Source organism: Lingula anatina, chromosome 9 (genome assembly GCF_051362555.1).
Source record: "Lingula anatina isolate TDL-2025a chromosome 9, LinAna3.0, whole genome shotgun sequence".
Lineage (NCBI taxonomy): Eukaryota > Metazoa > Brachiopoda > Lingulata > Lingulida > Lingulidae > Lingula > Lingula anatina.
Window position 1 is genome coordinate 16,499,055 of NC_141775.1, and position 275,151 is coordinate 16,774,205.

Consider the following 275,151-nt stretch of genomic DNA (forward strand, 5'->3'; position numbering starts at 1 on the left):
ATTTCTTAAAGATGCTTCAAAACATGAGGATGAGAATACGCCATCAACAGAAGGACAAAGTTTGGTATCAGAAGAGAAGGAAAGGGGTACAGTAGTTTCTCGCATCTTAGAAATCTCTTGCAATTATCTTACACCATAATTAACTGCCATCAACGTGCAATGACAGGTCAGGATGCACAATGGGGCAGGTAATCTATTTCCCTTTAATCAAAAGTAGTATGACAATAACACAAGGCAATATATACGTCATGCAGTTTTTATTGGATATATCTCTGCACTACAAATTTTGGCAAAGTGTTCTTGTCCAGTTTTTTAATTGAAGGGAAAGGTGACAAAATGTTTTATATTAAATTTATCTAACCCACCTGAGCAATGCATGTTGTGGCATAAGGTAATGGCTTGATCATTTCAAAAGGTGAGGTAGCAAATTTAACAGATAACTTTTTTTTTAGGAAATAAATTCTTAAAATCAACACAATCCTATTGAGTGGTAGCAACGCAATTAAAAAATATAATCTCTAACAGTTCTATTCTATGCAGAAGAAGCAGCAACATGTTACATTATACCGTATATGTTTAGTTATTCCAAAATTATGTTAATATTGAAACCATCGAACCATCACAATGTAAAAAACACTCTAGCTTTTATACTGTATTTCATACAACTAAATGATTCGATTTGTGTGTCTTCATTTTAATACTGAAATACACATTTATAATTTTAGAACATCAGCCCAGCCCTGGTAGTTTGTCCAATTTTAAAACAAAGGAGAGTATGGAACTCCCGCCTGATGTCATAGCACATTTGACAGAAAGCTCATACGACATTGAGAATCCACCAGCTCGTCTAACAGTGTGGGATTTTGGAGGGCAAAGTGTGTATTACAACACTCACCACACGTTCCTTTCTTCGAGAGCTATTTACATTCTTGTCATTGATATGAGCCTTGCTTTAACAGACAGGCTTGACGACCAATGGCATGGTGCTGAACACTTCTCAGGAACTACTCTCGGTAAGGCATCCACCAGCTCACAATTGTTTATAGTGAGTATATAATTTACAATCAGTTGGACAAGCATTTTACCTGAAAGGGTGTTTATGTTCATTAAATCATTTTACTACCAGTTGTGTTGCTACCAGGTACGAATGTCAATTATGATTAAAAGGAACTGACAATAAGGGTCCTTTTTTAATCCGATTGGATCAAAATTAATACATGTCTAAGTAAAAAGTGAACTTGTTTATCTATTTATAATTTCGATTTTCCTGTAGTATTTTGAAAGCTTGCTCGGGAATAAATGTTCTTACTACTATGTTCTATAGAATATTTGTTGGTTATTATTTTAATGACACAGCTCTCAAAAATCAAACTGATCGAATAGCCAATATTACTAAAATACAAATGAATTTTGTCTGATGTATTTCCAGACTTTACTGATTATTGGATAGACGCAATCCATACTTATGCGACACAGCAAAACATAAGTGAAGATGGGGAATCATCCCCCCGAATAATCATCGCTTGCACGCATAAAGACAAATACCTGGAAAATGTTCCCAAAGAAAAGGTAGGCATTAGTACTGAAGCAAAAACAACAACAATAATAATAATAAGGTTTAACTGTTTTGAAAAAAAAAACAGTTATCACCATTGACTGATAAAATGTATGATTGAAGCTTGCAGTGTGTTGACAAACTGTTTCTCCCATTCTCTTACAGCATGAAGAAAAAATAAATGCGTACTTTGCTGAGTTGCGACAGCATATACAACAGAAGCGAAGTGGTGTGCATGTTGATCCTCGTTTCTTTGCAATTGACAACACATGTCAAGATGAAGATCCTGAAATATCTGATCTTCGTCGATATGTTATGAAAATTGCTGAAAGCCAAAAATCTTGGGGAGAGAAGAATCCAATAAGATGGATAAGATTAGAAGAAGAGCTTCAGCTGCGACGACCACCTGAGAAACGAGAAAAAAGGTGGATAAGGTATGAGGAGCTGCAAAAATTAGCTCTTGAAGTTGGAATGCAGGGTGGCATTGAGCTGAAATCATTCCTCCAGTTCCACCATGACATTGGAGATCTGCACTTTCAGACTGATGATCTCCCAGACACTGTCATTTTGAATCCACTGTGGTTGATAGACGCATTCAGGTCTATTATAGCGGTTGATAAACACCATGACAAAACCAAAGGGACTCCGTATTGGTCTGCATTAAAAAAAGGCATCTTAGATGAAAGACTTTTGGATGAGCTGTGGGGAGATGACAGTGAGTTGAAGCCTATTGTAATTGGTGTTATGGTTCAATTCAACATTCTTTTGCAACAGGACGTCAAGCCAGGTACAACAGGAAAGCTTACTTCTCGACAGTTCTATGTGCCCAGCTTACTCCAGATATGTAAGAATCCAGAATTAGGGGTTGGCAGTGAAGGAACACTATTTATAAAAGGGAAAGAGAACTTTATGCCACATGTGCTATTTAATCGGCTTACATCAAAATTAGTCCAAAATGACACATCTCCAGCTAGGAAAGGATTAAGAAGAAGAGGTGATTTTTTCCTCATAAAAAATGAGCTGTACTATGATTATGCTGTATATGCAATCGATCCACGCAGAGGAGCTCGTTGTGCTTTGAGAAAGTCAACAAAATCCTCTTGCATCGAACTGATTCCCTTATATCCCTCGGAGACAAAGTTTGACAGAACAATCCGAGAGGCATATGCTAAGTGGAAGAATCATGTTTTCATGCAAATTCAGCAAGTTAAGCAGACTGTCTGCCCACATTTGCAGCTGGAATGGTGTGTCAGAAATCCAAGAAAGCCAAAGGTCAGAGGGGAGCTGACGACAATAAATCCAATGGAGTCTGATCTCACAGCATGTGGGCTACCTGAGGATTCAGTGTACAGACTATGGTTTATGCCAGACTCAAGTGAGAAGGTAAGTCATGTAAATATATAATGGGAGTGTGGCTCAGTCATAACTTGTACATGAATAGGTATCTTTGTGAAATTCATTTTGTTTAGAAGTAAATGTGAATTTGTAAATAAATAAATAAATAAATAAAAATAATCTAACTATCTGATCGCTTTGTTTCTTTTATTCAACAGGAGCATGATGTAACTCCACCTACCAGGTCATTACCGAGCGATACTGGAGGTAAATTATCACAGAACTCTATGCACTCATGAAATATAAATTTTAAAATGTATTAATAGTTGATTGATTTTCCCAATATCAGGGATGTGGAAGAGCCATTAGGCTTTTCAATACACTTGGGAGGTTGGGTTGTCCCTGAGAATGGTTGATTCAAAAAAATTTTTTCAAATTTTAATTTTATTTTATATTCGTCCCAGACCATTGCAGTGAGGAATTTACCACAGTTATGTATTGAGAGAACTATTATCAAGGGTGTGTATTAGCATTTAGGAATTTTAGTTCAACAGGGGGGGGGGGTGTTGTCATTGGGGGTTGGTGGTTTTTTAATCATTTTAATATTGTAATTTCAACTGAGTCCGCTTAAACCTTCCATGATGCACGTGTGCCAACTGTTTTATGTGTGTTGCATTCTGGTCTAGATATGTCCACTGGTATTTCCGGTCAAGTGTGGTACCAGAAGTGGGCATACAAACACCATCAGCAAGTAGACAATATTTTCTGGCGTTTGCCTGTGTACATTTGGCAGCTTTGCTGCTTTCTTTGTTCAAGCACAAGTAATGTTAGAATATATACACTAATGCGCTTGATTTGCTCTGAAAGTGGAATATAAGATCACAAATGATTGTATACGGTCTTAATCAATACAGCAGTAGTCTTACAATGAATCTGCTTTTTAGATCAAAAATGATCTAACTTCTTATTAATTGGTCAAGCAATTTCCTCCCCTTACAATGGAGGACACCTTTGCTCACAATAGGAGAACGTGTGAGAGGAGACAGACATAACGAGTCAGTCCAGTTATGGTGTTACTAATGATTTAAGACCATGTAAGATTGTTTTTGATCTGAAATTGCATTTTAAGACCAAATCAGGCGCACTAGTGATAGCTTTTGTTCAGAGAGATTATAGTTAAAAATGATTAAGAGAAAGATGATTATATTAATTTACATTGTTGTAGGAAACAGACATTGTGGTAGGTCACAAGAACAAAGAATGTTAGAATTACCAGCACCACCCCAGCCCAGGCACTCTGCCTCACAAGCCAATGAGGAGCTAGGGACAGATGCTCTCAAAGATACATACCTGAGGAGATTCTCCATCACTCCAGAAGGTGGACATGTTCACCTGAAGGAAGTTGGAGTATTCCTGTTAGTGCCTCCAGGAGCTCTGGCTGACACCACAGAAATGTTCATTGGTATAAGTCGGAGAGAAGAAGACATGCCACCGCTGCCACCATGTCAGACTAGAGCAAGTCCAGTTGTTGTCTGCGGACCACATGGCCTGACGTTCAGAAAACCAGTGTTCTTGTCATTTTATCACTGCATATCGGGCACACGCCAAAGAAAGATTGGAAAGAGCTGTCCTGAAAATTTGACTCAGAATTCAAGAATGGACAATCCATTTTACATATGGCAGTCAGAAACTCACTTAAATGACCCTTGTCAGTGGAAAGTATTGAGCAGTGATTCTGCTGTTTTGACAAACACCAAATGTGTCTTAATTGTGAACCAGTTCTGCAAACACAGTTTGTCATGTGACCGTAAGCGTCTTTCTGCCTTGGTGTTTGGGTCATTCCAGGCTCGACATGTCCCCTTGCTGCAGCTGATGGTGTGCTGTGTCAATGACACCCGAGATGAGGTCGAGGTAAGGCTTTATTTTAACTTCAAGTGGGTTTCTTTTGTGTGTGACTATGCCTGACACATTGACATTATATCCATGACATGGATGATTGCTAATAACTGTGTAAAATCAAAATTTGTCACTGAATTAAGTGCCTTTATTTATTTCAATTCTATCGAATAATAAGGTGCATTCTTTTTCAATTGGTCGTTTTCAAGACGTAGCTCAACATGTCATTTTGTCATCATATCTGTTGCAATTGTTTGTGGAATTTTTTTTTTTTCACTTTATGTTTTGATACCCCTAAAATGCTTGTATGTTGCTGTTGAAGGGTAAATAATTTTTGTTGGAATGTTGTAGAATGTGAAAACTAGTGCCATGGAATCTCTCCAAATGAAGATGTTAGCTCTGGAAAAGCAATTTGAATTCTTAACTTGTGAGAACAGTGAGAGTAAAAAAAGGGAGTCCTATGATGTCAGCCTTTCGTTGGACGGGTTTCAGACAAAGTGGAACATGCATGAAGATGATTGTCGTAAAAAGGTTGGTATCTATGAGTTGCATTTTCCAATACCGTGCAACAAAGACATGTACATTATAATAAGAAGGCCATTTTATGCACTGGAAGTATGTATTGTGATGATCATGGCATATTGGTATTAAAATATCAAAGGTGTTTTCATAGATAATGAGAGAGAGAGAGAGAGAGGGAAAATAGAAGTCTAAAAATAACATTTTGCATTTTAGGTTATAAAGTATGATAAACTGCTCAATAACAAAACAGAATATATAACGTATATCCTCACCCCTAAAATGACAGATGAACTTGATGGGCTTGATTGCAAGATACACATAAAGCAGGAAGTATCTGAGGATCAGGAAGAGGACATCAAAGAGCTGACATCCACTGAGCTTGACATCCATTGGATGTTACCAGTAAGTCAGTCGGCAGGAAACAGGATGACTGCAATGTGATGAGACATTATCATATTCTCCTTGTAATACCATTTACTTTGTATGATATCATAGTTACTATAACAATATAGGCCTACAATTATAGCATCTATTTGCTAGGTTCAACACCAAGCTTCGACATGATTTAGTTATCCCAGCTTCGAGGTGAACCTAGACAAGTAATGACCTAAATACAGGGCCTGCAACTGCTTTGAGTCGTGTTTACAAATTTAAAGATAATTAAATATACTTAAATCAGATTAAGAACTTATTGATGAAATTAGCTCACACAGGGTCAGTGGAGATCCAGCATGATTGGACACCTCCTTAAAAACCTTAAGTATTTAGTTTAAATTATTATTATTGCTAGGCCAATTATGTAATGATTACTTCTTGGTATACATTTCAGGTTGCTCCCCCGATATTTTTATACAATTTTGGTAGTTATTCTGGTGGTCCAGAAAGCGTAAGATCTGCTCCACAATTGAGTTCACACCCGTTGCCAGGTGGTGTCAGGCATGGTGGCAACCTCTTTCAGTCGGGACCAAACCAGCAGTATTACCAGCAAGACCCATACCAACAGAATCAGCCAAGGATTCAATCAAACATTGGCAACCAGCAGGATGACTTCCAATCTCAAACAGCAAGGGGGGTGGTTGTACAGGGACAGAATCAACAGAATCAGCCAACACCAGAATCAGTCAATGACACCCCAGATGAGGTCGAGGTGAGATTTTAATTAATCTTCAATTTTTATTTTATTTTTAGTGTGTGTGTGTGTGTGCAGGTGATTGCTGACAACTGTGTACAGTTGTAATTAGACACTGTATTTAGTCTCTTTATTTATTTTTAATGCCTGAAATTGTAATGTGCATTCTTTTCAATTTATCGTTTTCAAACATAGCCCAACAAATATTTGACATCATATTAGTTGCATTTATTTATGGAAATTGGCTTTCGCTCTTTATGTTATGTTATGATACCCTCAAAAGGCTTGTATGATGCTTTTGAATATAAAGTACTTTTTGTTTAAATTTTGCAGAATGTGACAACTAAAGCTAAGGAACCTTCCTATCATAGTTACTGTAACAATATACAATTATTGCTTCTATTGGCATGATTCAGTCCCAAGCTTCGGCACCATTCAATTATCCCAGCTTCAGGTTAGGCTTCATCAAGTAATGGCCAAAAAGCAGTATTTTACTGCTTTTTGTTTTCACAAATTTCAATATAATTTAATAAAGACACATTGAGAACTTATTGATGACAAAATTATGATTATGTAAGAACAAAGATTGCTCTCTTCAGTAACCAGTGAATAATAATAATAATAATAATAATAATAATAATATATTTATAGTCTAAATGTATATAAAATGTTAGAAGACTTTACAGGGGTAACAGAAAAGTATAAGATTAATAAAGTACATAAGTAAGATTAAAATAGTACAATGTTGATAAATATATTGCCAATTGAAATATTAAGGTATTTAAATAGCTCAATGTAAAGGTAACAAGCCAGGCAAATCAGTTTTAAAACTTTTTGAGAATATAAGGAATACCAACTGTTTGTTTCGGCCAAATAATGGAGTAAACAATAATCCCCCCCCCCTACTTATCAGTTGTTAATGAATCCGTTCCCCCATTCAGTGTTGGTAATATGGGATTTTAACAAAAGGTAGCTATCTTTGGAGGTCACTTGGTACAATGGCAAGTTTGAATTCCAAAATAATTGCAACGACCACCATTTTGCTGGTAAAAAAGAATCTATTATATGGGGGGGGGGGGGGGTATTTCTATGATTCGTTTACAATGTATTAAAATTGTGAAATATGAACCCCATGCAAAGAGCTGTTACCCCTTTAAGTTAATTTTTAAATTATCGTATAGAGTTTTCCGCTGTTTTTCTCACTGCCCATGTAATTTTCCTAGCTCCACCTCACCAACAACCATCCAATTCATCCGTAATTGTTAATTTTTTTTTTATCAAACCATCTTTTACTATGTAACGCGTGCGCCATTACCTCCACTCCTCTTCCACATGCCCTGAGTCCAAGCTTGTGACCTACATATATTTAAATGGTAAATGTGTTAAACCCTCATGTTGCCAAATAAGCCTTAGAGTGGAGAAATGGCACGTTGAGGTTTGAGTCCTGCTCTCAAAACAATTGACTTGCCTTGGTATTATAATGATAAGTCTGCACATCTGTTTTTTTTTTTTCTTGAATTTATGCCAATTTTTTGAAGTGTTCATTTTTTTCTCAATCTGGCATTTTTATTGTATGGACTCCAACACTCTTGAAGCTGAAGCCTTATGCTACACACACTGGACAATAGAAGTGTCACCCCCTAAATCAGAGTAATAAAAGTAGGCAGATCTTGAGTAGTTATAATGCCTGGTCTACTTATAATGTGACTAATGAGTATAAAACCGCAATACCATGGAATTGTATTGTTGGTCTTGTACATGTACAGTAAATGTTATTCCTGTCTTCCTCCAATATGGCAAGATACAGACAATTATCTAACAGTTATATGCGTCAAGTTATTAACCCGAAGAGGCGGAATATAAGCAATGTCAGAATATCGATGCAATTGAATTGTTCAGTCAGAACCTTGCAGAGGGTCTGGTCTCGTTATAGAAACACTGGATCAAGAGACAAATTGCCTCTGATGGGTCGTCCAAGAAAAGCTACTGGCCGTGAAGACCGACGACTGATTTTGATGTCCAGGTTGTCAAAGTTGGACACTGCTTGTCAGTTGACAACACAGTGGAACAATTAAACACATAAGAATGTGTCTGTGAAAATTGCTAGGCGTTGGTTACATGCCCAGAGAGTGTACAGCAGGGTAGCAAGACGGAAACCTCTTATATCGTTACAAAACAGGCAACGTAGAGTGAACTAGGGTCAACAGGATCTGGAACTGGACAGTCCATGACAATTGGTCCTATATATTTTTTTCTGATGAGTGTCGCTTTGGTCTGACCTCTGATGACAGACAGGCATGATGCTGGTGAACTGCTGGTAAAGCATTTGAACCACATGCACTGAATTTTCGAACCCGGAGCAGCATATTCATCATGGTGTGGGCGAATTGATAGTGGTTGATGGAAACTTGAATCAATAGAAATATATCGATGTTTTGGAGTCAGGCTTGCTACCATCTATTACTAACATGTTTGGTGACAGGAATTATCCATTTGTTCACCAGGATGACCATGCTCCTTGCCACAGGCCCAGAGCAGCTCATGATTGGTTTGACCAACAGGACATTTGCAGGGTGATGTGGCCTGCCCAGAGTCTGGATGCAAACATAATAGAAAATGAGTGGAATGGTATGTCAAAACTTTTGACAAATGTCCGTCAAACCAGCAGAGAAATTCTATTATATTCAGTGTTTCATGCTTGGGCCAGCATAAGCCCTGAACGCATCAGACAATTTTATGAATCCTTGCACCGTAGACTGCCACCTACTATTAGGTCATGTGGCCATGCCACTCAGTACTAATTTTGGCCTTGAAACTACATATTTTGGTAGAATGTATATTTTGTTCTCATTTTGTGATTTTTTGTGAATTTGATGTTAATAAAATGATACTAGGAGCATATCATTCCACAGTCATTTATCTCCCTCCATAGTATTGGTTCAGTAGGGGTGACACTTCTATTGTCCAGTGTGTTTAGTTACATATTCCAAATATCCGTGTTACCTACTGAGCATAATTAAACATTGGTGTTAATTTTGCTGTTAGTGCTTTAATACTGACAAAATAACCTATTTTGTGCATCATTGTTTCCTGCTTTTTGCACATTTGACAGCAACCTTTTCATTTCTCTTCTTTAAGAGAAGCCAAGGAAGTTTTTCTGGCAGTTGCAGCAATGCAGAGGGGGATCGCTACGGCAATACCAATGTGTTTGGAAAAATCCTGCTCAGTATGGAGTATGACTACAAGAAATGTTGCCTGATTATACGTATTTACCGATGCCAAGACCTAGCTCCAGCCGATGTCAAGAAAAATAAATCTGATCCGTAAGTTTTGTCTGTTATTTGCATGATAAGACACAATCTGAGACCTGCAATTCATATGAATGCAAAACGTGTCATTTCTAGCAAATAATTTTTTTAAGGTGTTGTTAAAATGTGTCAAACTAAACTCATTCGCCTATCTTACATTGTTTGATTTATGACCTTAATTTTTTTTTAATATCTTTGGGTTGCAGCTATGTCAAGACCTACCTCTTGCCAGATAAATCAAGAGGTGGGAAGAGAAAAACAAAAATAAAGAAGAATACATTGAATCCAACATTTGATGAATCGCTGCATGTAAGTTTCAGCATAAACTGTAAAGAAAATAAAGAAAATTCAGTTTCATTAGTTGGTGCCAAGCTAAGCATTCACGGTGAGCAATCCAATGCATCAATGACTTGTTTTTTAATTAATGTTCATGATGTGATTTATCTGCTGACAGTTATCCACTATCTTGTTTCAGTACATCGTCACTAAGAATCAGCTGGAAAGAAGAATTCTGTGGTTGTCAGTCTGGCACAGTGTCAAATTTGGCCACAATAAATTACTGGGTGAGGTCCTTTTGCCTCTTAATAAACAGAACTTCGGTGACACCTCTCCACAGTGGTTCCAGCTATCAGGAGTAAGTTGAAAAAGTTACAGTAGTATTCAAAACAATATTTAAAGTCGATTAAGAAAGCAGGTTGAAGCATTTATATTGGAGAAAAAGTAAGATATTTATTTCAGTAACGGCGGTGTAGAACATAAAGGTTTGCTTTTCAAATGATGTAAGATTGCCAGGCAGCTGCTGAATGATTGATGGAAACAGATGAAGTTTGCTCTTGGAGCATGACATGTCACATTGAATTTAATTTTTAAAATGACTTTCTGCCAAGGCATATAAAACCTGCAGAAAATGCAATATAATTTTAGTCATGTTAACATCAAATTGATATTTTATTGTGTTTATTTATTTTGTGAATCCCCACTTTTTCCTGCAAAACAGGATCATATGGCTGCTGGGGATCGAGACCAAGCCGTTACTAATGTCACTGACCCTCACAGCATCAAAACAACGAGAGGCCAAGTTCTAAACCAGGCTGATGTGGGCAACCAGTGGCAAAGGTCAACGTTATTGGAGACATCATTAGAACCCAACTTTGGCAACCAGCAGGATGACTTCCAGTCCCAGATAACAAGGAAGATGGTTGCACAGGAACAATACCACCAAAATCAGCCTAGGATTAAATCAACCATTGGCAACCAGCAGGATTACTTCCAGTCTGAAACAGCAAGAAAGATGGTTGTACGAGGCAAATACCAACCAAATCCACCATCATCACTATCCAACTTTGACAATCAAAGGTTACAAGAAGGCAATTTCCAGTCTCAGACACTTCCCGGTGGATCAATAGGAAGATATCAGCGTTATCATCAAGAAGGACAATTACAGGATAGCATACTACCTCAGGGGCCAATCACTGGCCACCGCCTGGAGGAACAAGGTGGAGACCACTTTCAGACAAGGAGGAAATCAGGCCATGAGTTTCCATATATACCTCAACAACAGGACCCTGTGGCTACTGGGGATCAAGACCAGAGTGTTACTGACCCTCAAACCATCAGAACAATGGGAAACGAAGCTCTTAACCAGGCCCATGGGGATAACCAGTTAGAAAGGTTACCTACGGCAGTGACACATGGGGTTCTAAGACAGATCCCCGCTAACACAGGCAACACACATATTACATATTACAATTTTCAGCAGGTTTACAATTACACCGGTACCTCAGATAAGGAATCAATGCTACAAATGAAAGAGAAAGATGTGACAGCGTCATTTAATAAACATGTCTCTCCAAAAGTAAAAAAACGGTTGAATGAGACACTTTCTCAAGATGATGTATGGGACCAAGTGAAGAAGATGTATGGCATTCCAGATGAAACCCCACGTCCTCCCGATTTTGTGTCTTCTTTGTTGTCTCAAGTCAATGGTTCTATTGCATCATTCATCACTGTGTTGTTAAAGTTAAAAGAACACCTCAGAGAAGGTCAGAGAGACATTCTACAGGACTTGATTGGTGAAGTCAAGGTAATTTATCATTTGTTCACATAAAGATTAATCTTTTAAGATTCAAAATGACTATTCATTTTTTGACTCCAGTATTTTTTACAATTTACTTCACATTAGAAATATTTCCTTTCTATGTAGTATCTTGCTTTTACCCATCAGCAATGTTTTTTTTTTTTTTTTTTTCATATATCAGGTACAAGAATATCAACTAGAAATAATTGTATGAGACAGTGGGTTGGCTGTTTGGGATTATTAAGTGAATTGTTTGTTGTTTACACAACGTCATGGTTTGAATGAATAGAAGTTGTAAATAAATGTGACCTATTATATTTCTCTTCTAGAAAGGACTTATGAGTGAAATGGAGTACAACAAGCTGAGAGAGAAAGTGATTGACTTTGCTGAGGAACTTTCGATTCATATAGAAAGAATTTTAGATCACCTGTATCAGTTTAGTATAATACCAGATGAGGAGACAACAAAGATTAAAAATGATGCAAAGAGAAATCCACAAGAAGCTAGTAGAGATTTGTTCAAAGTACTCCTTGCAACCAGCCCTAAAAAAGAACCAATAAAACATTTGAAAGCTGCATTCAGGGATTTTGGTCTTTGTCATCTGGCAGATAAACTAGAATTCAGCTACCAGGATGTAGAGGAAGAGCTACAGAAACAAGGAGGCTCTTCTAGTGAAGAGCCGTTGGCGATAGGAATGGCAGCTCCCCCCACACCTGCTACAGGTGAAAACCCTATTGGACCACATTAAAACTATGAGTGTACAGTATTTGACAATATGTGTCAAGATTTTAATGCTATTTGGGTCACCGTGGACTAAGAACGTATGGTGTATTGCCACATATATTGACATCAGACAAATAAAGTGACTGTGTATATTTACTGATTTTGAACAGGCCTGCTGAAAAACTACAGTGAGGCAAACATTCATATATACTGTTCAGCATCAAATGAGACCCCTAACTTTTAACGGGAAGATGACAAAATTTTTAAGCAAAAACCCAGTGGCCCATGAAACCATCAATGCTGTTATGGCCTTCAATGTTGACTTGTCTTTCAGTAGATCTAGAGCCCCAACAACCTATGTTTGTGTTCTTTCTTTACAATATCACCAACAAGTTACTGTCTCTCCAACCTCAAAGGATACACTAGTCTTTTGGACCATATTTATATACAAGGTGTAAAACCAGTAGAAACAGGTACACTGCACATCTATTACAGTACCTTCACCCTGTATATGCTAGTATACCCATCTATTCAAAATAACTACCCTTTTAGTTGTCTCCCACAAACAAAAATGGATATTTGTAAAAAACACTGTATATATGTAAATAGTGCCAATATGTGTTTTATGTAAATGTTTTCTTCTGATAATATCAACATATGCGACATATGCTAAGATATAATACATACAGTTTTCTCTCACATAGAGTATAGTTTAATCATTTAACGTGTATGGATGGAATTCCATTAATGATTTACATGTAAAAATTATTCAAGGTGGATGCTTTAATATGTAGCTGTGGATTAAATTACACTTGCAAGAGCACTGTATATATGTAGAAACTTTTAATAAGCACTATATGTTAATATATTCCCTCAAAGATGACAACATTACAGATATTTATGTCTGCAGAAAGTTTCGATATGTTATTTGTAAGATATACTTTGTTCTCATTCACAGAGTATAGATTGAAGATATCTTGACTTGATGTGTACGTGTATGTATGTATTTGCTTGTGTATGTATAGAAGTTCATCAATTACTTAAACATTAGCCATGGTGGATGTTTGAATGTTAAATTGTTTTTTAACTACTGCATCTGTGTAAAAATATAATATTTAAATTCAGTAAATGTATTCCATCAAAAATATGAACACCATGTACTTTATCAGTATATTTATATATTCTCCCAAAGATGTCAACAACATGGAAAAATGTTCCAATATTTAACATATTGAATGTTTTTGATCTAACATGTATATATGTGTATATGAGTTCATTAATTAGATTTAGATTATTCATGGTTTTTATCAAATTAGCATAAATATCTGTATGGAAAGATGGTTACTATCCAGCACGAAAAGATATTATGTAATCACTTTTCACTTATGGAAAACTTAGGTTGACAAATGTTTTAGTTTTTTACCCATTATCCTAGTGTGTGTATCAGTTCATCAATCAGTTTTAGATGATCTGTGGCTTTTGCAAAAGTACCTCAATGTGGTCCTTGAAAATAAACTCATTTCCAGTTTAAGTTTTCTTACTGATCTCTAAAATATAGGCGTTTATGTCACCTTTCTTTTATAACACTATAAAAACAAGACTAACTTTTCTTCAAAGAAATGTAGGGACCCAGGGTGGACAAATTCTACATAATGTAACAGACAGTTTATAGGTCAAAGGTCAAATTCAAAGTCACGGTAAGATTGCCAATATACAACGTACTATCCAAGTTCAATTGTAAACTGTCGGCATATCTGTGCCAGTTTTGGAGATATGATAGCTCATGGTGCAAACATATATCAACATTTGATGGTGGTGTGTTGGGGAACGCAAATGAAAACTGGTTCTCTAAATTGCTGGTGCACGTTAATATCGTTTCCCATGTTTTCATAACGGCACGATCTCATTAGTAGGATAGTTAGCTTCAATTTTGAGAATAATGTTTAATGCACATCATTTTGGCGTCTTTAGATATCAGCCACTAAAATTTATAACACACTTCAGTAGAACTTTTAAGTCAAAACGTAAAAGCGCTAAAACGTATTGTATTATTCGCGTTCAAGGTCACTTGACTAATCTTTAACTGAGGATATTAATACAACATTCTAATAGAGTAATGCATTACCTTCTGGATAATCTCTTATTGATAAAGAAAATGTACTTTGATAATTTGGAGAGTGTAACTGTATTTTCTAAAGAAAAGAGGTAATGGAATTTTAAGGTATTTTGTCTGTCAATGAAATGTTCATATAAGTAAATAGATCGCTGCATTTTAAAGTAACTACATTCCATTATATAATGAAACTCATCTCCCACCCGTTTGTTATCACAGAGGCTACATTTTCTTTCTGATCTTTCTACTTGGTGCCACCTACCTACTTCTGTTGGGAGTTTGTGGTTTAGACATCTGGATCTACCTAATTTTAATGATATTACTATGTAAGGCAGAATATGGGTATTATTGTTTACAAATGATGTGGGAATTAAGGCCATGGAAGATACATAACATTTTAGAACCATTCTTGTTGGAATTGGTCCAGCATTGTTGTAGGACATGCAAGCCGTTGATTCGGCGAGTAATGACTTACCAACATATTTTCTATGTGGTTTAAATATGGCGATTTTAAAAACCAAGGTACTGCATCTGCTAGTTTAAATGCTCTCAGTAAAGAAAGTCAAGAGGGTTTAGTGTTCTATCCAGAAACGGTCAGGGTCCCCAATTAATTACAGAAACAAGCGACGCTGTTTTGCTGTTAACACAGTGGCTTCCTCAGAGTTAGTGTGGTATTCTAACCTGTGTTGGCAATTTGCACCCCATTCTGAACAGACTGGGTGGCTTTTGTTTAGTTGTAGCAGCATATCCGAAAGGACAGCGAGTCCTTTACACTGGTGGTAAGATTTCGATACATTGAGCGTGGCCTCTGTGTAGGTACATCAGTCTGATCATAACTCTATAAAACTGTGTGGACCGTTCCGTTTGGCAATGTCTGTCTATTTCGCACCACTCTGGCACAGATTATCAATTTTATAAAAAAAAAAAAAAAAACGTTTAATACATTTTGCACACTGCAAAACTGGCCGCTTGCATGTAAAATTTCAAATTCTTCTATGCAGTAGTTGACGACATATGGATATTATCTATGAGATCTGAGGTTTATGAAAAAAGTGTGCATTTTTACCTAGGCATACCTTTGAAACTGAAATATTCCATATTAAATATCAAGCCTCACATGTACATGTATAGACAGCCACTGTCTCTATAATTCAATCCCATAATTGGTGTTAAGGAATTCACGATATTCATCTTGCATCCGTATATTTGAAGAACAAAGTGGAAGGAGAGGTCCTTTCTGCATCGTGTTATGTAAATTGAAACTAAACAAAGGACAAAATAAAACCAACATACTCATTCAAAAACCAATACAATGGATCGCCTGCTCAGAATTTATTTAATTTAATGATCAGTCAGCTAGGACTACAGATATTTCTAAAAATTGAATATGAAGAATCAAAAATGGAACAGAACACTTTAAATACAATACCAATATGTCTACCTACTCTCTTTTTGAATATTGTTCACCACACTGCAATTATTCCAAAATTTATTTAATATGCCAAAGAAAGAAAACACTAACAAATTTTATTATTCAAAGACTACAACTTCTTCATCGTGATTCAAGATTAGATTTCGGGGTAAAAAGAAATAATATTAATAATATTTCAGGAATAGGTCCGTTTTTTGACACAGTTCCGTGGACTAACCAAGACAGGGCACAGGATTATCGCAAGCGCGCATGGTCTCCTGAATCTGCTCTGCGGTGAGTACCTCACCAAACCACTGCACGCACTTCATGGCTCCCTTGAAGTAGCGGCCGTCCTTAGCAGATATGTGACGTGCGCCAATACGTACAGAGCCGCTAGTAGAATGGATGTGTTGGCCGACATTTGACTCCCCCAATTCAACGCCGTTCTTGTATATATGGTACAGCCCGGTGGTGTAGTCGTAGGAAACAGCGGCATGAACCCAAGTGGAGCCTGAGAATACCGGACGTGAATAGTAGCCGAGGAATTTATACGGCTGTGCGATCATCAAACGGACAAACAGATTATTTGATCCCGTAAACCATACATGAGTGCCGTACTTGCTGAAGACACCATTCTCTTCAATTTGGAAATTAAACAGGGGCCCATTATACTTCGCATCTTCAGCGAAGATTCTCACAAAGGCGACGTACGTAAACGAGAGAGTCTCCAATGTGGCACCTTCATTCGGAATTGTAAGAAAAGAAGTAGCCGTTCCCGCAAATTTTGCAGAGCTATATGCGTCATCGTAGCTTTCTAAAAAATGAAATATGTAAAACCTGCTTAGTCAACTATTGTACATATGTGTCGGTTAATCAACCAGTCTATTAATATCAACTAAATGTTTATTTCTGTTTCCTGACGTTACAAGAAGTGTAACTAAATCCCGGGTTTCTATGAAGCTTGTATTTGAAAATTAACTGTAGCAATATTTTGAAACGTATTTAAACTTAAAAGCGAGCTGATTAGATTTCGGGCCACCTTTTAAAATAGGCAGTATTCCAAATGCATGTAACTGACAACTACAAAGCAATTGCATTTTTGTTTGAAATGGATTTGTTTTTCATTGGAATGTGAGCATCATATACTGCCTTTAAGACACCTGTACTATGAATAGGTCATGATACATGTAAATTTATTCAAAAGTAAAAAAAAGGTTAAAAAGTATTATGTCCAACGCCATTCTACCTAGTCACCTTGTGCGTGACTGCATAATAAGTAGGTCTCCACGCCAAAAGTCAACCCAATTAATGAAAATTATTTCGTAACTTTTTCTGGCTCTTACCACGATTAAATGATACACCTTGGACATCAGCGTTGTTGCCATGACGACTACAATCCCGTCCCTCAGTGTAGATTTGCATCGGCCAGAACCCAAGAGGTTCCGGCACTCTTACTGGAATAAAGATGCACCGTTTCAATATAAAGGAGTAATTATTTTTATTTAAAAAATCAAAATTCACTCCGTAGGCCCCTTTCAAAGCGCACACCAAGATCGTTGGGGGAGGAGGGGGGAAGTTACATTATAGAACTATAGAGTTTGGCTAAAGTATACAATTGAGCTCAGAAAGAACGTTCCAGATTGTTATTTGTTTATTACCTCTTGTTACGAAAACTGTCTATCTTACTATCTAGCTAACAGCGATAATTATGGGGTATTAGAGCTGACACCTCTGAAGTCACAGTCTGCAATGAATCACCAAACAATTGTCTGTTGATAACACAGTGAGCAAAAAAGCATTGGGTTCAAGTAGCACAAACCATTCATAAAAGAGGGGCGGTGTTATAAAAATTTACCAGTTATTTTGTTAAAAAGTGTCACTTTTGGTAACGTCCCATTCTTTCTGAGCTCAACTATATGTATATATGCTGTTTTGTAGTTCTCAGAAAGAGTATGATGTCCATGTACGAAATATGGGCACACTGGATACTTGCTTCAATATCAATTTTGGCTAGATTAAAGGTATAACTACTGTTCATTTTGGCCAAAAAAATTAATTTCCCTGGGGCAAACGACAATTTTCCTTTTTTTTCTAATAATCTCTTAAGGGATTATTACAGCGTATATCTATAGCCATCTATGGAGGTCAAGTGATGTGATGGCAAGCACAATTTCCAGAATAATTGTGTTAACCGCCGTTTTTGGTGGTAAAATAGAGTTTATTATATTTCCATGAGTTGTTTACAATGTATTTATTGTAAAATACGGATATCTCACGAAAGGTTGTTATCCCCTTAAGATTGAGTTCACACAATCTCAATATGTATGCATATACAGCGTGTCTAAATGTGTCTTTTTCTTAATTCTACAAGATAGACTACATTTCATTTGTCACTGGACAAAATATCAACGGAAATGTCTGAAACGAAATAACACTTTTATTGACAGCAATGATGGTGAAACTAACTGGCAGAGACAGAACATGTCATATAACTTCTATAAAAAATCATATACAGGTCAGCTTTGAATGCAGGGACATATGCCTTAACTATTTTAGAGTTTTCGTTTCAGAAGATATAGCTTTGCTCGTTCATTTAAATAATTTTGACTAGGAAAACTAGGAAAATGTACATGGTTGAAAGTACATTAAAAACGGGATTTCATGCGTTTTAAAGAATGCTTTTCGGTATTCTGTGGGTACATGTATTTTGAAGTGTGTGTTTGGAGCTATGTTATAACCCACTCTCAATTTAACTTAAAGTCAAGACATACTTCTCATGTTACACATATCTAACCATGCATGATGTTTGGTTACTTTAACTTGGCTACAATAAAAAAAAACTTAACATTTTTAGAGACCTAAAAATCGTGATGTCCATATTGATGTGAGAATTTTTAGAGCTTAATTTTAACTCATTTCTTTCAAGCCACCCACCCCTTACATCTACAAACACCCACAAAAAAAAAGAGTTTTCCCCAGCTTTCGGTTAGTCAAGAATAGCCGCATTTAGGCTTATTAACACTTTGACAAAGTTTTCCACCAAACTTCTTTTCATCAAGACAAATACAAGGGCACATCCAGAATTATTTAAAGGTGGGTCCGCGGGGCCCCGAGATATTTTGGTATTTTAGAGGGCGAACGGTGCCATTTTATACTGTTTAGAACTATGATTCAGCTAGTCAAAATTCTAATTTCAAGAGGGGACCATTGGTGTGTTGTTTTTTTTGTTTTTTTTTTAAATCAAATAGGAGGTCAGGACCCCTTTGAGGGTTTATCCGTCACTGAATCCATAATTTCTACATATTCTGGGAGATATTTATATCATCATGTTTTATATCTGCCATGCAGTGAATTAAGTACAAACATCAGTTTAACAAGGCTTTAAAGTCTCGTCTGACTTTTGCTTGTTGTTGAAGTTCAAAAGATTTGTATTATTACAATTGAAACATAAAATGATTGTGGTGACACAATATATTAAATGTATTAAAACAGCAATATATTTAAATATATATTTAAAACATTCAGTCAGAATAGATACGGGCTGTCACTTTTCCGACAAACAGTTCTTCCAATACATGTTCTTCTAATGACTATACCCCCAGTTCAAAACCGATTCATGTACTAAGTACTGACTCCCACCTTACTTAACAAATTAACCATGCTAATTCAAGAGTTTGAAGACAACTTACCACAAGCTTGAGGGTTGCACACCCGCGTGACGATGCTTGAGTCACTACATCTTCTAGTCTGCAGTCCACCACCACAAGAAGAGTGCAGGCGCTCCAATCAGATTCACATTGACAGTCACATGACTACAAATGAAAGACACTTGGTTATTCGATGAAAATACGATGTTGATGTACTTTCATTTATAAACCATGTAGGTACACAGACATACATGATACATACACATATACAGACAGACATAAACACACACACACACACGTACTGATATATCTATTTACTGATCTATTCAAATATATATAATCTCACTCTAGTCCGTTATTGCTAAACAGATGCATTTGCCTTTCAAACTGTATTTAAATTATTCACCCATTGCCCACCTGATCTCCAGCACAGAAGACAGCCATTGTATGCAGAAAACACCATGACCAATACTTGGTAAACATTGCCCACCTGATCTCCAGTACAGAAGACAGCCATTGTAAGCAGAAAACACCATGACCAATATCTGGTAAACATTGCCAGTGTCCTTTGATTGTGAAAAAATAATAAAAAAGACATTATATTAATTAAGCAAACTAATGTACGAAAATCTATTATTCAAACTTAAAATACGGACAGTTATCAATGTCAAATCTAACTACCGAAGTCCATAAAATGTGAATTCTTATCCTTACATTTGTTAAATTGTAAGTCATTAACTTTTCAAGGCTTAAAAAGGGACAGTTATGAATATTAAACTTCACTTCCAAATTTTATGAAACTTGAAGAACAAAACGTAGATTTGAAATACAGGTACATCCCTATAGTGTTTCATTACATTTGTTATTTCCATCTAAAGGTAAATGTCTCTGAATCGTGATAATGTGCATACCTGCTGAACAACTAAACGAAAACATGAAATAACGACATTAAGGTAAATTTAAAATAATTTCGTCGCGTTTTTGTTTTTCATCCTTTCGACAGTTTGGCCACCTACACCTCGCCAGTAAATTCTGCGTGCTGAATTGAAAACAATTAATTGATCGGCAAACGAAAATGTGCAAACGATGAACTCATGAATGGCTTGAAGTAAGTACAGATATGCTTTACTCACAGTAAGTGTCTTCTTTTGAACTTCAGCAATATTTCTTTTTGAATTCACTTTGTCAGCCTGCTGTGTTGCCTCTTCCTCCGTCTGTGCACAGAGCAACGTCTGGGAATGAGTCACGGACTATCTATGTATAAGCTTTTATACATGACGCAATGTAAAATGCCCTTGTTATCCAATGGCATTGGAAAATGAATCCATAAAACCAGCATCCACACAGTCAGCTGGTCTGACTGCTTAGTAGGTTTTTGTATTTTACAAAATACAACCAATAATGCTAAATGGACAATGGAGCATTTAACCAGAACAAATTATTTCCTTGTTCAGTCTTTTGAATTTGACGTGGGAAATTTAATGCACATCTTTCCCCCCGAACTTTTTTAATATCCATATTATATTCACTCTTTATTATCTGTGTTTATTTTCAATTACATAGTTAACAAGTGAAACAGGTACACTCTGTTATATTGCATCATCCTTTTTTTAACTTCTAAGCTACTGCTTTTATTAGTTCAGTATCTTTGTTACCTTTTTTTCTTTTTGTGGTTTTTTAATTAGGTATAGTACAGTCAGTGGAGTTCATAATTAGGTTTCCTTTCTATTCGGTTTTTAAAACGTTTCGAATATCTTAATCCCATTTTAGTGAATAAAAAGTGGTGGATATTAATCCCTTTAAATTTTAAACGGAATAACACAATAGATTACACGAGTGAACCCTGTGACGCCGGTATCTGCTGTCATTAACAGCAGGATTGCATCAGAAAAGAGGGATTAGAAGATCTTAGCCTTAGCGGTAAAATACCCGGCAAAAGTGCCCGAGGCAGACAACGAAAATCCTTTCTTGACAATTTTGAATTACCAACAAGACGCCTTTGGTCATGAGCGAGAAATAGAACCCTTTGGCAAAATATCATCGTTCGTCAAACACTGAATCGGTGATGGCACATGATGAAGAAGTACAGCAGGATACATCAGCCAAAAGGTCACCATTGTTTGCTGCGACGACATCATAATAACTAGTTACCAATAGTATAATCCATAAAAGGATTTTGATAAAATGTCGTTCATTTTTTAAAGAAATTTCGACTTGCAACAATACAATTTTGTTGTTGAAGACATATCTTTGTAAAAGTGTGCAACCCAAAGCAACAAATTTTCAAACCCAAAATAATTCTGTAGAAACACCTAATGAAATATGAATATAATAAAATCAAATCAAAGCCTATGATCAAAGATTGTCATCTAGATTGATAAATCTATCATTGATATTTCAATCTAAAAGCGTGCAACCCAAAGCATTTATATTCTCTAACCCAAAATAATTATGTGGACACATCCACTGAAATTTTAAGGAAATCAGCTTTGACATCAAAATTGGGTCATTTATTATTGACATATCAATCTAAAAGTGTGCAACCCAAAGCTTTCAAATTCTGTAGCCTGAAAAAAGTCTGTGGTAGCACTATTTGATTGTATCATTTATTATTACCGTTCAGTTAATTAAATTTTGTAATGAAAATCCAAATATAGCAGTTATGTAAAAAGTCTGTGGTAGCACCATCTGATTGTATCATTTATCATTTACGTTCAGTTAATTAAATCTTGTACTGAAAATACAAGTCTGTGTTAGCACCATCTGATTGTAAAGCATGCCTAGCTACTTATGTTTGCGTGTTCAAATTGCTTTTTAAAGTTCTGCTTCACTACAACTATTTTCACTATCACTGTTTTCTTTTATAATTTTTTCACTACATAAATTATCTAAGCTATTTAAACACTCCCCTCCACATACACAACTTGGCCCACATGTTCTATTTTTCTTCCTACATCCACAACGGTTGCCACACGTGTTGACTACCTTCCTACAACTACACCTACAACTACACCCTTCCATTAAGAAATTAAAATCATCCTGTGCTATTTTATCTACCTCATTTGTTGAGAATTTATATTTGAGTTTCCCTTCTTCTAACTGGTACCCCCCATTCTAACACATCTAAATACTCTATCCTATTTGCCTGCTTGCCCCCACATATGTGCTATATAACAAGTCCTTAACCAATGTAACTCTAAGCTATCTTCTAGTGGTAGTACTTGCTCCAAGGATTCTACATCTAACAAAGCCGACCTTACATTACCTAACCAAATAGAAATATTTTCTGAATAACTGAGGTCCTTATTATACAAACTTCTGAAATAACTAATGGGGCTACTGTCTGGGTTCACTGACAAAAAAGCATTGCAGCATTTCCTAAAATAAAGCTAATAGTTCACTTCTGTAGTTCTCTGCACCTACTTCATCAAGAGTTCCTATAGCAATTTTTTCCGGATATAAAGTCAGCATACCTATAAAATACACAGTAGATTGTTTTTTTACCAAATCCCCTGAAAATGAAACATAAGCACACCCAGAACATACAAACAAAACCTGCATAATTTTACCCACCTTTGACCTATCTAACCTACTCAAGTCGGAATCATTAACTATGTAACCATGCAACCTATTAACATAAACATAAATTTCCTCATACAATTTACAACTTATTAAGACTTTTTTTACCTAGGTACTCTCTGCTATCATACAAACCAAGCCCTATTTCTAGTACATCAGTATCTGGTGATACGATTATCATATTATTTTCTGAACTATTCAGACTGTGAAGCCAGACTAAACTGTCCCCTTCTTCATGATTTGAACTAAAAGCATCCTTCCTAACAGAACCACTGACAGCTAACTTGCATACATCATTAAAACTACCAGCTACATACAACCTAGTACTCCTATGTAAGTGTGACTGTTCACAGTGAAGCTGAAATAAGGTATCACCAAGGTAGGTTATTAGTTTATCCTTGTTAGATCTATTGCTTAAAAAAATCATGCCAGAATGCTGGTACCAATATTTACAAAGAAAATTATCCGACTTTTAGCACATTGTTTAGGCTGTGAGGACAAGATCCCTTTGAACGTGTCAGATCTGCAGTCTCTTACGTTAACTGTACTTAAAAACGAGAGACAAAACAAACAGCCCTGTCATTTCCAGCTAATATAATCTAGATTTGAAATTCAATAAATAACTCGAATTATTAATCATTAGTTTATTATCCTCTCTCTTAATGTGGTACGTGGCCCTTATTGGATATTTCGACTTTTCGAGTTTTCAACTTTTCGAGTGTTTGACTTTTCGAGTTTTCAACTTTTTGAGTTTTTGACTTTTCAATTTTTTGACTTTTCGACTTTTTTACCAGTCACATGGCAACTGCCTGCACGTAGTCCTGAAGTTTCGGAACGGAGCGCGTGCGCTGAGATGATGTCGCAGTCCAAATTTTATAAATTGTGTAACCTTCACGGAAGTTCAAGAATTGCACTTTATGCCCTGCAAAAGTACCTGGTGAAAATTAAGACATGGTAGCAGAGTTTATTATGTGTATCATCGTGTGTGATTTACCTAGAAGTAAGAAGCAATTATTGAGGTAGATCTCGACGAAGTCGGCCAACTGGTCACTTTTTGGCGTTCATTTCAAAAATATATTTCCATGTAGGATTTGTGTCTTTATAATAAAGAATAAAACTGTAAGGCACTCTTAGTTTTGTTGTACCACTCGATCAATGAGAAAATTACAATTAAAAAAATATGAATTAAAAATACAGTATGTGTAAATACACAATTGCAGGCCCGTAGGCAGGGGGGGGGGTTCGAGGGATTCGAAAGAACCACCCTTTTTGCTGGGAAAAGGTTCACTCTGGGTAAAATTTGAACTATGTACTTGAGGATTTTATGGTAAAAGGTCCACTTTTTCAGAAAACGACCCCCCCCCCCTGAAATGTTGGCTACGGGCCTGCAATTGTCTGTGATTTTTCATTGAAAAAACCAAGCACCTAGTCCATTTGATTTTGATATAATGTCGTTCATTTTTTAAAGAAATTTTGACTTTCCCCATTAGGAACAAACAATTTTGTTGTTGAAGACATATCTTTGTAAAAGTGTGCAACCCAAAGCAACAAATTTTCAAACCCAAAATAATTCTGCAGAAACACCTAATGAAATATGAATATAATAAAATCAAATGATCAAAGATTACAGATATAATTAAGTTTGATGAGTGAGGATACTAACCTTTTCTGGTACCATATCACATGGAAAGTTACACTCACCTTACATAAGTGCCATGGGCAAGTGACATAGTTTTAGCAATCTCAGTTGCTGTGTATCCAATTTGGGCTTTGTCGGTGCTGGAGTCTAGGTGTAGCGCTCATTGCAATGCACCCTTGTCCAAAAATGGCAAAATTAAGTGCTAATTATCTACCATACCAAAGGAATTATGGGAAAACGCGGAAGTCATATGTGGAGATTTCAAATATGCCCTTGGATTTGACCTTTGACCTTTATTTCAAGGTCAAACGGGCCAAAATGAAAAAAAAACGAAATTTTTTACAAAAAAAATTATTTGTGCTGATATTCAGAAACTACACAGACTTATCCTATAATATTATTGGCAGGTGCTACCCTTCAGGTGGTCTTAAAGCTCCGTGAGTTTGGGGTCAATCAGTGCATTTTCACGGGAATAGCGGCCATGAGATACCGAAACTGAAAACTGTCTCTAATTCGGGAACCGTTAATGCTAGAGACCTATTATTTTTTTCATTTTGTAGAGCATGTCAAGCACAATACTGATAGTGGTCTCTGTTTTTTTTTTTTTTTTTTTTTTTTTTTTTTTTTTTTTTTTTTTTTGATTACAATACGGTTTACGAGTTATTCTGTATCAAAAAGTACATTGTGGTGGTGAAAGCAAAATGTGCAATACGGTAATGTGTAATAAATTGTGAACCCCTGGAAAATAAAACATAAGGCTTGGAGAGGCAGACAACTTCAGGTCAAAAATGCCATTATTTTATTAAATTTGAACATCTGGTTTTTCTGAGCACCTCCCATTTCAAGAATTTCAACCAAAATGACCTCTTCTTTATTTCAATTAATTTTTTTTTTGTACCAAATTTATGGCACATTATTGTAACTCCAAAATTGTAACATTTAGTCCCTTATATCTCCAAAACTGGCAGAGATAGGTCCATAGTTACTATTGAAGTTGAATAGAAAGTCATATACTGGCAATCTAACTGTGACCTTAAAATTGACCTTTGACCTACTTTTCACCATGAACTGAGCTTTGCAACTTTTCTATCCCTTGTATCTTCAAAACTGGCAGAGATACACCCATAGTTACTATTAAACTTGTTTAGGAAGTCATATACTGGCAATCTAGGTGTGACCTTTAAATAGACCTTTGACCTACTTTTTATGATGATTTCTGGCCTTCAAATCTCCAAAATTGGAAAAGGAATGCCCATGGTTAATATTAAACTTGAACAGGAAGTCATATACTGTGACATTGAAATTGACCTTTGACCTACTTTTTCACCATGAACTGAGCTTTGCATATTTTCTTGTCCCTCATATCTTCAAAACTAGCAGAGATATGCCTAGTGTTGCCCCTAGGTTTTTTCTTTTGTCAGCATATATGCAATACTGACAACACATTTCAAGGAAAACCAACAGGTCTATTGTCTACAGATTCACAGGAGTGATCAATGTTAGGAAAATACAGGTCAATTCAAAAGTCTGCTTGATTGTACCATTTTTAGTTATATTTTTTTGCATTTTTGGAGAACTTTTGTTGATTGCATTTTATAGATCTTGTCAAGCACAAGACTGGTGGTGGTGTCCCTTTTTTTTGGTGGGGGGGAGGGGTCCATTCGAATGCACTTACTCCAACTGGTGGTACAATATCCGGAGGCGGTATCGCCTCTCTGATCCTCTAGTTTTTAAGGGGATTTGGTAAAAAACAATCTTCTCTGTATTTTACAGGTATGCTGACTTTTTATCTGGAAAAATTGCTGTAGGAACTCTTGATGAAGTAGGTTCAGGGAACTACTGAAGTGGACTATTAGGTTTTTACTGTCTGTTAGGTTGTCTTTATTTTAGGAAATTCTGCAATGCTTTTTTGTCAGTGAATCCAGACAGTAGCCGCATTAGTTATTTCAGAAGTTTGTATAATAAGGACCTCAGTTATTCAGAAAATGTTTCTATTTGGTTAGGTAATATAAGGTCAGCTTTGTTAGATGTAGAGTCATTGGAGCAAGTATTGCCACTAGAAGATAGCTTAGAGTTACACTGGTTAAGGACTTGTTCTATAGCACAGATGTGGGGGCAAGCAGGCCAGAATAGGATAGAGTATTTAGATGTCTTAGAATGGGGGTACCAATTAGAAGAAGGGAAACTCAAATATAAATTCTCAACAAATGAGGTGGATAAATTAGCACAGGATAATTTTAATTTCTTAATGAAAGGGTGTAGTTGTAGGAAGGTTGACCATGTGTGGCAACCGTTGTGGATGTAGGAAGAAAAATAGAACATGTGGGCCAAGTTGTGTAAATAGTGTTTAAATAGCTTAGATAATTTATGTAGCGAAGAAATTATAAAAAAACAGTGATAGTGAAAATAGTTGTAGTGAAGCAGAACTTTAAAAAGCAATTCAAACACGCAAATATAAATAGCTAGGCATGCTTTATTGTCGACAAAAAACTAGATATGCCCTTCATTTTTAATTAAGAAATATAGGACCGACTTTTTCCTCTTGAAAATTGAATGATTGTTGTGATTCGTCAAGGGTAGAATTTCCCACTATCTATAGAGCCTTCTTGATTCTTGGAGTAAAACTAAACTTTTAGTCATATTTTATTTAATATTAGAATTGGTAACGTGATCTTCATACTGCATGGTAGAAAAGCTACAATTATATCAAGCTCATTTTTTTCTTTGTTGCCCATTTTTAGGTTGGCATAGTTTGAGAAATCTGCTGAACAGGCTTTATTTCCAAGAAATCACGAGGAACAATAATAATGAAACTGTTTACATAACTGCTATATTTGGATTTTCATTACAAAATTTAATTAACTGAACGTTAATAATAAATGATAAAATCAGATGGTGCTACCACAGACTTTTTACATAACTGCTATATTTGGATTTTCATTTCAAAATTTAATTAACTAAACGGTAATAATAAATGATACAATCAGATGGTGCTACCACAGACTTTTTTCAGGCTACAAAATTTGAATGCTTTGGGTTGCACACTTTTAGATCGATATGTCAATAATAAATGACCCAATCTTGATGTCAAAGCTGATTTCCTTAAAATTTCAGTGGATGTGTCCACATAATTATTTTGGGTTAGACAATATGAATGCTTTGGGTTGCACACTTTTAGATTGAAATATCAATAATAGATGATTCAATCTAGATGACAATCTTTGATCATACAGGTAGGCTTTGATTTGATTTTATTATATTCGTATTTCATTAGGTGTTTCTACAGAATTATTTTGGGTTTGAAAATTTGTTGCTTTGGGTTGCACACTTTTACAAAGATATGTCTTCAACAACAAAATTGTATGTTCTTAATGGGGCAAGTAGAAATTTCTTTAAAAAATGAACGACATTTTATAAAAATCAAATGGACTTTTCAATGAAAAATCACAGACAATTGTGAATTTTACACATACTCTATTTTTAATTAATATTTTTTTAATTGTAATTTTCTCATTGAGTGGTACAGCAAAACTAAGAGTGACTTACAGTTTTATTCTTTATAATAAAGACACAAATCCTACATGAAAATATATTTTTGAACTAACTTTGCAAATTTTCTATCCCTTATATCTCGAAAACTGGCAGAGATACGCCCATAGTTACTTTTGAACTTGTATAGGAGGTCATATTCTGGCAATCTCACTGAGACCTTGAAGTTGACCTTTGACCTACTTTTCATCATGATCTGAACTTCTCAATTTTTCAACGAATGCTATGATTTGTCAAGGGTAGAGTTACACACTATCTATAGAACCTTCTTAATTGTTGGAGTAAAATGAAGATTTTATTATTTCAGGTGTTTAATCGGTTGTATTTTATTTAGATGAGACAGATTACTAATGTGCTATTTATATTTTTCAGTAAATGAAAAGAGACAGGAAGTGAGAGGTCTTCAACAACTTTTATAAAACTCTTAATTAAGTCTTAACCATAACAACACCTTAACAGCTGACTGCCCACATACCTTGTATAAACTATGGATTCTACTATGGTCTAACAGCCAAGTTATGAAATACAGTAGTACAGAAATTGCATATATATGTAAAGGTGGATGATTAAGAAAGTAATTTTAATGAGGAAAGTTGCTTTGGAATATAAAACCTTTGAAACATTCAAATATGAATTTGTGTGTAATAATTTTTAAAATTAGCTTTGTTTCATTTTTTAGATAACAGCATTTCAAGGGCCACATACTTCTTGAATATTTCGACTTTTTTCTGCAGAAGGCTTTTTGCTGCGAACTTTTACACATTTGGCACGCGGAAAGCAAGCGACTTTAACAATGGAAAATCTTACTAGTATGGTGGCCCCTATTGGATATTTCAACTTTCGACTTTTCGAGTTTTCGACTTTTTTACCAGTCATATGGCACCTGGGAAGATATTCAGAATGGAGTGCGTGCGCTGCTCAAGATGACGTCGAAGTCGAAATTTTGTAAATTGCGTAACCTTCGCGGAAGTTCAAGAATTGCACTTTATTCCCTGCATAAGTACCTGGTGAAAATTAAGACATGGTAGCAGAGTTTATTACTCGAAAAGTCGAAAAGTCGAAATATCCAATAGGGGCCACCATACTAGTAAGATTTTCCATTGTTAAAGTCGCTTGCTTTCCGCGTGCCAAATGTGTAAAATTTCCGCAGCAAAAAGCCTTCTGCAGAAAAAAGTCGAAATATTCAATAGGGGCCACGAAAAGGCAAAAACTCGAAAAGTCGAAATATCCAATAGGGGCCACCATACTCTTAATCCATAAAAGCAAATCTATTACATCCAATTTATACGCTCATTTACATGAACAAGTATACAAGAATACCATTTTTATTCACAAAAGTTAACGCAGGACAATTACAACACAATGAGAGACAAAGACACCTTCCACACACCATTCACACACTGCACTGCAAAAACAGTGTTTAGCTTCTAAACCCACTTCTAAGTGCCTGTTTTGTCTCATTTTTTCGCCACGTTTAGCTCATACGAACGTTTAGCTTTTACGCATGTTGCACGCTTTTAGTCTAAACGTGTTTAGCAGTATGGCGGCTAAATATTATATTTAGGGTGTATATTATGTTAAGCTATAAGTGTTTAGAGTTTCAAGGGTTTTAGGCACACACACACGTATAAGTAACGGTCACAATCGCTTGTTACATCTACTTATCTATCTATCTATATAGCTATAACAGGATACCGTGAACTATCAACATCATTAACTTTACTCAATTGCACTTAAAGCTGGACTATAGCTACATGTAGACTTAATATGTCATTGTTTTCATGCACTGTACACACGGTTACAATGGCGGACATCACCAAATGTGGAGGAAAGACCCAACTGACACATGAAAAAGTAATGAAATATGCCTAATAATTCCACCATATTTTCATAACAAATATTCTGATTGGGATGGGGTCATACTTTGTAAATATCCCACAGTTCTTTTTCTCCTTTAAAATTCCTTATCACCCGTACTTGAAAAAATAAAACTGAAAATGTTTTATAACGGGACTTAAAGCAGTCGACAATTTAAATGCCTACAAAACATAAGAAGTGATATATTAATTCTAACCGAAAAAAAGATGAAGTCTCCACTGATGACAACAGAAGGGAGACCGAGTTTCCAGTTCTCAGATGAAAGCTCTTGGTTAATGATACCTTTTTTCTGTCACTTAAATGTCAATGCTCTGCATAAGCACGCGGCTGTAAAACTTAAATGTAAGTATTGCTGTTGGGACGACGTAGACGCAGTGTACTGTTACAGCTGACTGAGAAGGCATATTGCTCTTTTCCTACTTTCAGAGGCCATTTGCAATCGTCACAATGGAAACTTTGAGGAACCTACCAACTGCGGGGAATTCGTCTCGTGCGCATACAAGTAGAGTTTTTTTATTATTTGTATATCTTTGGGGGGCCATTCATGGATCAATGACCCTTTAGGCAAACTCTTTTGAGTACAATCTTATTTTTGCATTATTTTAAAGTGATGTCGTACTATTAGTTGTAAGTTATTTTATTATGCTCTTTTAAAGTTCTTGTATATAATCGTGTACTCAATTAAGTCATTCAAATCAAATCAAATCAACCACGTCTTCCGCCACCGCCAATGCCCCGCCTTCCTCAATTTCAATCTTCAGTTTAATTGGCCACTTAATACAGTCACGTGCAGGGACCGTCCCACAAAAGAGCAAAAAGGTGCACTGGTGAAAGATAAAGGGTTGAAAGGGGGCGGTGAATGTGATTCTTTTTTGCGATAGTGATTTTAATCTTTAAGGCCATTTATCTGCCATAGTGTTTTAAATATAGCGATTGTTCTCAGATAAGTTAAAAAACAGAAATGCACTGAGAAAGCGTTTCAAATCCTATTTTTGTCCCTTTAATTATTTTGCAAATTTGAAAGGCAACCAGTTCCTACTCGGCTATTTGATAATTCTATGACATCGGGTTCTCATTTCGGTCCATGAGCCAAAATGAAAACAGGCCTTATTTAAGGATTTGGCTGCACTAAGTTTCTAAAAAGCAAAATGACATTGCAATACAGATAAATTAATCAAAAAATAAATGTTTTTAATTTACTTATTATTCAATTTGATGTTTTTCAACATGCAAATCAAAATAATGTGCGTTTTATATCCAGAAATTGGCAGCCGTTTTGGATTTTTCAACCCTGAACAAAATCTCAAAACAATTAAAATTATTCAGTCATACATTTCATACTATGACCTGTGCAATAAATCCTCCATTAAGTAGTCTGAGATGTTTTATAGTAAGAAAGGCTTGTTAACATGTCAAAACAAAAAGCCCATTTTACGTGATGGCCATCTTGGATTAGAGCCATCTGTGTTCAAATATACAACTTTATGATAAATTAACTGGTAAAAATTAAATATATAGACTTCAACGTATTCAAATACATCAAAACATGTAAAATATTCCTAATTTTTGGTTAATAAAAAATTTCAAATTTAGGTATTTGTATTTTTTTCACAAAAAGTAAGGAAAATGGCCGCCATCTTGGATTCAGTCACCATCTTGAAAAATGTTAAATGCCTGAAAATTCAAAGAAGGCCTTAGTACTTGTGATCAGTGCAAATTTTGATAACATTAAGTTGTTAAGTAACTTTTAAATCAATTTTTGTATTTACAGTTGACACATGAATTTATTGGCGGCCATCTTTGATTTTGCTTTTTTCCGGTACAAACGGACACTTTTGCAAGCCGGAAACAAGCAGAAATGAAAAATTCAGGTTCGGTTCCAAAGTACAAGAATCAATCATGAAACCTTTGCCTGACGGGGGTGCAGCCAAATTGGATTTTTGGCCTTTGGCTCATAAAATGTAAATCGTTTTCAAGAAATTAAATTTGACTTCTAGCTACGATCGAGACGCAACTTTTCGACCTCGGATGGCTTTTTTTCATCGAAACGCCAAAGCCTTTGAGAAGTGGCCGAAAACTATGCTGTAAGGTCAAAAACACCTTTATTCTCTCTAGTTACCGTTTGTTATCATCATAGTGACTGTTTTAGTTAAACACAATCTACTGATAATTTGAAAATAAAGTTTAAACATATTTATATATGAACCTATAGTAAGTCTATCACAAGCTAAGCACGAGAGGCTGCTAAACATATGGAGCTGCTATAGGTGTGGAATTCGTGAACGTGTGAAGCTGCTGAACAATACCCTCTACCAGGGCTGCAGGTATTGTGGACATTTTTTGCTGAGGCGACATCAGACCGAAATGACTGTCTATTTATCTAGAGATATATCTGTGAATATCTGTGAAAAATCAATCTGTCGCCCTGGTAGAGGGTAGCTGAACAACACGTTTAGCTTTTCAAGCTTCTTTCAGAAGAATTAAAAATGTTTAACATGCTAAGAAGTGTCGCACATTTAGCTTTGTGATTAGTTTCACCGGTCCCATAGGTTTATTACAATGCTCAACATTTTGGCTTAACACTTCCATTTGTAAACGTGTGGAGCTGTTGAAGGCGTGGAGCAGCCTGCTCGAACGCTGGTGCCCTTCCTTGCAGTAACGCGTGCTTATTTAAAACTTGGACATGACCAAGTTTAAAATAGGCCTATTAAAGATGCAAACAAAATCAATTTTTTTCACAAAAACCGACCAAATGTCAGCATATAGTTTCAAACAGTATAATTAAGAAAATTACCAAAAGGCATTGTTTAATATTACCCCCAAAAAATGATGTCTGAAGGAATTTTTCTGCTAGCTTACTATCCTGTATATACAAGGGGCAGAATAATAGGTCACATTAGTAGGTTAAATTTCTGACCAAAAAAATTAATATATTGTTTATTTCACTGTATTTCAGGCCTACGGGCCAAGAGTACATCAATTGAGTTCTATTTATAATAATACTGAGCAGACTACACAGGAATATATATCATAAACGACACAAATCACTTATCTAAAAAACATCTCTTAATTTCTCAGCATAATATATAAAGGTCGCAAGTCTTTTATAAAGTCACCTTTATGTGATGACAGAGCAGTCGCTAGTGACAATGTTGTAATCTCGGAAATATAGCGTTCCCTCAGACCGTTATATAAACTACATGACATTAACACGTGTTCCTCATTCTCAATAATTGTTATGCCATCAGAAAGACATGCAGCACATGCTCTATTTTCTCCACCTACACTGGCATACCGACCCTTCTCAATAGTCTACAACCTGTAAATAGTGGTTTGATATTCTGAACTTGCAGTAGGCTCTTCTATGTTCTGCTATGGACACAAAAGATAAGTATTCCTCAAATACCAAATCTAGCTTAAATGAGCTGTAGGTCCTTAGCTTGCCTGATTCGCGTACCAATTCTGCCTGCTTATATCCAATAATCGTTGTCTAAACTGTTCTATAAAAAGTTCCACATTTCCACATCCTTGGTTTTCCCATACTACTCCAAATCCATATGAATATAAAAGATGCTTGATGTCACTCGCCCATGTTTGCCTCCCACTACTATCTAAGTCAAACAGTAACTTGTAGTATGACTTCGGTAGCCTACCGTCGTCCATACACAAAAGCTTGAACCAATACTTAAGACATTTGACTTGATAATCTATGTATAGAGGGTAACGACCACATTCCCCAAAAACTGCTTGTGTGCTTGCATTATCCGATACCATCAATAATCTTTTACAAAACTTAACTTGAACATTCTATTGATTCGGATATTTCATAACCCCATATTTCTGCTCCATATGTAAGTATGGGTTTTATTATTGAATCAAATATCAGCATATAGTTTCAAACAGTATAATTAAGAAAATTGCCAGAAGGCATTGTTTAATATTACCCAAAAAAATGATGTCTGAATGAATTTTTCTGCTAGCTTACTATCCTGTATATACATGTACAAGGGGCAGAATAATAGGTCACATTAGTAGGTTAAATTTCTGACCAAAAATTTAAAGAGCAGTCTAAAGCTCTTTTATGGCTGATTGAGTGATTTATTCACTTTATCCCTTGGCATGTCCACTTTAGTTCAGTCGTATAAGAATCTAGTAGAAGTGGTTTATATATGTCAGTGTATGAAATGGCCGCCAGCCCGAGGCTGGTAACTTTCAGGCCGGGAGGGTAAGATTTACAAATTACCCGCCCGACGGGCTGGCTATTTTTTCAGCCTATTTTCACCTTTTATGTTCACAAGCGATTTCAGCAAAATACCCACTTTCATAGAAGCAAATAACTAACCATAGCGCTCGTATCGAAATGTAACCAACAATCTCCCTCTAAGTGGCCTCGTTTCGAAGTTCCGTCTGTATGATATGAAGTTGAAAGACAATTTGAAACGAGGCACATTGTTCTTAACCAGCTTCAGGGCACAGCATTGTTTTGGGACCCATGGAAAGGTGATTTAGATTTGCAATGAGTCGAGCGGCAACATTTTTTTAAAGCGTAACTCGAAAGTGTCACGCATTGCGACCGAGCGCAAGCATCTTGATCCAATAACTCGCCCATACTCGCCCCATATAATATATTGTAGCCTCTATGTGATATAGCTATTCTCATTAAGCGATGCTTTCGAGATACGGGGCCCTGCAGGTCTGTCTATGGGCCATTAGCGTGCAGGACTATTCCCGACCGCTTTTTAAAGCTTAAAAGCGATATTCAAAGGGACCCTACGTGCTGAATTCTTTCTTCTTTATTGTCAGCACAGAGATCGATTTATTTGACAAGAATATATATATATATATATATATATATATATATATATATATATATATATATATATATATATATATATATATATATATATATATATATGGTCATACTTGTTGCTATACAGAAAAGCAAAAATTATGATCAAATGATATCACGAAATCGGAATAAAAGTTGTGAATAAATTATTGAAGAAGAATGAGACAGCCTGCAAGGTGAACATAAACTGGATTGACTACCCCCCCTCCCCCGCCCGCTAAAGGGCCCTGAAAATTTTTGGTATTTTAGATGGTGAATGGTGCCATTTGGTATGGTTTAGAACTACATATGTACGATTCAACTAGTGAATATGTGTTACTGGCAATCAACATTATGGTAACGTTATGGGTGTTTTTAACTCCATGCAAAATGATGTCCCAGATGACAGAAAACATTATAGTAATTTGTAGAAATATTTGAAGACCGTTTCTACAAAATTTTATTATAATGTTATTTGTGGAGTTTTATCAGCGTTTTTATAACATTCTAGAAAAACTTAATATAATGTTTTGAATTTTTTTTTCATAAATAACCAAAACACGTCTTATGCTGTATGAACTACGTACAGTTAGGCTACGGGTTAATTCCAAAATGGGCTTGGGGTTAGTCGGCGACTAGAGCGTTGCGAATTGTAGCTAGAATATTCGGACTATCGGTACCGAAATAACCAGCATGTGATGAAAGCTTAAATAAACTATTATAATGAATACCCCGCCGTCATCCTGGTGTTCTGTTGTTCATTACTTCCGGAAAAAATAGACATCAATACCATAACTCATTTTATCAAATTATGAAAAAAAGGTGTTTTAAGGTAAAAGTGATAGTTGTTTTGTGTCTGTAGTGAACAAGTGAATTTTCGTACTTTGTTTTTTCAGAAATACATTCCAATAAACTTCCTGGCAAGTTCAGCTAACACAAGAATGAATAACCCTTGCTGTAAAAGTTATGGTGTAAAGTCAACGATGTTGACAGTTCACGGTACCCTGTTATGGATAGAGATAGCTACAGCAGTTAAAGGTGACCGTGAGTTCGTGTGTGTGTGAATGTGTGTGTGACTAAAACATTTGAAACCCTTAGCACCTAAAAGTTAAATAAATATATCTACATTTATTAGGCGTCAAACGCCTCAAAGCGTGTAATATGTTAAGGAGCTAAACGCCTCGAAAAAATGAGACAAAACAGGCGCTTAGAAATGTGTTTAGGAGCTAAACTGTTTTTACAGTGTACATGTACATGCATACATTTAACTCTGTGGTGCAAAGTGCATGATAAGGTCAGAAGTTATTGATGCATGTGAGTTGTTCAAAGATATGTGGGATTTTGAACAGATATATCAAGGAGACAAAATTTGTACTTTTTGAAAAAATGAAGTTATTAAAAATATCAAGAAAAAAGATTTTCTGGTCCCAGCTGTGCCGTTCTCTCCGAAATGCGACTGTTGTGAGCGAGTGCCATCTGACACTGTCGAGAAGTATGTTTTTTTAGAAACTGAACGGTTCTCTACACCTCAATCCGCCACCTATCTATTTCAAAACGGGGCGGAGGGGGTGTGTGTCTCTGTTCACATATGGTTTCCATTACGCTTATCAAGAGCCTGAGACGGAAAACGGTGCCATTGTAGATAAAAAGGAAAATTAATATATTTAACACATAAATCATATAAAATGCAACTGTAAACCCTGACGAAGTCGGTCTTTCATGTTTACACGGAAAAGCACTTAGTCCACAAAAACCACTCGCTGTCCCATCTATTAACACCTGGCCTGTAGTGCCTGTGGCCTGTGGTGCCGTTTCCACCATTTTCTGACCTGTCCTGCCGTTTCTCCAAAAGCGAGGTACTATTTATGGAAGGGGAATTCCCAAATGACGTCATCATAGCGCATGCGCATTATAAGAAAACATTAAAGTCTGGTTTAGTTGCTAGTGGAGATCCTCAAAGGACTGCAGAGAGTTATCTTTAACCATCTCATGGTGAGTTAAACATGGTTTATTTTTAAATTTTATAACATATGAAATAAGCTACGATGTAGAGCAAAGTTTGTCCAAACGTTTACATACCGTAACCACATTTGCACTAGACTGCTGACATCAACTACACGTATTGTATTTTTAAAAATTCTTCCCTCTTCAATCTTTTTCTAAGCGACCTACCTAATATTTTTGATGTTTATAAAGAAAATGGCCCTGCCTATTTAAATAACAAACCTGTAAGCTGCCTCATGTACGCTGACGACCTGGTCCTCATCTCAACACTCCCTAAACCTACGTACCTGTACTCCACAATTACTGCGCCAAATGGAAACTTATCATCAATATATAACAAAAACCAAAATCATGATATTTAATAAGGCTGGCCACCTCTTGAAAACCAACCAATTTAAGTTTGGCACAAATCCGGTAGAACTTACCTCCAAATATTGTTACCTCGGTCTGACCTTCACTCCATCTGGCAAATTCACCAAGGCTATGGAGTATCTTAAAAATAAAGCACTCAAAGCATTTTTCAAATTAAGAAATCAGCTATTTTCAGCGCCCACTAAAATTGCCTAAAAGTTATTCAAATCACTCCTACTTCCAGTCCTTAGCTATGGGTGCGAAACTTGGGCCCCTTACTTACTACGTAATTTAATATGACCATTGAAAAAATTTTTAATATATGCGAAAAGCCCCCTGCTGAACTCGTCCACCTAAAAACCTGTAAAACAATATCTAGTAGATGGTCAATCTACTTTAGTCACTGATGCTCTGTCCTCTTCTGCATGGTGTGTTTACATGGTCCTCTGGTATAAAAACTGTTCTTAACATGAACAACCTGGGAAAGATATGGACAAATCCAGTTTCAATACCTGCTAAGATAGCTCAGGCCCTGACCAAAAAGTCTCTGCACTCTGTATATCAGGACCAGTGGGCTATATTGATGAGCAGAATGGGTAGTGATAATAAACTAAGAACCTATGTTAAATTTAAGAAGGAATTTATGTGTGAAAATTACACCCACATGGCCCCAGAAAATATCACAGCTAACTTCTGCAAATACTGTGTGAGTGCCCACAATATCTCTATTGAATGGGGCAGGTACTGCAAGCCAAAAATCCCTGCAGAGTTGAGATTTTGTAAACTTTGTGATTCAAATAAAGTAGAAGATGACTTCCACCTCCTGCTAGAGTGCAAACCATATGATTCAATATGTGATCCCTTCAGAGGGCAGCTGTCAGAGTTCCTACCCCTAGGCGACCTCAGCAGTAATGAACTGTTTAATTTTCTTATGGGTGCTCAGGACATAGATATTCTTAGAATGGTTGTGTTTTGTAAATAGATGCTTCCAACAAAGAGAACAGGCCCTGCATTTCCAGTGTATTTTATTCAAATTCATCACCTATAGGTTATCATTATACATTTCATATATATATCTTTTTTTATAAACTAACTTATTGGTATTGTTCTACATGTAAACATTGAAGTCATATATATTTATTCATTTACTTGTTTGTACTTTTATAGTTAGATGTAATGTCTTTGATTGTACCTTATTTGTGAAGGTGTATCAATGAAGAATCCCAGGACATGTATCTAGTAAATGTCCATTTATAGTGGCCTTGGTAACAGTTACAAGAGGGTGCAAATCAGAAGTGTTCAACCACTAACCCCTTATTAGGTGATAGGCACGTGTGGCTGTGTTTGATCCCCTGCTGGGAAGGAGTAGGGACCTCTTTCGTCTGATAGTTATCACACTTAAATGTCTTCTAGCTTGCGGCTAAGTGTCGTTTGCACTGTCTTCAAGAATTATATATCATTATTTTTATTGTTGACATTGCTGTTGTTTTTCTTTACAGCACAATCTTTACTCCTTGCAGACACCTGTTTTAAAATTGACATTCTACTGGCACCTGAACTCGCTGTGTCATCTATTATCCACTGCTCTGTGATGCTGTTTTGATTCTCGTGACCTGTGGTGCCGTTTCCACCATTTTATGTCCTGTCCTGTCCTTTCTCCTAAGCAAGTCGGTGTTATATGTGATAAACGGGTACAATCTCTGTCCAGGAAGTAACAGGACAGAGATTGTGAGAAAATGCTAAACACATGTGACAAAGAAAGAGATATGATCCAATCGACTTGTAGGTATATGGAGCAAGTGTTTATGTTACTGTGATCTCCAAGCTGCAGCACCAGAAGTAAACATAAAGTTTAGCAATCGCTGACAGAAATATTACAGGATCTACTGTCGGAATGGAAGCCATGTTAGGGCAGTCTAGACGAGGTGTAAATCCAAGATCAGGACAGGTGACAGTACAGACACAACCTCCATTAGCTGAACAGGAAACAAATACAACATCAGCTACACATCCTCATGTTTTCTTAGAGAAGGCAGAATGTGTGCATTCCTTCAGTGCTGTAAAACAGACAGATGAGAGAAGAATTGGCATATATGGGTTCACTGTAGATAAGGAACACCTGTTTGTTGTGGATAATGAACACAACAGAATAAAAGTATTCACACATAAAGGGCAGTTTAAGTTTGACATTGAAGTAAAAATTCCATATGATGTGGCTGTGTCACAGACTGGTCACCTGTATATAACGTCAAGGGGTGACAGATGTGTCCAAGTGTTCTCCACCAGAGGTCAGCAGGTGACAACCATGGGTCAGGGTTTACTGGAGGATCCACGGGGTATTACACTGAACAGACAAGGTCATGTGATGGTTTGTGACATGAGAAAGAAGTCCATCTTCATATTCCATGCAGACAGTGGACAGCTCCTGAACACTATTTCCCTCAGTATGTGTGAGGAACCAGAGTATATCACAGTAAACAGTTTGAATGATAACATTGTGATACAAGACTGGTTGGGACAATGTGTACTTGTGCTGTCACCTACTGGTGATCATCTGTACCAGTGTTTCACAAGAGAAGGCAGTGCTGATGATGAGCCGAGATTACCACATGGAGTGTGCACAGACAGCTATGGTCACATCTTCTATGCCGACATGGATAACCACAGTATAGTGGCACTGAGTCCAAAGGGACAGTTTATCAGATACATTGTCACTAAGGATGATGGGTTGAAGAATCCCAATTCAGTAGAAATCAGCCCTGCTGGCCAAATGGTGGTGGGAGAAAGAAATGGTACTGTGAAGAAATTCAAGTACGTTCAACAGAAAGGAGGTGAGAAAAATGTTTCAATTGTGGACTGATATTATTATTATTATTATTATTATTATTATTATTAAATATTTTGTAATTTTACCAGTTTTTCTACCCTCTACCAGGGCGACAGATAGATTTTTTACAGATGTTCACAGATATGTGTCTAGATCTAAAGCTATATAGATAGACGGTCATTTTGGTCTGTAGAGGGTACAGTTTTTCAATGGTTTTAACCATAAATATATTTCAGTTTTAAGTTTTCTATTTCAGTTTTAACATTTTAAGCATGAAATCATTTTCCACACAGCTAGGTGTTAGTAAAACTGTATGTAGAGAGAAACTTGTATAGTGAATACGGTAATTCTTCAATCTTTACGATGGGGAAAATAATTGTCTTGCCGGAAAATTCATTTCCTTCGATTAGCATTTTACGTGTAACGGTGCATTTTAGATGGTATGCCACTGATAACTGCCATGTTAAACTATCAAAACTATTTCCAAAAGGGACACAAATATAATTATACAGGGAAGGAACCAGGATTATTTAAAGGGGAGGGGGGGGAGGTTGGACTTTTCAGGAATGACAAGCCTCGGATGCAAAGCCAACCCTCGGCCCCTTGGAATGTTTTGGAGGGCAAACAGTGCCACTGGGAACAGATAAGAACTATAAATTAGCTAGTCAAAATTCTAATTCCAGGAGGGGAATATCAGTGTTATTTTTTTTTCAGAAACCGAAGGGGGAGGGGGGTGTCAGGACCGCCCTGTGAACGCCCGTAGTGCATTATTTATTGAACATAACATTTTACTCATTCTCATAGCAACGCTTATTTTACTCTCCCCTTGTGGTTTTTTTATAGGCATGCCTTTATATCTGGTATATTTCATTTTAAATATCCAGTCTGTATTTGAAACAATATTGTGACATTTATTTGGGTTTTGTATCAAAATTATGACTTAAAATGCAGCTTTAATGTTTCAGATCAGTTTTCAGAGGAAATCAATAGACAAGACCCACTACTGCAAGAAGCCTATCAACGAGCATGTAAGGATGGCTTTGAAAGAGTGAAAAGGGCAAGGGTGATGCTGCTAGGCCATTACGGTGCAGGTAAAACACGCCTGAGAAAGCGGCTACTCGGACAAGAATATGATGAAGAGAATGATCCAATCACTAATGGTATAGAAACTGACTACGTTCTTGTAAAGGAGGGTTGGAATTCAGATGAAGCTGGTAAGAATAACTGTAGCAATTCAGACAGAAAAAAATGTTTCAATATCAAAATTCATTTTTCACCTAAATCTTAATTTTAATGGACAATTTAAGGACACTTCTTTTAATAACTCCTTGTTTATCATTTATTTGAAGTAATCTTAATATTCAGCATATATTTTCTACTTGTTCATCATTTCATGTGCCTTTGTATATAAATATGTATTTCATGACAAATAATAAAATGTTTAAATCTGTAGAGTGTCATGGGCCAGCAATATCACATTTGCTTGCTGTTAACACAAGAAAGATACACGGGGAAATCCGGGCAAGTCATGCAGGTACGGTAGTATGTGTACAATTATCTACTAGAACTAGAACATGTATTGGTAATAGTGCCTTGATGATTAACTGCAGAAACATTTTGCTAATTTGAAACAAGAAATAGTAAATCAAAAAAGAATATATATATATATATATATACAATGTAAGATAATATTAAAAATACGATGAAATGCATATATTCTTGGAATCCTTTTAATGAACATTGAATTAATTTGAATTTTTGAATGAATTACTGTAGAGCTAAAAGGTGGTCAAGTTGTGGAGGCAACTAATGCACCAACATCAGAGAAAGTGGAGAAATGTAAGTACTCTGAGATGTAGTGGTAAATAACTTGCAGGAACATGAGTTAGCTGAAGTCAGAAGCTCCTATACCGTCCTAAAATGTCATCCTGAAGTACTCTGTAGAAGAACCTCAATTGTGATGGTCTCTTTGTGTGTCAGGATGCCTTTTTAGAAATAATCCTTAGTCTGTTTCCATTTTATTTATTTATTTATTTATTTATTTATTTATTTATTAAGTTTTATATATATAAAGTTTTATATATATTTTTGTTGGTTAGATAACTATCACACAATAACCCACTTTTGGTGGGAACGGTAGTGATGGATCAAAATGCATACTGATTGTAACAAAAAACACTGAATCAGTAATTTACCAACATCACCTTATCTTGTTATATCAATGTTGTACATACATTACTATTTTACTTTTTCTCTTGACAAGCTTCATCAAAACCTCCAGAAAAGCAGTCTGGTGTTATTCAAGAGGAAATTATAACAGGTATATGAAATAATGAGTGTTCGCTAATCAAACATTTTACAAAAACCAAAAAAAGAAATCCATGCATATACATTAAAAATGCAGCATATGAGAATTATGACATAGTGTAAGGATAAGAAGTTGCATAGTTATCTGAGATATTTATCTTATAGGTTTTGGTGGATTATGCATAAAGATGCACACTTCACAAGAATGAACGGAAGAGACCCAAAAGTGGTGCTTAATTTGCAATGTTTATGATTTCTTTAAGATGTTTCTCTCTTTTTATGGCAAGTTGCTCCAAAGCTTGAAGATGAGATAACTTCATCGACAGAAAGACACATTTTAGTATCACAAGAGAAGGAAAGGGGTACTACAGTAGAGTTTTTTCACATCTTAGACTTCAGATTGATCTATCCCTGAGGGGAGTCTCACTAGATTACTGTCAGCTTAGCAGGCTTAAGCATCTGTCCCGCCTACTAAACGCTATAAGGGGGTAATTAACTATGGTCCATGCTCAGCTGACTGCAATTTAGCGTGAACCCCCAGGGAATTTAGTTGATCTAAATTTCAATCTCTGGGAGATCTAAATCTCTGGGAATGCACCCTTAGAAATGTGTTGCAATTGTCTTTGTCCATAATTAACTGCCATCAACATGCAATGACAGATCAGGCTCCTAAGTTGTTCAAGTAATACATAATATAAATTAGAACATTGGCAGCACATCAACATGTAAAACCTTGTAGTTCATACAACTATATGATTAAATTTTTTTGTATCCATTTCAATACTGAAATATGTAAACTGTGTACATTTATATTTTTAGAACATCAGCCCAGCCCTAGTAGTTCCAAAGAGGCTTTGTCCCATTTAAAAACAGAGGAGAGTATGGAGCTCCCGCCTGATGTCTTAACACATTTGACAGAAAGCTCGTACGACATTGAAAATCCACCACCTCGTCTAGCAGTCTGGGATTTTGGAGGGCAAAGTGTGTATTACAACACCCACCACACATTCCTTTCTTCCAGAGCTATTTACATTCTTGCCATTGATATGAGCCTTGCTTTAACAGACAGGCTTGATGACCAGTGGCATGGTGCTGAACACTTCTCAGGAACTATTCTTGGTAAGGCATCCACCAGCTCACAATTGTTAATCATTTAGTTTATAATTTACAATCAGTTGTACTCAGTGTTTAAATGGAAAGGGTTCATAAAACTAGTTTACTGCTGATTGTTTTGTTATATACCAGCTAGCAGGTTGGACAAGTGTTATGGCGGAAAGGGTTCATAAAATCATATGAAATATCAATTGTAGTTAAAAAGAGTCGACAATAATGATCTGAAATAGAATCATTTCCAGGGCTTGCTTGGGAATAAAGGGCTATGACTAATATATATATATATATATATATATATATATATATATATATATATATATATATATATATATATATATATATATTCTTAGAATACTCATAATTCATCAATTTAATCAGACAGCTTTCTATACTCAAGCAGATCAAACAGCAAAAAATGATAGTAAAGGACTTTTTGAAATTTGTCTGATATATTTCCAGACTTCACTGATTATTGGATAGACGCAATCCATACTTATGCACTACAGCAAGACATGAGTGAAGATGGGGTTCTTTCCCCCCGAATAATCATCGCTTGCACGCATAAAGACAAATACCTGGAAAATGTTCCCAAAGAAAGGGTAGGTATAAGTACTGATGAAAATTGAATGAAAATTGAGTTTGCACTGTTTTAATAAATCAGCTATAACATATTACCTAATGAAATGTGATTAAAGCTTGCAATTTTTAAAAGTATATGTTTCTCCTATTCTTTAACAGCATGAAGAAGAAATAAATGCGTACTTTGGGAAATTGCGGCAGCATATACAACAGAAGAGAAGTGGTGTGCATGTTGATCCTCGTTTCTTTGCAATTGACAACACACGTCAAGATGAAGATCCTGAAATATCTGATCTCCGTCGATATGTTATGAAAATTGCTGAAAGCCAAAAATCTTGGGGAGAGAAGAATCCAATAAGATGGATTAGATTAGAAGAAGAGCTTCAGCTACGACGACCACCTGAGAAACGAGGAAAAAAGTGGATAAGGTATGAGGAGCTGCAAAATTTAGCTCTTAAAGTTGGAATGCAGGATGCCATTGAGCTGAAGTCATTCCTCCAGTTCCATCATGACATTGGAGATCTTATGCACTTTCAGTCTGATGATCTCTCAGACACTGTCATTTTGAATCCAACATGGCTGATAGACGCATTCAGGTCTATTATAGCAGTTGATAAACACCATGTCAAAGCCAAAGGGACTCCATATTGGTCCGCATTAAAGAGGGGCATCTTAGATGAAAGACTTTTGGATGAGCTATGGGGAGTTGACAGCGAGTTGAAGCCCATTGTAATTGGTGTTATGGTACAATTCAATATACTGTTGGAACAGGACGTCAAGCCAGGTACAACAGAAAAGCCTACTTCTCGACAGTTCTATGTGCCCAGCTTACTCCAGATATGCAAGAATCCAGAATCTGGGGTTGGCAGTGAAGGAACACTGTTTATACAAGGACAAGAGAACTTTATGCCACATTTGCTGTTTAATCGGCTTACATCAAAATTAGTCCAAAATGACACATCTCCAGCTAGGAAAGGATTAAGAAGAAGAGGTGACTTTTTCCTCATTAAAAATGAGCTGTACTATGATTATGCTGTATATGCAATCGATCCACGCAGAGGAGCACGTTGTGCTTTGAGAAAGTCAACAAAATCCTCTTGCATTGAACTGATTCCCTTATATCCCTCGGAGACAAAGTTTGACAGAACAATCCGAGGGGCATATGCTAAGTGGAAGAACCATGTTTTGATGCAAATTCAGCAAGTTAAGCAGACCGTCTGCCCACATTTGCAGCTCAAATGGTGTGTCAGGGACCCAAGAAAGCCAAAGGTCAGAGAGGAGCTGATGGTAATAGATCCGAAGGAGACTGATCTGACAGCATGTGGGTTGCCAGAGGATTCAGTGTACAGACTGTGGTTTATGCCAGACTCAAGTGAGATGGTAAGTCATGTAATTATGTAATGGGAGTGCACCTCAGTGATAACTTGTACTGTGTACATGAATATTACATGTATCTTTGTGAAATGCATTTGTTTTGTAAATAAATGAATACTCTAAGTATCTGCTCACTGGGTTTCTTTTATTCAACAGGAGCATTATGTTACCCCACCTGCCAAGACATTATCAAGTGTAACTGGAGGTAAATTATCAAAGAACTTTACGCACTCATGAAATATAAATTTGAAAAAATCATTTTAAGTTATTGATTATCTGTATCAGTTCGATGTTGTTTGAAAATCCCTTGATACTTGGATTTTCCACGGTGTAATTATTTTTCTTCTTCTAGTTTGCACTATTTTTATGAACAGACACATTGTGTCTGTACATATAGCCCTCACCTGTCTCTGTCACCTCCGATGCCAATGCACATTTAGCCGCCACCTGCCCATTGTTGCCGCCAATGCTGATGCACTAACTCTGAGTGGAAAACCATGTAGACTTTTGTCTTTTAAACTTCAGAACTGATGGATATTAGTAAAATAAAGGTCCGGTTCCAAAATAGTCTTGATCGAATCATTCTTCCAAAATTGATGCATGTTTATTTCAGCATATGTTGAACTATATGCAATACAGCTAACACTTTTCAAGGAAGACTGATAAGCCTACTATGTAGCCAGATTTGGAAAAGCAGTCTGATTGGTTAATTTTTCTTTGATTTTTTTATTTATTTATTTTTTTTTTTTTTGAAACTCGAATTTTTCACACTTTAGCATTTCAAGGTGTGTCTTGGAACCTCCATATGCTTGAAGACCTTTGCTAGTCATATTTTCTTAATATGTATCTTACCTGCAGTAGATAAATAAAAATTGGTGGTGATTATGCTATTAAGCATCATGTAATATTGCATCAAAATCGAAGAAAACCTTTGTAAAAACCATGTTACTTTTGATTCTTAAACTTAAAAAAAGGAATACAGTTCTCAAATAATGCAGCCTGATTTTTTTTTTTTTTTTTTTTTTTTTTTGAAATTTTCATTTTTCACATTTTGGCATTTTCAGTGTGGGATTTAGAACCCCCACAGGCATGGAACCGAATGGTAACCAAATTTTCTAAATGTTTTTCATATTAGAAAATTAAAAATTGATGGCTATTATACCATTTATCATTATGTTATATTGCATCAAAATTGAAAAAAAAACTTTGTGTACTGCCACCACATATGTTATGAAAAGAAAATTGTCACTTGTTATTTTTTAACCTACAAGAATTATTCTTAGGATTGGCATACAGCTCAAATTAGAAAACCATCTCTGTTGGATTAATGAGACATTCCAGAATATTTGATTTATGAAGTCAAGGTAATTGACCATTTGGTTGAATGAAAGAATCAGCTTTTGTGTAATTTTACAATTAAATATACGGTATGATATTATGTTTTGGTTTCAGTTATTTTATATTGTGTATACCTCTTTAGTATCTATAAATTACTCCTCAGCAAATCTATTTCTTCGAAATCCAAGTGAAATATAATGAAAAGGTATAAAAAGGAATACTTAATTTATATCTTAATTTGCATATATTTTGCTTTTCAATGCAAAGATTTGCTTGCATCCAGCAAGGCGCTGTACCCAAATTGAAGTTTACGATAAAGTGTAAAAATGACCAGTCCTCACAAACTACTTAACTGGCTTGTTATATTTCTTTCCTAGGATGGGCTTAGGAGTGAAATGGAGTATAAGAAACTTAGACAGAATGGGATCCAATTTGCTGAGGCACTTAATATTGATATTGGAAGAATTTTAGATTACTGTAATCAAGATGCCATGGTACCAAATGATGAGATAACAGTGCTTGAAATTAATGCCAGAAAAAAAATCCACAAAGTGCCTGTACAAATACCATTGCAAGCAACCCTGAAAAACAACCAATTAGATATTTGAAACACGTCCTCAGACAATGCCAACGTTGGCGTCTGGCAGATGAAGTTAGCTACCAGGATGTAGAGGATGAGATTAGAGATTACAGAATCATAGAGTTGGAGGTATCTTGTGAAGAGCCATTGGCAAAAGGGATGGAAGATTCCTTACTTGTGTGAGAGGCTTTTTTATGCACTTTGGGTCAACAAGGACTAAGAATCTATGGTCTGTTACCATAGATATTGACATCAGATGAGTATATATATATATATATATATATATATATATATATATAGTGAATCGAAAGGAGGGTCACACTGGGAAGATGTTTCAATATGAAACATATGATATAATACACTCAGTTTTCACTGTCATAGTTAAATAATTTAATGTGTTTGTATATAGGTTCATTAATTATGTTGTTATTATTCAAGGTGGATGTTTTAATATGTAACATTATATTAAATTTGCAAGAGCATTGGATATATGTAAAAATATGCACTTTATGTAGTTATATTCCCTCAAAGATGTCAACAACACATAAATATGCAAAGAAGTTTCAGTATGTGATATGTAAGATATGAAATACTCGATTCTCATTCAGGGTAATGTAACCTCCCTTACGAAAATTTCCTATAGGATCCTATAGGATTCCTATAGGATCCTATAGGAAATCTTATTGGATCCTATAGGGCACATTTCCTATAGGATTTCCTATAGGATCCTATAGGAAATTGTTGTAAGTTAAAATCTTGAGAAAAATGCATATTTTATAAACATATATCATTCTAAACAATAGATATTTGATATAGGTCCATTTTATCAGTTGAATTGTCAATTATATATCACTATTAAAGCAAAAATGCTTTTTATTGTTTATAATGCACAATCTAATAGTCTTCTATAGGATTCTATAGAAATTCTTTAATTTTTTTTTTTTAAGAATTTTTGAAAAAAATTGATCATTTTAAAGTAATCTTTTATGGAGAAATATTTTATCATTAGGAATGTTTTTGTACCAAATCACTGAAGCTGATTTTTTTTTATTTATGTTCAGACCATTACAAAAATTCCTATAGGATCCTATAGGATCCTATAAGATTTCCTATAGGATTTCCTATAGGATCTTATAGGATTTCCTATAGGAACCTATAAGATTTCCTATAGGATCCTATAGGATTTCCTATAGGATCCTATAAGATTTCCTATAGGATCCTATAGGAAATCTTATAGGAATTTCTATAGGAACCTATAAGAAATCCAAGGCTAATTCATATAGGGAATTTTTATAAGGCCGAAATAATGAATCTGGTTTAAATATCAGTTTATGATTTTGGTTTTTAATTTATGTTCAGACCATTAAAAAAAATTCTATAGGATTCTATAGGATCCTATAGGAAATCTTATAGGAATTTCTATAGGAACCTATAGGAAATCCTATGCTAATATAATTCATATAGGGAATTTTTATAAGGCCAGGTTGAATGAAAAATAATGAATCTGGTTTAAATATCAGTATATGATTTTGATTTTTAATATATGTTCAGACCATTACAAAAATTCCTATTGGATCCTATAGGAAATCTTATAGGAATTCCTATAGGAAATCCTATGCCAATTCATATAGGGAATTTTTGTAAGGCCAGGTTGAATGAAAAATAATGAATCTGGTTTAAATATCAGTATATGATTTTGATTTTTAATTTATGTTCAGACCATCAAAATTTCCTATAGGATGCTATAGGAAATCTTATAGGAATTTCTCTAGGAACCTATATATAGGAAATCCTATGTTAATCCATATTAATTGTGAATTTTTATAAGGCCAGGTTGAATGAAAAATAATAAAACTGGTCTAAATATCAGTATATAATGTATTTTTACTTTTTGTGTGATCATATTCACTTCATATTTCATATTTATTGAAAGTCAACCTGATCTAATCAGACTGTACTTGACCTTGGCTGTTTTAAAAAGTGAAAGTGCAATCCTGCCTAATATATAAAATATAATGTAAAAGTAAGTGAACATTAAGGGTATAGTACTGTCCCTCATAAAGGATGGGGAACAAGGACAAATTAATGATTATAAAGATAAATTTTATGCTCATGCAATCACTTGTAAGATTTAACAGTCAACTCAGGCCCGTAGCCAGGGGGGTTTGGGGGGTTCGAAAGAACCGCCCCTTTTGCTGGAAAAAGATCCACTCTGGGTAAAATTTGATCTAGGTACATGAAGCTTTTATGGGAAAAGGTCCACTTTTTCAGAAAAAGAACCCCCCTTTTGAAATTGCTGGTTACGGGCCTGCAACTGATGTAAGCTAGAGAATGCCCTACTCCACCAACCATAACCATAGATTCAACAACTGTGAATTTCTTTTGTTAGCCTGGCACCTATTATTAGGTCACTACTCCTGTAGCTATTGTTACACTAGTAACAGTAACCGCCTATTAGGTGTTATCAGATGTGTGGTATCCTGTCTAAGTCTTTGTTTATATGAGACAAGCAGCAAATGAGTATACAGCTATCAAGCCAGTTTAAATTCAGGAGCATAGTGGATGGGTACAGAGTGTAGAAAATTCAGATTGAGGAAGGTATGTATTACAGTAATGCATTGGATCATTTGGGCATCTAATCAAATTGAAAATGAGATAATTGATCTTATTTGTAGTGTACCTTGTAAACATCATATCTATATTACATTAAACAAGTTATAATTTATAAAGTATAGCTTCCCTTTTAGCCAACAAAGAAATACTGTTTATTCTCTTTATTTCTTATAAAACTGTGATCAATTGCTCATCAAAATATTTCTATAAATGGAGTTGAATCTAAAAAAAATTACATTTCATTTAACTTTTGGTTTGTGATTTATTAAAAATTATCTATTAATGTTATCCACAACTGCCTCTAAGGAACCATCATGATATATAACTGAGAAAGACCTATGCTAATAAATAACATACAATTTACATGTTAGAGAGGCTGTCAGGGCAAATTTCATTACCTCACATGTTCTTCAGGATCATTTATTTGCCAAGTTTTCTTTTCCTTTAATTTCTTTTCAACCCTAAATGTGAGGTAAACACCATAGTTTGTTTAAAAATATTTTTTGCTTACCTATACATATTGGAAATGAAATGTGCATTGTGAAAATCTGACCATTTTGCTTACACGGAAGCTATAAATTTTAACTTGGGGGTTGCTTTTTTTTGTGGTTTGGAATGATGATTTAAGTCTAGCAAAGACTGGTCAGAATATAGGGAATTACTGTTTACCCTCGGAAATTAGTTTTCCATGAAATTTTGAGACTTTTTTGGCCCTGACAGCTTTGTAATGGCCCAATTGCATATTTAACCAGAGTAGAGTTTTCTCCACTGCTGATTTCTGCATTTTAAAATTCGTTTCTGATTGTTCCTGTGGGCTTGGTTCTATGAAATATGTTCAAGTTCTCAAAAAATTTTTTTTTACAAATTATCGAGCTTTAATACCTTGTCTTTGAAAAAAAAAAAAAAACAGTTAACCAATAAAGGCTATGAATTGCTCAAAATAAAATTGGTGCAATGATTATTATTGATCTCATTAGAAAATTTTTCCTTCATCATTTTGCATTTTTGTAGACATGTACAATTAATTGAAATTCACAATGTCTTTCTTTCAGAAAGCGTCTGCAAATGGTTCAACACAACTTAGACGGAGTTTAAGAAGACTATCACAGTAAAGTTGAACAATGTGCAAAAGACTTTTGTCTGAAATTCTTCAATTATGAAGTGACTAAAGCAGTATGCTGACAATGTACACAATCTGGCCAAGGGAGGTTTTAGCCACTCATTCTGGCAGGAGTTCGAATGCGCACAAGAAAAAGACAGTGACGCCACAGCTTGACAAGACATATTGGATCCTTGTGATAACTTATAGAACTGATAATTCAAGCGCAGGAGCAGCATCTTTAAATTTGCAAAAATCTATGAAACAATTCTTTAGTAAGCTGGTTGCATACCATACTGTGGAATATGTACATTTAAAATTTTTTATATATTGAATAAAGAATGTAAACATGATACTCTCTTTTGTTTTGAGGGACCAGTGCCTATAACCAATTTTGCCAAAGTTCCAACAATATATAAAAAGCTGTGAAAATATTCAAAGCAGTTAATATAAATTTCTATAGGTTCCTGTAAGATTTCCTATAGGATCCTATAAGATTTCCTATAGGATTTCCTATAGGATTTCCTATAGGATCCTATAAGATTTCCTATAAGATTTCCTATAGGATCCTATAAGATTTCCTATAGGATTTCCTATAAGATTTCCTATAGGATCCTATAAGATTTCCTATAGGATTTCCTATAGGAAATCTTATAGGATCCTATAGGAAATCCTATAGGATCCTATAGGAAAAAGGGACAATTTCCTATAGGATCCTATAGGAATTCCTATAGGATCCTATAGGAATTCCTATAGGAAATCTTATAGGATCCTATAGGATTTCCTATAGGATATCCTATAGGAAATCCTATAGGAAATTTTCGTAAGGGCTCTGTAAAGTTATATTTCTAAAACCATTGTTTATGTGTAAAAAGTTTAAATATGTACTTGATGTAAATATATTTACTCAAAGATGCCAATATATATATATATATATATATATATATATATATATATATATCAGTACATAGAAATTATCAAGCAAAATTCCATTCAAACTGCATTCAGCATAAAGTAATCGACTACTGACCAACTGACACAGCACTATCTACACCCCAGAGTCAAGCTTTCTGTAGACCTGGGCTCCGTATCTCGAAAGGTTCGCTATGTTGCGCACGTGAGCAAGTGTTTCGATTCCATGGCCCCGTATCTCGAAATAGAATCGGTTATGGAATTGAGACACTTGCGCACGCGCGCAACATAGCGAACGTTTCGAGATACGGAGCCCTGATCCACATTAAGGCTTCGTTCACATGCAATGTCTATTTTCTAAATTCTATTTTCTATTTGCGGCATGTCTTATGATCACGGTCTGTGCACTGAATATCCCGCCGCGTAATTACTGGCAGCGCGAGCCAGTTACTATAAGTTACTATAAGTATACTATTAGTTACAGCTGTTAGGAGCCATTCAGAATGGAAGATCCAAGTATCAACTGGTCCAAGCTCAAATATGTCGGGCCCTACATGAAAGGAAGACCGCATAATCCTGTAATGATCTCTCCGCCTTTTTCACGCCTCCCTACGCGCTTTCCCTGCAGGGACACAGTAATTAAATCTCTGCTCAATTCGATCAGTCGAGGGTCGGTGCGTGGGGAGGCGGGTGAGGGGTGGAGAGACCATTACAGGATGAAGTGGCCTTCTTTTTATGTAGGTCCGCCATATTTAGCCCATGGACCAGCTAGCAATCGGCTCTTCTCATTCTGAATGGCCCCCTAGAAATCTCAACCTAACTGGTGAATTGTATGTCCTACGGTACAATTTATTATGCCAACGAATAAAAGGGCATATATGCATAAGGTGAATGTTACGTTGTCTTGTACGTGCAATATGCACGGATACAGGTCTTAACTGGGGATGCAAGAATATTTTCTCATCCAGACAAAAATAAAATTTAAAAAAACGTTAGCTCTTTCCCAGTAATGCTTAGGGCACAATGGTGGTAAAAATCTTCGGTTTGCCTTGTTTTTGTGAGACTTAAAAGTCTAGTCTAGTGCGGAGTAGATGTTCAACTATTATGTCCAATTAAGTCACCAGGGCTTAAAAAGATACACAGTATTCCAGGCCCCAATTAACAACGTGCCAGAACATGCTGTCTTACAGGCAGGGCTTTATTACATGAATTCCCAGAAACCAATTTCTTGGGAAATATGTCTGCGGATATATCACTTATCATACATTACCACCATGTTAGTAAATTGAACCCTTAATTACGCCTTCTAACTCTGAAAAAAAAAAACAGTTCGCATGTCCATTTATTTCTCTTTTTTTTCGTATTTGATGATAGCACAGGCGCAATACAGTACCGCGTACAGCGCCAGCCTCAGACGCTATTTTACTTTTCATGTTGTGTATGCTAGTTTTTTTTTTTTTTTTTTTTTTTTTAAACCTGATCCTTCCCGAAATGCGGCATTGCATGTCCTCAAGGGTATTGTAAACCTTTATTATCATCCAGATGCCAAAAATGAGTTGTTGTTTTTTTCCTGTGCCTAATAACTCAATAATGCATTTATTTTTGTGCTGATTTAAAACAATAAAAATACCCTCGAAAATATAAAATATCGGCGTTTATATTTTTCGTTGCGATGTATAAGGTTGGGTGCTAAGCTAACGTAGAAATTTGAAAAACAGATTTTTTAAAAATTTTACTCCAAAATCGCAATTATGTCTTCCCCCGTAAGATGGCTTGTGCGTCAATGATACTTACGGGATAATAACTCTTCGTATGAGGTCCATATTTCACAATAAAAACATTGTGAACAACTCAGAAATATAATATATTCTGTATTCGACAAAAACAGCAGTTATAGCTATTATTCTGATATCTGAGCTTGTCTTCAGAATACGTGACCTCCATTAATGGCTATACTCTGTTATAATCTCTTAAGAGATTTTAACAAAAAACCAAACTTTTTAGAAAAAAACCAGGGACTAACTCTGAATGTAAAAATGGATTCATTAACCATTGGTAAGTATGGGAAAATTGTTGTTTACAGCAGGAAAATTCATTTTTTGGCCAAAACGAAGAGTTATTATCCCTTTAATTAAGTCACTGAACGCTAAAGATTTATCTGCATTACAAAAGAATGTATGTAGGTCAATAAATAAAGGTTAACAATATCCTTCATCATTGGTTCGTAGACGTCATTTGTTTTGAGGGTCCTTCACTGTTATGAACGCCAGCTGTGCTGTTTGCGTTTAATATGAAGCACAAGTAATAGCCTCAACGCGAAATCTGAAAAGGGAAACTATTTCAGGGGCGTAACCAGACCTTTAAAAATTGTACGCACAGATTTTTAAAATTCCCAGCAAAATGTAGACAGCATATGTACCACACATCGCAGCTTAATTTCCATTAATAATAAAATCATCATTTAGTCAGAAATATTCTCGCAATTAATATTCTTACTACCCAGAACGGTATATTTATTTAAAAGGAGGCTAGCTTCGCATATGTGGAACCCCTTCGAATAATCCTGGATCCACCTCTGAGTTGAACTAACATACGGTTTCATTCACCTTACATGCGGATGCATGGCTTCCAAAAACAACCAATTGTACGACACGACAGAGCTCTGATATATCTAAGTTTATTATTTGTTTGTAAAAATTGCCCATGTCACCCTGTTACTTTTGGAGAGGTAAGCTGGGTCAAGTCCGTGTCAAAATTCTTTGAAGCTTTGCAGGAAAAATTCTTCCTTTGTTTCTCTAGCTCCTTCTTAAACCTGGTGTCCAGATTTTATCTAGTGCCCCAAGGGTTGCGGGAGCTGCTCTTTGAAAATAACACTCAGGCAGATTTTTACCTGAGATAAATATCGCCAGCGAGAATGCGTACGATATTCTCAAGAAAGAGGGTACAGAAGAGTTGAGGGCCACTGAACCCTCCAATTAAGAGGTAAAGGAAGTTCCAGTTAGATGGACGATTAAGATAGGACTTGTTAAGGTTACAGGCATTGTTTACTTCAGTTTGCAAGACCGGGGGGGGGGGGGGGGTCAGAACAATTGTGCCTATACAATTGATACAGAGGATTTGTACATACAGGTGACTTTCATAAGCAGAGGATTTTCTTTTATATTCCGTGAAAAATACACTAAATTTATATAAAGTAATATCATGGTTGGCCAAAAAATTGTACGCACAGTGCATCCGTGCGTATTCCTAGTTACGCCCATGTATTTTGTACAAAAACCAGCAAAGGTATTTTTTCCGGTTGAATGCGGTTAACAGAAACTAGTTTTGACGGCTTTGTTTGGCATTTTGCTTTACATATTTATTGTTATAATGAATATCTTTTTATTCAGGCGAGTAGAAAGAAAATAGGTTGGAGGTTAATCATTCAGGAAATATATAAGACGGGGTGGGGGAAGTCCATGTAGTCACCCGCTCACTGTGCTTATTATATGACTGGCGTGACTGAATAAAAGCAAGGGGGTACTCCCCTCTCCCCCCACCCCTTCGGGCTTCAGCTCATGAGAATAATAAGCAATCTTTTCATCCCCGTTGTCTACGTATTACAGCAACATTGTCTTCGTCTGCTGCTGTCACTTATGACCCCCTCACAAGCTGCGCTACATATGTACTTATATAAAGCAGAAACGTTTTATTTTTGTGACTAATAAGGAATAGCATTGCCTCGTGAACATGTTTGTCACCAAAAGATTCACTGATTGTAAACACCTTTAAGACATGAATAATAAAAGATAAGTATTAATCAAACTAAATTAGACAAAATACATGTAAAATACATAAAATTACACAGAGTATAGAAGAAACATAATTTGTAAGGCTTTTAAAATATAAGACACTATGCCTTGGAAAGCTGAGACGCTGAAAAATTGGATGTGGAGGTAATTATCGCCGTGCATGCATCACACCATTGGTTGTTCAGATTACAAGTGCGACTTATCACCACTTAGTAACAATGTATTGTGCTGTATAAAATTGACATCTTCTTTGTATACACTGTATGGTACAGACGTGGTGGACTATTGGATGATGTACATGTACCTGTCGGTTTCTACGTATACGGGAAAGTGTGAAATGAGAAATTTAGTTGAACAGAGGAGACTGAGTGATATTTAACAAAGTCCCGATGCTAGAATCTGGCATGGCGTAAAACGGGAGCATTTTAGCAACAAAGGGGTTACAGAGGCCGTCTTTTTCCAAAATAATGGAGATGTAGGATAAAAATAATACTAAGCATGGAGTAAAATGAAAGTTGTTTAACAACAGAGGGGTTTATACAGGCAAACTTTATCAAACTCCCAAAGCTGCGTTAAGGAATATGCCTAAAAATGGATTAGGTTGAATAGGACGGGCTGGCTGTGAACACAGTAACCGTATGAGGATGTCTATCTCAGGCAAGTAGCCACACAAATCGAAATATTGCTTAAAATGAAGTAAAATTCCACAATTTTGTGGCGCCAATTGATGCCCATCTGTGAAAATGCAAGTAACTTGTAACCGAATCATAATCATGACGTAGAAAAATAAATGATTCCTTCATATGTAATGCATTCAATGGAATTTCTCGCTCAGTCCAAGTGATAAAACGCTATCATGGCTAGTAACACATCCAGTCTAGAGGACTTATCTGTGTACATAAACAATCTCGTTAATGTACAGAACTCTTCTTTGAGAAATTCTACCAACTTTCCATTAGAGCTGCGTGTGGTCAACTGTAGTATTATGTTACTATCCATCATGGTGGGAATACCTGGAAGCATGTGCGTAATTCTAACAATAGCAAAGAAACGCCTATTCTGGACGCATGTTAACATACTGGTAGCCTGCACCTCATTAATGGACATTCTTCAATGTATCTTCGGGACACCACTTCACGTACATAGAAACCTCTGGAACCACAGAGCTCTGGACCCGAGAGACTGCCACGTGCTGTCGTTAGTTACCGTTTTCACGAATGTGACCAATGTCTGCCTGTTCGGTGCCATTTCTGTACTGCGTTTGATGCAGTTCGTTACAGAGCATCCCATACAGCGGAGGCAACTATTCAAATGGCTTACATTCAGCAGCATTGCCGTCAGCGCGGCTGTAGGGCTGGCATTGGCCATAGCTGCCACTTTCTATTCAAAAGCTCTTATTTATATATGTACCGACGACGACAGGCAGTATTTTCCCAACACGGAAGAGGTCGTTACCTACAAGTTATTCCTCCCCGTATTTGGCCTAAGCGCCCTCTTAATCCTAGGGTCTTACCTCGGTATATACTGCCACGTTAGGAAGTATTCGCGAGTGACACACTCTGCAGTGGAGACGCACGAAGGCCATGGGCAAGATCCCAATGAAATCATCTACCTGCAGGCGATTCTGCCAAGTGATGCTCAGGGCCAGAGTGGTGGAGGGCATCAGAGTAATGACCTCGAACAGCTGGGGGCACAGCCAACAGGATTTCAAGCTGTTCACCAGGGGGCGGACAAAACTATGCCGCTGGAGGAGCCGGTGTCTCAGAGAAGATTGCCCGATGCCCAGCAGGTGCCCGATGTCCAGCAGGTGCCCGATGTCCAACAGGTGCCCGTTGTCCAGCAGGTGCCCGATGTCCAGCAGGTGCCCGATGACCATCAGTTGCCCAGTGTCCAGCAAGTGCCCGATGTCCATCAGGTGCCGCAGCAGAGAAATGACATCTTGGTGGCTAAAACGTTCGCCTGGGTGTTGTTTGTCTGGTTAATCCTCTATCTCCCTCCAATCGTCATTGGCGCCTGGAAGTTCAAGCGCGGAGTCACTGCCCAGCTCATATACATCAGGTTAGTTCATGGCGCATCAATTATGTTAATCAAAATGGGCAAAATCCATCTGAAAAAAAAAGGTTTCACCTGTACGTTTTCATCTTATGAAATTGACAGATATGTTTTATGCCAGGGTTTCTTTATATTTTGTTATCGAATTTTTTTCTTTTTAAATCTTGCAGCTGAAAAAGATCATAAATTGAAAAAAAGATTTGAGAACCATAGCAGAAAAGATATGTACATTAACCTAGATGTGGTTCCAGTTTAGAAATGATAAAAAGCTAAACATAAGATCTCTTAAGTAACCACACGTCTAAACCGTGTACTAGCAATGTTTTCATGGGGAAAATTGAGTTATCATCTTTCAGAAATCAATACCTTTATTTTTCTAGATCTTTCTTCCTCTCCCTCAACTGCATAGGTGCAGTATTGAACCCGTGGATTTACTGGTACAGCTCAAAAAAGTTTAGGAGGGCAACCAAACGCGCATGCGCCTGCAGCTTTGTATGATGGGTATTCTGGACATTTTGAGTAACGACCCAGTGCTGCCTTTAAATTGAAAAACTGTAGTATTGAGATCGCACATGTTTATAATATACATCTGCTATAGACATGTATATGGTCGCGCTTATCACTTGCAGATTTGTTTAATTGTCTATCATCACTAATAAACTCCTCTTAATTTACACTACTCGATCATTCCCGCAAGCGAGGAGTGCAACGTTTTACTTAATTACATGTTAAAGTGGTAACAATTCATCGTGTGAATTCCATATTTCACAATTATTACATTGTAACACAATTATTACATTGTAACAACTCTTAGAAATATCATTAGTTCTACTTTACCACTCAAATGGCGGTTATTGAAACCCTTGAAATTGTTCTGGAATTTGTTCTTGCCATCGGTCCATGTGACCTCCACAGGTGGCTATCCTCTGTAAAAATCTATAACAAAAAAAAAAAACTATTAAAAAAAGTCAGGAACTATCTTTCATGTCGGAATGAAATCATTTAACATTGGTAAGTATGGGAAATTGGTCGTTTAGCCCATGAAAATCCCTTTTCTTTTTCTTTGTGAACAGTTGCTATCCCTTTAAAAAGGTGACCAATCAAGAATCAATCATTGTGAATATGGGGAAGGAAATTCGTCAAAAGGAAGAGCTTTATATAATAGTATTATTATTTCTATTAATCCATTATTGATGCTAGCACATTTGGTACAATGGCTATGATTTAACAATGTAAAATACATGATATATTGATGAATGCACAGTAGTGAGATGGACAGAATATATCATTTCTATACACACAGATGTGTATGATCAGCGGCGCTCTTTCTTGTATGATATATGTGCACCTTTTGCTACACGTACATGTATTAAATAATACAGATGCCAAAAGATAACGCACAGTCACGTTACCTTAAAAGGAAAAGGGGGACCGCGGAAGCTTACAGTAGGAAGGGACCCTCCCCCCCCCCCTCCCCCCCCCCCCCCCCCCCCCCACACACACACACATTCATATATACACATTAGGATCTGTCATAGATGATAATAATAATTACACATTATAACAAGTAATCCTGATGGAAATAAATCTGTGTAGTCGTAGGATTTGATCGAAAGCTCTGTCAGGTAAAGGTCTATTTTTTAGTGTAGAAATTGAAAAGTTTAATACTTGAATCATTATAACAAGTAAGACTTTCTACGTGATATTATGGATTAGTTTATACCTTTACGTTGTTATCATAATTATAACATTCGGGAAACATGTATATGGGTATAGGGTGGGTATACCAGGCCCGTAGCCAGGGGGGTTCGGGGGGTTCGAAAGAACCACCCTTTTTGCTGGGAAAAGGTCCACTCTGGGTAATATTTGACCTAGGTACATGAAGTTTTTATGGAAAAAGGTCCACTTTTTCAGAAAAAGAACCCCCCTTTTGAAATTGCTGGCTATGGGCCTGGTATACCGTGACTTAAGATTCACGGTTACCAGATAAATATGTAATGAAACATGACCGTGTATTGTTCATAGCATTAATCCATCTAAAATATCTGCTCTGTGATCTTCCAGATAATGTAAGGTGGTTTGGAGGTAAAAATATCAAATGTTATTTGAATGTTTTCTCGATAATCGGAGCAAACATCAAGACAATGTGTAATGGTTTATGGTGGTGAAAAGCGCTGAAAACTATTGCTAGCCCTGTGACACAAAATGGGGTGATCTCCACGCCAGTTAGTCGTTGAATATTTAACGAGGAAGTTCCAGAATTTGGTTTTTATATATTCGTGATTTTAGTTCTCCTACATGGCTAAAAAAACCACACATCACTTTCCAACCTCAATAAATTAAAAGCTCATCGCGATTTCCCGGTCATTTAACTACAGCAGTCCCTTCGATGCCTTGACGTCTAACAAGTTGATCACGAACTTATTATTAGGTAGGTGAGATCGAATAGCAGCTACTTGAAGCACACAAGTAGTGTTTACCCATGTTAGCTATTCCATGGCCATCATTATAGGTCTGATAGTAGGCACTGAGGAATTAACAAGGAGAAAATTACATATAAATATATATACCTTGCTAAATAAGCCATTAATCTTGGATAAACAGCAGCATGGCGAGCATAAGCAAGACGGCGATGTCGTGTATTATTTTTGGGGGATAACAGTCAATTGTTTGTTATACACAGAAAAAAAATCGATAATGATGAATAAACGTTTAAGCAAATGTCAACAGAAAACCATTTACGATATTCCTTGCAATAGAAAAATTAAAGCCACAAATACTCTGTTTAACGATAATTTGTAAACAGTGTAGGGTGGTAGCGGCAGCAGCTGTATCCATTATAGAAAAGACTGAAGATTCAATTAACAAATTATGCGAGCAGAGCAAATTCTTCCAATTTTGCTACAAAGATGCTTCAATTAACACAGGGCAACTGAATATAAACCTAAAAAAACTGAAATTGCATATATGTAAGTGCCTTCTTCTAGACAAGATTATAATTTTTCACTAAGATCAACAAGTGTAAGTCTGTCTGTGTGAGATCTCTCTCTCTCTCTCTTTCTCTCATTTGCACACACTCTTGTAGGCGTACCTAGTCTATCATCCCATTTCCATAGATTTTTAGATCGATCTATCCCTGTGGGGAGTCTCACTAGATTACTGTCAGATTGGCCGGCTTAAGCGTCTGTCCCGCCTACTAAAAGCTGTAAGGGGGTAATTAACTATGGTGCCCGCTCGGCTGACTGCAATTTAGCGTGAACCCCCAGGGAGTTAGGTCGATCTAAAACTTAATCTTTAGATCGATCTAAACCTCTAGGAAAGCACCCTTTAGTTGGTCTACAGTGTAGTGCCTACTTCTTGAGTAAATTCACTTTTCATTTTTGCACTTATTTCCAATTTAAGTCAGGTTAACAATATATTCTCATCATCGTTAGTGTTGTAGATTACTGTCATATTTTTTATAAATCTATATGTAATGTATATGTACAATTTCGTAAATACATGCTGTCACATGAGATACAATAGATATCCCTTTTTTTCTTTTTTTTTTTTTTTTTTTTTTGTGTGTGTGTGTGTGTGTGTGTGTGTGTGTGTGTGTTAATAGACCTATCCGTATTTCGAAATTAATTTGACTATTTCACGTTGTATATGGACATGTCTCTTTAACACTGGTAAATCTTGCACTTATCTAATCTAATTTTCTTTTGTGTCATGGTTTGAGATAGTGTGTGCATTGTTAGAGAGTCACATGTATAGCTAGGGTCAGCAAGGGATCGGTTTTCCGGGAAAGTTGACAAATTTCCTGACTATCTATCGTACGTAACAATTGTTCAATTTATTCGATCCTAGCATTCACTAATATATAGGTTTTTTAAGGCCTGCAAGCAAATCCAAAGCCTTCAAATGCTATGAAATTGAGTCGCAGTGGAGAAATTAGACCTTAATCCTATCGACTGAAAATCATGAAAGCGTAAAGAAAAAAAAAAGATTTAAAAAATAGCTATAAAATAACCATATTTATTCACTCTGTATATGGCGCAGTTGTTATTCATGATTATAACTAATTCAAATTAGTAGAAGCACGTCAAATGATCCATTTTCCAGAAAAATAATGACAGGCTTCTTGCCCCCCCCCCCCCCCCCCCCCCCCCCCCCCCCCCCTCGGAACCGCCCCTGTAGGGTTTAACGGCCACTGTATGCATTCACATCTCTGTGATTGATTTTATCGGCCTAGCTAGCTACTGCGCACAAACTCCACGGGGACTCTCTTAGGACGCAATCAGATTAACAGACTAGTCTCCTTTTGTTATCAACGTACTCACAGCTTTTCTGTATTAATAAATTCCGCTCAACGCCAGAGAATAAACAGTTAAGACTGATTGTAAGTTCACTATATGATGAAAAACTTTATCTATATAAATCTTACTTGCTGAATTGGTCTTTTTCAAATTTGGGGAGTTCACGATTAGTGTCAATCGTAATGAGCTGTGTGCCTCTTAAAAATACTCCGGCTCTTCGCATGGACCTTTTGCCTCCTTTATGTTTGTTTATCGGCTACACCATATCGGTGGAAATAAGACTGTAATAGCAAGAGCACGTTGTAGCAGTTGTTGGAAGTTTTGAATTCCTCGGTGATTGTTGAAGAACAGGCGAAATTTGGTGTGACCTTGCTTCTACAGTTATAGGCCTATAACGCACTTATTACGTTAGCTGGAGTTTCAGACAAACGTATTTTATGTATAATATAAAATTATATTTCGTTTCTTTATTTGTATTTGATAACAGAAGCTCAGTGCTTACTTAGGGATAACATGTGTTCGTCACGCACATTTTAATCCCACAGCTATTGTACGCATGCATCTTGAAACAAACAAGCACACAATCTTCTTATAACCATAGGAAGCGGCATATTTCGTCATTTCTTTGTTGCTCGTTCCAGTGATCAGGAATTACTTGACGTAGTAATACCACGTAGCGTTAATTTTAAGCCAAGTTATATAATAAAAACCTACATATATTTGCCATGAAACAGAAGGAAAATATTTTTCTAACCAATTGGCCATTGAAAGCGACTTCAGAAACATAAATTGAGGGAATGCTTGGTCTAGCGTTGTCAATTCACACATAATAGGAGGGCCTGATAATGAAAAATCTTGAAAATCACGAATCACAGGACATGTAATGACTTTCACGAAAGACGGGGAAACAGCGACATCCACGAATCACGGGAATGGCGTGCTTCACAAATCACACTTTCGCGGATAACAATAATACCCTATGCAGTGGCGGATTTATGGGGGTGTCATTGTGGCTCTTCAGCGCCCCCTAACCACACGCCAAGGGCATCCGCAGACCTCCCCCCCCCCCTTGAATTAAATAATCCTGTATTTGCCCCTGCCTATGGGCCTCTCTACCAAGCCAAGGGTCATTTTCCACCCATCTACACCGTACTTCACAGGAAAACTAGCTAACTTACATGTATTTCTGTTCATTCTAGATGTTCCGGTATAGTAGGCCTAATTTGCTTTGGTAGAGGAATGGCGTACGCATTTATAAGTCCTATCATTCCTATATCTTGATTTCAAGTGTAATGTTGGTTCCTCGCTTCTTTTATGTATATTTATTGGCTACACCATATTGGTAGAAATAAATAGAAACGGTAAGAGTATGTCATAGTATATAGCGGTCTGTTTTAAGTTTTCTCTGCAGCTCAGGAGATAGTAAGACCATAGAAGTAGAGAAAATAATATATTGCGCTTAGACAAGTGTTGTGCACACCCGGCGAAATCTCACCTGTAGCATTCAAGATGTCTCCGTCCTTCCCGAGGTGATGTGATGTCTTCGCTGTTATCTTTGAGCTGTTTAAACGTGTCTCGAGATAAGACCCGTCCTCTGAAGGTGACCCGAAATGCAGCAGACATTTAAGAGGGGCTACATGGTTTTTAACTTAATCATTAAGGCTTAAAGGACTCGGCAATGAAGCGAGTGTGCACTCGGCAATTTCGTAACTTGACGAGGTTGAGGTCGTTTGGGGAGGTGAGAGAGAAAATATCTCGATCTATCAACCATGTTTGTCTGTCAAGACGGTCACTTCACGGCTCAGCTTGTCGTCTGGGGGAGCTGGAGCTGACGTCTGTGAGATACCCCCACGTACAGAGGGGGAAATACGCCACGCTGACAGAGAAGGATGTGGACTTCTTCCAGAAGCTGCTGCCCCAGAGAGTGTTGCAAGACCCCAGTGAGCTGGACGGGTATAATATCGACTGGATGAGGACTGTTAGAGGTGAGAGATTGAGCTTTTTTACCACAACTGCTCCCCTGCATCCCCCACCCCTTCATTACAACCCATCAATACCCCCTCCTTATACATGTACACACACACACATACACACACACACATGCACATACACACATGCACACACACAGACACGCACATGCACACATACATGTACACACACACACCCGCAGGGGCAAGACTCAAGCTTGGGTTCTTACATTATATCTGATAAATGAAAGTTGATTTATTATAAAATACTTTTTAAAAATATTTTTTCATTTTCACAATCAAAGCAACATACATGCATACATCAGAATACACACTTCAGCAAGTAATATAAACTGGATTAGCAGAGAAAATACATTACCTTAATATAAAGGCATAAAAAATACAAATAACCGCACAAAAGCAATGGACTTAATTGTTGACATTAGCACATATAACAAAAACTGTCTCTGTTTAGTTTGCTATTGTGTATGTTTTACAGTTTTGTTCGCCATATAAAAACATCACATAATAAGGTTTTATACATGTTTATGGCCGATGCTTATTAAGTATTCACTTTGAAAAACCCAGAGGAAATACAAAAACTTTCACCCTAATATAAGGGAGTAAATAAATAAGTAAATAACCACACAAAAGCAGTAGACCAGACTGTTGACATTAGCACATATAACAAAAACTGTTAGGTTTGCTTTTGTGAATGTTTTATGATTTTGTTCGCCATATAAAAAGCATCACATAATAATCTTTTTATTTACGTTTATTGCCAATACATATTAGTACCACAAGCATGTACCCCATAGTACTCATTTTTTTCAGTCCACGCCTGTCTTGTAACACTTTTTAAATGTTACTTCGTTGTAACCAGTCTTTTTAAAATTTTTGTAGGTAACAGTCAGATGGTTCTAAGACCCAAAACAACCTCAGAAGTAGCGGAGATATTGAAGTACTGCAATGAGCGCCATCTAGCGGTTGTTCCACAGGGAGGAAATACAGGACTCGTAGGCGGCAGTGTCCCGGTCTTTGACGAGATTGTTATTTCTACACAGCTTATGAACCAGATTATTAGTCTAGATGAAGTCTCTGGTGAGAAATGATAGTTTGCCTAACCAGTAACTGCTGTTGTACATTCATTCATTCACTTCATTCATTGACAATATTTAACTTTGTGTATTAAACTTTATGTTGTAAGGAAGAGATACTATGATAGTTGAAATATTGTAAATAAAAGGCAGTTTATATTATACTAATGACATGTTACACAATAGCACTTGCTCTTTTACCATTTTTATATATAGCAGTATGCTATTTAGGAGTAACTTTGTTCAAATAGTGACTATTTTTTATAGAAAAAAAGCACTTTCCCAAAACCTATGTCTGCATACATTGTTTTTTTTTTTTTAGATCTAGATTAAGCACAGTTTGCTTGCATTGTCTGCCAAGTGTGTTTAAAGTTTACAGTCTAAGACTGGGTTCCCATAATCCTATTATGCTAGCAGGATCGATCTAACTCTGAGGGGATTCTCACTAGATTGCATTCAGTTTAAGCAGCTTAAATGTCTGCCATGCCTTATGAAGCTGCTAAGGGGTAATTATCTGTTGTGCACGCTTTAACTGACTTCAATTTAGCGAGAATCCCCTCAGAGATAGATTGTTCCTGCTAGTACGATAGGGTTATGGGAATGGTACCTAAAATTCTTCTGTCATACTTCATATGCCTTGTTCCTGTAATTGTGTATTGTATCCTATAGGCATCGTCGTCTGCCAGTCTGGCTGCATCCTGGAGACCTTAGACAACTATCTGGCCGAGCGTGAACTCATGATGCCGTTAGACCTGGGTGCCAAAGGAAGCTGCCATATTGGAGGCAACGTGTCCACCAATGCGGGTGGTTTACGGTTGCTAAGATACGGCTCTCTTCATGGGAGTGTACTGGGAGTGGAAGCAGTAAGCATGGCAATGTGTTAACCGATGAGAATGAAAATAAAAGAATAAGTTCATGAAGATATCTTAACATTGAAAATGTAAAAATAGAATTAACATGATAGGTACCTCTGAAAGTTGAGTGTGTGTGTGTGCATGTGTGTGTGTGTGTGTGCATGTGTATGTGTGTGTGTGTGAAATGTAATATGTAGGTCACGGAGATGAAAAAAAATGTTTTTGACTTATTTAACAAGTACATGGCTACAGATAAATGTATATGTGACAGTATGAATGTCAGCCCACCACTGAGTCTGTTTCTTCACATTGCAGGCTTCACATTGCATGCTTCACATTTCAGACTTCACATTGCATGCTTCACATTTCAGACTTCACATTGCATGCTTCACATTGCAGACTTCACATTGCATGCTTCACATTGCAGACTTCACATTGCATGCTTCACATTTCAGACTTTACATTGCAGACTTCACTTTCCAAGCTTGACATTGCAGACTTACTAATGCATGCTTCACATTGCAGACTTCACATTGCATGCTTCACCTTGCAGGCTTCACACTGCAGGCTCACATTGCAGGCTTCACATTGCATGCTTTCCCATTGGAGGCTTCACATTTCAGACTTCACATTGCATGCTTCATATTCCAGACTTCACATGGCAGACTATTGGTCACCATCTCCAGTATGAAGCTACAGCCGTAGAGGCTGGACCCACTTTCATCCCATCAAATTTGTTTCCACTTTTAGTTTTCATCGACAGGTCTTAGCCAGTGGGGAAATAGTGGATTGTCTCTCATCGCTGCGAAAAGACAACACTGGTTACGATTTGAAGCAGCTTTTTATTGGTTCTGAGGGAACGCTGGGAATGGTGACCTCAGTATCAATTCTCTGTCCGCGGAGACCAAAGGCTGTTAACGTGGCTTTTCTAGGTAATTTTTTTTGTAACTTTTAGGTGGATGTTTCACTGACTAAGTGGACTTGTCCATATTTTATGTGTCATTTCATTTATTGAAGGGTTCATACTTTATTACTGTGACATACATTTTCATATTGGCAGGTAGTGACATTGTAATTGATATGTAAAAAATGTTGTTTTTAAAGTGCAGGGTATGAAGCAAATATCCCTGCACTTTTTTGTAAGATTTAAAAATTCATTTATGAACTACAATTCATTTTTATGATTATTTAGACATAAAACACTAGATCATCAACACTAATTTTAACATTGTTAAAAGAAGTCCCTTTCACCCCTTCAGGTGTTGAAAATTTTGAGGCTGCCCTGCAGACGTTTCAGTTGTGCAAAGGGATGCTGGCGGAGATCCTGTCTGCCTGTGAGTTTATGGACCAGGAATCTATGCAGTGTATCCAGGAAAATCTGAAACTGACCAATCCAATCAAGTCTTACCCACTGTACATCCTGATCGAGACCTCGGGTTCCCATGGCAGCCATGACGAGGAGAAATTGAATGCGTTCTTGGAGGCTGCTATGGGGAAGGGGATTGTGCAAGACGGAACGATAGCTATGGATGTAACACAGAGACAGGTGACTCCTTGATTGAGGCTTTTTTTCAAACCAGCTGCATTCTGGGATTGTTTTTTGTTAAATTGTGGTCAGCTTTGAAATGTCAGACATCATCTTTTTCATTGAAAGAAACAACTTATTTAATATATGTCAGCTTTTAGTCTTGTTTTTTTTTTTTTTTTTTTATTATTTTTTTTTTTTTTAACTGTCAGTGGATCACACCTCACTTTGAATATTAAAATTAAAAATAAATATCCTACAGCTATCATAACTCAGTAACTATGATATTTTCTTCAAACAAAAACTAATTTAAGACTTAATGTGAAAGATTTTATTGTATATATTCTCACTCTTTTTAGGAAAAGCTCCCCCCCCCTTCCCCTACACACACACAAACTAATGAGAAAAAAAAAGGTTAAGCTTGGATTGAGTGACTTTTAATGGAGGCCCATTAACAGTACACTAAAATGCTTCATCTACATTCCTTAACCATTAGCTTCTTAAAAGCATGCAAATGCAGCTCCAAAAATCACCTAAATGCCATTAACTCATAGTAATTAAGGCTTGAACGTCCCATTTTCAGAATATCTGGGGTTTACGAGAGCGTATCGCAGAAGGTCTGCTGCATGATGGGTACAACTACAAATATGACATCTCTCTTCCCCTGCCCAAGCTCTACGAGATTGTGGAAGACATGAGACAGAGGCTGGGGTCAAAGGTCACACGGGTAGTTTCATACGGTCATTTAGGAGATGGTAAGCGATCTTCATGTTTGACACACTTGTTTTTAATTTTGAAAAATAAATAGTTGTCCTTGACTTTGAGAGTAAATAGCAAGAATTGTTCACTACATTTAGGTCTACCATATGTGGACATACTGTACATAAATGGTGATTTTACAACTGGATAATGAAGTAAACATTGTCTTCCAAATAATAAATAAATTGATTCTATTTCAAGAAACCTGTCAATCTCAGAGAATTTATCATCCAGTGACAAATGTTTTATTTTTTTAATTTAAAGGTCCAAATTCCTGAAAACTAAAATTTATTTAAATCAATATTCTTCCAGGCAACCTTCATTTTAACGTCACAACTCCAGAATACAACAAAGAGGTTCTTGGGCTCATAGAGCCCTACATATACGAGTGGACATCCCAGGTTCGCGGCAGCGTGAGCGCAGAACACGGACTTGGCTTCAAGAAGAGGGACTGCATACGTTACAGCAAAGAGCCCAATGCTGTCAAAATGATGGTGAAAATGAAGAAATTATTTGATCCCAATGGTATTCTGAATCCTTATAAAACCATACCTTTGTAAAATGCTTGTGAAGGTAATTTGATTTACAGGAAGGCTAATATATATAAATACATATAATATATATTTATTTTCATACGTCTTCTGAACAAGGGTCTGTCAAGAGGTGATAACTGCGTGACATTACAGTCATCTGCAGACAGACATTGCCAAATATTATCAACAGTATGTGGGGAAAACTTTGAGCCGACTGGCTCTTGCTGCCACCTGTGGCCAATATTTTTAAAAATAACGCACATCCTTTCCCTAACTCAGAGACAGTTTTGAAGAATGGTCTCCTGCCAAAAATTAAGTCTTAGTTTATTTTTTAAGTATTATAATAATTGCAATGAAAACAAAAGCTGTTTATCAGTTATACTGATATGCCGTATGCAAATCTTACTGCAGATGACACTTTGTTATGACTGTGTTCAAATTGTTTTCATTGTTCTCATTCAGAGTATTCTTATTTTGCACTTTAATTGGTGAATTTGAAAGAAACATGCGTTTGTGCTGAGGTATATACAGTATTACAACTTACTAATATATATGTTCAGGATTTACAAAGCTTGGTGTTTTTATCCTGTTGTACAATCAACTTGAGCTGTGATTTAAAAAAACGAAATAATAAAGCTAGTCAGCAACTGTATTTGGATGTCAATTTATTTCTCCTAATGCACCCCCCTCTCTCTTTCACAAAATCCATGTACATGTTTTCATTTTAATAAGATGTCACATGACAAAAATGCTTTAAGAGTAAGTTGTTAAAATAACCGTCTTGAATTGAAAAGCAAATTTAGGTTTTATAGTGTACAAAATCTGTTTATATTGTACATGAGATTAACATCACTAATGTAATATTTAAATCTTACATTATTTGTTCTAAAAAAAGGCCCAATTTTTTCTCCTGACCAGTAAATCATTTGATTTTTGTTGAATTATCCTCTGTTCAGTAGCAGCTGTCACAGTATAATGAGATCAATGAAGTTCACATGACCTCTTATTATCTCCTCTCTTTCAATATCACAATTAAGCTGAGACCACTTGCACAGTTCAAACCTCCACCGGGGCAAAATATTTTGCTAAAATAAGATTTAAAAAATATTAAAAGATGTGTAATTTGTTACGGTGGAAATCACTTCGTTTCCTCTTGAATAACTGCCCCTGCTGAAATCTATATCATCATTGTGAAGAACTCTTGAGTAATCTTGTCTTTGCACATAACATACAGTAAAAACTTGAAAATTTCATCACTTAAAAATTCATATTTTAAAATGGATGAATCCGACACTACCATATTGTTTGACAAACTTTTCAAATTTATCAAGAAGCCCATTTTCAAGTTTGACAAAATTTTCAAAGTTAAAAAAATACATATCGGAACAGAATCCTCTTCCAACAAATTTTCAAGATCGTCAAAATTTTTAAGTTTTTATCATAACCCTCTTCACTGACAGGGTTTTATCTCTTTGGTCCAGTTTGTACTGCTACAGCCTTTCTGTCCCATTCTGAAGTGTCTAACAGTGACAACATAAACCGCGCGACATCTGCCCTGTTCATCCTACCTCCAGGTGCACCAGGGACATGCATTCCTTCATGGGTCAAAATGGGGGAATCTGAAAATGGAAAAAATGCAGTCTTAAGTTACTGGTGTTATTTTCTCTTGTTAATTCAAAAACTGAGAATGAGTGAAGTCAAAAAGCTACATGACCTGTGTACTTTGTGTAGAAATTCTATAGTCACAGAGCACATTCAGAACAGCCGACTAACAGACCCCCGGATCAAATATGGCCGACCCACTTGAATGCTTGTTGCATAATCCCCGCAGGGAATCTATTCAGTGTCTAATCAGGACTTAAGCAACAAGCTTTGTAAATTGTAGTAGGTTGCCATATTTGATCACTTAGTCTGCAGTTCTCAATGGGCTCATAGCTGCTTACAGAAAAACAAACCAATGGAACAGAAATCATAACATCCACAGCAGAGGTAAAAATGTAAAGTTCATGACAACGCAATATATCCAGGGTTTCACTGGGGGGGAGGGGGGGGGGGGGCAAAAGGATAAAAAATTAGAAATTAGTTGAGTTGAGGAAAACCATTCAGTTACAGTACATTATATAGGGAACAAGTGGTGGATATAAATTTTAAGGCAGATTGGGTTCTACTGATGTTAAAATGGCCAAGCAAGTGACACCCTCTATCCCTGGTTCCTGCCCGCCAAGACCTCATCAAGACTTCCTCCCTACCTGAGACTGGTCCAGTACCGAGACCAGGCGGCCTCACTATGGTAAAGTTGATGTCCTGGCAGGTATCGAATAAGTAATGTTCCATTTCAGCCATATTGGCCACAGTTTTTCCAATAAAGAGAGGTTTTATTACCCACTCTATCAGCCATGGGTTGCCAGGTCGTGCTGGAAAAACACAAATATCCATAAATATCCATAAATTAACGCATTACTGAAGGAACACAGTGACCGTATACACTTTTATATAGATATTTAAGTAGGAAAATAATAATGACTTTGCTCATTCTGGGAATCTTAAACAAAATTCATTTAATCATCAATGCAAACCCTTTCCAAAGCCATTGAGAAAAAAAAAACTATTTTATGAATCCCCTTTTTAGCTGGTAATTTCATTATTAACCAGTATGAGATAAATTTGTCAATGAGTCAAAAATAAGAAAGCTGGATGCAAAGGAAGACTTTTACAGAAGTAATTCAAGTGCCACACTGAATAAATCTTTGTTTAATGAATCATAAGTTTATAAGTTTATCATATAATTCACGTGGGTCTATCCGAAACAAAGAAGTTTAATGGAAGTGTGTTAGTTGTGAAAGCAAACACAATCTACTGACATTGCGTTAGGTGTGACACGTTCTCTTCGCAACAATTGCTTTAGGTGTGACTCACATTCTGTGCACCATGACGTTATACAGATCAGTCTGGTGAGGCCTGTCTCTCTCATCGCAGCAACTATAGCTTTCATGGACTCCGTATACAGAGTGACGGGCGCACGGTCTCTATTTCCCAAACACGACAACACCACCTCCTGCCCCCGAAAATGCTCCGAGAGGTCTTTTGCTGAGAATACGTCTGCTTTAATAACCTAGGGGTGAAAATAAACGCTTTTATGAACATCTCAGAACATTTTTCTTCAAGTAGGCCTAAGGTCCTGGAGAGAGAGAGAGCGAGAGAGAGAGAGAGAGAGAGAGAGAGAGAGAGAGAGAGATTGGTTTGAATATTTTAATAATAATTAAAATTATTGAACTCACGTGTTTTTTCTTTGCCATAAGTTTCATACAAGAAACTTATATTATATTATATTATATTATATTATATTATATTATATTATATTATATTATATCATATCATATTATATTATATTACCTTTAGATTCTCATTTTGGACACTGGCCAGTTTGTCAGGGTTTCTGACCACTGCTGTCACGTGATGTCCAGCGCTGAGGGCCTGCTTGACCACTTCCTGTCCCGAGGGTCCTGTCGCTCCCAGAACTACCAGACGCTTCATCGTCAACGTTCTGAGAACAGTTTTTAAAAAGTGTTTTTTATAGATGAGATAACCTTGAACAGCCGCTCACAAAAAAGCCAAAAAATATATTACAGTAACATTGTCAATCATGATTTGATAATAATAAGAACAACAACTTTATCATGAATTTTTCATTGACACTATGTGTTCACTATTGCAGAGCCGGATCCAGGATTATTTGAAGCCAACCCCCCCCCCCCCCCCCCCCCCCCCCTTGGCGTGGGGTTCGGGGGCCGCTGAGGGGCCCGCTTAAGGGCCCCGACAAAAATTGGTAGAGGGCGAACGGTGCTATTTGGTACGGTTTAGAACTATGATTCAGTTGGTGAAAATTCAAATTTCAAGATGGGACCATTGGTGTAATTTTTTTTTTTTTAGAAAACGAAGGGAGGGGTCAGTACAAGTGCTATCGGATACTAAAATATCTAACTGATAGACCGGATTAACATATACACGTTCAGAAGCATTGCCACAGTTGGGAGTTATCACAAAGACTATGACCGTTAACATTCATGACATTTTGATTGAAGAAAGGGAGATGTAACATTATCTACTCATTTATTATTATTATTATTATTATTATTATTATTATTATTATTATCATTATTATTATTATTATTATTATAAATACTCTGAATATATATGTCAGTGTAATATTAAATAAGGACGCCGTTTAATCGTCTCAAAGCACATAACACGTGACTTTATCACTGGGTGGAAAAATACAGTCGTATTACACTAAGACTGGGTTCCCACAGATTAAGATCGATCCATCTGGATCGACCTAACTCCCTGGGGATTCACGCTAAATTGCTGTCTGCCGAGCGCGCACCAAAGTTAATTACCCCCTTACAGCTTTTAGTAGGCTGGACAGACATTTAAGTCGGCTAAGCTGACAGTAATCTAGTGAGACTCCCCACGGGGATAGATCGATTTCAAATATGTGGGAATACAGTCTAAAACTCGGGAAAGAAAGAACCATAAAGGAACTTGCCTGACCTTGCTTGATCTTGACAGGAAACAGGCAGGGGTTGCTCGGGGGGGGGGGAGGCGGCTTATGAAGTCTTGATTGCCTTCAAAGGGGCGTATATAAGACCTACACGTGCTAGTCTTCTGGGGCGGCGACCAATCGCCTGTTCGTTGAGCAGGCTAACTTTAATTTAAATTAGCTAATCGACCAGGCTCATTAGCTTTACTTAGGATATAGGACATATAGGATGAAAACTTGAAAATCGTATCCGAGCTGAGGTCTTTGAAAGCTGGGGTAATGTGTCTGTGGTATGCCACTTACCTTATAGTGTGCTCTGGAATTAGGATCAGCCGAGATAAATTAACCCTAGCTCTCGATAAACTAAACACTGAATGTGTGTCACGAGGTACAAATAAGATAACGTCTAGGCCACCAGATAAAATAATCTAGTTGTGCATTTCGACCGCAAATTGAGCTAACTCTCTCTCTCTCTCTCTCTCTCTCTCTCTCTCTCTGTCACACGCGCACGCGCTTCATAAATTGTCTTACCTGTAGACTCGAGTTTTCCACACCGAACTTTGTTCTGCTGAAAGCTTGTGTAATTGACCCCATGCAATTATGACAACGTACACCACAGATTACATTTCACCGAGTGAAAAGACACGTGTACCTTGTTTGTTTTTAGTCGACACATTAGAATGGAGGTCAAAGTATAGATTTAACGCGTAAATGCGGCTGTTGAAAAGCAATTTATAACAACCACATGGAAAGCAAATTTTATGGGGTTAGTTGGAAGGGGGCCTGTGACTAAGGCTGTATTCCCAGAGCTTTTAGATCGATCTATCCCCGCGGGGAGTCTCACTAGATTACTGTCAGATAATCCGGCTTAAATGTCCGTCCCGCCTACTATAAGCTGTAAGGGGGTAATTAACTTTCGTGCCCGCCCGGCTGACAGCTATTTAGCGTGAACCCCCAGGGAGTTAGGTCGATCTAAAGTAGATCGATCCAATCTCTGGAAATGGGGTCTAAGGTTGTTGAAGATGCTGTAAACTGAGCGGTGTGGTGGGGGGGGGGGGGGTAATGTAGGACTACCCCCTACCCCCCGCCCCCCGAACCTTCCAGCTCCTGCACCTGAGTGTGTATATCGTGATATTTATTACGGTGTTCTAGGGATAAGCTTACTGATATACCAACCGCTACCCATTCAACTTAATGAATATGTACGAGCAACTTCTCTCAAAACTACAAGCTGACAGGCACTACCATCTAGTATAACTATTTCTCTGGCTTGTGTGAAGATAAAAGACACAGACAACGTGACAATGTCGTTTAGGTTACAGACAAGGTGACACAAAAACTCCTAAATTACTGCATTCACGTACATGTTTTGGATAATTATTTAAAGGTAAATCTTCAGTGCTCACTGACTTAATCCTTTGGCAATTAAACAAATGGCAATTCAGCGAAGACGTCATAATTGCTCTTTGGGGTGGGGTGAAAATTGCAAAAAAAAAAAAAAAAAAAAAAAAAAAAACTTTTCTCGAATCTTTCCTTTAACTGAGCATACCTGAACACCGTATCAACGACAATAAATTGGCATCATTGAGTAACTCAACACTTTCCCACTCACAAGGGGGTATCAAAAGTTTACTATTCAATGAAGCAATATTTATTGGTTCAGGCACATTTATCAAAGACCTAGCAATAATATATAACAATAACGTCATATCTATAAAGTACATAAATTCATTTTTAAATTAACTGGTTATTAAGTGTCGTAAGTGAGTAAATAATAAAAATAATTCTAAATTCATGCTTATGAAACTGAGAACTTCATCCCGTTGAAAAGGTCAACTCCTTCCCGTAGGGTTTATCTCCTTGATGTTCGCTGTATGGCCACAGCCTTTCTGTCCCATTCTGTAGTGTCTAACAATGACAACATAAAATGCACGACATCTGCTCTGTTCATGAGTCCCCAGCGTGCACCGGGGACGTGCATCCCCTCGTGGGTCAGAATTGGCAAATCTGAAAAGAATAAAATAAAATAAAAATAAAAAGGTCATTACATATCTGACAATGTGCCCTGGCTATGTTTTTGGTTCCGTTAGTCTGTTTGTCAGTTTGCAGCATTATCCAAAATCATGGACAGGTTTTGATAAAATTTTCAGGATAGGCATCAAACGGCTCAGAAAAGAAATGATAAGATTTTTTATGGGGGGGGGGAGGTTTAGATTTCCAATGAAACGTGCTCTGTGTCGAAGCTACACGAGCAGTAGTAATTACGTATTATCTATTTTAATGGTGCACGTGACAGACCACAGACGATATTGGCAGGATGCCATATGCCACCTGGCCTCAAATGTGGTCTGCGCTCTGTGAGTGTTTTCCTAATTGGTGTATTTTTTATTATTTTATTTAAATGTTTTTCTTGTCATATTAAATTTAAAATTCAGTAGAAATAATGCTGACACCTTTCAACAGCTGTTTATTATCAATAGAATTGCTGAAGTTCATTTATCAATAGACAACAGTCCCTTCCCGACAATATAGGCCTTTAAGGCTATATCGACTATTGCAAACCCCAAGCCAAGACAGAGCTCCTTGAAGTTCGATCCCTACCCGAAAACGGCCCAGTGCCTAGCGAAGGCGGTCGGACAATGGTGAAGTTGATATCCTGGCAGTCGTCGAATAAGAAATGTTCCATTTCAGCCATGTTTACTAGAGTCCTCTTAAGAACGAGGGGTTTCAAAATCCACTCTATAAACCACGGGTTACCCGGCAGTGCTGGAAAGGGGAAGTGATATTATATAAGGAATCGGGCTAATATTGAGATGTTTGCCATCAAGTAACAATTTTAATTTAACTTTAACATCTCAATATTAAAAAGCTTGTAGAAAGTACCTGTACATGAAGCTGTTTATAAATACACATATACACAGCAACACAAGATAGCTCTAGATTTACCGTCTTTCAATTTCGTAAACATTATCAGTGTTAATATTGTCTGATATGATTGAGTGTGTTAGTTGTTAGAGCAGACACACTCTGCTGACATTGCGTTAGGTGTGACACCTTCTCTACGCAACAATTGCTTTAGGTGTGACTCACATTCTGTGCACCATGACGTCATACAGATCAGTCTGGTGAGGCCCGTCTCTCTCATCGCGGCAACTATTGCTTTCATGGTCTCCGTATACAGAGTGACGGGCGCACAGAACGAGGATCTAGATCCCAAACACGACAGCACCACCTCCTGCCCCCGGAAATGCTCTGAGAGTTCTTCTGCTGAAAATATGTCTGCTTTCACGACCTAGGGGTGCAAAGTATCGCTGTCACGATTATATCAGAGCATATTTCTGCCAAGGAGAGAGAGGGAGAGATGAAGAGAGAGGGGGGGAGGGAAGGAGAGAGAGGGAGAGATGAAGAGAGAGGGGGGAGAGGGAAGGAGAGAGAGGGAGAGATGAAGAGAGAGGGGGGGAGGGAAGGAGAGAGAGGGAAAGATGAAGAGAGAGGGGGGGAGAGAAGGAGAGAGAGGGAAAGATGAAGAGAGAGGGGGGAGGGAAGGAGAGAGAGGGAGAGATGAAGAGAGAGGGGGGAGAGGGAAGGAGAGAGAGGGAGAGATGAAGAGAGAGGGGGAGGGAGGGAAGGAGAGAGATGAAGAGATGAAGAGAGGGGGGGGAGGGAAGGAGAGAGAGGGAGAGATGAAGAGAGGGGGGGAGGGAAGGAGAGAGATGAAGAGATGAAGAGAGAGGGGGGAGGGAAGGAGAGAGATGAAGAGATGAAGAGAGAGGGGGGGAGGGAAGGAGAGAGATGAAGAGATGAAGAGAGAGGGGGGGAGGGAAGGAGAGAGATGAAGAGAGAGGGGGGGAGGGAAGGAGAGAGAGGGTGAGATGAAGAGAGGGGGGGAGGGAAAGAGAGAGATGAAGAGATGAAGAGAGAGGGGGGGAGGGAAAGAGAGAGAGGGAGGAGGGAAGGAGAGAGAGGGAGAGATGAAGAGAGAGGGGGGAGGGAAGGAGAGAGAGGGAGAGATGAAGAGAGAGGGGGGAGGGAAGGAGAGAGAGGGAGGAGGGAAGGAGAGAGAGGGAGAGATGAAGAGAGAGGGGGGAGGGAAGGAGAGAGAGGGAGAGATGAAGAGAGAGGGGGGAGGGAAGGAGAGAGATGAAGAGAGAGGGGGGAGAGGGAAGGAGAGAGAGGGAGAGATGAAGAGAGAGGGGGGGAGGGAAGGAGAGAGAGGGAAAGATGAAGAGAGAGGGGGGGAGAGAAGGAGAGAGAGGGAAAGATGAAGAGAGAGGGGGGAGGGAAGGAGAGAGAGGGAGAGATGAAGAGAGAGGGGGGAGAGGGAAGGAGAGAGAGGGAGAGATGAAGAGAGAGGGGGAGGGAGGGAAGGAGAGAGATGAAGAGATGAAGAGAGGGGGGGGAGGGAAGGAGAGAGAGGGAGAGATGAAGAGAGGGGGGGAGGGAAGGAGAGAGATGAAGAGATGAAGAGAGAGGGGGGAGGGAAGGAGAGAGATGAAGAGATGAAGAGAGAGGGGGGGAGGGAAGGAGAGAGATGAAGAGATGAAGAGAGAGGGGGGGAGGGAAGGAGAGAGATGAAGAGAGAGGGGGGGAGGGAAGGAGAGAGAGGGTGAGATGAAGAGAGGGGGGGGAGGGAAAGAGAGAGATGAAGAGATGAAGAGAGAGGGGGGGAGGGAAAGAGAGAGAGGGAGGAGGGAAGGAGAGAGAGGGAGAGATGAAGAGAGAGGGGGGAGGGAAGGAGAGAGAGGGAGAGATGAAGAGAGAGGGGGGAGGGAAGGAGAGAGAGGGAGGAGGGAAGGAGAGAGAGGGAGAGATGAAGAGAGAGGGGGGAGGGAAGGAGAGAGAGGGAGAGATGAAGAGAGAGGGGGGAGGGAAGGAGAGAGAGGGAGAGATGAAGAGAGAGGGGGGAGGGAAGGAGAGAGAGGGAGAGATGAAGAGAGGGGGGAGGGAAGGAGAGAGAGGGAGAGATGAAGAGAGGGGGGAGGGAAGGAGAGAGAGGGAGAGATGAAGAGAGAGGGGGGAGGGAAGGAGAGAGAGGGAGAGATGAAGAGAGGGGGGAGGGAAGGAGAGAGAGGGAGAGATGAAGAGAGAGGGGGGAGGGAAGGAGAGAGAGGGAGAGATGAAGAGAGGGGGGAGGGAAGGAGAGAGAGGGAAAGATGTAGAGAGAGGGGGGAGGGAAGGAGAGAGAGGGAGAGATGAAGAGAGAGGGGGGGAGGGAAGGAGAGATGAAGAGATGAAGAGAGAGGGGGAGGGAGGGAAGGAGAGAGATGAAGAGATGAAGAGAGGGGGGGGAGGGAAGGAGAGAGAGGGAGAGATGAAGAGAGGGGGGGAGGGAAGGAGAGAGATGAAGAGATGAAGAGAGAGGGGGGAGGGAAGGAGAGAGATGAAGAGATGAAGAGAGAGGGGGGGAGGGAAGGAGAGAGATGAAGAGATGAAGAGAGAGGGGGGGAGGGAAGGAGAGAGATGAAGAGAGAGGGGGGGAGGGAAGGAGAGAGAGGGTGAGATGAAGAGAGGGGGGGGAGGGAAGGAGAGAGATGAAGAGATGAAGAGAGAGGGGGGGAGGGAAGGAGAGAGAGGGAGGAGGGAAGGAGAGAGAGGGAGAGATGAAGAGAGAGGGGGGAGGGAAGGAGAGAGAGGGAGAGATGAAGAGAGAGGGGGGAGGGAAGGAGAGAGAGGGAGGAGGGAAGGAGAGAGAGGGAGAGATGAAGAGAGAGGGGGGAGGGAAGGAGAGAGAGGGAGAGATGAAGAGAGAGGGGGGAGGGAAGGAGAGAGAGGGAGAGATGAAGAGAGAGGGGGGAGAGGGAAGGAGAGAGAGGGAGAGATGAAGAGAGAGGGGGGGAGGGAAGGAGAGAGAGGGAAAGATGAAGAGAGAGGGGGGGAGAGAAGGAGAGAGAGGGAAAGATGAAGAGAGAGGGGGGAGGGAAGGAGAGAGAGGGAGAGATGAAGAGAGAGGGGGGGAGGGAAGGAGAGATGAAGAGATGAAGAGAGAGGGGGAGGGAGGGAAGGAGAGAGATGAAGAGATGAAGAGAGGGGGGGAGGGAAGGAGAGAGAGGGAGAGATGAAGAGAGGGGGGGAGGGAAGGAGAGAGATGAAGAGATGAAGAGAGAGGGGGGAGGGAAGGAGAGAGATGAAGAGATGAAGAGAGAGGGGGGGAGGGAAGGAGAGAGATGAAGAGATGAAGAGAGAGGGGGGGAGGGAAGGAGAGAGATGAAGAGAGAGGGGGGGAGGGAAGGAGAGAGAGGGTGAGATGAAGAGAGGGGGGGGAGGGAAGGAGAGAGATGAAGAGATGAAGAGAGAGGGGGGGAGGGAAGGAGAGAGAGGGAGGAGGGAAGGAGAGAGAGGGAGAGATGAAGAGAGAGGGGGGAGGGAAGGAGAGAGAGGGAGAGATGAAGAGAGAGGGGGGAGGGAAGGAGAGAGAGGGAGGAGGGAAGGAGAGAGAGGGAGAGATGAAGAGAGAGGGGGGAGGGAAGGAGAGAGAGGGAGAGATGAAGAGAGAGGGGGGAGGGAAGGAGAGAGATGAAGAGATGAAGAGAGAGGGGGGAGGGAAGGAGAGAGAGGGAGAGATGAAGAGAGAGGGGGGAGGGAAGGAGAGAGAGGGAGAGATGAAGAGAGGGGGGAGGGAAGGAGAGAGAGGGAGAGATGAAGAGAGGGGGGAGGGAAGGAGAGAGAGGGAGAGATGAAGAGAGAGGGGGGAGGGAAGGAGAGAGAGGGAGAGATGAAGAGAGGGGGGAGGGAAGGAGAGAGAGGGAGAGATGAAGAGAGAGGGGGGAGGGAAGGAGAGAGAGGGAGAGATGAAGAGAGGGGGGAGGGAAGGAGAGAGAGGGAGAGATGAAGAGAGAGGGGGAGATGAAGAGAGAGGGGGGAGGGAAGGAGAGAGAGGGAGAGATGAAGAGAGAGGGAGAGATGAAGAGAGGGGGGAGAGGGAAGGAGAGAGAGATGAAGAGATGAAGAGAGAGGGGGGGAGGGAAGGAGAGAGAGGGAGAGATGAAGAGAGAGGGGGAGGGAGGGAAGGAGAGAGATGAAGAGATGAAGAGAGAGGGGGGAGGGAAGGAGAGAGAGGGAGAGATGAAGAGAGGGGGGGAGGGAAGGAGAGAGATGAAGAGATGAAGAGAGAGGGGGGAGGGAAGGAGAGAGATGAAGAGATGAAGAGAGAGGGGGGGAGGGAAGGAGAGAGATGAAGAGATGAAGAGAGAGGGGGGGAGGGAAGGAGAGAGATGAAGAGAGAGGGGGGGAGGGAAGGAGAGAGAGGGTGAGATGAAGAGAGGGGGGGGAGGGAAGGAGAGAGATGAAGAGATGAAGAGAGAGGGGGGGAGGGAAGGAGAGAGAGGGAGGAGGGAAGGAGAGAGAGGGAGAGATGAAGAGAGAGGGGGGAGGGAAGGAGAGAGAGGGAGAGATGAAGAGAGAGGGGGGAGGGAAGGAGAGAGAGGGAGGAGGGAAGGAGAGAGAGGGAGAGATGAAGAGAGAGGGGGGAGGGAAGGAGAGAGAGGGAGAGATGAAGAGAGAGGGGGGAGGGAAGGAGAGAGATGAAGAGATGAAGAGAGAGGGGGGAGGGAAGGAGAGAGAGGGAGAGATGAAGAGAGAGGGGGGAGGGAAGGAGAGAGAGGGAGAGATGAAGAGAGGGGGGAGGGAAGGAGAGAGAGGGAGAGATGAAGAGAGGGGGGAGGGAAGGAGAGAGAGGGAGAGATGAAGAGAGAGGGGGGAGGGAAGGAGAGAGAGGGAGAGATGAAGAGAGGGGGGAGGGAAGGAGAGAGAGGGAGAGATGAAGAGAGAGGGGGGAGGGAAGGAGAGAGAGGGAGAGATGAAGAGAGGGGGGAGGGAAGGAGAGAGAGGGAGAGATGAAGAGAGAGGGGGAGATGAAGAGAGAGGGGGGAGGGAAGGAGAGAGAGGGAGAGATGAAGAGAGAGGGAGAGATGAAGAGAGAGGGGGGAGAGGGAAGGAGAGAGAGATGAAGAGATGAAGAGAGAGGGGGGGAGGGAAGGAGAGAGAGGGAGAGATGAAGAGAGAGGGGGGGGGAGGGAAGGAAAGAGAGGGAGAGAGTGGGAGCCCAGATAGCATGCATACGTTGGGCCAACGTTGGCCCAACGTTGCCTTGGTTGACCATGCAACGTTGGCCCAACGTTGGGTTTCCATCTAAGTGCTCACTTTGGCCAACGGTTGGCTGAACGTCTTTTTAATGCCAACGCATTGCCAACGTATTCCCAACTAAACTGCGTTGGCCCTACATTGGGCCAACTAATAACCAACATTGGTCCAACAATTACCCAACCTGTAACCAACAGTGTATTTACGTTGGTCCTACTAATGACCAACATCAGTCCAACGATTACCCAACCAAACTGCGTTGGCCCTACATTGGGCCAACTAATAACCAACATTGGTCCAACAATTACCCAACCTGTAACCAACAGTGCAATTACGTTGGTTCTACTAATAACCAACATCAGTCCAACAATTACCCAACCTCAAACCAACAATGCATCCGCATTGGCCCAACGATAGGCCAACTGGTCACCAAGTTATCTGCAATTTGCACAACAAATTATGATCCAACCTAAAACCAGGGGCACAGTGATTTACAGTAACCCAACATTGAGCTAAAGGCAAAATCTTTATTTTTTTGGAATCACATAGGTAGTAGGGCACTGTAATTACACATCTGATGCACAGGCAGATCAATGTCCTGATGAAATATCTTGAGCATCTGAAATCTGCAAACTGCAAGATATGGCTGAAAAATTGGCAAGGTTTCTAAGGGATGAATCCTTCAGAGGACTTGATCTGCCTTTGATCATTTACACTACACCTGGAAAATTGTCAATTAATAATTGTAGTTGAAACAAAAAGATTAGCGATATATTTTGAACTGTTTAATTAATTCATAACATTACATAAAACAAATACATTACACCAACTAAATAATGATATGTGAATTGAAATATAATACAAAAAGACAACAAAGAAAATTTTTATAAGATATTATAATATTAAATTTAAACATTAATAAGTGTGTCTTATATCAATTGTCACATGATTCACATCAAAAAAAATTTTAACAGCCCTATGACTTTTCACCTTATTCCTGGAGTCAAGGCATTTTTCTACTAGTAAAGTCTTTTTTGCCCCCATTTCAATTTTTAAAAATATTTTCATTAAATTAAATTTTAAACATGAAACCCTTGTTAATGTCAGGTAAGATGCTTTTCATAGGAACTTTCATAAGTTATATGTCAAGTCTATAAAATCACAGTCTCCTCCGTCAGGCAAAATCTCAGACATTCTCTTTAAAAATCAAATCAGTGGTCATATGAGTTCAATATTTGTGTTTTTTCTCTCTTTCCTGTCCTGCACCTGCATGATCTTTGGCAAAGCACGATTAGTTAGGTGTATCTTCAACATCTTTTTCTGAACAATCACAGAAGAGTGTGCTGCACCTACAAATTTAAATATTAAAAACACTTGAAATATAATGCTAGAATTGGTATGGTACATAACATGACTGTACCTCTTCCCCCATATTTCATACACAAACTAGTACTAGTAGGTGTGTATTATATGATAATCTCCCCACCTTTTCTAAGTTAGGCAAAATCCAATATCTTAACTTTAAAAGTGTGTGTCTTGTGTGCAGTAATTTATAGTGATTTATTTAAATTAGTTCTTACGTGTACACTTGACCATGAATTCAGTTTTTAGACAACTGTAATGTACCACTAAATTCTACATCATTTAATCATTCCAACAACTCTATCACAGAATTTACTGGCCAGGATTCATACAGACACATAAGAACAATTGGCTTCCAAGGACTTTTAAGGCTCTAATTCAAATCATTTTCAATGATTTTAACTAATGAGGGCAAGTTATACATTAATACAGTTAAATTAAAGTGTACATACCAAAGGAAAAAGGACTCATTTCATTTAAACTTTGTCTTTGTAACACATTGATGATGAAAAGTTGAAAATAAAAGTACAAGTAATGATGTATTAAAAGGTATTACCCCCATCTGTGAATTATTGTGTGTATTCATCTCATTAAACTACAAAGTTTTAAATAATATTTTTACAAAGACAAAATGCTGAAATGCAAACCTTTTTCAAGCCTAATAGCATTTTCAAGTACTTTTCAAAGTTACATTTAAACTAGAGCCATTTAAACTAGTTACATTTAAACTAGTCCAAAGTGCTGGACTAAATTTGAACACTTTTCAAGACTGTATGGATCCTGGTGCATCAGTAAATAACGGGAAAATACACAATTAAAAAGTCACTTACCAGTACATGCTCTCTTCTTATCCTGTCTCTTTATCTCTTCATTTTCTAATTTCCAAAAAGATGTCTTCTTTTTATATCCAGAAATCAATGCTTTCAGCTGTAATTCTTGCCTCTTCCTTAGAACATTTCTGACCTTCTGGCTTAGATTTTTGAATTGGCTCAACGGTCAGCGCGCTTAGACTGTGCTATGTATAGTTATTTGACCTGTTTGAGCAGGCAGTATGCAAACTGTTTATATCAAACTGACAGTTAAGATAAACACCTGGCTTGTAATGAATCTGGTCCAGTGAAAGTTACCAGTGTACTTAAATCAAAAGTCAATTGATGCTAACTATAAAGTTTAAAATTTATATATTGTGCAATTGTACATTATAATAAGATTTCAATCATTTGTCTGATTTCAATAACAATAATAATAATAGCAATAATAAAAAATATGTTTCACAGCATTATTTAAAAATATAAATCTGTTCACTCAGTAATTTTTTATAGGTGAAGTCTATGTACTATATACTATATCCATGCAGAAAAAAAGACAAAATGAAAAATATATATACATGTATATATGAGAGTATATAGCTTGGAAGACAAATAAAAGTAGAACACTGTTTTTTAGCCCAAGGAATTTGACAAACTCTTAATAAAAAAAAATATTTAATCCAAAAACTATATTTTACTGATCAATAGATAAGCACATGTGATTCTCAGTTGTGAACAGAAACATTTTTATTATAACAGAAACATTATTCATTTCTATTGAGTTGTTAATTGGATACGTTGGCCCAACGTTAGGCCAACGTATGCAACAAATATGCACACGTTGGCCCAACGTTGGCCCAACGTGAGCATATTGCAGTTATGTTGTGCATATTATGATGTGGTTGGGCCAACGTTGGGCCAACGTATTACTACCAACGCCAACTATGTGCCAACAAACCAACGATTCCCCTACGTTGGCCCAACGTATGCTTGCTATCTGGGAGAGATAGGACAGGGAGGGAGCGAGAATTTCGTCTTCCATTATTAAACGAACAACAAATATTATATCATATCATATCATATTATATCACCTTCAGATATTCACTTTGGACACTGGCCAGTTTGTCAGGGTTTCTGACCACTGCTGTCACGTGATGTCCAGCGCTGAGGGCCTGCTTGACCACTTCCTGTCCCGAGGGTCCTGTCGCTCCCAGAACTACCAGACGCTTCATCGTCAATTAACGTTCTGACGGAATTGAGAACATGTTTTTTTCTTTTTCAGGTTATTCTTCAATATTTAGGGTATTTTCAACGTCCGTTCACACACACACACACACACACACACACACACACACACGCACACACACACACACACACACGGTTGAAAGGAAAAGCGACATTACTGCATTTAGACGTGCTGCGGGGAGGAGCGGGGGGGGGGGGGGGGTAGGTAATCCGAGGCAGATTGATCTAGTGAAGTATTCACTGCCTTCTCGGGCGTATATAGGACAAACAGGTGCTATATATTTGGACAGTGATCAATTGTCCCGTTCATTAAGCAGGTCAATTTTCATTAATATTGACTAACCAGACCCATTACTTAGTATAAAGGTTGAATAGTTGAAAATCGTCTCAGAGCAGTGGTGTATAAAAGCTGGGGTAGAGTGTCTGTTATACGTCACTTACCTTGTGGTCGGCTCGTGAAGGTTTAATCTAAATTAATAAGCTTGGTGAACTGAACAATGAATGTGCGTCAAGACGCTGTACGTGTATAAATAAGATAACGTTTTGGGTATCATACAACATGATCTACTTGTACACCTTGTTCCCTCTCTTTGTCTCTTCCCTGTACCTCGTCACCCCGATGAGGTCAAGTCGTAGCATAGATAGCATTAAGCCGAGTGAAAAGGCACGTGCTCCTTTACTTTGAAGACATTGAATATATCGCGTAAAGACCGCTGTTTAAAAAGCAGTTAGTTATTCCATTTTGTTGAAGACACATCGGAAGCAAGTTTTAAGGGGTGAGTGAAGGCAGGGATTTTCCTAACCCCGTTCTTCGTTCGCTTAAGACTATCGTGGTTGAATAATTGCCGGTGTAACGTGACAGAGAGTACCCCTTAAAAGAGAGTTCGCTTCCCATTCATTTTTACAGGTAAACCTCGCCCTAGATTTTGACCCACTTAGGTCGGGCTAACCCTAACCACTATCACTATATGAAGGGAGGATTTTCTGTTTCACGGACCCTCGGTTTCGTTACACCGGAAAATGTGGATTGGTTTACATATCGTCCAATTTTAACAGTCGTCATAAAAACAGTGCACATACTGAAAACCTGTGTATCCCCCCTTTTTTCGCCATTGCCAGTTAAATTTTCAAAACAATTGTTATATTTCTTAAAGGTACCTACGAACCGAGCATCGGTGGAGCGTGGATTCCCAGTAACACATGTAAACCACTTCTACTAGATTCTTGTATAAATTCGACATGCCAAGGGATAAACTGAATAGATCACTCGATCAGCCATAAAAGACCTTTAGACTGCTCCTTTCTTTAAATTTTTGGTTGTAAATTTAACCTACTTTCGTGACCGGATTTCCTGCCCCATTGACATACAGTTTAGAATGCCAGCAGAAAAATCCGTTCGAACATCATTTTCGGGTAAAATTAAACAATGCCTTTTGGTAATTATCTTAGTTATACTACTTTAAACTATATGCTGGCATTTGGTTGGTTTTTGTGACAAAAAATTGACTTTGTATACATCTTTAAGTTACGAAGCGCCCTTATTTACGATGTACCAGAGGTATCAATTAAACATTTCTAAAGGCATCTATGGGTCACCGTATTATTTATATGGCTTGTGTAAGGAAAGGGGGGGGGCACAGACAACGTGCAGTTGATACCCATGCACGTGCATATCCAACATTTTGAATAAAAATGCCTAAACAAAGAGATAAATCTGGGCTTCAACAAAAGTTATTATTCAATTAATAGATCTTTATTGGATCTGGCAATTTTTTTACAAAGGCTTTACCTTTAAAATATAAATAAGATATTTTTAAATAAAGCACTGTGTACATTTATTATTGCATAATTGCTTAAAGCAATAATAACTCTTCCTTTGAGATTCAAAAATCCGCATGAAATACATTGTAAACAACGCATGGAAATATATTCTATTGTATTTCACCACTAAAACGGCCGTTATTGTAGGAAAACTAAAATCTGTGCTTGTCAATAGGGCTTTCGATCCCTTTTTTCCGGTCGACAAGTGCATTCGTTGCTAATGACGTAATGGTGTCACGCGGATTCTCGCGTTCATTCGAGACCAAAATAACATGGCGGGAAACCCTCAGACGTAAGTTGCGAGTTTTTGTACAATGCGTCGGATAACGAAAAGCCCAGAATGGCACACATTGTGGATATAAATGCATTTTAACAAAAAGACGAATATATCTCATGAATCTTATATAGTGTTGTTGTTGTCTGCTTTTCCCGCGGTTGTAAGTAGGTCACCAGTGACTTTGCAATGTCAGAGAGACCTCCGTCAGTTAAAATCTCTTAAAGACAGTCTCAGTGGGTTAGATTAATGTATAGAAGCAGGTTCTATGTAAAGCTTTGATCAGATTTGTGTTTTGTGAGATTGTTTATTATTATATTAATAAGTCTGGGTCACAAAAGTCCTGTTAAGACAACTAGAATAAAGAATTAGAAAACGAAAACTATTTATCATGATTTCGGAGCACAGCCAGAAGTACTTCCGGCTCAAGGTCACGACCTCGATTTTCCCACGCTTACGACCAATCACAGCAGGCTTCAGTCAGAATGAGATAGACGTCACGACTACACAGCGAAACTTGTCAGACATGTAAGTGCCGCCTGTCCATCTTTTCGGTACATGTTCCGATCAAAAATAGACAACGTAAAGCCCAAAACGCTCTTATACACGTAACCAACTTTGTATGAGCACAAATATTGTCATTTATTGTGAACAGGATAATATGATAATCAGACACACTTGAGACCTGTGAAGCGCATACTCACGTGTCGAGGAGTAGTTTCGCCATTGCCTCGTATGTGAGTCCTAACTCAGCTTTAAGTGTCCTCCACCGCCCCACCTCCCTCCCAACATACACAGTCTGAGTGCTTCTTCGTCTGTCTCTAATTTTCTTTCGTATCTTTCGAACTGGAGTGGCTATTTTCTTTCGTCCCTTTTTGTCGCTCTCCTCTTCAGACTTGACGCGCGTCTGAGCCATGTTTGCTGTTTTGGCGCCAAATAGTAACATCCGGGTCTCAGCCGTAGTACTTCATTCATAATAAACCGCGAGACTTAGCGAGAAATTGCGCGTTCTGAAGCCGTACTGTGAGGTGGTAGCTGAGTATTTAAGACGAGTCGTCTTTTATTATTTAATGGAACTTAAAAACGGTATTAGGTAGGTTCATTTTCTCAACGGTTTTGGATAGGATATACCTTGGTCATTATGGGGAAATTGGTGAGATTTCCAGGAAAATTCATTTTCGTGCTATTTTAAGGGTTTAACGCGCTGAGACTGTCTTTAAGAGATTTTAACAAAAAACCGTACGTTTAGGAAAAAACCCTGGATTAACTTCGAATGCAGGAATGGGGTCGTTGGCCATTGGTAAGTACGGGAAAATTGCCGTTTTTTCCAGGAAAATCCAATTTTTGGCCAAAACGAAGAGTTATTATGACTTTAATTACTGCCGTAAAGTGAGTAAAAATTACTTTTTAAGCGCACTACGTACAGTACATCATGTTTTTATAAAATGGCAGTGTTTTGGATTTTTCCCCTTATTCATGAATCGTGACTAAACACGCTCAGCCAGCAAGTCTTTGGGTCCAAAACTCATAGGAAGTAGGGCGTCCACTCTAAGTTTCTTGACCGTCATGTCCGCTGACTTGACCAAGTATAGGTGCCAGTCTGCGCCAAACTGAAACAGTCAAAACTATCTGTGGAAATATATACTCAAGACTCAAGACAGGAAGGATAGGATGGTGTGGTACTCATCCGCAACTGATTAATGAATTTGACATTGAATCCAGGCGTATAGTCGGGATGCGGGTGGGGGAGGTGGATATGGAGGACCCCCCTTATTTGCCAGGAAAAGTTCCGCTGTGGGTAAAATTTGATCTAGATATACGAAGCTTTCATGGTAATAAATAAATATATAAATAAATAAAAACTTATTATAGAAAAAGAGCCCCCATTTTAAAAATTACTGGCAATGGACCTTAAATGGTAAAACTGTGATAAATGCTACTTGCTGGTATAAGAAACGCCTCACCTCTTCATAAACTTGTCTGCAAGCTCCACATGGCCCTTTAAAAGTATCCTTTATGTCACTAAAAGAGAAAAAAAATGAGTTTCAAAGGCTTGCTTCTGCATTTTATAATATCTGTGCCTGCGCCATCTGAACCTCGGTGCGCAGCGTGTACTTGAAGTTTACCGCGCCTATAACAACTGTCAGACGGGTCTTTTAACTACGCCACGTGTCTTTTTATGGAACCACGAATTCCGGATGCGGCAAACTTCAACCAAAATTTTCGTTGAAGTGTCATAAATGTTTGCTTACTTTGTTGACACCTCATTCGTGAACATATAATTTCAACTCACCATATAACTGCCATTGCTTTAAATTTTCTCTTTCCTGCTGTGAGGGCATTCCAAATGGCGACTCTTTCCGCACACACCGACAGCCCATACGAGGCGTTTTCAACGTTGCACCCTTGTTAACAAATAATACACAAATTCTATGGCAAAGCGGAATGGATGCAGGTAATCTATGCCAGCTTGTAGGTAAAAATTGCATTAAAAAAGGACTGTCTTAACGTCCATTTGTAGTGATGTCAAAGACAAGTATTTCTGTCTTAATATTCGTCATTATAAGCACAGTGCAAAGGTGAACGCCCAAGATATACTTCGTTGCCACGGGCGACTCTCCTTCTTACTTACTTCCTTGCGCTCAGTCTCAACAATCCCGACACGTTCTCCATAAATTCCTTTAATTCCCTCTCCTTTCCCCTTCCCTCCCCCCCCCCCCCCTCCACCCCGCTTTCAATTTCGTACCTCTCTCTCTCCTCTCTCACTTTTTCCTCGCTCTTAGATCCCATTCCCGCCATGTAGGGAACAGTTTTTCTCTCCCCCCCCCCCCCCCACACACACACAAACATTACCTGCAACCAAGCTCCCGTCGTCGCATAAGATGGCGGCACCAACATGGAAACCACTGTACGGACAGTGAGCACGAGTCCTCGCCTCCATGGCCGCCGTCACCATCCCCTGCAAATCTGCTGAAAGCGATGTTACTTTGCAGACATCTAATTCCTGGTCCCTTTCCATGTTTCAATTTCAAAACTAAATTTTGGTTGGCTTCGTTAGTTAATTGGTTATGAGGAACTCGTTCTTGGTGCTAGGTAAATATGGCGCATCTGCTGATATAGTGAACTGCAGGACGAACAATGACCCTAACACCAGGTTATGACTTGGATCGATGGCCTATCACTGATGACCTCTTCCAAGTACAACCAAGAGCAGTTTTATCATTAGAAGCACACAGTGCGTGTTCACTCTTTAAACAAATCGGTTATGGACCCTACCAAGACAAATTGTCGAAGGGGCTGAGGACATTTGACAAGAATATCGAAAGACTGTAACGTAATTCAAAAAACTTTTTGAATCTTGTTTATTCATAATTGTTTTGCCCTTCTACAACTGTACCTGGCGGGGAATGACCTCATTACTCGGGGTATTTATGTATTCTGTATTGTGTCAATCGCACTGGGTAACTAATATCTCGGTTGCTGTTGAGCGCGAATCTTTGGCAAATGTTATTGCGCGCACAGTACTGCCCAAGCCGGTCGCACAGGACTGCCCAGGCCAGTCGCACAGGACAGCCCAAGCCAGTCGCACAGGACAGCCCAAGCCAGCCGCGCAGCACTTGATTGGTCAACAGAGTCTGGAGTAGGCATTTCAAGTCGCCATTGGGAGCATTCACATCGACAAGAGCCGAGGTCTTGTAAGGCTGCGACCTAAATATGGCAGACATACATGAAAGGAAGATCGCTTAATCCATTAACGGTCCCCCTCCTCTTTCACACCTCCCCACGCGTCGTCCCTGCGGGGGCACACTAATTAAATCTCGGCTCAATTCAATCGGTCGAGGGACGGCTTGGGGAGCCGTGTGAGAAGCGGAGCGACTATTACAGGATTGAGCGGTTTCCCTTTCATGTTGGTCCCGCCATATTTAGGTTGCGGCCTTATTAGATCTCGGCTCTTCTCGATGTGAATGCTCCCATTGTCTTCATTCGAACCTGGCTTCGCTTGCTTCACATGCTTCAGGGTAGACGAGTTTGTGAAAGAAACTCTTTCCTCATTCATTTTGAAGATGTGATCATCATCATTCACCTGTATAGGATGGCCTAGTGGTTAGAATGACTATCCAGTAACCCGTTTTGGAGTTTTGGAAGACCCCCCCCCCCTTTAAACCTTACCCTACGTACATGTAGCAAATGGTATGATGAATACGTATGCCATTGGCAATTCTGTGTAAATACCGCCCCCCCCCCCCTTGGGTTTTCGCACTTCCAAACACGGTCACTTCATAACAAACAAAACAAGCCAGAATCCCAACACCCTACAAACCGCAGGAATTTGTTTTCTGTATTCTGTGGTGGATTTACCTCGCTTGGCTGGCTGAAAGGAACCTTGTACTCCCCCCTCCCTCCCCTTTGCAAAAATCTGGATCTTTCAATGACTGTATTAAGTAAGATAAAACAAATCATTGCATTTGTGCTCATTTATTTTCCATAAAATCAGTTGTTTGTTATAAACATTTCAAGTTGTGCGGTCAACAATCAAATTTCAAAAAAGTCAGCACCAGATAGACCCGTTCAAGTAATTCTTTGGTAGCATGAATGGAAAGGTATTCCACGGTCTGCTTACTTTGAATCAAACAAATTGCAACACCGAGTTCATGTATTTGCCAGGATATGGGCGTATTTCATCATGTCGGCCAATATGGCCTTATTCGGGAAAGGCTCGGGCGGTGACGTCACGGCGTGCGTCACTCCTTCCCGCCACACCGCAACAGGCTGGAGAAGCTTTTCCACCTTACGGACCTCCCCAATGGTGTCCTCTAACTCTAAATCAACCTTTTTCTCCTGGAGGACGGTGATGTCTGCACAGGATCCAACGGAAAGAGAGCCGATCTGGTCACTGGCACCAACGGCTGCAGCAGGGGTTGCCGTCACGGCTTTGACCACTTCAAATATCGGCATCCCGATGTGGTGGAACTTGCTCATTACAGTAGGCAGGTCGTACGCGGGCCCCATGATGTTCCCAGAATGCAAATCGGTACTGATCACATCCGGCCAAAAGTTTTGCTCAGCGCAACTTTCAGCGACCCACCACGCAAATGACCCCTGTCCGTGACCTACGTCAAAAATGACACCCCTTTTCTTGGCCAGCCACACCCCAGGGTCGATTTTCTTCGTAGCTTGGTCAACAATTGAGCTTGAAAAGCCGTGGAAAGAGTGCGTATAGATGTCACCCTTTTTCAGACTTCCTGGACAAGAAAGTTCTTTGGCATCTAGAATGGAAATTTAGTTCTATTCACATGATGGTGTAAATTGTTAAAAAACAACAACTTCTTAAGCAGGATTTGCATTAAAACACACACACACACACACACACACACACAAAAAAAAAAAAAAAAAAAAAAAAAGTTCACAGAATTTTGCTTAAACGGGAGGGTGGGGGGGGGGGGTGCGATAGGATTTAAAAGCCGGTTAGCTGCGCCCCTCTCCTTCCCACATTGCACCATAACTGTTATTCGCAGCTCGTTCTAAGAACTATGAATAATTATATAATTCACTGTCACACACATACCCTCCGAGTGCAGTGGTACGGTAGATATGGTGTGGTGGGTCATCAGCGGTAGTCCTGTCTTCTCTGATACCTCCAAAGCTCTTCTGGAGTGTAAACAAAAATATGAACATGGAACTGATAAATAATTAATACAATGAATAACTGAATGCGTTTTTTTTCCTGCAAGAGTTCATAAAAATAATACAAAACTCTTCTGTAATGTAATGTAAAATAAAAAATAAAAATAAGATAAAAATAAAATTCAAAATAAAAAACGAATATAAATATGAATACTGTCAACAAGTATGCAACTGTAGCTTCTGTTTTGCGTAATTTTCTACATAAGCTCACCGACAAACAGTCCAAGTAAACATATATAATTTTCATTTTAATATTTTGGGCAGCGTGAGCCATATATTTCACCCCACCTGTACGCTTCGTGCTCATTTCTGCCCTGGTCCGCCACATTGGCAGTCAGCCTAATCTTTATCCCCACAATCAGGTCTCTGTTTTGTTCCACGGTGTCTAGACATCCCTGGACGTCCAGGTGTTGAATGGCGTCACACTCGCCTCCAGTACCTGGAATACAAGGAATGTGTTTGGTGAGATTGACAACAGATTCCTTCAAATTACTTCAATTGTGTTTGTTGAGACTGTCACAATCACGGAATACGAGCTGAAGTGAGTGCACGTGTGTGTGTGTGTGTGTGTGTGTGTGTGTGTGTGAGAGAGAGAGAGAGAGAGAACATGGACGGGAGGAAGGGAGGATCTACTTTTTCCTGCAGCACAGCCAAATGCAGCCAGACCATGGGCACTTATATGAAGAAAGGCTAGGACTCTCGTCTTGGACTTCTCTGCTATATACTTCCTCAACCCGGGAAATGTTCCACATCCTTAGTTGAAAAAAGAGAAACGGAAGAGCTATATAGACCACATATCCTTAGTAAGAAAACATCAAGCTGAAATTACATATAAATCAAATTAAAGAGCATGTCATTGTTTTTCATATCACGTGAGGATTTGAAATTTTACTTCCTACACATATGCCAATGCAGTAATTATAATATTGAATTTAATTTACTTGACCTTACTATACAGTTTTGTAAAAGACCTGACTAAATGACACAATTTAGAATATCTTTAATTTGAAATTTTATTAAGGAGGAAATTAAATAAAAATCAACGAATACTTTTAATGAAATTGTTTATTTAGCAGCACTTTAATAAAAATCAAGGAATGACTGCGATCACTGATGACTACAACTAAAGAAATTATTTCACAAGTCTCTCTATTCAGCTGACAATTAAGTGTTAATCAACGGATATTATATTTAAATTATCTCATAAGTCCTGTAATTTATTCAATAGACAATTACGTAATAATCAACGAAAATTAACATTCTCCCAGAGACTTTACGTTAACTTCTACCCGCGCTTCCTGCGTCCACGACTGTAGTGACCCCCCTGGCGAGACAGGAGGTGTCAGGATTCACTCCAAGAGGGGTGGAGTATTCATAAACATGCACGTGCAAATCAATTAGGCCAGGAGTCACGAGAAGACCGGAGGCGTCATACTCCGAGGTTGTAGGTTTCACCTGAAGATTGGCCCCAACTGCAGCTATTTTCCCGTCTTTAACAGCGACGTCTAAAATGTCATCGATGTTATTTGCGGGGTCTATAACCCTCCCGCCTCGAATGATCAAATCCACCTCCATTAAATTACGTGCAATCGTCTTGTTAATTAATATGTATCCTATTGCGTAAAACTATATTATATTACGCCCCTTGTCTCTGCACTCAAAAAGTAGGTCAGGCACCTGTATGCGTGGTGACCTTTTAAATTGGTTCATATTGCGCAGGTGACGTCATCAAATAGCTCAAGCGAAAGTAGGCCATCGTAACAGCCGAGAGATTTTAACGCAAGAAAAATGACTTGAAAAGTCACTGATATGTGGATTTTAAGCGATCCACCAACATGGTGCGAGAGACAAGATACCTCTGGATTGGAAATTTACCAGAGAAAGCAAGCGAGGAGCGTATAACTGAACATTTTAAACGGTAGGTTTTTGGAGCATTACGAAATGTGCACAGGCTCACTTCGTGCAAACGTACGGCGGCCATTATTAGCCAAACAAGAAGCGGAGCGGGTCTTATTTGACCCTCGTGGATTATTACACGATCCCAGGTTCTTTAACGATCAGAAACGGAGTAGTTTTACCCACTGAGATCTATCTAACGCCCGGTGGAAATCTACACACATATTTAAAGGTGTATACATTCCCATGGATGTATTAATTTTAGTAACGCGGTTTGAGAGAGCAACATGAGATTGATTTTTTCATTCTCGCTCTCCGTATAGCTTTTCGTCCAGCCAGGACCGCCAGCAGATGCTTGAAAACGATCGCTGATGTATGAATTCAGCGGCATTGATCTGCCATCAGTTATGCATTTTGGATGAGTAATTATATGTTTGAATAGGCGTTTGCGAACGACGTTTTATATGAGCTCGTTTTAAACCTTGCGGATGACGGGGAAATCGGACGGTTTTCCCTCCCATTTTGAACAACACTGAAACTTCATACAACATGAATATTCTTCGACGGTTTTTGTCTCTGTATACGGATTGAATTGTCCCATATGTTTGATGTAGCTACTTCCTAGTTAACTTAAGTTAATGACGCACTAAGGCCATATAACAAAATAATTAAATGCAAAATTAATCGATTTTAAACAGACTTGACGTATGAAGGGGGTGGGAGCGTTGATGGACATTATGCAAAAGATAAGGTTTAGAATATGTTTTAATTTAAACAAGTCCAAAGGGGATGTGTCTTTGGAGTTATCAGCTATAAAATGCAAATGTGATCAGATTTATCCAAGTCATTACGGTGAGGGGAGTGATTAATTTGAATTTGAGAATGAGTCTGTGTCTAAGATATAAAAAGGAGACTATGAAGTAAGGTTGGCATAGCCATTACATGGCTGACACATAAATTCACCTGTAGAAAACCCATGGCTCTTTACTCTAACTCCTGCACAATCCTTGACACCAAACTTTTTGGCAAGGAACCCAAAACCAAAGTTTATTAAATGTCAGGCTGCAAAAATCTTCCGCAGGTGTAACAACATGTCTGAAATGTTTCAGCTGCTCAGTTATTCTCAGTTATAACATGAGAAACTTCGGGTCAAAAGTGTCGAGAAATTGAACACGGAAACAAGACTTGGCTTTAAATTTTTGGTAATAACAAACTGTAACATATGGGATGTTATTGTATGTATGCTAACCATTTATCTGGCTTTCCTGGCACCATATACTCAAATCAGAATGAAAGTCAACTGTTTATAACAATGGTAATATATACCACTATACTTGGAATTCTAAAAGTTCAATTTATGTCAGAGGCATGTCTCACTGCAGAGGAATTTGATCACAATATTCTATATTCCAAGGTTTTAATGTTTAAAAACATTTCAGGTTGAATACCAGCATCATATTAATTCTTAATGCCAACTTAACATTGCTCTGCAAGTTAAATCATTTAAAAGATGTTTGGAGGAAACGAATGCTCCTGATTGCCTCATAAAGAACTAGTCAAATAGAAACAGAACAAATCTTTTGACTAGTTGGCCTCCAAAACCAGCATAAAGTCACTAGATCCTTATACGGGTCTTTGACTAGATCTGCAGTCTGTCACTAATCGGTCCTCCTGCCATGTTAAAAGTTTTAAATTCTGTGTTCTAAATATATCCACAGTTTATGAGGTAGCATTTGTAAGCCAAAACTGTAAACAAAGCAGGAATACAATCATTTTAATCGTCTGTCCAAGCGAGGGGGAATTCAATGTGTTTGCCAAATATGGCAGGAGAACTCGTTTCTTTGTGCCCAGAATGTACTGCACCTTTGCTTTGTGTTCATGTCTTGACCTCAGGCAGACTAGCTCATAATTATCCACAGTACCGGGCACTCATGCTCATATTAAATGTAACTTAAAGCAGTATGCTTAAAGGGATTTTTTGTAGGATTTTTCAAACACAAATCACATTTTTGTTCGTTAAACAAAGTGAAACTTTTGATACTATTATCATATTTAATATCTGAATTTAGATTTATTAGCTTGATTTTGATACTCTGAGGCCTTAGCTTTTGGTGGCTGCTAATTTTCTGAACTAATCTTATTTTTCACTTATTGTTTCAGTTTACAACAGAAATCCTGTTAAACTGGAAATGTGGTACACACACACACACACACACACACACACACACACACACACAGATGGAGAAATGATATGTCTGTTGTGGAGAAGGCAATATTATCCTATTGGTCATCCATGGCCAGGGCATTCATATTGAGCAATGAAAACTGGTTATATAGTAAGTGGTTAACTTCAGGGGTCATTTATAAAGGTGATGAAAGGGTTGTGTCACTGGTGCTGGGTAATGGTTTCAGTAGCCCGCTGTGTGTGTCTGATATTGGAGTGAAAAGGTGACATGATGGTCGTGGAAATAGAGAGATTACACTTTACAGGCACTGTGAATTGTTAGGGTTCTGTGTTGGTTTGGTCATTTCATGTAAGATTTTGATGTGGTTTTACCAAACATTGGAAAATGTAAAATATGTTCCTTTTATTGTAACACACACAGAGAAAGAGAGATGGCATAATCAAATTTTTTATGTTGGACATTTGATAAAAGAATTGAAATTACTCCCATTTGCAACCTCTTTTCCTCTCACCTCTTTCAAAAAAGAACATGTGAAAAATGAAGTTAAAGAAACAATTTTAAAAGCCATTTGAGGAATAACAAAAGCTATAAACATACTTCCTGGCAGGACCTGGCTTGAGGGAGAGTTATTATTTCAACCACAAGTTGGTTCTTTGTCCCTCTAGATGCTAGCAGATCAGCCCTTTCAGGTGTGCTGTGACTGCCACCATCACTGGAGCAGTAGTGGTATTGTGTATGGCTATTTGAACAGGGCCATATTTATACAAGTCCCAAGACTTTGTTCAGATGGAAGTGTACGGGAACGGTTTAACAACCAGTAGTTTGATTTCACTGTGCTGTTTTTAAAAAGAGGTCCCTCGCTGGAACTTGGAAGGGATGGAAAGAATTTGGGATGAAGATTTTGTGTCCATATTTTTAAGTTGATGATGCATCTGACAGAGGTTAAAAACTGGTTAAGACATGGTCTCCATATGTCCTTCTAAACAAAAATAAATAAATAAAAAAAAGAGAGAGAGAGAGAAAGAAAGACCATACAGGGGACAGTGACATATTTAGCCATGTTCTGTTGGTGACCTTTTAGAATATCACTTGTGTCAGTTGAATGTTGATTGTCATTTTATTTAAATGTCACAAAGCACACAGCTGCTGCTTTGAACTTCACCAGAACATCCTGCACTCAAGATCTGAGAGTCACTTTGAATTCAAACATGACATTAGTAATTTACATTCAAAAGAAGTGATGGTGATTGATGGAAATGCTAATTACATTAGAAAATCACCATGATAATTGGATACTAGTATTTTGCTATTTGAGTGACTCCAGATTGGTGAAAAGAGTGAAAAGCTATTTTGTCAATGGCAAGATCTATAGAAAACATACATGCTTTGATTTAAGTCTACACTCTAGTATAATTCTTTAGCAGTGGATATCTTGAAATCCATAAATTTTTGTTTCATGACGGAAAGGTTTTAAATCTATGTCTGCAAAAATGTAACCAAAAAAGATAATATTGGCCTGTCATTGCTTGTTTTGAAAGAGAAAGAGGAAAAAGAAAAAGGAAATTAATAATATAACTCTATCTTTTTCTGTCTGAGGTTGGTTTTGATTGCTAAAAGTAGGATAACGGATGCTGATTTATTCTCTATTTTTATTATTTCCACATTGTGTAAACCACAGCTTTGACTGAAGGAAGTCGTCCACAATATATAAAACCTGGCCAGCTATCCATAGATCAGAAAGAGATAAACGGGGAAACCGCAAACTCCAGGACCTATCCTTTAGTTTGCTCTTAGCATACATATTAACATAATCATATATAGAACACGTGAATCAGTGAACCAGACATACAGCTTTAATGTGTAGTGCAGAGTTATTGTATAAAAGATGGGGTAGCAGTAACACTCATCATTTTAGTCGAATGCTAAAACAGACATAATTCGGTTGAACCAAAAAGGGTTAATTTGACTTGTTTTAGTCAAATTTAAACCATTTGGAGAAAAAATTGATAAAGGACTCCTGGGGTAGTTATTTGGCTAATGAAAAAAAAAAAAGCGAAGCTACCTTCAAAAATAACAGATTATTTTGGCACTGCTGCCTTTAACATTGACTGCAATTATTGACGAGATGTATAAATAATTTATATTTGTCATTGCCAAGTTTGGCTTATAGAGGTAGTTACAAATTGGTTCTGAAGGAATGAATAGGGTTGTATACTGGCAGGTGAAGATGTGTGCCAGATGAAACCAGCTCCAGAGTAGAAACGTATACAAATGCTGACTCTGCACTGCATCTCTTGTATAAACTGTTGACAGACTTCACCTAGAACCTGCAAAGATGTTGAAAGGACTGAATTGAAATTAAGTAAATGTTGTTTGGTAAACAAGTCTGCTGAAAAAGAAAAAAAAGAAGGAAAAAAGAACCTATTCCCCTATTTATGGTTTATGAGAACTTCAGGAGTGTCCAAAAACCCAACCATGTCAATTTAAGATTCTAAAATACCAACAGGGGCTCATGATAAACAGACTGTGAAAAATCCCCAAATGGGCCCGTGTTGTTTGCCATTTGGGTCAGTGTAGGCTGAATAACGATGAGTCATCCCCTTCTGATATGCCACTTAGCTCACCCAGATAATAACATTGATAGCGCCACATGAAACTTGGCTCTCTGCCAGCAGATTTTGCTGCACTAGATATTTTGCGGCTGCAGTGCTGCATTCGTGCCCTCGCATGATAAATGTCAGCAATGAAGGTTAAAACGGCCACGTGTATTTGGCTGATCTGGGGATCCCGGTTGCATGTGAACTGTTGCCAAGGCCTGAAGTTAATATGTTGGAATGGATGAAAATGAAAAACATGGCTTTCCTTTTATAGATTTTGTGGAGTTTATATCCAATTTTGTGTTTTTGATTAGATAATGAAAGAAATGAAAGATCTTTGAGTAATTTGGATATTGTGCTCTCTCTCTCTCTCTCTCTCTCTCTCTCTTTCTGTTAGTAAATGATAGTGTATGTGTGGAGAGAGAGATATGCAGACACACACACATACATAGGAGAGAGCATACACAGAGAGAGAGAGGGAGAGGGAAAGAGAGAGAGAGAGAAGGAACGAGGGAGAGGAGGTGTGCCAATAAGGACACTGTACATGGCACCAAGTGGCAAATTCCTATCTCCTGATCTGAGACAAGGCTACCATTGAATTAATTATTCATTATCTCCAGCTATGTCTGTAAATCATCCACTTTTGCTATGATGAAGTTAGTGATAAGAATAGCACTTTAGGGAGAGAGGGAGAGAGGGGGGTTGACTGAACTATGATGGTTATAGTGTAAAGCTGCCTTTATATGCCAGGAGATAAACGGGGGGGGGGGGGGGGGGGGGGAAGGGGTGGGAGAGGGGGGATTTAGTGGTGGGATGCAGGGGTGGTCTTCCCTGGAGAGGGGAGAGGAATAGCACTGATTTCATTTTAAGACTTAGAACCTGGGCTGACATTACCAGAGTATTCCATCAGCGTTGCTATATTTCGACATCTCTAGGGAGGCCCTGTGTGATAAACACATCCATCTTCTTCTGACATATTTATACACTTAATGCACCTACGGGCACTTTGCCAGAGAGTTTTCTCTGTCAGGAACCAAGCATCGGTTTCAACCGGTAGCCGTTATGAATGCATATCAGGAGAGTGCGTTTTCATCAATAAAAATTGCTTTTTGCGAGTAGTCTACTGCAGATTTTGTCTGGTCTGGTGTGCCTGATGTCTGATGTTGAATAGAAAGAAAAAAATCTTAGCTTTCAGATTTTCAGAATTTGAAGCTAGAAGTCCCATCATGTAAAATTTTTCACAATTGCTTAAATGTGTCTTGAGGTCAAAATGATCGCATTAACTGGGCTCTGTATCTGTGCCTACAGACGTAATGGCTTGCTTATAAAGCAAATCCTTTCATAACTTCACTGCTGGCGTCTTCCTGGTCCGATTTGCTTTTCCTGCACTATTGATCTGGCTTTGCTGGTAATACGTGTGCTCATTATCGATTTGGTTTTGCCGGTAATATGTGTGCTTATTATCGATCTGGGTTTACCAGTAATATGCAAGCGTGGGTTTCCTGTATGCAGTGGTTGAATTACAGTTATTGATCTGATGCGGAAACCAAAATGTCAGACGGTGCTTGGAAATGTGTGCTGCACTTGTGAATTACTGAGATGAAATTTCAGCTTTAAGAAAACCTGGTTGTCTAATGAGTGAAGTTGAAACAGCAACAAAAACAACAACAACTATAATAGTATTAATAAATACAACCGTTTTCCCGTTGATTTACTGTCATAGTCAGAAAAGAGGTGTTTTTTAGTTGCAGAGATTTGTATCTTTTCTTAGTTACAGTTTAAGAATGCTCTGCATGACTATTCAATGAAAAAATAATAACCTACTTTAAATAAGGGTTATATTGGCAATGTTGTCACATTCCTCAGATCTTGTGGGGCAGTTGTCTGCATTCATATAAAAAACCTCATACATTCAAATAATCTTGGCTTTAGTTTGGATCACATTGAATAATTTATCAAAACTTCTCAGTGAAAGAAAAATCGTTTTTATTCCGAGGACAATTAATTTCCATTGAAAATAAGGCCAGTAAATGCCATTTCAAGAAATGTACCTGGCTCATAAGCCAGAGTAATAGACAGACTGACGTCATTCTGGTTTTATCTCCTTTGTGGCAGAGTGTGTCTTAGAAAGTTCACAAGCCATTGATTGCTGAAACATTCTGAGTGGGCAGAGGAGCACTTAGACTAGGTAGAACTTCGACGTTCTTTACATCATCGGAGAGATTTGTTCTGTTTGTGCTGTCCACTGAGATTTGAATTCTTAATTTTCTTTTTAGTGTACTCAGTGGGAAGTCCTCCATGCCAGTGACAGAGTTCAGTTCATCACATACGCACAAACCACTATTCAGAGAATGCATTTCATATAATGCTGGCTAATGAATATTAATGAGACGAATACATAAAATAAAATAAATAAATTGAAGTCAGCCCAATACTTGCCACTTTTCCTAAAACCAATGCTATGACTGAAATATTTTGGTCATTTTTCTCTGCCAGATGAATACAATATATTTATTTGATGTTGGACCGGAGTTGGTCCTGAAATCAGCCAGTGTGAACACGGCCGGGGATAAAAATTATTGATCCCTTATGCCGGTAATGATTGCCAAGGTTATTAAGAGTGGAAATTAATGCCCAAGTTTGCATCTAGGTTTACAATGGAAAGAGGTTACGAGAACTTTAAATTTTGCCCACAGAAACTGAAAACACTACAGTGATCGGAAATGTTTTGATAGATGCCGGAGTTCTTGCGGTAGAAATTCAAAGAAAGATCTCAATGAATGGTTTTGTGTATATTTTGCATGTTAAATAACCTGAATTTGAGGAAAAAATATAGGAGGTAATTAAAAAAAAAAAAAAAAGCAAATTAACTTTGTATATATTGCCCTTTGCCAATCATTTGGCCACATAACATGAAACAGTTCATATAGCAGAGCAATTGAATATTATCTTTGTTCAACGTATACATTATTTAACATGAGGGTTCACTAGTAGTTGTTGCTCAAGGGGGAAAAAGATACTGGTAGTAAGAGAAAATATTCACCTTGAAGTCTGATTCTCAAAAAATGAAAACTAAATAAATGAAAATAAAAGTAGATAAAAATTTTGATTGGGAAAAGGAAAGTGTTATTGTGTGGTTATATATTTCTTGCTATTTCAGATAAAAGTTTAAGGTCAAGCTTTCAGACTTTTTGTTGTGCCAGTGCCACCAGGTGTGAAGTGAAGATAATGATTTAAGAGGCGTCGTCATTCTTCCTTAATGACTACAGCCTTTGTGCATACGTAGTGTTCTGGCACTTTAACAAGCAAGGACTGATATTCAAATGTACAGATATTATCATTTATTGAAATAAAGAATGGTCTGTCAGAGTCAGTGATCAGATCTTGGACCTCCTTAATGCTGACATGATTGCTCTCTGGTGATATGAGTTTACCATGGAGTAGAGAGATGTGAGGATTTACCTTGAATTTGTCATAACTCCAGAGAGACAACATGACATCTGGTTCAGCAGTGTGGCATGCTTTTTGCATGATTGAAAAAAAAAATTCCCCAGAAAGTACGAGGTTGACTGCTGTCCCAAGACAGTTAGGACACTACAGAGAGAAATAGTTAGGTTTTTAAAAGAGATATCTTTACATACACCCAGTTAAAATGTTAAATTACAAGTCAGTGTATGCCATGAGGATTATTTTTCGAATTTATAAGTTAGATTATCAAGAGAAAAGCAGCTTTGGTACACTTTGGGGTTGTCAGTAAAATGAAATTTGTATAAACTCTGCCTTTACACTTGCACTTCCATTGCATTTTGGAGTTATCATTTAGGCACAAGCCAAGAAATTTAACAAGTCATTCTTCATATATACACAGAACACTTGAGTGAATTTCCTTTTTATTCTGTATTGGGTGGTATTCTCCATTCTCCAAACCTACATTAAGACAGGAAAAGGGAACAAAGAACATGTGGCCCATTGGATATTGCAAGTCAAAATCCATAGTTGTTACAAAAGCAACACAAAAGGGTAGATTTTTCCACCCGCTTCGGGTCATATTCCTTTCACAATCAGATGAAAAACAAGCTGAGAAAACATTCACAGCCGTTTGATATGCTCATTGCACTGAGCGACTTCTAAAATGTATGCTTCGTCGCTCCATTGAATATTAGGGCCCTGCGTCCCTTTCCTTAATTATTGTCCAACAAAGACAAATTACTTGCGGCATGGCAGAAATCTGATCCCAATCTAATGCAAAATTCCACCTCCTTTCAGCATCAGTGAAATTTTCACATATGTTGCATGGCAGTAGCAATAGTGTAGCATTTTATTCCCTTGCTAAGCCATCTGATGTTAAACTTCTAAGTCTTGAAGTAAAGAAATATATATGTAAAGATGGGGTCAACTTTCAAACTCACCCTTGCTTTATACATTTTCAAAGAAAGGATTCTTTTATATTTTGTCAGTTTTTCATGAATTGGAATAATAAAGATTGCTTATTTCTGTGATGTTGATTCTTTTCTTCTTGGAGCTATCCATGCTGCATCTCTGTGCTTTTGCATCTCTCTGTGCTTTTACAAGGTGCTAAGTTCCAATGCACTGAAATTAAGAACTGATCAAGTGAAGACTTGAATAATTAAAACTTGGTCCTGTGATATCTGAATAAAACTGACTTGTGTCATTTTGTCTTTAATGACGACATTTTTAACTTATTCAAATTGTTTACCTTTCTAGGTATGGGAAGATACAGAGTGTTAAACTTCATCCCAAAAAGGAAGGAGACAGCGATTTATCAGCAACTGTTGCTTTTATGGACATAAGGTCGGCTTCCAAAGCCCACAATTCAAAAAATGAACTAGATGATAAAACTTTGTGCACAAACTTTGCAGAGCCCACTGCTTCGGGCAGCATTGTCACCCGTACATGTGAGGTAACATCGCAGCTGCAACGAGAGGCCCCTGCAGCTTCATCAGCACCTGCAGCGCGCAGTGCAACTACGACAAATACTGCGGCCCCAGAAAGGGGTCGGTTTGAGCCCGCTCACGCTGGCCGCGGCACTCCAACTGCCAAAAGAGACGGGTAAGTCACATAGTCAATACTGTGCTGGATTAGATTACTATGGAGATGGTTACCATGACTACCAGGGATTACTTTTTTAGCCTGGGTAACCATGGTTACGAGGTAAACAACGCCACTGAGTTTGACACGAGCAAGGATTATTACTGTATCTAACAAAAATAGCACCTTTACCGCCAGTTTTGGTGTCTATGTAACTAGCGGATTATTTTAGTGGATTATTATTAGAGCCTCAATATGGATTTACGTATTATTGTAGCCTTTCTTTCGTCTGGGGTCTTCCTGTCACTACTGTTTGGAATATTATCACTACATCTATTTCCAAAGTCAGACAGAGTCAGACAATAACATTTAAAAAAAAATTAACTTCTGTTCTGCTAAACTCTCAGCACTACCACTGCAACTAAATTCATTTTCAGACTTAACTTTTTCTAGAAACAGCACCACTGGGATTAACATTAACTTAAAACCACCATTTCTGGAATATACTTTGTTTTTATTTTATTTTCACTGCCAAATTGACAGGATTTAGATAAAAAACAATGATGAGAACTTTGGGATTTATGTTGTGTGACTCTAAAGAGCTTGGAAACTTAGAATTTAACTGTATCTCCAACCACGTTAGCTCTGCGCAGTTTCAGCACGCATTTTGTATCCCACATGCACCACGAGACTGCACGGAGCTATACCTACCAGATCGTACATACGTATGTGCGTGCAAACCACCCTTTGTCGTGTAGTGAATGTGTTGTCGTTTATTTAAAGTTCACATGTGGATTAAGCACCCAGCTGGCTTTATAGAGCCCCACAGTAAAATAAACCAGTCGTCCCGTTTGGATTTACGCGGTATATTTGAGAGACGCAACTTCCCTGACGTTGCACAAACGGTGATCCAGCAAAGCCAAGACATACACACCACCACCACACTAAACACTACTGTGCTTTGCAAACCAGCTCAGCACTACCTTTTGGATTTATGCATTGCTTCTAGGTAGAACCCTTGTTGCTATGGATACATGTAACTGTGGATACGTGTTACTATAGTAACAGGTTAGCAGCCTTTTAAGTTGGATGTTTGATTGACTTGATGTGGATATTTTAGTGTGTAAAGCGGTCGTTTGGATTATGTCTGTTTTCTCGTGTATTACTGATCACTTCTCAGTGAGAAGTTGGATTTTTACCCCGTTGAGATTGGATTATTATAGCAGCCTAGTTGCCCCGGGGATTACCATGGCAACTGCTCAGAAGATGGATGTATATTACCAGAGTAGGAAGAGATGGCGAAGTGCCCTGGTTTATGTATAACATTGTATGCATAACTCAGTTCCTGCCTTCAAGACCCTTGCTGAAGGAAAATTAGAAGAAGACCCGAGTGGATTATATATATGGATAAACACACAGAGCAGAAATGATTCACTGTGCCCAGATGCAAAGATGTAGATAATTCTGCATCGTGTATATGGTGATTTTAGCTGCCCATATTTCCCCCCCAAGCCACAGCCAAATTTGACAGTTCTTGGATGTACTAATTACCAAACTGGATTACCTTAAGAATAACTGGACGAGTACCTCGCGTGGAATAGATATCTATGCCATTGATCAACCAGGGTGTGATTTGTAGCAGTTTATTATTAATACATCTTGAGGAGGATATTAGCAGAGAAACTGGGTACCTTGTGGAGTAGCAGAGAGACGGATTCCTGGTAAAAAATATGGGATTAGAACTTGCTTCTGAGTGTATGGTTTACCTAAAGAGGTGACCTATTCTGACTAGCTTAACTGGAATATATACCAACCACAACTAAGCCAGGCAAGGGAAGGCAACGGGAGAAGAAACGCTGAACACACTGTTGGATATTATTTTAGCTTTATATCTCATGGATTATTTACACCAGGAAATTAGCAGAGAAGAAGTGGCTGAAATGGATTTATTACCATGCATTAAAAGGAGTTAAAATAGATATTAGTATTTATTGTGTAAATAAAGTTAAGAAAGAATAATATAAGGTATTTTGCTGTAATGGATTTATTGCCTGCTTAAGAAGTAAGGTTGCTGGATTATTAATGTAAAGATACTAGTACAGTGGTAATAGCAAAGAACAAGGCAGAGATATGGAGGGAAAGGGTTAGGGAGGAGGGGAGGGGAGGGAGCAAACACATTGCTTTATTAGTTTTTACAGCTAGAACGTAGTCAGCTGTAGTTGCCTGTGGCAACATTGTTAAAGCCTACTGGAACCATTGGGCCATTGGGGTGCTTAGAATCAAATGTCTCAAATAACAGAAAAAGAGCCTTGCAAGGGACCAAAAATACAACTTTTTCCAAACATGGCTTTAGTTTGTCAGCATTTGGCTTGAGCCCAACCCTACTACCAGTACAGACGTTTGCCGACCCAAACCTTGACCTAACCCCACTTTCAGACATGGATTACTTAAAGCTGAGACGGATTATGAAGGATTACAAATTAATATTACTAGGCACTGGATTACTGACATGTAACCATGGTAACGGAGCCAGGATTATTATTTTACCTAACGAACCCTGGACCTGTAGACTCTCTCAGGACTACAGGACTATAACCGGCAGCAGAGACGAAGCCACCGAGTAAAGTATGGCGTCCCTGGGGCAAAATATGGATTATAATGACAAAGCCAATAGCCTCGTCATGGATATATGGTCCGTTATTGGATTGGATTGTTATAAGGTCCGTGTAGCGGAACACTGTGGATTATATACTATATAAAACTGGTATTTTAGCTCTGTTGCGTATCCACTGATTGATGCTTTGAGACTGATAATGGGATTTATGGAGGTTTCTTCATATCAGAAAATGGAGATTTTAATAGATATTTGGTGAACATTGTGTAACTGGTACCATGAGTAATGGATTTTAAGATTTCCCTAGAGAAAGCTAAGGTTGTAGGCAAATGCATCCCTGAAGTGGCAATTAAGTGCATTTATCAAAATCTACACTACATGTTGTGTACATGTTTATTTATGCTAAATATATCTGCTTTCTCTTTCAAACTTTTTTAGTGTGCATATAAATTCTCTCAAGTCTGGTTCATTTCCTGTATATGTGTGAGAGGTGCAGAAGTTGGGGTTTCTATTCATATTTTAGACAGAGACATTCATATCAGTATATCTCATGGAGGATTCTCCATTAATAGTCTGATGTTAAGAAGAGGCAATTGTTCTTATGGTTGAGTGAAACTTTCGCTTCAAGTATTCCCATATACCTTAAAGCAAAACACAAGAGCAGGTTTCATTTTGTCTGAGGTCAGCTTAAGGAAGGGGTGGGCTTATTAGAAATTAAAATTTTCACTCAAGAATTCGAAAGAGGTAGTATATTCAGCTGTGGGGATCATGTACCAATTATCTTTATTATTTGAAAATTTTCTTGTTTTGTGATTAAGGAGGGTGGGGGGGGGGGGGGTTAAGAGGTTTAGATGCAGTCCAGGTGTTCTCAACGTAAAGACATAGCCATTTGCCTGTGTACAGAGAGATATATGCCATTTACTTGATTCTGAAGAGGATAACTACAACCTATTATTAGCACAAATGTAAATATTACTCCCCTTAGCGATAATCCCCAAAGCGTGCAGTGCCTAGCTTTCAGATCTCGAGCGTAGGTTGATAGCTGTAATGAATAGATTAAAAGTTGCTGCGCATTGTAACAGGCATTTTCATTGGCTCTTTGCAGTAGACTGATCCTAGGCAGCCAATTGAATTTATTGTGTCATCACTTTAGGCTATTTTGGTGATATACCTTGACCTTACAAATTTTAGACTTTGGTCTCTAAATTAAAATGTGTCTCAAAATATTTCACATTGTATCAGTTTTAAGGTCATGGGATTTTTGTAGTTATAAGATATTTTTGTTATGTGTATCATATGGAAATTATTGTCAGTTGCAGGATAGGTCTGTGTTAAAATGATAGGGAAGTCTGGTATGTAATAATATATCAGAACATTTGCCCAGTAACAGTCCAGTCATTTGTAGCACTTCACCGTTTCAATTTTGGAAGGCCATCTTTTAGTTTTTTTTTTATCTTTTCAACATATGGTATGGTACCAAGTCTCTCAGTGAGAAGATGAATTTGGACTCTCTATTTCAAAATCCTGGCTAAACACATGTTATATTTGGAAAAAAAAGTATTTTGTTAATATGGACCAAAAGATGTGGTAGAGAGATTAAATTATTTTAATTATATTATATTTATACCAAGGATGTCATACCACAAGTGAAAAACGCTTTGCTATGTCTCTTATAAACTGGGATGGTAGCTTCCTGAAATGAGTTCAAGATGTCGAGGGATAATTTACCAGAGTCATACTGTTATTTTAATTTATTTATTTATTTATCGGTTTTCTACAACATTAACCATTAGTGAAAGTTCTTATGAATATAAGGCTTTTATTTTTTGGAGACCAAGTCTTTTGTGATACCTAAATCACATTGAGATTATCTGTGGGAAGATTCTCCAAATATGAAACAAGCACCATATTATACAACAGCCATATTAAACAGGAACAGTATGGGACTTATTGTTATGATAATTGAGTGACCACATCAGTCCAGGAAAATAATACTAAATTTGTGAGTTAAATGTAGAATATTTGGAAAGGAGAGCATAATTATGAAATTATATTAAAGAAACAAATCAGCACCAGAACTTGAGGAAGTTATTTGGAAACCCCGAGAAAGTGGGCTTTTAATATGTAAACAATATATAGGCAGATTCAAAGGAAAAACCAAAGGCACCGAGTTGATGAATCAGTCTGCAATCATGTGAAGTTGGTATTTGGTTTTTGCTCCCAGTATAAAATTGATTGGTATTCAAGTAAGTTAGTGCTGAGAGAAGTAGTACAAAGAGTCAAGGCCCTTATTTGGCAGTTTTGTGGTAAAGGGAAGAGGAGAGTGTTATTAAGCACATTGTAGGATTATGATGAAAATTAAATGAATTCTCCAGACGTTGTGGTCGTTTGAAGGTTGGGGAATGGCTGGTGTAATGTAATGATTCTGCGAATTTTTATCCTGAGTGGTTACATCTAGGGAAAAAGAAGATGTTGAGGCCACAAACAAGAGAAAATTATCCATTTTTCCTGTTGATAAATTTGACAAAAAAAGTTTTAGTTACTGGTTTTCGGTTGCGTCACAGTAACCAATAATTTTTAACAGGTAATTTCTGTGTCATATATGTTGGTTCGAATCCACTTTTTATTTAAGAGTTGGGAGGGGTAGAGATGAGACACCATGCAAAATGTTGCCACATTCTAATTGCTGATTTCTGTGCTTTGCTTCTGCACTTCTAAAAACACAAAAATATTGCAGTGTGCTTATATTTATTTTTCTCTTCTTAGGTTACTAGAATTGGAAAAAAGTATTGATGAAAATATTGAATTATTTGCTCAAACAGGTGCTATTTATGGCAAAACATTGAATTCAGATATCATGGTGGTCATGTTTATATTTATGAACAGGCAGCAGCTATTTGAACTGAACTGATCAGAAGGTGAGAAAGTCAACATATGGGTCCATCTTTAGTGCCATTTTTATTTTTTGATATTAATTTTACTACTTCAATGATGTTTTGTTGATTTGTAACCATTTATAGATGTACACACTTTGATGATATTATTGTATTTTACAAGATGTTTATATAGAGGAAAATGTATATTTTTGAGAAAGATATTTTTATAGATTTCATATACAAGTGTATGGGATTGTTTGATATAAAATATACTGTTGTTTACTACATCTGCAGTCTGCTGTTTATTTTTTGGAATTCATCCACTGGGAATCTTCCCAAATTCCCTGAGTGCCATGGAGACCATCTCAAAAAGTATTATGTTAACGCCATATTTGACAGATCAGCATATAGAACGGTAAAGTGCATACAGTATCATACAATTGAAATATTGAGACCAATTACACTAATACACTTGGAAAAATTATTTTAGAAATTTGAGTAGAGTCACAGCACAAGCACTAATACTAATACTAAAATTGCTTGAAAACTTTTGAAAATCATTTTAGAAAAATGCAAAGATGTTTACAGCACAAAAAAGACGATAATCTGGTGGAGGTGGGTGGTCAGTAAGCCTCATTCTGGGGTTGACTAGCAATTTTTTTGCTAAGACAAAGTCAATACTTTATCATCACTTATTTTCCAAATGATTAAATTTGACTAAAACAAGTCAGATCCACCCTATTGTGTTGAACAAATTTAACTCAATTTTAGCATTTCAAATACAAATGTATGGGATCCTTCAGTCTAAAATATACCTGTCTTTTACAACATCTGCAGTTTATATTTTGAAATTCCTCTGCTGGGAATCTTTTGGGATTTCCTGAGCGCAATAGAGGTCATCTCAAAAAGTATGAGAATAGTGATTGACCCAACTTCACTGTCAAGATACCAGAGTTGCTAAAGGAGTTGGGTGGTGCTATCTGGTGATGACAGCTTGGGAATTCGTACCAGCTGTGAGAGAGCATAACCCACCTTATGCTGTAGTGATTATCAGTTTATTTTCAGCTTCTCTTGATGTACGAACAAAACAAGTATTCAGGCACGGTCAGCTCCAGTCATCTCCTCCAATTCAGTAGCAGCTAGCTAACATAAACTGATTTCTTGTATAACTGAGCTATTTTAAACAACAATTTTTTTGCCAATAACCATTGTTTATTCACTACTATATTGGTGCACCTTGTGATAAATGATCATTCCTGTGTTTATTTATTTGAAGAATTCCACCAAGAATGGTAGTATTTCAAGCTCTTTACAGTTTTCAGTGTACATATTGGGTCACAAAAGCTTTCTCTTATGTACACAACCCAAAGCTTTGTATTTCTCTTTTTAGATATTTTCAAAGGCTGACAAATTACCAGAACCCATTACATTTTTATGTTAAAAAATATCCTGGAAATGTGCAAAAAAACATGCATGCTTCGTAGGGAGAGCAAAAATAAAGGAAAGCTTGATCTTCAAACAATAACTTTCAAGTAAAACCTGTTTCTACATCTCTGTTTTCTCTGCGTCAAAGAACTCCCCCTTTCTCCAGTTTCGCCTTTCTCCATTTTTCTCTCCATGCAGTGTGTCTAAAAGCAGTCTTCACCCAGCAAAACAGAGCAGGCAATATGGCTACACAGCCACTGTATTGAAGGTGATGAGGCCTCATTTGAATAAAACCCAGACATGGCTCCCAGACATGAACACCTTATCTCTACCCAGTGCCTGCATGATAATAACACTGATACTAGTATACAGGCTGGGTGTATGGAGAGACCAGTTGGAGTTAGGAAGTTGGACTAATATGCCTTGGGGATTTTAGTTGTGGCTGAGGATGCATGTGTGTCATTGCCGAGGACAAGGCGGAAGCAGAATTTATTTGGTTGTTGTTTTTGTTTGTGAGGTTTTAATAAATAAAAGTTGTAAGTTGTGAGGAAAGGATCTGTTTAGGTTGGTTGGGTGTATAATGAATGAGTTTCTGAATATTCTTCAGTATTTTTCTGTGTTTGTGTGTCTGTGTGTATTAACCAATATTTCTGTATTCAACCCCAAAGGTCTCCTCATATTATTTGAAAAAGACGTACAAGTTTCGTGACTGGCTCTCACAAAATTATCTGCAATATAAAATAAAGGTACTTGATGAAGCACACATAACAATTACGTGTCATTGAACACTTTGATACAGGTGGTGTATTTGATTTGGTTTGGTTTATGTTTGAATTCTGGCTCAGAAAATGAAACAATGCTATTCTGTCATCAAGTGTTTTGATCTTTTTGGCAATTGCTGTTATATTTTTCTTCCGAGACATGCTTTTGAAATAAAAGTCTGATGTATTAGGAACAGCCGATTTACTAGACATTGTCTGGTCACAGATGTGTCATCTGTAGAGAGAACAGGACTTTCTTTCTTTCTAACTACTTGTTGAAAATATCATGCAATACAGGTATTACGAGATAATCATGCAATACAAGTATTATGAATAATTAAGAAACATTCCATCAGCATTATGTAATCATGGCATTTGTAAGAGCAGTTTTCATTGGTTGACAGCCAGTTGGCCAGACATCTTGAACAAAGGTGTGTTATCAATATAGACCTTTTTATATAGGGCATCGCAAAACTCTAATTGTCATGCGATATGAATTTGAATAGAATAAAAATCATGCGTGTAAAATTATATGTATGAAAGAGAGGTCTTTTTTACAGTATGACCCTCAACTCTTGTAAAGATGACGCCCACAGCACTAAAGAGGAGTAAGTAACCGTAGTGAATGTTGGATAAAATGATATCGATGGTGTAACTCTGTTAATAAATATTCTACATATTAAATGGGATCATGCAGTTTATGTCTGCCATACCAGGAATATTTAATCAGTGACGGGTTGTTTGCTTGTGGACTTGATGGCAGACGTATTGCGATTTGTTCCTGGGGTTGATTATCGATTTTGTGAACATATTGCGTTACAGTTTGGCTGTTGTACTTTGTTACTCTTGCTCAGGGGAAAATCTCCTTATTCAGCTTGGTTTCTGGGACCTCAAAAGAAAAATGAGACATTCTTGCGGTGGTTTTGATTTTCCAAGGCTTTTCTTTTTGACTTCTGAGAAGATTTTGCGACGTGAACGTATAGAATTTAATTCTAAGGTTAGCTAATTATTTCCAAGGTCAGAAAATTTATTCAAAGGTCATATTATTTATTCAAAAGCCACATACTGATATTTGCAAGAAGGGAAAGCAGACAACCTCTTCTTCTCCTTTTTAACTGAGAATGATATAATCCATGATTTTTCTCCTTCTTTCTCTTTTTCTCTCTCTCTCTCTCTCTCAAAAAAAAAGTCTACAAAAGACACAAGAGGCACCTACAAAAATAAACCTTACATGGTATTGGCATTTGAGAAGCCTTGCTATGCTATTTTGAGATTAAAAATGGGTCTCTTTGTCTCAAAGCACCACTTGTCTGGATGTGATGTGTGTTCTTTATGAGGGAGAGAAGAAAGAGGACCCAGGTTTAAAATCTGGATCAGCAACGTGTGTGCACCTCATGACTGTACTTGTGGTTAAAAACAGGGTGCTTCGGTCTGCTCGCTTTCCTCTTGTGTGGTGGCTGTTTTTGGAAGGAGCCGCAGCGACAGTAGGTTTGGGGCAGGTTGTTATCCCACGAGGTTTGTGGGGTGCTTTGGGGTTGTGGCCTTGGGTGCAAGAAATAGGAGGGAGAAAACAAGGTTTTCATAAAAATCCTTAAAAACTGTTACAAAGTCAATTAAAAACAAGTATTTTTATATACAGACACAGATGTGTCTGTACATATTGCCATCACCTGCGTCTGTCGTCGCTGATGCCGTCGCCGATGCCGGCGCCGTGCACTTTCATTGTAAACACGATAAGTGGAAGGCAGTTTTACTTTTTGGCTTTATTTATAATACACAGCTTCATCTGCATTTGAAAATTGATAAAGTAAAATTTTAAACATGAAGTAATTTACTAGTATGTGAAAATTACGAGATTAAAGGAAGATTTTTAAAAAACTATTTCTTCCTCCCCTTTGTTTGTTAGTCTGTTTCTTTCTTTCTTTCTTTCTTTCTTTCTTAATGTTGTGCAAATACCCTTCAAATACCTTGACATTTTTCACTCTCAGTGGCGTAAATGACCCATTCACATAACCCAGATATATTTATTGTGGGTCAAACGTTCCTTAAATTTTGAAGACTAATATTTCAAAATAATCTGTCAGATATCAGCAGACTCACATTTCAAAATAAATTATTCAATATTAGCAGACTAAAAATTCTAAATTATTTATCCGATATTAGCAGACTAATATTTTATAATAATATATCCGATATTAGGAGACTAAAACTTCAAAATAATATATCCAATATCAGCAGACTAATATTTCAAAATGATCTGTCGGATATTAGCAGACTAATATTTCATAATAATATATCCGATATTAGGAGACTAAAACTTCAAAATAATATATCTAATATCAGCAGACTAATATTTCAAAATGATCTGTCGGATATTAGCAGACTAAGGTTTACACAGAAGAACTAAGAGTCTTTGTATAGGGACACAGGTGTTGCAAATATTTATGAGCACCATCAGCTGCTCCATATGGCGCTAATAAAGGAAAGCAAGCCCGTCTCTAGCACTCCCCTGGTGGAAGATGATGAATATATCTTAGGGCAATGATTTATGGAAGTTTTGGCAAAAATGGCATCCTTTTTTTTTCTGAAGGGTATTTTGGTATGTCTATTCAGTACTAAAACAACGCTCCTTGATTAAATACAAATCTCTAAATATAATAAATAATGGAGCTGAATGCAAATATATTAAGGTATTCTAAGTTCAGAAGATCACATTGAGAAACATTTATTAGGGGAATATAAAAAAAAACCCTGGACAGTTTGATTAAAATTAAAGATAAATAGATAAAAAATATAAGAAATACTAAAAGAGAAAAAAAGATGGTGATGGTTATTTAGGGCGGAATTTATGATAAGGGTCGAATAAAATAACTGTTATTCTGTTAACTGCATTCAGTTCAGTTGGTGAAGTCTCTATTTTCAGAATGAAAATATAACTAGTGTGTGGTTGGAGAAACGATAAGTTAAATGAAAATACCTGTGCAACTTCTACAAAAATATTGGTTGGGCTTTTATTTAGTTGATGTGCATTGGAATTTTAGATGGTTCCATTATGCTAAACATTTGCGTGTTGAAATCAGTAATATGGTTTCTGCCTAACACATGTGATTCTGCTCCTTGAAATGCTATGTCATCGCAGACCTGGCCCTACTAATGTATCAAGTCACACTGCATAGCAATTCTTCAATACCTGCTCTCTGTGCCACTTTCTTTCTCATTTGCGGTTTTGAGTCAGCGTCAGCCTATAACAGTTCCGCATATCTAATGATCCACTGCTGCTTGGTGGCTCGCTCCCTCAATGCTGCCTCAACGTAAAAATACATCTCACCTGTCTCTGCGTGACTGTTACTTAATTTAGGACAAATATGTGGTGTCTGTATTCTTTTTAGGCGTGAGGTCATAAAAGCGGCGTTTTTGGCAACATGCCAGTCTCATATGTACCACTGGCAGCCAGTTGCCTTTAGTGAGAGGAATATTCATGGCCGCCTGCCTGCCGCAGCTCTATTCATGGCAGAGGTCATATTAAACATTCCTACCACAGTGTAGGCTATGTGGATTTTGCAAACAACAGATGGAAAATCGATAACTGGCCCTTAGCAGCTGCTGCACTGGCAGTTTCTACAGCTATGTGTGTTTATGGGAGAGCACATATTAATTGAGCCTCTTAAACTAATGCCTGGGTGATTGTTTTGCTATTTATCTATGTATTTATGCCATATGAAGTGAGCCACTCAAGCAGAGGTTTAGGATAAAATGCATCATATAAAATGAGCAGCTTCAGCAGAATTTGAGGGCAGAATATATTTTAGAAAGACTGCTTATGCAGAAACTTTAATGGCAAAATACTAGTATATTAAATAAAGTGAGTCTTTTGAACAAAGGTATAAAGGTCAATATTCTTTTGTTATACTGATGCCTGTTCTGTAGATTATTGAATTCTGATGTAGTCATATTATTCCAGAAGTGGATATATACTAGTATTTGTATAGATTTTTACCAAAACAACATTGTCTTGAATTATTAATTGCCACCAGTTAACACAGTACAATACATTATACAGCATAATATAATACAATACAGTAAAACTGAAGCTGATCTTTAAAAGAAGAATACTAATAGATTTTTTTTTAGACATACATTGTCTTGAATGGAATGTAGAAGAATAATTTTTCTTGAGATTTACTAACTATTTTACTTAAAGATTTGCTGGCCTACGTATACAGTAATATTACAGTCTCTCTCTCTCTCTCTCACACACACACACACACACACACACACATTTTGTGTTAGATTATTCAAAGCCTCATTGTGTCGCTATGTCTGATAGTTTGGAATGAAGTATGGTCTCTCTCTCTCTCTTTCTCTCTGCATATGCACAGGGGCCAGTCATATTGCATTATTTGCAGCCTCATTATGCTGCTAATGCCTGATAAATAGTATAGAAAGAACTATGGTACAGATTTCACTGCCTCTGTCAACAGCCTACAATTACTAGCAGTAACTGCATTGTATGCTCTGCCATGGGCCTAGCACTAATATGTGGGGCAGCGTAAAAAAATCATCCCAAGCTTCTATGATCTACAGAGTTTATCCTAAGCCCTGTTTAATCCAACACAATATTATGTATCCGAACCATGACATAGGAAGTGACTGCGTTGCCCCATGCCTGTATCCATTATGAAATTTGTAAGAACAATATAGTTTCAGCTATTGATAAATGGTGATGTCGGACTTTTTGAGAAGTCATGCTATGACGTTTGACGAGACAACCTTCTGTGCCTCCTGAGTGAAGTTCTGCACAAAACTGATGATGCGCCCTCCCAGTGTAACAATGTGTCCTCCCAAAGTGAGGCTGCGTCCTCCCAGAGTGATTCCCTATACAAAACGTTCTTTCAAAGAGGCAGAAACATAAATTGAAATTTTATAGACCTAGAATTTAAGAAGAGCCAGGGTAGTTTTTCATATTCCGCCTCATTAAGTAAACCATGAAGTCTTCAAGCCTTTGTGGTTTTGTATTTAGCATAGTATAATTAAAGCTGTTTGACATCACGTATTGTTGTGAATGACATGGCAGCTTTTTATGCTGATACCAACGGATTGTGTTGCACCTCTTGCCTGCATTTACTAGTGGGCAATTTTCATCATCTGAGCTTACCTATTCAGTACAAATTGTAAAAAAAAATGTAAATGCCATTTATGATGGCGGTGAAGGTCTCAAGCTTATGCCTGCATACAAGTAGGCAATTTTCGTAAGCTGTGTTAGCTTGTTTGTTGTGAAAAAATAAATATTACATTATCAGCATTAGCGTAAAACCTGTTCAAGGATATAAGTAAAGGTCACAAGCTCTGGGGTGAAAAAAAAATCACTGTTTTTAATCATGATCATAAGTTTTAATACTTTGAAATGAAAAAAAAAAATTAGAAAATAGAAATGGAGAAATTCACATTTGCCTTTATATCTCGTATTCTTATAAATCACTGTTCATCCTAATTCAAACTCGGGCACTTTTTCACTAAACTGAGCCCAAGTTGATGCTAATTTTGATGATGGATGAACTATTGGCTTAATTAGTCTTATTCAACTTTGATTCTTTTATTCCCGTCTAGGCTGGCAGATGATAGGACAGAGCATGGCAACCGCAGCGAGAGGTCGACGCATTCAGAGGATAGACTAGAGTACCCGGATGATTATCACCTCACACGGGAGAGAGGGCGAGAGCGAGAGAGGTTTCCACGTGAGAGAAACTTCAGCCAAAGGTATGTGAAACTGGGTATCTTTGTATTGAATTGTTCTTTCAGAGCACCTTTCAAATAAATAAATAAATAAATAAATAAATAAATAAATAAATAAATAGGTAGATTGAAAGGGATGTTTGGACAGAATGATACAGACACACACAGACCAGATGAATGAATGAATAAAAAGTAAATAAGTGAATGTATAAATAGAAAGATTAATGAAGAGAAAGGTAGAGAAACAGATGAATGAATGATTAAGACTAATGCATGACTACATAACGTGGTGGGAAAAAACTCACTGTTTGAGAAAGCCTACTTTCAAAGGAGATTGGGTCCAAGTAGTAAATGGGAGGAGTTACAGCTGTTAATATGAACTTTTTTTCAATCTTAAAGATAGATATTCGGCAGATGTTACAAAATAAATGAGGTTGATAGCAATGTTGTTTTTTAATCAGTCCAAGGCCCATCTGGCTGACTCATCTTCATTGTCTGAAAATAGAGCTGGAAATCGATTAAGAATCCATTAATTTTAGTTAATTGACTTGCATAATGGATTGCCTTGTCTGTAGCAACATCAAATCATGAACCTTTTTTTTTTTTTTTTTTGCATAATGGGGCTTTCTCTTGCAGTCTTACATTTAGCGTTAGAATAACACTTTAAAGTACTGAAATCTGTCTTGTAAATTTCTTTGTCCAAAATTAAAAGGTCAAATGACGAGAAAGATATGGACATTCGTTACCATTCAAAAGATACACCTCTTCTTGTTTCATACAAACAATTCATTTTTGATAATGAATCTGTCTCAGATTGATTGGAAAAATTAAATCCATGACTCACGTCAAGGGCAGAAAATGTAAGAACACCTGCTACATAAACAACGTAGTGCACTTTAAATCAACTATCTGTACTTTAAGTGCTCAAACATGACTGTATTTTACCTTATCAGTATGCTATATATCCTTTTTAGAGACTCGCAAAAGTGCAATTTTGCCACAAGCCAATAAGCTTTCCAAAACTCAAGAAAAAACACGTTTCAGATAATAATAGCAAGACATCGTTTCTTGGAACCTTAATTAATTAATTTCAGAGTAATTCCCTTCCTCTTATAACCTTCTCTTATCTGACACCAGCAGTCAGATACTGTGTATGTTCCCTGCATCTTAACCTATCTATTCATAATTGATTATCCAATTAAGTAGGCTGCTAATTAGTATGCTAATTAGTATGTTAATTAGTATGTTCACTGTATCCCTACAGGACTCCAGATGGCCAAACTTCTTCACAACGCACAGACGACGCAGACGCTAAAAGGTTCCACCGGCGAAAACTGAACCAAGCCAGCTCCGCGGCAACCAGGCAGTCAAGTTTAGAAAGTCAGGGAAGCGCCAAGGCAAATAACAAGAAAAATGCAGCCAATTCGCGTCAGTTTCGAAGTCGGAAATCGAGGTCGAGGTCAGCGGGATCTACATCGTCTAGCATGTCCAGTGGGAGCTCAAGTAGCAGCAGGTCAAGGAGGTAAGGTCAAATGTCAAGGTCAAGGTGGCAAGGTCAGAGGCGAATGTCCAGTTCATGTGAAATTCCAAGAGATGGTGTTGGTTGAAAGGGATTTTATATTTGAGCAATGGATTTTGTCAGATTTGCATCAGACAAGGGCAAAAATCTTTGAGTCTGCTCATCCCTTAGGCCACCAGGGTCTCAAAATCTTAAGGTCAAGTGCAAAATATTCTGGAAAGTTATTGAACAAATTTGTGATTTTTACTGGCCTGGATCTTTTTTGCTTACATGTTGGCATAGGGCCAGGCTTTGTAATGCAGACTGTTGTGATCATTTTTCAATAAGTAGAACTTATGAAGTGAATTTTTTAAAGGTGTTGTTTTGTAATTACAAAGGAAATTTCCAGATTTCTTGACATTGAATCTGTACCAAATAATTCTCGGTATTTAAATAAGAAGAGAGCTCTTTTGATTCTCAAACTGTTCTGACCATGTTGCCTTATCTTTTTGAAAGGCAGAGGACTTGCGTATGTTTGTTCATATTTTGTATCATAACAGTGGTTGAGAGTGAGAAGGAGCATTGGTCTCTAACTGTTGAGGTACTTTTTGACGTAATGCATTTGACCATGGACCACATTTAGTCAGTCATGTTTTGGTGGAAGCAAAGATTCATCACATACATATAATATTTATAATATGTGTGTAATTCACCAAGAGCTTGTCATTACGTTATAACACATTGGGCTAAAAATCAATTATCCTAGTGTTCTTGGGCTTTTAGGGTGATTGTAATAACATGATATAATATGATATGATGAATCATTCAATGTGTATCTGACAACTTACAATATAACCACAGAGTATAGATTTGATGCTGTATGTATATCTCTTCTTGTTTGGTATTTCAGTCCAAGTAGCAGCAAGGCTCGAAGGTCGCAACTAGCGTCAAAGATAGAGGGAGTGGTACCGTCATCTGCGTCGGTAAAAGATGAGACGACGAGTGAGTCAGGAGGAGAGAGGAAAAATCTAGGGATTTGTATCACACGGCTGCCTCTGCGCTCTACAGGTAACGTAGCACGCACGGGGATGCACAAACATTGACGCACATGCAGGAACACTCATGCGTATGCACACACACACAAGAGGAGTATTTTTATTTCTGATATATGGCCTTTTAAAAATAATAAAGGAAATCATTAAGAGCATTTATCAGTGGTGAAAATTGTATGTGCTTGTGATTTTCTCAGTATTTCACTCAGGACAGAAGGACTTTAAACATTTTATCTTGGAAAAAAAAGAGAATTTTAACAATTAAAACTCTATTTCTTGGACACTTTATTATCGGCCCAGAAAATTTTGAATTAAAGAAGAGTAAGGTCGATCCAGAAGGAGTAAGGTCGATCCAGATGGATCTATGTAAATCTGTAGAAATGAAATCTAAGATCTGGTGCAAACGGATAAAGGAGTCTGTGTCCTTATTGCAATTTCCTACCATTTTTGTTGAATCTTAGAACAAAGTCAAGTACTGTTTAAGAAATTGTAGTTTAAGTCCCTCTGCCTGTCATTCTCCACTTGTGTGCCTTAGATTTGCGTCAAGGCCTAATGGTGATTACAGTAATATTTCCAGTCTGGAGCCCTATTAGCGTTAGAAAATCATTGTTGTAAACCACCCAGTAACAGCAGCAGATGGCGTAATAGGGTTATTCCCTTGAGCTGAAGTAAAGTAATAATACGAAGTGAAGTAATAATAAGAAGTGAAGTAATAATGCAGAGAGAGCAAGCTGTTAGGGATGTGCCGCTGATGAATAATCCTGTTGAGAATTAGGTCATTGCGGAAGTCTCGTCAGGTATTATCTCTTAAGAAAAGAGAGCTGTTTGTGAAGCAGGTTCCTCTCTGTGCATAAATTATGCATTTCACTCAACTCCAGACAAGCTATTTAGAATTCCTAGTCATGGGATTTGGCCGCTAAGTAAAACTGGAATTATTTCCTGGTGTGTTGGTTATTAGTGACGGCTGACTTCATTTTCACAATCTAGAGGGGGATTATGGTGCAACCAGGATATACTAGACATCGTTATACATATTTACACAAATTTGTCTTGTGTCTGACTGTCATGTCATTAAGGACCCAAGACACAATGTTCAAGTATGTGACAATGCATAAGTTTATTCCTGAGTATTAAAGCTGTTACTCAGGATGAAAATTGAGAAATTTTACTAAGATTTTCGGCCTCTGAAAACCTTGAGCCCTCTGGCTGTGGATGTTGGTGATATTAATATTGCCATTCATAAATAGTAGTAGCTTTTTCGACAGAAAAAGAAAGGTGACTCAGAGATAGGACATGGAATTGACTGTGGAAGGTTGAAGTGGCTCAGTTAAGGTGAAACGACATGTAAAATTAGAAAATCTCAAGTGGCGTGTACTTTTCAAAATCCAGCTATCTCCTAGCTGGCCTGAAATGGGGTAATAGAGACAGAGAGAGAGAAGAGAAAACAAGGGAGACAAAAAGTGATGATATGAAAATAAACATGTGAGATGTGCTACAGTGCTATATGCAGAGGATACTCTAGAGTGGATTATAAAGTGTTGGCGCCTATTTGTGTTGGTTTCACATAAGTTGCATCAGCCAGAACCACAGAGTCAAATATCATATATCCAGTTAATATGCAATGTTTGGGATAATACAAATCTTCATAGTAGCGGGGATAAAAAAGCAGAAGAAATAAGTTATGATTGGGCTTGTATTCCATGTGCGTGTATTCATGAGAACGTGGCACGGAGCAGGATGGGGGAATTGATCGTAGAATGACATGTTATGTGACAGCGTAATCAACTGAAATTAATGACCTACTCTTTCTGATCCTGACCTTAAGGAGGAAATAGGTCATGATTTTTTTTTTCTTTTTAATAACTTGTATGTAGGATTTTACACAATATTGAATAAGGGGTGTCACTTAGACTGGTAGAAGATATGTATCAAGTGTCTTTTTTTTCTGTTGACTTAATCTGATTCCTGTGTTGTATTTTAGACACCAGTCTGCGTGACGGGCTGTTTCATGCGTACAAGAAACACGGGAAGGTCACGTCCGTCGTGATTCAGGGAGAGACGGAATCCAGATTTGCTGTCGTCAGTTTCAAGAAGTAAGTTGTTTGACAATTGTAGCTATTTCTGGGGTAGCACTGGCAAATGTCTTCACTTAGCCAAATCACTACTTTTTCATCATTTTTTGTCTCCAAATGGTTTAAATTTGACTAAAACAAGTCAAATTAACCCTTTTTGGTTTAGCCAACTGACGTTACTTTTAGTATTTGGCTAAATTGGCGAGTGTATCTATTTGCTGTTCTGTCTCCCTTGTGGGTTTTTTTTCTTTCATTTGTTTCGCAAGCATTCAGTCACTTTCTGTATGTAATGGTATGCAGGTTTTCATGACAATGAAAAAACCTCTTCTCCAGGACTGTGGTTATTTGCTTACTTTGATTTCATACCAGCACTGAATTAGTTTGCATCATTAATTTTTTTACTCTCGTTATTAAGATATTTTTAAAAAGCTCTCAGCTTTTTGTGGCTGGATGGCATTACCAAACAGGACACTATCTTTTAATGTACCTGACAAGTGAACAAATGACAGGTGCCTTGTGAAGTGTTTTCTTTGAATAATTCATTTCACAATATGCAATATGTATTCATTTCATAACGTTTAGGGCTTTGGTGTATTTTTAACCAATCGTAACAGATTTTGAATTTAATATCATTCTTCCAAATTGGCAAGTTTGTCTTCTGTTTCAAAATTTAAAGACAGATATTATGCACTGCACTAAATGTATCCCAAGGTGATCAAGGAACTAAACATTCTGTCACAGTTGGTAGGTGACAATAAACCCACGAAGACCCAGTCTCAGATTTCTCCCACCTTCATGAAAGTGTCCAGAATGAGAGTCAGTTTTTCAGAGGGGGGGGGGGGGGGGGGGGGTCTGGCTAACATGCTTTCAGCTTAAGTGGCTTAGATGTCTGGCACGCCTACTGAATCTGCTAAACAATAATTTGTCACCCCTTAGCAGCTTCAGTAGGCATGACAGACATCTAAGCTGATTAAGTTGATTGCAATTTAGTGAGAATCTCTGTGGAGATAGATCGATCCGCAGTTAGTATGATGGGGTCTGGGCATGATCCCTTTGATGTGATGATGTGATGTTGTCTTTATGTTGTCAGGAGCGAAGATGCTAAGAAGGCTCAGGAAGCGTCCAATGAAATGACTTTCTTTGGCTCCAAGATTTCCGTCACCAGTCATCCGGGTTACGGTAAGCGAGGCCATCTTTTAGCCAATTCTGCATTTGGTTGATTGGATGAGAGACTAATCAATTACTAGACCAGTATCATGCATGTTGAAAACTTAAAAAAGTAAAATAAATAAAATAAAATAAAATGAAATGAAAAAAGCATGATGTTTGGATTGGCAGTTATTAAAAGTCTGTGAGACTAAAGCATATTTTGCCTAAATATTAGCTGATCCAAATGTCAGCTCTTGAAATTGTTGCAAATCTTCCAGACAGACTGAACACAGTTTTCTATTATTACTTTCAGCCTTTCTGTTGGTTGGCTGTTTACTGACAAACTGCTTGATTGATTTTCAACTTGGAGTGAAAAAAATGTTTTGTTGAATTTCAGAAGTAGAAGACAGTGAGTTCCGCCCTCCAGAGGCCGAGTTAGATGAATTTCATCCGAAGGCGACAAGAACACTCTTTGTTGGCAACCTGGAGAAAGATATATCTCCTACACAACTGAAAGAGATCTTCAAGGAATTTGGTGAAATAATAGTGAGTTATTTGAAATAAAAGGTTGTGTTTGTGGGAAAAAAGGCTGTGTAAACTGAGGAAATGTGTGGTAAATTACAGGAATTGAGTGTTCTCAGAAAAACCAAAGGCAGAAGTCTGTGGAAAAAGTGGCCACTAATTACTTTGATATACCGCAAAGAAACTTTTTTTGTCAAGGTTATTCGTGTGTAACCAAATAAGATGCTTCGTGTGAAGAATGTCTCAGGAAATTACACATTTTTTGGCCACTTGATTTTATCAATATCAAGTTTTTTTGACTAAAGCAATAATAATGTAGTCAGAATAATGAAATGTTTAACATTTGCCTTAAACATAGAGATAATAGAATGTTTTACTATTCATGAATTGACTAATGGGCAAGTGTCACACACGCACACATACTCCAAAAAAAGGGGTAATAATAATGAAATTAAAATAGAATAATAGAAATAAAAAAGCACTACTACCAAATTATCTTTGGTGAAAATAAACTAGAATACATGATATTACCATACAAATGTTCTTTGCTCTAGGATATAGACATCAAGAAACAGGGAGCAGTAACGGCCTATGCCTTTGTTCAGTATTCTGACATCAGTAGTGTAGTGAAAGCTCTGAAGAAAATGGACGGAGAGAGCATCGGGCCCAATAAGATCAAGGTGAAGTACTATATATACATATAAAATATATTCATGATTTATAGTTTTTTTTAATTATTTAAATGTATATTTTGTATATTCTACAGTTGTAATATTTTTGTATCTTTGCTCATGTTGAAACAAATGAGCTGTTCCTCTATCTAGGAGGTAAGTTTTTAAAGTGGGGCAATATGGGAAATCTATTTTAGATAATTTCTTCATCATTCATTGGGGAATTTTTGATAAAACTTTACTTTTAACATCTAGTATCCAACTTGATGACATAAACACTTCTTTTACAATATAAGTTATTTTGTATTTTGAATCATGTACTTCTATTATTTGGCAGTTAGATATGTATTTTACTTGGAGAGAGTAGTATACACTTTCTTATATACATTCTTGTAGTATCAGATGTATTAAACAGTAGGAGCATCAGACACAGCTTTTCAACTTTAGTCCATATATTGAAATATAACCTATTATTTTCCCACCAGCTTGGCTTTGGAAAGAGCATGCCCACGACCTGTGTTTGGATAGATGGTGTTGCAGACACCGTCACGGAAAAGTTCCTCTGTCGCCAGTTTGGGCGTTACGGACCCGTAAGTCACGCCGTGTTGGACAAACACATCGGACGCGCACTCATCTATTTCGATACTTTGGACTTTGCACAGCATTCTGTGAGTGAAATGCGGGGACGTGCTTTGGCAGGGAAGAAGATCCAGGTAAGATTCAGAGATGATCATCATGGATTCTGGCTTGCTGAAGCACAAACAACATAGTCATCAAAGGTTATGCTGATTTGGTTACAAGCCAAGCTAGTTGAGAGTAAACTTAAGGTCCATATTGTTAGGTGGATTTGTATGGGCGCAAGATTTTAGGATAATGCTTTATTTTATGATTTATGGTCTTTATTTCATTTTTTTTCCCATATGGTCTAAGTGCAATAAGAAATTGCAACCTAAATTTTCAAGATTTTTGTTTTTATGTACAGACACAGATGTGTCTGTACATATTGCCATCACCTGCGTCTGTCGTCGCCGTCGTCGCCGATGCCGATGCCGGCGCCGTGCACTTTCCTTGTTAACACGATAAGTGGAGGGCAGTTTTACTTTTTGGCTTTATATTTACAGAGCTGATGAATATTCATAAAACGCAGGTCAAGTTCGAAAATCAGCATGATCGGGCCATTATTGTAGAATTTTTGCTGTTTTTTCACTTTTAAGCATATATGCAACCCTGTTAACACATTTTAAGGAAAACCGATAGGCCTGTTGTCATGAAACTCACAGGAGTAATCAATCTTACTAAAACGCAGGTCAAGTTCGAAAATCGGCATGATCGGGCCACTATTTTAGTAGTTATGCTGTTTTTTCACTTTTTAGCATATATGCAACACTGTAAACACAATATAAGAAAAACAGATAGGCCAATTGTCATTAAACTCACAGGAGTGGTCAATCTTACTAAAATGCAGGTTGAGTTTGAAAATTAGTATAATCGCGCCATTGTTTTAGAAGTCATGCTGTTTTTTCACATTTCCTCAAATTCAATTCTTAGGCATGTTAACAGTCTTATTATTTAATTAATAAGACACATAAAAGTGTTTGTTTGACATTTCCTGCATCTTTACAATGTTGTTTGTTGATTATGTAGAAATTATGGTAAACTTGTTATCGTGTATCGTGTAATAAAGTGTCAAAAATGGAAATAAACTCATATCAGTCAGATTCAATCATTCACTATGTTCAGAATGTCAGAATGGAGGAAATTGGACATTTGACACAGTTCTATTGATATTTGTCCCATCTCATCAATTTTCTTAGTTGATCATATAAAAATGGCAGTAAACTGTTTATTTCATCTTATATTAAAAAAAGTGTTAAAAATGGAAATAAACCCATTTCAGCACAGTGCTGTCTAGTTTACATTTTGGCATATTCAAGGTGTCACTTTGAAGTTCCATGGGCATGAAGACCTTTGCTAGTCACATTTTCTGAATATACATGACATTATTAAAAATTGATGATCATTATGCTGTTAAACATTATGTAATATTGGATCAAAATTTGAAAATAAACCTATTTTGGGCACTGTTCCCATGATGGCCATTTAAGGAAAACCATGTCATTTACTGTTCTCAAAATTACAGAAAGAAACATGGGACTTAAATACAGCTTCAGTAGGCAATGCAATCTGTTTGGTAATTCTTTCTGCCGGTTAAACAGTTTTTTTGTGAAAGTTTAATTTTTCACATATTGGCATTTTCAAGGTGTGACTTTGAAGTTCCACAGGCCTGAAGACCCATGCTAGACACATTTTCTGAAAATCCATGATACCTTTATTTTATTATTAAAAATTGATTGTCATTATGCTGTTAACCATTATGTAATATTGCATCAGAATAGAAGAACACACAATTTTGGGTGCTGCTGCCATGAAAACCATTATGGGAAAACCATGTTACTTATGATTGCCAAACTTTCAAAAAAGAAATACAGGACTAAAATGCAGCCTGAGTTGGAAAAGCAGTCTAATTGACTTCTTTTTCTGGAAGTTATACATTTTCAGAGTGTGAACTTGAACTCCTATGGGGCTGAAGCCTTATGCTTGTTACACATTTTACTTACATTGGAATTACCTGTTGAGCATAATTAAAATTTGATGTTGAATTTGCAGTTTAACATAATGTACTTTTGCATCAGAATTGACTGTACCCTATTTTGTTTTTTATGTACAGACACAGATGTGTCTGTACATATTGCCATCACCTGCGTCTGTCGTCGCCGTCGTCGCCGATGCCGATGCCGATGCCGATGCCGATGGCGATGCCGTCGCCGTGCACTTTCACTGTAAACACGATAAGTGGAACACAGTTTTATTTTTTGGTTTTATATTTACAGAGCTGATGAATATTCATAAAACGCAGGTCAAGTTCGAAAATCAGCATGATCGGGCCATTATTGTAGAAGTTATGCTGTTTTTTCACTTTTCAGCATATATGCAACCCTGTAAACACATTTTAAGGAAAACCGTTAGGCCTGTTGTCATGAAACTCAGAGAAGTAATCAATCTTTTTAAAACGCAGGTCAAGTCCGAAAATGGGCATGATCGGGCCACTATTTTAGTAGTTATGCTGTTTTTTCCTTTTTTCAGCATATGTGCAACACTGTAAACACAATTTAAGAAAAACAGATGGGCCAATTGTCATTAAACTCACAGGAGTGGTCAATCTTACTAAAACGCAGGTTGAGTTCGAAAATCAGCATAATCGGGCCATTATTTTAGAAGTTATGCTGTTTTTTCACATTTCCTCAGATTCAATTCTTAGGCATGTTAACAGTCTTATTATTTTACTAATAAGATACATTAAAGTGTTTGTTTGACATTTCCTGCATCTTTACAACATTGTTAGTAGATTATGTAAAAATGATGGTAAACTTGTTATCGTGTATTGTGTAATAAAGTGTCAAAAATGGAAATAAACTCATATCATTGCAGTTTGTCAGATTCAATCATTCACTATGTTCAGAATCTCAGAATGGAGGAAATTGGACATTTAACACTATTCTATTGATATTTTCCCATCTCATCAATTATCTTAGTTGATGCTATAAAAATGGCAGTAAACTGTTTATTTTGTTTTATGTTAAAAAAAGTGTTAAAAATGGAAATAAACCCATGTCAGAACAGTGCTGTCTTGTTTCACATTTCCTCAGATTCAATTCTTAGGCATGTTAACAGTCTTATTATTTAACTAATAAGACATGTAAAAGTGTTTGGTTGACATTTCCTGCATCTTTACAACATTATTAGTTGATTATGTAAAAATGATGGTAAACTTGTTATCTTGTATTGTGTAATAAAGTTTCAAAAATGGAAACAAACTCATATCATTACAGTTTGTCAGATTTAATCATTCACTATGTTCAGAATCTCAGAATGGAGGAAATTGGACATTTAACACTGTTGTATTGATATTTTTCCCATCTCATCAATTTTCTTAGTTGATCGTATAAAAATGGCAGTAACCTGTTAATTTTGTTTTATGTTTAAAAAATTGTTAAAAATGGAAAAAAAAAACATTTCAGAACAGTGCTGTCTTGTTTACATTTTGGCATTTTCAAGTTGTGACTTTGAAGTTCCATGGGCCTGAAGACCTTTGCTAGTCACATTTTCTGAATATCCATGATACTAATATTTTATTATTAGAAATTGATGGTCATTATGCTGTTAAACATTATGTAATATTGCATCAAAATTTGAAAAAAATCTATTTTGGGCACTGCTCCCATGATGAGCATTTAAGAAAAACCATGTCACTTACTGTTCTCAAACAGTACAGTAAATATGTACAGATGTGTCTGTACATATTGCCATCACCTGCGTCTGTCGTCGCCGTCGTCACTGTCGCTGGTGCCGTGCACTTTCATTGTAAACACGATAAGTGGAAGGCAATTTTACTTTTTGACTGTATATTTACAGAGCTGATGAATATTCATAAAATGCAGATCAAGTTCGAAAATCAGCATGATCGGGCCACTATTTTAGTAGTTATGCTGTTTTTTCATTTTTCAGCATATATGCAACACTGTAAACACAATATAAGAAAAACAGGCCAATTGTCATTAAACTCACAGGAGTGGTCATTCCTGCTAAAACGCAGGTTGAGTTAAAAAAAACAGCATAATCGGGCCATTATTTTAAAAAAATGCCGTTTTTTCACATTTCCTCAGATTCAATTCTTAGGCATGTTAACAGTTTCATTATTTAATTAATAAGATACGTAAAAGTGTTTGTTTGGCATTTCCTGCATCTTTACAACATTATTAGTTGATTATGTAAAAATGATGGTAAACTTGTTATCATGTATTGTGTAATAAAGTTTCAAAAATGGAAATAAACTCATATCATTGCAGTTTGTCAGATTCAATCATTCACTATGTTCAGAATCTCAGAATGGAAGAAATTGGACATTTAACACTGCTCTATTGATATTTTCCCCATCTCATCAATTTTCTTAGTTGATCATATAAAAACGGCAGTAAACTGTTAATTTTGTGTTATGTTAAAAATTATAAAAAATAAAAAAAAAAACATTTCAGAACAGTGCTGTCTTGTTCCTTCTTGTTGTCTGTACATTTGACAGCTTTGCTGCCTTGTTTACAATTTTCACCCATAAGATTTTTCATGATGATCGTCTAAATTGACTGCCAACATTCTGTTCCCTTTAGATTGACTTTGCCAGTAGAGACTGCCAGACCTCATTCTTTGACAAGATGCAGCGCTCGGGGCAGCTGCGTCCCGGAGAGCGCCCGGACGAGAGGGCAATCAGGACCAATCCAAAGTTTCCTGTCACTCCTACATATGAGGAACCAAGGTGAGCTGCTTCACTTTCACTTCCAGTCTCACTTTCACCAGATATTCAAGAGGCTTTTTTATTCAAGAACTGAATTACTCTGAATATATTTTGCATCACATAAGAGTATACAAATGTTTGAAACTGAGAAGTTTAAAGTGGACAAATTTAATTTTTGTCAGGTTTTGGATAAGATATGCCTTGGTCATAAATTAAAACTTGAGTTGGATTTTACTTATTTATTTCTTAATGCAATTTTTTTTGTTTATGAAGGACAATGGGTGTTGTTTGTCTGCAGCCACACCTTAATCAGCTGTTTTATGTATTTATATCATTTTTTCAAACAGTAGTTCTCTGAATATAATTTTTCACATCTCCTTTGTTCTGATATTTTACTATATTTTTGGATGCTATCCCATTTATCAAATTTACTCCTTTGTTCTGACATTTGTTTTGTTCTTGGAAGCTGTCTTTATGAAAAAAAAAAAAAAAAAAAAAAAAAAAGTCAGCTAGTTTTATCAGCCGTACTTTCCTCATTTTTCTGCACATTTCTGATTTCTTAACCTCCAGAGACCCGAGAGCATTCCCAGCTATGCGTCAGGACATGTTTGAAGGGCGGGGGCGGGGCAGCACCTTCACTTCCGGCGGATCACGGTCGCGGGGAGGAGGGACAAATTCTCGGAATTTCCGTGGCAGAGGAGGGGGCAGCAGGGGAAGCTTTTCTGAGGATTTCCCGGGTTCTGGTTTCCATGACGACTTCAGGGACAGAAGAAGGTAATTGTCCTTGTGAGAAACTGTTTTTGAAATTAAATAAAAATCAAAAGAAAGAAAGTTAAAAAAAAAAGGTTCTGTCCTGAAACTGTTGAAAATGCCCTTATGATCAAGAATTTAGGATTTACTAGGTTCAACACAGGCCGTATAACACCATAGAAAATAAAAATTTTGGAATTAATTCAAGACTAAAATTTTTGTCTTCATTGACCCAAGATAATTCAGTAGAAGTTCAGTTTTGTGAAGCATAGCACTTGTTTTATGTAGTAATAGAAAACCAAAATGTCAATTTTTAGACCAATATTGACTGCTTTTGACCAATTTGGATTTATCTTGAATTCAAGACATTTGGTTGAAAGATCTTTAGTGAAAATTGTATCAGCTCATCTTACTTATGCAAAGATGAAGTTCCTTGCAGAAGATCAATAGAAGTGTCATGTTTTGGTATTATAGTACACACTTTAGTTTCCGGGAAGAGTAAATCCTTGACTGTCAACATTTTGTGGTTAGCTTCAAAATAGAAGCTTTCCATGGAGTCTTATTTATATCATTCTGGAGAACAGCACCACAGCAGCTAAATCAGAGACAGCAGATTAGAGATAGGTATATGCTTAGAATAAGAGCTGTTTCCTCCCCAAGGAGGTCAGAACGTCAGCATCCAGTTTGTATCAGGGCCAAAAATCACCAGACATCTATAGCAAACCACGCTGGGACACATGTAGTGCGGTTTATAAGAACTGAACTTGAATGAACTTTACATGTATTACTGGTACTTAACTTTTATTTATGGTTTATTTTTGTACTTTGCAGGCATTTTGATGAAGTTGGCAGTCAACGGAGCTTCACTGATGACTACGAAAGTGAGTTAAGGGATTATGGGTATTCACAGCGTGACCGCCATGGCAGTCTAAGTCCGCCACCACGGGATAGAGACAGACATTTTGAACGGCGGAGTTTGAGTCCGTATGGTCACGGCTATCCTCCCTCAGAGGGTAGCATGCATGGCAGTGCCAGATTTGACGATCGATACGACGAGCACAATGCTGATCGATTCAGCAGAGACACTGAGTGCCAGTCTGACAGTAGAGACTCACGCAGAGACCATAAAGACCGGCCAACTGAGGAAAAATTCCGTCCACATGAAAAACGCTCTCGTGACCGTGATGAGAGACGTGTACGCTCAAGAGACAGTATTTCTGGACAGAGTCCACAAAGTAGCGAGTATAGCAGTCATGCCAGTCCTGCGGGCAACAGGAGTCGGAGCCTAAGCCCGAGAGATAAATCACGCGATAAGGACAGGTCTAGTAGGCCTGCGACACCGCCTACACCGACAAGAGACGAACTACCTCAAAATTCGAGAGGTGGACAGGAAAGTCCTATGGATTATGAAACTTCGCAGTGGAATTATGGGAAATATCCTGATCTTCGAAGCCATATAAAACGCGAAGGTCATGACCCCACTGATTTAGGCAACAGGAAGTATGACATAGATAGAGGCTCTGCCAAATCGGAGCAACTGTCTCAAAAATCACATCGGACTAAACACAGCGATGTTGATATGAGAACTCGCCATGGTAAATATGATTCTATGGATAGTATGGATGTTGAGAAAAGTCTCAAGTCTGAAGTGGTGGTTCACAAAACGGGTGATAGACCAAGTGACGTTGAATCACAACGCAAACTACAGCGTCAGTACTCTCGGAGTTCTACAGGAAGTCACGGGTCAAGGAGTAAAAACGTGTCGGACGCTCATGGTGATAACTGCGACACGGACAAAACGTCTAAGGGAGAGAGGACCAAAGCATTACTGTGTGATGAACGGATTGTAAAACATACCAAGGATTACGACAAACAGCGACAGGCCTCACTGCACAAAGATAAAAATTCCAAATCCAAGGACGACAGTGGAAGTAGTTCTGACTCGAGCTCTGAGAGCAGTAATGACAACTCTGATGCCGAGGAAGGGAAAGAGGAGGTGGCAAAAGGCGCTTCTTCTGATCTGAACAAGTTACAAAGTAAGAAACAACAACTGCTTCAACTCATCAAACAACTGGACGAAACCGGGAGTGCCAGTGACGGTGACTCTCAGCAGGATGAAGAGGGGAAGCGCCTGACAAAAAAGCCTCGTTTGGAGGATGTTTTTGACTTGGAACGCGGACCAAAGTTATCTTATAGGAAAGTTATACTGGAAACAGCAAGGGCACTTGAGGAGGAGAATAAGGATGTACAACAACATTCTCAGCAGCAACTACAAATGTCACAGCAGCAAATCATTCAGTTGTCAGAAACACAACACCCAAAGGAGACTAAACCATTGGATCCTTTTAAATTTAAGCCAATTGATTCAACACAGAGCTTTAGGAAGCAAATGGAAGCAAGGCGGAAAGAAATGGAAAAGAAAACTTTAGGCAGAATGTCACACCATCAGGTTCGCCGAGGTCATGGAGACAACAGCCAGTCAAAATCCTTGGATGAGGATTTGTTCGATATGGGACCAGAAAACTCTCCAAAGGATATACCGTCAGAGTTTTTATCTCGTAAACGTAGGTTAAAAACAACTGGAGATTTAACAGAGCAGGAGTCTTTACAAGCCAAACGTTCATACAGACTGAAAAGGACGGAAGATATATTTAGCAGCAGTGGAGATGAAGGGGACTCCAAGCAAAGTTCAACTTCGAAGTCTCCACTGCGGAAAAATTTGGATTCTAACATGGATATGCTTTCAAGGAAATCTAAGACACCGCTGATCAGCCTTGAAGGAGATACTGTACATGTGGATGTACGTAGAAAAATGGAAGAATTACGTCAACGGCGTGTCACAGAAAAGCGTCAGTCTACAGCGTCAGCAGATATCCATGCTTGGAGTATACAGGAGGCTCGCTTGGAATATTTAAAACGTGATTTTCCTCTTTCTCTGCCGCTCCCAAGTTTTGCACTTCAGTCACAACATTCTCTGTCACCCAAAGCCTCGCCCAAATCAATATCATCCCCAAAAATACAATCGCCACAAATTTCACCAGGAATTGCTAAACTCCAGTCACCTCCCTTTTCGCCAGGCATAAAAGCAATACAAATGTTTCAACCCTCGACGAACCTCACAAAAACTGACGATTCTCTGTCTAACGCTACACCTACTGATGACAAAATTGTTTCTAGTTCTACGACTAACGTGGAGTCGCTGGCTGGACCAGTGGCTCCCCCTATGGACCAGCCTCTTGTTTTACCTGGCACCACACAGGCAGAACAGTCTGACACTGTCAGTGTGCCCTCTGGCACGGATTCATTGACAGCAACTTCAACAACAGCTTTGAAGGAAAAAGATGGAGATATTGAAACTCCCATGGAAACTGAGAATACAGAGATAGTTGATGCTTCTAGTGTTAATGTGAATGATGTGGCAGCCGAGACAATTACAAAAACTTCACCTGCCAGGGATTCAGATAATTCTGACTTGTCTGATCTGGAAACGCCTAACTCCCCGAACCGTCCATCTCTGGAGGAGCGTATAAGAGCCTTGGATGAAAAACTGAGCATGGCATCCAGTTTACAGTCATCTGTGTCATTATCAACTTCAACAAGAACTCTGGACTCTTCTACCCCACCAACAGTGACACCTATAGTGGATTATAATAAATATAGAATTCGTAAACGCGGGGACTCGTTGTCAGCCGTCCCCATGGTCCCTGTGACTGCAGACAAAGTCGAACCCTCGGATATAGTAAAGACATTGTTGTCTAGGTCAAGTATATTTGACCAGGATTCCCGAAGGCTAGAACAGATTCACGAGAAATATGAGCCGAAAGATAACATCGCTAAGTCCATGGTTGGAGAGAGTATTGCAGTGGTGGGTAATATGGTAGAACCCACTGACGTCATGCTCCAGCAAAAACCTGGGTTTCGAACCAAAGGCGCAGCAAAGGAGTTACCAAACTTGACCCAAGCAGCGGCACAGCCCTTGCCAGGCACGCGTGTTCCGAGTCTGGCCAGCTCATCACCTGTGACGCCCATGTCGACATCCAGCGTCTCCACACCCTCTACCCCTCTGACACCCAGTACACCAGCGACACCTGGTGGAGCATGTAAGCCGCAAACTTCTGCAGGTAAATAGGCATAAATGCAATTGTTTGGAAAAGATTACAAAAAGTCTTGCCTGAATTATTTTCCAAAATCCAAAAAGAAAGTTTTCGTAATGTTGTTTACTGGTTAGGATGCATCTGTTTGATAATGTTTGTAATGAAAATTGGAAGGATTTGAAAATTTAAGTATTTTTTCGTCTAGTTGGGGACTTAAACTAGTTGCTAATCAAAGAAAATGACCAAAAATGTTTCAGATATCAAGAATGAATTAAAATTTAATAAGAGCCCAAGTAAAGCAGACTCCAAAGATATTTACTAAAATTAATTTCATGTGGTAAATGTAAATGCACTTAAACTTCCTTTTCAGGCATGACAGCTCCTGGCTGGAAACCAGTCACGGATTACGCTGCCTTGAAGGCAGCAGCTCAGCAGCAACAACAGCAGCTGCAGATCCAGACGCCCCCTACAGTTCCACAGGTCATGTCCACATCCCAACAACAGCAGCCAGTCCCCCTGAAGCCCATCCTCAAGAAGGATATCTCTCCCTCAGATCCCAGGAAGGAAAGGTCAGCTCTGTACGCTTTGAAAACTGACACAGCTGTTATGTCTGCGGCACCAGTGGGGGCAGCTGCGTCACCAGCCTTGCCAAGAAAGGACAGTACATCGGCTTTTAACAGTGGTGGAGATACGTCACATTCAGGGAGAACAGTTTCTGGGGGCACCTCAGCGGAGACATCTGCCCATGCTGCCACAGCCACCAGTAAAGTGAAAGAAGAATCGGTGCCATCTAGTAATAGGACACCAGCTCCTCTTGGTGTTGCCAAGGAGACTGCTGCCACGGAAACTCCCGGGGAGTTGTCTGCTGCCCCTATGAAGAAGGAGGTGCCCAGTAGGCCTGACCCCAGACTGAACAGTGGCATTCTGGGAAAAAGGAAGGCTAATGATGACAGCGCCAAAATGAAGGAGGAAAATAAAATAAGGGAAAAGAAACCAAAAGATGTGTCTAACTCTGCAGGTGGCCTTCAAGATTCTAAAAACTCTGCCTCTGTGAATGTTGTGAAACCTTCTGAACCTGAGACTAAGAAACCCAAACTGCAAACTAAAGACAGCACTAACAGTAGTAGTAATAGGGAGAAAGACAGGAAAGAGGGAGGAAAGGAGAAAAAATCCAACTCAGTTCCATCTAAAAATGACAACAAAGATTCTACAGGGGACTCGTCTCAGACCAAGGAAGTTGTTAAGAAAACCCAAAGTTCCTCCTCAGCATCCTCGACAAGTAAGTCACAGAAATCAGTTGAAAAGAAACCCACTAAAGAGGGCAGTGCAGAGCGTGGAGACAAGAAAAGCTTTCCTGAACCCACTAAAAAGGTCTCTAACAGAGAGAGTGAAAAGAAGGCCTCTGACAAGGATGCCAAGTTCCAAGATAGAAGCAAAGAAAGAGATAAGATGAAAGATAGAAAGGACAAGTCCCACAGCAAAGACAGACATTCCAGAGAAAAGGAAAAATCATCTGAGAAGTCAGTTTCCGAGAAAACGTCTGATAAAATCAGTTCTGAAAAAAGTGAAAAACCAATTGTGGAGAAATCAAATGACAAAGGAAATTCTGAGAAGTCATCAGACAAATCCAGCTCTGAAAAATCCCTTGACAAATTTGGCTCTGAAAAGAACTCAAAAGCAGATAAAACATCATCATCCTCTCAAGATAAGGAAAGGGTTTCTGATACAAAAATGAGAGACAAAGAAAAAGAGAAAGCTGGAATAAAAAGAGAAGCAGAGAAGAAAAGAGACAAAGATGTTTCTTCTAGAGATAAGGACAGACAAAAAGCTAAAGACAATGACAAGGCCAGAGATGGCAGTAAAGAGCGAGAAAAGCCAAGTTCTAGGAATGATGACAGGTCTAAGCATGAGCCATCACCGCCCAAGGGAAAAGACGAGAAGGATAAACAATCTGTAAAATCTAGGGACACTAAGAATGAGAAAACCAAAAAGGAAGCTGACAAAGATACTTCAAAATCAAAGCAAAAAGTGGAGAAAAATGAAACCAATAAGAAGGCTGCTGATGATGTGGAGACCTCAAAAGTCAAGATGGAGGAAAAAAGTGGGAGACCTGCAAACAAGAATACTGATCAGAAGAAATTTAAGGACAGTGGAGACAAGGGATCGCAGAGCAGCTCACCACATGCTTCAAAAACCAGCAAGTCTACAAAAGAGAAAGATGCTGCTAAGAAAGAGCCCACCAAAGCTGAAAAACCCACCAAGGTAGACCAGACCAAGTCCAATCCAAAGTCCACCCCAGCAAAGAGAGGCAACGACAGACAGCAAAGCAAAAGTGATGTAAAGAAATCCAAACCGAGCCAAGACAAGGCAGAAGAGAAAAGGACACAGGAGAGGGAGAAAGAGAAGGAAAAAAGCCAAAAGAAAAAACCCGAGCAGCATCGTTTAGATCCAGTCCTATTTGACCTGACACGTGAACAGCGGGACTTACTGTCCAACAGTGAAGTGTTTGGTGACGGTTTGTTTGAACCATATGTGTCAATGTATGACAAAGTCAAGCGGAGATCTAGCATGATTCAGGAGAACAAGCGACAACCCAAAAGCAGAGACGCAGGCAACAAGCCGAGCAGACGGCGCAGGAAAAGTGGGGAGTCGGACAGCAGCGAAGATGATGAAACTGGAACTGATTCGGAGAGTCAGGAAGATAGCGAAGACAATTGGGGGAGAGGAAGTCCCAGGAAAACTGTGAAGAGAAGTCAGAGAAAAACAGGAGAAACTAAAACCAACAGGATGAAGAAACCTATTTTAGACAGCTCCTCTGATGAGGACAGTGATAAGGAAGAGGAAAACAGCGAGAAAAGTGCTGACTCATCGTCTGACTTGGAATCAGAGACTGTGTTGTCACGTGTCTCAAAGAAATCTACATCCTCCAAGGAGAAAGGCAAACAAGATCCTGCGCCGAAATCAAACAAGGCGAAGAAGAAACCAGTGCCCAAGAAGAAGACAGAAAAGGGAAAGTCAGTAGGGTTCACTACGGATTCCGACTCTGATGTCAGTATCAAAGCCACTGTCAAGTCCACCACCTTGAGGAAACAAAAACAGTCCATTTGGACTTCGGATGAGGATACCGACTCTAATGCAGATGAAGAGAAGCAATCTCCAAAGGTTAAACCGTTACATGAAACAAGTGAGAGTGAGGACACCGAAATCGACCTACCTAAAGTTAGCAAGGGGAAAAAAGCAGTTGCAAAATCAACAAAGAAGCAGGCGAAGCCAATGGCCATCTCTACAGAGGATTCCTCTGGGATTGATGAATTTAGTTTGCCATCTACAAAGTCCAGTAAAGAGAAATTGAAAGTCGGTGATTACTTCTCTTCAGAATCAGAAGAGACCGATGATGGTGCAGCATCCAAGAAACATGCCAAGAAATCAAAAGCTGGAAAAATGGATGAAACTAAAGCAAATATTTTCAAGAAGATAGCAAGCAACAAAGACACTCCTAGCAAGTCTGAAGAACAACCACAGTCAGAAGACGAATCCATGAAGTCACCCAAGAAAACACCCAAAAAGACCAAAGCTTTGAAGAAGATGATTGGGAAAAAAGAGCCCATAAAAGAGACAACAAAAGAAATACCATTAGAGGTGAAAACCGAAGTTAAATCCGAAGAAGACAGTGATGAAGAAATAAATAAGAAAAAAGCAACCAAGACTCCAACAAAAGGTGGGAAAATGTTTGAGAAAAAAATGGATGAAAAGAAAGCCAATATTTTCAAGAAAATCGCTGCCAATAAGGAAGCAGCAAAGAAAGTGAAGGCAAAAAGGGAAAGCACAACCGAGTCTGAGGAGACTCGAGGAGAAGACAAACTGACTGATCAAAATGAAAGCAGTAAGGACTCTGATACCAAATTACCAATGCCCCAGCAAATAAAAGCTGAGAAGCCATCTGCTGACTCCGGTCTGCCTACCACACATCTTAACAAGGAATCTAAATCATGTAAAGGGGAGAGAGAGGAGGGAAAAGAAGCCTTTATTGCGACAGTGGATGCAAGTAAAAAGACTGTGAAGGGAAAGAAAGAGGCCCAACAAGGCAGTAAGGTTGGGAAGGTGGAGAGCAAGCATCCAAGATTATCAGAAACTCAACCCACTGTACAAAAATCAGCACAATCTGGGGAACCAAGTAATGCTAATTTGTTAGAAAACGTTGTCCAAGGAAGTAAACCTGATGCAAAGCCTGGTGATGAAACTGTGGCCAAGAAAGATGAAGAGAGAAAGAAGAAAAAGAAGAAACAGAAAGCAAGTATACTGAAAGATGACATGACGGAAAATGAACATGAGCAAGCTAAAGCTACAGAAGACAATGAACATGATGTAAGCGTGACTGTTGAACAAGGTCTGAAGGATCAGTCCGCAAAGCAAGATCATGGTGATTTCAAAATAAAAGTGGAAAAAGAATCAAGTCCTGTAGTTGAGAAGCAAAGTGATGATGATAGGCTGGAAAACGTGCCCATTGAAAGTGTTGCAGAAACGGTTGAAATTCAGACAGAATGTGGGCAAGATATGGAACTGCCAAAGCTACATGAAACTTCCAAGGAAGAAAAAGGTGAGGAGGCAGATAGTGTGAATACCGCCGATTTGGAAGTTCCCATTGGGTCCCCTAAGAAAGCACAGAGAGTCGCATCAAAGAACAAAGCTAAGAAAGGCACCGTGGGGAAGGATGGAGAAAAATCTGATACCGAGCCAAAATTATCCGATGCAAGCAAAAGAAATAAAGCACCCCCTAAAGAGAATGCTCAGCGAAACATCAAAAGTGACCCAGATGATCCCATGGTTGAAGTCTCCAGTAAGAGCCAGTCTGAGCCTGTTCAGAAGAGTTCCTTAGACCTGATATTTGATGAGATCACGAGAGAGAGCGCCACTATGTCAGCCGACGAAAGTAGCCATTTGGAGGCTGCTTCTACTCCTGGTAAAGCTAAACCCAGGAGGAAAGCTGCACGCCAGAGCAACTTGGCTGCCAGCGGGGATGACAGCCAACAGGGCAAAGGTCAGACGCAAGAGGCACCACCTGAGCAGTCAGCCAATGAAACTTCTACAGCAGAAGCGGCAACGGATGATTCTGACTCTCCAAGGTCTAAACGGGGCAGGCGCACCAAACCCAAAGTTTACAGTCAAGATTTCATCACAACCCTCCCCAGGGTTAGTAGAACGCCATCCCCTAAAGCGGCTTCTCCTAGAGCTACCAGGCAAGGGTCTGCCGCCTCTCCCAAAGCTGCTCTGACGCCGTCGAAGACGCAACCACCCCCAAAGGCTGCTGGGGCTACTCCTGTGAAATCTGAGAAACTTGTACGAGGCAAAAAGGAAAAGGAGGCTGAAAAATCGGGAGACACTGATAAAGAGACCACCACCGAAACTAAAAGCATGTCTGTATTTGATTGGCAGGATTCACCAGATTCCTCTCCTATTCCACCAATGAGAGTGCAGAAGACATCAGTATCTGAGTCATCATCAGAAGTTACACCTGGTGGTGAGCAGGCTGATAAAGCCAAGAAAAGCCGAGGGGTTCGCAGTGGGGTCAAAAAGAAGTCAGACACTCAAAACAGTGAGACTGACGGTGGCAGAGAGAAAGATGAACCCATTCTGGACCCTGTCACTGGGTTGTTCAGGGACAAAGAAGGCAGAGTTTGCCCAGGGTATGGAGTTACCGAAGAGGAAGAAAAATCCCAAGAAGCTGATGAAAATTCCCTCAATTCTAATGAGTTGGAGTTAAGTCAGCCCACAGCAGAATCTATCGCAGAAGATGCTTGCGCTGTGAGCGCTCTTTTGGCCATGTCTGATGACATTGTTCCCACGCCTTCAGGGGCCTCAGAGACACCATCATCAAACCAGGCTACAGCAATTGAGGATGTGTCTCAACCTGCCCCGTCACAAGGTCTTGTGAAAGTTCCAGAGCCAGCGCAAACCAAACTGCCAGCTGTATCCACAGAAAACCCAACGCCAGTGGCAGCTGTGACTTCAGCAGCTCCCATAGTGCTCAGTAACATCGACAAGGTCATTGATCAGGTGTCCAAGGGGGAGTTTGAAGACTCGGACTACGACGTTAACTCAGAGCTATACCAGTCCCGAATGAACAGCCGTCGTCGCAGCTCGGATGTGAGGCATCTCTCAGGGGATGGCCCGCGCACGCCGCAGACCCCACAACACGTGCCAGCGCACCTGAGGTCCCCACCCCACATTCCTCATCCACTGACAAGCCCGCAGGGTAGGTGTTCATGTTTTCTTCATCTGTTATTATTTCAGTTTTACCATTTTATTTTTTTATTTCAGTATTACCAGCTTAATCTTTATTATTTATTATTTTGGTTTTACCTTTTTTATTTTTCTTTATTTCATATTTTATTTGTTTTTTAAATTATTTACTTATTATTTTTCAATAGTGGCGTTTTTTTTTTTTTTTTTTTTTCAAATGCAGGGCAAAATGGTAGGTGCATTTTATGGTAGGGGTTTGCATAGAGATTATACTGGATTAAGAAAACCAACGTAATCATATATCTCTGCCTGACATTAACATTCAGAACAAGCAGCTAAAATAATACAGAATTTAATTTTTTTTTTTTTTTTTTTTTGGCTGGGGGGGGGGGGGGGGGGGATAAGTGTGAAAAAGGATATAAACATTGCCCATTTTGCCTTGACTCCATTTTCATTATTTGTTTGATCTTAATTTTGTGTTGTTTTAACCGGTCTCCTTGTTTCAGAAAAGTGATGGAAAGATAGATATAATCACCCAAACCCTCTATCATATAGGCAGCTGCTATTTATTAATATATTGGTATAAAAAAAAAAGACTGAGATTTACAATTTGACATTCCTTATCAGAGCTTTAATGCGTAGTTAAGAATTGTGCAATTACTGGAGAAGTAAATAATTGTTTGGAAGAGTCACTGAAACAGTGGGCAGTCTCAAAGTAAGTCTGAATTTGAGTTGTCTTGAAGGCAGTAGAATTGATTCATTGGATGATAGTCAAATAAGCACTTTAAAACGTTTTCAAAAATTAGATTAATGTCACCTTGAATTAGATTATTTTTGAAAATTAGCATAATTTTTAATTATGAAAAAAGAATGTTTGGTCAGCAATTGGAAGCTCTTGGATGGGGTAATTTTGTTGTAGAAGTTGAGCTCAAATATGGATGTTAACTTACAGATCAACATTTTAGTCCTCTATTGGAGAAGATAAAACAGTGTTCTGTAAAATGAAAATTTTTTCTCTGATTTTTTTTATCTTTTACCTGGTTGACTCCATTTAGTTGCCCTAAATTGTATTGGGTTGTCCCTGACATTTTCATCCATTTTTTTAAACTCCAGACTGATGGTAAATTGTCACTTCATCTCTCCATCCAAGCCTGGTATTGTTTGAATTTAAGTGGGGGAACTTTCATGAGAGATGAGAGATGATAAAAACTGAAGTATTAAAATGGGAAGAATTTTTATTGTCATTTTTTTCTTCCAGCTTTACACATGGACACCCACACTAAGCCCAGCGAGAAGGAAGTGGACACCGTCCGCTCCTCTGTCGAGGCTGGCGAACCATACGTCCAGTCTCCTACAGGACTTATGATGTCACCAACCTATCACTATTCCCACGAGAAGATGCCTACGCTGCCAATAAAGACTGATGTCCACATGGGAGTGGTGCAGGGAGCGCCACACGCCATGGGACAAGTGGAACGCAGCCCCACTGGACAGGTAGATAGGGGGCGCTTTATCATAACTGATACCAATTTAATGTTGCTTTTGTTTATTGAGGCATACAAGACTCTCAAGATTCTTTGAAATTTTAGTTGTTTGCTTGTTACTTTGTCACCAAGATAAATCTTATCAAAAACCATTGCACTACTTTTTTTCTTTCTCGTTATTATCCCAGTGGTTCATAAAGTAATAATGTGTCTAAAATCAAGAATTGTTACAAATAAAGTACAGAGTTTACATTGAAAAAATATATATAATTTAAGGTGTCTAACGTAATAAACATTTATTAAAATTAAGTACAGATTAAAATTTAAGGAAAATATATTGTCACTTGTTTTAATGGTTGTAGGTGATAGAGAGAGTTCCTAACCCTAGCATCAGTGTAGCTACCAGTCAGGCCCCTGGACCAGGCCCCAAACATCCCACAAGTAAGGGGATGCCAGAGTACCAGAAAGGGCTCCCATCCCAAGGTTACTGGGACCACACAACAATGGGGATGCCGCAGTTCATGCAGGGGCGACCCCCTGTTTCTTCAGAGGGCAAACCCCAAGGTGAGGGGTTCCCTGGTTATCCTGCAGGGATTCATCCTCAGAGACCCCCAGTGGGAGAGCCACAGAGCTCATCTTCTCACCTGTCACCAAGTGCACGCGGACCACAGCAGCATCCGCCAACATGGCCGCCAGCTACCCAGGGGCACTTGCATAATCAGTCCTTAGATGCCAGGATTCCCACGCCGGCACAGAGGGCAGGGACCAAAGAGGTGCCTCCTGTCTCTCAACCAGCTGATATCAGGCCATTGACCCCCTCTCAGCGTGCGAGGCAGGAGGCGCGGGGTGTGGTGGACGCCCAGCATCAGGCACAGTATCGCAGATCTCCAGAGAGACCACCGCAGCAGAAACCTCCACACCAAGAGTTCCGTGTACCTGTCACGTCTGCTGCTCACGCAGAGTCTGTACCCTCACACCACCAGCCACAGACATCTACCAACGCCACACCCAGTGCCCCACCACCCATAACAGGAGGTCAATTCTCACCCCGCGCCTCCACGCCGGGGTCTTCCCAGCATCCTCCACCCCCAGCGCGGGGTCAACCCATGCATCACCTGGCTGAGCAGCAGAGGAGGGGCACGCCAGGTCACGGGCAGCAGACCCCTGAGGTCCAGGCCACCCAAGCTCCCCAGGGACAGGACGTGAGGGTGCCCATGTCTGAGACTATGCAAATGAGACAGCAGCCATCCAGTCCTAGGGCACCAGGGCACAGTGGGGTGGCCCAAGGTATGGATAGCAATAATAATAGTACTAGATTCTACACCATAGATCTTTTCATTGGGGAAATATTGACAATCTTTCAAATGCGTCATTTTAGAATATATTTCTATATAGTATCAGTGGTGCTTTAAATGTGTAGAATTAAACGTCAAGGCAATCTGCTGTTTGATTTAGTTTCTACAACTCAATAGGAATGCTCCTATTTTAAGAATTAAGAACTTTATGAAAGAATCTGAAAAATTCAAATATTTCTCCATTGAAAGATAAGAAAATTGTACTAAGCATTTTAGATACACGCATGTAGAGTACATTCAAGATATATATACAATAAATTAGTAATAAATGCAATTTTAAGTGCAATAAAACTCAAAACAGCACATCAGGTAGAACTTTAAATGTCATGTTTATAAGGTGAGACAGAATAAGCCATTCAGTATGTGTTCTGTTTGTTTGCTCTCTGTGAAACAAGACTCAGGGACTGAACGCTTCTGCCAATTATTGCCATTGTTGTGTGGTCCCAGCTGTTAACAATACTTTCTAATTTTCCATCATCGGTGCCAAGCACAAAGCAAAGTCAGATCTTGTTAATTAGACAAGAACTTGTAAATGGGTTTATGGATAATAATTTTCTCTCCATTCGTAGTTTCGGGTAGCCATGGTGATGCAGGGATGATTGGTGAACTTTCAAGAAATTATCATATTTTATTTTTTGCTATATATATATATATATAGGTGTGATTTTAATCACTAAGTAGGGGGTAGGAAAGGAAGGACGTACATGTGTATGTGTGCATGTATGTATATTAATCTCCATGGTAACATTAGCTCCTGTTCTTACGTAAATCTCCCTTCATCCAATTACTCCATTGTGACAATGAAGGAGCTTGAACAGTTTGACTCCATCAGTTAGCAGTTTAGGATGTGATAAGTTGGTGATTTATGTGGCAGTTGATAGTATTCCGATTGAAGAGAAGTGTTAATTACGTGGTTGACGATATTTGATAGGTTTAACATTAACTGAGTGATTGAGGTTATTAGTTATAGCGCCTTCACAGGGTAGACACTGCGCAATACTACAAGTTTACAGCTACGGCAGGTGAAGTGTTTGCCCCAGGTTCTAGTTAAAATCAAAAACAGGTAGGAGTTATACCTTCATTCTTGTTTATATTAATTATATAAGTAACAGATTTGGGTTACTCCCAGGGTCTAGATTATTGACACAAGAGATATAAAACAAAAATCATCAGCTATGCTATGTACAGAGATGAGACTAGTATTTCTGGTAGGTAATATTGAAACTATTGTTCACCACTAGTATTTCAATGTCAATCTAGAGTATCTTCACCAGGGAATGAGGCTGTCGGGGTGAATAGGCTCTACCCAGGAGATATACCTCTCCACCACCCCTCTCATATATTAAGACAAGGTCAGGCAGGAACCTCTCCACCACCCCACTCATATATTAAGACAAGGTCAGACAGGATGTCCCAGCATTTCTGTTCAGATGGCTGCCATTCTGGAGCGTATCTGATGTTGATATTTCTATTGGAGCTTACACAAATTGGTGATTGTTAAAAAGCCTGGCCAGTCATTTAAGTTGAAATCAGCCTTCATAAATTTTATCAATGGTTGAATCCAAGTGCAGAGAGAGAGAGAGATAATTCATGAGAAGGAGAAAGTTGCTTATTTTGGTGGGGAAATCTCCTGGAGTGTATCTTTCTGCTTTAAAGGCCAGAGATGGGTATTTCATGTATAAGTGGTTATTTGACTCTATCATCAGATATATCATGGAGTTAGTTTAGTTAAGAGAAAATCAGGCTATCATATTCTTGGTCATCATCCCTCCAGTATCTTAGCTCTTTAAGATGTGCGTATATGGTGGTATGGGTGGTTCCATCCCTATCTTATCATTCTTAGTCTGGTAAATAGCGTCTTGTTGGTTTAATCAGTAATGGGATTTTACTGACTTTCAGGGGATTTTTACCTTTTTGGGACCCATATTTTCAGATTTTTACACTGAATGGCACATTCGGCGTTGTTTAATTACATGTAAAGAAAGTTTTAATTGATTCATGAACAATGTTATAGTTGTACTAACTTGTTCTCTCTCTTTTCTTCCAGAGACGGGCATGTACAGGCAGCCAGTGTCAGTGGCGCAGGCTTTATCTCACCACTATCCCCCAGGGATGTACCCCCCAGGGATGCTGCACGCCACCCCAGGGGGTAGTGCCCCACCCGCCCAGTCCCCTCACTCCCTACAGCAGGCCAGTGAGCTCCGCGCAGTCCTCAATCGACCATCTTTGATCGCCCAGCACCAGGCGCAGCTTCAGCAGCAGCTGTATGTGAGACCACCACTTCACCACCAGGTGGAGTCCACGCAGTCTCCCGGTGGAGTGAAGAATCTTTCTCCTGTCGTTGGGCAAGGTGCCGTGGGGACGCATACTACTAAGGAAGGAAGGGTAGCACCACCGCCTAATAATCAGCCTATAGAGAGCCGTGTGCGTATGTCCCAACCTGGAGGGCCATATGGTGAGATGCGGGTTACGCAAGAAGATGGCCGCATTGTAACCTTGCCCAGTGCCTTTGCCACGCCTAATGGCGGCCGCCTGGGATTGGTGGATGCTAGAGCCGAACTGAAGCAGAGGACAGCAGCGCACCCCTCTGTGGCGCACCCTGACCCCAGGGCCCCCATGGCCGCTCATCTGCCTTCAGAGTTCTTGATGCAGCATGGAGGGATGATGCCATACCCGCACACAAGTTTAGCGGGTCACATCGGCGTCCCTCCACACCTGGACCCACGAATTGTGATGGCGGGGGGACAACACCACCCGGAGTTAATTGCGCGCCAGGGACCACCCATGATCCCCACTGTTGTGGCGCAGCACCACCTGGCGGCTTTACAAGAAGCCCAGTCGCGAACGCCTGACAGTCAGCCCATTTCAAGGCCACCTTCTCAGTTTGAGTTGCCAAATCAACACTCGTCCTCGCCAGTGTACAGCTCTGCACAGGCAGCGGTGCCGCCACACATGGCGCACATTCCCAACATGGCGGAGAGAGCCGGGGGATTAGAAATACCTCAACACCCTGACAACCTGTTAAGCTTGCTTAATGTAAGTAGTTAACATATTCTATATTTATTATGTATTTGTGTTGTCATTGTAACCAGCTGGTACTTCTCAGCTCTGAAATTTAACTCTCTCCCCCCCCCCCCTTCCTCTTTTATAGACATGTTCTGATATTAATTTTGCATATTTTATAACTGAAAAGAAATTGTCTCGAAAAAAAATCCCCCTATTCACTCAGTCAGGAGTTAATTGATCTTGAAAATTGACGTGTCAGAAATTAACACATTGCTAGATGGAAATGAAGGCATTGTGCAGTACATCCTGTTATTTGCTCCATTGTAGTTCTTGGAAATTTTATAGGGAGAACTAGAGTAACTGCCAACTGAATTTATTAGAGAAAGATATAAATATAAAATCTGAAGAATTTGAATAAAAATAACTCTGACCTGAAACTTTCTCTCTTACATGTCCAGAAATACCCCGTGATGTGGCAAGGCATGCTGGGATTGAAAAATGACAGCGCCAATGTGCAGATGCACTGGGTTGCAGGAAACGACAAGTTGGTGGGTGTGTCCCTGCCACATATGGCAGCAGACGGTCTCCCATGCATCCTGCGAATTGCACAGAGAATGCGCTTGGAGCCTTCGCAGCTGGACGGAGTGGCCAGAAGAATGGAGGTGAGAGACCAAAATAAGGGATGAAAGTTTTGATGGATTGATTTAGAAATCTAGATATTTGGGAACACTCATGTTTGATTTGTTGATTCAGAAATCTAGATATTTGGTGTTCTTTTTGTGTATTTCGAACTGTTCCTTGCTTTGCAAATAATCATCGAATTTTTAAAAAATAATTTTTTTTTTTTACAGAAGCACGAAGACTACTGCATGATGCTTGCGCTGCCCATGGGGCGCGACCACGCAGATGTAATAAGTCAGACCCACGGCTTGAAGACGGGATTCATACAATATCTGCAACAGAAGCAGGCGGCCGGAATAGTCAATGTGCCAGCTCCTGGATCAACTCAGGTATTCCCCTCACAATTTTAGGATTTGTCTTTAATAATAATAATAATACATTTCTGGTCTGTTTTGAAAGAAATGTTATCTTTTATATCAGAAGTAAAGAGAAATGGTTACCATACGATAACAGTAAAATACCAGCTTGATGATCTAAAATTTGAGAAAATTATTAAGACCTCAGAAAAGGCAGCTTGCAAGGTCACACGTCCTCATTGCATTGATTTTTTTCTAAAATATTGTGAAATTGGTGGTATTCCGGATCCACGACCCTGTTAATCCAACAGATGGTTGCCAATAATTACATTATCACCATCTGTATGTGATAATTGCCTGGAGACCTCTTGTTGAAACTTTCTTAATAAACAGGTTCATAATGACTTCGTTAAACTATGCTGTTTGAAAATGACTTGTCATTACTCAGTGCAATTTTTTTGCTACAAAGAGTTCCTAGCCCTTAATTACAGTCAATAGATTTTAATAGTATATTGAAATTGCAATTATCATTGACAGAGGCTTGTATTCCATTCATTGTTTTTGTTCTTGTAAAGTACTTGAATTGGATCAATTAGTAATTTGTCAATAATAATCATAAATTCAAATTCGCAGAAGGAAAAAAAAACTCTTTTTGAACATCATTAGAGTAATTATGCAATCTTACAATGGGTAAATTCTTTTCATGATTTACAATTTGTGTCACATCATCAGTGTGTAAAAATTCACAATTCATTTGAAGTAATGACAGTCAGTTGGTAGCTTTCAAAAAGTAGAAGTTAATTTTAAAAACTTAGATTAGAGCCTTTTAAGACCTGAGAAGTGCTTGGATTTGTTTTTAATTTGTTTTTGAAATTGCTGTTTGAATCACCGCTAAAGAACCTCCGGTTATTAGAAATTTTGTTTTATCATTTTCAGCCGGCTTACGTCGTCCACATATTCCCACCCTGTGAATTCAGCCAAGGCAATCTGGCCAGGATGTCACCTGACTTGTTGCAGAACATAAGAGACATGGCGCATCTTCTGATCGTCATAGCAACAGTTTAGACTTACTGCCAGCGAGTGACAGAAATTGGCATGTAGCCAAGGACAAACTTGTCATGGTTTAGACTTGACTTTTGATGGATTCTTGCGCTGTGTGAAAGAAATCTAGCAATCCTGGTAATGCTGATAGTAAAAGCCAATCTGGGGGCAAGTTTCAGCATATTTCAAGATGAAGAATTGTTACACTAGACTATGTTGTAGAACTGGTGTCTTGTCTTACCCATAGGTGTCAGCACCCAAGATATCAAACAAGATGAGACTTATTGTTATCTCATGCCTGTAAATGTACAAACGTTGGGACCGATTTGGTAAAATGTTTCCATGGAAACTGAATGACACAAATGGAGACCTGCACATTAAACTTTGCTGTATAGAGGCTTTGACATGCAGATGTGCGCATTGTGAACTGAATTTTTATACCCCAACAGAGAAGTTTCCTTTGTCATCAGTGGGTCAGACACAATAATTAAGTTAAATTAATCAGACCCCAGTTTTCCAGAACTAACAAACTAGCCATCATTGCTGTCCAGTTAACCAATATTCCTCCAGTAGTACAGGATAAATGAGTTCAGCTTGAGAGGTACAAACTTCTGGTAAATTCACATTAGCTAATGATCTGAGACAAGAGATGGTTATTTACTGACAAATAGGTGTGATACTAGCTTGTATTGAATACGGTGCCCCTACAGTCCAGTTAATTAACAAAGTATTTGCATCTTTATTAGTGGTGATTTTGACCTTGACACCAGAGGTCACCTTTAATTAGTTTGTTGTTGTCAACAGTTCATCTCAGGGTAGACTGGAAGAAAAATTACTTTGATCGAGGAAATTGTGAAATTGTCAACATTTCCATTGTTATTATGTAATATAGATCTCATCGGCAGCACATTAATGTTATTATTACTTTTATTATGACTTTGTGGTGTTGTATACTTGGATTCATATCAAATATGGTTAGCCTGTCTTGAATACAGTGCCCCCTACAGTCCTGTTGTTGGAGGCTTTAAGACATGGTAAATGTTGTTCAGGTTGAAATATTATATTGCTTCAGATTACAGTGCCCTGGGCAATAGTTTCTGTTGCTTATATTTCTTGAAAAAATTAAGGTCATGTCACCATGGCCTTTTAATTCTTTAGGAGATGATTTTTTTCATTAATTAAAGTGTATTTATTGAGTAAATTGTAGGTTTAAAAATAGGCCATTTCTGAGCAGTGTAAATACTGGTGTACATAAACTACTACCCAAGGGTGGTAAAATGAGATGTGATTAAAATTTCTAGCCAACTATATGTGTAAATTATGTTGGGTTACTCTGAAATTTCTTTAAAACAACAGAGGAATTGAGCTTTGTTGTTTCTTAGAACGAAATTGAAGTAGATGAAATGAATGACACATGTTGTAATGAAACGTGTGTCCTTTAATGTGTAAATTCATTGTATATAAGAGCGTCTATTTTTGGTAACAGTATATTTGATTATATAACTCGAGCTGCTTCTGTATTCACCTCTGTAGAATTAATTTGCTTACTCAGGAGTAAGGTAACATTGAACCAGCGACAGCTTGGACCCCCCCCTCCCCTTACTAACACTGACAGTACAAATTTCAGAAAGACGTGAGAACATTTCCAGTCTAGAATTATAAAGTTCCCAGCACCTGTTCCCATAAGGTAACCACCTCACATTGGCCACCCCCAGGGCAAACTCCAGGGTCGCGTAATTTTTTTATCTCTGAAGTTTGCAAAAATAGAAAGTTTACATAATTGCGCTAGCTTTTCTAGTGGTAAAGGGATCACACTGGCTTGTTTTTACAGAGAAAGTTTTCACAAAGAGAAATGTAGAACATACATCAAGATATGGAAATTCTTTTGATATGTGATCATGTGTTGAGACTAACCCTGATGTTTTTGATAGTAAAGCCAGTAAATATGAGATATTGAAACTATAGTGCCTTAGTTGCTGTAAGAATTTTGCTTAACAGCCGTCTATAAAACAGTTGAGATCCAACTTTAAGATTATCTCTATTCCTTTGGAGGTCAAGCACTGAATTAATGGGCTGAGAACTATGACCCCCCCCCCAAAACCACCTTATTGTACTTGAGTACATGTATACATACATACATCAGACCTAATCATGAATGAACAAAATATCACCTTTGACAGACTTGTGAGAAAACCTCATCACTCTGCAACCTTTAGGTCTGTCGTTTATACATTTAACATTGTCAGTTGTTAGTTATGTGGGGTTAACCCCAGCCCTCTCTTAAGGGGGTTCCCCCTTACTCCACCCCCACCATCTATCTTTGTATATAAAACATTCAGAGATCGTTAATTAAAAGGCACTTGTTGTTTAATGAGTGGTGTCATAACTGTCCAAGTTGTAGATGTTAAAAAAGAGTTTGGCAGTCATGACATAATGAAGACAATTAACTTTGTGAATGAATAAAAGTCACTTGATGTAGAACTGTGTTGTGTGGTCTGGTGTTGGTGGCTTGTGCCACACCCATTGTTCTTACTGTTTAAAAAAATATTCATGAAACAAGGCAGCAAAGCTGTCAAATGTACAGACAAAAAGCAGAAAATAATGCACAAAATAGGCTACTGTCACTTCTGATGCAAAAGCCTTACAAGGCAGCAAAGCTGTCAAATGTACAGACAAAAAGGAAATAATGCATAAAATATCCCACTGTCAATGCTGATGCAAAAGTACATTATGGTTAACTGCAAATTTAACATCAAATTTTAACTAAGCTCAACAGGTATTACTAATCTAAGTAAAATTCGTAACAATCATAAGGCTTCAGGTCTATGAGAGACAAGTACACACTTTGAAAATGTCAGAATGAGAGAAATGAAAATTTATGAAATTGCATTAATGCACAATATTTGATAAATCAATTCAGCTGGTTTTCTAATTTGAGCTTGATGTCAAGCTTAAAATTGTTCTTGTAAGTTTACAATAATTAGTAACAGTTTTCTTTTCATAACAATTGCAGAGAACAGAGAAGATTTGTCAATTTTGATGTAAAATTATATAATAAATTACAGAATAATTATGAGCAAGTTTAATTATTGACTTTAAATAACATGAACATGTAGGAAATTTGATTACTTTTTAGCATTATTGCCCATGGGAGTTCCGAGTTCCACATTGAATATACCAATACGATAAAAAAGAATATTTGACCACAAGGTATAAGTTGCAGTAAAAGTAGTCAATTAGACTTTCCCAACTCAAGCTGCATTTTAGTCCTGAGTTTCTTTCCTGTAAGTTTGAGAACAGCAAGTGACATGGTTTTCCTTAAATGGTCATCATGGGAGCAGTACCCAATATAAGGGTTTCTTCAACTTTTGATGCAATATTACATAATGTTTAACAGCATAATGACCATAAATTTTTAATAATGAAATATTAGTATCATAGATATTCAGAAACTGTGACTAGCATAGGTCTTCAGGCCCATGGAACTTCAAAGTCACACCTTAAAAATGCCAAAATGTAAGCAAGACAGCACTGTTCTGAAATGTTTTTTTTTTTTTTTTTTTTTTTTTTCATTTTTAACAATTTTTAAACATAAAACAAAATTAACAGTTTTCTGCCATTTTTATATGATCAACTAAGAAAATTGATGAGATGGGAAAAATATCAATACAACAGTGTTAAATGTCCAATTTCCTCCATTCTGAGATTCTGAACACAGTGAATGATTGAATCTGACAAACCGCAATGATATGAATTTATTTCCATTTTTGAAACTTTATTACACAATACACGATAACAAGTTTAACATCATTTTTAGGTAATCAACTAACAATGTTATTAAGATGCAGGAAATGTCAAACAAACACTTTTACGTATCTTATTAGTTAAATAATGAGACTGTTAACATGCCTAAGAATTGAATCTGAGGAAATTTGAAAAAACAGCATAACTTCTAAAATAATGGCCTGATTATGCTTATTTTTGAGCTCAACCTGCATTTTAGCAAGTTTGACCACTCCTGTGAGTTTAATGAAAATGGCCTTTCTGTTTTTCTTATATTGTGCTTACAGTGTTGTATATATGCTGAAAAGGAAAAAAAACAGCGTAACTACTAAAATAGTGGCCCAATCATGCTGATTTTCAAACTTGACCTGTTTTTGTAAGATTGATTACTCCTGTGAGTTTCATGACAACAGGCTAATCGGTTTTTCCTTGAAATGTGTTTAGTGTTGCATATATGCTGAAAAGTGAACAGCATAACTTCTACAATAAAGGCCCGTTCATGCTGATATTTGAACTTGACTGTTTTATGAATATTCATCAGCTCTAAATATAAAGCCAAAAAGTAAAACTGTCTTCCACTTATTGTGTTTACGCTGAAAGTACACGGCAACGGTGACTACAGACACAGGTGATGGCAATATGTACAGACACATCTGTACGTAAAAATGATGCCTGTTCATGGAAGGATATAAAAAACAGCTGATTTTTTTCCAACTTTTTTTATTTGTACTGAAATGAACATACCACAAGATCAAAGATTTTACAGGAAGAATATGATGAAATTTTTCATATATATATATATATATATATATTCATTTGTGAGGAGGTCATGTAAAAAAATAACCCACAAATATAAGTTTTTGAAAGACGGATGTTCATTGCATTAAGTATACAGTATTGTCAGTTTTTTAGTTAGTTGTTTACAAATTGACCTTGCTGTTGTGATTCTTCATTGCTTGGCAGATAATTAACAAAGAGCTGAAAATTATTTTCACTGTGGTTAAATTCAGTCTGCACTAACATCTGAAGGAACTTTGAATTCCCCGTGTATTTATAATGTACATGAAGAAAGTGCAGCAAAGGCAACACTAAATAGCAGCAGCAAATACAGGTGATGCCTAAATATCTAGACAGTGTCTGTACATAAAAAAGAAAACAAGATATACACTGGTGTTCTATTTATATATTGAAATAAGCGCACATGTCAAAAGATATGAATGTTAAAGTGATAAATGTAATGACTGGGTTATTTATTTACCCACATTAAATCAGTTATTTAGAGAGGTTTTTGCATTTAACTATATGTTGTCAGTATTTTACAATCCAATATTTACACCTACTTTACAAGTACTAGAGTGTCTCTGTTAAGTAATGTTAGTATTTTTAATCCAATATTTAAAAGTACTCTAAAGTGCTCTAGAATGTCTTAATTAAGTATTTTAAATATTTTCAATTCAATAATTACAAGATCTAGAGTGTCTCAATTAAGTATTATCAGTATTTTCAGTTATAGGCCCCATGCTGATCAAAAAGAGCTGAGTACTAGCTAGGCCGCGACCTAAATATGGTGGACCTACATGAAAGAGGGGCCTGTAATGGTCTCTCCGCATGTCACATGCCTACCCACATGTCGCCCCTACAGGGGCACAGTAATTTAATCTCGGCTCAATTCAACCGGTCGAAGGACGACGCATGGGGAGCCGTGTGAAAGGTGGAGACACCATTACAGGACTAAGCCTCCTTCCTTTCATGTAGGTCTGCCATATTTAGGTCGGGGGCCTAGCTAACACTCAGCTCTTCTCGATCTGAATGGGGCCATACGTTCCCAAGTGTTCACTACGTAAGTGTCAACATTATGTATGTCATTATTCTTAGCTAAATATTTACAAGTACTGGTATGTCTTCACTGGCTCTGATGACAACACAAATAATGCTCTCAGTATGAAATGTGGGAAATATTTATATTGCATCAAGGGATGTCTCATTGTAGATTTTCAGAGGGCTTGCTTTATATCACTAGAAACAGAAAGTCGCTTTATTTATCTTATGATAATATCTAAGGCATCCAAGTAATATGGTGGAAATACACCATAGGTTCCTAGTCCACAGTGACCCAAACAACACAAAAAATCTTGACACATACTATCAATCACTGCACATGTAATTTTAATGTGGTCCAATAGGGTTTTCACCTGTAGCAGATGTGGGGAGAGCTGCCATTCCTATCAACAACGGCTCTTCACAAGAAAGCCCATCTCCTCCAAGTTTCTGTAATTCATCCTCTACATCCTGGTAGCTAACTTCTAGTTCATCTGCCAGATGCCAAAGACCAGAATCCCTGAATGCAGCTTTCAGATGTTTAATTGGTTCTTTTTTAGGACTGATTGCAACGAGTACTTTGAACAAAGCCCTAGAAGCATCTTGTGGATTTCTCTTTGCATCATTTTTAAGCTTTGTTGTCTCCTCATCTGGTATTACATTAAACTGATACAGGTAATCTAAAATTTTTCCCATATAAATGGAAAGTTCTGCAGCAAAGTCAATCACTTTCTCTCTCAGTTTGTTGTACTCCATTTCACTCAGAAGTCCTTCCTAGAAGAGAAATATTATAAGCCACATTTACAACTTCTACTCCTTCTAACCATGCTGTTGTGTAACTGACTTTAAAATGACACTACACCGAGTACTGGTAATCTCAAACAGCCAAACCACTGTCTCATGCATTTAGTTCCAGCTCTTACTCTTTCACTTGGAATATGAACAAATGAAAAACTTGTTGAATTAAATTAAGACACTGCAGAGAAAGGGAATGTTTTAAATGTGGAATTAATTGTTTTGGAGTCAAATCATATATTGTCATTTTAAAATTTGAAAGACTGCTTACTTTATTGGATCATATTCTAGAACATATTGTCAATTACCTTGACTTCATCAATCAAATCTTGTGGAATGTCTTGCTGTCCTTCTCTGTGGCATTCCTTTAACTTTAACAACACAATGATGAAAGATGCAATGGAACCCTCAACTTCAGACAACAAAGAAGCCACAATATCGGGAGGACGTGGGGTTTCATCTGAAATGCCATACATCTTCTTCACTTGGTCCCACACACCATCTTCAGAAAGTGTCTCATTTAATCGTTTTTTCACACTTGGAGGGATATGTTTATGAAATGAGGCTGTCACATCTTTCTCTTTCGTGAGTGTCATTGATTCCTTTCCTGAGTAATCGTGGTAAACGTTGAATGTAATATGCATGTTACCTGCATTAGCCGTGATATGTCTTAAAACCCCAGCAATCTCATGAGGCACTGCTGTAGGTAACCTTTCTAGCTGGTTATCCCCATGGGCCTGATTAAGAACTGTATTTCCCGTTCTTGTGATAGACTGAGGGTTACTAACACCCTGGTCTTGATCCCCAGCAGCCACAGGGTCCTGTTGTGGAGATAAAGGTGGGAAGTCATGGCCTGATTGCCTACTTGTTTGAAAGTGGACGCCACCTTGTTCCTCCAGGTGGTGGTCAGTGACTGGTTCCTGAGGTAGTCTGCTTTCCTGTCCTTCTTGGCGTTGATTTGGTCCTGTTGACTCACCAGGCAGTGTCTGAGATTGGAAATTGCCTTGTTGCAACAACTGGCTGCCAATGTTGGATTGAATCCTAAGTTGATTCTGTTGGTATGGGTCTTGCTGGTAATACTGCTGGTTTGGTCTCAACTGAAAGTGGTTGCCACCATGCCTCTGCAGTTCCACACCTGGCAATGGGTGTGAACTCCTTTGTGGAGCAGATCTTTCACTTTTTGCACCACCAGAATAGCTACCAAGATTGTATAAGTCCATAGGGGGGGCAACCTGAAAAATATAACAAGAAGTAAACATTACATAAGTGGCCTAGCAACAGTAATTCTTTTTAACTAAATACCTCAAGGTTATAAAGGAGGTGTCCAACTATTCTGGTTCTATTTATCAACACTGCACTTGTATAATCATTATTTTTGAAGACTACTATTTGGTTGAGAGGCAGTCACCAGAGGTCAATAATTGTAGTGATTTTACCTCACTTTACACCTTGGATCTCCACTGCCACTGTATGAGCTAATGTCATTGATAAGTTCTTAATGTGTCTTAATTCAATTATATTTTAAGGATGAGTGCAGATAAGGAAAAAGTGCCCACCTTTGTACATGAAAAATAAATTGTGAATGACTGAAAAAAAATTGATGACAAATTTAAGTTAGGGTCTTTGGGACCGTTCACATGAAAAATCTATTTTCTAAAAATCTAAAACTCTTTTGGCAGTATCTTGTGATCACGGTCTGTGCCATGAATACCCCGCGGCATAATTACTGGCAGCGTGAGCGAGTTAAGCTTCCAAGGCTGTAATTAATTAACGGCTGTGCTCAGAGGAGATTCATGTGCAGCAGAAAGTTAGAAAGAAAGTAAATGGCGGTTGCTTTGAAAAATGTTTGTCGATTTTGTGCAACAACAAGTCAAAGAAGATGAGGTCCACATACACACGACAGATATTTTGTAAGATTAAGAAAGTTAAAATGAAAAATGTTCTTCAGATATTTTTCTTTTTAGGCCTACTCTTCTCATTTTATTTAAACTCCAGCAATTCAAATTGACCATTTCAGAGACACCTTGCATAACATGACAAATGTCAGAGATGGTGGAGCTTATGTAGTTCCACCATTTCCCTTCATCACAGTATCTAAAACATAGTTAAAATGCATAATTTGTGCCACAAGTTACCAGAAGGGTAAAATCTCTGCCCCATGTTGCTAAGTTGGATATCTTCACCAAGAAAGGGATACTTATCCCTGAAGGTGCACAATGTCAACCACCTGCTGCCTGTTAGAAAGCTGAAACAAAGGTTGACTCCTCAGCTGCCTAATAAGAATGTAGATCCAAGCCTGAAGGATATTAGTGTCATTCCAAGCACAATGAGAAAGGTCTTAGCACATGCACCAACTCCACAAGGCCTAAATTTTCATGATCCTTCTGCCTTCACTGATGACCAGTACATGTCAGTGACTGGAATTGACAAGAAGCAATTTTGGGAACTAGTTTCCACAGTTTCCCATAGCATGAGAACAATGTTCAAAGCAAACTGCTGTTGGTATGTTACTAACAAAGCTGAGGACTGGACTATCATATTGCTTGTTATCCACATTATTCTGTGGCAAAAAGAGCACCATCAGACATGGTGTCCATGCTGCAAGAGAGACTTTCATGAAAGATCTTGTTCCAAAGAATCTTGGCTTTGAGGGCCTGGCACGTGAGGATGTGAAAGCCAATCACACCACGGACACAGCCAGAACCTTCTTTTCCACTGGGGAAGATTGTAGTATTCTTGTGCTTGATGGTACATATGTTTACATAAAGAAGTTCTCTAAATATACCTTGCAGCGTGCTGGACGTACATTGTCCACATGGGAAGACCACTGGTGAAACCCATGATGGTTGTAACATCAACTGGCTATATAGTTGCAGTCATAGGAGCACACAAACAATACGTGGTGCCTCGATATAAAACCAGACGACTTTTGTGTTTTTAATCTCCAAATACTAAAAAAAAAATCAATTAAGCTAATTAATAGGCCAAGAACAAGAACTTTTTATATAGTATATTTTATATTAATTATTATTGAAGATAATAATAATAAACGAGTCGCCTTTGATGTACGCCCTGCTATAACCTTTATTAAAAAATATCAATTTTTATGAGATTACAAATTGTATTGTATTTGGTTCTATTGCTAATTTGCCTCGCTTTCAAAAATTAGAACAGGCGCTCCAAAATCTTAAGAAGATGTTAAACATTTTATATTGACCAAACTCACCCCGGGTTTAGAATATCCTCACAGCATTATCTACATTTAACCTTCCTGTGATTTTAAATGCATTTTGCAATGTCATTTTCAATATGCCCCATGGAACATTTTATTTAGAGAGTAGGGGAGGGGTGAAAAATCCCCATTGGGGCCACATATAACACCATAAATACAATGGGAATCCCCTTGTAATGAAGCTAAATTAAAAATAAATGTTATTCTAAGGAAGTCCGATGGATTTACTTTTTAAAACATAAAATCAATTGAACATTTCTAAAATAAAAATTTCAGAAAGACACCAGAGAGCAAAGTACTTCCTATTCAAGTTCTATAGTAACTATGGACCTATCTCTGCCAGTTTTGGAGATAAAAGGGAACGAAAATTTGCAAAGTTCAGTTCATGGTGAAAAAGTAGGTCAAAGGTTTATGTTAAGGTACAGTAAAATTGCCTCTCATGACTTCCTATTCAAATTCAATAGTAACTATGGCCGTATCTTTGCCAGTTTTGGAGTTATAAGTTCTGGACTTAAATGTTGTAAAGGTCAGTTCATGGTGAAAAGTAGGTTAAAGGTCAATTTCAAGGTCAAAGCTAAATTGCCAGTACTCTATGACTTCCTATTCAAGTTCAATAGTAACTATGAACCTATCTTTGCCAGTTTTGGAGATATAAGGGACTAAATGGTACAATTTCAACTAGAGGATCAGAGAGGCGATACCGCCTCCGAATATTGTACCACCAGCTGGAGCAAGCACATTTGTATAGACCCCCACATACAAAAAATAAGGGACACAGCCACCAGTCTTTTGCTTGACAAGCTGTAAAAATGCAATCAACAAGAATTTTCAAAATATGCAAAAAATATATATATAACTTAAAATGGTACAATCAAAGTTAAGTTCATCAAAAGGTAGGTCAAAGGTCAATTTTAAGGTCACATTTAGATTGCCAGTGTATGACTTCCTATTCAACTTCAATAGTAACTATAGACCTATCTTTGCCAGTTTTGGAGATAAAAGGGAAGCAAAATTTGCAAAGTTCAGTACATGGTAAAAGTAGGTCAAAGGTCAATTTTAAGGTCACATTAAGATTACCAGTATATGACTTCCTATTCAACTTCAATAGTAACTTTGGACCTATCTCTGCCAGTTTGGGAGATAAAAGGGAAGCAAAATTTGCAAAGTTCAGTTCATGGTGAAAAGTAGGTCAAAGGTCAATTTCACGGTCACATTCAGATTGCCAGTGTATGACTTCCTATTCAAGTTCAATAGTAACTATGGACCTATCTCTGCCAGTTTTGGAGATAAAAGGGCAGCAAAATTTGCAAATTTCAGTTCATGGTGAAAAGTAGGTCAATGGTCTATTTCAAGGTCACATTTAGATTGCCAGTGTATGACTTCCTATTCAAGTTCAATAGTAACTATGGACCTATCTCTGCCAGTTTTGGAGATAAAAAGGGCAGCAAAATTTGCGAAGTTCAGTTCATGGTGAAAAGTAGGTCAAAGGTCAATTTCAAGGTCACATTTGGATTGCCAGTATATGACTTCCTATTCAATTTCAATAGTAACTATGGACCTATCTCTGCCAGTTTTGGAGATAAAAGGGAAGCAAAATTTGCAAAGGTTAGTTCATGGTGAAAAGTAGGTCAAAGGTCAATTTCAAGGTCACATTTAGATTGTCAGTATATGACTTCCCATTCAACTTCAATAGTAACTATGGACCTATCTCTGCCAGTTTTGGAGATAAAAGGGAAGCAAAATATGCAAAGTTTAGTTCATGGTGAAAAGTAGTCAGGCGGCTCAGTCCAAATTTTATCCAGAATTGTGCAAAAGATGATAAAAGCATGAAATTTTCCACGATGAATGACCATTGGGTGTTTGTCAACCCCCCGATCCAAAATAGATGAACACCCAATGGTCACTCATCGTGGAAAGTTTCATGCTTTTATCATCTATTGCACAATTCTGGATAAAATTTGGACTGAGCCACCTGACTATACCGTACTGCACATTTTGCTTTCACCACCAATATGTACTTTTTGATAGCGTAACTCGAAAACCGTTTGGAATACAAGAAAACGGAGACCACTTCCAGTGTTGGGCTTTACATGCTCTACAAAATGCAAAAAAGAATGGGTCTCTAGCATTAACGGTTCCCAAATTAGAGACAGTTTTCAGTTTCGGCATCTTATGGCCGCTACTCCCGTGAAAATGCACCGATTGACCCCAAATTCATGGAGATGAAAGATGACCTGAAGGGTAACACTTTCCAATAATATTATTGGTTAAGTCTGTGTGGTGTCTGAATAACAGGGCAAAAAAAATTTTTTTCGTAAAAAATATTATTTCTTTGAAAATTTTGGCCCGTTTGACCTTGAAGTAAAGGTCAAAGGTCAAATCCAAGGGCATATTTGAAATCTACACATATGACTTTTGGAAAGCCGTCTGTAGAAATTTTTCCCATAACCCCTTCCGTAGGGTAGATAATTAGCATTTAATTTTGCCATTTTTGGACAAGGGTGCATTGCAATGAGTGCCACACCCAGACCCCAATACGGACAAAGCCCAAATTTTATGTGGAACGAGTTGAGATTGTAGGTGACCTAAATCCAAGAGATGGGTACAGGGGCCCTTACCGTCTAGGAGGAGAAGCGGTAACGGTAGTCGTCCGGCGGAGCCGGCGGAACGATCTGGACGGGACCGAAACCATGTGTACCGCCAGCGCTAACGCTGGTGGTACAATAATGTGCCATACATTTCCTACAAAAGAAATTAATTGAAATAAAGAAAAGGTCATTTTGGTTGAAATTCTTGAAATGGGAGGTGCTTAGAAGTTCCAGATGTTCAAATTTCATGAAATAATGTCATTTTTGAACAGAAGTTGTCTGCCTCGCCAAGCCTTATATTTTATTTTCGAGAGGTTCAAAATTTATTACACATTACCGTATTGCATATTTTGCTTCCGCCACCACAATGTACTTTTTGATACAGCATAACTCGTAAACCGTATGGAAATTTAAAAAAAAAGAAAAAAAAGAAAAAAAAAAAGGGAGACCACTTGCAGTGTTGGGCTTTACATGCTCTACAAAATGCAAAAAAGAACAGGCCTCTAGCATTAACGGTTCCTGAATTAGAGGCAGTTTTCAGTTTTGGTATCTAATGGCCGCTACATCTTAGATGACCCCAAACTCACAGAGGTGAAAGATGACCTTAAGGGTAACACCTGCCAATAATATTATAGGTTAAGGAGGGAATGTAGGTTTGAGATTTTCTCTTAAAATAAAGGTCTTGGCTTTTTTATTCCTGTCACATTCATTTAACGTATCTTCAAAATATCTAATTATGCTGGGAACACAGCTTTAACTTCATCGTGTGACGTAATATTGGGATTTTGGGGACAAAAACACCATTTTTATACACCTGATTTTCTCAGGCACCTGGACAGCTATAAACTTGCTTTTGATGTCATTATGACACTTGAACAAAGTACTACAGCATGGAGTCAGGGATTTTTCTTCAGACACTTATTGTTGATTTTATCTATAAAAACGTGAAATTACATCAAAATATTAGGGAATTTTCACTTTCAAAGTCTATAAATTAGAAAAGAGAGGATCAATCAAAATTTCTTAAAAAGCACTTTTAGAGCATACTGTTTATAATTAGCATGGTGAATTTGGTCTCCCTCAGGTGTACAGGTAGATAGTTAAAGCTTGTTAAGATAACGCTATCTCGTCAATATTGAAAGCAAAGAAAACGAGCAAAAACCCTTTCAGTGAAGTTAATTGTCCATATAAGCAAATAAAATTGTTGACAGCTTTACCTGTTATCATTCTGACGATCGCGAAGATGGGTACTCTTTTGCCGGTTGAAATTAGCTTGTTTGCATGTATTTGGATGTCAGAAAAATCTTATTTTTGTATCAATCTCACCTCCTGTTAGTAACTTCAAGGGGTTACCGCTAGCACTGCCAGAATGATTGACAGGCAATCAAGTAAGCCCTAATGACCCAAGCAATCAGTGGCCACGTCAATTGCCGTCGGGGCAAGTGTTAGGGATGCGCTCTAGGATGTGCACACAATAGCAGCATCGCATGCGGTCTTGTCCACATTCGCCAAGCGAAAAATGGTTCGAAAACACGGTCGTGTTACAGGACGCCGATCGGACCACCAACAACAAGAAATAGACGCAACCAGAAAGGCTTTGTTAGAGGAAATGTCTAAAGTTGGGTGAGTCAGGAAAAATTCTGCGATAATTGTTGAAGAAAAAAAATGTCGGCCTTTAAAGTGCGTACATGAATCCAGAACTGTACCTAGAATTGATGCTAAGGCTAATTCTCCAGCTCATAATTCGGAAAAATCAAAATGTTTATAATAAGCTCTTTCGTGACCTCAGCCTGATATAGTTCGCGCGGAGTCTAGCGATATCATTAGATTTATTTGTTTTACTTTCTTTAATGCACATGTATTGAACCTATGCGCCACCCAGTGAATAATTATGCTAGAGTGTGGGCTGAAGTCCTGTATTTACGCAAAACAATCTTGTGTGTTATTCCAGTATATTCCATACAGGTGACTTTAATAAGCAGAGAATTTCTTTATATTCCGTGAAAAATACACTAAATTTATATAAAATAATATCATGGTTGGCCAAAAAAATGTACGCACAGTGCATCCATGCGTATGCCTAGTTACCCCCATGTATATTTTTAAAATCTAACACTAAACTGCATCGACCTGTTGGCGAAAATGGATAGAAAGAATGACGATTGTTGTCACGGGTAGCAAGCAACGGAATTTTCTTCTTTTCTTTTGCGTATCTCAAAAAGTTAACAAGAAAATCGAAAGAACGCGTGTAACAACAAGCAATATTCAAGGGAGAACGAGTATTTCGAGCAAATCCAATGTGTCGGAAAAGATTCATCTTAGCGCTGATCACAATCAAGAGAGACTATCAAAACAGCTTAAGCGGAACAATAGGCACTGCTTTGCCGATCGCTGTTTATGACAAAGGGGGCATGGCGCATCCCTGTTCTATTGTTTCCCTAGACGTGCTGATGCTGCTAAGGTCGGCCCACCGAGTTTACCCATGCCAACGGCCCTTGACAACGAAGGCGGGGCATATACCAGGCCACCGCTGTCGATGTGTGCAGCATCAGAATAATCAGAAAAAACAAATTTTTTGTTCAAAATGTAAAAATTTTATTCTGTTAAACGTTAAATACACGTTTAACCAATAATTAGACATAAAAAACCAAAAATGGCTATTTTTTAGCTATATTTGGGTACATCTGCTCCTTAAGTCTGTGAAGTTGCTGAATATCAGCACAAATAATCTTTTTTCGTAAAAAAAATTGTTTTTTTGAAAATTGTGGCCCGTTTGACCTTGAAACAAAGGTCAAAGGTCAAATACAAGGGCATATTTGAAATCTCCACATATGACTTTTGGTCAGCCATCTGTAGAAATTTTTACCATAATTCCTTCCATATGGTAGATAATTGGCATTTAATTTTGCCAATTTTGGACAAGGGTGCATTGCAATGAGTGCCACACCTAGACCCCAGCACCGACGAAGCCCAAATTTTACGTGGAACGAGTTGAGATTATAGGTGACCTAATCCAAAAGAAAGGTACACAGGCCCTTGTAGTCCAGGAGGAGAAGCGGTAATGATGACATGGCAGCGGAGCCGGCGGAACAGGCGGGTCGGGACTAACACCATGTGTACCGCCAGCGCCTACTCTTGTGGCACAATAAAGGCAGTGACCAATTACAACTTTACACAGTTGTCAGCAATCATCTACGACATTGAAACTATGTCTAAAATTTATCAATAACACACACACACACACATAATACTTGAAGAATAATTAAAGCCTCACCTCAACTTCATCTGAGGTGTCATTGACACAGCATTGGTTGCTAAACTTGGGTTGTGGAGTTGGCTCATTCTGTTGGTTTTGTCCCTGCTCAACCATCTTCATTGCTTTTGCTGCTACAAAAATCAACCAAACATCACCATATTGTTCCAAATACAAAGTGGATAATATATCATTTAAAATGAAATATTTCAGATCCAAAGGAATGCCCATAAAAAACACAAGGAGAAAGTAAAAAAACTAGAGATGGTATGTTAACAATTAAAATGTTATGTTCACCGATACTGATAGCCAGTTCCACATTAAAAGACAGTCACAAATAATCTTTATAGTTTTACATGGTAGTTATCAGTGGCATACACATCTGTAATGTATCATTACTGGTATCTGACAGGACACATGCACTGTGCAGATGTTGTAAATTGTACTGTTATTGCACAATACCATCCTCAAATTAACAACACAGAATAATAATTCTAATGATAAGACTTAATCGAAAAAAAAGCAGAATTTCGGCTGATAAATCACAGGGACGATAAAAAATAAATAAAAAAAAGATATAAAAGTTGCAACTAGTAGATGATGTGCTGCAGCAGTGTAAGAAATTTCGCCATTACAAAAACGTTGTTATATATTTTGTATATGTGAAACATAATTATATAAAACTAAGACATGGGATAAAATTTTTAGAGTTTTTCTAGATAAAAACTAGAAAATCACTCACAGAGCGCAGATCACTAAATATTATGATTATAACATGAAGGTTTTTCTTTAGTTAATAACTTGTTAACCTACAAATACACATATTATTATATTGAAATATGCCTGGCTTATAGACTGTTCAGAATGAATCTTATCAACTTTCATTTTTTTTTTTTTTAATTTAGAGCAGACCAAGAACATTTTTACATAATTCTAATGGGTTCATGGAAATTGGTCAATAACAGTAAAAAGTTTCTACACTCTACGTACATTTTTTATATGACTAGCTGTGTGCTTACCATAAAACTAAGAAATTCATGTTCAGGCATTATAAACAATATAAAATGTTTTTCTTGTGACTTGTTAATTTAAATGAAGCATATTATAAATTCCATTGAAAAGAGTCCTTCATCCATATTCAAAATCCTAATCACTAATGGGTTCATTGAAATTGGTCAGAAACAGTAAAGCACTATAGAAAACTTCTTACATTTTTACTAAACATCAGCTGTGTGCTCACTAAATTTAAATATTGCTTAAAAAGTTTTTTAATGAAATAAAGGCAAGCATATTCATGTATAAAAACATTGTAAGACTAATTAACTTTCAAATTTTTTTACATGTAATAACAGTAAACTCGTTAGCGTATGAGAGTGCGTAATTACGCGTTGTTTTGCTGTTTTTACGCATTGGCTGGAGCCCCAGCGCGTACGATTACGCACACTTTTGGCTTTGAAGATCGGCGAAGTTGACCAGTCCGTTGACTGTTGACGGTCAGACTCATGTTGAAAATGTCATAATTGATTCCCAAGTGTCTCATTTTTTTCTTAAGATATTTGAATTACCCGACTAAAACATGCTTCTTCTTTCACTGACCCGCAGAGGATGACGTAATCTTCTCTGATTGGTCATAATATGCAAGTTTTAGGTCAAAGCACGTGTGCCTCTCTTTAGTATAAACAAGGTATGAACAACGATGAAATGATCGTTTTTTTATTCACATAATTGTTCAACATTTTAATTGAGCAACCATACGTTTAGGACCAATTTAAATCACTCGCCCAGACCAAATACTTTAGGCCAGTAACCCTTGTGACTTTTGTAGTTTTAGTCGTCAGAATAAATTTTTAGTCGCATTTGACGAGCGGGCGACCGGGAATTTCCAGCTCTGCTGATTACCAGTGATGACAAAATGACGAGAAAAAGGAAAAGCAAAGGAAAAAAAACAACAGTCAATAAAAAGGTTTTGTCATGCAAGGTAGGCAAAGTTATTTACTATAGATTTCAGAGGACGACATACCTACTTGCGATGGTTGCGTTTCGCAACTAGTTTTATCAGCCGGGCAACTAAAATTTAGCTGGTAGTTGCCTGGAAACGCAAGTGACTTTCGGCTGTTCACTTGCCCGGAAAATTTGAAGTGTAAAATTTATTATCACAGACAAAATAGATCGTTTATTATTGGCAGTCATTTGCCAGTTGGAAACAAAGTGGTTTGCAGCAACCGGCTAGCTCCAGATTTGGCCAGCTTAGAAAACAGTTGAACTTGAAGTGCTGCGCTAACAAACATAAATAAAAATTATCTTTCAACAAACTGTGAAATAATATTTCTAGTAATTATTTACAAATTGAAAGCAAAGGTTTAATTTTTATAAACAATTTAGTAAAACTTAAAAACGACGGGTGCCTAATGTTCCCGACTTGACCTACTTTTTGTCGGCATCAATTTTAGGGAGAAACACTAGGAAGAGTAAGAAGTATGAACATTTTGATTGATTAAAATGGCTAAATATGTAAATTTTGTGTCCCTTCTCAAATAGTATACTAAAAAATGCTTGTTTGACAGAGACGGATACTGGGTGACTACTTGTCAGTGTCCAGACATTTTGGCGCTGTTCTCTATCTCTCCCTCTCCCAACGGGGCCGTAGCGATAGTCCGAAGGTTCAATAGTCTGAAGGTTCATTGGTCCGAATGTTCACTATAGAACCTTCGGACCAATGAACCCTTGATTAAAAAATTGATGAAAATGTAACCACTTTTCGGACCAATGAACCTTCGGACCAATGAACCTTCGGACTATCGAGACGCCCCCCTCCCAACTATTACAGAGCGCTTGTTTGACCTAGTTTTTTAAAAAACTTTACTAAGGAAGCAGTTAGGCCAGGAGCATTTTTAAATCTCAGTCAAGAATAGATTGTAAATTTTTTAAAATGAGATCTTTTATTTTGGGATTGTTATTATTATATTTATTTTGAGATTTTTGTTTTCAAGCCAAAAGAGGAATGTTTTCCTTTTGTTACATTTACTAGGTAGCACCAGTTACTTTTACTCTAGTCAAAGAAACACAGTATCTAGTCGTGACCTATGCGTGACCTGTCCATTTTGTTTTTGTTTTCTTTTTGTTAAATTGCAATAATAAAAGATTTTGGATAAAAGGATAGTGGGTTATTGTTATGAAAGTGAACTGTGTGATTGCATGATTATTAATACACAAAATTACACCTTGATGAGCATTTTTTAATTTTACCCCTCCATTTTGAAAATTACCCCTTCTTTTTTTGGGCAAGGGGTACGGTACTCCCTTAGAAAAATCCTACCGAGTGCACTGTAATAAACAAATCCATCCACAGTTAATACATGTTACTCACCTTGTATCAGTTCAATGTACTGGAATGTCTTAACATTGCCGTCATACTCTCCCACCACCAGTTGACCAGCAGGGTTGATGACTACTGCCTGGGGAAACTCCAACCCATCATCCTCAGTGACAATGTATCTGATAAACTGTCCCTGTGGACTCAGTGCCACTATACTGTGGTTATCCCAGTCAGCAATGAAGATGTGACCATAGCTGTCTGTGCACACTCCTTGTGGTAACCTCAGTTCACTGCCTTCTCTGCTGCCGTTATACTGGTACAGATGATCACCAGTAGGTGACAGCACATGTACACAGGGTCCCCACGTGTCACTGCCCCAGTCTGATATCACAATGTTATCATTCACACTGTTCACTGTGATGTACACTGGGTATCCACACATACTGATTGGAATAGTGTTCAGGAGCTGTCCACTGTCTGCATGGAATGTCAAGATGGACTTCTTTCCAGTGTCATAAACCATCACATGACCTTGTCTGTTCAGTGTAATACCCTGTGGAAACTCCAGTAGACGCCGACCCATGGTTGTCACCTGCTGACCTCTGGTGGAGTACACTTGGACACAACTGTCACCCTCTGATGTTATATACAGGTGACCAGTCTGTGACACAGCCACATCATATGGATAGTTTACTTTAATGACAAACTTAAATTGCCCTTCGTGTGTGAAAACTTTTGTTCTGTTGTTTTTATAATCCACAACAAACATGTGTTCATTATCTATGGCTAACCCAGTTATGTAGGTTATTTCTCTATCATATCCCAGTTTAGCACTAAAGGAATGCACACCTTCTGCCTTGTCTAAGAAAACATGTGGATGTGTAGCTAATGTTGTATTTGTTTCCTGTTCAGCTAATGGAGGTTGTGTCTGTACTGTCACCTGTCCTGATCTTGGATTTACACCTCGTCTAGACTGCCCTAACATGGCTTCCATTCCGACAGTAGATCCTGTAATTTCTGTCAGCGATTGCTAAACTTTATGTTCACTTCTGGTGCTGCAGCTTTGAGATCACAGTAACATAAACACTTGCTCCATATACCTACACGTCGGTCGGATCATATCTCTTTCTTTATCAAATATGTTCAGCATTATCCCACAATCTCTGTCCTGTTGTGATCGGAGTTTTTTTCCTTCCTCCACCTAGTCTGCTCTCCATGTGCCAAGATAGGCCACCTCAGGTGAGTGAGCTAGGCCAGGTGGGGACAGCACGCCCCCTGCAGGAGATCGTCACTATTGTGACATCACAACTGTCACAAAGTCAATTGTCAAGATTCTACACTCCGTACCGGACGTGTCCAGATTGACGATCCATCTACCATTCAATCAAAGAGCATAACAATAGCCAGCGATCACTCACCAATTCAGTAAGTAGACACAGTGAATACTTTATTGGCGACGAGGCATTCGTAACTTGTATATTTGCGGGCCTATAGCTTAGTTTTCGCTGCGATGTAGCTGAAATGAAATGAAACTTACGGAGTGAGATTGTAGATCACTGTGTATTGTGTCTCAATTCTGATTATTTTTGTACGTACTGTAGTGATCTGGCATCAGTGTGTGGCTTGTCTTGGCCTCGATCCGAGTCGAGGCTGAGTGTCAGTTTGGGAGAAACTCGATAGCTGTAAGGAGTGGGTTACAGCGAGGAGCACTGAGAACAAAGGGCGACGCCATTACTGTGAAGCAAGATAGAGATAGAGGTTGGAATCCTGATTTCTAGTGGTTATCTATAGGAAAGGGATTTCGTTACTGCTAAGGTAAGCAGATTATTAGTAGAAATATCCGGAGCTAGAGTTGATTAGCGTAAGGGATTTCTATATTGGTGGCAGCGAAAACAACGAGCCCACGTTGCTGAATAAAAGTTTAAAAACGAGTAGTTGTTTGTTTTTTCATACAAATAGCTGTTTTTCTAGTTTATTCAGCGGTTTGCTTAGGCAGACGTTACTGTTTTGTAGAAATTTTGCAAGTAACAATTAAATTGTGGGTGCATTATTTCTAGAGGGGGCTATATTTATATATTTTCAATAAAGATATATTTATAGTCGTTTGTGTTCTTCATTTTTATATATATTGATATTAAATATGGAGAATGTACATGTCATTAAAGTCAACTCGGCTGACGTTCAGGAGCTGTCACTAATACCGGGTGTTAGTGACAAAATAGCTGAAACTTTGGTGTCAGCGAGACAAAATGGTGGACAAATCACCAGGGAGTTATTGCAACTAATAACTCGAAAGAAGTTGACGGATGATGTGGTGGAGTTATTAGACTTTACTCCTAATACTACCCTCTCTACAGTACAGCAAGCCTCTGGAGGTAACACCAGCGCGGATCAGAAAATGGTGTCACGGGAGCCCAGTAGTTCTTCGGGTTTCGGGATTGGGTGTTTATGGACTTCTACACCCATTCGGTCACCCTTGAGTGAGGTACCAAGGGTTGACGAGAGGCGCATGGTCTCCACGCCTGTACAGACAGGAGAGGGGATGAGGGAAATGGTCTCCACTTCAGTGCAGACGGTGGTATCTACACAGACTGGAGACGAGTCGGAGTTACATAGGAGGTATGTAAACCTGGAACAGGCAGGTGTTAACCAGGCACCTGGGGGGATTCCTGTGGGTTCCAGACAGGAATCTCGAGGGCCAGCTAGAAGGCCGTTGAGTAAAATTCCGTGGGGAATAACTCCTATTCCCGAGAATCCAGGGCATGGTGATGACACTGAAGTGAAAATTCCATTCACTCAGGATATGCGTATACCTGGAAGGAAGACAGAAACCAGCCAAGTGCGACAGGCTACTGTACACTGGAAAACAGAGCCAGTCCCAGCTTACACCCGAGGGAGTCATGAGAATTATGGTGCAATGTATCAGCCAGGTCCGTTCACACAAGGCCAAAATGGACCGACTACTGGGGTCAGACATGTAACTTTGCAGCCAGGTGTGGTCACACGGGACCAGTGTGGACCGAGTCTTGCTTTTATGCAAGATGGGCAGCAGTCAGGTGGGTTCACACAACACCAGTGTGGATCGAATCTTGCTTTTATGCAAGATGTGCATCAGCCGGGTGGGGTCACACGAGACCAGTGTGGACCGAGCCTTGCTTGTGTGCAAGGCGGGCAGCAGCAAAGGGAGGTCACACGAGACCAGTGTGGACTGTACCGAGATGTCAGACCAACAGGGTGGCAGCCAGACCAGGTCACACTAGATCACTATGGACCGAGCCATGCTTATATGCATGGTGAACAGCTGCCAGGTGAATTTACACTGAACCATGGTGGACCGAATCGTGAAAACTGTGGTCGGGGTCTAGAGCCATTCAGACAAGACTGGTTGAGACCGGACTATGGTGAACCAGTACCAGTTACCGGTATCAGCACTCAAGGATATGACTGTGGGGGGCCATACCAGGCGCCAGTCATTTCTCAGAGGAGAGCTGATGTACCCTGGGAACCAGTTCCTACTAATGAGGCTTCTTACCCTATGGAAGTCGGAGGTAGAGGTGTCCAGGGAGGACATCGTGGTGTACAGGGAGGATATAGTGGTGTCAATGGAGGACACGATGGTGATCATAGGAGTCATGGTGGATGGGGATCTACAGTTAGCGCCCCAACACGGAAGTTTAACCCTCCAAAGAACTTAGTCTTTGATGGGCGTGGTAACTGGACTGCATTTAAGAGCTTATTTGTCAGGCATGCAGTTCGTGAACAGTGGGATGATGCCTTATCCCTCGATGGGTTATGTTGGTGCCTGCGAGGAAAAGCTCAGGATTACTATGCTATACTGAGTCAACGGGTAGGTGGCCTAACATACCGAGTGTTGCTGCATGAACTGGAGAAACGGTTCGGAGAGCGGGATACGCCAGCTACAGCACAGTCGCGTTTCCAGAGTTCAGTTCAGGAGTCTAATGAGTCGTTAGATGACTGGGCTGATCGTGTGTTAACTTTGGCAGGTCGTGCTTACGAGGGCTTGCCGGAATCATTCACTGATATGCAGGCGGTGAATCGATTTTGTGCTGGTTTATTGGACAAGGAGGCGGGGCATGCTATTTATATGCGGAGTCCTCCAACTGTTCGTGAGGCAGTGCGTTTGGTGAGGATGCATCAGCAAATGTACCAGGTGATGGAACACACGGTGCCGAGGAGGGGTCGTCAGGGAAACCCGAGAGTAAATCAGGTAGCGACGGCCGAAATACCTCCAACACCTGAGATGTCCAGGTTGGTCCAGTGTATGGAGAACATGGAGAAATCCATTAAATCTTTACAGCTGGATGCGAAGAAGAAAACACCTCCTAATCCGGATATGTCCAAGTGGGTCCAGCGAATGGAGAATATGGAGAAATCTATTAAGTCTCTACAACTGGATGCGAAAAAGAAGGCGATCGAGAAAAGTGGGTCGCTGAAGGCAGAAAATGGGTCCAAGTCTGAAAGTAGACCTATGGATGGGACTTGTTTTAAATGCCGGGAAAAGGGACATTTCATCCGTGAGTGCCCAAGATGGGGAGATGCCTTGGAAAAGAGACAAGATAAGGTCTCAGGGGCGAAGCAGGGAAACGCCAAGGGGTCGAGGTAGGGGGCCTATCCTCGATCCGAGACGACGCTAGGTCAGACGTCAAAGATACTGATGATAAGGCCCGAGAAAAAGGATCTGAAGCAGAAAAGAGCACACCTGAGCCAGAGGTGGTGTATGTGAACCAGATTGGATCCGTATCCGACTACTCTTTAAAAATCAGAGTAGGTGATAAAACAGTGAGGGCATTAGTGGATACCGGTGCTCGTGTCACCATTTTATCTGACAGTATCTACAATAGCTTGAAAAATCCGCCGAGAAAATTAAAAGATGTGCAGTTGTGGGCTGCAGGGCGGAAGATGGCTATGCCGGGTTTTATCGCAGGTCCGATAAAATTAAAAATTGGACACAAGTGGTATACGGAAACAGTATACGTGGCTCCTTTGGAGGAAGAGATGTTGCTGGGAGTCGACATATTGAGAGATCGGGGTCAAGCCATGATTGATGTTGGAAGAGGGATTCTGCACTTCGATGACATGAGTTTAACGTTGGACTGTTGCCTGGAGAAGGGTGTTCCCCAGATAGCACGCGTTATGGTGTCAGAGCGCCGGGTAATTCCTCCTAACTCTGTAGTCAGAGTGGCATGTAAAATGGACATGGACCTCGATGATTATGTCATAGAGCCAGTGGAGAGGGGCGCGTGTAATTTCTTGGTTCCAAGGGTTATACGTAATAGGGGGAGTGACCCTATTATGGTGCTGATTAACCCAAGTGACAGGTATAAGCTGCTACAGAAGGGGTCAGAAATTGGGAGGGCTTTTTCTTATGAAAAAGTCGTGACGTCTGGACAAGCGTTTGACGAACATGTGCAATGTGGTTCAGTTTCGACTGAGTCGAGGGTGTCTAGTACGACATCGAGTCAAACTGAAGAGGATGTGGTGAGAGTAAATTACTCTATTCCTGCACCGCGGAGGCCTAAGGTGAGACCAGCCGAAGGCGAGGGTGAAGAAAGGCCAGGGGTTCCTCCACATTTACAGAAGGTGTTCGAGGAATCGAGTACAGAGTTGAGCGAGGATCAGCAAGCTCAACTGGGTCAAGTACTGACCGAGTTTCAAGATGTGTTTGCCCAAAGTGAGTTTGACTTAGGTAATTTTACTGCCTTAGAACATACAATTGACACGGGGCAAGCGAGGCCGATCAAGCAGAGGATGCGGCGTACACCAGTGTGTTTTGCTAATGAGGAGGAGGCTCATCTGCAGAAAATGATTCAAGCAGGGGTAATACAAGAATCCACATCGGATTGGGCGTCAGCGCCGGTGTTAATTCGTAAAAAAGATGGTAGCGTTCGTTACTGCATTGACTACCGTGCTTTGAATGAAGTTACCACTAAGGATGTATTCCCACTGCCACTGGTGGACAATTGTTTGGATACCTTGTCGGGTAGCGTTTTCTTTAGTAAGTTGGATGCAAACTCAGCTTATTGGCAGGTACCCATTCGAGAGGAGGATAGAAAGAAGACCGCGTTCATAACAAAGTATGGATTGTATGAACACATTCGCATGGCGTTTGGTCTTTGTGGGGCACCAGCTACCTATGCCAGAATTATGAATTTGGTCTTTCGAGGTTTATCATGGAAGACGGTGCTGGCGTTTCTGGACGATATAGTGGTGCTGGGTGCGAGTTTCGAGATTCATCTGCAGAATCTGCGTGAGGCTCTAATGAGGTTTAGAGCGTATGGGCTAAAGTTAAAGCCGAAGAAGTGTTCTTTCTTCCAAAGAAAGATCGAGTTTCTAGGTCGAGTAGTGACTGGGGACACCTTAGCCATGTCGGAGCATGATATCCAGGTGGTCAGAGATTGGCCGATGCCAACATGTGGAAAGGATGTCGAGAAATTTATGGGCCTAGCAAACTACCACAGGACGTTTATCAAGGACTTTTCCAAACTCGCTGCTCCACTATATGCCATGACTGGTAAGAACAATTTTCAGTGGGGTGAGGAGCAATCTGTGTCATTTAGATCACTGAAGGAAGCATTAACTTCACCACCAGTGTTGGCTATTCCGAGGCAGGATGGCGAGTATATTTTGGACACAGATGCGAGCGAGTATGCCATTGGAGCAGAGCTGCTTCAGGTACAAGATGGCGAGGAAAAAGTTGTAGCTTACGGAAGCTACGGCCTCACGAAAGAGCAGAGGCGGTATTGTACAACACGTAAAGAGCTGCTTGCTGTTGTACGTTTCACCAGGCAGTATAGACACTATCTCCTGGGGAGGCCATTCATGGTGAGAACCGACCATTCGAGCTTACGTTGGTTAATGAGGTTCAAGGAGCCGCAGGGTCAGTTGGCGCGATGGTTAGAGGAGCTGTCGCAGTTCAACATGGTTCTATCACATCGGGCAGGGCGACTTCATGCAAACGCGGATGCACTGTCAAGAGCTGGACACACGGGGCAGTGTTTAACGTTTGGGACAGGGGTGCGCCTTGGAGACCTACCCTGTGGAGGATGTGAATATTGTAAGCGTGCTCACTCAAACTGGGCCAGGTTTGAGGAGGAGGTTGATGATGTGGTGCCATTGGTGATCCGAGGGGAAAACCAGGGGGGTACCACGAGCGTCGAAAGCGATGAAACCTCAAGTGACCGACAGAGTAACAGTGGCAAGACGGTAAACACTGTTATGGTTGACTCAGTGAGGCAGTTTTCAGAACCGGAGGTATTGGGACCAGTGGTAGATACCTCGCCTGATGAAAAGGTGGAAGACATGCCTGAGTACCAGATGTTGAGAGAGGTGATTGAGAATATCCCATGGGACCCAGGGAAATCGGTCCGAGTTAATGTGATCACCACTCGTCAGCAGGCTAAAAAGATGAAAAGAACGCCTGAAGTGGGCTCTACTGGTGTAGAGTCGAGTTCAAAAGAAGTGGGCTCTACTGGCGTAGAGTCGAGATCAACTAAAGTGGGCTCTACTGGCGTAGAGTCGAGATCAACTAAAGTGGACTCTAAGGATATAGAGTCGAGACCAGCTGCAGTGGGCTCTAATAGAACAGAGTCGAGGTCAACTGTGAAGGCTGAGAGTAAGAGTACCTCAGGGCTACGCAGTTGGGGGTATTCAGTGGAAGAGGTGAAAGCGGCACAGAAAGCAGATCACGATGTGAATCTGATCAGGGAGTATGTGGACAACGCCATTATTCCAAATCAGTCTACTCTATTCAGAGGGAGCAAGGAATTAAAGTCTTATTGGCTGGATAGAGAGATGTTTGTAATGATTGATGGTGTACTGTATTGGTCAGATCCGAAGACTGACGATAAGAAGTTAGTGCTTCCACATGGATTGCGAGTTAAGGCAATCGAGTTACACCACTGTTTACCATCAGCAGGACATCAGGGAGTCTCTAGGACTAAAGAGAGACTTCGAGAACGTTTTTATTGGCACAAGTTAGGCCGAGATGTGGATAACTTTGTGCGAGGCTGCGCAAGTTGCAATCAAAATAAAAAGTCGGCAAGACATGGCCGGGGTGCTTTAACCGAGTTCCAGGCTGGAGAACCTATGGAACGTGTACACTTGGATTTTCTGGGTCCTCTACCGAAGAGCACCAGGGGAAATGAGTACATACTCATGATGGTTGACCAGTTTACCAAGTGGGTGGAGTGCATCCCGCTTCCATCGCAGTCTGCTGAGGAGACAGCGCAGGCGGCAGTCGAACAGTTTTTCTCACGGTTTGGGGTACCGTTTGAAATATACACGGATCAAGGAAGAAATTTTGATTCGAAGCTGTTCACTGAGGTGTGTAGGATATTGGAGATCCATAAAGCACGGACGACACCCTATCGCCCATCTTCCAATGGTCAGATTGAGAGGTACAATCGGACATTGATGGACGCAGTGCGTTGCTTTACAGAGAGATCTCAAAACCAGTGGGATCTTCATCTACAGCAAATTGCCGGGGCTCTCAGGTCATCGGTCAACAGGATGACAGGTTTTACGGCTAATAAGCTGATGTTGGGCAGGGAAGTCAACACTCCTGCTGGAATAATGTTCCCACAGAAGGGAAGAGAGCCGAGTAGTACCGAGGGGTATGTGGCTGAGTTAGAAGCCGACCTACAGAAGGCGCACGAGACTGCCCGAGGTAAGCTCAAAGTATCTTCTAAGCGTATGAAGCGGGATTACGACCTGAGGATTTTGGAGCGAACCTATGCGGTCGGGGATTCAGTTTACATACTGGATGCGGCCGGAGGCCGGGGGAAGTGTAAGAAACTATGTCCCCGTGGAAGGGTCCGGGAGTCATCGTGGAGAGGCTGAGCTCGTATTTATACCGGGTGAAGGTAAGAAATGCGGTGTTCGTGGCCAATCATGACAGGTTAAAACCTTGTCGAGACAGTGAGATACCTCTGTGGATCCAGCAATGGAGAAAAAATCCCGTGGTTGACTCTACAGTCAAAGGGGATGACAGGGTGTATTGTAGCTGTAGGCAGAAATGGCAGGGCCGATTTATGATACAGTGTGATTATTGTAGTGAATGGTATCATGGGTCCTGTGTAAACATTACTGCGTCTGACGCCCTCTCGATAAAGAAGTACAAGTGTGAGGATTGCACACGTCGATTGGTGCGTCCGGGCCATGACCCTGGGAAGGGTTAAGGTCAAGATTTGTGGTGTTGAAAAGAATGGGCGCTGGTTGTTTTTGAACTAGTGGGGGCCCAATTTTCAGTGCACCACAATGCTGGCCAGGAGAGGTACGACCTGGTCAGGAGTAGATGCTGGGAAGGAGTATTCCTAGTGATGAGTACCGTGTATTGATTCCTTGGCTGGTCAGCTTGGGCTGATCGAGAAGCGACAAGGGATCTGGTAGAGAGAACAGCGTGGGCGGTCCTTGGCTGGGTCAGCATGGGCTGATCGAGTAGTGATACAAGGATCGTAAGAATGTGTTGTTGGTGTCGGATTGTAATGACTACCTCCAATCCAGATAAAGTGGGGAGGAGTGTAGTGATCTGGCATCAGTGTGTGGCTTGTCTTGGCCTCGATCCGAGTCGAGGCTGAGTGTCAGTTTGGGAGAAACTCGATAGCTGTAAGGAGTGGGTTACAGCGAGGAGCACTGAGAACAAAGGGCGACGCCATTACTGTGAAGCAAGATAGAGATAGAGGTTGGAATCCTGATTTCTAGTGGTTATCTATAGGAAAGGGATTTCGTTACTGCTAAGGTAAGCAGATTATTAGTAGAAATATCCGGAGCTAGAGTTGATTAGCGTAAGGGATTTCTATAGTACACGTCTGCACGGTAGCTGTGGTTGAGTTGTACTCACCGGGATCAGGCAGGGAAGTTGGACTCTCCACCTGGTGTGCGCATTACTTACCGTAATTGCACACTCTCCGCGCAGGGAGAGCACACCGGGTGAAGGTAGGAAAATGCACGAACACAACATTCCCCCACTTTTATTTGAAAGGAGCTACTTATAAATACATGTTTGCCCATGTAGACACTCAAAATTCCTCTCGATAAATAAAATAAGGTGGATTCCAGTTGAAATATTCGTACAGACTGTCATTAGCTGTTAGTGCTAACAACATCACCTAGGTGATAGTCCGCCGAAGAAAAATACAAAAAATAAATAAACAGCAGAACAGACCGTGATGGGCGGTTCATTCACCAGCCAGTCACATCACCAAAAAGAAAGTTATAGTCCGTTCAAAAAGTTCTCATAAATAAATGAAAAGAAAAATGGAATGCAAAAATAAGATCCCGGTTTTTCAGAAATTATATCAAATTAGACTGTAGTCACGTGTTAACACAAAAATAAGCTACATAACGGTCGACGTTAGTTCCAAGACTCAAGTCTAAGGTCCACCACGCACTTGCATTGCGCATGTGAAGGTCGTATATAAATAGGTCATCGCTAATGACGCTATATGATCTATGGCATGATACAGCGTTGAGGGTCTGCCGCTATATTTTTCATTCAATTGAAATTTTTGTTATTCAGTGTTTCATATTCATGCAATATTCTTTTTTCCATTCAATGTTGTCTCATATTTTCTTGCAGTATTTTTCATGCAATTCTTTCATGCAATTATTTTTTCATTCAATGTTGTTTCAATTTTTTTTTTTCCTTCAATGTTGTCTCATATTTTCATGCAGTAATATTAATACATCAGTGTATGGACCTTCCAGCACTAACATCCCATAGACAAATTTTTAGGGCAGTGCCACAGCTCTGTAAGAATTCTGGTGAAAACTTTCTTCAATTTTTTTTTCTTAAAATATAATTTTCACATAGTGTTTATAATGCATTAGAATAAAATTATAAACATAAATAAAATACATAAAAATTTAGTGACAGTGTGGCAGGCTTGTGTGTTTTTATTTATTTATTTATTTATTTATTTATTTATTTATTTATTTATTTTAATACTGATTTTTAATTTTGAAAATCTATTTTTTTTTTTCAGGATAAGTTTAACAAACTAGAACTATATACTAGTATAAAATAGTAATCATGATAATAAAATCCTGAAATTTGAGATATGAAAATTAAACCTGCATGGATATAGAATTTCATTTTTTTTTACTGTACATGCTTTAAAGGATTTTAGGTAAACTTCATACTCTAGTATCCTGATAGCAGTAGGCCTACTTGTGCGAATGCAAAAAAATCTTTATTACAACAGAAAAACAATCAAATGCACAAACATATGAATAAGTTGTTACAGTTTTCCAGTTTTATGCAATCCATGTTTGCAAACCTCTTATTTTTTTCAACAGTGCAAATAAAAAAATGTTTTTCTCATCTGATTTGCTTATACACTTTGCCTTATGCAAGTTATATATTGGTTTTGGATTATTTCAACATTGCAGTCATGTAGAATTTATGCCCACTGAAATACATGGAGTCTGTAACATGCCTGAGAATCATTCAAAATGTTCAGTGATGTTTGTCAAAGTTAGCAGACACGCTACCGATGGCTCAGATGCAGTAAAACTACCGCCGAGGAGAGTTGAGGAATACTTTCGTGTTACCAATGTCAATTAACATTGACCTCCTAATTCACAGAGGCCAAGGGACTCTGCTACTTCTGGAAGTCAGAAACGTGGTCCTCTCCTGCTAAATCATAGATAACCTGAAGTATTTTATCACATTTGTAAATACAATAGTTCCCTTGCTCAGTTATACCAATCAAAATCTGTGGTGTTCAACTTTTGGTGTGAATTTTAAGTTAGTCACGCTTAATAATCAGCACAAAGATGTCATAATACACGTACTATAATTAGTACTATCTCTATAATCAGCACTATCAATGTCATTGTTGTATTACATGGTGACCCCCAAATAGAGAAGAACCTATAATTTTTTTTTTTATTTCTACGAAGGTTTTTACCCTTGGTTGATTAAGAGATGTTGGAAAGATTATTGTTCCAATATTTCATGTACTAACTAGATTTGTACAGTATACCCTGAAAGAGAGAGAAAAAAATGTCTTGTGGGTTCTATTTTTTCAGTTATTTCTACTGTTAGGCCATGTTAAATTATTTACACACTTTGAATTTCGTTTCAAAACTTGCAATAACAGTTTACAATGGAATTTCATATTTATTAATGTAACACCAAAGTCGTATCACGTTTAATCAATGATAATATTAATAATATGTTTCTGATGCAGATTCCTCAATTATTTTTCAATAAAACTGAGAATTTTGTTCAACTTATAAATATGAATTTTCTCATAAATATTTGGAAAAAAATTAAAATGTCCATAAACTTGTACAGACTTGATGATCAGACGGATGATGTACATTGTACAATCTGATTATGCTACTTTTTCGATCAGTACTTTGTATTCTGTCCATCCTTGCCTGAAGTTTGTACCTGTTAACTTGCGTTGGTTAATGGGAGCAAATATAACAGGACCAATTTAACATGGTACTTTGTTGGATACTTCAATAAAAGTCTGTTTAAAATCTCTTTGTTTTCTGAAACTAACCAGACTGCAACTAACTTCTGATAACAAACGTGAATTTAAACCTTAAATATAAGGAAAATACAAATTCTGAGGCATACCCATACCCCATACCCCCAATAAAAAATTAATTTGAAGGAGGATTTGCATTCTTCCCTTAGTTCATGATCACAACAGGTCCAGCGATCTACAAGGATACAATGGAACATTTTTTCCATGCAGTGAATCTTAGCTTGTGAATGAAGCTAATGACTGAAGACTAAAATGTAGGCCTGCAACAAACGAAGAGGAATGATATTTCACAACTATTGCAGCAGTTTTGTGAACCCAAAGGTACTGTACCAGTACCTTGTACATGCAGGGCCTGAAACCTGAAATGTATATAGGTGAAATAAGAGAAACGTATTCTGTAATGTACACATGAATAAGAATTGTTTTTATTTTTTTGTACATAATCCTACGGCTGAACTGTAAATCCTTGTATTATGTGGTTTGGGGTCAATCATTCTGCAAAATGAAACATACGCTTTCAAATATATATATATATTATATAATCATATATATATATATATATATATATATATATATATCTTCACTATCAACTAGCCAAAGGTCACAGGGTCGATTTTCCATTTTCCCCTATATAATCTGCCGCACTGGTAGAGGGTACCGTTTGTCCAAAATTTGCAAAGGGGTCCAACTATGCTGAGTGCTTACACCATGCAGATTGTGTAACAAATAAGTTGAATACCTTCCTGATGCAGATGCCCCCACAATGTAGTCCTATGCACAAGAAACAATGAGACAATTCTGCTGAACGAGAATTGAGCCAATATTTTACCATTAAACTTTCAATTACTTCTAACATATTATTCATAAAGTATGCTGAAAGGAAAGATGCTGAAATGATCACCAAATATCAAATAAATAGCTTGAATGATCCAATGGATTTTCTTGGCAAATTTTTTGAATTTATAATAATTGTCTTTAATGCCAATAAAAGAAAAAAATCTACAAATTCTTTTTTTCTTAACTAGCAAAATTAATGTCATCCACAACATTTGATGGGAACGCTATGGTATGTCCAAATGGAAGTTATGCATTGGTTAGAATACAACAATCATGATATTTATTTTTTTTTCAATAGATTGATTTAGATATAAAAATTACAGCTTGAATTACTGGTATAATAATTATAAGAAGAAGAAGAGGAATAACAAGGGACATCACAAAAATCTAATAATATTTTTTAATTTTGCATTCTGAGCTAGCTTAGTGTGACTTTTAAAATATGACAATATAATACTTTTAAAATAAATGTGTGTTTTTAAAGAGAGAAAATAAAAAATTAACCTGCCTCTAAAATTTTTTATTCTAGTCAAGTATATATATATTTGTGTGATTTTGTACTTCGTCAAAATGTTTAATAAGACGGACATTTGCACCACCATGACTATTGTGAGAGGCACATGTATTACCACAGTGTACTACAACTGTACAGTACGTACCAAAAACGCTAATGAATATATATCGCTTTCACGAGACGGGTAAAAATGAAGTTCAAAATTAAACTGACTAAAGACAAAACATAGTTCTTTTATTCAAATTAGATAAAAAAAAAAAAATAAGAGGACATTCAACTTACAAGATATACACTTAAATCGTCATTTCAAATCAAACGAAGAAAACCGCAAAACTAAAGTTCTTACTTGAAGTTTAACTGAGAAGACAGCAATGCAACAGCATGCGATAAATTTGTTTTTGTTATTGACTGACGTCACATGCGCAATGCAAGTGCGCGGTGGACCTTAGACTTGAGTCTTGGAACTAACGTCGACCCTACACATAACAGTTACAGTCGGCATGACGTCACAAGATGGCCGACTAGGGTAAAACATTGGCTGGCGCCCATTACTCTCAATGTTAAATTGGCGAACTTTGATCGTTAATATCAAACAGACCAGAGGACAATTACTTGTGACAACCACTTGGCCATATTCACTAGGGTTTTTAGCGTCAGTCATGGGCCTCAGGAGGATTTTCTAAAGCTGCAGGTGATTTTATCAGCGATAAAGCCAACCGTTCTCCAACGGGCTGCAATTACAGTTTACACCTGATATTATCTTTTATTAGATATATCTCTGGAATCTTGTCACTGACAGCACCTGAATGGGACTTACCTGGATTTCTCCCTGTCAGAAGAGCTTTACAGGTGATTTAGGTGGAAGAAAAAGATCGGTGTTGCGGTGTTCACTTTATTTATTAGTGTCAGTATATAACCTCAGCTTGTGTTAATTTTATCAACCAGAAAAACTATATACTTGTAATAATATTTTGCTTTGATTTAAATGTTGATCAGGGAAAATAGACTTTATATTAACTTTCACGAAATACATGGAGCTTATGTCTTGTATAAAATTTTGTCATTCGTTTTCCATGTTTTTCAGCAGTTTTGTGGTAATTTTTGAACTGTCAAGCACAGAAAGGTGAATTTCTAGCTATGCCTTTTGGTTATCATTATAAAAAAACTTTAAAGCAATTATTCTGATACTAATTATCTCAGAATTCAGCAACAAATATAGAGTAATTAAATAGTTGTAAAAATCAATTTTTTTATCAAACTTTATTATCTTTGGTCAGATTATATACAGTGTAATAAACATGCATGTCACAGAAGAAGACCCACAGGCTTGCTGCACAGTCAAAGTAATGTACAGTTTTAATGTACAGTGCAATACAAATATATTTTCAAATTGCCTACTGCATGAAACATATATTAAAATTAAAAAAAAAAAAAGAAATAAGTGCATTGCATTCATCAAAGCTGAACATCTAAACAGTTTTATGTTTCTTGGCACTTCTACACTCCTTGCAATACCACAACCTTGCTTTAGGCAGTCACTTCAATTTTAAACAGTCTAAATGGAACCAATTGCCACATTTGTCACATGCTACCATGTCCCTATCTTCCTTTGATGACTTGCAATAGCAATACACAAGCTTGCTGGTGGATGGCATTACTGATACATTTACATTTCCAATACGCCTTGTAAGAAGCTCTGGCAAAATGCACTTTTTCCAAAATGATGCCAATTTGGAAGTCATGGTCTGAATGTAACTATCATCTCTTAACACTAGTCACCACACAATCTGCGGGTGACCACACAACAAAATCTGCATTATGAGCACCAGTCACAAACATCTGAAGCTGCACTTGTGAAAAATAAACATGTGTTGACCTTAAACTAAAATCAGCTTTGAGACAAAAAATTTTGACAGATGATATGGATTCCCTGACATATACATATATTGTCTTTACAGTGATAAGGGCATTTGATTTCTACTACTTCTAAACCACAACAGGTACACCTGATAATCCCATCAGGTGATCCTGCCAAAAAAGGCATATCCTCAGAAATGAACAGTCCACATTTTTTTAGACTACTGTCCTTGTGTTGTTAAGATACATTATGAATGTACAAATCACTGGGGGTACAATTACTTGTGAAACTGTTTTTTTGTCTGATGTATTTCATTTCCATATAGAGCAAAGGCATTGTCCTCATTAAGTCTCCCCCACTCCAGGGCAGGAACCTTTGGTGACTGGCTCTGAGGGTTGCATATTTTTTGTATGGTGGATTTAGCTGGTTTCTCAATGGTTGTTTTCATTACATCTCCTGCAACAGATGCTGTGATTCTTCCAGCTCTCATTTCTTGCCATAGTGAAGATCCTGCTTGGTTTCGTGTGTTTTTCTCCACCAATTCAATTTCCTCAGCATTTATCCTAATGTCTATGTCGCTGCACATTATAGAAAGGTCACTGTGTGACAGCTCATTATTCTGGTTGTTGTATAAGTTGCGTAGAGATGCGGGGATCTTAGCTTTTTTTTTCTGTCCTGGGGCCCAATCCCTCGAAGCACTCAGAATTACCACTAAAGGCGCTCAAGCAAACAACATCAGTACCAAATGGTTTTAATGAGTCAAAAAAAGCTTTCTGTTCTTCAGCAGTGAAAGGGGGTGGTAGTTCTTTTTTGTTCACGGGTAGATTTGCGCAGCTTTTCTTTTGCTGTGGCACTGTAGAAGTTAAGTTCAGCAATGGGAGCAGGCTCAACATTCTTCACAAAGCACTCATTCCAGACACAGGGTTCATCTGTGCATGCTGATGTTGTATATCCAAGTCTAACGGCTGCCTCTATCTTGTAAAGCAATGCCCCCACATGGGAACAACTTTCACCTAATCTGAAATGGATATGTTACAAAAGCATAAATGACATGGATTAAGTGTGACATGCAAGAGCACTAGGAGCAATTTTACAGGCTAACAACATACAAGAATGACTCTCATTTTTTAACCAAGGCTTTTTGATATGAACAGATGTGAAAATTAGACTATGTTCCTATACCTAGATTGATCTAACAGGAGTGATCCATCTTTGTCCCTTTTAACCAGTTGGGTGCTTGCTGAAAATTTGATCTGATGAAAATGTACTTATTAAGGTTGGTCAATATTTTAACCATTAAACATCTCTGATGTAGCTGAAGTGACTTGCTTACCCTGCCATACAGTCACAGTGTGCAGCAATGACCTGACCATCCTTCCTCACAGCTATCCATAGTTGGTGGGGTTCATCTGTTACTCGCCATGATGGTCGGACATCAGCTCTCATAATAAAGTCTCCATTGCATGTCTTGATATGAAAGACTGTTTGCACCCATCCAGCCACAAAGAATTTGTGTGCGTCTAATGATTTGTAGTTTTTCATATTTTCTCGGGTGTAGATACAAAAATTGTAACGTATACATACATATAAATCAGAATTCAATCAATATGACACAGCAAAGAGACATATATTCCCAAAAATTAAAAGGAAACTTTTGGTCTTTGACAACACCCTTAAATACTTCCGTTATTAAGGTTTTCAGTTCATTAAAATAAAATAAAATAAAATAAAATAGTTTAAATCTGTCAAAATTAAAGAAATCAGCAATATCTTATCTACACGCCCCTAAACTAGCATGTTGATCTGTGCTTTATAAAAGCTGCTAGCTTGTATTTGTATCAACATAAAAAATATTAAAGGTTTTCACAGATCTGCTACTTATGTATAAAAAAACCTACTTGGGGATTCTATCAAATAATAAAATATGTCAGCATGTCCAAGAGGAGGCCACTGCTTTGGGTCATTGATCCATCTGTCTCCAGGCTCTTTGTATGGGCACTTGTCCAAACCAACATCTCGCAACTTAGATTTGTAGCGAACTACTGTATCCATTACCATTAATGGAAGATTGCAAAGACACGCTGTCGGGAAACATCTGGTTTTCGAAGTTAGATGCCAATTCTGCGTATTGGCAAGTCAAAATAAAACCCGAGGATAGGCATAAAACGACTTTTATCATTATCACCGGACTTTTATAAAAAAATTTGCGGAAATATCCCATCCTCTGAGCAAAATTAAAGGTAAACATGCCTTTGAATGGGGACCAGATCAAGCTCAATCTTTCGAAGCGCTCAAAACGGCATTGACTACACCACCAGTCTTATCGTAACCAAACGCAAAAGATCCGTTTATTTTAGATAACGACGCTTCAAATCAATTCGATTGGTGTAGAGTTAATACAAGTGCAAAACGGCGAGGAGAAAGTAATCGCCTACGGCAGCTACGCGTTAACTCCCGAACAAAAGAATTATTGCACCACGCGAAAAGAGCTTTTGGCTATCGTGAGATTTACCAGACAATTCAGGTATTATCTTTTGGGCCGAATATTTACCGTTCGCACCGATCATTCAAGTCTGACGTGGTTATTGAGGTTTAAGGAGCCTCAAGGTCAACTCGCGAGGTGGATAGCAGAGCTTTCGCAATTCAATATGATCGTACAACATCGTGCCGGAGCTAAGCATAGCAATGCTGATTCTTTGTCTAGAATACCCGACCGTTTGGCACCGTGTAACGAGTATATTGCGGGAATAAAGCCGGAAAATTTACCTTGCGGAGGATGTAGTTATTGCGTCAGAGCCCATGAAAACTGGGGGAGTTTTTTCGGTGACGTCGACGAAGCGGTCAATTTAACAGAAAAGAAAAAATTGTCATCCAAATTTACTGGTAAGTCTACAAAAAGTCAACGCGAACTGACATCCTCATTAAATACAGTCAATCTGGGACGAGAAACGGGTACGGAACATCTTTTCTATTGTATTCTAGAAAAAATTGTAGCCCTCTCTACCGATGTCGCTCTGCAACCTAAGGAATCTCATGTAGAAATAAATGCGTGTGGTCTGGAGGCGAAGTCAAATTCAAACCCGAATATTCCTCAGTGTTGGGTTTTTTCTATGGAAAAATTAAAAACTGAGCAAGCAAAAGACCCTGAGCTAAACATTTTACGAGAGTGGCAAAGACACGCTGTCGGGAAACATCTGGTTTTCGAAGTTAGATGCCAATTCTGCGTATTGGCAAGTCAAAATTAAATCCGAAGATAGGCATAAAACGACTTTTATCACGAAATACGGATTATTCGAACACGTCCGTATGGGTTTCGGCTTGACCAATGCTCCTGCGGCTTTCTCCCGGTTATACAATGGGAATACCCCCGATCAGGGTGCACTCTTCCGGTCAGCCCAATATCCAAAACTTACTGGCTGAATAAAGAATTATTCAAAATACATCATGGAGTTATTTTCAAAACTGAAGAGGAAAGCAAAGATCTAAAATTAGTCATCCCGGAATCATTAAAAAAATCTGTTTTCAAATTACATCATGATATCCCTTCAGCTGGTCACCAAGGAGTGGCTAGAACAAAAACAAAAATCAAAGAAAAATTCTACTGGCCCCATATGAGCAAAGAAATAGCCAATTATGTCTTGAGTTGTGACATCTGTAATAAAAATAAGAAAAAAGGGTGTTACGGAAGAGTCCCCCTGACTGAATATGTTGCAGGTGCTCCGATGGAACGGGTTCATATTGATTTCATGGGACCGCTACCTAAAACATCAAAAGGTAATGAGCATTGTTTGGTCATGGTTGATGAATTCACAAAGTCGGTAGAGTGCGTTGCCTTCTCAAACGGCTGAAGTTACCGCGAAAGCAGCAATTGACTGTTTCTTTTCTAGGTTCGGTTATCCCCATCAACTTTTTTCTGATCAGGGACGGAATTTTGAAAGTCAATTTTTCGGGGATTTGTGTAGGGCTTTACATATACACAAATCACGCACTACTCCGTACCGACCGACTGCAAATGGACACGTTGAAAGGTTCAATCGTACCCTGATGGATGCCGTACGGTGTTTTTTGGGTAAAAATTAGGGTGAATGGGATAAATATGTCCAGCAAATTGCAGGCGCGTTGCGTGCTTCTGTAAATAGAAGTACGGGGTATACCCCTAATATGCTCATGCTTGGGAGGGAGGTCAATACTCCAGCCCAAATTATGTTCCCAAATCTGAAATCAAAAGAAACTGACTATGGTGAATACATTTCAAAGTTAGTACAAAAAATGAAATTAGCTCATATTACAGCAAGAGCCAATTTAAAAACAACGCATGAAACGTGTGAAACGTGACTATGACCTTAAAATCCTGCTTAGACCTTATGCTGAAAAGAATTTGGTTTATGTTTTGGATACAGCAACAACTAAAGGCAAATCACGAAAATTGTGTTCACCATGGAAAGGACCCGCCATCATTGTAAAGAAATTATCTGGCTATCTGTATCGAGTGAAGCTAAAAAATGCAATTTTTGTAATTAACCATGACAGGCTCATGCCCTGTAGGGACAGAAATGTACCCTCATGGATTAGCTTCTGATGAACAATTTCAGCACTCGAGTGACAGTGAAGAAGAAGATTTGACACCATACTGTATTTGCAGGGCAGATTCATGATTCAATGTGACTATTGTCATGAATGGTATCATGGATCCTGCGTCACTGCGTCACTTCAACCGAAGCGATTAACATTGATAAATACAAGTGTGTAAAATGTCAAATCTAATCATTATTTTTCATTGTTATTACAGATATGGCCAATACCATCAAAGAAGCAGCGCCAGTAGTGAAGGAAACTTCACTACGATTGCAACATGGGTCCCCTATTGATGTCCCTGGAGCCCAGTTTGTCCAGGATTTGGCCCAGGCTCTGCCTGGGGAAGATCATAGCTCATACTTTAAAACACCGGTGGCTGGGATGGCTACCATTTATAAAAAGGAGCTTCGTGCTTCCGGTAGGTATGCCACGTCTCTGGCATGGTTGCAGCAAGTGGCCTACCAACTACAATTCAGTGGGCTTGCGTCTAAAAACTGGATTGAGAAAAATGTTTGGCGCCTTCCTAAGAATTTCACACCTCCTGCACGAGTTTTGAAATCTGCTCCCTCCGTGGAGTATGGTGGACAAAACACTCGTGATTTCAGGCTTGGGAAAGACCCAAACATTACGCTTATTTCCCAGGTGGTCGATGGGAGTGGCATGGTTCAGCCTATGGAGGTGGAAACGCAATTGGATGAGGCTGAACTTGGTGTGGGGTCAAGTAACATCGACCCCAACTCCAGTCTGGACTCCATTGAGGAGTTGCACCTGCAATTAAACAGTAAACAATATTTGAATATGGGTAAATCCATAATTGCACATGACAACAATTTACAGCCTGGTATGATTTACGCCGATATGTTATTTGTTGCACTGTCGGTCGATACAGAAATTGGCTAATTCAGCATCCAAAAGAGCTTACCATCTGAATGGCTATCTCTTCCCATGGAAGGAAATTGAGCATAGCAATGCTACAGAATATCTGTATATATATATTATAAAATATATATTATTAAATATATAATATTAAATACTTGTTGCTAGGGTAATATGCTGCCTAGCAACTGTTGCAATGGTTTACTTGGGTTTTTAATGTCTTAAAATAGTATAGTGATAGTTCTGATGGCTTGAAATATTATTAAAAGCCTTTTTAAATCATTTAAACTGAACAAGAAAGGTCCAATTAGCTTGTTACTAAGGTAAATCACTTCCTTAGCAACGGTTGCTAAGCAAAGCTTTGAAATTTTGGGCACTACCCTTGAAAATGATCAGCATAGTTCAAAGAACATTTGTGCCAAGTTTCATGCTTTTTCCATCTTTTGAGCAATTTTTGCACCAGTCACCTAGACTATTTCCCGCCAGTGCTAGTGTAAGTAACATATCCGGGTAAGGAAAATGTAAATCCGTTTTGATTTCATTCAGAAATATCATATCTATATCCTGAGTTAAATTTTGAACATAGTTTTGATCCAATTTATTTTTCACACCATTAATATTCCATGATAAAATTGAAATTGATTGTTTCTGCTCGCTTATCGAAAATCCTGAATTGCAAACCGGTAAAATACGCAGCCATCCCTTAGCAGTATGCGGGACTTTTTATCAAAATAAATATTGTGTCCAACGTTCTCTGGTTTTTTCTTCTCATCCGCCTCTGCTGCAAATAACCTTTTCCACTCGTTCCGAATCGAAGGGTGTTGATCTCTTTTCAGGCGAATTTGAGAATTTTGTATTGTGTTGCAATATGGATGCGTTCATCAGTATTTCCTTCCTCTTTGATGCAGATTCAACCGACACCAGGCATGGTCGCGCCGTTCCGTCATTGCCTTCTTTACCCAGACACTTAGAAGAGCCGATTTCAACATTTCCAACTTTTATTTCTTTGAATACTGACGCTAGTTTGACTTCATCGCTCGATGCATCATCCTCTGGCAGGTTTAATACAATTAAATTCCGCTCTCTTTCTTTATAATCTAAATGTTCAAGATATCGTTGCTGTCCAGAGAGTATGTTTATCAGTTTCTTATTATCTGTGAACAGATGATCGGTGGTATCGTTTAATGACTGTTCATCTTTTTCTAATTCACAGACACGGTTTGACAACTGCTGTACAATGTCGCGTGTCTCCATGGTAGCCTGTTTTATGTAATCAATTTGCGATGATAGGTATTGGGCCCAAGGTGGAGCAGTGGTCATTACTTCGCGTGGGTGACCCTACTTTGATCACTCTACTCTAATACGGAGATTTTAAGTATAAGAACTTGCTTACAGTGATTTTTTAAATCACTTTACCAAAAAGATTCGGTGCACGTGATGAAAGCAACTTTCGTGTACATTGTAGCTATGGATTGATTGAATTTACATAGAGTTGAATAAATGAATTTATGTATTTATGAAAGATCAAATAAAACACTACTCGTACTTGTACATGTAATATTTATAATGCTTCAAACCGTCTTTGTTATATACATAATGTTCTCATTTACGGCGTCCCAATATGTAAAAAACGCAATGAAATTAAAAAGGACGTAAAATAATCAACACCCTTTCGTCCCAGGGACGAAAAAAAATGCGGTCCTGTTTAGGCGGGTGATTAGTGGGAGAGATAAAAAAACAACTGAAAGGGATGATTATCTTAGTGACCACGGAAATTATACAGAATGAGTGATGTGATTGGTGAAACTAGCGTATTAATTTACAAAAACACACCGTGTTTGGCAGTTTGCTGGGCCTGTCACGTCACTTAGTGCGCCATCTACCGAATGACGCAATACGCAAAATGGCGCTCATTACGGCCGAGGTTATCCCTGACGAAAAAGACCGAGGGGTGCCGAATGCAGGTGGTTGTAATGTCTCAAAATGGCGCAGTCCCATGCTTAAAAAAGATCCGGACTTTCAACAAAACCTGGCTGGAAGATCCCAGTTTTAAAGACTGGCTTTATGTCACGGACAACTTTATGTTTTGCTCCATTTGTAAACGTGCCAAGAAGAGTAACGTTTTTACAACTGATCGGGGATGCAGTGATTACCAGAGATCTACACTTGTTCGACACGTGCAGTCCGAACAACATAAGCAAGCGGCTTCTACTCTTAAGGGCCAGTCAGCTCTACAGCGGGCTATATCCACAGCGGAACAAAAAACAGATGACAACCTCGGTCATCAGATGAAAACTGTGTACTTTTTGGTATCTCATAACTTGGCTCTAAATCTCTACCCGGACCTTTGCCTACTTCAGTCAATGAAGGGACACTATACGTCAGCTGGAGTGGTAAATGAAATGGTTCAGTGTCTGTCAGATACTATTGAGGATGACATGAAAAATGCCATAGAGAAAAGTAAATACATAGGCATTCAAGTGGATGAAAGTTGCGACATTGCAATTTTCAAAAAATTGATTATTTATGTCCAGACTTTTGTAGGTGGAAAAGCCAGAACTTCTTTCTCTTTTCTATTTCTAAAACAGAAAAGTACTGGTTTTATTTGACAGAAACTTACTGAGTTTCGTTCTCTAGTAGACTAGTCCTGGTACAATGAGTCTGCAGAATTTTATTTTTAAAAAGATGTTTTGTAAGATGTTATATTTTTATTTTGCTATATTTTTACATAATTTTGACCTGTTACATGTATTTCAATAAACACATTTGTGCAATTCTAAATGGTACTTATTTTTTTTTCTTCTTCAAGAGAAGGACTCGGAAAATTTACATGGGACTCACATTTTGTCAAACATGTGAGTCCCATGGACTCGGATTTTAAAAAAATTATTGAGAACACTGTCATATTATAAACACTATTGACATTTATTTTTACAGTAGGTCAATATATTTCTATTAGCTTTGTTCGTAGATGAAATACATTTTTTCCAAAAAGACTTGTCAGTTGTTTGAGTAATAGACATTTTGTAGGCCATATCTTTAATATAATTCAGGCTATATTTGCATATAGGATCTCTCCCATCTACACCCGCAACATTTCTGTCCTTTTGTATTCGTTCATCAGCAGTAAACAATCTTCCCATTAACTGAACGCAAAAGTTGCCTGGGGAATTGGCCCGTTGTCGAATATCAAAAATGTCTTTATTTGACAAGGCAAATGGTGGCCGGCCGAAAGACTGACTCCTTGGTTCTGTATCACACCAAGTAGGAAGTGCGTACGTGACCGGCGTAAATGTTATTAAATAATTTAGCCTAAATTTTGATACAACTGTTTCTCTTTCGTTCTTTGATATTAACTCCGCACCTATGTAATTCAAAACTATAGGAATAGTACATTTTTACCATCTAAACTCCAAACTTAACCAAAAGCCTTCTTCATACTTAAAAGCATCAGAGAGTTTTAATTTAAAAAGTTGGATAACAATATATGGGGCTTACTTCACTGTTTGGCACGTGTCATCTCACATTAATTAACAATCAGTTCAGGTTAGCTTTATTCATGCCGGGTAAACACAGTGATTAAGCTCTGACTATTACATAATCACTACTGTGTGACACGCGTCGTCTAAAATTAATGTTAACATTACGATGACGCTCTTCAATCCAAACTATTCAATTTTACCTAATTTTCAATCAACTGACACGTATCAACAGGATTGTTTGTATAAATGGTCTTCCTAAATGGCCAGTAAGTATTTTGTATAATATATCATGTTTATGTCACTGAAAATGAAGGCCATAATATGTCGCGACAAGCCATTACTATGTGTTGAAGAAATACGACGAAGGGTTTGGTATTGCCGATAAGACACGCAGTGGATGTCCTTCAAAGGTTGACCTGCGCCACATGAACATTATAGACGAGGAGGAGGCCAGGAGTGGTGAATTGGTGGCCTCAAAACATATAATTCTATTCGGTTGAGCGAAGTGAATAAGAATGGAATTATTTTCTCCTAGGGGGCGACACTGTATATATTGTGTTAGTTGTGATACTGGTAAGAATTGTGGGTAAGTTACGACAGTTGTTCATTCGACCAGTTAGCGCAGACCAGTTGACACGTAAATTTTTATTTTTCAAATTTTGTTTATGGTTTTGTTGTTTTAATTTGATGAGTACATGTGATTCATTTTGTTTTATAACTACATTGGTTATTGCTGCATTGGCTATTTTTATTTTTCTTCAATGTTTTTGTTTTCAAAATAAGTAAAGTGTATGTTGTGTTAGAGTGTAGGCGTACAGTGTGCGTGGGTGCGTGTTTGGAGGTGCGATTTATGTTTATTAATATATAAATTTAATGATTGATTAATATGAACTGTTTGGGAGGTAGTTTTGCACTTGTGTAGTGGAGACATGAGTTCGGAGGAGGTGTTTGGGAGGTGGTCTCTGGTGATTTCCTATGTATGGGAGAAATGAGATCGGAAGTGCTTGGGTAGTGATATTCTGTTAAATCCCTATGTAAGGGAAAGATGAGCTCGGGAGAGCTGTTGGGATGTTATATCGTTATGATTCCCTAAAAAGGGAAAGGTGAGCTTGGAAGAGCTGTTTGGATGTGATATCCTGGTGATTCCCTATGTAAAGGAAAGATGAGCTCGAAAGAGGCGTTTGGGAGGCGGTATCTGGTGATTTCCTATGTATGGGAGAAATGAGATCGGAAGTGCTTGGGTTGTGATATTCTGTTAAATTCGTATGTAAGGGAAAGGTGAGCTTGGAAGAGCTGTTTGGATGTGATATCCTAGCGATTCCCTATGTAAAGGAAAGATGAGCTCGAAAGAGCTGTTGGGGATGTGATATCCCGGTGATTCCCTAGGTAAGGGAAAGATGAACTCGGAAGAGCTGTTTGGGATATGGTATCCCGGTGATTCCCTAGGTAAGGGAAAGATGAGCTCGGAAGAGCTGTTTGGGATGTGGTATCCCGGTGATTCCCTAGGTAAGGGAAAGATGAGCTCGGAAGAGCTGTTGGGATGTGATATCCCGGTGATTCCCTAGGTAAGGGAAAGATGAGCTCAGAAGAGCTGTTGGGATGTGATATCCCGGTGATTCCCTAGGTAAGGGAAAGATGAGCTCGGAAGAGCTGTTGGGATGTGATATCCCGGTGATTCCCTAGGTAAGGGAAAGATGAGCTCGGAAGAGCTGTTAGGGATGTGATATCCCGGTGATCGAGGGTCTCCTCGTGTTTATAATTTATTTATTTAATTATTTGTTTATGTTGTTTGTAAATGATTGAAGATGGTTTGAATAAAACTCGTGCGCTAACTGCGTCCATATGCACTTTATATGTTGTTTGTGTTGCTTTATTATTAATGTTATGCAGTGTCGGTTATGGTCTAGGAGAATAAAAACTCGTCTCTTTGAGCGAACAGGTAATTTTATTGAGCAATATGGTATTAATTGGTTTCGCACCCCTACAGAAAGCCCGGACCTCAACCCTATTGAAAACGTATGGGCTGAAATCAAACACCACCTGCGTACGTGTGCTAAGCCGACCACGAGAGAACAACTTGTTGAAGGCATTAGAGAGGCATGGGAAAATATTAACGCAGAAAAGTGTAATTAATATATTAATCACCTAAAGAAGCTGATTTCAGCGTTAATTGAGAGAGAAGGTCGTGCGTCAGACTACTAAACTAGCAACACATGTAATAAAAATAATGAGACATCGATATTTAATTGATGTATTAGCTATTTAATATTATTCATTTTAACTACGCTTGTGTTTATCGTGACTTATAATCATCAAGTGAACGTCAAATAAAATTGTTTTTCGTGTAAAAACTAAGCCTGATTTGTTCTTTATACTTTTGTTCTCACATTCGATCTGCCTTTACTCTAGTCTTGTGTTGCAGTTGATACAGCATAACCCGGTATTGTTTGCTCGTGTCGATAGCAATCTCTTTGCATCAGCTATAACAGAAAACTCAAGTGAGGCAATTAAGAAGGAGCAGTGCGTGCTCGTTGAACCAACTAATTTGGATGCCCGATAAGGATTACCGGGCAATTCCCCTACCCTGTAATTATCATGCGGCCACCATTGTTCGACCATACGGGGCAGGGTTGGAAGACCATGCGGACTTTTGGTAAAGGGAATTTCCGGCGGCACTGTAGTAGGCGGGACGTGCATTTAAGCCGGATCATCTGACACTAATCTAGTGGGACTCCCCACGGGGATAGATCGATCTAAAATCTATGGGAATGCGCCCTATTGCCCAAATATCAGTGAATGTCGGATATTTTAATTCATTTTTGAGTTGCAGCGCCCTGCACTTTATTCAAGTGCTGAGTGTAAACGTGCCAATCATGTGCAGTGGTTATACCCTCCACCAAAGGTCTTCTCATTCGTCTCTACCAGTATCTGATATGAACTTGGTTGAAAGACCCCTTATGAAAGTCAGGAATCAATACACACGCTCCATGTTAACCACTGAACTTCAGGGAAATAAAATAATTAATTAAATAATAAAAAAAGAACTGAAGGCAATGTCTCCAGCCTTATAAATTTATACACATAGATGTACATCTTCAGAATTTAACTTCATTTAAAGTAATACAGAGGCCACAAGGGGTGCTTGGATCCCTGAGAAGTCCTTGGAAATCCCTGAGCAGTATGACAATTACTGCGTCTACTAAAGCATTGCATTATTTGATTTTATTTGCCTCATCTGTAATTTAATTTACCTTGCTTTTTGTTTGATAAAGAATTCTCCTTGCAGAGGTGCATTTTATGAAATGACCCAACAAAATAATATAGTTCAATTAAGGTCAAATGACCTGTTAAAATCATAAAAATCAGACTATATTATTATTATTATTATTATTATTATTATTATTATTTGAAAATTAAGTTCCTTCTAACTAAAAACTTGGAAGAAACTGAAAAATGAATTTCTCTATGCCAGTTTGACGTGAATGCATGTGATTGTTTCTTGAATTTCCTACTTGCTTTATTCAAATTACTACTGCTTTAAAAGTGAACAAAACGTGTCAGTGTAAAATGTTAATTTGAATGTAATTTTTCAGTGTTCAAATTCAAGTTGCCAATTTTTTTTTTTTTTTTTTTTTTGGGGGGGGGGGGGGGCATGTAAAAGAGGTCCAGAATATAACGCAAGAAGTGTAAGATCAGGGCAGCCTCCGTGTCGTGTTCAACAAGCTTGTTATCAGCTTGTAAAGGCCAATACAAAAGTGTCCGCTGCTCGCGATTTCAAGATATGTTTTTTCTCGTGCACACACACACACACACACACACACACACATAAACACAGATGGACATACATGTACGCACATCACTTATTTTTATATTAAACTTTTAAATAGTACGTACCTTATCAATAAGTACATGTATGTGTATGTGTTTGTGTGTTTCAGGTTAAAGAAAGTCCAAGACCTGTTTGCATCGTCAATATGAAACACTCCATGTACAAAAAGATCGGGTGTTGTTAAATAAAGAAGGGAAACGATAATACACGCCGATCATATTGCATGTTGTATATATTTTGCAGTTTTGATCACCTAAGACAACGGTAAGTACGTGCTGTATATTGTTTTAACATGATTTATGTAGAAAGAAGCAAATAGCTGGTATCATTATATGTCCCCTTTTATGACCCAAGAAAGGGGTGTTTAACAACTTGCAAAATAAATAAATGAAAGTGAAAACGTAAATAGTGGAGTTAACTATTGGTGAAAATTGTTGGTCACATGTATATGTGTGTGTGTTAATTAACTATTGGTGTAAATGTATGTTGGTCACATCTATATGTGTGTGTGTTAATTAACTATTGACGTAAATGTATGTTGGTCACATGTATATGTGTGTGTGTGTGTGTGTGTGTTAATTAACTATTGGTGTAAATGTATGTTGGTCACATGTATATGTGTGTGTGTGTGTGTGTGTGTTAATTAACTATTGGTGTAAATGTATGTTGGTCACATGTATATGTGTGTTTGTTAATTAACTATTGACGTAAATGTATGTTGGTCACATGTATATATGTGTGTGTGTGTTAATTAACTATTGGTGTAAATGTATGTTGGTCACATGTATATGTGTGTTTGTTAATTAACTATTGACGTAAATGTATGTTGGTCACATGTATATATGTGTGTGTGTGTTAATTAACTATTGGTGTAAATGTATGTTGGTCACATGTATATGTGTGTTTGTTAATTAACTATTGACGTAAATGTATGTTGGTCACATGTATATATGTGTGTGTGTGTTAATTAACTATTGACGTAAATGTATGTTGGTCACATGTATATGTGTGTTTGTTAATTAACTATTGACGTAAATGTATGTTGGTCACATGTATATGTGTGTGTGTTAATTAACTATTGACGTAAATGTATGTTGGTCACATGTATATGTGTGTTTGTTAATTAACTATTGACGTAAATGTATGTTGGTCACATGTATATATGTGTGTGTGTGTGTTAATTAACTATTGGTGTAAATGTATGTTGGTCACATGTATATGTGTGTTTGTTAATTAACTATTGACGTAAATGTATGTTGGTCACATGTATATGTGTGTGTGTTAATTAACTATTGACGTAAATGTATGTTGGTCACATGTATATATGTGTGTGTTAATTAACTATTGACGTAAATGTATGTTGGTCACATGTATATATGTGTGTGTTAATTAAATATTGGTGTACATGTATTTTGGTCACGTGTATACATGTGTGTGTTAATTAACTATTGGTGTACATTTATGTTGGTCACGTGTATATATGTGTGTGTGTTAATTAACTATTGGTGTAAATGTATGTTGGTCACATGTATTTGTGTGTGTGTTAATTAACTATTGGTGTAAATGTATGTTGGTCACATGTATATATGTGTGTGTTGATTAAATATTGGTGTACATGTATTTTGGTCACGTGTATATATGTGTGTGTTAATTAACTATTGGTGTACATTTATGTTGGTCACGTGTATATATGTGTGTGTGTTAATTAACTATTGGTGTTAATGTCTGTTGGTCACACGTATATACGTGTGTGTTAATTAACTATTGGTGTAAATGTATGTTGGTCACATGTATATACAACATTGGTCAAAAAGGTTGTCCCACCCCCATTTCCATGTACTTTTATTAATTGAAAAATGATCACCTCCCAGCTGTGAACTGTTAGCAATGGTACTTTTTATTACGGATACCGTGTCTAACATGATTAATGGTTAAAAATATATAAAATAGTGGTGAAAATATACACATTTTATACCATTTTGTAAAATTTATAAGAGGTACCCCCCCCCCCCCCTCAAAACCGACTGTATCACTGTGACTTCTACAGATGTAAGGAAATGTCTATAAAATTGAAAAGACGCCATCAAATGTCACCAAATTCACACACAATTAGCATTAGGGTGTGCTCGTTAAATATCACGTGCCTAACAGCGTGTGCGTCCACCGCGTACTGCAATTATCTCCTGTAGACGGTGTGACAAGCCTTCAACATGGGTAACAATTCTGTAATGTGGGATATTGTCCCATTCATCCTAAAGAGCGTGGCGGATTTGGTCAAGATTATTTAGGAATTGGTTCTCCTCTGCAATGCACATTCCAATTTATGCCACAGGTGCTCAGTAGGATTAATATCCGGACTCAAAGACGGTTGTCCCATCCTCAGAGCCCTGTGTGTCCATCCTCAGAGCCCTGTGTGTCCCATCCTCAGAACCCTGTGTTTCTGCAACAAATCGTTTGCCATACGAGAGCTGTGAGCAAGTGCGTTGTCACAATGAAGCCAGTAGCATCCCTGAAGTCACCTCTTGCAAATGGAGTGAGATTTCTGTTGAGAATGTTACATTAAAATGCCCCTGTTACGTTTTGTTAAAAAAGGAACAATGTACTAATACCATGGGCTTGGAATGTTCTCCAAATGCGGATTGATTTCACACCTCAGGCGATATTACCCTACACACACCCTTTCAAGAGGCATTTTTTCACATGTCTATGGACCCTCTTTGACCATCGCTGGGATACAAGAAATAATTTTATTCTGCATCAAAATCGACTTCCTTCCAGTGATGGATGGCCAGGTTCAGGTGCCCGTGGGATCACTGAACGTAGCACTCTCAGCTGATATCTCATTCCATCTTCAAGACATGACTTTGGGGTTAACTCCAGACTTTATCATAACTGCACACTTGCTCACACCTATCGCCTGGCAAGTGTTTGTTGAAGAAACACAATGCTCTAAGGATGGGACCACCATCTTTGAGCCCTGATATTATACTTACTAATCAACTGTGACATGAATTGGAGTGTGCAATGCAAAGGAGAACACACCTCATAAAAACGTGGACCAACTCCCCCAACTTGTTTAAGAAGAATGGGACCATTTCCCACAAAACAGAATTGTAACCCGTGTTGAAAGCTTGTCGCGCCGTCTACAGGAGATAATTGCAGTACGCGGTAGACGCACACGCTGTTAGGCACGTGATCATTAACGAACACACCCTAATGCTAATTGTGTGTGAATTTGGTGACATTTGATGGTGTCTTTTCAATTTTATAGACATTTCCTTACATCTGTAGAAGTCACAGTGAAACTATCGATTTGAGGGGGTACCTCTTATAAATTTTACTAAATGGTATAAAATATGTATATTTTCACCACTATTTTGTATTTTTTAAACCATTAATCATGTTAGACACGGTATCCGTAATAAAAAGCACTATTTCCAACTATTTACAGCTGTAAGGTGATCATTTGTAAATAAAAGTACATGGAAATGGGGTTGGGACAACCTTTTTGACCAATGTTGTATGTGTGTGTTAATATACTTTAGATGACAATTATAATATAACGCATAGCTTAGCTTTCAGAACAGCGTCTATTTAGATATTAATATCTCTGGGAGTATTTCTATGATACATTCATTATAGCGTGCATTGTTTGAGGGATTGTTTTTAAGTAAGATAATTAAAGCAGAACAATGTATATATATCCACGGTCAAGTAGTTTAAATTACTGTAAGTAGGATATGAATGTAGAGAAGCTTAACTTCCTATGTATGTAGCTGAACCAACTGGAACAAGATTGTCCTTATAAGAGTATGCGATTTTGTCTGACAATTTGAAATTAAGTAGCAAAATACATGTCTCGAACTTGTTTTTATGTATGATAATTGTACAGGGAAGTATATTCCATAATATATACGTTGCTCGTAAGATGTAACAGATCTCTTCCCCCCCACAGACCGCCACTGTCGTGTTTTACCGAGGATATCACCATATGTGGATGACACTCAGTGACACATCCACTGTGACATTTAGCACCACGAAGCTGCCATAGAACGAATGATGACTTTCGCCTCAGACCTTGAGGTATGGAAAATTAGGAACAAATTTTGATTGAAATAATAATTAACGATGAAATCAAGTTTCTGGCCATTTCTCCCCCCAAAAATGTAAAGTAAACTCAGAATCTCATTATCAAGATTGGTGATAGTGTGGTTCAAGTATCTCTCATATACGGAGTGCCAAAAATCTCGGTGTCTACCTTGATTCTACTCTCTCAATTGATAGGTAGGCCTATATCTCCCACGTACTGTATTACAATGTAAAGTGAAAATAGCACATCACATTATCTCCATGGCAACTAAAACACACACACACACACACAGACAGACAGACAGACAGACACACACACACACACACACACACACACACACACACACATACACACACACTCTCTCTCTCACACACACACACACACACACACACACACACACACTGTGGCCTAATAGCCAGCAGCTGATCCAGGCCCTACAGCAAGAGAAGTGGAATACGATTCCAAAAACGCCATCTGCGGCCTGATACCCCTGTTACACTAGAGGCAGAATGAACAAGAATGCCGTCGGAAAGACAATTCATTGTGCATTACTGGATATTCAAAGAGCATTCTAAAAATTGCGAGTGCATTTCAAATAGTTTTACCGATTCTTGTGGTCGGCCTGAATGTTTAAAACTTTCGAAGTGCATTTCAAATGGAAAATTATCGAATGGCATTTGAATAGCATTCTAACAGCACTTTGACTACATTCTAAATATTCTGATCACATTCGAGGGATATTCGAACTGGCACGCGACTTAAGACCCCCGTCGCACTTAATCGGAACCAGCAGGAATCAAGATAGAACCAGCCAGAATGAATTAATTGAAAAATTCGTGCCATAATCGGGAGTAAATTTCAAATTGCAGTCAGAATATTCCGAATGAAATTCAAATGCCGCACGAGTGTGGTTTGACTGCTGGCTGAATACAGGCAGAAGTATGTTAGAAGGTGCCTCGAATGATATATGAAGCGAACTCAAATGCAGTCAACTGCTCCCTGTATGGCTGCCAATTATGGTTTGAAATATAAAAAATTCAGATATAATGCAGCTGAAATTCCTAAAATTCTTAATTAAAATTACTTTCTCACATGTTTAGAATGTAACACAATGCCAAGAGTGTATAGATAATGCCACAGGAATGGTAACTGATACAGTGGAAATTTCACTCATCATTCCAGGCGAATCCAAGCGCATTCTGAGTATTCCTACTATACTTTTACAATAATTAAGGTCAATTTGGAATTTTTCCCCAAATGTGGTGTGAATTTTAACAAGGCAGCAAAGCTGTCAAATGTACAGAAAAAAAACAGAAAATAAAGATATAAAAAAGGTCATTTTGTCAATTTTGATGCAATAATAAATAATGCTCATAATAGCACTGTCAGTCAACACTGAATTTTATGCACTGAATTTCATGCACAACAGGTAACATGGTCAATAACAGGAGCGGACCCTGAGATATTTTCTGACAGTATTCCAAAGTATCTATGTTGATCCATCCTCCATTTTGATGGTCTTCCAACAGAAAAAAATAGATACCAGTCAATATAAACTTAATAACCTGACCGTCTTCCGGAAGACCCAGAAGATGGTCTCAATCCACCCCTTCAATAAGATTACAGTTTCAGGACCATGAGAGTTCAAATTCTCATGATGAAAGTCTCAATATTTGAAAAATGATGACAGTGCATAAAATAATATTACATTATGTATAAAGACATAAAAAACAATACAACTGCTTACGTGGAAATATAGAAAATGTGCAGAGCCTCAGGCAGATGAGAGTTAAAAGTCACAAATGCCAGTGTTTGAGAAAAAATTAAAAAGGAAAACATAACAAAACTAGAAAAGCACTCCAAGAGCGCAGACCTCTGCCAAGACAGCATTTGTTGATTATTATTGATTGATTATTGATCCGGACCACCACCAAAAACTAATCATTGCCCTCCTTGCCCACTTCTGACAGTTCCTGAAAATTTCATCAAAATCGGTCCGTAACTTTTTGAGTTATGTTGATGACAGACAAACAGGGGTGAAAACATAACCTCCTTGGCAGAGGTAAATATAATTCCAATGATGCTGCCATTCAAACTTTTAATCTTTTTTTATATATATATATATATAAAACTTATTTGCAATATTAAACAAAATTTACCTGCATAATTATCACTGCTTACTTATTATTAATCTAGCAGAGAGCTTAACCTTTGGGAGTTTACAGGGAAATATCAACAAGTGTGCTTTATGAAATCTCATTTAATGGCCTATTAATGACTTTATAACTCTGAACTTAGCTAAGTGATACCCAAGGGAAATTTACAGACTGACCCTCTCAAAGATCTTTCAGGCCCATAAGTCACATCTTAAGAAAAGCACATAACAATAATGCACAAAATAGGAGACTACCAATTCTGATGCAATAATACATTATGTTTAACTGCACAGTCAACATCAAATTTTAATTATGCACAACAGGTAACACCAACGAAAGTAAAAGCATAAGGCTTCAGGCCCATCAGAGTTCAAGTTTATACTTTGAAAGTGCCAGAATGAGAAAAATGAAAATTTCACACAAAATTGCATGAATTCAATGATAAAAGATAACCCAATTGAGCTGGCTTTCTAATTTGAACTGCATGCCAATCCTAAAAATCATACTTGTAAGTTAAAAATAATAATAAGTAACACAGTTTTCTTTTCATAATGTTTGCAGTAGCAGTGCAAAAAGATTTTTGTCAATTTTGATGTAACATTACATAATAAATTATATAATAATTATCACCAATTTTTGATTATTGACTATAAATAGCATGGACATTTAGAAAATTTGATTACTATTCGGCTTCATGTCCATGGGAGCTCCGAGTCCCACAATGAATATGCCAACATGATAATAATGAATTTTTCACTAAAATGTATAACTTCCAGAAAAAGAAGCCAATTAGACTGCTTTTCCAACTCAGGCTGCATTTTAGTCCTGTGTTTCTTTTTTGAAAGTTTGACAGTCATAAGTAACACGGTTTTCCCATAATGGTCATCATGGCAGCAGCACCAAAAATTGTGTTTTCTTCTATTTTGATGCAACATTACATAATGCTTAACAGCATAATGACCATCAATTTTTAATAATAATATATACGTATCATGGATTTTCAGAAAATGTGACTAGCATGGGTCTTCAAGCCCGTGGAGGTTCTAAGTCTCACCTTGAAAATGCCAATATGTGAAAAATGAAATTTTCACAAAAAACTGTTTAACTGCCAGAAAAATTTACCAAACAGACTACATTTCCTACTTAAGCTGTATTTTAGTCCCATGTTTCTTTCCTGTAAGTTTGAGAACAGTAAGTGACATGATTTTCCTTAAGTGCTCATCATGGGAGCAGTGCCCAAAATAGGGGTTTCTTCAAATTTTAATGTAACATTACATAATGTTTAACAGCATAATGACCATCAATTTTTAATAATAGAATATTAGTATCATGGATATTCAGAAAATGTGACTAGCAAAGGTCTTCAGGCCCATGGAACTTTAAAGTCACATCTTGAAAATGCCAAAATGTAAACAAGACAGCACTTTTCTGAAATGGGTTTATTTCCATTTTTAACACTTTTTTAACATAAAACAAAATTAACAGTTTACTGCCATTTTTATATGACCAACTAAGAAAATTGATGAGATGGGAAAAATATCAACAGAACAGTATTAAATGACCAATTTCCTCCATTATGAGATTCTGAACATAGTGGATGATTGAATCTGACAAACTGCAATGATATGTGTTTATTTCCATTTTTGACACTTCATTACACAATACACGATAACAAGTTTACCATCATTTTTACATAATCAACTAACAATGTTGTAAAGATGCAGGAAATGTCAAAAAAACACTTTTACATATCTTATTAGTTCAATAATGAGACTATTAACATGCCTAAGAATTGAATCAGAGAAAATGTGAAAAAAAAGCATAACTTCCCTAAAAATGACCCAATCATGCTGATTTTCGAACTTGACCTGCGTATTATAAATATTCATCAGTTCTGTAAGTTTCAAACCAAAAGGTAAAACGGTTTTCCACTTATCGTGTTTACGGTGTTGCATATATGCTGAAAAAAGTGAAAAAAAGCAAAACTTCCCTAAAAATGACTCGATCATGCTGATTTTCAAACTTGACCTGCGTATTATACAAATTCATCAGTTCTGTAAGTTTCAAACCAAAAGGTAAAACGGTTTTCCACTTATCGTGTTTACGGTGTTGCATATATGCTGAAAAAAGTGAAAAAACAGCATAACTTCCCTAAAAATGGCCCGATCATGCTGATTTTCGAACTTGACCTGAATATTATGAATATTCATCAGTTCTGTAAGTTTCAAGTCAAAATGTAAAACTGTTTTCCACTTATCGTGTTTACGGTAAAAGTGCACGGCAACGGCAACGGCAACGGCAACGGCAACAGCGACGACAGACGCAGGTGATGGCTATATGTACAGACACATCTGTGTCTGTACATAAAAATTCTTCGTTCAGGCTCATTCTTCTTCATTCCTTCTGATTCCGAATAAGGGTGACGAGGGCTTCATCCGAAGCATGCAGGCACTAACAGATCGCGACCTGCATTGAAGCATCCCGAGGCCCTACCCAGTTTTGACTGTTGAGACTTCGTGTTTGGCCAATGCCAATTTCTTTTGCTAAGTATTTTTTCTTTTGGAATCATTTTTGAAACTTAAGATTATTTGTCTCTGTATGCCAATATTCATAACAAATGATCCATATGAAAAATAAAACAAACAAATTTTGACTTTAAAATAGCAATGTCGACAATAATTCTCAGTTACTCGCCTTTTACGGTATTTGATCTTAAATGTACGCAAAGTCTGTGCACTTTTGTATTTTACAAATAAAAATGGGAGAAATGAAAATTAACTATAAAATTGTATAAGTACCAGAAAAAAAATTACCAGTTCATTAAAAGAATATCATCAAACAGTCGTTCTTTTTAATTCTTTTTAATTGAAATGAAGATATTACAAGATCAAAGATGTTACACGATAAATGTAAAGACTTTTGCATATATTTCTATGCTTTAGTGTGGAGATCATAGAGAAGATAACCCACACGTCAGTTTTTGAAAGATGGATGTCGTTTTCATAAAGTATTGTCAGTATTTTACTTCAATGGTAACAAAGTGAACTTGCTGTTGTGATTCTTGATTGTTTGACAGATAATTATTATCAAAAGACTACACAGATGAACATCCATCAGAAAATGTAACATGATATATGAAATGTTAAAAGTTGATTTTTTATGCATGACAAAACATGACTTTAGCACATGAAAATTTACCGCAAGTTTTTTTTTCTATCAGAGGTGCCGAGTGATTTCATCTTTCATTAGCTTTCATGCATTGTTATACATATGCTATTATCCCTAGAAACCCAATTAATTACATGAAAGACACTGTATGTTTAATTACATGAAAGACACATAAAATGACTAATCATGTATGTGCAAAGGCCTTTGCTATGGGATTTACTCGCCACAAATAATGACCTCAGACTAAAAGGTGATACCACTATTACTATAAGCACTCGGTTGGAAATTGTGATGCTCATGAGTTACGGAATTGCAACGAATCACCTTGCTTGTGCTCAGTAGCGATTGGCTTTCGAGTTAAGGAGGCCAGTATTACAATATGTAAAATCTGAGCAATATGTTTCATTTCGAGTATTGAAGGTCCTCAATTCACTCTGTGCCTCAGCCGCCACCAATAGGTCAGCAGGGTTGATGGCTACTGCTGTACGTAGGATACACCAGTTTATCATCATCCTTAGTGACAATTAATGTATCTGATAAACTGTCCCTGTGGACTCAGTGCCACTATCCTGGGGTTATAACAGTCAGCAATGAAGATGTGACCATAGCTGTCTGTACACCCTACCCATGGTACATACAGCTGACCAGTACCTCTGCCTCTTGTGCCATGCTGGTACAATTGGTCACCAGTAAGTGGCAGCACATGTACACAGTCACTGAGCAAGCCTGATATCTCAATGTTAAAATGCAAACTTTAAACTGTTATGTGTTGTGAATCAGAGGGCTGTTCCCATAGTGTTTTCTGTGATGAATTTTTACCAAAATGGTTATTTACAACTACTTAACAAGTACTATCTAGTACTAGAGCACTGTCTTAATCATGGACAGTGTCAACCTATCGTCTTTTCACTGTGGTTAAATTCCATCTGCATTAAATTCTGTAGGGACTTTGGCTTGCACGTATATTCATGAAGATATTTGATGTTGTGAGTTAATGAAGAAAGTACAGCATAGGACAGCACTATAGACAAAAGCAGATGCGGCTGAGGAGTGAATGTCCAGACAGAGTCTGTCCATAAAAAGGAAAACAAGACATACACTGGTGTGTAATTTATATATTGAAATAAACACAAATGTCACAAGATATGAATGTTAAGGTGATTATTTATGTACCCACATTAAATCAGTTATTTAGAGAGGTATATATATTTAACTATGTTGTCAGTATTTTTGATCCAATATTTACTGGTACTTTACAAGTACTTTACAGGAGTGTCTTATTTTTGTTGGAATTTTCAGCTAAATATTTACTAGAGGCTCTCAATTAAGTATTATCAGTATTTTCAGTTATGTATTTACAGGTATTCTACAATTACTTAAGTACTGTCAGTATTTTCAAATCAATATTTACAAGTATTAGACTGTCTTAATTTCATATTGTCAGTATTTTCAAGTCAATTTTTACAACTACTTAACAAGTACGAGAGCACTGTTTTAATCAAGCATTGTCTGTAATTTCAATTCAATATTTACAAGTATTTTACAATTACTAAAGTGTCTTAATTAAGTATTGTTAGTACTTTCGATTCAATATTTACAACTACTATAAAAGTGCTAGGGCGTCTTAATTATTTTGAATATTTTCCATTCAATATTTACAAGAACTATAGTGTCTCAATTAAGTATTGTTAGTGTTTTCAATTTTATATATATATATATATATATATCACTACTAGATTGTCTTAATTAAGTATATGACATTATTTTCAGCTAAATATTTGAAAGTACTTTACAACTTCTAGATTGTCTTGGTTAATATATATCATTATTTTCAGCTAAATATATACAAGTACTTTACAACTACTAGACTGTCTTGATTAATATATGTCATTATTGTCAGCTAAATATATACAAGTACTTTACAACTACTAGACTGTCTTGATTAATGTATGATATTATTGTCAGCTAAATATATACAAGAACTTTACAACTACTAGACTGTCTTGATTAATATATGTCATTATTGTCAGCTAAATATATACAAGTACTTTACAACTACTAGACTGTCTTGATTAATATATGTCATTATTGTCAGCTAAATATATACAAGTACTTTACAACTACTAGACTGTCTTGATTAATGTATGATATTATTGTCAGCTAAATATATACAAGAACTTTACAACTACTAGACTGTCTTGATTAATATATGTCATTATTGTCAGCTAAATATATACAAGTACTTTACAACTACTAGACTGTCTTGATTAATATATGTCATTATTGTCAGCTAAATATTTACAAGTACTGGAATGTTTACACTGGCTCTGATGATGGTAAACAGCAGCAGATACTTCTCTGAGGACACATCTAAACGTGTTGTAACGAACGGGGCTCCAATAGCTCTACACCAATGCCGACAAAAATTTACCAGTCCAACTTTAGTTGCCGTTCTAGAGCCGTTTAAAGACGAAAAGATGCCAAATACCCCATGATTTAAAACAAAGAAAGAAACGTTAGATTTGTACCGCTGTACGGGAAAGAATCAACACTGACGTTCCAACCGTGTCGACGTGCCGTCAGAAAGTGTGACCGCGCGACCTGCGGTCATGACGTCACGGTCGCTATAAATAGCCGCTCAGCTGATCGTTAGCGGCGTCTTTCAAGTTCTTCGAGTTGAAGCGGGGAAGAAAGAAAGTATCTTTGAGTGACAGTCATAAAGCACAAGAGAGAGACAAAAAGTGAGTGAAACGGGCTGCGGGTAGCCCTCGGGCTACCCGACGTAGTCGGGAAAAATTGTGAAGAATTTTCTTTTCGAAGATTAGTCTATTTTTTTTTTTGTAGTATTTTGGCTGACAGTTATGTCAGCTACATGCACCGTTAGTTTTTAGCGAGTTTCTTAACGCAATCCTGTAACTGCATTCACCGTGACGCGCTCCGGAGGACAAGTGGTGGCTGTCAGATCATGGGATCCCTTGGTTGCAGATGTTTAGGATCCTGGCCAAGGAAGCCGCTGCGGCATGGACGATTTTGGGTGAAAGGCTGATCGGGTCCAAGACGTCATGTAGGAGGCGCCGTCGACAGCTCGGAGCTGAAGGGAAAATGCCAGCCCGAGTGCGCAGTGTTCCCCCGTGTATGATCGGGGCAGTGTTATGTTCTTATTTTGTTTTAGTTCGGTCCGCCGGACGTGTCCCTTTGCATGCAGCTACCGGAAAGCGAAAAGAGACAGTAATGGTGAAGGACGTCCTTACCCTCGATCACGGTGCTCCCCTAGGAAACCTCCGCTCCCGCCGAGGCGAGACTGGGAACTTCCCATGGGACAGACGGGTCCAGGGCGTAGATAATGCAGGAAATGCGCCACGGAAGATTAACCTTGCTCTTTCAGAGCTAACAGTCACAGGTTCCGGGTCCGCGGGGTTTACTGCCGCCAAGATGTTCACTGATTGAACTGAAGGCCTCAGCGTTCCCCTACGATCTCGCCGCCCGTGGGTGGAAAAAGTGCCAGGACTGAGTTGTTGTGTGCATGAACCGTACCCGTGAGATTTTGCTGGTGGAGAGTGTCGCCGTGTCCACTTCAGAGTCGAGTCGTCGAACCAGGTTCACAGACCGAGGGTACAGTCTGTGAATCCCATTCAGGTTCCGTTCCCGCGGCTGCGGCCGTGTGATGCGTACCGAGCTCCTCTGCCATTGCGAATAACAGCCGGAATGCTGAGAAACTGAACAGACGCCCACCATGAAGATATCGTCGCCATCCCCTAGATGACGCCGCCGCGTTCAACGGTCGTCGTTATGCCGTCCCCAGGCGTACGATATCGTCGCCATCCCCTAGATGACGTCGCCGCGTTCAACGGTCGTCGTTATGCCGTCCCCAGGCGTACGATATCGTCGCCATCCCCTAGATGACGCCGCCGCGTTCAATGGTCGTCGTTATGCCGTCCCCAGGCGTAAGATATCGTCGCCATCCCCTAGATGACGCCGCCGCGTTCAACGGTCGTCGTTTCTACCATGAAGAAAGATGCTGATTTGCGCTACGCTACCATACCATGAAAAACGTTGCTCGATTTTATTACAAACTCTATGGCTTTAGGCCTTGTATATATCTCTTGAAATATCTCTTTTATTGAAAGCAAATTGGTGTATAATAATAATATTTGAACTGTAACCATATGCCTTTGTTGTTAATTTCGAAGGACCGGGATATACTTTCCCTGTTTCAACATCATATTCCCACGTCGCGTCCGGGGTCGTGCGCCGACGCGGCGACCTCGCGCGTTACATTGGTGGCAGCGGTGGGATTGTCCTTCGAAATGTGCTATGGTTACTTGGTCATGAATGGATGATAATTATTATCATTATTTTTTTTTAATATCTCTTGTCACAAGAAGTCAGAATGGAAAATGCTAAGCTAGACAACTTTGACCAGTCAAGTGAGAGTGAGGTCATCCTGAATCTACGAGACCACGAGGGCCGCCACGCAGAGATAGACCGTGAGAGTAATACTTTGTTAGCGGGTCCATCACCTAGAAAGAGACTGGTGAGTTCTCCATTCCCACCTAGAGACGTATTCCCAGGCAGCACAGGAGTCCAGAAAGGAAGGCCAAGCGTAATTCCCGACCGCTACGATGGAAGCAGTCCGTGGTCCGATTACCTGGCGCACTTTGAGGGTGTGCGATCATCAATGGTTGGAGCAGTTATGAGAAGTCAGCATTTCTCGCAGTCAGTTTGAAGGGAGAAGCTCAAGCCATTCTAAGTGATGCCCAAGCCGGGGGGGGGGGGGGAAGACTGTCCTACAAAGATTTGGTAGACTTATTACAGAGAAGGTTTGGTCCGGGAGAGGGAGCAGAAATCTTTGTGGCAGAGCTGTGTCATCGTCGAAGAAAACCAAATGAGAGCCTGCGAGAATTGGGACAAGCTATCCGAAGACTCACTGCCCTAGCCTATCCAGAGTTGAATGTGATGTCACAGGATCGCCTGGCCCGGGTACATTTCCAGGAAGCCGTGGTGAGCAAAGAATTGAAATCATGTATTTTTCAGGCTCATTGTAAGACTGGAAGATGCAGTGACGGTGGCAGCAGGCATGGAGTCATTTCTGGATGCAGAAAGACTGAGCGAGGCTGGTAAACGGCAACTGCGGGTAGTACAGAAGACTGAAGAAGACGAGACCCAGGTGAAAAGACTGGAGGATGAAGTCCATGCTTTAAGAAGAGAGCTTGCCGACCTCAGAAGATCCAAGCCTGTCTCATTCTTCGGTAAGCAGCCATTCAGGAGGGCAAAGGGAGTAAACTGCTACAACTGTCAACAGGAAGGTCATTTTGCCAGAGAATGCCCTCAACCAGCCAATGAGGGAAACCTCGCGCGTTACAGTGTCATTAAATTGTTTAAGAACAGATGAGTATCACAACACAAATAATGCTCTTAGTATGAAATGTGGGGAATATCTATATTGCATAATGGAATGTCCCATTGTAGATTTTCAGCAAGTTTGCTCAAAATCACTAAAAACAGCGGTCACTTTATTTATCTGATGACAATATCTAAAGCATGCAAGTAATATGGTGGATATACACCATAGGTTCCTTGTCCACGGTGACCCAAACAGGATAAAAAATCTTAACACATACTGTCAAACACTGTACACAAGTAGTTTTAATGTGCTCTAATAGGGTATGGGTGGAGCTTAAATTCCTAACGCCAACGGCTCTTCACAAAAAGGCCGATCACTTCCAATTTCCTGTTTCTGTAATTCATCCTCTACATCCTGGCTGCTAACTTCTAGTTCATCTGCCAGATGGGAATGTTGGTATTGTCTAAGGGCATCTTTCAAGCATTCGATGGGTCGTTTTTCAGGACTGCTTGCAATTAGTCTTTCAAACAACTTTCTACAGGCATCATGTGGATTTTCCCTGGCACTATTTCTAAGCACTGTAATCTCCTCATCGGGTATCATATCATATTGATAAAAGAAATTCAAAATTCTTCCAATGTCAATATGAATTTCTTCAGCAAAGCGAATTCCATTCTGTCTAAGTTTCTTATACTCCATTTCACTCTTAAGTCCACTCTAGAAAAGAAATATAAAGTGAGTTAGTAGTTTGTGTGGATAGATGCTTGTTCAAACCTTGTTATAATAATATTTTATGAAGATCTTGAAGAGATAAATTTGCCAAGGAGTACAGATATTTCAGAGGTATACATAGTGTAAAATCACTGAAGCCAAAACATATCATACTGTTTATTTAAGTGTCAAATTCCACAAAAAGCTGATTACTTCATGAGACCAAATGGTCAGTTACCTTGACTTCATCAATCAAATCTTGTGGAATGTCTAGTTCTCCTTCTGTGTGGCATCCCTTTAACTTTGACAACACACTGATGAAAGATGCAATAGAACCCTCAACTTGAGACAACAAAGAAGATACAATATCGTGAGGGCGTGGTGTTTCATCTGAAATTCCATGCATTTTCTTCACTTGGTTCCATACATCATCTTGAGAAAGTGTCTCATTCAGTCGTTTTCTCACATGTGGAGGAATATGTTTATGAAATAATGTTGTCACATCTTCCATCTGCCCCATGGATTCCTTCTCTGGGTTATAATTGATAACCTGCTGAACATTGAAAGTTATATGTGTGTTGCCTGTATTGGGAAGGGTCTGTCCTAGAGCCCCAGCAACCCCTTGGGTTAAGGCCATAGACAGGCTTTTGAACCGATTGTCCACATGGGTCTGGTTTAGACCTTGGTCTTCCATTGTTCTAACGGTGTGAGGGCCAGTAGCATCAGAAGTACCTTGGTCTCCACCCTCAGCAGACATAGGGTTATGTTGTGGGGGTAATGGCGGGGAGACAGGAATGGAACTGGCATTTGTTTGGTACTTGGCATCAACTTGCTGCTTTTGTGGCTGGTCAGAGCCGGATACCTGTTGAAGTTGATCCTGAATAAAAGTTATGATGTTCATAACCAATGATTAAAAATAATAATAAAGGAAAAAAGAAAACAGAGAGAAAGATAAAAATGCAATGCTAAACCATTTTTGACCATTAAACTAACATGAAACCCATTTTCCTTTCAATTCACTCAAAGGATTATATCACTTCTGAAAGAACAACACAACTTTTTCTTGCAGATCTCAGATTACTTACTGGTAACCTCCAGCGGATGTCAAACTCAGTGGATGCCATCACTTTAATATCCTCCTCCCAGTCCTCTTCTCCTTTCTGTTTTACATGTATCTTGCAAACAAACACATCAATCGGCCCTCTGACTTCTGCCGCGGGGATCAGGGAATATGTTATATATTCTGGGCAGCTTTTGAACAATTTGACATACTTCATAACCTAAAATACAACAAATAATTTTTCTCTACAATTGCTTTTTAACATCAGCTTTCGCAATCTAAAAACTTGTCCAAGGAGTGAATTATTATCAGACAGATTTTTTACTTCATTATTTCACAGTTATTCTGCAGTATTTGCACTTCTTTTCTTCTAACATCCCAGGGGCCGGTTTCACAAAGCAGTAGTTAGTTAGCGATCGGTAGTTAGCCTCTCGCTAGTTATAGTGCCGTTTCACGAAGCAGTCGCTAGTTCTCTCGCTCGTTATTGTCTCGTTGTTACCATGGATATTTAACGACTGGTCAGACCAGTCGCTAACTCTTAGAGTTTCATCGTACGCATGCGTAATGAGTGAAATAAAAAGGTTGCTTAGTTACCGTTGTCTGTCGTTCGTCTTTGTATCCAATATGGCGGCTACCTTTCTTGCTATCCGTACCGCCAGACGGCAACGTAGACTATGACGTTTTCATGAAAGGCAGAATCTATTATAATATACATACGATGATGCAATTTACGAGAGGTTGCGCCTAGCTGTGACAAAAAGAGCGGCAAAAAGGTGGTGGAGATCCTTTACGACGACCTCAAAGCAGATGTTCTTATGCATTTCCAGCCACCAAAAATTGGAGAGTTAGTGCTTTCGTGACACTTTTACGCAAGAGTTCCACTTCCGGCAGACGGTTTCGAGACTAAGGTGAGTAACGAGAGAACTAGCGACCGAACTTTACGACTGAACTTAGCGATAAGTTAACTACTGCTTCGTGAAACACCCCTCGAAAATCGCTAAGTTTGCTCGTTAGCGAGGTAGTTCAGTAGTTAGTTGTTCTAACTAACTACTGCTTTGTGAAACCGGCCCCAGAGTTGTTAAGGAGCATTAATTGTTGTCTAAAACAAAACTGGTCACCAAAAGCTAGTGTTGTTTTTCAAAATGTAACCTGGCAACTAGAAACTAGTGTCACTTTTCAAAAACAAATTCTGGAAACAACTATTTTCTTCAAATGCCCCTTTACCAGAAACTTATAATCTGGAATGACTTTATAGCTGGACCCAGAAGATTACTGAACCTTTATCAGTCTATCTCCAGAATGATGGTGGCCATATTGAGGTCACATTGCTTCCAGACTGTCATACAAATATATATGCTGACACAGTAACAACATTGGTCTGTAAACCAGTACTAAATATACTAACTTGACACAGCCAGCTTTCAATAAAATACTAATTGAAAACTGAACTTGCCTAGCTGTGTTTAACTTTCGTGAAAATGGTGCAATATTTTGTCTCCCCCCTGTACGTCTAAACCCACAAGATGTCTTTGCTGTGACGAATATTGGAATATTGGTAGAATTGTGTTTGAAATGTAATATCTGTGGAACATCAGTAAATCTCATAATCCTGTGTGGCAGTGAAGAAGGCCTGTGTAATTATTGTTATCATTTCTGCCAAAGGAGGTTTTTGTTTCTGGCTCTGTTAGTTATGTTTGTATGTCTGTTTGCAACACTTAACCGAAAGTTATGGGAAGGTTTAGATGACAATTTCAGGATAGGTTACAAATGGGTCCAACAACACCATAGGACTATCTAGGTGATACTGAGTACAATTGAAACACTGCCTTGGCCAATTTTAATGGTACACATCGCACACATATTAGACAACTTGCCTCCTTGGATTGAAAAGGCAATGACACACAATTTTTTCTTAAAATATTTTTATGCTGTTTTGTAGTTTTCATATATCAATAATAATGAGAATTCACTTTTCTTTTTGGAGGATTGTGGTATCTTAATGCTTTCTACTATTACATTTATTTTTGATAAAAAGACACTCGTCTTTAGTGTCCATCTCATGTCAATAATTTTGAACAGTATAAATTATCAAAAAACTAACCTTTTCATAATCATCGCCTTCATGCATGTTCCACTTAGTCTCAAACCCACCCAACGAAAGACTGACATCATAGGACTCCCTTTCTTCACACGTGCTCTCACTGTATCCACAGGTGAAGATTTCAAAGTTCTTTTTTGGAACTAGCATTTCCATTAGGGAAGATTCCTTAGCTTCCATTGTGATGTTCTTAAAAATATTATATATAACTAGAGGATCAGAGAGGCGATACCGCCTCCAAATATTGTACCACCAGCTGGAGCAAGCGCATTCGTATAGACCCCCACATACACAAAATAAGGGACACAGCCACCAGTCTTTTGCTTGACAAGCTGTAAAAATGCAATCATCAAGAATTTTCAAAATATGCAAAAAAATATATCAAAAGTTCCTCAAAAGGTAGGTGAAAGGTCAATTTCCCAGTAAGATTGCCAGTATATGACTTCCTATTCAACTTCAAAAGTAACTTTGGACCTATCTCTGCCAGTTTGGGAGATAAAAGGGAAGCAAAATTTGCAAAGTTCAGTTCATGGTGAAAAGTAGGTTGAAGGTCAATTTCAAGGTCACATTTAGATTGCTAGTGAATGACTTCCTATTCAACTTCAATAGTAACTTTGGACCTATCTCTGCCAGATTTGGAGATAAAAGGGCAGCAAAATTTGCAAAGTTCAGTTCATGGTGAAAAGTAGGTCAAAGGTCAATTTCAAGGTCACATTTGGATTGCCAGTATATGACTTCCTATCAAAGTTCAATAGTAACTATGGACCTATCTCTGCCAGTTTTGGAGATAAAAGGGAAGCAAAATTTGCAAAGGTTAGTTCATGGTGAAAAGTAGGTCAAAGGTCAATTTCAAGGTCACATTTAGATTGCCAGTATATGACTTCCTATTCAATTTCAATAGTGACTATGGACCTATCTCTGACAGTTTTGGAGATAAAAGGGAAGCAAAATTTGGAAAGTTCAGTTCATGGTGAAAAGTAGGTCAAAGGTCAATTTCAAAGTCACATTTAGATTGCCAGTGTATGACTTTCTATTCAAGTTCAATAGTAACTATGGACCTATCTCTGACAGTTTTGGAGATAAAAGGGAAGCAAAATTTGGAAAGTTCAGTTCATGGTGAAAAAAAGGTCAAAGGTCAATTTCAAGGTCACATTTAGATTGCCAGTGTATGACTTCCTACTCAACTTCAATAGTAACTATGGACCTATCTCTGCCAGTTTTGGAGATAAAAGGGAAGCAAAATTTGCAAAGGTTAGTTCATGGTGAAGATTAGGTCAAAGGTCAATTTCAAGGTCACATTTAGATAGCCAGTATATGACTTCCCATTCAAGTTCAATAGTAACTATGGACCTATCTCTGCCAGTTTTGGAGATAAAAGGGAAAGAAAATTTGCAAAGGTTAGTTCATGGTGAAAAGTAGGTCAAAGGTCAATTTCAAGGTCACATTTAGATTGCCAGTATATGACTTCCCATTCAAGTTCAATAGTAACTATGGACCTATCTCTGCCAGTTTTGGAGATAAAAGGGAAACAAAATTTGCAAAGATTAGTTCATGGTGAAATGTAGGTCAAAGGTCAATTTCAAGGTCACATTTGGATTGCCAGTATATGACTTCCTATTAAAGTTCAATAGTAACTAGACCTATCTCTGCCAGTTTTGGAGATAAAAGGGAAGCCAAGTTTGCAAAGGTTAGTTCATGGTGAAAAGTAGGTCAAAGGTCAATTTCAAGGTCACATTTAGATTGCCAGTATATGACTTCCCATTCAAGTTCAATAGTAACTATGGACCTATCTCTGCCAGTTTTGGAGATAAAAGGGAATCAAAATTTGCAAAGGTTAGTTCATGGTGAAAAGTAGGTCAAAGGTCAATTTCAAGGTCACATTTAGATTGCCAGTATATAACTTCCCATTCAACTTCAATAGTAACTATGGACGTATCTCTGCCAGTTTTGGAGATAAAAGGGAAGCAAAATATGCAAAGTTTAGTTCATGGTGAAAAGTAGCCAGGCGGCTCAGTCCAAATTTTATCCAGAATTGTGCAAAAGATGATAAAAGCATGAAATTTTCCCGATGAATGACCATTGGGCGTTTGTCAACCCCCCGATCCAAAATAGATGAACACCCAATGGTCATTCATCGTGGAAAGTTTCATGCTTTTATCATCTATTGCACAATTCTGGAAAAAAATTGGACTGAGCCACCTGACTATACCGTACTGCACATTTTGCTTTCACCACCAATATGTACTTTTTGATAGCGTAACTCGAAAACCGTTTGGAATACAAACAAGGCAGCAAAGCTGTCAAATGTACAGACAAAAAGCAGGAAATAACTATGCACAAAATAGGCTACTGTCAATTCTGATGCAAAAGTACATTATGTTAAACTGCAAATTCAACATCAAATTTTAATTATGCTCAACAGGTAATACCAATGTAAGTAAAATGTGTAACAAGCATAAGGCTTCAGGCCCATGGGAGTTCAAGTTCACACTTTGAAAATGTATAACTTCCAGAAAAAGAAGCCAATTAGACTACTTTTCCAACTCAGGCTGCATTTTAGTCCTGCATTTCTTTTTTGAACATTTGGCAATCATAAGTAACATGTGTGGTGCACTGAGTATTTTGGTATTTTTACAAAATGAAAATATTTGCTGAAGTCTACCTGGACACCTGAAGTAAGTAACTCTAACACAAGTGAACAATAACTAACTACTGCACTACCTGTGCAGCTCTTTATTATAGTACCAGTTATGCAAATGACCCAATGCTACAAGTCCAATAAATATGATTGGCTAGTTTACCACTGCATAGCCACTGCAATGCAACACTTCACCATAATTGTTTGAGATGTTATCACATAGCCATTATGTAAGTTCTACATACCTCCCCCCAGAACATTGAAAACATTTACTAAAATTAAATTAATAAAATCAATTGTTCAAAATCTTTCCGGTTTTTTAATTATTCTACCGGAACGTGTTTTAATTAAAGAAGGCGAAAGACATGTCTCCGGTTTTGTTTGTGGATTCACTGTCTGATTGTGCACTGAAACCGGATTGCTATAAGCTGGTTTAAGTCTGTCAACTGAAACACGAATTGTTTGTCCATTCCTTAAAATATCAAAATATTTGTCGGAACGTGAAATGACAAGGTAAGGACCATCATATGGTCTAATCAATGTACCTCGATGAGCATCATGTCTTACATATACATGTTCAGCTTGCTGTAAGTCAACCGGTACATATGTACAAATCTGCCGATGTCTAGAAGGAGGAGCAGGAGCTAATTTCTGCATTGTTTGTTGAAGTTCTTGTACAAATTCATTGTTAGGAAAAAATTTGTCATCAGTTGTGCTCGGAATAAAGTCACCAGGTACTCTTAAATTTGTACCATAGGTAAGAAGTGCTGGTGATGCATCAATGTCCTCTTTCCATGTTGACCGGATACCAAGTAATACAATTGGTAATTGGTCCATCCATCTTGCATTGTCTAAACGTGTTTTGAGGGCTTCTTTCAATCTGCGATGAAATCTTTCAACCATGCCATTGGATTGTGGATGATAGGCTGTTGTTGTGTTAGGTTGAATGCCAAGCACCTTGTTCAGCTCACGCCAAAGTTCACTTGTAAATTGTCTACCTTGATCTGATGTGATGGAGTCTGGAACACCAAACCTCGATATCCATGAGCATAAAAGAGCTTTGGCACAAGTAACTGCTTCTGCATTCGGTAAAGGTACAGCTTCTGGCCACCTTGTAAACCTGTCAACAATTGTCAGGAGATATTTGTTATTTTCTGAAGGAGGAAGAGGTCCAACCAAATCAACATGAATATCACCAAATCTTCTATCTGGTAGATCAAAGGTGGTTAACGGTGCTCTAGTGTGACGTCCAATTTTACTTGTTTGACAAGCATGACAAGATTTGACCCAATTACGAATGTCTTTTTTGAGTCCAGGCCAGACATAACGACTTGAAATGGCACGTATTGTTGGTTTTGTTCCAGGATGACAAAGATTGTGTATTGCCTCAAAAACGATCTTTGTCATTGAAGGTGGAACTACTGGTCGAGGTCGACTGGTAGTTGTATCACAGAGAAGTTTAACTTCACCAAAGTTAACTTCTTTAAACTTCAAAGATCCTGGATTGGTACACAGTTCAATCATCTTAGTGTCAGTCTTTTGTGATACTGCTAACTGTGTAAGGTCAATTGTCGGCATTGTAGATGTGGAGGCAATAAGTGGCTCATCAGTTTCCACTGGGGCTCTGGACAGAGTGTCTGGGACAATGTTATCAGCTCCACTGATATGTCGTATATCAGTTGTAAATTCAGCAATAAATGATAATTGTCTCTCTTGACGTGGAGATCTGTCAGATGTACTCTTGAACGCAAAAGTGAGAGGTTTATGATCAGTGAAAATGATGAATGGTCTTCCCTCCAAAAAATATCTGAAATGGCGGATGGTACTGTAAATTGCCAAAAGCTCACGGTCAAAAGTGGAGTATCGTTTCTGGGTAGGTGTTAGTTTTCTAGAAAAGAAAGCAATAGGTTTCCACATCCCAGATTGAAACTGAGAAAGTTCTGCTCCTATTGCGGTGTCAGAAGCGTCCACTGATATCTTGGTTGCTGCCTGTGGTTCAGGATGATGAAGCATAGTTGCAGAAGCAAGAGCCATTTTAGCATCCTGAAATGCTAGTTGGCATTCAGGGGTCCATTGCAAAGTCTTGGCTCTGCCCTTGGTAGCTTCAGTAAGAGGTATTATTCGATGTGCGATTCCAGGAAGAAAACGATGGTAGAAATTTAGCATTCCCAGAAATCTTTGAAGGCCTTTTTTGTCCTTGGGTGGTGGAAAATCTGCTACTGCTTTCACTTTTTCTGCAAGTGGTTGAACTCCAGCTGCAGACACTGAATGACCCAGAAATTCAACTTCAGATTGTCCAAATACACACTTTTTCTTGTTAATAACAAGTCCATTTGTCCTTAACAGGTTGAAAACTGCTTTAAGATCCTCTTCATGTTGTTCAGGCGTGGAACTTGCTATTAAAATGTCATCAAGATACACAAAACAACAGTCAAGTTCCTGTAGGATGCCATCCATTAATCTTTGGAACGCCTGTGCTGCATTTTTAAGCCCAAAAGGCATTTTGAGGAACTCATAAAGTCCAAAAGGTGTGATGACTGCAGTCTTAGGAATATCATGTTTGGCAACTGGTATCTGGTGATATCCCTGAATCAAATCAATCTTAGAGAATATTGTCTTGCCATTGAGTGATGAATTGAGATCTTGTATATGAGGTAGAGGATAACGATCGTCTATGGTGATGTCATTAAGTCGACGATAATCTCCACAAGGTCTCCAGCCACCATTGTTTTTCTTCACTATATGTAGAGGAGATGACCATGGTGAAGAGGAACGACGCACTATCCCCAGATTCTCCATTTCCTTGAATTCCATTTTTGCTGCAGTGAGCTTTTCTTGGTCAAGACGACGTACTCTGGCTTTAACTGGAGATCCAACGGTTGGGATGTGATGTTCAACTCCGTGTTTATTTTCCTTAAAGGATGACACTAAGAGCTCTGGGTAGTGTTCTAATACTGCTTCGTATCTTGTGTGAACTTTGTGAATCACTTGTTGCTGAGATCTAGTGAGGTGAGCATGAATGACTGTTTTTCCATCCAATGAGATTAACTTTCTGTTGGAAAGGTCAATGGCCAAACGATGAGTTGTGAAAAAGTCAGCACCTAGAATGGGTTGTGTGACGTCAGCTACCCAGAATTCTTGAGTGAATTTAGTTCCTTTCCCTAGTTTTAAAATCATCTTCCTTTTTCCGTAAGTAGGTATTTTTGTTCCATTTGCTGCAATAAGACTTGGGCCACTGGTTCGTTGTCGGTCAAATCGGTTAGCAGGAAAAACGGATTCTTCTGCTCCTGTATCTACAAGGAAAGTGCGCCCAGTGACAATATCAGAAACGGTGATTGTCCCCATATTGATCATAGATATTTGTGGAGCATCAGATATACCAGCAGTGCTCACTAATTTCTGCTGGCTTTGTCGTTTCCCTGTTGTCTTCGTGTAGACATTGGACAAGGACAACCATCGATGATTTGTTCACATTTCCTGGCTTTATGTCCGAACCATGAATGATATTTACATAATTTGAACTTGATAGTGCCAGTTCGTTGGTGCTGAGATTTCATGGCGTTTATTTCTGTATCAGTTATTGTTGTATCCTTTTGGTATTGTGTGGCTTCATAGGCTTCTAACAGTGCATGTTTTAGTGCTTCATATTTTCCTGTCTGAGGTGGTCTCTCAATTACTGACTGAACACGTCTGGAGGTTGATGAGTCCAAGAGTTGCACTACATGATGAAATTTAGTCAAGTCATTTGTAATGGCTGGCTGGTGTGTTGCAAAGGATGATTCCAGACGTAAAAACCAAGCAGATGCGTTTGTGTTCCAAAATGGTGGTGCTTTAAATGAAACAGCTGATATTGTTTGCACTGTAGAACCTTGATATATGTCCAGGGTTTGTTGTCTGATAGCATCTGCCAGCTGTTTAATTCCATCTGAATCCATTGCTCACGTCGGGGTCACCAATGTGGTGCACTGAGTATTTTGGTATTTTTACAAAATGAAAATATTTGCTGAAGTCTACCTGGACACCTGAAGTAAGTAACTCTAACACAAGTGAACAATAACTAACTACTGCACTACCTGTGCAGCTCTTTATTATAGTACCAGTTATGCAAATGACCCAATGCTACAAGTCCAATAAATATGATTGGCTAGTTTACCACTGCATAGCCACTGCAATGACACACTTCACCATAATTGTTTGAGATGTTATCACATAGCCATTATGTAAGTTCTACACATGGTTTTCCCATAATGGTCATCATGGCAGCAGCACCCATAATTGTTTTCTTCTATTCTGATGCAATATTACATATTGGTTAACAGCATAATGACCGTCAATTTTTAATAATAAAATATACGTATCATGGATTTTCAGAAAATGTGACTAGCATGGGTCTTCAAGCATGTAGAACTTCAAAGTCACACCTTGAAAATGCCAATATGTGAAATATGCTGAAAAGTGAAAAAAGGCATGACTTCTACAATAATGACCCAATCATGCTGAATTTCGAACTTGACCTGCGTTTTATGAATATTCATCAGCTCTGTAAATATAAAGCCCAAAAGTAAAACTGCCTTCCACTTATCGTGTTTACGATGAAAGTGCAAGGCGCCGGTGACGGCGCTGATGGCGACGACAGACGCAGGTGATGGCAATATGTACAGACACATCTGTACATATTTACTGTACTGTTTGAGAACAGTAAGTGACATGGTTTTTCTTAAATGATCATCATGGGAGCAGTGCCCAAAGTAGGTTTTTTTCAAATTTTGATGCAATATTACATAATGTTTAACAGCATATTGACCATCAATTTTTAATAATAAAATATTAGTATCATGGATATTCAGAAAATGTGACTAGCAAAGGTCTTCAGGCCCATGGAACTTCAAAGTCACAACTTGAAAATGCCAAAATGTAAACAAGACAGCATTGTTCTGAAATGTTTTTTTTTTTCATTTTTAACAATTTTTAACATAAAACAAAATTAACAGCTTACTGCCATTTTTATATGATCAACTAAGAAAATTGATGAGATGGGGAAAATATCAATAGAGCAGTGTTAAATGTCCAATTTCTTCCATTCTGAGATTCTGAACATAGTGAATGATTGAATCTGACAAACTGCAATGATATGAGTTTATTTCCATTTTTGAAACTTTATTACACAATACACGATAACAAATTAACCATCATTTTTACAAAATCAACTATCAATGTTGTAAAGATGCAGGAAATGTCAAACAAACACTTTTAATATCTTATTAATTAAATAATGAAACTGTTTACATACCTAAGAATTGAATCTGAGGAAATGTGAAAAAACAACATAACTTCTAAAATAATGGCCCGATTATGCTGATTTTTTAACTCAACCTGCGTTTTAGCAGGATTGGCCACTCCTGTGAGTTTAATGACAATTGGCCTATCTGTTTTTCGTATATTGTGTTTACAGTGTTGCATATATGCTGAAAAGTGAAAAAAAAAAGCATAACTACTAAAATAATGGCCTGATCATGCCGATTTTGGAACTTGACCTGCGTTTTAGTAAGATATATTACTCCTGTGAGTTTCATGACAACAGGCCTATCGGTTTTCCTTGGAATGTGTTTACAGTGTTCCATATATGCTGAAAAGTGAAAAAAAAGCATAACTTCTACAATAATGGCCCGATCATGCTGATTTTCGAACTTGACCTGCGTTTTATGAATATTCATCAGCTCTGTAAATATAAAGCCCAAAAGTAAAACTGCCTTCCACTTATCGTGTTTACAATTAAAGTGCACGGCACCGGTGACGGCGATGACGGCAACGACAGACGCAGGTGATGGCAATATGTACAGACACATCTATATATATATTTACTGTACTGTTTGAGAACAGTAAGTGACATGGTTTTTCTTAAATGGTCATCATGGGAGCAGTGCCCAAAATAGTTTTTTTCAAATTTTGATGCAATATTACATAATGTTTAACACCATAATGACCATCAATTTTTAATAATAAAATATTAGTATCATGGATATTCAGAAAATGTGACTAGCAAAGGTCTTCAGGCCCATGTAACTTCAAAGTCACAACTTGAAAATGCCAAAATGTAAACAAGACAGCACTGTTCTGAAATGTTTTTTTTTCCATTTTTAACAACTTTTAACATAAAACAAAATTAACAGTTTACTGCCATTTTTATATGATCAACTAAGAAAATTGATGAGATGGGAAAAATATCAATAAAGCAGTGTTAAATGTCCAATTTCTTCCATTCTGAGATTCTGAACATAGTGAATGATTGAATCTGACAAACTGCAATGATACGAGTTTATTTCCATTTTTGAAACTTTATTACACAATACACGATAACAAGTTTACCATTATTTTTACAAAATCAACTAACAATGTTGTAAAGATGCAGGAAATGTCAAACAAAAACTTTTACGTATCTTATTAGTTTAATAATGAGACTGTTAACATACCTAAGAATTGAATCTGAGGAAATGTGAAAAATATGCTGAAAAGTGAAAAAACAGCATAACTTCTACAATAATGGCCCGATCATGCTGATTTTCGAACTTGACCTGCGTTTTATGAATATTCATCAGCTCTGTAAATATAAAGCCAAAAAGTAAAACTGCCCTCCACTTATCGTGTTTACAAGGAAAGTGCACGGCATCGGCATCAGCATCAGCATCGGCATCGGCATCGCCATCGGCGACGACAGACGCAGGTGATGGCATAAAAAAACGGAGACCACCCTCAGTGTTGGGCTTTACATGCTGTACAAAATGCAAAAAAGAATGGGTCTCTAGCATTAACGGTTCCCGAATTAGAGACAGTTTTCAGTTTCGGCATCTTATGGCCGCTACTCCCGTGAAAATGCACCAATTGACCCCAAATTCACGGAGATGAAAGATGACCTGAAGGGTAACACTTTCCAATAATATTATTGGTTAAGTCTGTGTGGTGTCTGAATAACAGGGCAAAAAAATTTTTTTTCTAAAAAAAATTTATTTTTTTGAAAATTTTGGCCCGTTTGACCTTGAAGTAAAGGTCAAAGGTCAAATCCAAGGGCATATTTGAAATCTACACATATGACTTTTGGAAAGCCGTCTGTAAAAATTTTTTCCCATAGCCCCTTCTGTAGGGTAGATAATTAGCATTTAATTTTGCCATTTTTGGACAAGGGTGCATTGCAATGAGTGCCACACCCAGACCCCAGTACGGACAAAGCCCAAATTTTACGTGGAACGAGTTGAGATTATAGGTGACCTAAATCCAAGAGATGGGTATGGGGGCCCTTACCGTCTAGGAGGAGAAGCGGTAATGGTAGCCATCCGGCGGAGCCGGCGGAACGATCTGGACGGGACCGAAACCATGTGTACCGCCAGCGCTAACGCTGGTGGTACAATTATTTACCAACTTCATAATGCATCAAACAAAAAATGATGTGTCCAAAATATGTCCTGGTGAAAAGTAATTCACATCATCAATTTTAAGCAAAGCAGAATGTAATTTTTTATTTGGTTGAGGTGAATATGTCGATTTTCAAACATCAGACTTATGTTTTTTTTAACAAGATCTGAGACCTGAGTTCTGCAAATAAAAAAAAAAATTAATAATTGTGTAATGCCATATCCATTCCCAATTACCAATAACATAATAATAATAATTATAGTAGTACATTTTTGATACTAAAATCATGACATCAACACACTATGAATTAAAGCAAGACAAAAACCTTGGGTGAATGAATATTAAAGAAGAAATCTCACCTTGACCTCATCACGGGTGTCATTCACACAATACACCATCAGCTTCAGCAGGGGGGCACGATATGACCCAAACACCAAGGCAGAAAGACGCTTACTATTACATGACAAACTGTGTTTGCAGAACTGGTTCATGGTTAAGACACATTTGGTGTTTGTCAACACAACAGAATCACTGCTCAATACTTTCCACTTACAAGGGTCATTTAAGTGAGTTTCTGACTGCCATACGTAAAATGGAGTGTCCAGTCTTGAATTCTGAGTTACATTTTCAGGACAGATCTTTCCCATCTTTCTTTGACGTGTGCCTGATATGCAGTGATAAAATGACAAGTACACTGGTGTTCTGAACATCAGGCCATGTGGTCCACAGACAACAACTGGACTTGCTCTAGTCTGACATGGTGGTAGTGTTGGCATGTCTTCTTCTCTCCAACTAATACCAATGAACATTTCTGTAGTTTCAGCCAGAGCTCCAGGAGGCACTAAAAGGAATACTCCAACTTCCTTCAGATGCACATATCCACCTTCTGGAGTGATGGAGAATCTCCTCAGGAACTGGTGCCTGGTCTGGGGTGATGTAGGTAATTTTAACATTCTTTCTTCTTGTAACATACCGCCATCTCTGTTTCCTATAACAATGTTTTTTGACAGAAAATGTCAAATTAATAGAACTGTCTTTCTCCTGATCATTGTTTAACTGTAATTTATCTGAACAAAATCTACAGGTTCAATAAATAAATAAATAAGTCAACTTCCTCACTGCTATTGTCTGAGCCAAATATCAAAAGTTATAATGTGAAAAAAAAAAAAAAAAAATAGAATACATTTGCCAATGGGGCATTCCCAACACCTTAGTATATTGTAAATCTGAATTACCCCTGCACATCCCTGTTGTTAGGTCTATCAGTGTTGAAATGTCTTCACATCAATGACATGGGAGATGATAGCAGAAATTAAAATGTAAAAATAATTATCCAGATACAATGTATCTGTTCATAAAAAAAAAGACTTTCAAACTGGAAGCAAAACAACAAACAAATGAAATTGAGCAGTGTAAAAATCCAACTGTAACTAGAGGATCAGAGAGGTGATACCGCCTCCGAATATTGTACCACCAGCTGGAGTAAGCGCATGCCTATAGACCCCCACATACACAAAATAAGGGACACAGCCACCAGTCTTGTGCTTGACAAGCTGTAAAAATGCAATCAACAAAAATCTTCAAAATATGCAAAAAAATATATATAACTAAAAATGGTACAATCAAAGTTTAGTTCATCGTAAGGTAGGTCAAAGGTCAATTTCAAGGTCACAGTAAGATTGCCAGTATATGACTTCCTATTCAACTTCAATATTAACTATGGACCTATCTCTGCCAGGTTTGGAGTTAAAAGAGAAAAAAATTTCAGTTCATGAAAGTTCAGTTCATGGTAAAAAGGAGGTCTAAGGTCAATTTCAAGGTCACAGTAAGATTGCCAGTATATGATTTCCCATTCAAGTTCAATAGAAACTATGGACCTATCTCTGCCAGTTTTGGAGATAAAAGGGAACCAAAATTTGCAAAGTTCAATTCATGATGAAAAGTAGGTCAAAGGTCAATTTCAAGGTCACAGTAAGATTACAAGTATATGACTTCCTATTCAACTTCAATAGTAACTATGGACCTATCTCTGCCAATTTTGGAGATAAAAGGGAAGCAAAATTTGCAAAGTTCAGTTCATGGTGAAAAGTAGGTCAAAGGTCAATTTTAAGGTCACAGTGAATTGCCAGTATATGACTTCTTATTCAACTTCAATAGCAACTATGGACCTATCTCTGCCAGGTTTGGAGTTTAAAGAGAAAGAAATTAGCAGAGTTCAGTTCATGATAATAAGTAGGTCAAATGTCAATTTCAAGGTCACACTTAGATTGCCAGTATATGACTTCCTATTCAAGTTCCATAGAAACTATGGACCTATCTCTACCAGTTTTGGAGATAAAAGGGAACCAAAATTTGCAAAGTTCAGTTCATGGTGAAAAGTAGGTCAAAGGTCAATTTTAAGGTCACATTTAGATTGCCAGTATATGACTTCCTATTCAGGTTCAATAGAAACTATGGACCTATCTCCGTCAGTTTTGGAGATAAAAGGGAAGCAAAATTTGCAAAGTTCAGTTCATGGTGAAAAGTAGGTCAAAGGTCAATTTCAAGGTCACAGTAAGATTGCCAGTATGTGACTTCTTATTCAACTTCAATAGCAACTATGGACCTATCTCTGCCGGGTTTGGAGTTAAAAGAGAAAGAAATTAGCAGAGTTCAGTTCATGATAATAAGTAGGTCAAATGTCAATTTCAAGGTCACACTTAGATTGCCAGTATATGACTTCCTATTCAAGTTCCATAGAAACTATGGACCTATCTCTACCAGTTTTGGAGATAAAAGGGAACCAAAATTTGCAAAGTTCAGTTCATGGTGAAAAGTAGGTCAAAGGTCAATTTTAAGGTCACATTTAGATTGCCAGTATATGACTTCCTATTCAGGTTCAATAGAAACTATGGACCTATCTCTGTCAGTTTTGGAGATAAAAGGGAAGCAAAATTTGCAAAGTTCAGTTCATGGTGAAAAGTAGGTCAAAGGTCAATTTCAAGGTCACAGTAAGATTGCCAGTATGTGACTTCTTATTCAACTTCAATAGCAACTATGGACCTATCTCTGCCGGGTTTGGAGTTAAAAGAGAAAGAAATTAGCAGAGTTCAGTTCATGATAATAAGTAGGTCAAATGTCAATTTCAAGGTCACACTTAGATTGCCAGTATATGACTTCCTATTCAAGTTCAATAGTAACTATGGACCTATCTCTACCAGTTTTGGAGATAAAAGGGAACCAAAATTTGCAAAGTTCAGTTCATGGTGAAAAGTAGGTCAAAGGTCAATTTTAAGGTCACATTTAGAATGCCAGTATATGACTTCCTTTCAAGTTCAATAGAAACTATGGACCTATCTCTGTCAGTTTTGGAGATAAAAGGAAGCAAAATTTGCAAAGTTCAGTTCATGGTGAAAAGTAGATCAAAGGTCAATTTCAAGGTCACAGTAAGATTGCCAGTATATGACTTCCTATTCAACTTCAATAGTAACTATAGACCTATCTCTGCCAGTTTTGGAGATAAAAGGGACTAAATGTTATAATTTTGGAGTTACCATAATGTGCCATAAATTTCCTACAGAAAAAATTAATTAAAATAAAGAAAAGGTCATTTTGGTCAAAATTCTTGAAATGGGAGATGCTCTGAAGTTACAGAAGTTCAAATTTGATGAAATAATGTCATTTTTGACCACAAGTTGTCTGCTTTGCCAAGCCTTATGTTTTGTTTTTCCGGAGTTCAAAATTTATTAACCATTACCGTACTGCACATTTTGCTTTCACCACCAATATGTACTTTTTGATACAGAGTAACTCGAAAACCATATAGAATACAAAAACAGAGACCACATTCAGTGTTGGGCTTTACATGCTCTACAAAATGCAAAAAAGAATGGGTCTCTAGCATTAACGTTCCCGAATTAGAGACAGTTTTCAGTTTCGGTATCTTATGTCAGCTACTCCCGTGAAAATGCACCGATTGACCCCAAATTCACAGAGATGAAAGATGACCCGAAGGGTAACACTTTCCAGTAATATTATTGGTTAAGTCTGTGTAGTGTCTGAATAACAGCGCAAATAATTTTTTTTCGTAAAAAAATTTGTATTTTTGAAAATTTTGGCCCGTTTGACCTTGAAATAAGGGTCAAAGGTCAAATCCAAGGGCATATTCGAAATCTCCACATATGATTTGGAAAGCCGTCTGTAGAAATTTTTCCCATAATTCCTTCCGTAGGGTAGATAATTAGCATTTAATTTTGCCATTTTTGGACAAGGGTGCATTGCAATGAATGCCACACATAGACCACAATACCGACAAAGCCCAAATTTTACGTGGAACGAGTTGAGATTATAGGTGGCCTAAATCCAAGAGATGGGTACGGGGGCCCTTACTGTCTAGGAGGAGAAGCGGTAACGGTAACATGGCGGCGGAGCCGGCGGAACGGACCGGATGGGACTAAAACCATGTGTACCGCCAGCGCTAACGCTGGTGGTACAATAAAACCAAGGTATCAAAGAATTTTTAAAAAACACCAATAACTAAATAATGCTTTTTAACATTTCTATTTCATGAGTGTATAGAGTTCTTTGATAATTTACCTCCAGTATCACTTGGTAATGTTGTGGCAGGTGGGGTAACACTATCCTCCTGTTGAATAAAAAAACCAGTGATCAGATACTCAGAGTATTCATTTATTTACAAAATAAATATATTTCACAAAGATACATGTAATATTCATGTACACAGTACAAGTTATCACTGAGGTGCACTCCCATTATATATTTACATGACTTACCTTCTCACTTGAGTCTGGCATAAACCACAGTCTGTACACTGAATCCTCAGGTAGCCCACAGGTTGTCAGATCAGACTCCTTCGGATCTATTGCCATCAGCTCCTCTATGACCTTTGGCTTTCTCGGGTCTCCTACACACCATTCTATTCGCAAATTTGGGCAGATGGTCTGCTTAACGTGCTGAATTTGCATCAAAACATGGTTCTTCCACTTAGCATATGCCCCTCGGATTGTTTTGTCAAACTTTGTCTCTGAGGGATATAAGGGAATCAGTTCAATGCAAGAGGATTTTGTTGACTTTCTCAAAGCACAACGCGCTCCTCTGCGTGGATCGATTGCATATACAGCATAATCATAGTACAGCTCATTTTTAATGAGGAAAAAGTCACCTCTTCTTCTTAAACCTTTCCTTCCTGTAGAAGTGTCATTTTGGACTAACTTCACTGTAAGACGGTTGAAAAGCACATGTGGCATAAAGTTCTCTTTCCCTTGTATGAATAGTGTTCCTTCACTGCCAACCCCAGATTCTGGATTCTTGCATACCTGAAGTAAGCTGGGCACATAGAACTGTCGAGAAGTAGGCTTTTCTGTTGTACCTGGCTTGACATCCTGTTGCAAAAGAATGTTGAATTGTACCATAACACCGATTACAATGGACTTCAACTCACTATCATCTCCCCATAGCTCATCCAGAAGTCTTTCATCTAAGATGCCCCTCTTTAATGCAGACCAATAAGGAGTCCCTTTGGCTTTGACATGGTGTTTATCAACTGCTATAATAGACCTGAATGCATCTATCAGCCATGTTGGATTCAAAATGACAGTGTCTGAGAGATCATCAGTCTGAAAGTGCATAAGATCTCCAATGTCATGATGGAACTGGAGGAATGACTGCAGCTCAATGGCATCCTGCATTCCAACTTTAAGAGCTAAATTTTGCAGCTCCTCATACCTTATCCACCTTTTTTCTCGTTTCTTGGGTGCTTGTCGCAGCTGAAGATCTTCTTCTAATCTAATCCATCTTATTGGATTCTTCTCTCCCCAAGATTTTTGGCTTTCAGCAATTTTCATAACATATCGACGGAGATCAGATATTTCTTGATCTTCATCTTGACATGTGTTGTCAATTGCAAAGAAATGAGGATCAACATGCACACCACTTCTCTTCTGTTGTATATACTGCCGCAATTTAGCAAAGTACGCATTTATTTCTTCTTCATGCTGTAAGAGAATCGCAGAATGTTTCAACACACTGCAAGCTTCAATGACATATTTTATGTCATAATTTTTTTAAAAAACAAACAGTTTAATTTAATTCATTAATTTATTATTATTTTCATTATTTTTATTTCATTACTTTTTTTTTGTTTGTTTCAGTACTAATGCCTACAACAGTTTAATATTTATTGTTTGTTTCTTACTTCTTTTTTTTTTGTTTGTTTGTTTCAGTACTAATGCCTACAACAGTTTAATATTTATTCTTTCTTTCTTACTTCTCTTTTTTTTTCGTTTTGTTTTAGCAATTATGCCTACCTTTTCTTTGGGAACATTTTCCAGGTATTTGTCTTTATGCGTGCAAGCAATGATTATTCGGGGGGACAATACCCCATCTTCACTCATGTTTTGCTGTTGCGCATAAGTATGAATTATGTCTATCCAATAATAAGTAAAGTCTGGAAATATATCAGACACATTTCAAAATATATTTTACTGTTTGATCTGTTTGAGTACAGAAAGCTGACATTAAAAGGATGAATTACAAGTATTCTAAGGATAAAATAGTAGACATTTACTATCAATAGCACTTTCTTCCCAAGCAAGCCCTGAAAATGCTACATGAAAACAACAGTTATATAAATAGATAAACAAGATCAAATTTTACTGAGGCATATATTAATTCTGATCCAACCAGATTCAATTTCAGATCGTTATGGTCAGCTCTTTTCAACTACAATTGACATTTCATACTGTACATGTTAGCTGGTATATAAAACAATTAGCAGTAAAATGGTTTTATGAACCCTTTCCATTCAAACACTAGTACAACCTGTGTTAGAAATTAAGGCTGGACTGTCTGGCCGGGCTGATAACTTTCAGAATGGGCTTAAAAGTTTCCCCATCGCTACTTTTTAAGATGGCTGAACTTTTGGTCCAGCAACTAATTTTCCTAAGAGGCAAACACTGAGTACAACTGGTTGTAAATTATAAACTAAATGATAAACAATTGTGAGCTGGTGGATTCCTTACCAAGAATAGTTCCTGAGAAGTGTTCAGCACCATGCCATTGGTCATCAAGCCTGTCTGTTAAAGCAAGGCTCATATCAATGGCAAGAATATAAATAGCTCTGGAAGAAAGGAATGTGTGGTGGGTGTTGTAATACACACTTTGCCCTCCAAAATCCCAGACTGCTAGACGAGCAGGTGGATTTTCAATGTCGTATGAGCTTTCTGTCAAATGTGTTAAGACATCAGGCGGGAGCTCCATACTCTCCTCTGTTTTTAAATAGGACAAAGCCTCCTTGGAACTAATAGGGCTGGGCTGATGTTCTAAAAATATAATTATTTCAGTATTAAAAAGAATAAAGACAATTCCAATCACTTAGTTGTATGAACTACAATACAGTGATGGCTGGATCATTTTTACAGAGAAACAATTTTGAAATTTAAAAAAACTGATACAAGGTCACCAGAGAGTCAATTATGCAAAGTATTTAACAGTGTCAACTAAGAGAATTTAGTCTACCTCTCCAATTTTATAGCAAAATCATTCTCCTAGGTAACTCTTAGCGTGTTCCTTGAAAAATGTCCCACTGTTGTTAGAAGTGAATCGGCAGTGGGACTGAACATGGCGCATGGTCAAGGTCACAATTCTATATCAGTTTAACCTTGTTATTTACTTATCTGTTAGTTTATATATGTGAAGTTCTCCCTTCCTTGTAAATTCATAGTGTAACTTATGATTGTAGCCATATGCTTCACAGTTTGCGTCTATGATAAATCTATAATCACACTACGAAGTTAAATATCACTGCCTAGCTTGAATATTTTATTAGTAACTAAATTGGTACATCTGTTCATTATATAAAGATAAATATATGTTCATTCACAAACTGGCAATCAAATTACCAATTCAAGAATGGTAATGCACCAATTGTATTGTTTTTATTATATTACATTGTACGGTACAAGCTAGGTCATGACTATTTATGTACCAGTTCAGAATTAAATTGAATTGAACTGTTCAATATTAACTATGGCCCTATCTCTGCCAGTTTTGGAAATATAAGGGATAGAAATATTGCAAAGTTCAGTTCATGGTGAAAGTAGATCAAAGGTCAATTTCAAGGTCACAGTTCAATTGCAAGTATATGACTTCCTATTCAACTTCGATAGTAACTATAGAGCTACCTCTGCCAGTTTTGTAGTTTTAGTAATGTGCCATAAATTTTGTATAGAAGAAATTAATTGAAATAAAATAGGTCATTTTGGTTGATATTCATGAAACGGGAGGTCCTCAGAAATTCCAGAAATAATGTCTTTTTTGACCAGAATCTTTTCCAGACTGCACATATTACATTTTATATTTTCAACACCACAATGTACTTTTTGAAACAGCATAACTTGTATACCGCATGGAAAACAAAAAACTTCTGGACAAGCTCCAGCGAATGCAAAAAAAAAAAAAAACAAGAGGTCTCTAGCATTAACGGTTCCAGAATTAGACAGAGTTTTCTGTTTTGGCATCATATGTCCGCTGCTTCTGTGAAAATGCAAAGATTGACCCCAAACTCATGGAGATGAAAGCTGACCTGAAGGATAACACCTGCCAATAACATTACGGATATGTTGGGTCTATGTAGTTTCTGAAATCGGCACACATTTTTTTTTTTTCATAAAGAAAATTTTGGCCTGTTTCACTTTGAAATAACGATCAGAATTCAAATGATCAGCCATCTATATAAATTTTTCCTATAATTCCTCTAGTTTGGGTGCATTGGGACAAGCGCTACACCTGGACCCAAGTACCAACAAAGCCCAAAATTTACATGGATTGAGCTGAAATTATGTGTGACCTACATACAAGAGATAGATACAGAGACTCTTGTAGTTTAGGAGGAGAAGTGGTAACAGTGACATGTCAGTGGAGCCAGAGGACAATACCAGTCGGGAATAAAACCATGTTTACCACCAGAGACGCGCTGGTGGTACAATAACTGAAAATTCTAATGTAGCATTCTGGAGCTTTTACTGTATGCAATAGAACTATTAGGGTGCCTGTCTTTCAATTGTTTTGTTACCACTCAATAGGAATGTCCTAATTTTAAAAATAGAGTATCTGCCAAATGAACAAATCTCCCTTTTGGAATGATGAAGCCTTCACCTAATGCTATAACATACTTTGCTAAAATGGATTAGACACATTAAGAATAAAACATTTTATTTGTCTTAATTGTAAAATGGCAGACAAGGGCATTTTAACAAAATTTGTAGTGATGATAGATACCCAGTAGAAAACTGTATGGTAATATATCTTGTCTTATTGTCATACTACTTTTGATTTAGGGGAAATAGACTACCTGCCTTACTGTGCATAATGATCTGTCATTACATATTGATGGCAGTTTATTATGGGTTAAGATAATTGCAACAAATTTCTAAAATGTTGAAAACCCTACTGTACCCCTTTCCTTGTCCTGTGATGCCGAAATTTGTCCACCTGTTGACAAAGTGTTCTCATCTTCAAGTCTTGGGCCAACTTGCAATAAAAAAGAAATAAACATCTTAAAGAAAGCAAAAACATATAAAATAAAATACCACATGCTTGGGCCTCTTACTTCAATTCTTGTGCAGTGTCACAGTGTGTGTATTCTTTTACGTATACAAAAAATTAAAGAAAGTACAACTATTCAAAACTGAACCAATCAAGCTCACTTCAAACTTGATCTGCATATTTGTCCCATGAATCAGTCATTTAAGTTTTAAAACAAATTATGACACAATTTTCATGTTATCTGTTTAATGGTGGATAAAATATGCAGCAAGCAAAAAACTGCATTACTTAAAATTTTGTAAAAAATGGTCTGATCAAGCCAATCTTTGAACTTGATCTGTTTCAAGAGAATGTGTCCTTAATTTTTTATTTAAAGTGTAATCAGTGCCACATATATGCTGAAAACAAAGCAAAAAATAAAAAAAAAATAAAAATAAAAAAAAAAAGGCATACATTTTGAAAAATGCTGATTTTCAAACTCAGTTCAGTAAGTTTGAAGACAAAATGCTTCTGCACTTATCATGTTATCACTAAAAGTGCACGGCAATGGTGACGGCAATGGCAGATACGGAAGACAACTATTTGTATAGACACCTGTGTGCCTGTACATAAAATATCAGTATTTTTATTACAATCAATAGGCATTTCAATCCGTCACTGCCAATTTACTAAAGTTGTATTGGGGTGTGATCGATAAATAACAAAATATAAATTAGATAGAAACATTATCCACAAACCAAAGTTTTAAATTGGCATCCTGACACAAAGAGAACATCACAACAAAGGTTCTTATACAGAGCACTTCAAGACAACATTATTGGTCAATCTAAAATTTTTACCTAGCCTATGTTTCATTATTATATCTAGAAAGAAAGCTTAAAAGTGATTGAACCCTTATAAACATATGGTTTGATTAATCAAATTATCCCTTATTTTTCCTTTCTTATTTGTTTCCCTTGTGTTTATCACATATATAGGAACTACTGACATAAGCTAACTCATGTTCCTGCAAGTTTTATATCACTACATCTCTATATTTTGAGTATCACAGTACTTACATTTCTCCACTTTCTCTGATGTTGGTACATTAGTTGCCTGCACAACTTGACCCAAGGGTTGTAACTCTACAGTAATTAATTCAAAAATTCAAAATAATCAAATGTTCATTAAAATTATTCTAAGAATATGCTTATAATATATTTATAATATTATCTTAAGTTTTTTATGATTAATTATTTTCTCGTTTCATATTAGAAAATGTTTCTGCAGTTAAATCTCTCGACACTTTTACATATACTGTAAACATGTTCTAGTTCTAGTAGTTAGTTGTACACACACAGGAATTACCTGCATGACTTGCCCGGATTTCCTCATGTATCTTTCTGGTGTTAACAGCAAGCAAACGTGATATTGCTGGCCCATGACACTCTATAAATTAAAATAATAATTTTATTATTTGTCATGAAATACAAAGAGACTGAGGTGATCTAGTTGCTGTTAATAAATAATAAACAAGGAGGAATTAAAAGAATTGTCCTTGCAGATTAATAAATATTCAAGTCGTATATCAAGAATTGAAATATATGAAGTAAATGAATTTCAATATTGAAACACTTTTTAATTCTTGTACAGTTATTCTTACCGGCTTCATCTGAATTCCAACCCTCCTTTACAAGAACATAGTCAGTTTCTATACCATTAGTGATTGGATCATTATCTTCATCATATTCCTTTCCGAGTAGCCGTTTTCTCAGGCGTGTTTTACCTGCACCGTAATGGCCCAGTAGCATCACCCTTGCCCTCTTCACTCTTTCAAAGCCATCCTTACATGCTCGTTGATATGCTTCTTGCAGTAGTGGGTCTTGTCTATTGATTTCCTCTGAAAACTGACCTGAAACATTAAACTGTATTTTTAGTCATAGTTTTGCTACAAAACTCAACCAAACAACAATTTATTGTTTCAAATACAAAGTGGATATTTAAAATGGAATATTTCAGATCCACAAAAAATCTATATATATATAAATAAATAAATAAACAAATAAGAAAAAGATAAAGATGGTGTGAAAATGATTAAAAATGTTTAACAAGAAATGCAGTACTAGTACGCAGCCATACATCTGTCATTCCAATAGCTGGTTCCAAGTTGAACTTCCTTTGTCCCCAAATCTCTAAAATAATTTATTTTCTATTTTAGTTTTAAATGGTAGTTATCAGTGGCATACACATCTGTAATGTATCATTACTGGTATCTGGCAGGACACCTGCACTGTGCAGAAGTTGTAAATTGTACTGTTATTGCACAATAACATCCTCAAATTAACAACACAGAATAACAATTCTAATGATATGACTAAATGGAAAAGAAAACAGAATTTCAGCAGATGAATCACAGGGACAGTAACTTTTAAAAACCATCAGATGTAAAAATTGTAGCTAGTAGATGATGTGCTGCAGCAGTGTAAGAGATTTTGTTTACTAGTTAAAAAAAAACATTGTGACAGCCTTGATATATATGTGAAGCATAATGATAATACTAAGAAATGGGAATCAACATTTTAGAATGTTTTTCTCATGATTAAATAAAAAGATAAAATAAAAAATAAGTTCTATTGAAAACATCATTTCAACAAGTTTTTCATATAGCAAGAGATATTTGGTGCAGTTGTATCAGTTTTGTAGGCGACATTGATGTTTGTTTAATTTAGACTTGAAATGGCAATCAGCATACATATACATTGTACAATGCTAAATATCTGCTTGGCACAAACATTTGTTGAAATGGTTTAATAACAAGTTTATTTTTGTTTTCATTTGATGGTGTTTGCATCATAACATGGTGAAATGTATCATGATACATGTATTATGTATCACTATTATGATTATTACATGAAGTTTTTTTCTTTAGTTAATAACTTATCAACCTACAAATACATATGCCATTGTACTGAATCTGCCTGACTTATAGACTGTTCAGAATAAATTTTATCAACACCCATTTTTTTTTTAATTTGGAGCAGACCAAGTACATTTGGAGCAGGGCAAGTAGATGTACAGACATATTGTACTTGCCTGATGGGCAGGTGTCTCATTCTCACTCAAAAAGAGTCATCCAACGTAGAGATATCTCGAAACTTGATCCAGTAATCCTAAATGATGCGTTTAAACATGTTTTTGAGGATGCAGAACAGACCACAGATCCAAGTACCTTAGTAGATCTGTATAATACGTCTATATCTAAGATCATGGAAGATATTGCACCAATGCAGACCAGAGTCAAGTTGGTGAAACAGAGGGCTGAATGGTTTACATCTGAACTCAGCGAAGAAAGGAAAAAGATCAGGAAGCTTGAACGTCAGTGGTGCAACTCAAAATTGGAAATACACCGGGAATTATTCAAAACTGCCAGAGCTAACTATCACACCCTCCTTGAAAAGCAAAAAACTGTATACCATCGGACCTGTATTGAAGGTGCTGATCAAAGGGAACTCTTTAGGATTGTGGACAAGATTTCAGAATCTAAGTCAAGCCAGCTAAGTGTGCTTCCTGACATGGAAATGTCAACACTTCCTCAAGTTTTTGCAGATTTCTTCACAAACCGGATCAAGGATATTCGTAAGGACTTAACTCAAAATGCTACCACAGGATCCTCAGAATCAGATCCATTACCAAGTGAACTTCAAGACAGGTGTGCCAGTCAGGGTGGTGGGGCCCAACTGAGCAATTTCCTACCGGTCTCAGAGAAGGATATTATCTCTGTTATAAAGGGGATGAATTCTAAGTTTTGTGCTCTGGATCCCATGCCAACATATATAGTGAAAGAGTGTATTAGTGTGTTATCTCCAGTTCTCTTGAGATTAGTAAATCTGTCTTTCTCAACAGGTATCTTTCCATCAAACTGCAAAACTGCAATTGTTAGACCATTACTTAAAAAGCAAGGGCTGTGTAAAAATGTCCTGAAAAACTATAGACCAATATCAAATCTACCCTTTTTAGGCAAATTTCTTGAAAAAATGGCATGTTCCCAACTAAGCAGCTATCTATCTGAAAATAAACTCTTTGGGAAATTCCAGTCTGCCTATAGAGAAGGCCACAGCACTGAGACAGCTCTACTTCGAGTCCACAACGACATAATGCTTGCCCTGGATAAACAAAGAGATGTCATTTTAGTTCTTCTAGACCTTCCAGTGGCTTTCGATACCATAGATCATAATATTCTTCTTCACAGGATGCAGCATCGTTTTAGAGTGAATGGACTTGCACTTAGTTGGTTTACCTCTTACCTGAAAAACAGAACACAAAGGGTTTCAATAGAGTCGGTTTTATCTCAGCCAGTTAACTTGGAGTACGGTGTCCCACAAGGGTCTGTGTTAGGTCCGATCCTATTCTCATTATACATGTTACCTGTAGAAGATATCATACTAAAGCATGGTCTGAACACTGTTATTTTTGCAGATGACACACAAGTATATATTACATGCAAGAGCAGCCAGTCTGCAACAATCACTTCTATGGAGACTTGTCTTGCAGAGATTCGAGAATGGATGAAAGTGAACATGTTGGCTTTAAATGATAGTAAGACTGAGTTGATATGGTTTACATCAAGGTTCAAGGCAAATAGAAAAAATGTAGCAAATGCCAACATTTGCATAGGAGATGTTCTTATAAAACCATCTAGTTCTGTAAAAGATCTGGGAGTTACCCTCGATGAAAATGGCACTCGTGTATCTGAAGTGTGTAAATCAGCATCAAATGCACTATGGCGCATTGGAAAAATAAGGAAAGTGTTAGATAACAAAACCACTGAAAAATTAGTACATGCATTTATATCATCAAGATTAGATTACTGCAATAGTCTCCTCTTTGGTATTTGTGACTATCAGATTAAAAAGTTACAAGTTATTCAAAACTCAGCTGCAAGACTGGTTTGTCAAATTAAGTACAATAGTACACACCATATCACTCCCATTCTGAAAGAATTACACTGGCTGCCTGTGAAGCAGAGGATTGATTTTAAAGTACTCTGTATTATTTTTAAGGCGATTCATTCACAAGGACCATTATATTTATCTGATCTTATCTATTTTAACTTACCACGGCGGTCCACACGTTTTAATACTGAGAATGATTTTATTTTAGAACATTCTGTTTTAGAGAAGGGGTGCCTAAAAAGTTATGGAGATCGTGCTTTTATAATCTACGCCCCAAAAGTGTGGAATGGTCTACCAAATTTTATTAGGAAAACAGAAGACTTTGACAATTTTAAATCTCTTTTAAAGACCCACTTTTTTAATTCTGTCTATATCTCTTAGATTTTATTTTAATATATATATGTTTTTTTTAATAAGATTGATTTTTAGTAGTGTAAATTTTAAATGGTTTCCAATGAGAGTTTATGATTAAAATATTGTAGTCATTTTAATGATTTTAGTATATTAGCCATTATTGTAAGGCGCCTTGAGATAGAATGTAAGGCGCCATATAAGAATCTTATTATTATTAGGATTGCCCATAGGGGAATACTATTGTTTTTGGTATTATTATAGTTTTTATTATTATTATTCTTTTCGCAAAAAAATCTGAAATAATTTACATAGGTAGCCTATGGTAACAATATGCCATAGACCCAGTTTCAGTGACCTTGACCTACTTTTCAAGGTCACAGGAGCTTTTAAAGGCAAAATTTGTGAAATTTGAAATTGCCATTAGGCCTAAAGTATAAACCATATGGCTAAGGGCCTTATGGCCAATGATACTGAGCCAAATCCACAGATAATGACCTACTTATATGCAAGTAGGTCAAGGTCAAGGTCACTAATGGCCAATGGGGCTCAAAAAAGGTTTGTTTCCAAGATCTCAAAAACCGGAAGGCCCAGAGCCCTGATCATAGTGGCAAATGATGCCCTATATATTTATCTAAGGTTAGCCATACTTTGGTAGCGGCTGCTTAATTACTTTTTTTAATATAGATTTTTAAATATTTATGACACTGCAGAAATCTTGAGTTTGGCAATTTCTCCATGAAACACTGGTTTTTTCATTTGTCATAGCATGATATAGTAAACTACCCCAAACATATACCCAAAAACCCAAAATCAAATGTCAAATTTGACCTTGACCCTCATTTTCAAGGTCATTTGGCTATTTCATGGAGAAATATTGAAGTGGGCTGAAAGTGATGTTTTGTTGACCCCCCCCCCCCCCCCCCCAATTCGCACATGCTCTTTGAGAATATGGGGTCAAATTTAACCCATGACCTTCACATGACCTTGTTAAAGCATTTCCACACCTATTCTGCAGGGGAATCCTCCGCCACTGGCTTTAGCCAGTTGCAGTCTAGTTATTATTATTATTATTATTAATTCTGATGGGTTCAGTGGAAATTGGTCAATAACAGTAAAAAGTTTCTCCACTCTACATACATTTTTACTAACACCTAGCTGTGTGCTTACTATAAAACTTAGAAATGCATGCCCTTACAGAACGTAAAATGTTGCTGAAGTACTCCCGGAGTATAGCAGGAGTACTCCAGCAACATAAAAATGCTGCCGGAAAGTATACCCACAGGCTAGCCGCTAGCAGCTTGTCTCGGCTATATACAGTGCATGTTGCTGGAGGTAAGCGGTAGGGTTGCTGGAAGCTAGCCGCTAGTGGCTACACTCTGGCAACATATACACACTGTACATTTGCATGTAGACATATGCTTTTCTTGTATTGTGTATGATATGACAGCATTGATGTTTATTTATGATTTGTTATTTATTCCTATAGCAGAATGCTTTATGGTTTATTTTGGCTCTATAATCAGACAATCCAGAAGTGTCAACAGCCATAAAGTTGTTCTGTTTGAAATAAATCATACTCAGAAAATTTCACTTTCAAGCATTCTAAGAAATTGTTTTTATTTACTAGTATATGGTTTTTAAGAATAACATTTGGAATTGAACCTGTAGTGCATACATATTAGGCATTATATATATATATATATATATATATATATATATATATGTGTTCATCGTGATATATTCTTTCTCATCTATGTTTAGTGTGTATGACATAAATATGTGGGTCCATCAGCATGCAGTTTAAAAGTTCCAAAAAGGTGGTCAAAACCATTTCATCAACATTTTTATCCAGTATAATAATAATAATAATAATAATAATATATATATATATATATATATATATATATATATATAAAATGCATTTAACTTTTTGTGTTACATAAAAATGTGTTTAGTTTTGTATATTTCATTATAATTTGCATGCTGTGACAGTATGAATGCAATAGTCTAGATGACTGGTGCAAAAATTGCTCAAAAGGTGGAAAAAGCATGAAACTTGGCACAGATGTTCTTTAGACTATGCTGATCATTTTCAAGGGTAGTGCCCAAAATTTCAAAGCGTTGCTTAGCAACCGTTGCTACGGAAGTGATTTACCTTAGTAACAAGCTAATTGGACCTTTCTTGTTCAGTTTAAATGATTTAAAAAGACTTTTAATAATGTTTCAAGCCATCAGAACTATCACTATATTATTTTAAGGCATTAAAAACCCAAGTAAACCATTGCAACAGTTGCTAGGCAGCATATTACCCTAGCAACAAGTATTTAACATTATATATTTAATAATATATATTTAATAATATATATACAGATATCTCTGTAGCATTTTACATACCCTCCAGTTCCTTCTGTTCCCAGATCTTTCTGTTCCCATTCTACATATACTAACATGTTTCTTAATTATTAAGATAGGTACATAAATAGTGTATGCTTGCACAAACCCAAATACAAATATCTCCGGAGATCTATCAATGACCACACCTAAATTATCTTTAGCGGGGCAAATGATGCACATCCAAACATTTTTTACATGTGGACAATCCCAAAAAACGTACAGAATATTTTCCCTAGCAGTACTGCAAAATTCACAAATTCATAAGATAAGCATAAGTATTGAATATTCTACGATTTATTCTGAATTGGAGCAACTTCATTTTCTTGTGATCTATTTCTTAAATGTTAGTTCCCAATTATCAGTACTCAAGGTTTTTTTTTAAATATGTCTGCCATTCACCTACACCTTTATCTGGTGATATTTTATGGCTTTGGAGGATTTTTTGTGAAAAAATATCTGGATGGTTTGGTAACTTGTTTAATTGAGTCAATAATTTCTTGGATTGCTATGCTCAATTTACTTCCATGGGAAGAGATAGCCATTCAGATGGTAAGCTCTTCTGGATGCTGAATTAGCCTAGAAAGTTAGTGTTAAGGTTGATTTTTTGTTGAGTTCCTCTGACAGAGGGGATTTCAAATGTCATTTATAATATCATTGATGTAAAAAAAAACATTTTTACACCATCTTTTATGGAAAATAGTTTTTAAAATTTCTTTCAATTTTTGAGTTTTGACATAATGGTTGTGAAAGGATTTCATCTGGGGTTAAATTGAAATTTTCCTGAATTTCACTCAAAGAACCAATAATCTTTGCCAAAAGGGATAAGAAGTTGCTTTTAGTATTTTTAATCCACCTTTTGTTACTACCGATTCCTGACATTTCGCCAAGAAAAACGCACTCCACTTACTCTTATTTTCCTCATAAAGAAGTCTTTAAGCCATGTAAAGTTTAGGGCCTTGGTAAAATTTTTATTTGCGGTACCTTTTACCGTCCATTTTTGTAATCAGATGCCATCCTTGCTCATTTTATTTTGTATCTTGTCCCATTCCTGATAAAGTTACATATGATATGCATATTTTTAAGTATTGAGGGAGGGGGGGGGGGGGGGGGGGGCTGGTAGGAGAGTTTATATGTGCACAACGTAAGATGAGAAATACTAAAGGTTTAACCACTGTTGACTTTCCTATTATTGAAAGGTTTCTCAGAGACCAGATTTCCAAGATATTTTTCATTTTGTTCAATATTTTCTAAAAAGTTTTTTCACATTGTATTTTGTCAGTTTCTATTCTCTACCAAGTAACTTAAGTACACCTGCATGGTTCTATTTTAATTCTTTTTGTTAATCAATGAAGTTCAAAAGTTTCTGCTCACACCCAAAGGCCGTTAGATGCTATATCTTACTTCCACCAAGGCTGCTCTACAACAATATAAGAGTATTCTTGCGAGATGAACATATCTGAATCAGCACTACGGTGCCATGTCATCAGATACCATGTGCTCACTCTGGTTGGACTTGTGCGGAACAGTGGACACATTTGCCAGAAGCTATTCACCTGCCCATAGTTGCTCCAGTGTGCATATAGGTGCAAATGTAGAGGCTGACAATGTGCAAGGGCAAAATGCACTGTATATTGCACATACAAGGGAGAATTTAACGTCATAACTATTGCAAAGTTTTATAAAGAGTCGTAAGGTGATAAAAGCATGGAAATGGCTGGTTACTAACTTTGACCATGCTGCCTTAAGTATCTGCACTGGCAATGTTTTTGATCGGATGTGTATGGGCGGCGGTTTATACAAAAATGCAAAACACGATTAGTCGTCATCGTTATCAGATCAGTCGAAATGAAAACACGATTTGTCGTCGTCGTTATCAGATCAGAAGGCAAAATACGACTAGTAGTCGTCAAAACGCAACTAGTCATCAAAACGCAACTAGTCATCAAAACGCAACTAGTCATCATCAAAACACAACTAGTCATCAAAACGCAACTAGTCATCATCAAAACGCAACTTGTCATCATCAAAACGCAACTAGTCATCAAAACGCGATTTGACGCCAGATGGCGCCCATTGTACGAAAATCTAGGCCAAGTCACATGATCCACAGTGATCAAAATGGCGGACGTTATTGAAGCAGCATTATCATTCCTCGCTCGAACTCGAGAGTTATCTCTACGCGTACAATCTAATAATGATATTATACTAGACGACGCTTTAATCTACCAGGTAGAACATTTATACAGGTCAATCTTGGATTACACTGCTCTCGATGCTGCGGCATTACCCCTAGCAGAAGCATCAAGGATACTTAGTGAGTATACCAGCAACAGCACCACCTCAATGACAAGTTCAACCCCAACAACAATCAATAATGATGATTATAACAGTAGGCATGTCAATAGGCCTAATGCTGGTAGTGATGGTGAGCGTGATGATGATAATGGCGGAATGAAGAAAGGAAGAAGAAGATACGAAATATCCAGGGAGCAGTTAATTTTCTTCATAGGTAGGCTTTCCTCCTCTTTCTTTTGATTGTTGAGAAGATGTTTTTAAAATAAGACAAGGCCTGTTGTTTGTGAAATTGCGTTGTGTAGGCTCTTTGTTATTTTGAATTTTTGTCAAATCTCTTGTTGGTAACTTGTGAGGTTCTTTTTTTCGGGTCGCTTTTTCTGAGGAATTACATCCATGCTTTTTTTGTATCATTTCAGAACATGACTTTACAGTAAAAGAAATTGCAAATATGGTTGATGTATCCCCAGGAACTATCAACAACAGAAGGAAAGAATTTGGAATTTCTATTCGTCAGAAATATAGCACTATTAGTGATGAATTATTAGATAGTAAAATCCTGTTCTTCCTCCAGCAGTTTCCCAATTCAGGTAAAGTAATATCAAAATGCTTATTTTACTGGTTATGAAAAAATATTTAATGAAACATTTGTTTTTGTGTGTCATACAAATATTCTTTGACTTCTATCACCAATCCTTGACCTAACTGCATGGGCCTTCCTTGAATTATGTACTTACCACACACAATGTGGGGGACCCCTCTAATGATTTGTGGGGGTCCCCTTAAATTATTTCTGGTGTCCCCCTTTAATGAGGATTCCAATTTCCCACATTACTTTTAAACTCCTTTTAAAATAAAATAGCCCATGATACCGAGTATTACGGGCTCTCATCTTTGGATAATTCGATCATTAAGACTGCTATGGAGATTCCCAGTTTCTCTGTCTTAAACTCTGCACACGGAAAATAATGAAACAAATCCATGTAACGTCAACAAGTTATTATTGCACTACACTTTAAGTTACATGATACATCTACAAACCCTCTCTCAATCTCTATTCTTCTCCTCCCTCACTTAGCTCAACATTGAGATTTTATGTACAACTTTATCAGTTAAAATGTCAATGATACTATAGATAATAAACTGATTGGTTAATTTAAAACAAGCTCATCACCTCAAGATGGGCACACCCAAGTGCTCCCTATAATCCAACAATTTAAATTACTGATATTATTTAAAGCCTATTATACATGTTAAATTCTTGTCTGAATTTTGCCCTTAATTGACCTTAGTACAAAGGCTACAAGCATTTAACTTTCTTTGATTGAATTACTACTACACCATGTATGAAAATTAATAAAATATTAAATTCAAAGTATTTTCCACTGCTGTGGTTCCTGACAACAGACACCAACCATATCAACTTGTAAAAAATTGGTTTCTTCTAACGTTATTCGTGGTAGGTCTGTCCTTTAGTATGAATTCATATCATTGAAAATTGACTTGCTAACGAATTTTAGCCACTGATTACTTCTTTAATCCTCCTATCTGAACAACTGAATATTCTATGAAACTGAATTTCTTCTAGGTTATAAAAGTGTCCAAGGGTTTTTGACATCTCAAAAAATTTTGGTACAACGCAACAGAATACGAGAGTCAATGTGGCGTGTGGATCCTCATGGACGACAAATCAACTCATTGAGAAGGAGAATCAAGCGCAGGGTCTATTCTGTTCCATCCCCCTTAGCCCTCTGGCATATTGATGGAAATCATAAATTGATAAGGTGAGATTACTACTCTCTGAATTCTCATTTTAATGTCATTAAAAACAAAATAACAAAGTGGGGGTATTTCAGGGACCCTCTCTGCCATCCACCCACAACAAAATTCTTAAATCATTCCATTAATTTTTCTTCTAATTTCAAATTTGCTATTGGCATTGAAACACAATTATTTAGGATCTTCTTTAATTTTCAGATGGAGATTGGTTATACATGGAGGTATAGATGGCTATAGCCGAGTGATAGTCTACCTCCACTGCAGTACTGATAACAAATCTGGGACAGTTTTGAATCTTTTCAAAGAGGCAGTTTTTATATGGGGACTGCCCTCAAGGGTCAGAGCAGATCAAGGAGTAGAAAATAGGGATGTGGCCTATTATATGCTTAGTCATGAGAATCGTGGACCTGGCAGAGGCAGTTTTATCACTGGCCGTTCAGTCCATAATGCCAGGATAGAACGGTTATGGCGTGATGTTTATGAAGCTGTTTTATCACAATACAGGGATATATTCATGTTTCTGGAAGAGGAGGGAATGTTAGATATGGATGATGAATTGTGTATCTCTGCCTTGCATTACACGTATGTCCCACGGATAAATAAGTCACTGGACAGCTTTGGGCAGATGTGGAATCAACACAAAATGAGAACAGCCAGGAATAAAACGCCACTGCAGATGTTTCTCACTGGTATGAATGAACAATGCCGAGATAATACACAAGTCGGTCAGGAATATATTCAGGTAACAAAATTTAAAAAAAAATTCCAAATACTATTAATGAGCAAACATCTTTACCAAAAAGCATGGATGATTTGATGTTATAGTCGACTCATCCTTATCTCATAATTCCACCTCAAAATATTATACACTCAAGAGATTTACACCTTAATTTGTAACCAGTACTTGTTATAAGAAGTAAATTTTCATATCAGTGCTTTAAGTTTAGTCCTACAGTGCTTATTTATTAAATGTATAACCTTTTTAATTCAGATACCTACAGATAGGGGGGGTCCTTAGATAACCTTTTTCCCCAAAACCATGTCAAAACCACCTAAAAAGATGCTTATACATCTTAAAAACAAACTACAAAAAACCAAATTAGTCTATCTCTATTATCAGAGCTGCTACTTGGGTTTTAGTATTTTGGAGAAAAATCGCTAAAAATACTTAAACTCTGTATTTTGTAAAATATGATGGTTTTTCATATCAATGTTTATGCTTACATTTTAACACAAATTTCATTGTGACTAACAATTCTGACATAAAGACGGACTAAATACATATGAAAACTTAACTGAATGTTCTAACACCTACATAATGATCCATAATAAGTTCAAAAAGACAGGAATTCAGTAAGAATTCAATTCACTAAAAATTCAATGCTTTTTGGAACCTTAAGTCAGTTAGCGTTATGGTGGATATTTAGTTCTTTTCCCAACAACTTTTTCAAGTTCATTCCAAACTGTTCTGGAGTTAACATCCTTCTCTTCCCTCCATCAGTACTGAATATCCTGAAGACAGGACTACATTTTGGCAGTGATAAGGATGTGTCTCTAGCATATGAGACTCCCCCCTATGAAATTTTGACTCATCCTACAGAACTTTATCAATCATATTTTATTTGAGTATATGACTTTTATCTTGTAGTATGCATAATAGGGGATGCATTGGCACTTTTTGCTAGTTTGCAGGTGAAAGTTTTCATGAGAATAGATGAAAATTAAAAATGTGTACTCTACCAAACAATGAATCCCCTATGGAAAAGCTGTTTATTTGAAATTTTCCCAATTTTTTTACCAACAAACTTTCAAATACTAACAAAATATATGTCACAATGCAAACTATGTGGAAAATAATGGTATGGTGAATAAATATGAAATGGGACTTTTTCTTCATGTGAATCCAAATACCATAGAAAATGGAGATTTTTCAAGATTTTTTTTTCATTTTTTTCACCCAATATTTTACAATCAAACTTTCTAATATTTCCAATATATTCTGAATAAAGTATACTTAAAGGAAAGATGATGAAATGATCATCAAATACCAAATAAATAGCTTTTTCATAGGGGAATCTTTGGGTTGTAGAGGTCATACATGTATACTCAAATAAGATTTATAAAGGTTTGTAGGGGGGAGTCAGATATTCATTATGAAATTTTGACTGGGGAAGTCAGATTTTCATGTTACACTGGTGTTCAGTAGAAACAGTTTTCCTTAATCTGCTAGTTTCTTTCAGCTCAGTCCCTCGGGCCACAGCCTCTAGTTTTGGTTTCTTCCTCAATCTTTGATCGGTGTCACCTCACTGCCGTTCCATTTGAAGGTTGTGGACAGGATCTCATCTATGTTTTCACACTGATCAAACACAGGATATTTAACTGGATATTCAATAATTCCATAGTATTTTCTGCATTGCATAGCCAGACCCTTTGCCATTTCTGGCAATATCTTCTTTGTCAAAGCTATGCACTCATTCAGATGTGCACTAGCACATCGTTTCACACTCTCAACTACATGTCTTCAGTAGGCCATAGTTATCTTTCACTTCCTGGAATAATTCTTGGTTGAAACAGGAAAACTCAGGAGCATCTAGCTGAAAGAAATTCTCATTTACCTCATTTCTACTCAGCTCTAGATGTAATGATTGAAACTTTTCTTTCAGTTTGCTGTGTGTTGCACCCCTGGATATTGTTATGGCATGAAACTAATTGAATGCTACAACAGCAGCAACTATTCTGATATATCCCAATGCCAGAACACCTCTTACAAGACAAGCTAGATGCCATCATTGTCTAGTTAGTTATTCAGTAATACAGTATAGATTCCCTCAAAAGATAATGAAATCATGAGAATTCTAAAAGGAAAAATGCCATCAAAACTATTAATGATGAATTACCATGTTAATGTAATTGATATAAGGTGTCAATGCCACCATGATTTTGAATATTTCGCTACCTTTTTACACAAATTCCCTAAAAACCAAATAAGAAACCCATCTATTTGGTTTTGGTGAGTCTGAAATAACTTGCCAGGCCTATATAACTTTCATTCATGTTGTAGGAAGACAGTCCCGAAACAGTAGAAAATCGTGCTAAAATGCTAAAAATCGCGTAATCATAAAATGCAAGTAGCAGCTGTGTTAACAATGATCTTTCAAAAAGAACATTTGAAATATTGTTTTTAGGTGTGTAAGGAACTTTTTAGCTGGTTTTGACATATTTTTGGAATTATGGACCCCCCCTACTACAGATTTTGGAGTTGATCCAGATGCACCAGTTCCTAGTGAAGTTGAAGAAGATGGTATTGTGGTACCTGACAATTTGTTTCCAGTAGGTTATGTGGACATTGACCCATTGAATACAGAAGATAGATGGGGGATTGATACATACAGACAGGTCCTCACAGAACTACAGAGACAACATGAGACTAATGGAAGTTAAAACTGTAATGTCTTTTTATTAACTGATGAAGAATAAAATAGTTACAGATAACACATAAAGTGTAAAAACGGGTTGACCTATTGTCTTCAAACTTTAAGGGGTGATCAATGTGACTAATTCAGCTCAAGTTTGAGAAAAAAGCCCGATTAGATTATTAATACCTTTGTTGTCATGCATTTTTTTAATGTTCACTTTTTACATATTGGCAATTTTAAGAATTCCATGTGTCTGAACACCTTTGCTGATCACATATTCCATTTATCTGTGTTACCTGCAGTGCATAATTAAAATTTGCTTGTGATTATGGTGGTATAAGCACTATGTACAAAGCAGCAAAGCTGTCAAATGTACAGATAAAATACAGAACTTAACAATGCACAAAATAGGCTACTGTCAATTCTGATGCAAAAGTACATTACATTTATCTGTAAATTCAACATCAAATTTTAATTATGCTCAACAGGTAATACCTATGTAAGTAAAATGTGGGGTTCGAGTAAAATATGGGGGTTCAAGTTAATACTTTGAAAATGCCAGAATGAGAAAAATGAAAATTTCATAAATAAATTGCATAAATTCAATAATAAATGATAACCCAATTGAGTTGGCTTCCTAATTTGAATTGCATGCCAATCCTAAAAAATCATACTTTTAAGTTAAAAATAATAAAAAGTAACACAGTTTTCTTTTCATAATGTTTGTAGTAGCAGTGCAAAAAGATTTCATCAATTTTGATGTAACATTACATTATAAATTACAGAATAATTATCACCAATTTTTGATTATTGACTATAAATAGCATGAACATGTAGAAAATTTGATTACCATCCGGCTTCATGTCCATGAGAGCTCCGAGTCAAAACGATAACGATAGAAATATGCCAAAACAATAAAAATGAATATTTCACTAAAATGTATAACTTCCAGAAAAAGAAGCCAATTAGACCAGTTTTTCGAATTCGTCTGCAAACCTTTTTGAAAGTTTGACAGTTATAAGTAACAGGGTTTTCCCATAATGATCATCATGGCAGCAGCACCCAATATTGTGTTTTCTTCTATTTTGATACAATATTACATAATGCTTAACAGCAAAATGACCATCAATTTTTAATAATAAAATATTAGTATCAATGGATAATAAGAAAATGTGACTAGCAAAGGTTTTCAGGCCCATGGAGCTTCAAAGTTACACCTTGAAAATGCCAAAATGTAAACATAACAGCACTGTTCTGAAATGGTTTTTTCCCATTTTTAACAATTTTTTAACAAAAAACAATTTACAACTAGAGGACCAGAGAGGCGATACCACCTCCGGATATTGTACCACCAGATGTAGTAAGCGCATACATATGGACCCCCCCCCCCTCCAAAAAGGGGCACCATCACCAGTCTTGTGCTTGACAAGCTCTATAAAATGCAATCAACAAGAGTTCTCAAAATATGCAATATATATATATATATATAACTAAAAATGGTACAATCAAGCAGATTTTTGAATTGACTTGCATTTTTCTACCATTGATCACTCCTGTGATTCTCTAGACAAAAGGCCTATTGGTTTTTCTTGAAATGTGTTGTCAGTGGTGCATATATGCTGACAAAAGAGAAAACCTGGGGGCAACAATGGGCACATCTCTGCAAGTTTAGAAGATATGGAGCAAGAAAATATGCAAAGCTCAGTTCATGGTGAAAAAGTAGGTCAAAGGTCAATACCAATATCATAGTATATGAATTTCTATTCAAGTTCAATAGTAACTATGGACCTATCTCTGCCAGTTTTGGAGATAAAAGGGACTAAATGTTATAATTTTGGAGTTACAATAATGTGCCATAAATTTACTACAGAAAAAATTAATTAAAATAAAGAAAAGGTCATTTTGGTCAAAATTCTTGAAATGGGAGGTGCTCTGTAGTTCCAGATGTTCAAATTTGATGAAATAATGTCATTTTTGACCACAAGTTGTCTGCTTTACCAATCTTTATGTATTATTTTTCCAGGGTTCAAAATTTATTATCCATTACCGTACTGAACATTTTGCTTTCACCACCAATATGTACTTTTTGATACAGCGTAACTTGAAAACCGTATTGAATACAAAAAAAACGGAGACCACAATCAGTGTTGGGCTCTACATGCTCTACAAAATTCAAGAAAGAATGGGTCTCTAGCATTACCGGTTCCCGAATTAGAGACAATTTTCAGATTCGGTATCTTATGGACACTTCTCCCGTGAAAATGCACCAATTGACCTCAAATTCACGGAGATGAAATATGACCCCAAGGGTAACACTTTCCAATAATATTTTGATTCGTTCAAAAATCCTAGTTCATGCCAAAATAGGCCGAACAAAAAGCCATGTCAAACTTTCTGTATAGATAGGTAGCTTCATATGGCATTTTGACCCTTGGTAATATAAGCTTGTTGAGACATGTATGGGCAGTTGGAAAATCCCCTGGACAATCTCCAAACGTAATTTCTGGCTTTAGATGGAATCCAGTTGCAGGTATATGTGAAGAACCTGTTGTAAATTTCAAGATGCTCTCCATTGTAATGTACACTTCGTCCACTTTTCTTGGTGCACCTAGAAGATAAATTAAAAAATACCAAAAAGTGTGCTTTATGTAATCTCCTTAATGGCCTATCAATTAGGCAAATTACTTTATAAATCAGAAATTAGCTAAGTGATACCCAAGGGATATTAACAGACTGACATTCTCAAAGGTCTTTCAGGCCCATAAGTCACATCTTAAGAAAAGCACAAAACAATAATGCACAAAATAGGAGACTACCAATTCTGATGCAATAATACATTGTTTTACTGCACAGTCAACATGAAATTTTAATTATGCACAACAGGTAACAACGACGAAAGTAAAAGCATAAGGCTTCAGGCCCATCAGAGTTCAAGTTTATACTAAGAAAGTGCTAGAATGAGAAAAATGAAAATTTCACACAAAATTGCATAAATTCAATAATAAATGATAACCCAATTGAGTTGCCTTCCTAATTTGAACTGCATGCCAATCCTAAAAATCATACTTGTAAGTTAAAAATAATAATAAGTAACACATTTTTCTTTTCATAATGTTTGCAGTAGCAATGCAAAAATATTGTTGTCAATTTTGATGTAACATTACATAATAAATTATAGAACAATTATCACCAATTTTTGATTATTGACAATAAATAGCACGGACATGTAGAAAATTTGATTACCATTCAGCTACATGTCCATGGGAGCTCCAAGTCCCACAGTGAATATGCCAAAAGGCTAATGAATATTTCACTAAAATGTATAACTTCCAGAAAAAGAAGCCAATTAGACTGCTTTTCCAACTCATTCTGCATTTTAGTCCTGTTTTTCCTTTTTAAAGGTTTGACAGTCATAACGCGGTTTTCCAATTATGGTCATCATGGCAGCAGTACCAAAAATGTGTTTTCTTCTATTTTGATGCAACATTACATAATGCTTAACAGCATAATGACCATCAATTTTTAATAATAGAATAGGGGAGAGCGGGGTTGGTTGGAACAGTTTTCACCTTTTTTGCGATATCTCAGCAGTCAAAGCTTTGGGGACAAAAATAAAAAATCTGATAGGGGAAAATTATATGCCGCACTCATCTATGAAATAAAACATCAAGTAGGTCTTTTTATTTTAGAGTAATAAATGCTCAAAGTTGCCTCCTAAAACGTTCCATCTCACCCCACCTGCGGGGTAAGTTGGAACAGGCAGTGGGGTGAGTTGGAACAAGAGGGCGAGTTGGAACGCTTGCATATAAATTCAAAGTATAATTCATTTTAAGAGTAGGTTTATCTATATTAATTTCCCAACAAGTGCGTGTTACTTTGTATTCGTATCTACATAGTTTGTTAGCATTTTTTACGTTTACAATTCCCTTTTAAATAGTCTTTTCGATGTATAAACCATATCCAGGTACACGTCATTTCATAATGATAACAAAAGTGGTGTAGTTTAAGAGAAAAGAAATTGAACTCACATAACTCAACCTATCAACAACAGTATGTTAGACCTACAAATGAAAACTGTATCTCTTTCAACTCAACAACTCAGAATCAAAATCGCAGTTCTGACATACTCAGTATGTACACTTGGTCAACCTTAGTACAGTCTTCATGTGACCACTTTAGACAAACAATGCATTTAACCCATTTCTCTTTTGGTCGGCTGTTAATGAACGGCTCCCCACAAACCAGAGATGGCCACTCTTCTTCTGACTCAGAATCGTTGGTCATCTTTAATTTCCTTTTTCTTGATTTTCTCTATCGACTAGAAATCTTTAACTGTTTTTTATTTTTGTTGCGCTTGTCCTTTTTAATTTTGTTGGGCTTGGCCTTTTCTTTTTCGAGTAGCTCATTTTCAGGTGTGTCAGTTAGTACTGCACTGCATCGTTTTCTTCTTTTAATCTTTGGACTGCGACGGTGAGCCTTTGGAACCAGTCTAATTATTGCTGGACTTGAGCTGTTTTGGGCTTTTCTTAAGTGCGCTTTAGACCCCATTTCCAGAGATTAGATCGATCTACTTTAGATCGACCTAACTCCCTGGGGGTTCACGCTAAATAGCTGTCAGCCGAGCGGACACCAAAGTTAATTACCCCCTTACAGCTTGTAGTAGGCGGGACGGACATTTAAGCCGGATTATCTGACAGTAATCTAGTGACAGTAATCTAGATCGATCTAAAAGCCTTAGTGTGCTGTAGCACCTCTTCCGGTGAGGGCAACTGAGATTTCAACTGAATCTATGCCTAAGTTACGAGGTGAATGTTTGTCTTTTCTGGCGGATTTTGTGCCCTCGTTCACTAAACATTAACAGCAACCCCCAACCCATTACACAAAGCATCTAAAACAATATCGGCAGAATTGGTGTTGTATAGTTTATCCATAACATAGGCTCTCAGCTAGAATATTTTCATTTTGCCGCGAAAAGCAGAGTAATAATCGACATTTCCTTCCACATCTTAAAGCAATTTATCGCAAAAAGCAACAGTGGGCATGCAGACAATTTTCGACCAAACAGCTAGCAACTGCATGTAACAAGCAGTGACCATCCCCCCTTGTATCTTCTACACGCATGTACATTCCGGCATCTTGGAGATGTTCTATCAGCTAGATTTCGTCTCCAGTTGGAGTTGTACTGGGTTACTACGTTACTACTCTCTTCAAAGTTGAAATTAAAACATTTAGAGAGGTTTAAAAAAATGAAAAACACCGTGCGGGGTGGGTTGGAACACCCCTGACAGTGTTCCAACTGGCCCCATGTCAAATGTTCCGACCAGCCCCCATGACGTCATGGCCTACTTATGACACTGTATTTCTTGAACACGTGGGAAGTGATTAAAAAAAACAACAGCTTTTTGAACATCAAGGTGGTCCTAAACGCTTTGCACAATTTCAGTGATATAATCCTTATACTTTAGTTTACAGCACGATGAATGTCAAAAATATGAAAACTTACTTCGAGTAGCGAAAATAAGTTTTTTTCGCATAAAACTTTTAATGCATTTTCGAAACTTCCACAAGTTTACCAGATGAATGACCATGCCACGTGACATTTTTATGCTGAAGGAGCACATGATCGGTCTTGTGATTTAAGAAATAAAGCCAATGTTCCAACTTACCCGCGTTCCAACCCACCCCGCTCTCCCCTATTAGTAACATGGACATTCAGAAAACGTGACAAGCAAAGGTCTTCAGGATCATGGAACTTCAAAGTAACACCTTGAAAATGCCAATATGTGAAAAATTAAATTTTCACAAAAAACTGTTTAACTGCCAGAAAAAATTACCAAACAGACTGCATTGCCTGATGAAGCTGTATTTTAGCCCCATGTTTCTTTCCTGTAAGTTTGAAAACATTAAGTGACATGGTTTTTCTTAAATGGTCATCATGGGAGCAGTGTCCAAAATAGGGGTTTCTTCAAATTTTGATGCAATATTACATAATGTTTAACAGCATAATGGCCATCAATTTTTAATCATAAAATATTTGTATCATGGATATTCAGAAAATGTGACTAGCAAAGGTCTGCAGGCTCATGGAACTTCAAAGTCACATCTTAAAAATGCGAAAATGTAAACTAGACAGCACTGTTCTGAAATGGGTTTATTTCCATTTTTAACATTTTTTAACATAAAACAAAATAAACAGTTTGTTGCCATTTTTATATAGCCAACTAAGAAAATTGATGAGATGGGAAAATATCAATAGAACAGTGTTAAATGTCCAATTTCCCCCATTCTGAGATTCTGAACATAGTGGATGATTGAATCTGACAAACTGCAATGATATGAGTTTATTTCCATATTTGACACTTTATTACACAATACACGATAACAAGTTTACCATCATTTTTACATAATCAATTAACAATGTTGTAAAGATGCAGGAAATATCAAACAAACACTTTTACGTATCTTATTACTTAAATAATGAGACTGTTAACATGCGTAAGAATTGAATCTGAGGAAATGTGAAAAACAGCATAACTTCTAAAATAAAGGCCCGATTATGCTGATTTTCAAACTCAACCTGGGTTTTGGTTAGTTAGACTACTCCTGTGAGTATAATGACAATTGGCCTATCTGTTTTTCTTATATTGTGTTATCAGTGTTGCATATATGTTGCAAAAAAGTGAAAAAACAGCATAACTTCCCTAAAAATGGCCCGATCATGCTGATTTTTGAACTTGACCTGCGTATTATGAATATTCATCAGTTATCGCTGAGTGCACAGCGACGACGGCAACGAAAGACGCAGGTGATGGCTATATGTACAGATACATCTGTGTCTGTACATAAAAAGTGACACGTTAGGCTACAGAGCAACTGATTTGGTTTAACAAGCCTTGAATGTATCCGACCACTAGAAAAAGCACTGCTATAAAGTAACATGTATGTACACCTAGACTGAATAATTTGCAATTTACCCATAATTTAACTAGAGGGCACATTATAATAATTTAAAGAATTCAAAGTTTTATCTTATAATAGCCCTGTTGAGGTGTACATAAAATCAAACTATTACAGATCCTTTATCACTTTCATAATCATGAAGTTTGCTTAAACTTGTCCATTTGCTTTTATTGGTTGTTTCTCATTTATTGCCACAGGACACTAATGTCTCATATCACCAAGTTTTTTCTATAAATAGACAGAGGTCAATTTATATGATAATGATTACAGAGGTGACACCACTGGGTGTCATGTACATTCAGTAAGAGGATTTTTGAAACATGTTTATATCTTTCCTTTTCACCGTACCTTGAATGAGTTTCAGATAGTCTGTAAAGTGACGAATCACAAGTAATTCACCATCTTTTTTCTCCGTGTCTTCACTATATGTAGTCCTGAATACTGACATCATTTTTCCAGCAGTGAATTTAAATTCAGCTCTATGCAACAAGTGTCGAATACATGGCCTTGCGGCAATCAACTGAAATTTTAAAACGATAAATTTACCACAAATAAATATCAATGCATGTATATAAATTGTGGGAGACAGTGGTCTGTATCAAAGGCATCAAACTCCTCAGTATGAAAATATGGCAAAGCTTATGATGATGTAAACTGCAATTTGGGACAGAAAGGTATAATTTGAATAACAGCCTTAGAATTATAATCACCTGTATTATCCCACACATTTTTAACCCAACAAGGACCTCCTTAAGTGAGTCATCTGAACAGTCTTCTGTTGCTAGATTAAACACCACGTCTTCACTGAGGAAATCTGGTGATGGTCCTCCCTGTAGAATGGAAAGTCCTAAAAGAAAAATTAATGAGATCAGGTTTCATGTTTTAATGAATAAGGCTTAGGATTATTAAATAATTGTGAGCAGTTTGGACTCTTTTTCTCAAATACCACTTGTCAATTATGAAATAATTTTATGCCACTGACTTACCTATAAGAATACCTACTGCACGAAAGATTGATGGTTGTACAACAGTAGAATCTCTAATTGGTTCACCATTATTAAACAATTTCTTTCCAACTTCATTGAGAAGCAATTCGAAGAATTCCCTCCTCGGTCCCCCAAAATCTAAAGCCTCTTCACCAAGGAAAGTGACATTGAGTGGCAGCCGAGTTGGATAACCAGGCAGGCAGAAGTCTCTCAAACCATCATCAAAGATATGATTTCGCCTGATAAATAAATCTTGAGTATCTCCTTCAACAGTATCTGATTCTGAAGCAAGATCTAGGGGTCTACCTATAATGAAATGCTCCTTGAACACTGCCAAAATTGACTTTGTGTCATCAGTATCAGGTCTGAAATTATACATGAGGGCAATGTGATAGATTTTTACAGAATAAATGACTGAGACTTTTCTGTCTCGGTGATTGCATATGTTGATAGCTTAAAGCTAACCATGATAAATAGCAGACATATACATAACAAGAAGAATTTACTGCATAAAACAAAAAACAACCTATCACTGATGATTACTGATGCAGACACAAGTGCTTCATTTGAATTTTATAGGCACATGCTACCAGAAAATAAATAAATGCTTATGTTTTACTTACAGGAGAGGCTTGATGTTGGAAGTTATCTCATCTGCTATTGCAATTGTATTTCTAATATCTTCATGCTGCTCAAAGTCTATTTCTTCTGAGTTAATATTTCTACCAACATCATGTATTTCCTACAATGTAATGATATTGATAAGATATTACCAGGAAACTTGATACAATATCAAAACCACATACCAGAAGAAGAGCAGGGTCTTGAAATTTATCTTACAACTAAAAGATTCTTTAAATTCCTAAATTACATTCTGTAGTAATAATTGATGTTACACATATTTTTATGGAATGAAAAATTAAACCAAATTTCTTTTCGAATTTAGTCGAAATTGATGAATTTACAAATTACATGAAGAAACCAGACATTGGCAACAATAAAAGCATAAAAATTGTTTCTTTGCTTTTCACTGAAAACATTATAACATATTAAATATATAGAGATTGTTTTTTTTTTCACTCATTTTCTAATGTAGAATAAGTTCACAGAAGCCATCTTACCAAATCTGGTAGACTATCACTAACAGCATCAGATACATCATTTCCTACCTGAAATTAATTTGAAGACAACAAACTGTCATTCATGTTACAATTTTATAAGTCATGGTAAAAATTATATATTGAATGCTTAGCCCAAATATGTCTGCATGGTGAAAAATTATATAATTAATGCTTACCCCAAATATGTCTGGTTCATCATCTTCATCAGAACTAACAGTGACAGGTGTCTCCTTAACAAAGAGAAAGGAAAAAAGGTGTACATAGATGACATATATTATACAGGTATATCAGGAATAATAATAATAATAATAATTGAAATGGCCTACAAAACCACAACAATAGGACTCAATGCTTACTTGGAGATGACTCAAGACGATCTGTTGAAACCGGTTCTCCAGCATTAGAGAAGCAAGAAACTCTACTCTGTGTCATGGGAGGCTCAGAAGTTCATACAAGAATTAAACTACTATGAAAGACCAGGAACAAGCCACAAACTTTGCAAAGAGAACCAAACAAGCAGCAAAAGAATGTGGTCTGAAGAAAATGACAGAAAAATGGGAAGAAAAAACGATGCATGGACAATGCCCCAACAGAATCAAGAAAGCCGATGTGGAACAAGAACAGACACATCAGTGGCTACAAAGTGCTGGCTTGAAGGCTGAGACTGAAGGAATGATGATCGCTGCACAAGATCAGAGTCTAGCAACACGATCCTACCATCACCGCATCATTAACGATGAAACAGACCATAACTGTCGCATCTGTAATTAATTCAAGGAGACTATCGATCATATAGTCTCAGGCTGCCTGTCCCTTGCAAGATCAGAATACATCCAACGACACGACAAGGCGGCAAGCGATACCCACTGTAAAATATTCAAGCATCACCAACTCCCAGCAGCAGAAAAGTGGTATGATCATCAACCACAGACAGTGACAGAGAATAAAAACATCACAGTACTCTGGGACATGCCTGTGAACACAGACAGAGAAATTCTTGCAAATAGGCCAGACATCATCATTAAAAACAAACAAGAAAAGTCATGCATCATGATTGACATGACAGTCCCATCTGAACGAAACGTATCCATCAAGGAAGAAGAGAAGCTCTCTAAATATAAAGATCTGGAAACTGAGGTGTCTAGAATGTGGGGTATGAAGACGACCACAGTACCTGTTGTAGTTGGAGCACTGGGCCTTATCAAGAAAGGACTGGATAGGCAGGTCCAGCAAATACCAGGAAGCCCAAATGTCCGAGAGCTGCAGAAAATAGTCTTGCTTGGTAGTGCGCATATCATCTCATGAACACTAAAATCGCCTCAGAGTCATGGTATGACTCCGGCATCTTAGTAATTGCCAAAGGTTACAGGAATCATCACATAATAATAATATTTGTTAAGATAACAACCAAAAGGTTGAGGATAGCATAAAATGTACAAAATCCATGTTACAATATTTATGTAAGATATAAATTATGCAATAAGATAATGTATCCACATATAAATAAAAATTAAAATAAGAAGCACAGACATCTAAAAGTTTGGATAAGAGTAACTGAATAAAGTGAAGTACAATTTAATAAAAACCAAAATGAGTTCAGGTTTCTCATTTTTTTCATATTGAATTGTCAGAATGATTTTCACAGATTTTTACCTCTTTTCTTGGACACCTTGCAGCATGTGATCTTATTGTACCAGCTGGAAACATCTTGAAACAATGCAGACATTTTATTTCTTGTTTATTTTCCATCCCCAAATTGTCAACCTTCAGAGGTAGGCTTTTCTGCATGGGTCTAACATAGATTCTTCCAGACGTGGTAAGGCCTGCTAAAAATGAGACATCACAGGACCCAGTACACTTAACACTCAGAGATCCCCTACTCCCTCCAACACTGGTGAGAATATCAAACCCACCACAATCTTCTAATAAAGGATATGCTCTGAAAGAGGAAAGAGACAGAAATTATGAGACAATAAATAATAATTGCTTAAAATCACTGAGATTGTTCTATCTTCAAAGATGTACATTGGCTCTCTAGTTTATCATGGTCCAATATAACCTTTTTAGGTTTTTCTATGTTAATTTGAACTGACTTCAAGGCCCTGTATTGTTTGAGTGAACTACTTTCAGCTACAGCAGCTATCACCTTTTACATTGGCAGAAGTAAATATTGATTCAAGACTTTTTAGAAAAAAATTTAGGCCTATTTCATTACCTATATATTACTTCTGATACATGGTCAGATAGACCCGACTTCCTGAATTCTAACTTTTTGACCCCCAAACCATTTAATTCTAAAATTCGCCTCTCTTCAGCATCTGGAGCACCCTCTTGATCCTTGTCAGCCAAGGCACAGATATTCTTTTTAATATACTTCTCATGGCTTTGAGCTGAAAGATTAAGAAACATGCTAATCTCTAATGTAAGACCCTATTTCCAGAGATTAGATCAATCTACTTTAGATCGACCAAACTCCCTGGGGGTTCACGCTAAATAGCTGTCAGCCGGTCGGACACGAAAGTTAATTACCCCCTTTCAGCTTGTAGTAGGTGAGACGGACATTTAAGCCGGATTATCTAACAGTAATCTGGTGAGACTCCCCACGGGGATAGATCTATCTAAAAGCTCTGGGAATACAGCCTAAAAGAAGGTAATTATGTCTAGTAATTTTTTGTATAAGTCATTTTATTAGCAAAATCAAGTTAGCTGAAAAAATAATTAAAAGAAAAAATTTCTAGGTCTCAAAAAGAAATATTTCAATAGAAGTGTGTATAATTATTTGAGAAGAATCTAAAGAACCATCTCCTCAAAATGTTGGTGAAGAATTTCATGTAGGCTTACTCTAGGGTACTACATACCTAGGCCTACATACATAGTGTTTTTCTATAAAGTTTTGCCAGACAACTACATGTAGGTAATAGCTGAACTAATAATAGATTATATTTTACTTACATGCACTCTTAGGTAGTTTTTTGGAATGACGTGCGTAGGGGTGAAACCTCGGAAATGTTCTGTCTATAGCCTATATTAAAAATGAAAAGACCACATTATAACACTGAAGACTGATTGATAAAAGTGAGAGCAGCATTTACTTTTTATCCTCATTAGGCCCCTAGTCGAAATCGAAACTGTTTTTGAAAACTCAATACTATATTTACCTAATAAATAAAGACAAAGCAAACATGAAAAGGGAGGCAATAAAATTAATGTCAAGTGGCTGGCGTGGGCCATGGCTAAGGGTAGGGCTAAACAAAATAATAATAATGAGCCTAAACTTAAAATAAACAGGTAAATAAAAAGCAAAGGCCCTTAATTATTATGCAAATTATAGCCAAAATTTAAAATGCCAAATCAGCAACAGCTACTTTATATCATCGTGAATATTAGGCCTATTAATATCATAGATGTTAATAATATACACCATTTATCATCATGTCTGATTATTATTATTATTATATATTCAGGGCTCGACATTAGCGCCTGTCCAGGACAGGTAAAAATTCAGTTCGGACAGGTGAAGTTGCAGGGTTGGCTGTCCAACGGACAGGTCATGATTTATGACAAATTTGGAGCAAAAAGTCTTTTTTAAATTCATTCTTACATGCATACTGACGTCTTTTTGTCTCTTCCTATACGGTGCTGAAAATAAGTGACCTACTTTTGGAACAAAACACATGAAGTCGGAAAACGAAGTCTGAGCAAACTTACCGCCAAATTATAAAAGTGAACACCCTCCAGAACTTCACAAGACAAAATTTATTCACATAACAGGCTCACTACTGAATATTTATTTGGTTATAAATCCACGTGCTCCAGAGATAAATACCGCTCCAAAAACGGAAACTACACAAGTACTGTGCTGGGTACAACAGCTAGATTGAACTGGATAAACCAGATATATCTAGTTTGTTGTCAAGGCAACATACTACCTGTCAATCAAATACATTGTGTGCTATCTACTCACTATAGAATGTGAAGTCTTTGGGACTGAAGATCTTGTTCAAATATTGTTTATTTGCCAAAATATAACCTCAAGTTTTGTATGATGTTTTTTATTTAATGACTTTAACATCACCTATACCATTTACAGTTAAAAATTAGTGCTGGAATATGATAAATTCACACTGCTGTCATATACCAGTGTGATATTGATGTAAGGAGAAAATGAGAAACAACAAATATGAGAATTTAAATAAAAAGGGGAACTTTTTTATACTGATTTTATTTAACTCGTATATTTAAAAAACACATGATAACCCCTAAAAAGTTGAATTGTTAACATAAATGTAAGTTAAGTATTTTAAAATGAATATTCTTTCATTTTTCATTGAACTTTATTCAAATATTATAAATTTTAAATATTTTAATAAAATTGATCTAACAGTACCCCCCCCCCCCCCCTACCTGCTGCTCAGGGTATTTTTTAAGCTTTGGTTAAACTTCATGTGAATTTGTTATCAAATTGAAGATTTACAATTAGTAGACCCTGTACCCAAAATCCTAGGAGAAGCCCTGCTTGAAACTATGTTAAATCAGACTTATATGCAAGATTAAGTCTTCAGGAGTTCACAAGTATGAAATAACAGCTTTTTATCTGAAAATAAATCCACTTTAAGGTGCATTTTCCAGCTCATATGATTGAATGTCTTGGTAATAAATGCATTGAATGTATGACTACACATATTTATTTACAAAGTTCAGTGGTATGAATAGAAAATAAATTATTGGTTTTGTTGGACAGGTTGGATTGAAATCGGACAGGTAAAATTTATGAGCGCCTGTCCGAAGTTAGTGTCTAACCCTACATGACCATGTCTATGTACACTGATACTGCCTTAGCTATTAGTCCTATATATGCCTATATCTATAACCTAAAATATATAGGCCTAATAATATAATAATTAATTAATCTAATCTAATTATTAGGGTCGATGATAATAAAAACAGAAGGCCAAACCCAGGCCTAGTGGGCTACTTACCATAGCACTACTTGTAGGAGTTGGCCTGTTATCAGACACAGCAGTAGATGTAAAGGGTCGCCGTTGGCATTGTTGGTCAGCTGGCAGTGGCAGGGTCGAGGCGGGGGTGTTCTCCGAACAAGATCGAGGAGGGGGTGTCCTCCGAGTCTGGCTCTGCGTCTGAAAAATGCGTCGGTGCTCTGCTAAAATCACCCCTGGCGTCGATTGTTGAGCACCGTTGGTGTTGTTATCGTCGGCTCTGACAAAGTCACCCAATAATTCTGAAGTCTCCGCAAAAAGGTGTAATAATCTTCTGGAGATTTCTTCTCTACTTTGCGCACTCTGACTGTTGTTAGCCATTAAATCTGATAAACGCAAGCACTGCACTGCACTACACTCAGAATTTCGCGGGTATTGACTGTGACGTCACCGCAAGATTGACATGAGCGCCATCTGGCGTCAAATCGCGTTTTGATGACAAGTTGCGTTTTGATGATGACTAGTTGCGTTTTGATGACTAGTTGCGTTTTGATGACTAGTTGCGTTTTGACGACTACTAGTCGTATTTTGCCTTCTGATCTGATAACGACGACGACAAATCGTGTTTTCATTTTGACTGATCTGATAACGATGACGACTAATCGTGTTTTGCATTTTTGTATAAACCGCCGCCCATAGATGTGTGTAAACATCACACAATTGTTTCAACTTACTGGATTAAAAGTATGAACATCTTGCTCGAAAGTGTAGTTCTTAGCTAGTATTATAGATTTGCCTTACTTAATAGACTAACGCAACTTTAAATGCTTGTTGCTAGGGTAATATGCTGCCTAGCAATCGTAGCTAAGGTTAATTTGGGTTTTAATTGCCTTAAAATAGTCAAGTGACAGTTCTGATGCCATGAAACATAGTTATTAGCATTTCTAAACAATTTAAACTGGACAAGAAAGGTCTTATTAGCTTGTTACTAAGGAAATTCACTTCCATAGCAACGGTTGCTAAGCAACGCTTTGAAATTTTGGGCACTGCCCTTGAAAATGATCAGTATAGACCAAAGAACAATTGTGCCAAGTTTCATGCTTTTTCCACATTTTGAGCAATTTGTCCAAAATATAGCACCAGTCATCCAGACTACAAGTACTATTTTTTTGTATTCCAAACCCAAGGTCACTGTTGTGTATGAATACACTACTTCCTGTGAAAAGTAGTTCCATTTCATGAAAAATGGTCGTCTGCTAGTTTTATTTGCAAACAACAATCCACAAAGTCAGGAAAATAAGGTATTATCCAAAGTACTTCAACATTTAATTTATTTGTGTGTGTTAACAACAAACTGGTGATGAAATGTCTTTGAATCTAGAAGTGGTAAGACATCGAGAAACTTGACAAAGTACATTTGAGAATTTAGGTATATCTAAGCTTTCATGAACAGCTACAAGATGAAGAATATGAAGAACTGGACTGTTCTGTTGTGAGACTTGAGTTGTTCTTCACTGACAAATGGACAAGAAGTTCAGGGATTAAACAATGTAAGATGTTTTTCTTGTGACTTAATAAAAATACAAATAAAGCATACTATAAATTCCATTAAAAAGAGTTCTTCATCCTTATTCAAAATCCTAATCACTAATGGGTTCATAGAAATTTGTCAGTAACAGTAAAGTATTAACTATAGAAAATGTCTCCACTCTACATACATTTTTACTAAAGCACAGCTGTGTGCTCACTGAATTTAAATATATGCTTAAAAGTTTTTTTATTGAAATTAAGGCAAACATATTTATGGATAAAAACATTGTAAGACTAATTAACTTTCAAATATTTTACATAATAATCATGTCTATCCACAGTTAATACATGTTACTTACCTTGTTTCAGTTCAATGTACGTGAATGTATGAACATTGCCGTCATCCTCTCCCACCACCAGTTGACCAGCAGGGTTGATGACTACTGCCTGGGGAAACTCCAACCCATCATCCTCAGTGACAATGTATCTGATAAACTGTCCCTGTGGACTCAGTGCCACTATCCTGTTGTTATCCCAGTCAGCAATGAAGATGTGACCATAGCTGTCTGTGCACACTCCATGTGGTATACTCAGTTTACTGTCTTCTCTGCTGCCGTCATACTTGTACAGATGATCACCAGTAGGTGACAGCACATGTACACAGTGTCCCCCCATGTCTGATATCACAATGTTATCATTCACACTGTTCACTGTGATGTACACTGGGTATCCACACATACTGAGTGGAATAGTGTTCAGGAGCTGTCCACTGTCTGCATGGAATGTGAAGATGGACTTCTTTAAACTGTCACAAACCATCACATGACCTTGTCTGTTCAGTGTAATACCCTGTGGTACCTCCAGTAGACCCTGACCCATGGTTGTCACCTGCTGACCTCTGGTGGAGTACACTTGGACACATTTGTCACCCTCTGATGTTATATACAGGTGACCAGTCTGTGACACAGCCACATCACATGGATAGTTTACTTTAATATCAAACTTAAATTGTCCTTCATGTGTGAATACTTTTGTTCTGTTGTTCCACTTATCCACAACAAACATGTGTTCCTTATCTATGGCTAACCCAGTTATGTCAGTTATTTCTCTATCATCATCTTCCAGTTTAGTACTGAAGGAACGCACACATTCTGCCTTGTCTAAGAAAACAGGAGGATGTGTAGCTAATGTTGTATTTGTTTCCTGTTCAGCTAATGGAGGTTGTGTCTGTACTGTCACCTGTCCTGATCTTGGATTTACACCTCGTCTAGACTGCCCTAACATGGCTTCCATTCCGACAGTAGATCCTGTAATATTTCTGTCAGTGATTGCTAAACTTTATGTTCACTTCTGATGCTGCAGCTTGGAGATCACAGTAACATAAACACTTGCTCCATATACCTACAAGTCGGTCAGATCATATCTCTTTCTTTGTCAAATATGTTCAACATTATCCCACAATCTCCGTCCTGTTACTTCCTGGTTGTTGAAGAAAATGGCGCCTATTTATCACGTACAGCACTGACTCGCTTAGGAGAAAGGCCAGGACAGGACACAGAATGGCGGCAACGGCATCACAGGCCACGAGAAACTAAACGGCATCACAGAGCAGTGGATAATAGATGACACAGCGAGTTCAGGTGCCAGTAGAATGTCAATTTTAAAACAGGTATCTGCAAGGAATAAGGATTGTTCTATAATAATAATAATAATAATGAGAAGAAGAAGAAGAATCATGGTATGACTCCGACATCTTAGTAATTACCAAAGGTCACAAGAATCATCACATAAAAAATAAAATATAATAAAAATAATAATAATAATAATAATAATAATAATAATAATAATAATAATAATAATAATAATTTTGAGATTGCAGACTAACTGGCTAGGGGACATAAGATTAAAAGTATTCGCGTCTGTCTTCAGGGCCGTAGCCTGAGCAAAATGCCAGGGGGGGGGGGGGGAATTTTTAAAAACTGTATGTATAGGCCCTAATAGGCCTACTGCATTCTGGTGCATTTTAACTGTTATTTATTGCTCAATTAGAAGTCAGAAATTGTGGGTTCAATTTGCTATAGGCCCTAAGTAGGCCTACAGTCATTTTTTCAACACAACACGCCAATTGGACTTCATTTCGTAGATTGTCTCAGGATCAGGAATAACGTTTCTTCCTCTGTGGACAAGCAAGAGAGCCAATCTGCTAAGTACACACAAGTAAACAGAACACCTTTGTAAACATATTGTTGAATGATTGTCTAGTGGCCATGAGTGCATTTTCTCACAGAATTGATACCAACTTAGCAATTATTTATTTATTTATTTTTTTTATCTTTGCGATTATTATTATTATTTTTTTTTTTTTGCACATCAAATCCCAGGGGGGGGGGGGGGGGCAGCTGCCCTCCCCCCTGCCCCCCCCCCCCCAAGTAAACAGAACACCTTTGTAAACATATTGTTGAATGATTGTCTAGTGGCCATGAGTGCATTTTCTCACAGAATTGATACCAACTTAGCAACTATTTATTTATTTATTTTTTTTATCTTTGCGATTATTATTATTTTTTTTTTTTGCACATCAAATCCCAGGGGGGGGGGCAGCTGCCCTCCCCCCTGCCCCCCCCCCCCCCCCCCCCCCCCCCCCCCGGAGGCTACGGCCCTGGGCCCGGTTGCACCAACCGGTCGTAAGTGAGGCGTAGCAGTTGCGCCGGCGTAAACCGGGCGCAAAATGCTACGCCCGAGAAAAGCCAGTTGCACCAAATTGGAGTAGTGTTTACGTCGGTCTTAACTTAGTCGTAAATTTACGCCTGCTAGTTAGGTGGAGTAAGTCGGTCGTAGCTCGTTTTCCACTATGGCTAGGCTGGCACAGAGAGAGTTTGATGACAATTATCGTAGTTGACGTAGATTATGTGGGTTGTTTTTTGTTTATTTCTTACACAAAACTTCCGTCTGTATAGCTTGGTTTTTAAAAAAACTAATTTTATACACTTATATATATATATATATATATATATATATATATATATATATATATATATATATATATATATATATATATGTGATTATTAAATACATTATGTGTGTAGCCATGTACATGTACATGCATGTGTTCAAATTAAATCTTACCACTCATGTCGACACGCCTGGGCTCTCAGCAGTACGGTGTCTTTAATTCTTTTCACGATTTTTGACAAACCATAACTAACCATAGTCATTTTTTATTCACATTTTATATCATTCATATTTTACTATATATAAACATAGAGACGAAAGCTTAAAATATCAACATTTTAAGGCTCATATAATATGTGTTAGGTCTCTTGTATTTCTCAATCTCCAAGATGTAAGCTCGATTGAATTAAATGATACCTCACGGTGTAACCATAGATAAAAAAGGTCATGAAATTGGAGTAAAATTATAAAAAGAAAGCAATGCTGGCTTTTTTTGATTATTTTCAGACTCAAATGTTCCAATAACAAATGTGAAAGTGTTCAAATCCATTAATAGAAATACGTACTGCCTCCAACGCGTTTTTCTCATTTACAACAGCATACTATAATAGCATACATAGCATACTATAATAATATTTTGATTCGGAATATATTTACGATTTTATTGCTATATATCCAAGGCAACAGCAAAGTTAATGTATTTAAAACGTTCTTATTTCTAAATCAAAATGGAATAATGTAGCTCATGAATTTCTCCGTCACTGAAATGCTCCTTTTGTGTTTATATATGTCATCATTCCATTATGACTGCAGCTGAGAACTCCTCATTTGCCCAATTATACCATCCACGTATTGTTGGCCAGTGGCGCAACGGAGCGTTACTCGGGCGTAGTTACGACGATCAGTTTTTGTCTTGGTGCAACGGGCGTAAGCAGGGAGAGTAAACCTGGCGCACGGACGCCAGGCGTTGCTGTTTACGACAGTCGTAGCCGAGTAAATTTACGCCCTGTTGGTGCAACCGGGCCCAGGTCTTTAAGGTGTCATTTTTGCAAATCTACCAGTACATGTACAACAGTATGTTGGGAGGGGGGGAATGTCATCTGTACGCTTTTAGAAAAATAATTTCAAGAAATCATGATCTTCCCTACCCACAGGAAGGCGAAGGTAACCGTGATTAGCTTTTCAGTATCAGACTGGAGAGGGGGGGTCTGGAAAGAGTCTTCTCTTTTAATCTGGTGAAATGATAATAGAATCTATGGCATCTAAGACCAACCCTGAATTTATAATAAGCGTAGGCCTGTTTCTGGAATTATCTGTATGAGCAGATCATTATGAAAAAGTTCCGTTTTTTTTAAATTTATTTGTAAAAGGTAAAAAAGGGATACAAAAAATAGGGTAACCGATTTCTGGGTGGCTTGTCGTTTTGCTTGAAAACTTTGAGTAAACGTGATAGAAATAAGATCTAGAGAGTGACAAGGCGCGCGCGAATGGCAACATATAAGGCTTCCCGCCTCCCTTCTCTCTCTCTCTCTCTCTCTCTCTTTCTCTCTCTCTTCTTTCATCAATGTACCTGCTCTAACTTGATAGAAACAAGATCTAGAGAGTGACAAGGCGTGCGCATGTCAACATATAAGGCTTCCCTCCTCCCTTCTCTCTCTCTCTCTCTCTCTCTCTCTCTATTGTTTTAATAAGTTATCTGTTGTGCATTGAGGGAGTTAGAACTGTATAAAAAATAATTAGCTGTGTTCAATAATTATTCTGTGTGGCTAAATCGGGAGTCACCCTTTCTTGATAGAATAAAGTAAGACAAGGTACAAAAATGATATCAAAGTGAAGGATAATTGTTGTACTAAATCTACTTGTCACTGTTTCTAGCCCCATCACGTGTTTGTCAGCAGATAAGTCCAAAGTACAACATGACTGGACGAAGACACGAGTTAATAAGTAATGCAGCAGTGCTGTTGTGGGTTATCGTGTTATTATTAATTGTTAGCTATGACTGAACCCTAGCGTTTATCATATCAACATAATCATTTTATTTACTTGTAATGGGCATTGAACACCCAGCCCTTCGGGCTTATAACACACCTGTTGTATACATTTTTTTCTGCCTTATATCAAAAATCGTGACAAAAAATGTTGCTAATTGCCTCCCCCCCCCCACACACACACTTAAACCTTAAATATTTCATTCATACCATTTGTTTAGATACCCATTTTTTTCATGAAATTTATATCTTTCCTCAATATAAGCAGTGCACCGAAGTAAGAAAGGACTATCATCTTGTAATTCCTTTTTGTATAGTTGGCATATTATTTCATTAATAGTCGTGTTAGTGTAACGTACAGATTCTAGGTAAAGGTAAAGTGCCAACCCAAAAAGTTATAAACTAGACCAATAAAGCTGGTAAATATACAGACAGCAAACAGAAGAAACATCAACAAAATATACATCAACAAAATTACTTAAATATGAGGCCTAAATGGCGCAAAAAATAATTACCGTAACAGGGCCGTAGCCTGAGCAAAATGCCAGGGGGGCAGTAAGCGGACACGAGGGGGCGAAGCCCCGGGGGGGGGGGGGGAGGGTGTTGGAGGGGTGTCCCCCTCCCACGGTGTGGACAATTTTAAAAACTGTATGTATAATACTGCATTCTGGTGCATTTCAACTGTTATTTATTGCTCAATCAGAAGTCAGAAAATGTGGGTTCATTTTGCCATAAGTACAGTCATTTTTTTCAACACAACACGCCAATTGGACTTCAATTCGTAGATTGTCTCAGGATCAGAAATAACGTTTCTTCCTCTGTGGACAAGCAAGAGAGCCAATCCACTAAGTTCACGCTATGTATACACTTTTCAGTTTTTAGTTCTTTTTCTAAATGTCAAATATGTTCGGCGGTTAAGGGAATTTCAAATTTTCTTTTTTTTTAATAAATTAGGAATTTTTCAGAGAAGAAGTGCTAAATGTTTTCTGTATCAACAACTGATTTGTTAAAAAAGAAAAGAATTTTCATACCACACAATCTTAGAATCTAACTTTGGAACACCATTTCCCCAATTTATAATCTTCAAGACTTTTTGCACAGACATTTAAGTCATTTTGGATGAGTAACAAACTGTTCCAAATCTGAGTATGTTCAGCCGTTTGACAACTTTCAATGGTATCCGACCTGAGTCGTCATATAGAACATTTCCACGGTTTTCATTTTCCAATAAACCCAAACATCTCGACCCATGCTCTAAAATTAACTAGAGTCACACGGCTGTTCAACAATTTGTGGCATGTGTACTAGTAGAATCCCATTTGATCAAGTTTTTTTCATTTTTCTGTAATTAAACACAGTGCTATATTAGAAGATTCAGACAGAAACTTTGCATTATATTGAAAATCTAAAAAATATTCTACATTAACTCCTAGCTATTTATACTTATCAACCCACTCTATATGGTGGCCACCAAAACATACAAAACTTACTGTACGTTCTTTATGTTTGGGCCTGTAATATTCACATATTGCTTTCTTGTAATAAATAAGCATTGTCCATTTGTTACAACACTGGTCCACGCTTCTTTGGACGAACACAAGAAGGACTAATGCTACCAAACCGAAAGAGAGTATCTGGTAAACAGATTACATCAAGCAGAATGGAAAGCTTTACTTTCATGTTTTTTTTTCCTGCTGGGTTTTTCCTAATTCATTAAAGACTGTCAGTAAAATGCAAAAAGGCACGCTAGCAATCTACAATTGTCACTAACTCCAATGAAAAACGTAAGCGATTCACCGCAACAAAGTGCAATAATTAACACTGATTCGACCATGTGATCAATTCAATTAACGAAATGAAGACAAAAAAATTGCCCTACTACATGTATAAAACTGTACCTTCCTACTTGTAGAAAATCACATCCACAAAGGTTACCCTCCGCCATGACATGTAGAGACAAACACGACTGCTGTGTTCAAATCCCAAACTTCAAGTGTCAACCTGGCACTCGGCCTTTATTTACACACATATGAGGAGATAGGTGATAAAGTGTAGGTGCTATTCGGCTGTATTCACATTGTTCGGCTGCATTCACACGTTAAAGACAAATACACATTACGTCATGCTGGCGTGATCACTTTTATTTTCCTTTTTAATTCTCGAGGTGGCGTTTAAGACTATTTAACTGATTCAATGACTGCAGTTCAGCGAGAATCCCTGCAGAGATGAATGTATCCTGCTGGTATGTTAACTTGAATCTGAATACTACCTAATTTATTACACTGTGTAAGACTGGGTTCCCATGTCTAGATGTATGTTAACTTGAATCTGAATACTCCCTAATTTATTACACTGTGTAAGACTGGGTTCCCATGTCTAGATGTATGTGAACTTGAATCTGAATACTCCCTAATTTATTACACTGTGTAAGACTGGGTTCCCATGTCTAGATGTATGTTAACTTGAATCTGAATACTCCCTAATTTATTACACTGTGTAAGACTGGGTTCCCATGTCTAGATGTATGTTAACTTGAATCTGAATACTTCCTAATTTATTACACTGTGTAAGACTGGGTTCCCATGTCTAGATGTATGTTAACTTGAATCTGAATACTCCCTAATTTATTACACTGTGTAAGACTGGGTTCCCATGTCTAGATGTATGTTAACTTGAATCTTAATACTCCCTAATTTATTACACTGTATAAGACTGGGTTCCCATGTCTAGATGTATGTTAACTTGAATCTGAATACTCCCTAATTTATTACACTGTGTAAGACTGGGTTCCCATGTCTAGATGTATGTTAACTTGAATCTGAATACTCCCTAATTTATTACACTGTGTAAGACTGGGTTCCCATGTATAGGTGTATGTTAACTTGAATGTGAATACTCCCTAATTTATTACACTGTGTAAGACTGGGTTCCCATGCCTAGATGTATGTTAACTTGAATCTGAATACTCCCTAATTTATTACACTGTGTAAGACTGGGTTCCCATGTCTAGATGTATGTTAACTTGAATGTGAATACTCCCTAATTTATTACACTGTGTAAGACTGGGTTCCCATGTATAGATGTATGTTAACTTGAATCTGAATACTCCCTAATTTATTACACTGTGTAAGACTGGGTTCCCATGTATAGATGTATGTTAACTTTAATCTGAATACTCCCTAATTTATTACACTGTGTAAGGCCTGATTCCCAGATATTAGATCGATCCAAACTAGATCGACCTAACTCCCTGGGGGTTCACGCTAAATAGCTGTCAGCCGAGCGGGCACGAAAGTTAATTACCCCCTTACAGGTTGTATTAGGCGGGACGGACATTTAAGCCGGATTATCTGACAGTAATCTAGTGAGACTCCCCACGGGAATAGATCAATCAAAATGTCTGGGAATACGCCCTATGACTGGGTTCACGTGCCTAGAATGATCCAACAGGATCAGTCTAACTCCACGGGGTTCACGCTAAATTGCTATCAATTTAAGTGGCTTAGATATCTGTCACGCCTTTCGAATCAACTAGGTGGGATATTAACTCTCGACCTCCAGTAGTTAATTTCCCCCTTACATCTTTAGTAGGTGTGACAGGCATTTAAGTCGCTTTAGTTGATAGAAATTTAGTGAGAATCCCCTGAAGATAGATCGATCCAAAGTTAGTACGATATCTCTTGATATGGTCCCTTAGAGACCCCTGACAGCAAAGAATAGTTTTAAAAGGTGCTGTAACTCTGAAAATATCGTCGACGTTGGAAAATTATATATTTGGCAATAGCATTGCGAATAATTTCTTTTTTTTTTTTGTGGTGTAGAGTCAATATTAATATCCCTGTTCTAATTTACTATTTTTAAAAAAAATCACTCAGTGTAAGCGACTTAAATGTTAACGTTGACACAGCTAATCAAACAGATAGTTACTCAACGGGGCTTACTAGTATATACAATAGAGCTGATTATACCGAAGACTTTAAGTGTTGACACGCCTAATTAAGCTGCTAGTTACTCAACGGGGCTTGCCAGTATAGACAATAGAGCTGATTATACCGAAGACTTAAGTGTTGACACGCCTAATTAAATTGATAGTTACTCAACGGGGCTTGCCAGTATAGACAATAGAGCTGATTATACCGAAGACATAAGTGTTGACACACCTAATTAAACTGCTAGTTACTCAACGGAGCTGGCCAGTATAGACAATAGAGCTGATTATACCGACGACTTAAGTGTTGACACACCTAATTAAACTGCTAGTTACTCAACGGAGCTTGCCAGTATAGACAATAGAGCTGATTATACCGAAGACTTACGTGTTGACACACCTAATTAAACTGATAGTTACTCAACGGGGCTTGTCAGTAAAGACAATAAAGCTGATTATACCGAAAGTTTAGATTAATCCAGTTAGTACGATGGGAATATATATTTAAGATGTGGAGAAATTCACTTATCTCGGCAGTCTAGAAAGCTGTTAAAATGGCAAAAAAAGTTCACAGGCAGGTAATCAGAGCATACTGGTCAATTACTTAGATGAGAGTTATACCTGTTGTCAGTTTTGCAATCATATGGGACCCTTGCTCATCGTCTACTATCTTTGAGGACTTAGAGACGTCAAAAATCGTTTTTTTGGTAACATTTTC

The 275,151-nt window shown here is 37.9% G+C and overlaps 16 protein-coding genes and 1 long non-coding RNA gene across 26 annotated transcripts in view; 8 read left to right on the plus strand and 9 right to left on the minus strand.

Moving 5' to 3' along the window:
* The window catches only part of LOC147759993 (uncharacterized), a 3,843-nt gene extending 2,838 nt beyond the window's left edge, over positions 1–1,005 (plus strand). The window contains exons 3-4 of the long non-coding RNA XR_015331188.1: positions 12–86; positions 726–1,005. This is a non-coding gene — a long non-coding RNA (uncharacterized LOC147759993). The remainder of the gene's footprint in view (positions 1–11; positions 87–725) is intronic.
* Positions 1,006–15,976: 14,971 nt separating this feature from the next.
* On the minus strand, positions 15,977–21,073 carry LOC106157225 (uncharacterized). Of its 2 annotated transcripts, none has more exons than XM_086994807.1 (5): positions 20,851–21,073; positions 20,208–20,283; positions 19,760–19,882; positions 17,414–17,524; positions 15,977–16,884 (listed from the first exon to the last, which is right to left on the minus strand). In XM_086994807.1, exons 4-5 carry the CDS (start codon positions 17,490–17,492, stop codon positions 16,304–16,306), a joined length of 660 nt encoding a protein of 219 aa, XP_086850933.1. In that variant the 5' UTR covers positions 17,493–17,524; positions 19,760–19,882; positions 20,208–20,283; positions 20,851–21,073; the 3' UTR covers positions 15,977–16,303. The 2 variants fall into 2 exon arrangements, with proteins under 2 accessions (XP_086850933.1, XP_086850934.1); XM_086994808.1 differs by having other exon boundaries at positions 20,135–20,283.
* Positions 21,074–37,105: 16,032 nt separating this feature from the next.
* LOC106163476 (uncharacterized) lies at positions 37,106–51,728 on the plus strand. 3 transcript variants are annotated; one of them, XR_015331099.1, is made up of 12 exons: positions 37,106–37,182; positions 39,045–40,376; positions 41,338–41,586; positions 41,826–41,906; positions 42,149–42,211; positions 42,636–42,692; positions 42,967–43,041; positions 43,499–43,798; positions 44,252–44,391; positions 44,531–45,751; positions 47,461–50,261; positions 51,329–51,728. XR_015331099.1 is itself a non-coding variant. In XM_086995768.1 (12 exons), the coding sequence occupies exons 2-12, from the start codon at positions 39,440–39,442 to the stop codon at positions 47,469–47,471; spliced, it is 3,183 nt and encodes a 1,060-aa protein (XP_086851894.1). In that variant the 5' UTR covers positions 37,106–37,182; positions 39,045–39,439; the 3' UTR covers positions 47,472–47,634. The 3 variants fall into 3 exon arrangements, 1 of the variants encoding a protein (XP_086851894.1); XM_086995768.1 differs by lacking the exon at positions 51,329–51,728 and adding an exon at positions 45,902–45,950 and having other exon boundaries at positions 47,461–47,634; XR_015331100.1 differs by lacking the exon at positions 42,967–43,041.
* A 2,920-nt stretch (positions 51,729–54,648) lies between these two features.
* LOC147759994 (uncharacterized) lies at positions 54,649–59,002 on the plus strand. The gene is made up of 2 exons (XM_086996406.1): positions 54,649–58,136; positions 58,511–59,002. The coding sequence occupies exons 1-2, from the start codon at positions 56,935–56,937 to the stop codon at positions 58,626–58,628; spliced, it is 1,320 nt and encodes a 439-aa protein (XP_086852532.1). The 5' UTR covers positions 54,649–56,934; the 3' UTR covers positions 58,629–59,002.
* Positions 59,003–63,915: 4,913 nt separating this feature from the next.
* Positions 63,916–69,815, plus strand: LOC106163454 (D-2-hydroxyglutarate dehydrogenase, mitochondrial). Its single transcript, XM_013541040.2, has 7 exons — positions 63,916–64,413; positions 65,299–65,496; positions 66,162–66,355; positions 67,110–67,278; positions 67,606–67,892; positions 68,455–68,626; positions 68,943–69,815. The coding sequence occupies exons 1-7, from the start codon at positions 64,107–64,109 to the stop codon at positions 69,188–69,190; spliced, it is 1,575 nt and encodes a 524-aa protein (XP_013396494.1). The 5' UTR covers positions 63,916–64,106; the 3' UTR covers positions 69,191–69,815.
* Positions 69,812–74,390, minus strand: LOC106163458 (flavin reductase (NADPH)-like). 2 transcript variants are annotated; one of them, XM_013541047.3, is made up of 5 exons: positions 74,235–74,390; positions 72,557–72,707; positions 72,080–72,275; positions 71,413–71,577; positions 69,812–70,782 (listed from the first exon to the last, which is right to left on the minus strand). In XM_013541047.3, the coding sequence occupies exons 2-5, from the start codon at positions 72,695–72,697 to the stop codon at positions 70,628–70,630; spliced, it is 657 nt and encodes a 218-aa protein (XP_013396501.2). In that variant the 5' UTR covers positions 72,698–72,707; positions 74,235–74,390; the 3' UTR covers positions 69,812–70,627. The 2 variants fall into 2 exon arrangements, with proteins under 2 accessions (XP_013396501.2, XP_013396500.2); XM_013541046.2 differs by lacking the exon at positions 74,235–74,390 and adding an exon at positions 74,007–74,223.
* An 829-nt stretch (positions 74,391–75,219) lies between these two features.
* On the minus strand, positions 75,220–85,270 carry LOC106163455 (flavin reductase (NADPH)). The gene is made up of 4 exons (XM_086996218.1): positions 85,045–85,270; positions 76,794–76,995; positions 76,305–76,469; positions 75,220–75,710 (listed from the first exon to the last, which is right to left on the minus strand). The coding sequence occupies exons 1-4, from the start codon at positions 85,183–85,185 to the stop codon at positions 75,556–75,558; spliced, it is 663 nt and encodes a 220-aa protein (XP_086852344.1). The 5' UTR covers positions 85,186–85,270; the 3' UTR covers positions 75,220–75,555.
* Positions 85,271–88,515: 3,245 nt separating this feature from the next.
* Positions 88,516–90,353, minus strand: LOC147759995 (cytidine deaminase-like). Its single transcript, XM_086996077.1, has 4 exons — positions 90,147–90,353; positions 89,587–89,698; positions 89,258–89,315; positions 88,516–88,903 (listed from the first exon to the last, which is right to left on the minus strand). The coding sequence occupies exons 1-4, from the start codon at positions 90,310–90,312 to the stop codon at positions 88,781–88,783; spliced, it is 459 nt and encodes a 152-aa protein (XP_086852203.1). The 5' UTR covers positions 90,313–90,353; the 3' UTR covers positions 88,516–88,780.
* Positions 90,354–91,753: 1,400 nt separating this feature from the next.
* Positions 91,754–94,655, minus strand: LOC106163459 (uncharacterized). The gene is made up of 5 exons (XM_013541049.2): positions 94,268–94,655; positions 93,612–93,731; positions 93,267–93,417; positions 92,860–92,942; positions 91,754–92,560 (listed from the first exon to the last, which is right to left on the minus strand). The coding sequence occupies exons 1-5, from the start codon at positions 94,551–94,553 to the stop codon at positions 91,944–91,946; spliced, it is 1,257 nt and encodes a 418-aa protein (XP_013396503.2). The 5' UTR covers positions 94,554–94,655; the 3' UTR covers positions 91,754–91,943.
* A 34-nt stretch (positions 94,656–94,689) lies between these two features.
* On the plus strand, positions 94,690–151,859 carry LOC106163460 (uncharacterized). 3 transcript variants are annotated; one of them, XM_086995287.1, is made up of 20 exons: positions 94,690–94,896; positions 104,383–104,727; positions 117,990–118,139; positions 119,380–119,637; positions 120,524–120,681; positions 122,647–122,758; positions 123,828–123,916; positions 124,284–124,432; positions 124,963–125,088; positions 125,565–125,792; positions 130,302–130,447; positions 130,997–131,200; positions 132,008–135,297; positions 135,641–141,523; positions 142,769–143,004; positions 143,357–144,302; positions 146,397–147,385; positions 147,814–148,017; positions 148,207–148,365; positions 149,269–151,859. In XM_086995287.1, exons 1-20 carry the CDS (start codon positions 94,814–94,816, stop codon positions 149,395–149,397), a joined length of 13,884 nt encoding a protein of 4,627 aa, XP_086851413.1. In that variant the 5' UTR covers positions 94,690–94,813; the 3' UTR covers positions 149,398–151,859. The 3 variants fall into 3 exon arrangements, with proteins under 3 accessions (XP_086851413.1, XP_086851414.1, XP_086851415.1); XM_086995288.1 differs by having other exon boundaries at positions 143,357–144,281; XM_086995289.1 differs by lacking the exon at positions 94,690–94,896 and adding an exon at positions 94,904–95,106.
* Positions 151,860–154,013: 2,154 nt separating this feature from the next.
* Positions 154,014–169,152, minus strand: LOC106159462 (uncharacterized). 2 transcript variants are annotated; one of them, XM_086995292.1, is made up of 4 exons: positions 168,210–169,152; positions 164,864–164,973; positions 156,078–157,001; positions 154,014–155,748 (listed from the first exon to the last, which is right to left on the minus strand). In XM_086995292.1, the coding sequence occupies exons 1-4, from the start codon at positions 169,150–169,152 to the stop codon at positions 155,323–155,325; spliced, it is 2,403 nt and encodes an 800-aa protein (XP_086851418.1). In that variant the 3' UTR covers positions 154,014–155,322. The 2 variants fall into 2 exon arrangements, with proteins under 2 accessions (XP_086851418.1, XP_086851416.1); XM_086995290.1 differs by having other exon boundaries at positions 164,864–164,976.
* A 205-nt stretch (positions 169,153–169,357) lies between these two features.
* Positions 169,358–190,909, plus strand: LOC147759996 (uncharacterized). Of its 2 annotated transcripts, none has more exons than XM_086995295.1 (2): positions 169,358–169,583; positions 188,678–190,909. In XM_086995295.1, the coding sequence occupies exon 2, from the start codon at positions 188,680–188,682 to the stop codon at positions 189,361–189,363; it is 684 nt and encodes a 227-aa protein (XP_086851421.1). In that variant the 5' UTR covers positions 169,358–169,583; positions 188,678–188,679; the 3' UTR covers positions 189,364–190,909. The 2 variants fall into 2 exon arrangements, with proteins under 2 accessions (XP_086851421.1, XP_086851420.1); XM_086995294.1 differs by lacking the exon at positions 169,358–169,583 and adding an exon at positions 181,290–182,879.
* Positions 169,741–172,782, plus strand: LOC147759997 (uncharacterized). The gene is made up of 2 exons (XM_086995293.1): positions 169,741–171,156; positions 171,346–172,782. The coding sequence occupies exons 1-2, from the start codon at positions 170,299–170,301 to the stop codon at positions 172,780–172,782; spliced, it is 2,295 nt and encodes a 764-aa protein (XP_086851419.1). The 5' UTR covers positions 169,741–170,298.
* On the minus strand, positions 183,357–188,433 carry LOC106174793 (uncharacterized). Its single transcript, XM_013556486.2, has 2 exons — positions 185,222–188,433; positions 183,357–184,906 (listed from the first exon to the last, which is right to left on the minus strand). The coding sequence occupies exons 1-2, from the start codon at positions 185,428–185,430 to the stop codon at positions 184,669–184,671; spliced, it is 447 nt and encodes a 148-aa protein (XP_013411940.2). The 5' UTR covers positions 185,431–188,433; the 3' UTR covers positions 183,357–184,668.
* Positions 190,910–207,164: 16,255 nt separating the features above from the next.
* Positions 207,165–272,517, minus strand: LOC106173405 (uncharacterized). Of its 2 annotated transcripts, XM_086996212.1 has the most exons (16): positions 272,404–272,517; positions 265,925–267,238; positions 236,508–236,756; positions 236,213–236,293; positions 235,924–235,989; positions 234,776–234,850; positions 232,342–232,641; positions 231,628–231,767; positions 230,095–231,315; positions 229,898–229,946; positions 226,558–226,599; positions 225,682–226,310; positions 215,281–215,466; positions 213,205–213,399; positions 212,358–212,996; positions 207,165–212,125 (listed from the first exon to the last, which is right to left on the minus strand). In XM_086996212.1, the coding sequence occupies exons 2-16, from the start codon at positions 266,856–266,858 to the stop codon at positions 211,742–211,744; spliced, it is 5,190 nt and encodes a 1,729-aa protein (XP_086852338.1). In that variant the 5' UTR covers positions 266,859–267,238; positions 272,404–272,517; the 3' UTR covers positions 207,165–211,741. The 2 variants fall into 2 exon arrangements, with proteins under 2 accessions (XP_086852338.1, XP_086852339.1); XM_086996213.1 differs by lacking the exon at positions 226,558–226,599.
* On the plus strand, positions 244,317–247,520 carry LOC147759998 (uncharacterized). The gene is made up of 4 exons (XM_086996217.1): positions 244,317–245,053; positions 245,256–245,426; positions 246,425–246,620; positions 246,814–247,520. Exons 1-4 carry the CDS (start codon positions 244,663–244,665, stop codon positions 247,430–247,432), a joined length of 1,377 nt encoding a protein of 458 aa, XP_086852343.1. The 5' UTR covers positions 244,317–244,662; the 3' UTR covers positions 247,433–247,520.
* On the minus strand, positions 250,133–265,895 carry LOC147759999 (uncharacterized). The gene is made up of 11 exons (XM_086996215.1): positions 264,078–265,895; positions 262,051–262,120; positions 261,314–261,488; positions 260,752–261,037; positions 259,275–259,328; positions 259,099–259,146; positions 258,601–258,719; positions 257,978–258,342; positions 257,702–257,838; positions 257,340–257,511; positions 250,133–252,639 (listed from the first exon to the last, which is right to left on the minus strand). Exons 1-11 carry the CDS (start codon positions 264,414–264,416, stop codon positions 252,380–252,382), a joined length of 2,025 nt encoding a protein of 674 aa, XP_086852341.1. The 5' UTR covers positions 264,417–265,895; the 3' UTR covers positions 250,133–252,379.
* Positions 272,518–275,151: the final 2,634 nt, after the last annotated feature.

Excerpts from the sequence above, each read along its gene's own strand:
- LOC147759996 (XM_086995294.1), top strand. The coding sequence starts at position 182,837 with ATGGGACTTACCTGGATTTCTCCCTGTCAGAAGAGCTTTACAG. Across the intron at positions 182,880-188,677 it reads CTGTCAGAAGAGCTTTACAG|ATATGGCCAATACCATCAAA; the intron begins GTGATTTAGGTG and ends TTGTTATTACAG.
- LOC106163459 (XM_013541049.2), bottom strand. The coding sequence starts at position 94,553 with ATGGAGGTGGATTTGATCATTCGAGGCGGGAGGGTTATAGACCCCGCA. Across the intron at positions 93,732-94,267 it reads CGTGGACGCAGGAAGCGCGG|GATGTGGAACATTTCCCGGG; the intron begins GTAGAAGTTAAC and ends TTTTCAACTAAG. Across the intron at positions 93,418-93,611 it reads TGGCTGTGCTGCAGGAAAAA|GTACTGGAGGCGAGTGTGAC; the intron begins GTAGATCCTCCC and ends CTTGTATTCCAG.
- LOC106173405 (XM_086996212.1), bottom strand. The coding sequence starts at position 266,858 with ATGGAAGCCATGTTAGGGCAGTCTAGACGAGGTGTAAATCCAAGATCA. Across the intron at positions 226,311-226,557 it reads AACAACAGGGATGTGCAGGG|GAAACAGAGATGGCGGTATG; the intron begins GTAATTCAGATT and ends ACATTGTTATAG. Across the intron at positions 212,126-212,357 it reads ATTTGATTGATGAAGTCAAG|AGTGGACTTAAGAGTGAAAT; the intron begins GTAACTGACCAT and ends TTTCTTTTCTAG.
- LOC106174793 (XM_013556486.2), bottom strand. The coding sequence starts at position 185,430 with ATGAAAAACTACAAATCATTAGACGCACACAAATTCTTTGTGGCTGGA. Across the intron at positions 184,907-185,221 it reads CACTGTGACTGTATGGCAGG|ATTAGGTGAAAGTTGTTCCC; the intron begins GTAAGCAAGTCA and ends TATCCATTTCAG.
- LOC147759995 (XM_086996077.1), bottom strand. The coding sequence starts at position 90,312 with ATGGAAAGGGACCAGGAATTAGATGTCTGCAAAGTAACATCGCTTTCA. Across the intron at positions 89,699-90,146 it reads CGACGGGAGCTTGGTTGCAG|GGTGCAACGTTGAAAACGCC; the intron begins GTAATGTTTGTG and ends TTTGTTAACAAG. Across the intron at positions 89,316-89,586 it reads AAAGCAATGGCAGTTATATG|TGACATAAAGGATACTTTTA; the intron begins GTGAGTTGAAAT and ends TTTCTCTTTTAG.
- LOC106163458 (XM_013541047.3), bottom strand. The coding sequence starts at position 72,697 with ATGAAGCGTCTGGTAGTTCTGGGAGCGACAGGACCCTCGGGACAGGAA. Across the intron at positions 71,578-72,079 it reads AACGTCATGGTGCACAGAAT|CACGACCTGGCAACCCATGG; the intron begins GTGAGTCACACC and ends GTGTTTTTCCAG. Across the intron at positions 70,783-71,412 it reads CGGTACTGGACCAGTCTCAG|ATTCCCCCATTTTGACCCAT; the intron begins GTAGGGAGGAAG and ends TTCCATTTTCAG.
- LOC106159462 (XM_086995290.1), bottom strand. The coding sequence starts at position 169,152 with ATGGAAGCCATGTTAGGGCAGTCTAGACGAGGTGTAAATCCAAGATCA. Across the intron at positions 164,977-168,209 it reads GTACATTGAACTGATACAAG|CAGCAAAAGCAATGAAGATG; the intron begins GTGAGTAACATG and ends TGATTTTTGTAG. Across the intron at positions 157,002-164,863 it reads ACACCTCAGATGAAGTTGAG|GTTGCCCCCCCTATGGACTT; the intron begins GTGAGGCTTTAA and ends TATATTTTTCAG.
- LOC106157225 (XM_086994807.1), bottom strand. The coding sequence starts at position 17,492 with ATGCAAATCTACACTGAGGGACGGGATTGTAGTCGTCATGGCAACAAC. Across the intron at positions 16,885-17,413 it reads AGGTGTATCATTTAATCGTG|AAAGCTACGATGACGCATAT; the intron begins GTAAGAGCCAGA and ends TTCATTTTTTAG.
- LOC147759998 (XM_086996217.1), top strand. The coding sequence starts at position 244,663 with ATGGCGGACGTTATTGAAGCAGCATTATCATTCCTCGCTCGAACTCGA. Across the intron at positions 245,427-246,424 it reads CCAGCAGTTTCCCAATTCAG|GTTATAAAAGTGTCCAAGGG; the intron begins GTAAAGTAATAT and ends AATTTCTTCTAG. Across the intron at positions 246,621-246,813 it reads GGAAATCATAAATTGATAAG|ATGGAGATTGGTTATACATG; the intron begins GTGAGATTACTA and ends TTTAATTTTCAG.
- LOC106163454 (XM_013541040.2), top strand. The coding sequence starts at position 64,107 with ATGAAGCGAGTGTGCACTCGGCAATTTCGTAACTTGACGAGGTTGAGG. Across the intron at positions 66,356-67,109 it reads GTGTACTGGGAGTGGAAGCA|GTCTTAGCCAGTGGGGAAAT; the intron begins GTAAGCATGGCA and ends TTTCATCGACAG. Across the intron at positions 67,279-67,605 it reads TGTTAACGTGGCTTTTCTAG|GTGTTGAAAATTTTGAGGCT; the intron begins GTAATTTTTTTT and ends TCACCCCTTCAG.
- LOC147759994 (XM_086996406.1), top strand. The coding sequence starts at position 56,935 with ATGGCTAGTAACACATCCAGTCTAGAGGACTTATCTGTGTACATAAAC. Across the intron at positions 58,137-58,510 it reads GCCCAGCTCATATACATCAG|ATCTTTCTTCCTCTCCCTCA; the intron begins GTTAGTTCATGG and ends TTATTTTTCTAG.
- LOC106163460 (XM_086995287.1), top strand. The coding sequence starts at position 94,814 with ATGGTGCGAGAGACAAGATACCTCTGGATTGGAAATTTACCAGAGAAA. Across the intron at positions 130,448-130,996 it reads CCTACATATGAGGAACCAAG|AGACCCGAGAGCATTCCCAG; the intron begins GTGAGCTGCTTC and ends CTTAACCTCCAG. Across the intron at positions 141,524-142,768 it reads TCCACTGACAAGCCCGCAGG|CTTTACACATGGACACCCAC; the intron begins GTAGGTGTTCAT and ends TTTTTCTTCCAG.
- LOC147759999 (XM_086996215.1), bottom strand. The coding sequence starts at position 264,416 with ATGGCTAACAACAGTCAGAGTGCGCAAAGTAGAGAAGAAATCTCCAGA. Across the intron at positions 258,343-258,600 it reads TCCAACATCAAGCCTCTCCT|ACCTGATACTGATGACACAA; the intron begins GTAAGTAAAACA and ends GTATAATTTCAG. Across the intron at positions 257,512-257,701 it reads AAATGTGTGGGATAATACAG|TTGATTGCCGCAAGGCCATG; the intron begins GTGATTATAATT and ends TTAAAATTTCAG.
- LOC106163455 (XM_086996218.1), bottom strand. The coding sequence starts at position 85,185 with ATGAAGCGTCTGGTAGTTCTGGGAGCGACAGGACCCTCGGGACAGGAA. Across the intron at positions 76,996-85,044 it reads TCCAAAGTGAATATCTGAAG|GTCGTGAAAGCAGACATATT; the intron begins GTGATATAATAT and ends TTGCACCCCTAG. Across the intron at positions 75,711-76,304 it reads AGGCACTGGGCCGTTTTCGG|ATTTGCCAATTCTGACCCAC; the intron begins GTAGGGATCGAA and ends TATTCTTTTCAG.
- LOC106163476 (XM_086995768.1), top strand. The coding sequence starts at position 39,440 with ATGGAAGCCATGTTAGGGCAGTCTAGACGAGGTGTAAATCCAAGATCA. Across the intron at positions 40,377-41,337 it reads GTACGTTCAACAGAAAGGAG|ATCAGTTTTCAGAGGAAATC; the intron begins GTGAGAAAAATG and ends TTAATGTTTCAG. Across the intron at positions 41,587-41,825 it reads TTGGAATTCAGATGAAGCTG|AGTGTCATGGGCCAGCAATA; the intron begins GTAAGAATAACT and ends TTAAATCTGTAG.
- LOC147759997 (XM_086995293.1), top strand. The coding sequence starts at position 170,299 with ATGGAGAATGTACATGTCATTAAAGTCAACTCGGCTGACGTTCAGGAG. Across the intron at positions 171,157-171,345 it reads TAACTTTGCAGCCAGGTGTG|GTCACACGAGACCAGTGTGG; the intron begins GTCACACGGGAC and ends CAGCAAAGGGAG.